The sequence below is a fragment of the Lepus europaeus genome, chromosome 22 (genome assembly GCF_033115175.1).
Source record: "Lepus europaeus isolate LE1 chromosome 22, mLepTim1.pri, whole genome shotgun sequence".
Classification (NCBI taxonomy): Eukaryota; Metazoa; Chordata; class Mammalia; order Lagomorpha; family Leporidae; genus Lepus; species Lepus europaeus.
Genome location: NC_084848.1, coordinates 502,378 through 771,821, shown reverse-complemented (window position 1 = coordinate 771,821; position 269,444 = coordinate 502,378). Strand labels below are relative to the sequence as shown.

Genomic DNA, 269,444 nt, shown 5'->3' with positions numbered 1-269,444 from the left:
ACCTCCACCCGCCCACCTCCTCCCAGCCACCTCCTCCCACCTCCACCCACCTCACCCACCTCTACCCACTTCCACCCACCCACCTCCTCCCAGCCACCTCCTCCCACCTCCACCCACCTCCACCCACCTCCTCCCACCTCACCCACCTCTACCCACTTCCACCTACCTCCACCCACCTCCACGCACCCACCTCCTCCCACCTCCACCCACATCCACCCATGCACCTCCTCCCACCTCCTCCCACCTCCACCCACCTCTACCCACTTCCACCTACCTCCACCCACCTCCACGCACCCACTTCCACCCACCCACCTCCTCCCACCTCCACCCACGCACCTCCTCCCACCTCCACCCACCTCTACCCACTTCCACCCACTTCCACCCACCCACTTCCTCCCACCTCACCCACCTCCACCCACTTCCTCCCACCTCCACCCACCCACCTCCTCCCACCTCCACCCACCTCCACCCACCTCCTCCCACCTTCACCCACCCACCTCCTCCCACCTCCACCCACCTCCACCCGCCCACCTCCTCCCACCTCCACCCACCTCCTCCCACCTCCACCCACCCACCTCCACCCACCTCCACCCACCTCCTCCCACCTCCTCCCACCTCCACCCACCTCCTCCCACCTCCACCCACCTCCTCCCACCTCCACCCACCTCCTCCCACCTCCACCCACCCACCTCCTCCCACCTCTACCCACTTCCTCCCACCTCACCCACCTCCACCCACCTCCACCCACCTCCACCCACCCACCTCCTCCCACCTCCACCCACCTCCACCCGCCCACCTCCTCCCACCTCCACCCACCTCCTCCCACCTCCACCCACCCACCTCCTCCCACCTCCACCCACCTCCACCCGCCCACCTCCTCCCAGCCACCTCCTCCCACCTCCACCCACCTCCACCCACGCACCTCCTCCCACCTCCACCCACCTCCACCCACCTCTACCCACTTCCACCTACCTCCACCCACCTCCACGCACCCACCTCCACCCACGCACCTCCTCCCACCTCCACCCACCTCCACCCACTTCCACCCACCCACCTCCTCCCACCTCCTCCCACCTCCACCCACCCACCTCCTCCCACCCACTTCCACCCACCTCCACCCACCCACCTCCTCCCACCCACCTCCACCCACCCACCTCCTCCCACCTCCACCCACCCACCTCCTCCCACCCACTTCCACCCACCTCCACCCACCCACCTCCTCCCACCTCCACCCACCCACCTCCTCCCACCCACCTCTTCCCACCTCCACCCACCCACCTCCTCCCACCCACCTCCACCCACCCACCTCCTCCCACCTCCACCCACCCACCTCCTCCCACCTCCACCCACCCACCTCCTCCCACCCACCTCCACCCACCTCCACCCACCCACCTCCTCCCACCCACTTCCACCCACCTCCACCCACCCACTTCCACACACCCACCTCCACTCACACACCTCCACTCACCCACCTCCTCCCACCTCCATCCACCCACTTCCTCTGTGCACCTCTATCCACCCACCCAGCATCCACGCTCCTCCACCCATGCACTCCCCTCCCCACCCCCCTTCCCTGCAAGTCCTACTTCTCATCCCAGGGAGCTGGCTCCCAGCCGGCACTGCCTCCAGGCCCTGGGCTCTGGCGAACGGAAACCAGCAGAAAAGTTCAGATGATTGGATCCTCAGGGCCACCAAGGACAGCTCTCCCACTCCGAGAGTGACCACGGACAGCTCCTGTCCCCTTAAAGGGTGACCACGGACAGCTCCCCGTCCAAGAGTGACCATGGACAGCTCCTGTCCCTGCCAAGGGTGCACACAGACAGCTCCCACCCTCTTCAAGGGCCCACGACGGGCTCAGGACAGGGACCTCAGGCACCCCGAGGGCCCACGACGGGCTCAGGACAGGGGCCCCAGGCACCCCGAGGGCCCACGACGGGCTCAGGACAGGGGCCCCAGGCACCCCGAGGGCCCACGACGGGCTCAGGACAGGGGCCCCAGGCACCCCGAGGGCCCACGACGGGCTCAGGACAGGGGCCCCAGGCCCCCCGAGGGCCCACGACGGGCTCAGGACAGGGGCCCCAGGCACCCCGAGGGCCCACGACGGGCTCAGGACAGGGGCCCCAGGCACCCCGAGGGCCCACGACGGGCTCAGGACAGGGGCCCCAGGCACCCCGAGGGCCCACGACGGGCTCAGGACAGGGGCCCCAGGCCCCCCGAGGGCCCACGACGGGCTCAGGACAGGGGCCCCAGGCACCCCGAGGGCCCACGACGGGCTCAGGACAGGGGCCTCAGGCACCCCGAGGGCTCCGTTGCCTCCAGAGGCCAGGGCTGTGCAGGACGGGTCTAGGGAAGAGCCTGGGACGCTGAGCCCCAGGGCTGTGCAAACTCGGGGCGCGGAACAGCCGAGTGGCTGCCGCCACCCTTCGGTGTGCCGGCGGTGTGGTGCTGGCGGTGTGGTGCCGGGGCCAGGGCAGCTGGGGCTCACAGTTTCGAGGGCTCCTGGGCTGGGTGTCTGCCCTGGCCGAAGCCTGGGGTGCACCAGGGTCTGGGTTCTCACAGCCTGGGCTCTGGTGGGAGGGGCCTGGGACACAGCCCCACACGCTCTGGGCCCCCCCGTCCCTCAGCTGCTCCCGTAGTCCCCAGGAACAGCTGTGGGAGGAGGGGTGGCGGGGTCTGCACGGGGGGACCCTTGCCTGTGAGGAGGGGCCTCGGGCCCCGCTGGCCATGGGGTGCACACGGTGCGAGTGGACGCGCTGTCCCTTCAGAGGCGCCGCAGGTGCCCCCAGGCCACACTGTCCCCGGCCATGGCAGGCGGGGGGGCACCAGCCCTGTCCCCCAGCGGGCAGCAAGGCAGCCAGACTGTGGCTCCCCCAGCCCTGCCAGGACGCCCTCAGCTTGCCGTTCCCGTCTGCGCCATGGGGATTCTGGGAATGACCGGTCAGCGCCTCGCCCCAGATCAGCTTGCTGAGCCAGGGTCAGGCCCTCCCTGCCAGACCCCAGTCCCAGCACTGCACTCCGAGCCCAGGGTCTGCAGCCCTGACCCCACAGCCATCCCCGTCCACTCGGGTCTCTACACTGGGGCCCACTGCACCACCTCCTCAGGAAACCACGCTGGCCCCACCTTGCTGACCACCCACAGGGCCAAGCGGAGGCCCCACAGGGCGGTCACGGTCACGGCCACTCAGCCCCACCTCTCTCTGTCGGCTTCACTGCCCTTCATCCCCGGGGAGCCGGGAGCTGCCTCACCTCTTCCATGGCCTCTGTGTGTGTGTGTGTCTGACTGGCCTCTGTGTGTGTGTGTGTGTGTTGCTGACTGGCCTGCTCCAGGGGCCTCTGGCCCCAGACCCCTACCCGCTCCCTGGGGGCCCAGGGTCTGTTCTGCCAGCCAGACCCCCGGATAGGGGCTGGGGGAGAGGCGTGGGTGGGACCCAGGAGCTGAACAGGAGGTCGCCCGGGCCGTGAGGGCAGCGTGGGCGCCCCGCTCCCCCAGCGCCTGCGTGCCAAGCGCAAGGTGACTTCGGAGTGCGGGGCCACGCCCCACGTCCACCTGCCTGCTCCCTTGTCGCCAGCGTCCCGCACCGGGGCCACGCCCCCCCGCACACCTGGAGCCATGGTTTCCAGGGCACAGAGATTGGCGCGCTGTGGCGCGACTGCCGGAGGTTCGCGGCCCCGGAGAGGCCCTGCCTCCCAACCTTAGGTCTCGGGGCGGGGGTCCCTGCATCCACACTCGCCCTTCCTCCGCACCAGGAATCTTCTGTCCGCCCCAAACGTCGCTTCCTCCGCTCCTGCCCCCTTCGCCCCCGCGGGCCGGGCAGGCTCGGGACCAGGCAGGCTCCGGGCAGGCTCCGGGCAGGCCGAGCAGCCGGCGGCGGCGGGATCGCGCCAGGGCTTGTCGGGGCCGCTGGTGGGCGGCGGGGCCAGGCTGAGGCAGGGAGAGCCGGCCAGGTCGCAGCCCCTGCAGGTGCGCTCGGTGCCTGGGATCCCCGCGCCCCTTAGGGGCGGCGGCTGGGTTCCCAGGCACAAGCCCTGGGCACGCGCGGGCCCGGCCTCTGCCGGCAGTCCTGCTGCTGCGTCCTTTGGCTTCTAGGAAGGGGGCTCCCCTGCCCCTCGGGAACTGGGCTCTAGCCTGCCCTGCGGGTGGGTTGGGAGCTGGAGGAGGGGCGACTTGTAATCCGGGGGTGGGGGCGCTTGGCTCCTGCCCCTTCCCAGGCTCTCGGGGCACAGCAGAGGCAGCCTCCACGCTGGCCACCTGACTGCATCTGACTCCAGAGGAGCGACCCTGGGCCTGAGTCGCTGCTGCCTCGCGGAGCTGCCACCTGTGCCTGCCTCAGTTTCCCGGTCTGTGTAAGGGGCCCAAGTGGTCTGGAACAGTGTCTGGGGGCGGAAGGGGGTGGGGTCTTTCTCAGCTTTGCATCAGGAGGCCTGGGTTCAGAGGGCAGAGGGCAGAGGGCAGGAGCGGCTGTGTGGCTGTCACAGGCCTGCACGTGTGCTGCGTGGGTGCTGCCAGGAGTGTCCTCGCGTCCTCAGTAAGAGGTGTCGGTGTCTCGGACGCTGCCCTGGGGACACTGGGCAGCCCGTGCCCTGGGAGCAGATGGTCACCCTGCAGCCACCGCCGGCCCCCAGCACCGGTGCCAGCCACGCCCAGGACGCCCCCACTGGACACGGCTCCCCACAGTCACCGAGGATGGGGCATTCAGCAGAGGGCCAGGGATGCGCCCGTGCCCAGGAGGAGGGGCCCGGGGCGGGCAGGCCGGGAAGCTGGTGTCCTCTAGACCTCCGTGAGGAGCCGGCAGTCCCAGGGTGCAGGGGCCCCTGGGGGAAGCGGGAGTCCCCGGGGAGAGAAGGGAGCCGAGCTGTCCGCCCCGCTCCCTGGCCCTCGCTGGCCCAGTGCCCGTGGACTGCCCCCCAGCCCTGTGTGCCCTGCAGGGCTGGGGTAGGTGAGCTTGGCCCCTCCTGCCCTAGGCCACTCGGCACCTCCTCACACGCTCAGGGAAGCACCCTCAGGGCTGCACTGGGAGACTCGGATGCCCACATGCCACACTGCGGTGCCCGGGCAAGGCCTGGCTCCACACCGCAGTCAACTTCCTGGCTGACGTGCACCCTGGAGGGCGGCGGGAGCCGGCTCACAGAGTCAGGCCACTGCCAACCACATAGGAGACCCAGACTGAGAGCTGGGCTCCTGGTTTCAGCTTGGCCCAGCCATGGGTGTTGGGGAGTGAACCAGACAGAAGACCTCTCTCTCTCTCTCTCTCTCTCTCTCTCTCTCTCTCTCTCTGATAAACACATTCTTAGAGCCTCGGTTCCTTCACTCCTGTGACTGGGGGCTGGTCGCTTGGGCTGGTTGCCCTGGGGCTCGGAGGGCCCAGGAGAGGGTGAGCGACACGGACCCCACGGACCCCACGCATGGATCGGAAGGGGAGGGGTCACATCCCCGGACCGCAGACTGGCCTCCACTTCCCCCGAGGTGGCCCCAGGGCTGGGGGTCCCCTACCAGGTCTCCTGCCGCTGGCTGCTGCCCAGGCTCTGCTCCCCCTGTCACCACCTCCACAGGGTGCTCCTGACCTGGGCCGTTGCTGCAGACGCCTTGGGGGGACGAATACCCCCTCAGGACCCCCACATGGGAAGCAGTCCCCAGGGATGTTTCCCCAAACCAGCAGCCCCTCTGCCCTGGCCCGGGACCCTCGCAGACCTTCCCCAGCCCAGCCTGGGGGTACCAGTTGTCCAGGCAGGCATCGTCACACCTCCTGTAGCCACAAGGGGTCGCTGCACTCGCGATGTGCTGTCGGGTGGATCTGTGCTCTTCTGGAAGCTGGAAAGGGGTGGAACTTGGCTCAGCCGGGAGGGGGCTGCGAGCGGTGCCCCAGGTGAGGGGAAGGGGTGCCAGCGGCCCTGGCTCTGAGAAGTGGCAGGACTGGCCCTGGTGCACCTGGGGTGCCCTGGCTTGCTGTTCCCCCTGTACAGTGGAGGCAGCAAAGTTTCCCTGCCCCACGGAGCAGGCTGGCCGCTGGGCCAGGCGTCCAGCCCCTGAGAGCGGGGCTCTGGTGCCTCAGGGCTGCTGTCTGCACAGGTCACTGGCCCTGACCCCAAGGCTGGGGCTGGGACTGCAGTGTGGGTGAGCACCTCCCAGCACGCCAGGCTGCTGTGTTCAACAGTGTCCGCTCCCTCCTGTGGCCCTAGAGGCAGGCCAAGTGCCCACTGCCCTCCTCCCAGGCTCCAGCCTGGGCCCTCCAGGGCAGCCAGGCTGGGTGCTGCCAGCGTGGTTGTTCCCACGCGCCTGATGCCAGCCCTGCCTCACCTTGCCTCCTGGGGACCAGGGCACCCGGAATGTGGCTCTGGACCCTGTCCTGGGGCCACGGATTCCTGTCTCAGTGGGCGAGGGCGGGCGGCTTCCTGCCTTTGATCTCTGCCAGCGCCCGGGGAGCCAGCCAGGCAGGCGGTGGCCGGGCAGGGCCTCCCCAGGCGCCAGAGCCGGCCCCGGAGCCAGCCCCTCCCCGTCCTGGGCCCATTCTCAGGATGGGCTGTGCCATCCTGGACCTCACCTCTGATGGGCTGTGGCCTGCGTGAGGACCCAGGCCCCTCGCCCTGGAAGTGCTGTGTCCCCCACTTGCCCTTGGCTCCAGGTGACAACTGGTCACTTGCTCAGTCCATCTTCTTGAATCACCTCCTGCCCAATGGCCGGGGAGCACCCCAATCCGGGGGCAAGGGGTTCCCAGGGAGACAGGACCACCCCTGAGCCTGGGGGAGGGGCTGAGTCCCCACACCCCAGGTGGGCGGGACCCAGTCCTGGAGGCGGAGGAGGTGGGCCCCATGGCCCCGTCCCGTGGGAAGCAGCAGGTACCTGGGCTGTCTTCGGCTGCTTTCCCGGGGGCATTAGCGGGGAGCCGGATGGAAGGTGGCTGCACTGCACATGGTGTGAGGGCAAACGTTCAGCTGTGTCTTTGGGTTCCCTGCCCAGGGCAGCGCTGTCCTGGGGCCCCTGGGGCTCTGGGGCTGGCCCTTGCCAGCACAGAGGCCCTCTACGATGGCCACCGTGGCTCAGGAAAACCCGTCCCCAGCGGGCACAGGAAGGTGGACGCCAGGACTCCTGGGGTGACTGCCCAGGGCACTTGGGAGGCTGCAGGAGAAGGCTGTGCAGAGGCGGCCAGCAGGTGGCCACGGCCCACCTGACATTCTGGACATCAGAGCCCGGCAGGGAAAGCTGGGCGGTGACCTTGATCTGTGTAGCCCGCTGTGTCCCCCCACGAGCCAAAAGGCATCCGGGCGACGGCGGAGACGACATGGCAGCGGGGTCCCGGCGCCCCAGTCCTCACTCACTGGCTTGGCTTTGTGTGTGGCCCTCGCTGTGCCCAGGCCACACCTTGTCCCACCTTGTCCCACCGAGTGGTCCCACCAGTCCCCGCCTTCTCCTCTTATGTGGCTTCCTCTTTTGGTTGTTGTTTTACTTTTTTAAAGATTTGTTTTTATTTATTTGAAAGGCAGAGTTAGAGAGAGACAGAGACGTCTTCCATCTGCTGGGTCACTCTCCAAATGGCCGCTAACGGTCCGGGCAGGGCCCGACTAAAGCCAGGAGCCTGGACGCCATCCTGGTCTCCCACATGGGTGTAGAGGCCCAGGCCCTTGGGCCATCTTCCACTGCCTTCCAGGCCATCAGCAGGGAGCTGGCTCGAAGAGCAGCAGCCTGGACTGGAACCGCTGTCCTCATGGGATGGCGGCACTGCAGGCTGTGGCGTCAGCTGCTGTGCCACAGCGCCGGCCCTCTTCAGGTCGCTCTGTGGGCTGTGTTCTTCGGCGCTGTTTCCGGTGCCTTCCTGCCCAAAGCTCGGCGAGCCTCAGCACCAGGGCCAGCCCTCGTGTTCTCCAGGGGTCTCCCATGGGCTTGAACATACGGCAAAGCCTTCAGGGAGCGGGGAAGCAGCAGGGTCAGGCTCTGGCCCTTCCTGGTCACCTGCCCGTCACCTGCATGGGCACTGACCTGCGTGGGCGCTGAGGGCGGTTCTCTCCTGGGGGCCGGGGGCGTGGGTGTGGCCCGGTCTGCCGGTCGCCCTGGTTCTGGGGAGACCCCCTCTCGTTCCCGCTCCCCACCTTGAGAACTGTCACGCCTGTGTACTGCCCCTCCCCACAGCGCCCCTCCACCCCGGGCCACTGCTGCTTTCCTCCCGAGCCTTGCGCGGTTGTCTTTAAATTTGTGCTAGGGGTGCCGTGCTGTGGCATAGCAGGTAAAGCCGCCGCCTTCAGTGCTACTGGTGGCATCCCATGTGGGCACCAGTTCGAGTCCTGCCTGCTCCACTTCGGATCTAGCTGCCAGCTGATGGCCCGAGTGCCTGGGCCCCTGCACCTGCATAGGAGACCCAGATGGAGTTCAAGGATCCTGGCTTTGGCCTGGCCCGGCCCTGGCCTTGTGGCCATTTGGGGAGTGAACCAGCGAAGGAAGACTCTCTCTCTGTTATGCTGCCTCGCAAGTGAATGAATGAATGACTCTTTTAAAAGCTCTATAAATCAATATAGCAAAAGTTGCTGCCAGCCAGCCCAGCTGGTAGCCACTGCACACACCCCGTGATGCCTCTCCCCGAGGCTGCGGGCCCCACCTGGGCCCTGCCAGCGCCTGTATCCCACCCTTGCCAAGGGCTCCAAGGGCGCTGTCTGTGGGCCTGAGGGTTTAGGCCCCGTGAGAATGTATCGGTAGAGAAGGAAGTGACCTGGGCTGACCTGTCCAGACCCTGCCCCCGAGCCTTGGGCCCCTCCAGAAAAGGCAATGGGCCCCCTCCACCCCACATCAACACAGGCACAAACACTGCCCCCACACAGGCATCCCCACCTGAGCTGCTCCCTGGAGGCTCCGCCCTTCCGGAACCCTCCGCAGAGACGTGGGCTCACAGGGGAGCACGGACCTCTCACCAGGTGCCCACCTCCCGGGACCTTCCCAGGACAGGCCCTGCGCTCCCAGGCCTCAGCCCCAACCCCGGCATCCCCCACTCAACCTGAGACCCTCACACTCCTACCAGCCTGGGCTCCCAGGTCTGGGGCCCGACAAGGAAGGGCCCAGCCCAGCACTTGCTTGGGAGAAGCTGGACTTGGGCCCACCGCCACTGGGACACCCATGCCACCCGCCCGCCAGCCCGGCGTGCAGGGGTTAACGGGCCTGGCCACAGCAGGCAGGGCCCAACCCCTGTGGGATTCCCCGCGCCGCCCCCCGGGGCCTGGTTTCTTCGGAGACAAGGCAGTCGGCACTGTCGCCAGGCAGAGCAGCTGGTGCCGTCCCCGGGGCGTGTGCCCAGGAAGCCACTGGTAGCCTCTGGTTGGGGGGGAGGTGGTGTCGAGAGGAGAGGCCCACACCCCAGCAGCCTGCCTGCCGGGACCTGGCCGCAGGTTGGAGCTACCACTGGCCCTGCCCTGGCCGTGGGCACAAGCAGAGGGCAGCCGGACCCGCCTGTGCCCTGGGAGCCCGCAGCAGCTGCTGTGCACGGGTCACTCCGGGGTGGGCCGGGACTCTCCTCCACCCCTACCTGGGGTCCTAGTGGTCCGCCTACTTTCTGCTGGCCCAGGCTCCTCCCCATGCCCAGAGCCATGGGACCAACGCCTGCCGGGCCCTCCAGGTGAGCTTCACCGGGCGGCCCGGGACCCCCGCCCGTCTCTGCTGTGTTCCAGGGCCCCAGCCCCCAACGCTGACCAGGGCACCTGCCACCTTCCCTGCTGCCCTGCTTTGAGGCCCTGGGTGGAAATAATGGACGTGACAACCCTGACCTCATCGGCTCAGACACCCGCTGGGAGCAGGGCCAAGGGTCTGGGGCGCCCCGTCCCACCCCACCCCACCTTTGGGCCTTGAGGCCCCAAAGCAACACAGACCGCAGCCTCTCCATGCAGCTTGCCCAGGATGTGGGTTGGGGGGGTGGACAGGCGGAGAGGCCCCTGTGGGGGGGTCGCCCTGGGGGAGGTCCCGCAGCCTCATGGCACCGCAGCACAGCTCCTGGAGACACGGCGGCCATACAGGGCCACCCTTCCCCTTGGGGTGCAGGGCTGGGAGCAGTGCAGCCTCCTCTGCCCGGCTCAGTCCGGGGCTGCTCCTCTCGCTTGGCCCTGGGAGCTGGGGACCGCACCAGCCTCAGTCACGGCAGTGCCCTTGACCAAGGTTCCCTCTGGCCGGACTTGCTGCCCAGACAGGCCAGATGGGTGGGGACATAGGCTGGCCACAGGGCCTGGACCTCCGCCTGGGCCCGGCCACCACTCCTCAACACTGACTAGGCCAGGCCCCCGTGGGGGAGAGGTGGGGCGGTCGATGGAGAATGGGAGGCAGGCCTGTGGGGGCTGCACACGCCTGCACACTCATGGTTGTGGGGTCTCACACACATGTACATGCACAGCCTCGGGGCCTCACATGTGAACACATACAGCCATGGGGGCTGCACACGCGTGCACACACAACTCTGGGGTCTCACACACGTGAACACGTGCAGCTGGCTTGCGGAGGCCCCAATTCTACTCAGGCCTGCCTCCCTCTGGGAGCCTCACCCTAGACAGGCAGAGGCCAGGCTGTGTCCTGGCAGTCCCTGGGCTTCCCCAGAATGTGGGGGACATGGCCCAGCTAGCAGGTGCAGCGAGCAGCATGTCCCGGCCCCCGCGGTGCCCGCTCACCAGGAGCCGGCTGTGTCCTGCAGCACCTCCTCCCAGGTGTCTTCCGGTTCCCGGAGTCTCCCTTCAGCAGCATCTAAGGGTGGCTGCCCACCAGACACTCCCAGTTTTCAGAGTGTGTCTGGCATGTGGCATGTGTCCATCTCTAGAAGCTCCACCTGGTTCTCAGGTCTGTGGCTGGGCCCGCCCACATCCTCCATCCAGCAGGAAAACACTGAAGGGGCCGGCGCTGTGGCCCAGCGGGTAAAGCCGCCGCCTGCAGTGCCGGCATCCCATGTGGGCACTGGTTGAGACCTGGCTGCTCCTCTTCCAGTCCAGCTCTCTGTTATGGCCCGAGAAGGCAGTGGAGGATGGTCCAAGTCCTTGGGCCCTGTACCCGCATGGGAGACCAGGAGAAGCACCTGGCTCCTGGCTTCGGATCGGCACTGTGCACTGGCCACAGTGCGCCGGCCGCAGTGGCCATTTATGGAGTGAACCAACGGAAAAGGAAGACCTCTCTCTCTCTCTCTCTCACTGTCTAACTCTGCCTATCGAAAGAAAGAAAGAAAGAAAGAAAGAAAGAAAGAAAGAAAGAAAGAAAGAAAGAAAGAAAGAAAGAAAGAAAGAAAGAAAGAAAAGGAGGGAGGGAGGGAGGGAGGGAGGGAGGAAACGCTGCCAGGATCCAAGCTGAGAATCCTGCCCACTGTGCCAGCTGTCCTGCACGCGTGTTCCAGCGTGGGACGATTTGCCTTTGCTGCCACCTGGTGGCCAGGGCCACAGGTGAGGTGAGCACCACGAAGCCCCAGCCCCTCTAGGCCTTGTGCCCCCACCACGGGCACAAACCACACCTGCACCAGGGCCCAGATGTCCCCTTGTCCTCCTGGGTGCAGGCCTCACCCCGGAAGAGGAACACGCAGGCCTGTGCACACACACATCACGTGTGTTCCGAGGCTCCTCCTGGGACGCCCACGTGCCGTACCCGGGTTCCAGGTCCACTCCCACCTTGGGAGGCAGCAGTGACGGCCTCAGTGCTTGGCTCCCTGCCATCCAGCGGGGGTCCCCATGGAGTTCCTGGCCCCTGGCTGTGGCCAGGCTCAGCCCCAGCGGTTGTGGGTATTGGGGGAGTGAACCAGCGATGGAAGAACATTCTCTGTGTCTCTACCTTTCAAACAAAGATAAGTCAGTCAATTCTTACAAGGGCGGCTCAAAGAGGGACAGCCACGTGAGCTCCCTGCCGCTGTCGGGGACACCTGCCCACAAAGCCGCAGTCCAGCCTCCTCTCCTTGCTGACCACTCCTGGGCTTCGCTCAGCTTGAGCGACCCCTCTCCCGGGGTGGGGGGCACGGCTTGGGTCAGTGGGGCCTGGGTCAGCAGGACCCCCAACAGCAAGGCCAAGGCAGCTCCCGGGCCACCTGCACCAGGGCGCTGCCTACTCCCATCCCTCGCGTTGTCAAGGGGGTCCCGGGAGCCAGGCCCCTGAGCTCCATCAGGGCACCATAGGGGCTTCTTCCAGCCCCTCCCAGCCAGGGCCCCTCCCTCCCAGCCCCCCAAAGAAGAGGGAGGCAGCAAGTGTGGGCATTAAATCAAATATACAGAATGTTCCTTTAATATGTACATATTCACAGAGTGCACCTGCGGGGGAGGGGCGGGAAGGCACTTGTCACGCGCCGGAGGCCCCGCGGCCAGGGCGCGTGCGGGAAGGCCACTTCTGAAGCACAGGGGAGGTCTCTGGAGCGGGCGGTGCGGGTGCGCTGCGGGTGCGGGCAGGAGCGCATGTGGGCGGCGGCCCCGCGGGTGCCGCTCCACGGCTGCACGGCTCCGGACACCCCGGCAGGGCGTAGGAAGGTGGGTCCGCGGCAGCCGCGGCCCTGGGCCGCAGCCCCGCGTGGCTCCGCACGCTCCTTACACGAACAGCGCTTCCCGCCCGGCGTCACTAAATAATTTATACACGGGTCCAGGAACGTAGAAAATAAACATTTGTTTTTTGGTTTTGGTGGGGTTGTTTTTTTTTTTTTCTTTTTTTTACACAAAATAGAGGAACTATGCACATGGCCCGGGCGCCCGCGGGGCCTCGGGCGCGCCCCGCACGGCGCGGTTGTCCACCTTGGGGCCCGCGGCCCAGCGCGCGTCCTTGGCGGGCGAGCGCGGCAGGAACTTGTCCACCTCCAGCGCGTCCTCGTCGTCGCCGCCGCCGCCGCCCGCCCCCCGCGGCCGCGGCGCGAAGTTCTTGTGGGGGCCCGGCCGCGCGATGGGGTTGCGGATGGGGTTCAGCGGCGCCCACCGGTTGTTGGCGCCGTCCTCGCGCGGCAAGCGGCTCCGCTCCCGCTCTTTCCTGCGCTTGCGCGTCCACCAGACGCACAGTGCCACGCACGCCAGCCACAGCACGCTGAACACGCCGCACAGCACGGGCACCAGCAGGCCTGGGGGCGGGGGGCGGCGCGTGAGCGCTGGGCACGGGTGGGTGGGGCAGGACGCGGGGAGGCGGTGGGGGTGAGCGGGGCGCCACGCCGCCTGTGCACCTGCCGCACCTGTGGAGGGGCCGCCCGCGACCACGGTCTCCACCTTGACCTCGGTGACCGCCAGCAGCACCGAGCCGTTCCCGCGCTGCGTGACGGCCGCCACGATGGCGTGGGCCGCGCTCTGGATCAGGCTGCTGTCGGGCAGGTCCCGCGCGGGGCTAAAAGACTGCAGAGGGCGGGGGGAGCGCCTGGCTCGGGCGGGGCCGGGAGGCGCCAGGAGGTCTGGGGGGGGGGCAGAGGGGGCCTCCGCTTCCCGCCACCCCGTGTCACGCACCGAGAACTCCCCACCACTCCGGAACAGGGGCTGACGCCCAGCAGAGGTGGGAGGGGCTGAGCAGCACCCAGACCCTGCCTGGGGTCCCCACAGGCAGCCTGAGGAGTCTCAATGAGGGCCCAGCCCTGTTCTCAGGCTGGGGGCTTCCTCACTCGCCCGCCCCCACCCTGCCCATGACCCCCTGCACACAGCCCCTCCCCAGGATCTCCTGCCTAGAGCCCTCACACCCGCAGCCTCAGGCCAAACAGCCGGAGCCGAGACCCGGCCATCCTCAGCACAGGCTGCACCAGAGACCCCGGAACTGGTCCCACCCACTGCCCAGCAGCCTGCCAACCCCGCCCCTGCCGATGTCCGGCAGCGCCTCTGCCCACCCTCGCTCCGGCCACCACCTCGTGCACAGACGAGCTGCCCATCAGCCGCACCCCCAGGAAGCCGAGCCCTTGGGTTGCCGGTGACCCCTCAGATGCCCCCAACTCCTCCCTCTGCCCACCCTTCCCACTGACGCCTGGTGCCCAGCTCCCAGCCTGGACCCTGCTGGCCAAAGCTTCCAACAGCGTGGGCAAGCAAGGTGCCACCAGGCCCCTGTGTGTGCAGGTCACTCAGCACCCGGCCAATCCCAGCCAGGGCCCCTGGCACCGCACTCACCACAGCCACTTCCACGGCGCTGGGCCCCGAGGGGGACCGGTCACACAGCAGCACCAGCAGGCGGTCCCGGGCGACGGCCCTGGTGGCCGGCAGGGAGCGGATCCCAGAGCAGACGGTGCCCACGGTGGTGCCCTGAGCCGACACCATGCGTGAACAGGGTCAGCCGAGGACCTGGGGCTCAGGGCCCCCCTCACAGCCAGGACTGGGGCAGAGGCTGGAGGGAGAGGTGGAGGGCACAGGTGCCTGCTGCCGTGGGCGCTGTCCCCCCCAGTGCCCAGCTCGGCTCCGCCCTGGGCCCCGCTCACCTGGGGCACCTGGTCGCGGTTGAAGCGCAGTGTGAGGCGGGCGCAGTTGTTGTCAAGGTGGCCGGAGCGCGGCAGGCAGGGGGTGTGGGGCAGCAGGGGCTCCTCGGCACCACACTCCCCCCAGGCGGCGCAGGGCGGCTGCAGGCACTGGCCCTCAGCCCTCTCCCGGCACTGCTGTCCTGGCGGGCACTGGGTGTCCGGCCTGTCGGACTCGGCTGCCAGCAGGCACGGCTTCCACCCGCACCACACCTGGGACAGGCACGCGTGGGTGAGGAGGACCGAGACCGGCATGGGGGTCAGCAGGTCCTGGGCCTGCCCCCACCCCCAGGGAAGGGCAGCGCTGGCCCCCACCTTGCTGCAGTCCTGGCGGCCATCCAGGCAGCGGCAGCTGTTGCAGTCCTCCACCCAGGAGCTGCCATGTGGGAGCGGCGTGCCCCGCGACCAGCAAGATCTCCCGAACCCGACGACTGTGGGGAGAGGCAGCCTGAGGGGGGGCGGCGCCTGGGCCCTGACCTGGCCACGCCCCACAGGTCCACGCCAGCCTACCTTCCTGGCACCGAGGCCCAGCCCGGCCTGGCGGGCAGCTGCAGTGGTAGCCGTTGATCTCGTCCACACAGGTGGCCCCGTAGGCACAGGGTGAGGACTGGCACTCGTCAATGTCTGCGGGAACATACCCTTTCTCAGCAGGGCTGGCGCCCCCGGGGAGCAGCCCCTGGGCCTGCTGCGCCCCTGAGCCCTGCAGGGGGCACCCCTCTGCGGGCCGCGCCCAGAGGGCAACGGTGACGGACAGCCCAGGGCAGAAGGGCCCAGGCGAAGCTCTGACCCCAGCCCAGGGACCCCAGCCCCTCTGTGTTTCGTCACCAGGCAGGGTGTGACTGGGGCAGTGGGGGAGGGGGGAACCAAGGCTGGGGTGAGGCAGGAGGTGGCCGAGGTGCCGGGACTGGGCTGAGCCCCCACTCACTGATGCCCGGACTGGGCTGAGCCCCCCACTCACTGATGTCCGGGCCGGGCTGAGCCCCCACTCACTGAGCCCCCACTCACTGATGTCCGGGCTGGGCTGAGCCCCCACTCACTGATGTCCGGGCTGGGCTGAGCCCCCACTCACTGAGCCCCCACTCACTGATGCCCAGGCTGGGCTGAGCCCCCACTCACTGATGTCCGGGCTGGGCTGAGCCCCCACTCACTGATGCCCGGGCTGGGCTGAGCCCCCACTCACTGAGCCCCCACTCACTGATGCCCGGGCTGAGCCCCCACTCACTGAGCCCCCACTCACTGATGTCCGGGCTGAGCCCCACTCACTGAGCCCCCACTCACTGATGTCCGGGCCGGGCTGAGCCCCCACTCACTGAGCCCCCACTCACTGATGTCCGGGCCGGGCTGAGCCCCCACTCACTGAGCCCCCACTCCCTGATGTCCGGGCCGGGCTGAGCCCCCACTCACTGAGCCCCCACTCACTGATGTCCGGGCTGAGCCCCCACTCACTGAGCCCCCACTCACTGATGTCCGGGCTGGGCTGAGCCCCCACTCACTGATGCCCGGGCTGGGCTGAGCCCCCACTCACTGATGCCCGGGCTGGGCTGAGCCCCCACTCACTGAGCCCCCACTCACTGATGTCCGGGCTGGGCTGAGCCCCCACTCAATGAAGCCCGGGCTGGGCTGAGCCCCCACTCACTGAGCCCCCACTCACTGATGTCCGGGCTGAGCCCCCACTCACTGAGCCCCCACTCACTGATATCCGGGCTGAGCCCCCACTCACTGATGTCCGGGCCGGGCTGAGCCCCCACTCCCTGATGTCCGGGCCGGGCTGAGCCCCCACTCACTGAGCCCCCACTCACTGATGTCCGGGCCGGGCTGAGCCCCCACTCACTGAGCCCCCACTCACTGATGTCCGGGCCGGGCTGAGCCCCCACTCACTGATGTCCGGGCCGGGCTGAGCCCCCACTCACTGAGCCCCCACTCACTGATGTCCGGGCCGGGCTGAGCCCCCACTCACTGAGCTCCCACTCACTGATGTCCGGGCTGGGCTGAGCCCCCACTCACTGAGCCCCACTCACTGATGTCCGGGCTGGGCTGAGCCCCCACTCACTGAGCCCCCACTCACTGATGCCCGGGCTGGGCTGAGCCCCCACTCACTGATGCCCGGGCTGGGCTGAGCCCCCACTCACTGAGCCCCCACTCACTGATGCCCGGGCTGGGCTGAGCCCCCACTCACTGATGCCCGGGCTGGGCTGAGCCCCCACTCACTGATGTCCGGGCTGGGCTGAGCCCCCACTCACTGAGCCCCCACTCACTGATGCCCGGGCTGGGCTGAGCCCCCACTCACTGATGCCCGGGCTGGGCTGAGCCCCCACTCACTGAGCCCCCACTCACTGATGCCCGGGCTGAGCCCCCACTCACTGAGCCCCCACTCACTGATGTCCGGGCTGGGCTGAGCCCTCACTCACTGAGCCCCCACTCACTGATGTCCGGGCTGGGCTGAGCCCCCACTCACTGATGCCCGGGCTGGACTGAGCCCCCACTCACTGAGCCCCCACTCACTGATGTCCGGGCTGGGCTGAGCCCTCACTCACTGAGCCCCCACTCACTGATGTCCGGGCTGGGCTGAGCCCCCACTCACTGATGCCCGGGCTGGACTGAGCCCCCACTCACTGAGCCCCCACTCATTGATGTCCGGGCCGGGCTGAGCCCCCACTCATTGAGCCCCCACTCACTGATGCCCGGGCTGGGCTGAGCCCCCCACTCACTGATGCCCGGGCTGGACTGAGCCCCCACTCACTGAGCCCCCACTCACTGATGTCCGGGCTGGGCTGAGCCCCCACTCACTGATGTCCGGGCTGGGCTGAGCCCCCACTCACTGATGTCCCCACTCACTGATGTCCGGGCTGGGCTGAGCCCCCACTCACTGATGTCCGGGCTGGGCTGAGCCCCCCACTCACCGAGCCCCCACTCACTGATGCCCGGGCTGGGCTGAGACCCCACTCACTGAGCCCCCACTCACTGATGCCCGGGCTGGGCTGAGCCCCCACTCACTGAGCCCCCACTCACTGATGCGGCAGTCGGGACCCGCGAAGCCCGGTGCACACTCGCAGCGGAACCAGTTGACGCCGTCCACGCAGATGCCACCGTTGTAGCTGTGGGGCACGGGCGTCAGGCGAGCCCCAGCCCCAGGCCCAGCCCCGCCCACTGCCAAAGCTGCACTCACCACGGCAGGGGGTTGCAGTCGTTGGTGTCTGGGTTGAGAGAGGACAGAGGGGCGGTTGGTACAGCCTCCCTGCTTGGAGCCTCTGGCTGGGGATGGGGCAGGGGAGCTCAGTGCAGGGCGAGTAGCCACAGGTCCGGTCTGGGAGACCCATGGGTGGGGTGGGGGGCTTGGGGTGTCACCCTGGGGGAGAGTTGTGAGGGGTGGACAGGTAGGGGCAGGTCCTGGGTGGAGCGGGTGACTGGGCAGGGAGAAGAGCCCCCCGCCCTCTCACTGTGAGTGCAGGTGCGGCCCTCCCAGCCGTCTCGGCAGATGCAGGAGAAGGAGTCGCCGCTGCCCACGCAGGTGCCCCCGTTCACACAGGGGTTAGGGAAGCAGCTGCTGTTCTTGGCTGTGGGGGGGGGGGAGGCGTTCACCTGGTGCCACGCCCACCCCACAGGGCGCAGATGCAGTGGGGGAGCATTGGGGCTCCTCACCCCCTCAGGGGGCATGGACAGAAGGGGCTGTCAGGGCTCCTCACCCCCTCAGGGGCACAAATGGAGTGGGGGGCCATCGGGGTGCCTCATCCCCCAAAGGGCACGGATGGAACAGGGGGGTCATTGGGGCTCCCCATCCCCCCCACAGGGCACGGATGGAGCAGGGGCGGTGGCTCCTCATCCCCCACAGGGCACGGATGGAGCAGAGGGGTCATCGGGGCTCCCTTCCCCCAACGGAGCACGGATGGAGCAGGGGGGTCATCGGGGCTCCCCATCCCCCCACGGGGCACGGATGGAGCAGCGGGGGTCATCGGGGCTCCCTTCCCCCAACGGGGCACGGATGGAGCAGGGGGGTCATCGGGGCTCCCCATCCCCCCACGGGGCACGGACGGAGCAGGGGCGGCGGCTCTCACCCACGGCGCAGGTGCTGCCCTTCCAGCCCGGGGGGCAGGCGCAGCGGAAGGTGTCGCCGCTGTCATAGCAGGTGCCCCCGTTGCTGCAGGTGTAGGCGTCGCACTGGAACTCGCCTGCGGGCACATGGCTGTCAGCGGGCGGCCGCCTGGCGAGGCCCCGCCCCCCACGCCCCGGCGCTCACGCGAGTGGCAGGTCTTGCCCTTCCAGCCGTCGTCGCAGACGCAGTAGAAGTCGTTGACCAGGTCATAGCAGCGGCCGCGGCTGTGGCACGGGTCGGGGAGGCAGTCGTTGGGATCTGGGGGCGAGGCTGAGGGTCAGCGGGGGTGGGGCGGGGCGGGGGGCCTGTGGCCGCGCCCTGGCGCCGCACTCACTGGTGTCACAGAGCTCCCCCTCCCAGCCGCTCGGGCAGAAGCAGCGGAAGGCGTCCACCTCGTCGATGCACGTGCCGCCATTGTGGCAGGGCTGGCCCAGGCAGTCGTCGATGTCTGCGGGGGAGGCCGGTGAGCCGGGCGCACGGGCTGCGGGTCCCCAGGTGGGCCCGGCCCCCGCCCCACTCACTCTCGTGGCAGTAGGTGCCTGTGAAGCCGCTGTCGCAGACGCACGAGAAGCTGCCCCCGGGCTGGCTGACGCAGTGTCCGTGGGGGCCGCACACGCCGGGGGGTGCCAAGCCGGGCGCCCCAGGCCCCACCTCAAACCCGCAGCCGTCCACCACTGTGGCAGACAGGGGCAGGAGTCAGGACCGCCCCCGCCGGGCCCCCGCCCCCGCCCGGCCGCACCGCACACCTCTGCAGGCCCCGCCCGGGCACGGCTCCCTGGGCACCGAGCAGTTCTTGCCAGCGAAGTCCTCGGGGCACGCGCAGTAGTAGTCGCCGTCCAGGCTGTAGCAGCGAGCCCCGTTGTGGCAGGGACTGGGCTCGCACACGTCCACAGTCACCTGCGCCGCGGGGAGTGCACCTGTCAGGGGCCGCCCCCGGCCCTGCCCCCGCGTCCAGGCAAAGGCAGGCCCCTGTCAGCCCCAGCCCGGGCACTGCAACCGCCCCCACCCCACGGCCGTCCAGGCCCTGGCCGCTGGACGGAAACACCTGTGAGCCCAGGCCTCCTCCCGACGCCCTCGCCGCCACTACAGCCCAGCTTCCTCTGCCTCCCAAGGGCTGCATCCGGCCTCGGCCCCTCCCGCCGGCAGGAAGGCCACCTCCTGTCCCCCACCCCCGCCAGGCCACCCTGGAAGCCAAGGCTGTGGGTCCCCCAGAGCCAGCCACCTCCACGCTCCCTCTGCCAAAAGCCAAGTCGGCTGCACGGAGAGGTGGGGAGGTGAGGTGGACCCACCCTCCGTGCACAAACACCTCCCCCCACGTCCCCAGGGGCTGCCCACCTGCCCAGCCATCAGGGCCACTTGTGCTCCAGCTGCTGATGGCCTGGGCAGACGGGGCTCCCCCCACACCAGGAGGGGCTCCCTGATGGCCTGGGCAGACGGGGCTCCCCCCACACCAGGAGGGGCTCCCTGATGGCCTGGGCAGACGGGGCTCCCCCCACACCAGGAGGGGCTCCCTGGGCAGCACCCCCCCGGCCCAGCCAGGCGCCCAAGCTCTCCAAGCCCAGAGCCAGCTCTGGGACGTTCTGTGGGGTCAGCTGCTGGTCACTTGAGCCGGTGCCCCCCGCCCCCAGGCCTCACCTCGCAGAGGGACCCAGAGAGGCCGCTGGGGCAGTGGCAGTGGAAGCCGTCCCCCAGGTCCTCGCAGAGGCCACCGCCGTGGCAGGGGCTGCTGGCGCAGGCGTCCCGCTGCAGCTCACAGTGCTGGCCCCAGAAGCCGCGTGGACACACACACTGGTAGCCATTCACCAGGTCCTGCCGGGTGGGGGGCTGGGTGAGCCTCCCGCAGTGTCCCGGGCCCTGCACCAGCCCCTGCCAGCCCCCTGCCACCCCTCCTCCCGGGACCCCACTGGCCCCCGTCCCTGGTCCCAGCCCCCATTGCTCCCTCCTACCCGGCCCCCGGCCCACCCCCCGCTCACCTTGCAGGTGCCGCCGTGCTGACACTGGCCGCGGCAGTCGTTCACGTCTAGGGCACAGGAGTGGGGTGTCGGGGTGCCCTGTGCGCCCCAGCCCCGCCCTGGCGCCCCCCACCCCATACTGACTGATGTGGCAGTTGGCGCCCTTCCAGCCCGGGAGGCAATCGCAGTAATAGCCGCCAATCAGGTTTTTGCAAGACAAAGCGTTAAGACAAGGCCGCCCTTCGCACTCATTGGCGTCTGTGGACGAGACAGGGGCAGCTGGGGAGCCCTTGGGCCGGGCCCTGGGCCCCGCGCGTGGCGCCCACAGCCCAGCAGCCCATGCACATGCACACACGGCACGGCAGCCCCACGCGTGGCGCCCACAGCCCAGCAGCCCACATACATGCACCCGCGGCACGGCAGCCCCACGCGTGGCGCCCGCAGCCCACGCACACGCGGACCCGGGACCCTTACCCAGCTGGCAGGTGGCCCCCACCCACTGCTCCGGGCAGATGCACTCAAAGCCGTCCACTCGGTCCACACAGGTGCCACCCGCCGCACACGGGTTCGAGGCACACTCATCAATGTCTGTGGACAGAGAGGCCGGAGGCTGTGGCCAGGGGCGTGGCAGCCTGGCCCATGGGCATGGCCAGGGGGAGAGCCTGGCTCCCACACGGGTCCCCCACCAGAAGCAGGACCACGCGCAGGGTCTCGTGCCACCCGTCCCTGGGCCAGACCGGCCCCTCCCCAGAGCCCTCAGGTGCCAGGCCAAGCCCCCAAGCAAGGGCCCAGCACTCACCCAAGGCACAGGTGGGCCCGCTCCAGCCCGATGGGCACTGGCACTCGAAGCCGGACGGCACCTCGTGGCAGGAGCCCCCATTGGCACACGGGTTGGAGGCACAGGCGTGTTCCGCTACGAACCAGAGCAGGGGAAGGTGGGGGGATGGCAGCTGCCCCTCCTCCCTGACCCACGAGCCCCCAACGCCAGGGGTGCTGGGGTCACGGGGGGGGTGCTGGGTCGCAAGATGGGGGTGCCAGGGTCACAGGGCCAGGTCACGGGGGCATGCAGTACTGGGATCACAGGACAGGGGGTGCCGGGGTTACAGGGTCAGAGAGGGGTCACAGGGCAGGGGGTGCCGGGGTCACAGGGTGAGGGTGCCAGGGTCATAGTGGAGGGTTACAGGGCAAGAGATGCCAGGGTCACAGGATGGGGGGTGCCGGGGTCACGGGGTGGGGGGTTGCAGAGGTCACATGGTAGGGGGTGCCGGGGTCACGGGGTGGGGGTTGCTCGGGTCATGGGCGGGGGTGCCGGATTCACAGCGCAGGGGTGCTGGGGTCACGGGGCAGGGTGCCAGGTCATAGATTGGGGGGTTCCGGGGTCACAGTGCGGGGGTGCCGGGTCACAGAGCGGGGTCACAGGGCGGGGGGTTCCGGGGTCACAGCACAGGGGTGCCGGGTCACGGGCGGGGTGCCGGGTCACGGGCCCTGTCATACCCCGCTCGCAGTTCTTGCCCGTGTAGCCCTCGGGGCAGGTGCAGTGGTACTGGTCGGGCTCCGCATTGATGCAGGTGCCCCCGTTGGTACAGGGTTGGTGGCTGCCGCAGTAGTTCAGGTCTGGGGGCGGAGTGGCGCTCAGGGCCACAGCCCGGCCCCCCGCCCCCAGCCCCCGCCTCCCCCGCCCCCGCTACCTTTGTCACACAGCAGGCCGCCCCAGTTGGTCTCACAGTTGCACTGCCAGGGCTCCACACAGCTGCCGTGCACGCAGCCAGGGTAGGGGACGCACTCGTCACAGAAGCGCCCCTGCCAGCCGTAGCTGCACCTGGGGGCCGGGGGCGGGGCCTGGTGAGCCCCACGGGGTGAAGGCCCCGCCGGCCGGCCCCGCGGTCACGGGCATTCCCGGCCACTGGCCGAGGCTGGTCAGCCCAGCTGTCCCGTCACTCCTCCCCGAGCTATTTTGGGACTCACCCCGAGCTGGGCCCCAGGAACAGGCGCCGGGGAAGGAAGGCCCTGCAGGGACCCCAGGGCTGCAAGCACAGTGTGGATATGCCAGGGCCACCCTGGCCAGGCAGCCCAGGCTCTGGGAGGCCAGCAGGCTATCAGGAGGGCCTGAGCCCCGCCCTGGCCGTGTGACCCAGGCCATGGTACAGGACCTCACCTCAGCGCAAGGGCAGCCTGGGGGGGGGGCGCGCCTGAAAAATGGCCCCCAGGGGTGCCATGGCCCCCAGGCCTGGCTCTGCCCTGCGTGCCAGCCGGCGTCCCCTCTGGAAGTCGTGGAGTTGGGCCAGTGGCCCCAACAGGGAGAGCCTGGGGTCCCCCAGGGACACCCCAGGGCTCGCTGGCTGCCCGCCCGGCCTGCATAGGGCTCCAGGGACCCCTTCCCGAAGGCTGACGCCCTGTGGACGGCACCGACGTCCAGGCCGCGTCACTTCCACACCGGCACCCACCACCCGGGTTTATTTTTGTCAAAGGAAAGAGGCAGGGCCCTTCCCTTCCTGAGCCGCCCGGGGCCACGCAGCCAGCATCGTGGCCGGCCCCGCGGCCGGCACCAGCCCCGGGCCCAGCTCACCCCGGCTCGGGAGGGGGAAAGCCAAGGCTGGGTCCAGCCCAGACGCTCAGGCCCCCCACCTTGTATCCCCATAGGGAGTCCTCCCTCCAGGTGACAGGGACACAGGCTCAGGGTGGGGCCGTGACGCCTCAGGTCACCGCCAGGGAGCGCCACAGCCGGGCTCAGAGCCCAGACCTCGGGGGTCCCAGGGGTGTGCTCCCAGCCCTGGGTGGGGCAGCCCTGCCACGCCCCCCCCAGCCCAGCAGCTCCAGGGGCCCTGGGAGGGCAGCAGGAAGGCCTGGCCATCTCCTCTCTGTAGCAGCATCCGGTGGGGGGGGCACTGCCCCCGAAACCCAGGCCCAGCGCTGCCGGGAGCAGCCGCCGCGGCCACCGCCAGGCTTCCTGACCCTGGCCTCCCTGCAGGTAGCCCGGCAGCCGTCCACCCCCTCCAGGCTGCCTGGCTCTCCTGCCGCAGCTCCTGTGCCGGGGTCTGCTCCCAGCCCCCAGGGCCGCTCCACTACACAGGCCAGACGGCCCACCCCAGGGACTGGGCCTTCTCGGCCCATAACCACGTCTCGCACCCTGGATGCGGCTCCCTGGGCCCACCCAGGGCCAGGCCACGCCCTGCTCGCACCCCGCCCAGACCGTCTCTGCTCCCAACCTTGGCCCCGGCACCTCTGGCTTCCCGTTCCTTAGGTCTCTGCTCACTGGGCAGAGGGGCAGCCCCGGCCCTTTTCCCCACCAGCTGACCCCTGACCCCCAGCTGCCAGGTTCCCCATCTCCTTGTCTCCTCCGGCCCCAGCTGCTCCCCGGCCCATGTCCCCCTGACGCATGCCAGGACCACGGACCTCACTCTGCTGTCCCCAGGGGGTGGCCCTCGGCCCCATCCCACCTGCCCACCACCCCTGCCTCCTCCACTGCTCAGGGTCCTTCCTGGCCCCCCCACCCCTGCGTCCAGCCCACCGGCCAGTCCACAGGCCGCCCCTCCCCCCAGAGCATGCACGTCCCACGCGGCCAACACTGCCAGTGGCTTCCGGCCTGCAGGCCTCTGCTCTCCGGTGGGCTGAACGCTGGCCGCCAGACACGCCCTGCACTCAGAGGACGCCAGCGCCGGGCAGGGGTGAGGGCGGCACGGGACTCACCTGCACTCCCCAGGCACAGCACATCCCCCGTGGAGCAAATTACACCCTTGTTTACACACAGCTGCGAACAGAGGAGCAAAGAGAGGCGTCGCCACGGCCCGGGCGAGGCTGGGCGCCCGCCGCCCCCCGCAGGCCCTCACCTTCCTTGCACTCCTTGCCCATCCAGCCGTCCATGCAGGCCTTGTTGCCGTACTGGTCGCAGCCGTAGTGGCCGAAGAAGTCGTCGCGGGGCCGGCAGAACTTGTTGCAGGTGGCGCTGTAGTAGTTGTCGTCACAGCGCACCCGGATCTGCAGCTCCAGCTGGGCCACGTGCCCACTGAAGTGCAGGCTCTTCCAGCGGTCCTCGGGGTTGATCATGCCGGCGTGCGACACCCGCTCGATCAGCAGCTCCTCTGGGGGGCGGCAGAGTCAGTGGCGCCCCCCCCCCCACGGACTCTGTAGGGGCCAGGCACAGCGGGACGCAGGGACGCTGGCCGGGATGCTGGGCCCAGGGGAGGCCTGGCTGGGGCGGGAGCCAGGCCCCGGGCTCTGCCGGGAAGGTCTGGGTGCCAGCTGCCTGCCCACAGCGTGGCGTGGCCAGCCCTGGTATCCCGGGACCCCTGAAGCCCGGTGTGGCCCTGGTAACCGCTTGGCTGGGCCCCGCCTTCGCGGAAGCCCCGGTGATGCTAGGACAGGTTCTCCACAGTGAAGACTCAGCAACACCCCCCACCCCGAGAGCCCACCCCCCCGGGGCCCTGCTCTGGCCTGGCGCCAGCCCCTCCCCAGAGAACTCTGGCCTCTCTGCTTCTCCCTGGCATGACCCTGTGTGCCCCACAGCTCCAGACCCCACCCCACCAGCATCCCCAGCCGTGATTGGCAGCTCCGTCCATCAGCTCCTCTCCTGCCCCCAGCCCCCAGCCTGTGCCCTGGAGGCAGCGGGTCCCTGACCGGAGCCCACTGCTCCCCAGACAGCAGGCTCTGCATAGCCTTGGGGCCCATGGGGCAGGAAACTCCTGCCTTTGCTGACCCAGGGCCCTGCAGACCCCAGCAGGGGCAGCAGCTGGGGAGCCTGGGGCAGGATCCGCCAGGGGAGGGGCCCCAGCCCTGCATCCCTGACAGGGCCAGCGGCAGAGTGACCGGAGACGCTGCTCCTGCCTGGGTGTGCGGCTCAGCCCAGCGCTGCCGCCCGGGAGCCCGGGCACCGCGGGACCTCTCACGCAACCCTCTGGGCAGAGGAAGACTTCCCCAGCACAGGAAACCCTCGTCCCCGAGGCCCTCGGCAGGGGCACCCCCGCCCAGAGCTCACTCACCATCGGGGGTGGTCTCGTTGTCCCAGTCCCAGGCTTCCACAATCAGTGTGAAGGAGCGCTGTGGACAGGAGGCGCGGTCAGCAGCCTGCAGGTGCGCCGAACACACAGCCCTGGGCCCCTCCGGCCCGATGAGAGGACCCCCACCACCTCTCTGCTCCATCCGAGGACCCCCTCCCCGCTCCATCCGAGGACCCCCACCCCTCTGCTCCATCCGAGGACCCCCTCCCCACTCCATCCGAGGACCCCCACCCCTCTGCTCCATCTGAGGACCCCCACCCCCCCCGCTCCATCTGAGAACCCCGCTCCCACCCCTCTGCTCCATCTGAGGACCCCCACCTCCCCCGCTCCATCCGAGGACTCCCACCCCTCTGCTCTGAGGACCCCCCACCCCTCTGCTCCATCCGAGGACCCCCTCCCCACTCCATCCGAGGACCCCCACCCCTCTGCTCCATCCGAGGACCCCCTCCCCGCTCCATCCGAGGACCCCTTCCCCGCTCCATCCGAGGACCCCCTCCCCTCTGCTCCATCCGAGGACCCCCTCCCCACTCCATCCGAGGACCCCCACCCCTCTGCTCCATCCGAGGACCCCCTCCCCTCTGCTCCATCTGAGGACCCCCTCCCCACTCCATCCGAGGACCCCCTCCCCTCTGCTCCATCTGAGGACCCCCTCCCCACTCCATCCGAGGACCCCCTCCCCTCTGCTCCATCTGAGGACCCCCTCCCCACTCCATCCGAGGACCCCCTCCCCCTGCTCCATCTGAGGACCCCCTCCCCACTCCATCCGAGGACCCCCACCCCTCTGCTCCATCCGAGGACCCCCTCCCCTCTGCTCCATCTGAGGACCCCCTCCCCACTCCATCCGAGGACCCCCTCCCCACTCCATCCGAGGACCCCCTCCCCTCTGCTCCATCTGAGGACCCCCTCCCCACTCCATCCGAGGACCCCCTCCCCTCTGCTCCATCCGAGGACCCCCTCCCCACTCCATCCGAGGACCCCTTCCCCGCTCCATCCGAGGACCCCCACCCCTCTGCTCCATCCGAGGACCCCCTCCCCGCTCCATCCGAGGACCCCCACCCCTCTGCTCCATCTGAGGACCCCCTCCCCGCTCCATCCGAGGACCCCCTCCCCACTCCATCCGAAGACCCCCACTCCTCTGCTCTATCTGAGGACCCCCTCCCCGCTCCATCCAAGGACCCCCACCCCTCTGCTCCATCCGAGGACCCCCTCCCTGCTCCATCCGAGGACCCCCACCCCGCTGCTCCATCCGAGGACCCCCTCCCCACTCCATCCGAGGACCCCCACCCCTCTGCTCCATCTGAGGACCCCCTCCCCGCTCCATCCGAGGACCCCCACCCCTCTGCTCCATCTGAGGACCCCCTCCCCGCTCCATCCGAGGACCCCCACCCCTCTGCTCTATCTGAGGACCCCCTCCCTGCTCCATCTGAGGACCCCCACCCCCGCTGCTCCATCTGAGGACCCTGCCCCACCCCTCTGCTCCATCCGAGGACCCCCCCCCGCTCCATCTGAGGACCCCCACCCCCCCGCTCCATCTGAGAACCCCGCTCCCACCCCTCTGCTCCATCCGAGGACCCCCACCCCTCTGCTCCATCCGAGGACCCCCACCCCCGCTGCTCCATCTGAGGACCCTGCCCCACCCCTCTGCTCCATCCGAGGACCCCCCCCCCCGCTCCATCTGAGAACCCCACCCCCACCCCTCTGCTCCAAGGACCCCCCCCGCTGCTCCACCCAAGGACCCCGCCCCACCCCTCTGCTCCATCCGAGGACCCCCCCATCCATCCGAGAGCCCCACCCCCACCCCTCTGCTCCATCCGAGGACCCCCCCATGCTCCTCCTTGGCAGTGCCCCTTGGAGGCTCATAGGCTGAGCTCCTCATCTGGGGCCCCTGAGCCCCTGTGCAGCCTGCCCTGAGCTAGTTCAAGTCAGCATGGACGGAAGGGAGAGCCATGAGCTGGGTGGCACAGACAGGGCCCAGTGGGCAGCCTGGGTCCCCAGCGTTCCCAGGGGATGTCCCTTGGCGCTTCACGGGGGTCTGACCCACCAGAGGGGATGCGGGATGCGGGATGCAGGGCTCCGGCCTAGGCCCTCCCTGCCACCAGGAGCACGGAGGCTGCCATTGAGAAACCCGGACAGGTGAAGCCCATACACCGGCCTCCACCCTCGGGCTAGGAACCAGGGCTGGGGGCAGGGTGGAACTGAGGACCAAGAGGCCAAGAGGCCCAGGGCCTCCCCAGCACAGCCTCCACTCCAGTGGCCGCCCCTCCCAGGATGGTCTGGCCCGGGGCCCCTAGGCCATGGGATGCGGTGACACAGCCGCCCCCACCCCTGCAGCACAGGGCCCCAGGGGCCACGCTCCTGGCCCTCAGTGCCCCTCCTTGCAGCCCCTGTATCCTAGCTGTACAGGGGAACGCAAGGGCCCCCACCGGCCACCCTGGGCCACATCTGGCCTGGGACAGGACTGGCCTTCGCCAGGGCCTCCTGGAAAGCTGGTGGTCCCACTCCCCAGCCCCTCCCTGCCCAAGCACATTCAGAGCTCTGCACACTACTCCCATCCCCGGACCCTCTGCCAGGCCCCCACCCCATGCCTACCGCCCCTCAAATGGGCGTCCTGGGACCCACATGCAGCCAGGAACCAGGCTTGTAAGTGGGAGTCCCCGGCACCCAGCCCCCTGGGGCTCTCAACATGTCTCCCTAAACCCAGGCCCCCTGCCACCCACCTCCTCCGGGGGCCCCTCCCAGCTGTCCACAGCACCATACCCAGAACTGAGCCAGGGCACCTGCCCCAAGGCTCAGGGCTGGGTGGGCACTCCCAAGGCCCCGCCCACCTGCCCCCCCCCCCGGCCCTGGCTCTTTCCCAGACCCCACTTGTCCACTCCTTCACTGAGCCACACACTGAGCACACAGCATCTTGGCCACTGGGAGCCCTCAGCCTCAGCACGGGGCAGGGAGGGGAAGCATCGCGAGCTTTCGCGGAAGGTGGCATGGGGGCCAGCAGGGAGCCCCGGAGCTGCAAGAGCCAGGGCTGTGGACAGGGACAGGGGCACTGGAGGAGGGTCACAGGCCCCCGCCCAGACCTTGTCACCCACAGTCAGCAAAACAGGTGGCTGCTGGGGGGGGTTAACAGCCACTAGGGCCAGAGCAGGGCCTGGAGGCCAAGACCACCAGCCAGGGCTTGGCCGCTCTGGCCACAGGGCGGGCAGACAGGATCCCGGCCGACCTCGGCCTCCCGGCAACCACACCTGGGCTTCAGGGCGAGCAGGGAGCTCCTCCTGGCTCCCAGGAAACCCCCGCCAGCTGCCCAGGTAGGATTACTGCTACCTTCACCCAAGCCCAGGGCTCCGGTTACCTGCTCCCGCGGGGACGTGCGCCTGCCCGCCCGCCAGCTGGGCTCCCTGCACCTGGACGGCAGGAAGTCACCCAGAGGGAACCTGAGCCAGTGGGTGGGGCACACCTGCACCCCTCGCCCACCTGCCAGGTCGTCCAGCACCCCGCCGGGGCCGGCTCCAGGACCCAGGCCGCTTCCTGCCAGGTGGCTGCTGCCTAGGACCGAGTTCTGTCAGCGGAGTCCCCACAGAGCACGAGGGAATCCAGGGGCCTCCCGCCCACCGTCTCTGCAAGCTGCGCTCCACCTGCTCACGGCCCCGGCCAAAGATACCCAGCAGGCAGGGGTCAGAGCGGCCCCACTCACGCCCTCCCCAGCGCCCCAGCCCAGCCCCCCGCGGAGCAGATGCATTTCCTGAAACTCGATAGGAGAGGCCCAGGCTGCCTCCGCCATTGTCACCAGAGACAGAGGAAGAGCCCCCAGGGCCACACGGGGAGCAGCCGGGACCCTGCATGCGGGCTGCAGGCAGACATTGGCCAGGGCCTGGCCCGGTGCGCACCCGCCCCCGGCATCTCCTCACAGGACCTAAGTAGGCTCCGGGGGAAGGACCAGCCGTGGCCCGGGATGAGACGTCCAGCCTCCTTCCCACCAGCCCTGGACCCAGCCTGCCTCCTGAGCGCTCTCCCACTGGGCAGCTCATCCTATCCAGACCCGTCCCCATCTTGGACTGCGGGCTCACACGGCTAAGCCAGTTAAGGCAGGTGGATGCCTTGGCAGCCTGCGGCCCCAAAGCTGGGGCAGCTCTGTCCATGCCCCACCAGGCCCCTCCCCTACCACCCTGAGCACAGCCCCCACGGACCTGTCCGCGGGGCTGCCACAGCCAAAACATCAATGGTGAAGTCAGCCCAGCTGCCCCAGGAACCACGGTGGCCTCTGGCACCCCAGGTCTGCCCCAGGCCCGGCTCTGGCATTCTCTGGAGCCCTCAGCCACAGGTCAGGGAGATACGCCAGACCCCAGGCAGGGCTCACAGGCCGCAGAGGGTGGGCGTGCAGGGCAGGCCCAGCTCCTCTCCCTCTGGGCAGAGCCCTGGTTGCCCAGGTCACAGCCAGGTGCTATACCTGGACCCGCCACACAGGAGACCCAAGGGAAAGTTCCTACTCCCCCAGTGGGGCCCTTCCTTCAGCCCCCTGGACCCCCCGGACGCCGGGGCCTGGAGAGGAAGAGCAGCCATTGCCCCGGAGGATGGCCTGCGAGACCCTGAGCCTGCCCACTCAGGGAGCCAAGCTGGACTCCAACAAAGAGCCACGACATGTACATTCCAGAGACCCCAGCCCATCAGGGCAGAGGGCCCAGCCGGCGGAGACTGTGGGTGGGAGTGGGGGCCGGGGGCGGGAGGGCCCCAGGCTCCCTTGCTCATGACCCTGCTCCTCCCCAGGGAGCCCGTGAGTCGGAGCTGGGCCCCAGAGGACCGGTGCCCGCTCTCCGGGCTGAGGCCACAGCCTGGTCCCCAGGGCACCTGGACACAGTCTCTGCTTCTGCAGTCACGGCACCTGGGTTCCAAACGGGCCCCAGCCTGCAGGACGGAGCCGGACCCTCGGCAAACCAGGGCGGCATGGCCGAGAGGCTGCTGGGGATGGGGCGGAAATACCAGGGTGTTGGCATCAGCGGCTCGAGGGGAGGAGGGAGGCCGGAGCTGCCCCCAGACATGCTTTCCCCATGGCCCCGCCCCCCCATCCCGGGGCTGCCCGGGGACCCATCGCCCGGCCTCTGAGGAAGGCAGGGGCCTGCCCCGTCCCGTCCCCCGCCGCGCAGCCCGCCACATTCCTCCAGGGCCTCCCTGCCCCCACGCCACTGCTGCCAGTTCCAGAAGAAAACACATCCCCAGGTAGCGATTTGGAGCCTCGCCGCCTGATGACAGGCTTGGGCCCTGCTCGGGCCTGCCCGCCGCGCCGCGGGGGCGAGGGCCTGCCCTCCTCTAACTGCCTGGTCCCTCCCCGCTCCAGCACAGGGGGCGCGGGGTCAGGGGGCACCAGGCCGGGCACTCAGGGTGGGCAGGGGCAGGGGCAAGGCTGTCCGGCCAGCTTAGAGCTAGAGAAGCTGCACCAGGGTGCCCCAAAGCCTTGGCCCAGCTGCTAGGCCCAGCCTCTTGCCAGGACCAGGATGCCCGGCTGGCCACTCCTGTGCAGCCCGCAGGCCGGGTCAGAAGACCCTCTTGCCCCCTACCCGTGCCCCCACCCAGCCGCAGGCCTGTAACACCCAGCAGGGAAAAACCACAGAACAGACCCAAGTACCCGCACCCCCGCAGCACCTGCGGCGGCCTCCGAGCCAAGACCCTTCACCACCCCTGCCCCCCGGAACAGGCCCTCGAAGAGGGAAAGCCACACAAGCGACTCAGAGGGCCACGCCGACGGGGCCCACCCACTCTCGCCCTGGGGGATCTGGGCCCAGCCATAGACACCTTGACCAGCACGGACCAGACCTTCCCGGACCCAGATCCTAAGCCCCCCCCCCCCCATCCAGGAAACTGCAGGCGGGCACAGGCCCCTGGCCCGGGACGGCTGCGCCAGGACCTGCCCGGGACCAGCCCCAGCACGCGCGGCGCACATGCCTCGCCCGGGGCCTCGCGCGCCTCCCCGCCCAGACAGACACGCGCGGGGCGACGCAGGCACACGCCAGGGGCCGCCGCCCCGCCCCGCCGCGACCCCGCGCGCCCACGTGGCCCGGCTCGCCCCAGGCCCACGAAGCACGCGCCCCCGCGGCCCGCGGCGCGGCGCCCCCTACCGGCCCCGCCCCGTCTGGGCCCGCGCCGGGCCGGGCCGCAGGTGCTGGAGCGGCGGCGGCGGGGGAGAGGGCGCACGTACCGGCCAGGCGAACTGGAAGGGGATGACGACGAGGCCCGGCTCCTGGTCGCCGCTGGCCCGGGCCCGCGCGCGCGCTCGGTCCCCCGCAGCGCCCGCCGGCGGCAGGTAGAAGGAGTTGCCGCCCAGCACGGGCGTGGCGCCGTGGCCGTAGTTGCAGGGCCCCGTGGGCGTCACCTTGGCCTGGTACTCCTTCAGGCACACGCGCACGTACGTGTCGCACTCGTCCCGGCCGCAGCGCCCCCCGCGCGCGTCGTCCGGCCGTCGCCGTCACAGCAGGCGCCGCTCAGCAGCTCCCCGTTCGCGTTCCGCAGCGCGCTCAGCTGCAGCTCGAAATAGCCCATGGGCCGCGCCGCCTAAAAATAAGGCAGCGGGGAGCGAGGGAGGCGCGGGCCGGGGTCGCGCGCCGGGGAACGGGCCCCACCGCGGCGCGCAGCCGCCAGCACGCCCTCCCGAGGCTGCGCCCCGAGGGGCGGCCCGGTGCGCCCCGTCCGCGCCCGCGCCGCCGCGCCCCGCTCACCTGCACGCAGAGCGCCAGCAGCAGCAGCAGCCGCCGGGGCAGTCGCCCCCGGCCGCGCGCCGCATCGCCGCCTCGACCGCCGCCGCCGCCGCTGCCGCCGCCGCCGCCGCCGCCTGCGCCCGGTCCGGGCCGCCGCGCCGGCCTCCCTGCGCCCGCCCGCGCGCCCGCCTCCGAGCGCGGCGGCGGAGGGGCGGCGGCGGCGCGGGCGGGGTCGAGCGCCGCGCCGCGCGCGGGCCTGGGCGGCGGGGGGCGGCGGCGGCGGCGGCTCCGGCTCGCTGGCGGCCGCGCTCGGCGGCCCGGCCCGGCTCCCACCCGGCGGCGGCGGCGGCGGCGGCGGCGGCGGCGAGTCCCGGCCTCGGCTCTGCGCGCCCGCGTTCCCGGCACCGCAGCCAACAAGTTCGGGACGAGACTGACAGCTCGCTCGCCCATTCGTCACCCGCGCACCTGCATATGCATGAGGGGGAGGGGCCGCGCCGTGGGGTGGGGCCGCGGGGGGGGCGCCGGGGGCGCCCCTGGCTTTGAAGGCGGCGGAGGGCGCCGCCCGGCAGCGCCCAGGCGGCGGGGGCGCAGGGCTGCGAGGTCAGCGGGGCCGCCCGCGCGCCCCCGCCCGCGCCCGGCGCCGCACACGGCCTCGCCCCGGCCCGCGTTCCCGCCGGGTGTCAGGAGCCGGGGGTGGGGCGGCCCCCCGGGGTCACCGCCGCGGTCCCCTCCCATTCGTGCGCCTCTGCGGCGCTCCCGGCTCCCGGGGGAGACACCGCCCTCAGCGCACAGCTCCGCGCGCGGCCCGGCCCCTCCTGCGCGCCCCCTCCCCGAGGACTCGCCCCCGCCCCGCGCCGGCTGCAGGGGGCGCTGCTCCCCTCCGACGCTGGCCCCGCGCGGCTCGCCGCTGCCTTGCCTTCCGCTAGGCGCCGGCGCAGCCGCTGCTGTACAAACGCTGCTGCGGGGGTCGGGGCCCCAGGCCGGGGGTGGCGTCCCGGAGAGCACCGCGGCCCCCACCTAATGGCGTCCCCTCCCTCGGGGTCCCCCAAGGGCCCCTCCTCTGGAGAGCAGGTCCGTTGCAGGACAGAGCTCAGAGGCCTCCTTGGTGGTCAGAGACCCCCACTCGGGTTAGCGGTTTGGCTCCAGGCGCCCCGCGGGCCGTTCCTCTGCAGGTGTCCGTGGCGAGGACAGGGGGGCTCTGGAAGGCCCCCTGGAAGAGGAGGACTTTGGGGTTGGAGGTGTGGCAGGAGCCAGCAGCAATTCTCTCACTGCTGCCCTGTCCCCACGACCCAGGAGTCCCTGGCGCCCACCCCCTCGGCTCTGCTGCCCCAGGGAGCACCCACCCAGCAGAGCCCCTGTGGGCCCTGAGGCTGGAGGGCGGGTGCCGCCACACACGGAGACCTCCACCACCAAGTCAAAGACGCGGGGCTGCTCCTTCCTGGGGGTGGGTTTCAGGACCTGTGGTGACGGCACTGCCACCCGAATCAGTCCCTAGGTGGACGCAGCCCCTGCCCACCCTCTAGAAGCAACCGGCCTCGTCCAAGGCAGACTGGGCCAGAAGGGAATCCCTAGCACCTGGGGAGGGCGCAGGCCGGCCAAGCCAGGCCCAGGCCAGCAGCTCAGCCCAGGGAGGGGCGCGGTGGCCAGGCCTGGTCTTGCTGCAAGACTATTGTCACAGCAAGCTGGTGACACGTTCCCAGAGACCCCTGGCTGCAGGCAGGGGAGGGGTGTGGGGCCCTGCCTCAGTGCAGAGGGGCTGGGGGCCGGGCCAGGGCCTAGCAGCGCAGGGCTGGGGAGGGGAATTCCAGCCCAGGTGAGAGCCAAATCCAGGGCTCCCCTGTGCCCTCCCTTGTCCACCTCCCAGGTTTCCTGCCCTGGGCCGGCCGGGGAGGGGGGCGGCGCGTGGCTGAGTGACAGCTGCTCACTCCACCCCTCCCGGTCCTTTGGGAGGGGACTGAGTCCCTGGGGCAGTGAGTGGCACCCTCTCCCGGTCCCCTCCTCTCCAGTCCCGCACGGTGTCCAGGATGGGTGCAAGGTCGGGAAGGTGGCCTGCCCTCCCCACCCTGAAGGCCTTGGCCCGCAGTGCCAGGGACGGCTGGACCCCACGTGGGCACTCCCAGGAAGCAGCATTGGGAACGCTGCCCACACATCTGCCTCCAGGGCCAGGCTGCACCCTCTCCCAGGAAGGCCCCCTCACTGTCCTGAGGGCTGCTGGGCTGGGGCACCCCTGGGGCCCAGCCCCCCGTGCCCTGAGCCCCCAGCACAGGCGGGTGCTAGCTGCAGGCCACAGGGTTCAGGCCCCACAGGGCACTCCTGGGACCAGGCTGCCCAGGGTTTGGACAGCCGGCTGTGCTTGGAGTAAGCTGTGCTTCCGCCGGAGTCCAGTGGTGCTAAATATAGCAGCCAGGGAGGGGAGTTTCCGGTTACAGCCCCCCCCCCCATGCCGGGAAATCGATGCCAACTCCATTAGGCCCGGCAGCAATGCCTGCTGACCAGCCCCGTGGGCTGCAGGGCAGAGCCGGGGGCGGGACTGCCCCGGAGCCCGGGTGCCCTGCCCCCATCTGCCCACCCAACACCCTCCCCAGGGTCTGCCAGAGCCTCTTGGAGGCAGTGGACAGGACCTGCAGGTGAACCCAGGAGGCCCGGGGGGGGGGGCACCAGGCAGGCCGCAAGCAGATGAGGCAGACCAAGGGCTATGGGGACGGTGGCCTGCCGGGGCTGGCCACCCCACCCCACTTGAGTGGCCCAGCCCGAGGGCCCCTGGCCAGGAGCACGGTCACTTCCCACGTGCACAGCCCCACCTGGGCCAAGCAGCCAGCATTTGCATACAGGTGGTACTCCTGGGCAGGCCTCCTCAGGGCCACCCACACAAAGGCTGTCCAGCACTGTGCTGAGGGGCCAGGGAGGGGGCTGGATGCTCCTCCACGCTCAGCTAGGGAACCGCCCTGGGGGGGCAGCATTGGCACCCCCTCGGTCTCAGCAGGAACCAGAGGCCGCGGGGGGGGGCCCTACCCAAAGAGACAAGGGACAAGAGCAGGAAGTCAGATTCACAGCAAAGCTGCCGGTCACTCAAGCTCCCACTGGGGCTGGCATCCCCGGGGGCACTGCCCGAAGGGCTGACCTGGCCAAGGGCAGGAAGCCTCAGGCTGGGTCAGAGCCCTGGAATGCAGACTCCCGGCGCCCGCCGAACATGTGTGCCGATTGCGCCGGGTGAGCACCCCGAAAGCCCAAGTGCAGCTCCGAGCTGCCTGCATCTCACACAGCCCAGCCCCTGGGGCAGACAGAAGGCAAAGCCAACTGTTTGCCTGGGAGGGGTCTTCTGGGGTTCGCAGGCCGCACCAGGCAGGCTGGCAGAGCCCCTCACGCTGGTGGCCTGGGCCAGGATGGGTAGTTTTGCACACGGCTCTCTCAGGCAGGCTGACCAGCAGACGCTGGCCGGTGCTCTGCAGGCTGAGTGACGATCTGGAGGGGGCTCGGGGAGGCCCTGGGGGCCACTAGACCAGGCCAACTTGGGCCCCTCCCAGGAACGTGCAGCCTGGTGCAGGCCCCACGGGATCTCGAGCCTCAGGGTCGGCCACCCCCTCCTGGGGACAAGGTCCACTCCAGGGCCCAGGAGGCTGGCCTGCTGCACTGCCCTCCCTCAGCACCCAGCCTGGCAGAGCCCTGGGCCACCGCTCTCTCGGGCTTGCCCTGGCCAGACTCAAGAGCACCCACCTGCATGGCCTACGGCCAGTGGAGCTGGGGGGCTCGCAGGGAAGGCCCACGTCCCCTGCCCCTCCCCAGTCCTCACTGCGTTGGCCTAGGCTACAGAGCTCGGAGCCAGCGGACAGAGGCACCAGAGCCGTCAAGCTTTTATTGGGGCTGGGGGGTGGGGCAGTGGGCTTCACTGGACACCCAGGTCGGGGCCACGTGGCCGAGGAACCAAGAGATGCCAAAGATGACGCCCAGCGTCTTGGGGATGTCCGGGTCGTCCACGAAGGCCTGGGCCCCTTCCAGGGGCAGGTGCACCACTTCGATGAGCTCGCCCTCGTCCGCCAGGCCCCCGCCTGGGCCGCTGCGCTGGGCGTCGGTCACCTCCGCGTAGAACATGGTCTGGCAGGAGCCAGTCAGCCCCACCCCAGACCTGCGGCCGAGACAGGGTCTCCTGAGCCCCTCGGCCCACTCTCCGTCGGGAGTCCCGATCGCTGGTGGGGGCATCACACCACACACAGCAGGTGTGAGGACACAGGTTCATCACGAGGGGCCTTCCTGGGTGGGCTTAGCGTCACGTGCGCACAGCAAAGCCCCCGGCCGACGGCCAGCAAGCACCCTGCACCGAGCGAGACCCCAGACGCCCACCCTGAGCCTCAGAAACCGAGGGGTGCTTGAGTCCTCGCGCAGACCCCTACCCCTTGCTCCACTGGGGGCCCAGCCAGGGCTCCTTCCAACCTGCAGTGTGTCCTGTGCTGGCTGCCAGGCCAGGCCAGGCCCTGGTCTGCACCCACGGACAAAGGGACAGTCTGCGGGACCAGTGAGGGCTCCGTGGTGGGCACCTGAGATGGCACTGCTGAGCTGGCCGGAAGGCAACTGGGACCCAGAGTGCCCTGGGGAGTGAGGGCCCGGCCCCTGGTCACAAGCTGGCAAGGAGAGGGAGGGAGCCCCTCCCTCAGCAGGCAGTGGCCAGCAGGGGACGGGCACCCAGCCTGAGGAACTGACACGAACAGTGTGCAAGAGTGGTGACCGCGGTCGTAGGATGGGATGGCACAGCGGCCACGCCAGAATCTGAAACAGGGGGTGGCCAGGAGTGCACTGAGAGGGGGGGCCATAGGGGACGTCCTGGAGGGAGGGCACCCTCGGAGGGGTGCCCAGCACTGGGGGGAAGCGGAACTGGGGGCCTCCACTCCCCACCCCAAGGGGCTGCCCTGACCCACGTGGCCCCCGCTGCTCCCTTGCCTCCTATCTCTGTGGCCCCTCCAGGGGTCCTCTCAGCCCTGTCCTTGGCTGGCTGCTCTCACACCAGTGCCTTGAGCTCCTGGGGCAGTGTCACCTGTGACGGGCAGGTGAACAGTCTGCTCCCCTCCGGGGCTGTGGACAGGGCAGGTGCATCCCATGTCTGCCTCCTCATGGCCACACCCTCCTCACCCCGAGGAAGGACCCCCTGGCCCAGCCCCTCCCACCATCTCCCACCCCTGTCCCCACCCCCAGGCCCCCAGCCTGCCCCTTTGGTGTGGAAAGCCTGCCTCCAGGCTACAGCAGAACATAGACCCGCGGCCCTCCTTCAGGTGGTGTTAGGCTGGGTGGGGGGCACAGAGACTCCTTCCTGCCTCCCCATCTGGAGTGAGGGAACCGTCACCAAGTCCATGGGAGGTGGGGGGGTACGGGCTTCAAGGCAGTGTCCCAGCCTGGGGGGCAGGCCCAGGCTTTGGTGGGGGCAGGTGCTGAGGGCGGGGCTCCTGGCCACACCCCTCCCGGAGCCCTGAGCAGCCCCCCCTGGCCCCAGACTTGGCCTTTCCTTCATTCCTGAGCTCGGAGCTGTGAGTCACCCACCCCCAGGCCCGGTGCTTAATCCCACAGGAAGTGGAGGCATCTGTCGGCAGCAGCTGCCACCGGAGCCGGCCCACACGCCAGGGGCCGCGGGCTGGGGGCACGGGCCCAGAATGCCGCGGGAGCCCCGAGAGCCCTTGGGTTCCGGCTTGGCTTGGGATCTGAGGCGCAGCCCGTGCAGCCCGCCCCCAGCTCCACGACCTGCTGGCACACCCACCCCCGCCCAGGCAGCCCAGCCCAGCCCAGTGTGCCACACCGAGGCCTGCCGAGTGGGCCTTCTCACCTGTATGTGGCCACCCGGCGCAGGCTGGAGGGAGCCAGGCGGTAGCCACACTCCTCCCATGCCTCCTTGCAGGCCACCTCCTCCAGCGAAAGCCCCGGCTGGTCCACGAGGCCGGCGCACAGCTCCACCGTCACCCCTGCCACGCCGGGCAGCGCCGGCTGCAGCTCCCGGGGCCCCTCCCGGCCCACAGCCGCCAGCGACCCTGGGAAGTGGCGCTCCACCTCACCTGCGTACACAGCTGGGGGTGTGGGGGGGGTGCAGTCACAGCACCCAGAGTGCCCGAGGTGCCCCCACCCCCGGCCCACCCTGCCTGCCTCACCTGGCCGGAACTGCCTGACCAACACCAGGCTCCTTCGGGAAGAGCTGAACGGGAGCAGGGTCACACTGCCGGGGGGGGGGGGGGGGGGGAGGGGGCTAGCACAGGCGCAGCCCTCCTGGCTTCCCCGCGCCCAGCGTGCCCTCCCACACCCACTCCCGGGCCCCTTGCTCAGATGGGGAGACTGAGGCCCACACAGCTCAGGGCTCACACATCAGGCCAGGACCCGGTCTTGCCCTGTGCCAGCTGGCAGGGCGGGGGTGGGCACGCTGGGCAGCTGGGCCAGTCACAGCCCACACCCCAAACATGCGGGCGAGGTGCACCAGGAGGCGCCCCCAGCTCCCGGAGGCCCCGTCCACTATTGCTGAGCCACCAGGCCTACAACCGAGCCCTCAGGACAGGAAAACTGGAGGCTGAGCGGGGGCGGGGCTCGGGGCTGTGCCAGTGCGGGCCAGCGCAGGTCTCACCTGTCGTGGGTCTTCATGAAGTCCCAGGACTTCTGGGTGCCATTCTGAAAGAGACAGGGCAGTGGGGAGGCGGGCTGAGGGCTGCCGGGGCCGAGGCGGCCAGCCGGGCCCGCCACACCGCTCCCACGAGGGACGTCCGGGGAGGGGCCGCGGCCTGCACTGGTCAAGCAGGGCCCGGGGCTCCAGTGCAGGGAGCAGGCGGAGCTCAGGCTGAGCAGACACCAGGATCCCACTGCAGAGGTGGCTGCTCGCCCTGCGGGGCTCGGAGGCCCGGCCCCTCCACGCTGGGCAGCCCCTCTTGCCTTCCGTGGTCCTGCTCCCCAGCCTGCACCCTGCCCAGGGCTACCAGGGCCTGAGCAGTGCTCCACGAGGGGGCCTGGGCCAGACTCCCCAGCGGCAGCCAGTCCAACAGGTAGGGCTCCAAGGGGCCAGCATCCACCCTGGGTCCACAGCAGACAGTGCCATTCCCCCGGCCCACTCCCACCCAAGAGGGTCTCCGCTGATGGGGCTGCACCGGGGGCCGGCCTGAGGCTGCCCAGCTCCAGGGTCCACTGTGCACCAGCCAAGAGCAGGACCTGGGGCTCTGTCCAGGCCCTGAGATGGACAGAGGTCTGAGCCTCAGAGACAGGAGGCACAGCTGGGGCGACAGGAGAGGGAGGATGCCAAGGGTCAGCCTTCCTGAGGACTTCCTGGAGGAGGTGTGGGGGGCCAGAGCAGTCAGCCCCAGCTGAGCCTGGTTTCCAGTGGAAGGCCGTTGGGCACCGCCCGGCAGGCGAGCCCAGGCCTGCCTGACACCAAGGCCGGCTCGGGGAAGGCATGCCCCTCCAGGCTGCCCCCCCGCAGCTGCTTCTCCGAGGTGTCACCCACACAGGTCTCGGGGCCCTCGGCCAGACCTGCGAGTCGAGCAGGAGAGGCCCCCCGAGGGCTGGGGCAGCCAGACCAGCTCTAGCAAGGCCTGGGTCGGAGTGACCAGCATCCACCAGTTGGACACCGTCCTGGGGCCTGCAGCGGGCTGTGCCATCCCCCGGCCCCCTCTCCCCCAGGGAGGCCTCTCGGAGGGGGCTGGACCTCGGGCCTGCCTGAGGCTGCACAGCTCCAGCGGCCACCGTGCGCCAGCCACGGGCAGGACCCTGGCGACAGCACCCTGAGGACGGGCCTGGGGTGGAAATGCCCCGTCCTCCTCAGGGCTGTCTGTCCCCACCAGGGCCCCCTGGCTGCCCCTGCCCTGCCCGCTCCCTCTGCGGCCCTGGCTCCCTGGGCACCCCAGCCCTGTCCTTGCTGGCCTGCACAGCCCGGGGTGGGGGATGGGTGCTCCGGGGGCTGTGCAGCCACAGTAGGCACCCTGTCCCAGGCGCGCGTCCCCCACGTCCCCCCAGCCCCTGCAGCCCCTCTGCCAGCGCTGCCAACTCGGCCTCCTGGGGACCACCGCGGCAGGGGCAGTGGCAGGAGCCTGGATGGGAGGGGGCACTGGAGGCCGGCCTGCACCCAGGGAGGGTCTCTGCCCGGCCTGGAGGAGCCCAGCAGGAGGCGTGCACTGGGCTGGCCGGCGTGAGGTGGGGGTGAGGCCCTGGGAGAGGCGGGAGAAGGCGCCACGACCCAGTGGTCCAGCGGGAATCTTCTGCGAACCTGCTCCGCGCGGTGCCGAGGCCACGTCCTGGGCGGGGGCCGGGCCTGGGGAGGAAGCCCACCTTGCCACGCCCCCTGTCCTGGGCCCTCTGTCCACCTCCACCTCCGGGGAGCCTCTTCGGCCTCCCAGGGCACCTGAGTCCCAGGGCAAAAAAGGGACGTCTGGGCCGGGGAGGGAGGCGGGGGCCCGCGCCAGACGCGGCTCACCTGCCGGGCACCTCGCGGGCGGGGCGGGGCCCACGCGCGGAGCCCGGGGTGGGCGGGGCCTCGGGGGCGGGGCCCACGCGCAGAGCCCGGGGTGGGCGGGCCTCCGCGCTGATGCCGAGACGGGGGCGGGGCGTCGCGGGAGGGGCGGGGCCCACGCGCGGAGCCCGGGGTGGGCGGGGCCTCGCGGCGGCGCGGGGCCTGGGGCGGGGAGCGCGGGAGCGCGCCGGGGGCCGTGCGGGGGCGGCGCGGGCTCACCTGGCGGTAGTGCAGCGTGAGCGGCTGCAGGTAGGGCGACGCGGTGCAGGGGCCCACGGCTGCCCCCTCGATGTGCTCCATGGCGGCGCGCGGGACAGGCGCGGGCCGGGGCCGGCGCAGGAAGGGGCCTCGCCCGCTGGGAACGGCCGGCGCGTCCTCGCGCCCCGCGCATGCCCAGTGCGCCCGGGGCGGGGCGGGCGCGCGGCGGCGGCCCCAGGTAGCGCGCCAGGTGTGCGGGGAGCGCGCGGGGCGGGGCGGGCCGTGGGGCGTCCCGGTCGCGCCTGGGGGCCGTTCAGGGGCGGGCCGTCCTCCGAGGCGGGGCTCCCTGGGGGAGAATGAGCGAGGCCGAGGTGGGAGGGTCCTGGCTGCCCGGAGGGGCGTGTGGAGGCCGCACGAAGCCTTTGGACGCAGGGCGAGGCGCGAGGAGCCGAGAAGGGCTCCGGGCGGGGAGGCTGGGCTGGCCGGGCCGGGCCTCTGCACCTGTGCCCTGTGGGAGGAGCTGCCACGCCTGTCTGGGGCGGCCCCGCTCCCGGAAGCCCCCACCTGCTGACCCCCGGCTGTGGAGGGCCCGCGGGACCTCCCCAGAACGCCGGGGCAGGTGCACCGTGAGATGGGCGCTGAGGCCCGCACCCCTGGCCTGCACCTGCGCCCCGTGTCGCTGGCTTGGCCGGTGCTGTGCCCTGGGGTCCTGCTCCGCAGTGGGCAGGTGGTCGCGGGCCTGCAGTCGCTGTGGGTGAACAGCTGCGCTGCCCTCGCTTGGCGCCTGCCCTGGGACAGCAGGGCTGACCCCCTGCCGCGTGGCCCTTCCGTGGAGGCCCCACCCCCTTTAGGTCAGGAGGACGGCCCTGGGCCACCCGAGTCAAGGCAAGAGGTCATCGCAAGGAGGGACACTGGGAAGCGCAGTCCATGGCGCCTTCGTCCAGGACCAACCGCTGCCCAGCCCGGCCGCCCAGCGTCCCGAGGGCCTGGGTCCTCCCCGGGGGCCGAGCCACGTCCTGCTGTGGGCGTGTGGTGAGGAGCGACCGAGGCTGGCCCAGGGCTGGGTCCCCGCCCTGCGGCAGTGCTGTTGGGGGCACTTTTGCTCGTACCCCTTTAAGTGCTATTTGCATTTTGTTGTGATGTGTTTCCCTTCCAATGAAATCAATAATAAAAGTTAAGATAGTAAATTTTCATGTATTTCTTAGAGCGAGGTGCCGTCTGCTGGTTCACTCCGCAGATGCCCAGAGCAGCCAGGAGCCCGGGCCAGACCTCCTGACCGGGGGGTTCCCCGTGAGACCAAATGCCCACGCAAGATGGCGCACCTACGTGTGCTGCTTTTTTCCACAGATTTGAGAGGCAGAATTAGAGAGGGGTCTTCCATCTGCTGGCTCCTTCCCCAAACAGCCGCAGTGGCCGAAGCCGGGCCAGGCCGGAGCCAGGAACTTCTTCCGGGTCTCCCACACGGGTGCAGGGGCCCAAGCACCTCTACTGCATTTCCAGGTGCATTTGCAGGGAGCTGGATCGGAAGAGGAGGATCCGGGACTCGAACCAGAGCCCATACAGGATGCTGGCACTGCAGGCGGTGGCTTTACCCCTTGTGCCACAGCGCCGCCCCTCTAGGTGTGTGTCATCTCACAGTGCTGGCCTGAGGGAGGTGCTGTCAGGTGCGGGAGCCCTGGTGCGTGGACCTGTGCTGAACCCTGGCCCTGGCCCATTCGGGATCCTTCCAGCGCTGCCTCCTAGAGTCCCCACCCAGGCTCTGCCAGCATCCGCCTGTGGACTTGTGGACGTGCGGTGTCGCCCTGGGGCTGGCGACTGGACCCAGGCCCCACGTTCCCAGTGTGCAGGCGCCCCTTGGTCTCGAAGGGAAGCAGCTCAGCCCAGAGCCCCAGCCCGCTCGAGCCCTGCACGGAGCCCACCCGGAAAGCAGCAGCCCACGAACAATGCCCTCCGTGGGACCCACCTTCCCCTGGGGGGAGAAAACAGTGCTTCAGAGAATGGCAGCTTCCTGCGTTTGTGCTGCCCTGAAGGGGTGATTCACCGAGACCGCCCACAGAGAAAGGCCCCTGAGCCCAGCCAGCTCCCCGGGGAGCCCCCCACCCGCTGAGCCCCAGCCAGCACCGCCAGGCCTGGGTGCCCGAAGCCCCCCGCCTGCACCCACAGCCCGAGCATCGGCAGAGCTGGCAGCGGCACCGGGAACTTCCTGGAGGAGTCGGCAGGGCCCTACCTGGAGAAGTCAGGCTCCAGCATGGAGGGGGCATCGAGGCCAGGCCTGGGCACAAGGCAGAGGCTGGGGCCAGTGAGCTGAGAGCTCTTGAGGACCCCAGGACCCGGGTTTGCCTGACCTGGTGGAGGGACCTTGGGGTCCTTTCCTGCGAGGGTGGCGCCTGGGGGAGGGGGGCCACCCCTGCCCTTTGCTGCCTGGGGGGCTCGCCCCACCTGCAGCTGTCCTGGCTGCCACCCCCTCATCCCTCCCTGTGGCACCCAGCCCACCCAGCCATCCCCCCAGTCTGTTTCAGTGTTCCTATAGCCCCCGGCCCCCCTCAGGGGCCCTTCCCGGGAGGGGGCGATGGTCTCTGGGCAGCCGTAGGAGGGTCTTCCGGCCGGGCGCCAGCATCAGGGCTCACATCAAGGCTTTGTCTCCCTGCTCTATCCAGGGCCCGGCCTCATGAGCAGGGCGCCTCCCCTTGCCCTTCTCTGCTGACAGAACTGAACTAACGGGGTCCAGCGCGCACCCCCTCTGGCCTCTCCGGCAGTCCTGCAGGGCAGCAGCACCAGCACGGCCCGGAGGGGCCGGCGCCTCCACCAACACCTGCTGCCACTTGTCGGGTTTTTAAAAATTCATAAGACGGACGGAGACATCATCCATCCCCTGGTTATGCCCCCTGCCCACAACAGCCAGGCGCTGGGGGCTTGAGCCAGGCCTCGCTCAAGGGGGCAGGGACCCAAGTACCTGAGCTGTCACCTGTGGCCCCCAGGATACCCAAGAGCAGGCCCCGTGCCAGGGACGCGGGCGTCTAGCGGCTGCACCGAACACCTGCCCGCCTGCCCTGCTGCCATCCCTGAGACAAGGAGCCGGGCGGGGGTGGCCCTCACCCTGCTCTCAGCCTCCTGGGCTGTGGGTGACAAACTCCCGTGGGGACCACCTTGCTGTCCCTGCTCCCGCTCGCCAGCCCCTTGCTGGCTTCCTCCTGGTGTCTGCCCCTGGACATGGTCACGGTGGTGGTGGCAGGGACCTCGTGAGGGGAGACTGGGCCTGCGGGGACCAGTGTGGGTCCTGGGGTGGCAGCTGCCGCAGTATGTCGCTCTTAAAGGTTAACTAATCAATTTGAAAGGCAGAGTGACAGAGACCGAGAGAGAGTGCTTCCATCCGGGCGGTCAGTCCCCAAGCAGCCCCGGTGGCCGGGGCTGGTCAGATGGTCAGACCCAGAACCCCATCTGGGTCTCCCACGCTGGGCCGTCGCCTGCTGCTCCTAGGGGGGTGCATTTCCCGGGGGCTGGGTGGGAAGTGGAGCAGCAGGGCCCCAGCCGGCGCTCGAAACCCGCGCAGGCACCACAACCCGCGCCCTGGGAGCCGTGTGCTATCGCTCCTGGTGTTAAATCCCGCCTTGGACGTTCTGGTGCTGTTTGTTCGGATAGAGTTGGACTGAGCTGGGGTGGACAGCAGTGGGGGTGCAGTCAGGCACTGGCGAGAGGTGGGGGGCACACAGGCAGGTGCCGGCCCGAGAAGGCCTGGGGGCCAATGCTGGCGCTGGCGCCGGCCCCTCTGTGCCGCCGGCTCCCGCCGGCCCCACAGCCAGCGCAGCGTGCGCGCGGACCCAGAGGAGCCCAGTGCGGGCCGAGAAGCCGGCAGAGCTGCGCGTGCCGCTCAGGGAGCCTCCCGCCGTGCGCGCCCTGCCCGTGCCCCCGAGGCTGGCGCGGCCGACCCGGGCGGAGTCCTCCCCCTCCCCTGCCCACCCCCACCTGCCGGCCGCGGGCAGACCCCAGCCTGGGCCGGCCTCCGTGTCTGGCCCCGGCGGGGCGTTTCCGCAGGAAGCGGCCGCCTCCTGAACAAAGGCACCGGCGGACAATGGCCATTGAATTGGCCGGGGCGCTCGCGCGGGGACGGCCGCCAGCTGCCCGCGCTGATAAGGGCGGCTCGGCAGCGCCCTCCGCCGCGTTCGGCGAGCGGGGCCCAGGAGCCGCGCCGCGCCCCGCAGGTTGGGAGCCAATGGGGAGCCGACGCGCCCCCCCGCCGGGCCCGGCCCTGGGGCGGTCATCGCCTCGGACCCGCAGCCGCAGCCGAGGGGCGGGCGTGACGTCACCCACCGTGATGGTGGCAAACGCCAGCGCCTCGCTGCGTTTCCTGTTCGTGGATTCGGGTGCAGGGGCCGCAGCTCGCCCCGCTCGCCGGCTCGCCCGCGTGCGCAGCGGGGACCGGGGTGCCGCTCCAGCTCCCTACAGGACCCTCGGGACAGCCCCCGACGGCGCCAGGAGGCCGCCGGGAGGCCACCGGGGCCTCGGCGCCCAGAAAGCTCTCCTTGGGAGGCCCAGGCCCCGGGCAGCTGGGTTCGCCGCTGCAGCCCTGGAGGCGGCTCCAAGGGAAGAGTTGGGCTTCCCTCCCCAGGTCCCGAGCGGGCTCTGAGCTGACCCTGGAGGCTCGCTGCTGCTGAGTGGGGCTGGGCAGAGCTGCCATCAGGGACGGTGTGGTTCCTGGCCGCTCCAGGACTACAGGGCCCCCGGGAGGGGGCTTCAGTCAGCCCGAGGCTGGAGACCCGGGTAGGGCAAGAGCCAGAGGCTTGGGGGGCCGTGGATGGGTGAGCAGACCACCTGCTGGGAGGCGCCCACGTGACTGCTTTCCAGGTTCCCAGGCGCTCTGCTAGGTGGCATCGACTGGATACGCAGGTGTGGCCCGGCTGTCAGGCCCACCCGGGTGGTGGCTGTGCTAGGGGCTGGGTCACATCGTCCAGGGAGCCAGCACCCTCCTGCCGCTCGCATCTCCAGGGATGCCCCGGGGGCCTGGACACGCCTGCCTTCCTCCTCCAGCCCTGCTGCCTTTCGTGCCAGGGGCAGCCTGGGACTCCTGGCTTGCGCCTCACCTGCAGGGCCCTGCCACATCCTCCGAGGGTCCAGCCCGGGGGCCACAGGCCACCTCTGTGCCGTGAGCCATCCAGGCTGGGCCGTGCCACCTGGGTCTGCATAACCGGAGGCAGCAGCCACTGGGCCCCGGGAAGGGGGAGGCTGAGTGGCCCTGTCCGTGCTGGATGCTTCATAGGTCCCCTGGCGCCGGGCCGCCCGGTCAGAGTGACTCACGCAGGGTCCCGGGGGGATGCCCTGGCCCCACACCCACCTGCTCACCCCCTTCCTACCTAGTCAGCCTGGCCTCTGCTCCAGCCGCCCCTGCCAGTAAGGCCGAGGCACCCCCACCTTGTCCCTGCACATGACCAGGGCTGTGAGGCCTCCAGAGCTGAGCACACCTCCACCTCAGTGGCCAAGGGCTCACTCCAAGCCCACGGCCGAGCGTCCCCAGCCCCGCCCTCAGAGGCCTCTGTGGGGTCCTGCCTGCCCCTCCCTCCTCTTCCTCAGCTGTTGGCCCTGCCCTCTCGTGCCTTCTCAATGGCTCCCCTGGATCCTGGGACTGTCTGTGCCCCAGCATGGATGCCACCTCTCCTGGGACCCGTCTAGCTTTCACAGGGCTCCGGGCAGGAACTGCCCACCGGCAGAACCCACCCTCCACCCTCATGCTGTCGTGTCCCATGGGAACCAAACTTTGGGAGGGGGCAGAGGAGGTCTGGGGGCTCCCCTCCCTGCACCCAGCCAGTTGTCTCTGTGGGCTCCAGCCTCGAGGGGCAAAGCCTCCCCTCCCAGGAGCAGCCCTTGGGCAGGGAATGCTGATCCCTGCTTGGATGCACAGGCACTGAGGCCGGCTCAGCATCCAGCCTACCCAGCTGCCCAACAGTGCCGCCTCATGGCCAGAGCCAACCAGCTGCCCCTGCCCCTGTACACGGTGCGTGCCTGTGTACACCGCAGGGCGGCCTGGGCTGTGACCACCACTCCTCTCCCTGCATTCCAGTCTGGGCCGGGGGGAGCACAGCAGCCCAAGGGGGCAGTGGGCCCTGGAGGCCAGCGACAGGCCGGGGAACCCCAGTTCCACCTCTGCCACCCCACAGCCCCCTGCAGCTCTCAGACTGCTCAACTCAGCCCTGCTTAGACCCTCACCCAGGCTCCTCACCTGCTCCTCCCACCCCAACTTCTGTGCCCCCGTGGGGCCATCCCCAACCTCAAGCCCCTCCCCAGTGACAGTTTTTCGGCCTTGCCCCTTGGTCCTGCCCCTGCTGTCCATCCCTCCAGTAACCAGCTAGGCCTTGTTCTCCCGCCTGCCCTCCGCTTCCCCACACATGTGCGTGGAGCTGTCTACACACAGGACACAGCTCCGAGGGCAGAGGTGCGTCTGTCCCCGGTGTGCCCTTGCCAGCTCCTGCAGAAACAGTGAGAAGAGACCCAGGCTTCCTGGAGTCCTGTGCGCAGCTGAACCCAGGGCAGCCCCACCCCGGGGCTGGGAACTGTAGGGCTGTGCACAAGGCCAGATGCTCCCACTGCTGACGTGACGGTGCGCCTGTGGACCCACCGTGCCCACCTCCGTCTGCCAGAACTGGGGTCTTGCTCATGTCTGACCAGGCATTCCCATTCAAAGAGTGTCCCCACAGCAGGCAGCTTGGCTCCAAGCTGTTGAGGCTGGGGGCAGGGGTACACGGGCCACCTTCCTGAGATGTGCCGGCCAGCCAGGCCAGGCCGGGCCAGGCACCTGGCAGGTGTATCCACCGTGGCCTCCAGGGGGCTGGTGCAAACTCCTACTGGTCAAAAAAGCAAGAAGTCCCTGAGCAGCCTGGCCGGCCATGGTTCCTGTCCCACCCTCAGGCCAACTAGGGCCTCCTCGGCCTTGTGCCCGGCTCTGCTGCCCTGCTGGGCCTTTGCTCAGTGCCCCAAGAGGCTGGCTGCCCCAGAAGTGTCCCCCCCCCCCCCCCCGGGCTGTGTTTCTACCTGGTCAGGGCTGGCCAGGCCAGCTGTAACAGATGGCACTGCACATTGAGTATCGGTGGGTCAGGGTTGGGTCCTACCAGCCCCAGGCCCCTGCCCTTGCAGGTCCCAGCTGGGCCACTGTGGGGACAACACTAGTTGCCACACTAGTCCTGGCAGCAAAGCCAGAGGCAGCCTCCATTCTGCCACCCCCACGGCTCGGGTCCGGGTCCGGGCCCGGGCCCGGCCTGTAGTCTTAGGGCCTGGCCCCCGGCTCCCACTCCCCCACCGTCTTGGGGCCTGGCCCCCGGTGGAACACAAGGCAAGACAGGCACTGGAGCTCAGCACCAATGCAGTCGGAATCCCCGGCCCAGAAACCGCACCAAAGGAGCCAGGCCACTCACCGCTGCCCCCAGAGGGTCAGGGTGCTTTTGCAGCATGGCTGCACCATGTGGGTCCCCCAGGGACACAGGCCTTGAGGAGGACGGCCCTGAGCACCCACAACTCTGGCCCACCTGGTTCTGCAGTGGCCCCTGCCGGCTCCGGGGAGCAGAGGTGGTCGGGCCAGCGGGGCCAGCAGGGTTCCTTCCACTCTGCAACGATGCCCCCCCACCATCTTATAGGCCAAGGAGTGTCCAGACCCCAGAGGGAAGGGGGTACAAGAGGGGTCCCCACCATGGCACTTCTTAGCCTGCGGTGCCACAATAGCAAAACTGTGCAGTGGCCCCGTGAGGGAGCTCCTCCCATTTATGCAGTGTGGGAGTGTCCCAGCAGCCCCAGACCAGACCACGCAGGGTCCCACCTCCGTTTACCCTGCCTTGAGGTCGTGTCCAGCGTGGCCTCCGGCACGTGTGTGGTGGCAAATCCCCAGCCATTCCATCATGTACCACCATTTGGCTCAGTCTGGCTGGGCCCCCTGAGCTCTGCACCCAGCCCCACGCGCACCTGCTGGAGAGATTGGCAGGGCGGCCAAGCTGCCACCCAGCAGGGCCTGGTGCCTGCAAACCCTGGGGGTGGCAGTGGCAACAGGTCCTCCGCCAGGCGGGGGCCAACACCCCAGGGTTAGGCATGTGGCTTCTGCCTGTGTCCCACAACCTGGGCAGTTCCCCACTCCAGCTTCCTCACGTGCAACCTGGGAGGCAGCAGGTGACGGCTCAAGTTCCTGGGTCCTGGCCTGTCTCGGCGCTGGCTGTTGCAGGGGTGTGGGGCATAAATCCGGTGGAAGCTCTGTCTCCCAGAGAGCAAACAGCTCCCAGTCCCCAGGGGCCCTTCCTGAACCCCAGCAGGGCCTGGAAGAGGGCCGCTACCTGCTCCTCAGTGTTGTGGGCACTTGGTCTGCTGTGAGGACAGGCCGGGCTCTCCCATAGTTCACCTGGAGGCTGTCTGCAGTCACCCACCGGGCACACAAGCCCGACCGCAGCCCTGTGAGTGGCACGCAGGCCTGACGGGGACCATCCGGAGCTGGGCCTGCAGGGGAAGAGGCCACTTCTTCAAGCTGCTCCTGGGCACCGTGGTGAGGACTGGCAACCGTGCGCTCTGCTCAGCAGAGAGCCTGCTGTCCTGGCCAGGCCCCTGCAGTCACTCTTGTGGGGGTGGGTACAGCCAGGACCCTGGCCCCCTGGTCCAAGAGGAGGATGGCTGTCAGGACACTGCCTTTTCCAGGAGGCTACTGCCAGCCGGGGGACCCTGGGCGGTCACTCAGGCTCCTGTGTGAGACAAGGGTGGAACTGGCACCATCTCTCAGGAGGCAAGGAGTTAATACCACTGCCTGGTGCCTATCTGGCCCAGGGAAAGCCATAGCCAGCCCTCTGTGGGAGGCAGCTAGGGCGAGAGCACCGTAGCCAGGGAGGCAGGGGGAGTGCAGGCGAGGAGGGTTGGGAGAGCCCTGGCAGAGACCCAGATGCATCCCCAGGCCAGGCTAGACCTCTGCTGCCCACACCATCAGACTCACCGAGGGACATGGGGGCCACCTTGGTCTTGTGCCCAATCTGGTCTGGGTGCCCAGGGGGCAGACAGAGCCAGACAGGGGTGGGGCAGCAGGAGTCCTGTCCCAAGGGCTCCAGGCTGCCTGTGCCCCGGAGAGCCGCAGCCCCAGGCCCACACACCCTGCCCACCACTCCACAAGGCCTTGGAGTCCAGAAGTCCAGCTGTCCCTGGGCCAGCAGCTGGAGGGACCTGGCTTCAGGGAAAACACCCAGGCAGCCTCCAAGCCCCAGAGTGCGGGGGCCACCATCTCCAGCGGACACTGCCTCTGGGCGGGGCTCCTCCCTGCCCCAAGCAAGTGCAGGGATCAGACTTTGTGCAGGTCATTGGGGCCAGCAGGGAGGGGGTGTGGCTTCATCTCAAGAGCAGCCAGTGTGGACCCTCCCTGAGATCCTGCCCCCAGAGGCTGCAGAGGATACCCCCTCTCGGTGGGGTACACCAGGGTGTGGCTGCAACAGGAGCTGGGGCTCCACTCCCTGGGAGGCAAGGCCTCTGGCGGCAAAGCCCTGGAGAGCCACCTCGGCCAGGGAGGGGGGTCCTGCAGACCAGCAGGTGCCTCTCTGCTCCCTCAATCCAGTGTAGCCCCTGCAGCCATGCTGATGGGGTCCCCAGGCACCAAGACCCACCCCCACCCCCACCCCCACAGCAGGGCAACACAGTTGACTGGGGTGCTCCTGCAAGTGTTAAGTGTAGGGACCGCAGAGGGCAGGGAATGAGGTCATTGGGCAGACACCCCCCGAGACAGGACTGAAGAGCTCAGAGCAGGTGAACAGTCAGACCCCATGCCCCACCCTCCAACTATGCAGCAAAAGGGGGTCCCGGGCTACCCCTGATTCTCCATGTCTCCTACAGGGGCCAGCAGGCACCAAGAGAGAGTGGAGGCTGTGACAAGCAGGACCCTGTCTGCACAGCACAGAGTGGACTGGGGCAGGATCCCCAGCAGACCATGTGGCTAAGGGAAGGGTTGGGGCTCTTTCCCCCTCCTCCCCGTAGGAGCAAGGCCCCGACTGACCGCAGAAAGAAGGCACAAAGCAAATGTCCAGCTCAGCCCCACGCCTGTGCCATCCAGCCTGGCCCACGGCCACCTGCAGCCGGGGCCCTGCCCCTTAGTGCCTGGGTCATTCGCGTGTCCTTGGGGTCCAGCCCATGCCTGTGCCATCCAGCCTGGCCCATGGCCACCTGCAGCCGGGGCCCTGCCCCTTAGCGCCTGGGACACTCCATGTCCATGGGGCCCAGGCTCTGGGACCCATCCTTCCTGTCCAGCCACCATGGCTCTTCCAAGCTCACACACTTTGTAGAGCGATTACCCTCCCATGCCGTCCCCAGCAGGTGGACAAGGCACAGCTGGGGACAGGCCTGTTTCCCCGCGCCCTCCCACAAGCAGCAATCCACCGCCACCCAGAGGCCACAGCCGGGCCGATGGAGATGGTCCTCCTGCCCTGTGCACCCCAGGTGCTCAAGCCAAACCTTAATGTGGTCATTTCCACTCCCTGACAGGACCCAGCGGCACTCCGCTGACTCTCCGTCCAGCAGGACCCACCTCCCCTCTGGCCTGGCCTAGGCAGTGAGCCCCTCTGCCTTGGGGTCCCTGCAGCTCCCAGCCCACATGTGAGCAGTCACCTGCTGCCGCCCACCCTGGTGCCAGCACAGGTGCCTCTGGCCGCTACGTCCTTCACTGCTGGAACCCCATGGCGGGCTGCACGACTACACAGGCTCGCCCCAGCCCCAGCAGGCACGGCAGACACAAACTTACGGCCCATACCAGGGCTGGCCGGCTTCAGCTCTCCCCAGCCTGGGCTGGGTGTCCCTCTGCCTGCTTCAGTGCTCCTGGGTCCCCGGGGCCTCGATCTCCTCCCAACAGCTGAGTGCCCAGCTCTTCATCTGAGGCACAGCAACGGGCAGGCCCCACGGGCAAAGGAACTCCCTGTGGGAGCGTCACTGATGGCAGAGTGTGCCCTGCAGGGTTCCCGCGGCGCAGCCACAGAGCCACAAGGAACAGCCTCAGTCAGTCTCTGCTCACGTAATGGATTTTCTGCTCCTCTAAATCTGCCCCTCCAACCAGACTTCTAGAAGCCCCAGGAGGCAGGCCCCGGGGTGACGGCAGAGGGGCAGGCGGTGGCTGGGAAGGGGCCTGGCCACCAGGACTCGGGATCCCCAGTGCGCTGTCTGCAGCACGCTGGCCTGTCGGGGGCCAAGCAGCAGCAAGGAACCGAGCCCAGTCCAGAGAGGCCAAGGGTAGAGACACAGCTCCGCCACACACACGCTCTCCTGAGGGTCCCTGGGTCTGCTGGCGAGGAGGCCTGGGCCTGGGTAGCTCAGGGCCCAGCACGGCCTTCTTCTGTGGCTGGAGGCTCCACGGCTCTTGGCTCTGGCTGCCCACACTGGGGCAGGGGAGCCGTTGGCTTCTCACTTCTCACCGACTGAGTGCTGGCAGCCGTGGGGGCTTCTGGGTGCAGACTCCCCAGGCCCGGGCTGGAGGTGGACAAGTGCTGCTCCAGCACTGCCCGGCAGCAAGTGGGCCCTAGCTGGAGGGGAGGCCGGGAGTCTGGCTGAGGGTCAGCAAGTGCGGGAGCTGCTGGAGGCTGCACCTGCTCCACACCCCACACCCCATGGGGCCGAGCTCAGTGCTTCTCAGGAGGACAGGAGGGCCCAGCGTGCCTGACGGCAGGACCAGGTGTGAGGTCCGGGGCTCAGGGCCACCCGGCTCCCTTGCAACAGGGACACGGTGTGACCATCTTCAGGGGTTCCTGCGTAAGTCAACGACTGCAGGCCGGCCCAGTGCCCCCGCTGGGTAAGTATTCCTCACATTGCTCCAAACGTGGTTCCAAGTCAGCACACAGAGGCCGCGTGCAGCTGGGCTGAGCGGCGCCGGTCTCGTCACGGAAGCCTCAGGCCACCACCTGTGAGCTGTGGTCCGGGGCTCCATCTGCTCCCTGACGAGAACGCCTGGGGTCCACCACCGGACTCTGCACGATCACCTCAGTAGCCATCGTCGTCATCACCGTCACAGCCATAATCTGTGAATGTAAAGCGTGGGGGATCACGTGGCAGCCCCGACGCCCAGCTCCAGCCCTGCTGGCCTCACACGCAGGCTGGCCACCGACGGGGACCACTAGTTTGGTCTCCTCTCGGACAGCCTCGGGCTGGGCGGGGCTGGTGTGCAGAGCAGGGCCCTGGGCCCCTCCCTGGGGGCACCAGGGAGCAGTGTCCACCGTGGCTTGCCCCCACCCTGTCAGGCAGCCTTCCTGGTAAGCCCAGGACCACGGCCCTCGGAGAGGGAACCTTGCTGGTCCTAGGAGTTGGCCTCTCAGATCCTGGGCTCTCCTCTCCAGTACTGGAGAGGGCTGGAAAACCAACATGGCCAATCTGCCAATGTCTTGGTTCAAATTTCTTCCCAGAGAAATTCAGTTTGATGCCGACAGGTCTTGGTTGAAGGACTGCTGGGGAGAGGGTTAGTGCCCAGTTCCTGAGTGGGGCCCGCCACCCACCGTTGCCCCCTAGCATCTGCAGGGCGCTGACGCACGGCTCCCCGTCCTCCTCCTCGGGGTCCTCCTCCTCTGCGTCCTCGTCGGGGTGGTACGACACCGGCCCGCTCTCCACCAGCACCGCAGCCGGCCTAGCGGGCTCAGCTCCAAGGGCGGGGGCACTTGGGAGCGAGGCCTGCAAGGAAGGGGAGGGAGTGGCACAGGACCCGCCTCCCCCCAGCAGGGGGACAGCACCTTCAACGCTTCTGCCCCACGGGACCCACTGGCCCCTTCTGGCCTCTTGGGGACTACATTGCAGGCTGTGCCGGAACCACAACCCACCCTCTTGTCCCCGGCCACGGTGATCGTTACCAGAGGAAGGCCTCCCACTAGGCCTAGGGGCCAGGCTCTCCCACGCACATCCACATACCTGGGCACCTGGGGGAGACGGTCCTGTGGGCCGCGCTCTGGCCAGAGGGCACGTGCTGCTTGGGCAGCCAGCACCAGGCCCACAGTGGGAGCCAGCTCACCCCGGGTCGCTGGAGCCCAGATTCCCTGCCCGTGACAGGCCAGTGCTAGAGCACAGTGGCCGACCGTGCTCCCAGGAAGGGGGCAGCTGCTCCTGCAGCCCCGCCCTGGCTGTACAGGAGGACGTACCTCTCGCACGGCTGCCTTCTTAGCCGGCTGTGTCGACAGCAGAGGCCTCAGTCTGAAAGACAGCACAACACGGCCTCAGCCCACACCTGCCCACTGCCCGCCCAGGCCTCAGCCCACACCTGCCCACTGCCCGCCCAGGCCTCAGCCCACACCTGCCTGCTGGTGTCCACCCAAGAAACATAAGGACCCACTCCCAATGCTCCTGTCCACCTGGTAGCTCCAAGTACCATCCGGGTGCTACTGTCTAGAAAAGCTGGATCTCCTGACACGGGCCCTCGTCCACCACACGTCCATCTTGACCCGGCCCCCACCCTCCCTGCCAGTCAGGAGTCCACTTCACAAGGCCAAACAGGCCTCCTGCTGACCGCCGGGGCCCTCGTTCTCCCCTCGCTGCTCTGGTCAACAGATCTGCGGTGCTTCCTGCAGAAGCTGGGTTCTAGGGCCAACCTGCATCCAGTGGGATGGCGCTTACCTCCCGCCGACCAGCGTTTGAACACTACACGGCTGCGGCACACCCAGGCTACAGTGGCTGCTTCCCTTCCTGACGGTGCAGCTGCAGCCGCGTGGGCAAGGCTCTGAGCAGTCTGTTCCTGCCACCCCTTGGACAAACACCTGAGGTCTCGGGCAGCAGCCACCTGAGAGACCCCTGTCTAGTTCCCCCATGACACCTGCCACTGGTTCCTTCTACCGTCCCTGCGGGGGGCCAGGAGGGGACAAAAAGGAAGGCGAGTAGGGAGGGGGTGCTGCGAACTGAGCCTACCCGTCCCCTCCCAGCCTGATGCCACCGCCACACCCCCACCCATAGCAGTGCTCCCCTGCACTGTCCTGCTGTCCCCCACCAAGACTGGCATTGCTCAGCTAGAACGTGGACGAATACGGGACATGGAGAAAGAACCTGGCAGCACATGGGTGACCACAGAACACTTCAACATAGGAGCTGGGCATACTCGGGTGGTCGTGGGTGCTGCCCAACTCCCACCTCTGTGTGACCTTGCGTTAGCCCTAGGCTGGCAGGTCAGGCCTCACAGAAGAGTCTGCAAGTCCCTAACCAGCACCGTCCACGGGTCAGTCCCAGGCAGCCGGGGGGCAACTGTCCCCACTGCTCCTGCAAACCAGCGCTGTGTCTCAACTGCCAATCTCTGATGGTCTTGACGGTGCCAGTCAACTCCCACACACACCCCAGTCAAGAGGGCAGTAGCCAAAAGCTGCCAGGCCTGGGGCAGGAGCTGGGAGCTGGCCCGCACACTTCCCCTCTGGGGCTGGCACCACGGGACACCCACATCCCATACGGGGGCGCCGGCTCAAGTTGCAGCTATTCCCATCTAGCTTCCTGCTGATGGCCTGGGGAGGCAGAAGGTGGCTACGGCTCAAGAGCTTGGGCCTCTGACACCCACAGGGGAGACGTGGACGGTGCTCCTGGCTCCTGGCTCCAGCCTGGCCCAGCTGTGGCTGCTGCAGACATTTGGAGAGTGAACTAGCAGATGGAACACTTCTCTCTCTGTTGCTCTGCCTTTCATACAGATGACAATAAATAAACCGACCGACAGCAGCAGGCTGAGCCTGGCTAGTAGGACATGGAAGGCCAGGGCCAAACCTGCCTGACTGAAGCCTGGCCGGAGCCCAGCCTGGGGGGACCTGGGAGCATGGGAGTAGGGCCAGGGGGCAGTGTGGCTGCTGGGCCTGCCTGGGTCTCACCTTCCAGAGGCAGGTGCCGAGCGCTGCCGCCCATGCCTGCTCTTGGACGCCTGAGGGCTGACTGCGCAGTCACCCCGGCTATCTCCATGGCCTGGGGACCACCCAGGACCACAGGACCAGAGTGAGCACGGGGCGAGGAAGAGACAAACTCAGCCGTGGCTCCCTGCAGATGCCACAGTCTTTTTTTTTTTTTTTCCCCCAAAAAAAGGATTTATTTTATTTATTTCAAGGGCAGAGTTAGAGAGAGGCGAGGGAGAGAGAGACAGCAAAATAGAGAAGTCTTCCATCTGTTGGTTCACTCCTCAAAAGGCCGCAATGGCCAAGGCTGGGCCAGGTCCAAGCCAGGAGCTTCCTCCAGGTCTCCCACGTGGGTGCAGGGACCCAAGTACTTGGGCCATCTTCTACTGCCTTCCCAGGCCATTAGCAGGGAGCTGGATCACAAGTGGCGCAGCCAGGACTCGAACCAGTGCCCATGTGGGATACTGGCATCGCAGGAAGCAGCTTAACCCACTGCGCCACCGTGCCGGCCCCACGTGCCACATTCCAACACAGCAGCGATGCCAGGTGAAGCCCTGGTGGCACGGCCACCGCTGGCAGCACCACCAAGGGCTGTCGGGAACAGAGGGGACATACAGAGGTCGCGCATTTCTGCAGGGACAAAGGACCGCAGGACTCCACAGGGAGCCCTCATGGAGCCCGGGGCACCAGGACACCCTGGCAAGTAGGGGAACTGGGACGAAAGGGGGCCCTCAAGGTGCCGGTGGCGGGTGAGAGCAGGCGCTCAGCCTGGCAGCTGAGACGCTGGTTAGGACATCCGCGGTCCCAGCTGGAGCGCCTGGGTTCAACCCGACTCCAGCTTCCTGTTAGCGCACACCCTGGGAGGCAGTGGCAACGGCCCTAGTCTTTGGAGCCCTGCCACACGTGGGAGACCCAGGGGGAGTTCCTGGCTTCCAGCTTCCACACCTCCCGAGCCCCGAGCTCTGTGGGCATTTGCGGAGCAGCTCCTGTCTGTCTGTAAGCCTCTGCCTCTCAAATTAAAAAAAAAACACACAAAACAACAACAACAACAAACAAGTGCTGGTGGGGAGCAGTTGGTCCAGACAGGACTCTTGGTTCCCAGGAGAAAACAGGTCGTGGCTAAACAACGCTCGTTCAACGACCAGCAGAGTCGCAGCTGGTGGACCCTGGACAGCAGAGGTCCAGGAGTGGTCCGTCACAGCTGCCTGGCGGCCCGGAACGCGTGGGCGGGTCTTAAGTTCCAGGTGGATCAAGGACTCGGTTTGCGACCAAACCATGAAAGCATCAGAGGCAACGATGCAGACTTTCCCACAAGCTGACAGCAGGAAAGGCCCGAGTAGGACAAACCCCAGAGGGCGCACAGAAGCATGACGCAAACAACTCGCGCGTGCCATGCTGCTGACACACCTGCTGAACAGCAGGCGGACGAATGGGGCCCACAGGTGCTTCCCTCCATACAAGAACAGCGTTCCCAAATCCGTCAATAAAAACGACCCCCGGCGCCATGGCTCACCAGGCTGATCCTCCCCCTGCAGCGCTGGCACCCCGGGTTCTAGTCCCGGTCGGGGCGCCAGATTCTGTCCCAGTTGCTCCTCTTCCAGGCCAGCTCTCTGCTATGGCCTGGGAAGGCAGTGGAGGATGGCCCAGGTCCTTCGGCCCTGCACCCTCATGGGAGACCAGGAGGAAGTACCCGGCTCCTGGCTTTGGAATGGCGCAGCGCCGGCCGTAGCTGCCACTTGGGGAGTGAACCAACGGAAGGAAGACCTTTCTCTCTGTCTCTCTCTCTCACTCACTCACTGTCTAACTCTGCCTGTCAAAAAAACCAAAAAACAAAAAACAAACAAAAAAAAAAACGAATCCCAAGGCACAGCAAAGTACTGCACACCAACAGGTGTTCGGTCCAATTTGAGGAAAAAACGCCAGCGGAAATATTTCTGCTTCTGACGTGAGTCATGAGGAAAACCGCCAACCGCGCAGGGCTGGGGGGCCCCCGGGAAGCTGCCGGGCCGGCCGGGGTGCTGAGGGGCGCATCCCCGCACCCTGTCCCCTCGGCCTCGCTCACATCCCTGCCCTGGGTGGAGCCGGCACTGAGTTGGCTGTGGCGGGCTCTTCTCCCATTCTGCACACCCTGGCCAGGCCAAGGACGTGCCTCTCCCGGTGCCCCGCTGCCTCCTTGGGACAGAGCACAGCCTGATGCCGCAGGACCGCCCAGGGCTACAGCCTCCTGCCCAGCTCACAGCCTGCAGGCCCAGGGGAGCCCCGGCCCCAGCCCGAGGAACAGCAGGGTACCTCTTTCCCACGCTGGTCCCAGGGTCAGCCCCACTCCTGCTGGCTGCTGCTCTCCTCCGAGGCAGCTTCTTGGAGCTGCCCCCGGCGGCGGCCGGCCGCACGGCCTCCCTGGGCGGGCTGTCCAGGTCCCGCAGCACGCTGTAGTTGATCTTGCTCGAGATTTTCTTCTGCTCCAGCATCTTCTCGATGGCCTCCCCAGCTGTGCTGGCCTGGATGGGCTCGCGACGCTTGCAAGACTTCTTGGGCTTCATTGAAACACAAAAGCAGGGTCCCTGTGAACCACGGACTCTGAGCTACCAGAGTGCCCCCGCCAGGAGCGGAGGGCACGGCACGGGGTGGGGTCCTCCCAGCCCTTCCGAGGGGCCGCTCCCCTCTCCCCTCTGAGACCAGGCCTCGCTGAGCCTGCTCCAGTCACATCTCACTCAGGGCAAACACTGGCCATCAGCAGGGAACCAGGCCATGGCGGGAGGCCAGCCCAGGAGCCACAGGGCCACCAAGCAGTGACGGCAATCAACATGCCCAAAACCAGCCACCTGGGTCCCCAGCTGCGTCCAGGCCTCGCAAGGAATGCAGCAGGGGCATCACCCAGGACACAGGTCCTGCCCCAGTCCTCCACCCTGCACTGCGGCCTGGGAGCTGAGCTGTGGACAGGGGGCTCCTTGGGGCAAGAAGCCTGTGCTGAGCCCCACCAGCTGGCCTCAGGCCACCCTGGCACCCCCACCTCACATCCTGGATGCCCCTCTGGTGAGGAAAGCAAGGCACCCAGAGAAGCATGAAGCTGCAGCTGTGTGGGGTGGAGGCTCAGGGCCCCCAGCTCCCAGACACCGAGTTCCAGAGGCCCTCCTGCGTGGGCAGCTCTGCACCCAGCCTCTCTGCCTCCTCTCTGTCACAGCAGCTCAGTCACACGTGGCTGACGTCCCCCCACGGGCACGGAGCAGCAGGAGAGCAGAGAAGCACCACCATCAGAGCGGAGGAGACCCGGGCACACTGGCCCCAGAGACCGAGGACGCTGGTCTGGACTCAGCCCGGCCCCAGGTCCGAGGGCACGGGCAGCGCGGTGATGCCGGGGCTGGTGTGCGGCCAGCGTGGGCGCCTTCCTCCCAGAGACCCGGAGGCGCCCACCTTGTGCTCCTTGTAGACGCCGAGTTCCTTCTCCTTTGCTATCCTCGCCTCCTTCTCTAGAAGTGGACGAAAGTGGTGGGGTCAGCGGGGTCGGCGAGGCCCGGGGCCGCGGGGCCCCCGCAGTGGGCAGGGCGGGCGCTTACCCTTCTGCTCCCGCAGGTACTCCGCGTTCTCCCGCATCCACAGCTCAGCCTTCACCCGGGCCTCCGACTCATCCAGGATGTACTGGGAGGGGCACAGGAGGGGCTTCAGCGTCACCCTTCCACACTCCAGGGCTCGCTGTGGCCTCTGGCCAGTGAGTGCCCTTCCCGCACGGGCGGCCTCGGTCAGGGAGGAAACCGGGCTGCCACTGGAGAAGCTGGGGAGACCTGCTGCCCCTCTGTCCTTTCCAAAGCCAACCTTGCAGGCGGCATCCGTGACCCTCCCAGGCGCTCACAGCCCTGCCACACCAGAACCCTGCAGCCCAGGTGCAGGGCCAAGTCCCCATGGAGGGATGGAGCCCAGAGAGGTCAACAGGGCAACAGGCGGCCACAGACTCGCTGCTTGAGAGACCAGGTGCCACTGAGATGAGGCGTGGAGGCCACACGCCTGGGACTCGGGGCCCGGATGCTGCAGCACACTCCATCCATGCAGACCTCCACTGAGACGGCCCCTGCAGGGTCTGCCTGGGCCACAGGCCGTGTCCCCAGTGGTGGCTCTGGCTTCTGGGGGAAGGGTTTGAAGTACCTGAGGCCACTGTGGAGCCAAAGCTGGGGCAAGGAAGCCTGCGGGGACCATGAGACCACCCGTGCGCCTGGGGAGCCGGGGAACCACGAGGCCCTGAGAGGTCAGAGGCGAGAGCAGGCCCTGGCACTGGGGGAAGACCAAGCCCACCACAGTTGACCTCCTGGGCAGGCGAGGGGGCGCAGGGTGACTCACTCTGTCGATCTCAAGGTCATCGATGCCGCTGAGGTCCAGCTCGCCGTCCCCCGAGGCATCGGCTGCAAGGAAAGCAACGTTGGTTTCATTAGGGCCAGCCTGCCTGGAGGAGCACAGACCCCACCTGGGCCAAGGAGCTTCTAGAAGCTGGGTTCCCTCTGCACCAGCAAGTCCTGCCCTTCCCTCACGGTCTCCCCACGAGAGCACCGAGTGACGAGCCGGCACTAAGGGAAACCAGGGAGAGCAGTGCGGCTGCGGGTGCCCCTGTCGTCCTACTCAGCAGGAAAAGCCCACGGAGGAGGAGGCATGGGGGGTGCGGTCCCATCGCGGTGCCGGCAGGAACGTGGTGAAAAGGCACAGGATTCTAGGAGCCCAGGCCCAGCCTCAGCAAGGTCCCCCACAGTCCTTTGTCACCCCGTGGTCCTCGGCTGAGCCCCGCCCACAGTAGGCTGTCACACCTGAGACCCGAGCCTGCTCCTCGTGACCCTCTGTGGCCTGCCTGGCTGCCCTCATTCTCTCAGCCTGGCCAGAAATGCCTCTTTCTACATGGGGTCACTGTGCACCTGTCTGCCTGGGGGCCGTCTGTCGTGCCTGACCAGTGCTGTGTGTGAGCACCCAGGTCCTGCTCACAGCGGGCGCTGCATCCAGGGGCCCTGATAAACACGTGTCCACACGCAGAGGCCCGGGCCGGCCCCGGGAGGAGGCAGGGCCTGCGAGGACAGTGCTCGCTGCAGCGCCCAGGCTGGCCTGGCCTGGCCTGGCCTGGCCGAGAACAGCAACAGACCAACCTGCACTTCTCCTGGAGCCGCTGGGGCCCCGCCCTCCCAGGAGCAGAGTGAGAGCTTCAAGAACAGGAGGCGGGAGTGGCACAGGTGCCGTGTTCCATCCTGCTCAGGGCTCCTTGGTACCGCCAGCGCCCAAGGCCCCAGGTTCTCCCCCCACATTAGAGAAATGAGGAGGGGACGAGAGGCACAGGTCCTGCTCCCTGCACGACTCCAAGCCCGACCAACATACCCCCAGGCTCAAAGCAGCCACCTCTTCAAGCCAGCCAGGGCCACCATGGCAGGAGCAAGTGTCCCGTGACGGTGATGAGACTGTCAGTGTCCTGGGCGAGAGCAATGCCCAGCTCCTTACCTCGAGACCACTGAGCCCTCAAAGCCCTGTGCAGGGCACTGGCGGCACGCACCAAAGCCTACCCTTCTAGAACAAAGGCTACCGCCCCACACAGGTCACGTGACAGGCACAGCCTCAGCACCCACCCAGGGCCCCCAGCAGAGGCACTCACTGGGGTCCCGACTCTGGGAGGAGATGCACTCGCGGATGGAGTCCGAGATGCCCAGGCTGGCTGCTGTGGGCAGGGGGCCGAGCAGGGACTCCAGGGCAGGGGGCCTGCTGCCGTCCTCGGGGTCCCCGGCACCGGCCGAGCTGCCCGCAGTGCCGCCGAGCACCTCCTGGTAGAAGTCCTTGTTCAGGTGGCTGGCAGCGGCCTCCAGCTCCTCGTCCTCGGTGTCTTCCTCGCCAAATAAGCTGGACGTGGTGTCCTCCACAGAGCCTGCGGACACAGGGCCCACTTACCACCTGTCAGCTGGGCAGAGAGCCAGAGCGGCTCTGGGGACAGCATTCTCACCACGTGCAGAACGGCTGAGAAGAGCCACCGCTGGACAGACGAGGCCCTGTCCACATGGGAGCTGCGCCTGTGCAGGAGGAGCCTCTGCCCACACCCCACACTTGGTGCAAAATTTAGCCGTGCACACACCATGGGCCGAGTGGGCGAGCTGGGAGGAAGCATGGAGCAGGTGTTTGTGGCCCTGGATCAGGCCCGACAGGGAAAGCACAAATCACAGAACGCTGCTGACGTGGTCGGGGACGCAGAGGCACCGCCTTCGAGGGCGCCGTCAGGCCGAGAAGGCAGCCCGGGGCTTATCTGCGGCCCCCGCCCCATCAGGACACACAGAGCCACTGCAAACGGGCAAAACAGGCACGGAGACCTCCACAAGGACATGTAGAAAACCACCAGGCTCACCGCCCATCAGCAGGGAGGCGTGCACCGAGTCACAAGGAACCACGCGGAAACAAGACACGGAACGTGTGCTCCTGGAACACACATCCACCCGGAACACGCCTGGAACACACCTGGAACACACCCACACAGAGACCAGCACACACAGATTCACAACAGGTACTTAAAAAAAAGTTTATTTATTTGGAAGTCAGAGTTAGAAAGACAGAGAGAGAGAGAGAGAGATCTTCCACGCACCAGTGCACTCCCCAGATGGCCACAATTGCCAGGGCAGGGCCAGCCGAAGGGGCCCAAGCCCTCGGGCCCTCCTCCCCTCCTCTGTGCCCTTCCCAGGTCGTTGTGGGGAGCTGGACTGAACGCACCTAGGGCATGACTGGTGCCACCTGGGATGCCAGCACCACAGGCAGCGGCTGCACCTGCTCTGCCCCAGCGCTGGCCGCCAGTCGGTGTTCCTAACACACCAAGCTGGAAGAGACCACACATCCTACAAGAGATGAACCACCCCAGTCCATCCAGGAACCTCACACCACAGGAAAAGGAACAAACTATCGACGAACGACTCAAAATGAAAACAATGTGTGAGAACAGCTCAAGGAGAAAAGAGTACATACGTGATCCTAGCAGCGTAACACTCTAGAAAATACGACCCAACTACTCACAGTGACAGAGTAGCCCTGTGGCAGCCTGGGGCAGGAGGGCTTCACAGGTGTGGCACGTGTCAGGACGCAGAACTCAAAGGGTACGCTTCATTTCTTTTTAAAAGATTCACTTTATTTATTTGAAAGAGTTACACACAGAGGGAGAGAAAGAGGTCTTCCATCCACTGGTTCACTCCCCAAATGGCCACAATGGCCGGAGCTGTGCTGATCCAAAGCTGGGAGCCAGGAGCCAGGCGCTTCCTCTGGGTCTCCCACGTGGGTGCAGGGGCCCAGGTACTTGGGCCATCTTCCACTGCTTTCCCAGGCACATTAGCAGGGAGCTGGATTGGAAGTGGAGCAGCTGGGACTTGAACCGACGCCCATATGGGATACCAGTGCTGCAGGCCAGGGCTTTAACCCGCTGTGGCACAGCGCTGGCCACAAAGGGTACATTTTCAACATGTACAGTTGGCTGGGTGTTATACCTTAATAAAGCTGTTAACAGTTATCAAGTGGTCAACTTAACTTTAAAAAGCCACATCTCAGGAGCAGGCCCTGGCAGTGGAGAAGACGCTGTCCGGGACGCCCGTCTCCTGTACCGGAGGGCCTGGGTTGAATCCTAATTCCCTGCTTCCGAGCAGGCCTCCTGGCAATGTGCACCCTGGGAGGCAGACGCTGATGCTCAAGTGCCTGGGCCCCAGCACCACATGGGAGGCCCAGAGGAAGCTCCTGGGGTCAGCCTGACCCAGCGCTGGCTGCTGCAGGTATTTAGGAAGTGAACCAGCAGATGGAAGATCTCTGCTTGTCTCTCTACTTTTCAAAAAAAAAAAAAAAAAAAAAAAAAGAAAAGAAAAGAACTAAAAAGCTAAAAATGGGGCAGGAATGTGGTACGGCAGTAAGCTGCCCGTGGACCCCCCCACGCCACTGAGAAGAGGAAGATGCTCTGAAACAGCTTGCTGTGGTTTAGGTCACTGTCCAGGAACCGTGTCCTGTCCAAGTTCACCGCACAGGGCCAGAGGCAGGGTTAGAAACGCCTCAAGGGGCGGGTAAAGCCACTGCTTGCAGTGCCAACATCCCATACGGGCGCTGGTTCAAGTCCCAGCTACTCCACTTCTGATCCAGCTCTCTGCTGTGGCCTGGGAAAGCAGTGGAGGACGGCCCAGGTCCTCGGGCCCCTGCACCTGCGTGGGTGATCTGCAGGAAGCTCCTGGCTCCTGGCTTGGATCCGCTCAGCTCTGCTGTTGCGGCCATCTGGGGAGTGAACCAAAGGATGGAAGACTTTCGCTCTGCCTCTCTGTAACTCTGCCCCTCAAACAAATAAATAAATAGAAATGCCTCGAATGCCCAGGGAGCAGGACGTCCACGTGGGGACGAGCGGCCCAACCAGGTTTACCTCCAGAGGTGCAGACACAGGCTCAGCTCCGCCCTGAAGAGCAAGCGGTGCTTCAGAGGGAGCCCCTCCTCCAGGAGCAGGCCCAGGCCACACAGGCTGCCAGGCCCCGTCCACAGCTCTGCTGCCTCCACCCCAGCAGCCTGTGCTCCCCAACACCCGGCGGGAGAACACAGCATGTCTGTTCATTGTCAGGGCAGGCGTGGACAGACACGTGCACCGCAACAAGGGAGCCACCAGCACAGAGCACAAGCCTGCGGCTCAGAGCCGGGGCACGGAGGCTGGGCAACGAGCAGATGCGCTGCTCTGGCCATGCAGAGGAACAGGCGACTCAGCTGGAGTCTACGGTAGACAGAAGACAGGCCCTAGGGGAGTGATAGAGAGCGGAGGAGGGCGCAGGGCAGGCGATGGAGAGCGGAGGAGGGCGCAGGGCAGGGGATGGAGGAGAGGAGGAGGGCGCAGGGCAGGCGATGGAGAGCGGAGGAGGGCGCGGGGCAGGCGATGGAGAGCGGAGGAGGGCGCGGGGCAGGCGATGGAGAGCAGAGGAGGGCGAAGGGCAGGGGATGGAGGAGAGTAGAGGTGGGCGAAGGGCAGGGGATGGAGGAGAGGAGGAGGGCGCAGGGCAGGGGATGGAGGAGAGGAGGAGGGCACAGGGCAGGCGATGGAGAGCGGAGGAGGGCGAAGGGCAGGGGATGGAGGAGAGTAGAGGTGGGCGAAGGGCAGGGGATGGAGGAGAGTGGAGGTGGGCGAAGGGCAGGGGATGGAGGAGAGGAGGAGGGCGCAGGACAGGCGATGGAGGAGAGGAGGAGGGCACAGGGCAGGCGATGGAGAGCGGAGGAGGGCGCAGGGCAGGGGATGGAGGAGAGTGGAGGAGGGCAAAGGGCAGGGGATGGAGGAGAGTGGAGGTGGGCGAAGGGCAGGGGATGGAGGAGAGGAGGAGGGCGCAGGGCAGGGGATGGAGAGCAGAGGAGGGCGCAGGGCAGGCGATGGAGAGCGCAGGAGGGCGCAGGGCGGGGGATGGAGGAGAGTGGAGGTGGGCGAAGGGCAGGGGATGGAGGAGAGGAGGAGGGCACAGGGCAGGGGATGGAGAGCGGAGGAGGGCGCGGGGCAGGCGATGGAGAGCAGAGGAGGGCGCAGGGCGGGGGATGGAGGAGAGTGGAGGTGGGCGAAGGGCAGGGGATGGAGGAGAGGAGGAGGGCACAGGACAGGCGATGGAGGAGAGGAGGAGGGCACAGGGCAGGCGATGGAGAGCGGAGGAGGGCGCAGGGCAGGGGATGGAGGAGAGTGGAGGTGGGCGAAGGGCAGGGGATGGAGGAGAGTGGAGGTGGGCGAAGGGCAGGGGATGGAGGAGAGGAGGAGGGCACAGGACAGGCGATGGAGGAGAGGAGGAGGGCACAGGACAGGCGATGGAGGAGAGGAGGAGGGCGCAGGGCAGGCGATGGAGGAGAGTGGAGGTGGGCGCAGGGCAGGGGATGGAGGAGAGGAGGAGGGCACAGGACAGGCGATGGAGGAGAGGAGGAGGGCACAGGACAGGTGATGGAGGAGAGGAGGAGGGCGCAGGGCAGGCGATGGAGAGCGGAGGAGGGCGCGGGGCAGGCGATGGAGAGCGGAGGAGGGCGCAGGGCAGGGGATGGAGGAGAGTGGAGGTGGGCGCAGGGCAGGTGCCAGGCCTGTGCACAGCTGGACCCAACCCCATGCCAGCCCCAGCAAGGAGAGCGGTGGTGGCACTTCTGTGCTAGAGCCATCACTGGCAGGCCCACGGACCAGAGACCTGAGGGCACCATGTAACAGCAATGGCAGCCGTGACAGCAGAGCAGACGGCGCCGACCCCACTCCGTGCCTGGGGGGCAGGGGCGCCTCCTTCCAAGCACCCACATTCTCAGACACTGGCTGTGAACCTGTACAAAGGGAAGCCAGCATCAGCAGCACAGGCAGCATTAACACAAAAGCAGAAAACGTCTCCCTGAACGTCCACAATTCCCTTCCCCGGCACAGGGAGAACACAGGCCGAGACCTGGACGTGCTCCATGGCAGGACAACGCCTGGAGCAGGCTCCCCGCCATGCCGTGCGCAGCCGTCCACCGGCCACAGTCAGCAGGCAGGCAGGGGGCTGGCGCTGTGGCACTGAGCCTGCGATGCCAGCATCCGAGCACCTGCAGAGGCCGCTTTCAAGGGAGCATCAGCAGCCTGGCTAGGGAGAGAAACAGAAAACTGTGTAAAGGAAACGATTTAAAGAGAGGCCCACAGCAACAGAGAACAACAAAGGTATCCTGAGATGCACTGTGCCACAGGGCGACGGCCTCAGGAGCCAGCACAGGCCTGAGGTGTCACGGGCACCTGTGGTCCACACGCTGCAGACGCTGCTGAGACAAGGGCACTCAAGGCGCAAGGGCAGCAGGACGGCACCTGGCAGAGCAGACCCTGTGCCCCATGGGGCAGTCGAGGCCTTAACAGAGGCAGAAGGACAGGCCACTACGGCCACCGCCACTCACCAAGTGCTGAAGGGCCGGGCAGGGCACAGAGGTGAGAGAGAACTGAGAATGCAGGGCCGACCTCGTCGCGTGGGGGCTAAGCTGCTCCTAGTGCCGCCAGCACCCCTACTGGAGTGCCAGTTTGAGTCCCAGCTGCTCCGTTTCTAATCCAGCTCCCGCTAATGAGCCTGGGAAGGCAACGGAAGATGACAAGTGCCTGGGTTCCTGCCACCATGCAGGAGACCTGGGTGGAGTTCCTGGCCTCTGGCTGTACCCAGCCCAGGCCCAGCTGTTGTGACCACCTTGGGAGTGAACCAGCAAACGGAAACAGTCTCTTTCTCTTGCTCCGCCTTTCAAATATACACATGAATATATACGTAAATATACACATAAATAAATACAATTTAAAAGAAAAAGGAGGAGCCAGTGTTGTGGTGCAGTGGGTTAAACCTCCATCTGCAAGGCTGGTATCCCATGTGGGTGCCCAGTTCGAGTCCCAGCTGCTCCACTTCCAATCCAGCTCCCTGCTAATATGGCCTGGGAAAGCAGCAGAGGATGGCCCAAGTGCTTGGGGCCCTGCACCCACCTGGGAGACCCAGAAGTGGCTCCTGGGTTTGGCCAGGCCTAGTCCTGACTGTGGTGGCCATTTGGAGAGTGAAACAGAGGATGGAAAATCTCTAACTCTGTCTTTCAAATAAATAACCTTTAAAAAAACCAGATCAGCACCATCCACAAATAACAAGCAGCAGGCATGTAGGGAAGAAGGATGCCGCCACAAGGTAGCAGGGAGGCAGCAGGCCCTGGACAGGCCCATGGGGAGACCCCAGGGGTCTGGAGGGAGACACAGCAGGACAAGGACAGAGTTCTGCGGAGCAGGGTGAGGAGGGGACCCCAAAGTTCACGTGCGAAAATAACCAAGAGCTCAGAGGAGGCTGAGGGTCCACTGCCCACCCCCTCCTGACGACAGCGCCCGACAACGTGGCACTGCCTGGAGCCAGTTCTGGTGAGCAGAGGGCAACAGGACAGAGACCAGGGCTGCTGCCATGGCGACTGGCACCCCAGCTCCTAACCTGAGGCTCAGGTGGGCAGTCACAGGATGAGGACCATGCAGCCCCTCTGTACTAAGAAAGGCATCCCGGGAGCACGTGTCCCTTCACTGCCACGCGTCCACGAGGGGAGGAGGCCGTGGGGTGGGGGCGGGGCCTGGGGTCTCAGGGATGGCAGTAGCAAAGCCAGTCTGGGAGGACATTCAGCACAGTGTTGGGAGCAGGAGGTACAGCAGCCAGGCGCAGGAGTGGGGCAAGGGGGCGGAGTGCCGGGTCGAAGGTCAGTGAGGGGGAGGTGCTGACCGAAGTCTCAGGGACGCTGGCCTAGAGTTGCTTAGGCCATCAGGGCAGGGCAGGGCAGGGCAGGGCAGAGCTCACCGTCTTTCGCCAGGTTGGCAAGGGCCCCCTTCGCCTTTGGGCGGCTGTTTTCGAGTTCAATCTCAATTTCATCCTGGTAACTGGATATTTCACCTTAGTCAGAAGCAAGAAGTCAGCACAAGGAACAGGCATGTGGCCCAGTGGTGAGAGGTCGCTGGTGCCCACAGCAGAGACCTGGGTTCAATCCCCAGCTCCAGCTCTGGACCCCAGCTTCCTGCTGCTGTGGACCCTGGGAGGCAGCAGTAATGCTCAGGTGGTTGGGTCCCTGCCACCCATGTGGAAACCAGGATGGAGCTCCCAGCTTTGGCCTCAGGCCAGCCCTGGCCACTGCGGCCATTTGGGGAGTGAACTACCAGATGGTAGCTCTTTTTCTCTGTCTCTCTGTTTCTCTTCCTCTGGGAGAAAAAAAAAAAAGTGGAGACCAGAATTGTGGCACAGTGGCTTAAGCCGCCACCTGCAACGCTGGCCTCCCATGTGAGCACTGGTCCCAGCTGCTCCACTTCTGATCCTGCTCCCTGCTGATGGCCGGGGGAAGCAGCAGAGGACGGCCCCAGTGCTTGGGCCCCTGCACCCCCATGGGAGACCTGGACAGAGTTCCAGGCTCCTGGCTGCTGCCTAGCCCGACCCTGGCCATCTGGGGAGTGAACCAGTGAATGGAAGATCTTTCTGTCTCTCCTTCTCTGTTGCTCTGCCTTTCAAATACATAAATTAAGTCTTTAAAAAAAAAAAAAAATCCGCCTTTGTCGGGACACTGAAGCCCCTGCCTGGGAAGACGTTCGTTACCTTCGACTTCCTCCAGTCTCCTGGACAGGACCTGCTCCAGCTGCAAGAGAAAGGTGAGACGCGCCAGTGACCGGCGTCCACGCCAGGCGACCGCACCTGCCTCCCACACCAACCTAGGGCGGACGGCAGCACGTGGGACGCAGGCAGCCCCTCCCACAACTGTGCAGGACGCACCCAGACAGGGGCAGGCTGTGCAAGGCCCAAGACCAGCGCAGCCGCCCCCCAGGCCAGGCCTGACCCAAAGACCTTGAAGACAAGACACGCAACTTCTGTTGCTTCAAGAACTTCTGGAATATTCCACAGTACAGCCGAGTCACGGAACCCACACTTTCTATTCTAGCCTTCTGGAGCAAAACCAGAACCAACACTCTGCTGTGGGGAGGGGCTCTGTGGGAGCAGAAGGCTGGCCTCCCGCGGTCCACACGCACAGACACACACATGGGACAGGGGAGCGGCCAGCACGGCGTCACGCGGGCGCTACCTGCTTCATCCGCAGCTTCCTCTGTCCAGCTGTGTAGGAGGGGGGGTCGCACTCTTCCTCCAAGTCAATCTTCATGAACTCATCGATGGTCAGCTGGCTGGTGGGCGTGTCTTCAAATTCTGTGAGCCTGAGACAGAGATGTGCGGGCCTAAAGTACTGAAGGCCCGTCGGCCCCGGCCGCACCGAGTCACCTGCTCAGCCGTCACTTCCTGCCAGTCTCTCCAGCCCCACCTCATCCTGTCCGCACCTCAGGTCCCTGGGAGAAAAACCCTCATTCCCACAGGCTTCTGGGGTCCTGGCGGGAAGACCCAGAGAAGGCCGTGATGCAACGAAGGAGGCGGAGCCAGAACCCCCACAGCCGACAGCAGGGCCATCCTGCCTAACTCTCACCGAAAACTACATCTTACACAAACTTCTGAATGTTTAAAACAAGAATTTTCAAGGAGAAATGGAAGTCAAGTATTTAAAGCAAAATAATTTCCCATCTGCTTTTGGAAACTGCCATCAGACGTGATCACACGTCTGCCAGCCGTCAGACACAGCAGCAAACCGAGCGTCCTGCATCCCGTCGGGAGCGATTAGGCCAACCTGGCACTGCACAGGGCCTGCGAGGCACCGCCCGCGCCAGGAGCCACCACAGGGCTGAGCAGAGGCAGTGTCCACCGGGAGACGGGTCACGTGGCTCTCAGAAGGCCTGTCAGAGCGCCCTCCTGCTGCTCCCAGGCACCCTGCACGCCAACTCCGAGACGCTGGGGTCAGGAGGTGGGGGACGCCCTAGCTGGGCAGGGTGGCCCTCAGCACGTCTGAGCCTGTGCCACCAGGGCAGGCCAGGCACAGCCAGACAGGAAGGGGCAGCAGCAGCCTTGCCTGGGAGGTCCCGAGTCCTGGCCGAGGGCCGCCTACCTCTTCCGCAGGGTGGACTCGCACACTTTGACCACGCTGATGACCTCTTTGACAGTTCTCCGGAAGTCGTGCATTCTGGCTGCAACCAGAAGCGCTGGAAGGAACAGGAGGGCCCATGAAGCCCAGCCTTGCCCGAGACAGGCGCTGGCGCTGCGGCCCAGGATGGCGACCTGGGGTGAGACGGTCTGTCACCAGGGCCACAAGACCTGCACCTGGCACGGCCATTCCAGCTGAGAGGGGGGCCGGCAGGCCAGCACCCACTGTTCCCAGAACACAACGCTGCGTGGGGGGGCTTCTGGGGAAATGCAGGCCCCACCTCCATTTACAAAAGGGAGAGCGCAGGGAGGGCTGAGAGCGCCAGGTGGCCCTCAAAACAAATGAGCCAGTAAGCTCAAGGTCACTCCACACGAAACGCTGGTGAAGCTCACACGTGGTAACAAGGGGCCAAGAGCAGGTACTGCAGGGGAGGAAACCATGGGCCCTCTGCACTGAGGGGTGCTTCTGGCAGGGGACTCCAGGTCCCAGGCTGCTGTGGCCAGCCAGGCCACGTCTACGCACCAAGAGAAGGAGCAGCAGCACCCAGGACTCTGCAGAGGTGTGGCCACAGCGGTGCGGCTAGAGGGTCCTGAGGAATTTGTTCCGTGTGGCCGCACTGTCAACCGCACTCCCTGAGCAGCCACTGCCTCCGAGTTGCAACGTGGGCTTGCAGCCACGGGCCTGGAGGTCCCAGCCCTCAGCTCAGGGCCTGCGGAGGCCAACCGGGAGCATGAGGAAGTCCCTGAGGGCTGCGGACCTGTGGGTCTGGGGTGAGGGGAGCAAGGCCACCCTGCAAACACACGTCACAGCCCAAACAGCCAGCCCACAAAACACCACAACGGCCAGTGAGTCCAGGCGCCGTCACAGGGCCCTGGCACTCACCTGCTCCGCAGAGGCCCGAGGGGCGCCGGCCAGTGTGCATCCAGTCCCTCTTCATCCTCTGCAGCAGCCGCAGGGCCGTCATGGACACCTCATGGTTCTTCTCCCCAAACTCCAGCAGGTGGGCGAAGCGCGGGATGTACAGGCACGGGTCTGCGCACACACGCACGGGTCAGCACTAGCCTGGCAGGGAGTCTGGGGGCACACGTTCAACAGCCTCACCCGCTCCCCATGTACACGGGCTCCCAGGAGTCTCTGGGGGCACGCGTTCAACAGCCTCACCCGCTCCCCACGTACACGGGCTCCCAGGAGTCTCTGGGGGCACGCGTTCAACAGCCTCACCCGCTCCCCATGTACACGGGCTCCCAGGAGTCTCTGGGGGCACGCGTTCAACAGCCTCACCCGCTCCCCACGTACACGGGCTCCCAGGAGTCTCTGGGGGCACACGTTCAACAGCCTCACCCGTTCCCCATGTACACGGGCTCTTGGGAGTCCCCACACAGCTGCAGCAGCTGCAGCTCCTGCGTCCAGGAGAGCCATGGCTCTCCCACCACCAAGCCAGCCTGCACCAGGAGGGGTTGGGGAGTGTCCACTCACTCCCCTGCTCAGGGCTAAGGGTTCTCTAGGAGTCTCAGGAGGGGACGACAGGTCAAAGGGCAGGACAGAGGGCGGCTCTGCACACAGACCAGCCTCTGCATCGCCAGCTCACTCATGCAGCACTGGCGGCACAGGCACGCACACACTGCTCCTTGGCAGTGCCTCCCGGGCGCCTGGCGGCACAGGCACGCACTCACTGCTCCTTGGCAGTGCCTCCCGGGCGCCTGGCGGCACAGGCACGCACACACTGCTCCTTGGCAGTGCCTCCTGGGCGCCTGGCGGCACAGGCACGCACTCACTGCTCCTTGGCAGTGCCTCCTGGGTGCCTGGCGGCACGCTGGAAAGCAAAAATTCACAGGCCCACAGCAGACGGCGGTGGCCAGCAACAAGGGCCAGGGAACCAATCAGTGCCCTGGGAGCACGGTGGGGGCCACACAGGCTGTTCCAGGGTCCAGGGCTGGGAGCAGGCGGTGCTTGCAGAGAACAAGGGAGTGGCAGCCCCGGGGAGTCCAGGGCAGGGGAGTGGTCACTATTTCCTCTCCAACAGCAGCAACTGAGACAGAAGCCCTGGCTGCTCACCAGCCTCCTGCACTGATGAGGGAGTGCACTCTGGCCTTGGAGGCCCCTGAGATCCCACAAGTGGGTCCATCCCTGCGTCCAAGAAGGCCATGCAGCAGCCATGCCGGCAGCCTGGGTCCCCTGCACTGACCACATGTGGCTGTGGTGTGAGCGAGCATCACCCCTTGGTTGGGCCACGCCAAACGATCCCAGCAGCCCTTCAGCTCAGTCCTACAGGTGAGCAAAGGAGAGAAACCACGTGGTACGTCCAAAGCCACGTGACCCCCCCAGGGCGGACCTGGGTGTGAGTCTGGGCAGTCTGGAGCCACAGTCCATTTCCACTGTGGAGTCTTGTTTGTTTGATGTTAGGGTCTGGTTAGGTTCGGTTGCTATCGAACGTTCTGCTCTGGAGGTTAGGTCGTCAGTGAAGGTGCACACGCCCCACACGACAGTGCGTGGATTGAGCGCTGGCTCCGGTTTCCGATTCCAGCTCCCTGCTAATACAGACCCTAGAAGCAGTGGGACCTGGAGGGAGCCCCCAGCCCCCGTTTCAACCCCTTCCTGGCATTGCAAACATTTGGGGAGTGAGCAGGCAGCTAAAACTGTACTTGCTCTCCAGTACATTTTTAAAGTAAAATAAGCAAAAAAGATCACGGTGAGAAAGATGACACACAGCTGTATCTGAGGAGGGAAGCTGGATGGTGGAACCAGACTGGAGCCAGGAATCAAACCTGGGTGCGCATCCTGGACCAGGCGTCGCAGCCCCTGGCAGCTGCGGCAGCCGAAGTCTACCCCAAAGTTGTTCTGAACATTTCTGCTAATATTTTTGTTCTCAGTAACAGAAACCATCAGTGCTAGGGGTTAAAAGGGTATTAAAAGATCCCATTCTTGACACCGCAGCCTGCAGTGCCAGCATCCCATGTGGGCACTGGTTCAAGTCCCTGCTGCTCCACGCATGATCCAGCTCTCTGCTGTGGCCTGGGAAAGCAGTGGAAGACGGCCAAGTGCTTGGGCCCCTGCACCCACGTGGGAGACCCGGAAGAAGCGCCTGGCTCCTGATCTGCCCAGTTCCATTGCGGCCATCTGGGGAATGAACCAGTGGATGGAAGACTGACCTCTCTCTCTCTTTCTCTTCCTCTGCCTTTCAAATAAATAAATCTATTACTAAACAAAACAAAAAACAAAACAAAACAAAACAACTACCTCTGATCTGGGTGGGACCCTGGGGCTGGGCGGGGACCATGGTGCCAAGGGTTCATCAAGGGCTTATCTTGCAACACTGCTCTCAGAGGGCCTCCAGCATCACACACAAGGAACAGCTGAAACTGCCAGAAACCAGCTGAGTGAAATCTTTGTGACCTTTCCTCGTTAGAATATGTGCCAGAAGGGGCCGGCGCTGTGGTGCAGTGGGTAAAGCTGCCGCCTGCAGGGCCAGCATCCCCTACGAGCACCAGTTTGAGCCCTGGCTGCTCCACTTCCGATCCTGCTCTCTGCTATGGACTTGGGGCCCTGCACCCACGTGGGAGACCCAGCTCCAGCCATTGTGGCCACTTGGGGAGTGAACCAGCAGATGAAAGACCTCTCTCTGTTTTTCAAATAAATAAAATAAATCTTTTTAAAAAAAGAATGTGTGCCAGAAAATATGACTTACAAGAGACCTAAAAAGTAATGCAAGAGGCTGAAGAAAGACTGGGCTGGGGGCTGGGTAGGCAGATGGGGCTGCAGGGCTCCGAGACCAGGGAACGGCAGCCACAGTGCCGTCAGCAATGCGGAAAACAGGAAGAGGGCACACGGGACAGAGGAAGAAGCAAATGGAGAAAAAGGCACTGGAAATAGAAACCTGAGAGCCTCAACAGCAGACTTTACCACACTTCTCTTAAATTAGTAAGACTGCAGAGGGGATCAGACACATCACCAGTCTCAAATCAACAAATATATTTCACGTTCTGTGCTGTTGATCCGAAGCAACTGGGCCTGAAGCAGCCCCTGTATCTGAGGAATCAGTCTGGTCCAAGGGGACTTCAAACACAGTAAGAGCACCCCAGCCTGATGGGCGAGTGGTAGCCCAGCACCAAGTCCCAGCCAATCCCAGATGCCGCCTCATCACGCCGTCCCCATCTAAGGCGAATGCCGACTGCAGCCCATTGGGCTGTCTGTGAGACTCACTGCCTTTGCCGTCTACACGTAGAACCTTCCTTCTGGAGGGCTGGCTTGTTCTAGAACCTCTGCCGCAGGTGGACTCTGTTCAGTGTCGCTGTCTCAGTTTTCCTTTAAATGTGGCTTAAGAGTGCGCGTTTGCCCAAGGCTGTGCAGGGGTTTGAAAAGGGCCCTGGTTCATTCCAGTAACAGAGCTTAACCCAGGCCTGTCTGCAAGCACAAGACGCACAGTGCTCCCCCACACGCACGGTGCTCCCCCCAACGCACGGTGCTCCCCCAACACACAGTGCTCCCCCAGACGCGCAGTCCTCCCCCAGGTGCACAGTGCTCCCCCAGACACACAGTGCTCCCCCCAATGCACGGTGCTCCCCCAACACACAGTGCTCCCCCAGACGCGCAGTCCTCCCCCAGACGCACAGTGCTCCCCCAGACACACAATCCTCCCCCCAACGCACGGTGTTCCCCCCAGACACGCAGTCCTCCCCCTAGACGCACAGTGCTCCCCCAGACACACAATCCTCCCCCGACACACAATCCTCCCCCCAACGCACGGTGCTCCCCCCAGACGCGCAGTCCTCCCCCTAGACGCACAGTGCTCCCCCGACACACAATCTTCCCCCCAACGCACAGTGCTCCCCCCGACACACAATCCTCCCCAGACACACAGTGCTCCCCCCAGACGCACAGTGCTCTCCCAGACGCACAGTCCTCCCCCTAGACGCACAGTGCTCCCCCAACACACAATCCTCCCCCCAACGCACGGTGCTCCCCCCGACACACAATCCTCCCCACACAGTGCTCCCCCTAGACACACAGTCCTCCCCCTAGACGCACAGTGCTCCCCAGACGCAGTCCTCCCCCAGACACACAGTGCTCCCCCAGACACACAGTCCTCCCCCTAGACACACAATGCTCCCCCAGACACACAGTGCTCCCCCAGACGCACAGTCCTCCCCCCAGACGCAGTCCTCCCCCCAGACGCACAGTCCTCCCCCTAGATGCACAGTGGCCCCTCTCCAGCCCTCAGGGAGCTACAGAACACTCCTTTAGGAAGCTTTGTAGAGGAAGAAACTTGACAATAATGAACTAAATTGTTAAATAACAAAAAATAAAAAATTAAAGTAGACAAGAGACTCATAAGTAAAAAGTAAACTCAAAAATAACTACTAAGGGGTTGGTGCTGGGGCCCTGCATCCACGTGGGAGACCCAGAAGCAGCTCCTGGCTCCGGGCTTTGGACTGGCCAGCTACAGCCACCGCTGCCATTTGAGGCGTGAACAAGCAGACGGAAGACCTCTCTTTTTCTTTCTTTCTGTAACTCTGCTTTTCAAATAAATAAATAAACAAATATTTAAACAAAACAAAACCTGGCATGATACTGGCATAGAGACCCATGGAATGGAATGAGAGCCCAGAAAGAAACCTTTGATGCCTGCTCCAATGATGCCCAACAAGGAGACACAACAGAAGGGGACAAGGCTGGGGAAAGTGGAAGTGTACACACTGAAGAATGGAAAAGGGCCGGCGCTGCGGCTCACTAGGCTAATCCTCCGCCTGTGGCGCCAGCACCCAGGGTTCTAGTCCCGGTCAGGGTGCTGGATTCTGTCCCTGTTGCCCCTCTTCCAAGCCAGCTCTCTGCTGTGGCCCGGGAAGGCAGTGGAGGATGGCCCAAGTGTTTGGGCCCTGCACCTGCATGGGAGACCAGGAGGAAGCTCCTGGCAGCTGCGGCCTTTTGGGGAGTGAACCAACTGAGGAAAGACCTTTCTCTGTGTCTCTCTCACTGTCTGTAACTCTGTCAAATAAATAAATAAATAAATCTTAAAAAAAAAAAAAAAAAAGACTATAGGGGCCGGCACTGTGGCACAGTGGGTAAAGCCACCACCTAGAGTACCAGCATCCCAGTAGAAGATGGCCCAAGTCCTTGGGCCCCTGCACATAAGTGGGAGACCCAGAAGCTCCTGGCTTTGGATAAGCACAGCTCTGGCCGTTGCAGCCATCTGGGGAGTGAACCAGTGGATGGAAGACCTCTCTCTCTCTCTGCCTCTGCCTCTCTCTATCTTCAAATGAATAAATAAATCTTAAAAAAAAAAAAAAAGACTTTATGCAGAGTTAGAAAGAGAGAAGGGCAGACAGGGAGAGATCTTCCCTCTGTTGGTTCACCCCTCCTGGCCACAAAGGCTCGTGCTAGGCCAGGCCGAAGCCACGAGCTTCATCAGGGTCTCCTAAGGGGATGCAGGGGCCCAAGCCCTCGGGTCATCCTCCCTACTTTCCCAGGGACATTGGCAGGGAGCTGGATCCCAAGTGGAGCAGCCGGAACATGAACTGGTGCCCACAGGGGATGCTGGCACCACAGGCAGCAGCGTGGCCCACTAGCCCAAAAACCTTTTTTTCTGTTGTTGTCAATTATCCACACTCGGGTATTCTGCCACAGCAGTGCGAACGGCCCAGGACCAGAGCCTTGCCCGTGGAGGGGTCTTTGTCCCTCATATCTGCAGTCACTCTCACCAATCAGGTCTCAAACAGCACCTGCCAGTGAGCGCTCGCCTCACCACCCCCTAGCCAGCAGTGCACAGACACCCTCTGCCTTCCCTGCCTTCCACCCCCTCTCTGCTGCACTTCTCACCGTCTGGCCTACTGTACACTCACCTTGTGTTCACTGCCCATCTCCGTGCAAGACAGCTCTGTTTGGGGTCTGGCACACAGTATATCCTCAACAAACATTTACTGAATAAACTTAAAAAGGAGTAGGGCAATGTATGGGACAGAACATGCGTATCTGACAAAGGCAAATGCCCAGGCTACGTAAGGAACTTGGTAAGCAGCGACGATGACAGAAGAAACAGCTCACTTAAAAATGGGCAAGGCCAGGCTTGGTGTTGTGGTGCAGTGAGTCAAGCTGCCGCCTGCGGCACTGGCATCCCACACGGGTGCCTGTTCACATCCTGGCCTTTCCACTTGCAATCCAGCTCCCTGCTGTGGCCTGGGAAAGCAGTGGAGGAGGCCCAGGTACTTGGGCCCCTGCACCCACGTGGGAGACCCAGAAGCAGCTCTTGGCTTCAGTCTGGCTCAGCTCTGGCTGTTGCAGCCAATTAGGTGAGTGAATCAACGGATGGAAGATCTCTCCTTCCTCTTTCTCTCTAACTCTGCCTTTCAATAAACAATAAATCTTTAAAAAAAGAGAGCAAAGGCGGGGCGGGGGGGTGGCAAGGCCAGGCATTTAGCCCAGCGGGTAAGATGCCTGTGGCCCTGACCTGCTCAGTTCCTGCTGCACGCCGACCCCAGCTTCCTGCTCACACACCCGGAAGGCGGCAGTCATGGCTCGAGTGGCCAAGTCTCTGCCACTGTGGGAGACCTGGGCTGAGTTCCGGGATCCCAGCTTTGGCCGTGGCCCAGTCTTAGCCACTGTGGGCATTTGCGGAGGGAAGCAGCAGATGGGAATATTCTGTCTTTCTGTGTCTCTCAAATAATAAATGAATATGCTTTCAAATGGGCAAAGGAGTTGAATAGATTTCTCTAAAGAAAGTGTGCAGCAGCCAGGAAACGTATCAGACGCTCAACACCACTTTATCAAGGAAACACAAGTCAAACCCCGAGTCCACGAGGACGGTCTCTGTCGGAAACAAGCACTAACTCTGACGAGGGAGGAGGAAAAAGGAGCTCCTGCAACCTGCTGCTGGCAACATAAAACGTGTGAATGCTTGACAGAAAACAGCGCGGCGGCCCCAAATCACCACGCCCCAGCAGTCACACTTCTGACGCTGCTCAGACACCCCCAGCCCACACAGCCGAGCCTGGGCTCCAGGCCTGGCCCTGCTCAGACACCCCCAGCCCACACAGCCGAGCCTGGGCTCCAGGCCTGGCCCTGCTCAGACACCCCCAGCCCACACGGCCGAGCCTGGGCTCCAGGCCTGGCCCTGCTCAGACACCCCCAGCCCACACGGCCGAGCCTGGGCTCCAGGCCTGGCCCTGCTCAGACACCCCCAGCCCACACGGCCGAGCCTGGGCTCCAGGCCTGGCCCTGCTCAGACACCCCCAGCCCACACGGCCGAGCCTGGGCTCCAGGCCTGGCCCTGCTCAGACACCCCCAGCCCACACGGCCGAGCCTGGGCTCCAGGCCTGGCCCTGCTCAGACACCCCCAGCCCACACGGCCGAGCCTGGGCTCCAGGCCTGGCCCTGCTCAGACTCTAGCTCTCTGCTGACGTGCACCATGGGAGGCAGTAGCTGATGGCTCAAGTCACTGGGTCCCTGGTACCCGCGTGGGACACCTGGATGGAGTTCTGGGCTCCAAGCTTTGACTTGGCTGTTGTAGGCATTTGGAGAGTGAACCAGAAGATGGAAGGTCTTTGTCTCTTTGCCCTTCAAATAAACTGGAAAGTAATTACAACTCTGAAAAGACCCTCAGAATTCTGAATGGGTTTTGGCACTCCTGTAGTCGCAGCAGCACCACGCACAACAGCTAAAACAATGGAAGCAACCAAGTGTGCATCCGTGAACCAGAACGTGCCCAGCCGTACGATGGGCTGTCACTCAGCGTTGAAGAGGAAGGGGACTGTCACACAGGTACATTGTCACACAGGTACACTGTCACACAGGTACATTGTCACACAGGTACGACACGGACGAATCCTGCAGGAAACTACGCCAAGCGAGGGGCGGCGCTGTGGCGCAGCGGGTTAACGCCCTGGCCTGAAGCGCCGGCATCCCATATGGGCGCCGGTTCGAGTCCTGGCTGCTCCTCTTCCAATCCAGCTCTCTGCTGTGGCTTGGGGAAGCAGTAGAAGATGGTCCAGGTCCTTGGGCCCCTGCACCCATGCGGGAGACCCGGAAGAAGCTCCTGGCTCCTGATTGGTGCAGTTCTTGCCGTTGTGGCCACCTGGAGAGTGAACCAGTGGATGGAAGACCTCTCCCTCTGTCTCTACCACTCTCTGTAACTCTGCCTGTCAAATAATAAATAAAATGAATCTTTAAAAAAAACTACACCAAGTGAGACAGGCCAATCACAAAATAGAAAAACCATATGACTGCACTGACGCCGGGCATCAGCAGGATGGAGATGTTAAGGGGCTGGGAGGAATGGGGGCTGCTGTTGCACAAAGGGCCACCACATGGGATGTGGTTCGAATCCCAGCTCACTCTGCTCAGCTGCGCTCAATGGTGTACAAGCACTTGAGCTCCTGCCACCCACGTGGGAGGCCTGGATGGAGCTCCCGGCTCCTGGCATTGGCCTGGCCAAGCCTCGCTGATGCAGCCATCTGGGGAGGGAACCAGCATAGATTGCTCTCTCTCTGCCTTTCAAATATATAAATAAAAACTGTGGCAAGGCCGGCACCGTGGCTTAACAGGCTAATCCTCCGCCTTGCAGCGCCGGCATACCAGGTTCTAGTCCCGGTCGGGGCAGCGGATTCTATCCCGGTTGCCCTTCTTCCAGGCCAGCTCTCTGCTATGGCCCGGGAAGGCAGTGGAGGATGGCCCAAGTGCTTGGGCCCTGCACCTGCATGGGAGACCAGGAAGAAGCACCTGGCTCCTGGCTTTGGATCAGCATGATGCGCCGGCCGCAGCGGCCATTGGAGGCTGAACCAACGGCAAAAAGGAAGACCTTTCTCTCTCTGTCTCTCTCTCACTATCTACTCCTCCTGTCAAAAAACAAAAAAAAAACACAAAAACTGGTGAGTAAATCACATCAAGTGTTTATCACAATAAAGAGTAAGTTACACCTAGAGCTGGAATGTTAAGGAGATCAATACACACGCAGAACTCGACCAAGTCCATCAAGAGAAAGGACACAAGGAACACACAGGTGGGGGCTCAGAAACCCGGAAACAGGTGTCTGACGCACACACGACGCTCCGAATGGAGGTGGACGTGCTGGCCTTCTGTGTCGAAGCCCAAGAACTTTCAGGCACTCACCCTCTCAGGTGACGGCAGCCCCTCCGAGGCACCAGCCACCCAGGGTTTGCGGGCGGCTGTTCCCACCCCTTCTCCTCGCACCTCAGGAAGGCACACAGCCTGGCCAGCCTCTCTGCTGGCAGTGGACAGCGGGCTGTCCCCTCAGGCCCTGCTACCTTCTGCAAACTGCTCACTTCTCATGCTCCTCCCTGGCTGCTGCCGTGGCCGGTGAGGCACCCGTGTTACAAGGACACTGCTGTGGCCTCTGTGGACGTGTCCTGCTGGGCACACACAGGTGTCTTCCCTCGGGGCCTTTCGGCCCTAGTCCCACGGCTGTGAGTCACCCTGATCACAGCCCACCAGTGGGTGCTCCTCAACCCCAGCTGTGGTCAGTCTGCCCAAGGTCAGCCGCCTTCTAACTCACCATGTGCTTACCGGCTACTTAGGCAGCCTTTCTCCGCGTAGAGTGCGTGAGCGCTCCCACCTGCCGGCTCAATCCCCGAACGCCCACGTGGCTGGGGGCAGCTGAGCCCCAGCACTCTCCCAGCAGAGGCCAGAGGCCACCTCCACGTGCCCAGCCTCTGCGCATGTGAACAGCCGGGGCCCCGCCCCTCCCAGACTGTGCTCCTTCACTGGAGACTTCTGGGGGCCTGCACAAGAGCGAGAGGCTGAAACGGGAGCAGACCGATAGCTGTGTCCACCAAGACTCCCGGAGCTGCCCAGCTGCAGGGCCGTGGGATGGCCAGGAAGCCACTGCGGACAGCAGAGGCTCGAGGGCTCCAGTCTGCGCCCAGGCTCTGCTCAGGAACAGCCTGGAGGTTCCCTTGCCGGCAAAACCAAGGGACAGCATCGCCCACCTCCCAGCACCAGCGAGGGGCTGTCTGGTGACACAGGAGCAGCACCAGCAGAGCCGTCCCGGGGCATGAGGCTGCACCCGGCACCCCAACCACCCAAAGGATCCGCGACAGAGCAACAGAGGCAGGGCCAAACCCCACCGCTCTGTCCCCCGCAGGGCTCCCTGGGCTCCCAGAGCGCGCCAGCAGACGACGCAAGAAGTGACCATCAAAAGGAATATTTAGGAAAAGAAAAACATGCGCGACTGCGTTCTCCGTCCCTAGGTTAGCAGAGCCGGAAGGGGTGGGTGCTGCCGGGGCGGGGAACCGCAGCCTTCACACACTCTTGGGGTACAGCGGCCCTGTGCAGAACTGGCAACCGCCAGCCCGCCAAGCCCAAAACTAGACCGCCCCGGGGCAGAGGCGTCAGCGCCGACGGCCCCTCCTGCCCCGAGTCCAGCCGGCCAGCCGCAGAGCGGAGGGCGGGGCGCGACCGAGCTAACAGCGCTTTCCTCTCGCGGTGCGGGGAGCAGCTGGGCGTAGCTAAGCGGCTGGGCGCTCGCGTGCAATGGTAGAGTGCCCGGGTTCGAACCCAGCCTCGGGGTCTCCTGTTGCAGGACTCCTATTGCAGTGGCGCGGATCTTAGAGTCTGCCAGCCATGCGGGAAAGCGGGACCCTGGTCCCCAACGCCAGCCCTGCCCCTACAGCTAGGGAGGGAGCGAGTGGCTGGGGGCGCTCTCACTCACTCTCAAGTGAATTATAGAGGAATTTTTTTTTTTAGATAATTAATTACATTTCGCTCTTGGGCGACGAACGATGACTCCTTTAAAATGGTGGGAGGGGTCGGGGATCAAGCAGCGGACGCAGCCGGCCGGGAGCGCACCCTCCCCTGCACCCTCGCCCGGACGGGGGCGAGGCGCCGGCGGGCGGGGCCTGCGCGCGTCACGCCGCGGCGGGGCGGGGCCTGGGCCGCGCGCCGTGACGCACAGTGACGCGCCGGCGCCGCAGCGGGTACGGACGAGGGCGGGCGGCAGGGACGGCGCCCCCTGCGGCCGGGCTGCGGGCTGCGGGCTGCGGGCGGGGCGGGGCCGGGCCGCGGCGCGGGCAGCAGCGCCCCCCGGCCGGCGGGCCCCGCAGGCCGCCTCCGCAGGCCGCCGCGGCCCCATGCTGCTGCCCCTGGCCTGCCTGCACGGCCGCGTCGCGCAGTGCCTGACCTCGCTCCTGGTGCTTGCAGAGCCGCGGACCAAGCCCCGGCGCGGCGCCAGGGTGCGCGGCGCGGCGCCGCCCTGCGTTGAGGCCGCCCCCGCCGCGCCGCCCGCGAAGATGGCCGCGGAGCTGTACGCCCCCGCCGGCGCCGCGGCCGCCGCCACCGACCTGGCCAACAGCAACGCCGCCAGCGCCGCGGCGGGCAGGAAGGCCGGCCCGCGCTGCCCGCCCAGCGCGCCGCCCCCGGCCCCGCCGCCGCCCGCCCCCGCGCCGCCCGCGCCCAACAACAACAACCTGGAGAGCCCCCACTGGCAGTCCTTCCACCCGACGCTGCGCGAGAGGTGAGCCCGGCCGGCGCCCCTCCCCGCCCCGCGCGGCGCCCGGCCGCGGACCAAGCCCGTGTGCCTCTGCCCCTGCAGGAACGCGCTCATGTTCAACAACGAGCTCATGGCCGACGTCCACTTCATCGTGGGGCCGCTGGGGGCGGCCCGGAGGGTGCCTGCCCACAAGGTCGGTAGCGGCCCGGCCCCGCCCCGGCTCCCCGGGCCCCCGCACTGCGCCCGCAGCTGCGGCTCACGCGCCTGTCTCGCCCGCAGTACGTGCTGGCCGTCGGCAGCTCCGTCTTCTATGCCATGTTCTACGGGGACCTGGCCGAAGTCAAGGCGGAGATCCACATCCCGGACGTGGAGCCCGCCGCCTTCCTCATCCTGCTCAAGTAAGGCGGCCCCGCGGGGTGGGGGGGCGCGGGGTCCCCGGGGTCCCCGGCCCGGCCCGACCGCGCCCCTGCGCCCTTAGGTACATGTACAGCGACGAGATCGAGCTCGAGGCCGACACGGTGCTGGCCACGCTGTACGCCGCCAAGAAGTACATCGTCCCCGCGCTGGCCAAGGCCTGCGTCACCTTCCTGGAGACGAGTCTGGAGGCCAAGAACGCCTGCGTCCTGCTGTCCCAGAGCCGGCTGTTCGAGGAGCCCGAGCTGACCCAGCGCTGCTGGGAGGTCATCGACGCGCAGGCCGAGATGGCCCTGCGCTCCGAGGGCTTCTGCGAGATCGACCGGCAGACGCTGGAGGTTGTGGTCAGCCGGGAGGCCCTCAACGCCAAGGAGGCCGTGGTGTTCCAGGCCGTCCTGGGCTGGGCCGAGGCCGAGTGCAAGAGGCAGGGCCTGCCGGCGACCCCCCTCAACAAGAGGCACGTGCTGGGGCGCGTCCTCTACCTGGTCCGCATCCCCACCATGAGCCTGGAGGAGTTTGCCAACGGCGCCGCCCAGTCGGACATCCTGACGCTGGAGGAGACCCACGACATCTTCCTGTGGTACACCGCGGCCAACAAGCCCCTCCTGGACTTCCCCTTGGCCAAACGGAAGGGCCTCACCCCCCAGAGGTGCCACCGCTTCCAGTCCTCAGCCTACCGCAGCAACCAGTGGCGGTACCGCGGACGCTGCGACAGCATCCAGTTTGCTGTGGACAGGCGGGTGTTCATCGCCGGGCTGGGCCTGTACGGGTCCAGCTCGGGGAAGGCCGAGTACAGCGTCAAAATTGAACTCAAGCGGCTGGGCATGGTCCTGGCTCAGAACCTGACCAAGTTTGTGTCCGACGGGTCCAGCAACACCTTCTCGGTCTGGTTTGAGCACCCGGTCCAGGTTGAACAGGACACCTTCTACACGGCCAGCGCTGTGCTGGACGGGAGCGAGCTCAGCTACTTTGGACAGGAGGGGATGACGGAAGTGCAGTGTGGGAAGGTGACCTTCCAGTTCCAGTGCTCCTCAGACAGCACCAATGGGACCGGGGTCCAGGGCGGGCAGATCCCTGAACTCATCTTCTACGCCTGAGCCGCTGGGGGGGGGGGGGGGGGAGGCTGCGCCCCGCCCCTCCTGCCAGCAGGGGGCGGGGGCGGGGGCGGGACCCGATGGCTGCCTGCTGACACCATTAAAAGTTTCACTTTGCATCACCCCGACTCTGAGACGCCTTGCAACAAAGCCAGAGCCCAGGTACCGGTCTGAGGTGTCTCCTGGTGGCTGGGGTGCAGGTCTCAGCCAGAGGGCAGATGTGGGACCCAGGGCAGGCCCCAGGTCCCCCGCCGCACCTGTGCCGCCTGCTTTGGAGAGCGCCTTCACCCCTCCCACCCAGTCGGATTCTGAGTGGGCCCAAGCTTAACGTGAGACCTTGCCTTCTAAATCAGTGAAGTCAAGCTCACCTACATAAGTGGGCTTTCTTAATAAAGGCTTCATAAGACGATGGCCACGTGTAGATAGATTACTAACAGGAACTGTGATCTGGGTGCTCCTTCTAAAGACTTGAGGAGTCGAGAGCCCCTGCCTGCGGTGGGCATGTGGGTAGCAGTTAGGACCCCGTGTGGGGCACACACGACCCCTGCGCCTGGGCTTCAGGCCCAGTCCCAGCAGGTGGTGGCTGGAGTAACAGGATCCTTGCCACCCACTCGGGATGCCTGGGTGGAGCGCCCGGCTGCTCTGCCAGGAGGTGCGGCAGGCACTTGGGGAGCTCTCAACACCACCCGCCCACAGGATGGGCTGTGGCCCCAGCGCCACGATTCCCAGTCTGCACCTGCACGTCCTGTGTAGAGGACAGCGGACCCACTGATGGTGTACTGGCCGGAAGCCCTACCCTGCTGAGACATTGCCTACTCGAGGCTCCCGCCCACAGCCCAGGGCCTACCTATGGCAGGTGCGTTGATGCACAGCTCTCGGGCCAGCAGGAGAAACGTCTTCCCCAGCACATACACGTTCACCTGTGGGGAGAACACAGCCAGAAATGCATTGGGTCCAAGGAAAGGCCTGCACTCTGTCCTCACAGAGCCGCCCCCCGCAAGGTCACACAGGGCCCCGCCGCCTTCAGGCAGCTGCCTGACCTCTGCTGTGCTGCCGCACTGCGGTTGTGTCCGCTTGGAGAACGGCCTGGAAGGTACTGGCCGGGGCACAGTCCCAGTGACACCATCTAAGTGTCAGTCACAGGACTGCTGTGCTCACACGCGCTGCACCTGCCACAGCGCTACACCCTGCTCCAGTGGGCCAGGTGCCTCGGCCTCAGGGCCTCAGGGCCTCTGCTGGGATCCCACCGTTCCTCAGTGACCGCCCGCTGCTGCCACGATGGCCCCAACTGGCCACGGAGCCTGCTATCCGGCCTCCCCGCAGGCAGGTGGAGGGGAGGCCACTTCAGAGTGGGGTCTGGCGGTTTGGAGGTGCACAGCTGGAAGCCCAGGTTCCTCAAGGTCCCCTGGAGACCCCCACAGCCGGGATGCTGCAGACTCAAGCCTGAGACCCTCTGGCCTTTCCAAAGAACTTCCCCAAATCAAGCCCAGCCTGTGTGCCCTGGGACAAGGACCCCGTCTTAATGCCCAGGTGCCAGACGCAGATGCCTGAGACACTGAGGGGTCCGGAGGCCTAAGGGGTGGGACACAGGCTGGAAGAGTGCTTGTGGGGACCGGGAGGGCAGGTGCCTGAGCCTGCATCACTCGCAGGGCTGGTGGCTCTGTGGTCTTCCAAGGATTCCACTACCTCGTGGAGTTCCTAGGAGTCGGGGGTTCCTCGGTGCATGTGGGGTGTGAAGTGTGAGTGCCCTGACGTGGAGCCCAGCACTGAGGTGGATGAAATGAGAATCTAAGACCAGTCTCCTCTGACCTTAACCTTCTCTGCGTTCCCCCAAAACATTCAGCCTTTGCCAGTGGCAAGCCCCTGGGTCAGGTTCTTGCGATGTGGGCATGCGCCACCCCCACCACATTCTGTGCCCCCCCCCCCGGAGGGGCCGGCCTTGGCAGTGGGCTGTGCCTCGCATCCACTCAGATTGTTCCGGGCTCTTGCTGGCCAGCACAAGACCCTCGCCTCATGCCTTGGTTCAGCCCCAGGCGAGCAGCAGTATCCATTTACTAGCCACCTGCTGTCTTGACAGCCTGGTTGGTTTTCCGTTTCCAAAGGCACCAGGCAAGGAACTGTCCACACATCTCCCTCTCCCTCGGGATGGTGAGTGAGCAAGCTGCTTCCAGCGGCTGCCCCGCCTGGGAAGTTACCAGGCTGGAAATGGGGTCACGTGGCCCAGAACTCCACATGGCACATTTGAAACGTGGGGTAACTGGATTATCACAATTCCAATAGGTTATTTTTAGCTTGACCACAAACTATTTCAGCAATAGCTGCTGAGAGAAGCCATTTATATGGACAGCTGGCGGGACAAAAATACGAGGCAGCACCGATCCCAGCACAAGTCCGTGCTGGCTGCGGCAGGAGGCCCTCCGAGCCCTGAGCCTCCCGCTCCAGGCCCTGCGGGCACCCAGATCAGCCTCTCCTTCTAGCTGTGAATTCCGTGGGAATCTTCACCCTGCAGTCACTGTTGCTTCCAGGGATGACAATTCTCTTCCGGAGTCCTCAGCAGAGTGGCCGCAGCTCGGGATGAGGGACCCAGGACTTAAGGCCAGCCCCTAGTGCGGTCACTGGAACACAGTGCCCTCAGTCCCCTACGTGTCCCATGTGCACAGGGACCCTTGGTCTTGCCACTACATTCAGCTGTTTGGAAATGAGAGACGCAACAGAAAATGCTCTCTGGTGCCTAGAAAGCAAGTCTCTAAGCAGACTCCACACAGAAACGCCGTCTACAGTCTGAAATGCATACGTTGTCAGTGCAGCTTTTTGTTCTAAGGACTCTTCCTTGCCTAGACAAAAGCCCACTTGGGTCTCTACCAAGGCTACGTGACCCTGCTGGCCCTTCCGAGCCGTGCAGAGACCCTCTCCCTCCCTCCTGCTTAGGGCCAGGAGCACAGAGCAGTCTGCAGGGGACGTGCAGGGCTCAGGGTGCCCCGGGCACCACCAGGCCAGGAGACTCAGGAAGGAAACCAGCCTACCTGAAGCAGGTCGCTGAGGTCAAGGAGCATGTCTGCAGCAGGAGTCAAGGAGCGCCCAGCACGGCAGCTGCAGCCTCGTCCGCCGGCCCTCAGCACGGCACTGCCACCAGCAAGGCAAAGGCCTGACCAGCGCCATGCCCAGGACAGGGCCTGCAGTGGGGATGGGCAGCCACGTGGGGAGGCTTCGAGAGAACAGCCCACGTGCCTACCCGCCTGCCAAGGTGTCTGCTGCCCGAGACAGCACACGCACAGCTGAGCACTGCAGGGTACCCAGCTACACCCGGGACAGCACCCATAGACACGGGGCAGGGCCCACGGACACCGGGCAGGGCCCACGGACACGGGGCAGTGGCCACAGACACGGGACAGCGCTCACAGACGTGGGGCAGAGCCCACAGAGAGCAGCACCCACAGAGAGCAGCACCCACAGACGCAGGGCAGGGCCCACAGACACGGGGCAGCGCCCACAGACACGGGGCAGCACCCACAGACACGGGGCAGCACCCACAGACGCAGGGCAGGGCCCACGGACACAGGGCAGCGCCCACGGACACGGGGCAGTGCCCACGGACACGGGGCAGTGCCCACGGACACCGGGCAGGGCCCATGGACATGGGGCAGCGGCCACGGACGCGGGACAGCGCCCACAGACGTGGGGCAGAGCCCACAGAGAGCAGCGCCCATAGAGAGCAGCACCCACAGATGCAGGGCAGGGCCCACAGATGCGGGGCAGGGCCCACAGACACGAGGCAGGGCCCACAGACACAGGGCAGCGCCCACAGACGCAGGGCAGGGCCCACAGACACCGGGCAGGGCCCACAGACGCGGAGCAGCACCCACAGACGCAGGGCAGGGCCCACGGACACGGGGCAGCACCCACGGACACCGGGCAGCGCCCACGGACACCGGGCAGGGCCCACAGACGCGGGGCCACCCACTGGGGGAAGGTGGGCACCTGGCAGCAGTGCAGAAATCAGCGTGCCTGGGAGAAATGAGGTCCCCAGGCCAGGGCTCCACAGCTGCAGGCGGCCAAGCCAGGAGCCCTGAGGCTTTGAGGAAACGCACGAGCTTCATCACACAGCGGCCACAGCCAGGGCCGGCTCCTCGGGGAGAGGAATAACAACCACGAGGAAAGAGGAGGAAAGACAGCAAAGAAAGCGACCAGGCAACAACCAACCTTCAGGATGGGAATCAGAGACGCCAGAAAAGAACCATACTGAAAAAGAACAAAGCCCAAAGGCTTCGTGATGTCTCACTCCAACCAAATGACATCCTGGAAAAGACGAATCAGACTACAGGCCCGTGGCTGCCAGGATCGAAGGGAAAGAGGAAGAGCAGGCGTGCAGGGGCCTCTCCGAACAGTGAGGCTGCGTGGGGACAACACGCCCGCCACACGCACAGAACGCGCGACCCCAGACACGGCCCACCAGCTGCACACGTGTCACACTGCTGCTGCCAACGTGCAGGGAGACGGGCCGGGGGAGCGCTGAGCCTCCGTGCTTCTCCTCCAAACCTGCATCTTCTCTGAACATCAGCCATCTCTAAAGGATCATGAAGGCTGACAACACAGCAGCCTTTGGGACAGAAGCTTCCGGAAGAGCAGAGGACAGCGAGCGCGTGGGCAGAGCCGGCCTGCACTGGACTGGAACAGGCGCAGAGCGACTCCGCAACACCAGACAGCTCCCACGAGCTGCTGCTGGCGGCAGAGGGCTGGAAGGTTCTCGCACGAGGGCACTTCACGAGGGGCATGGAAAATGGAATTCAAAGATGTTTATTTTGATGCAAAGAATTCTGATATCCGTGTGTATGACAGATCGCAAAAGCATTCATGGAAAAATGTGTATTATGAAAAAACCTAGGGGCTGGAGCTGTGGCATAGTGGGTGAAGCCTCCACCTCAGTGCCAGCATTCTACATGGGCGCCGGTTCGAGTCCCGGCTGCTCCACTTCTGACCCAGCTCTCTGCTATGGTCTGGGGAAGCAGTGGAACACGGCTCAAGTGCTTGAGCCCCTGCAACCGTGTGGGAGACCCAGGCTCAGGATCAGCTCAGCTCCGGCCGTTGTGGCCATTTGGGGAGTGAGCCAGCGGGTGGAAAACCTCTCTTTCTGCCTCTCTGTAATTCTGCCTTTCAAATAAATAAATCTGTAAAACAACAAGGAAGGAAGAGAGGGAAGGAGGGAGGGGGGGAGAGAGAGAGAGAGAGAGAGAGAAAGAACGAACGAACTAGGCATAGATTTCAATTGTTTTGGCAACAAAATAAACATTTTTTTAAAGATATATTTTATTTATTTGAAAGATAGTTACAAAGAGAGGTGATGCAGAGAGAGAGGTCTTCCATCCGCTGGTTCACTCCCCAGATGGCCGCAATGGCCTGCCCTGCGCCGATCCAAAGCCAGGAGCCAGGAGCCTCTTCCAGGTCTCCCATGTGGGTGCAGAGGCCCAAGTACCTGGGCCATCTTCTGCTGCTTTCCCAGGCCACAGCAGAGAGCTGGATCAGAAGAGGAGCAGCCAGGACTAGAACCAGTGTCCATATGGGATGCCGACGTTACAGGCTAGGGCTTTAACCTGCTGCACCATAGCGCTGGCCCCTAAACATCTTTTTTTTTTTTTTTTTTTAAATCTATGAGTTACAGAGAGAGGGGGAGACAGACAGATCTTCATCTGTTGGTTCACTCTGCAAATGGCTGCAATGGCCGGGGCTGGGCCAGGCTGAAGCCAGGAAGTCAGGAGCTTCTTCCAGACCTCCCATGTGGGTTCAGGGCCCACACACCTGTGCTGTTATCAGGGAGCTGGATCAGAAGTAGAATGACTGCAACTTGAACAGGCACCCATGTGGCGTGCTGGCACCCGATCTAACCCACTACACTACAGCACCGGCCCCCAAGCTTATCTTTTAATCCCATTTTTCATGAATTTTGATGCAACCCTCAACATACACCTCCCTCTTGGCCCAGGTGTTTCCTGATGCTCACAGGAGGACCTGACCAGAGGCAGCCTCACTCATCATGGCCCATCAGCAGCCATCATGAACGTCAGCCTTCCCTTGCGCACACAGTGGCACCGCTCGGCACACGAAACAACGTGCACAAGCCTCAAAAGCAAACGTAGATCTGCTTCTCCCTGCAGGGAGAGCCCTGTCTGAACGCTGATGAAGTTTATGGACCCAAAAGGCTTCCACAGCCGTGGGCGGCTCATGACGAGAGACTCGGGTGATCACTGATGTCGTAAATAAGAGTGTTAATTGTTAACAACAGGAGTCACTGTGCACTTGCTCCCCATGTAGGATCTCTGTCCTTAATGAGTTGCCCTATGAGAATTTTTTTTTAAGACTGATTTATTTGAAAGGCAGAGTTACAGAGAGGCAGAGGCAGAGGCGGGGGGGGGGGGGGGGGGTAGAAGAGAGGTCTTCCATCCGCTGGTTCACTCCCAGTTGGCCATAACAGCCAGAACTGCGCCGATCTGAAGCCAGGAGCCAGGAGCCAGGAGCTTATTCCAGGTCTCCCACGTGAGTACAGGGGCCAAAGGACTTGGGCCATCTTCTGCTGCTTTCCCAGGCCATAGCAGAGAGCTGGATAGGAAGTGGAACAGCCAGGACTCGAACCAGCGCCCATATGGGATGCCGGCACTGCAGGCAGCAGCTTTACCCGCTACGCCACAGTGCTGGCCCCTGTACTATGAAAATTAACTGTAAAACTTGTTTTCGGGGCCGGTGCCGTGGCGCAGTAGGTTAATCCTCTGCTTGCAGTGTCGGCATCCCATATGGGCAACGGTTCTAGTCCTGGCTGCTCCTCTTCCAATCCAGCTCTCTGCTATGGCCTGGGAGAGCAGTAGAAGATGGCCCAAGTCCTTGGGCTCCTGCACCCACGTGGGAGACCAGGAAGAAGCGCTTGGCTCCTGGCTTCGGATTGCCGCAGTTCCGACTGTTGCGGCCATTTGGAGAGTGAACCAATGGAAGGAAGACCTTTCTCTCTGTCTCTCCCTCTCACTGTCTGTAACTCTCTGACTTTTAAGTAAATAAATAAAACCTAAAAACAAAAACAAAAACAAAAACAAAACAAATAAAATCTTTAAAAAAAGACTTGTTTTCAAACAGTATTTTATACTTTGTATGTGGGTACAAATTGTTGAAATCTTAGTATAGAGTTGGTCTTCTGTACATAAAATTAATTAGAAACAAATCTTCGGGGCTGGCACTGTAGCGTAGTGAGTTAAGCTGCTGCCTGCAGTACCAGCATCCCATGTGGGCGCTGGTTCGAGACCCGGCTGCTCCACTTCCAATCCAGCTCTCTGCTATGGCCTGGGAAAGCAGTAGAAGATGGCCCAAGTCCTTAGGCCTCTGCACCCATGTGGGAGACTGGGAAGAAGCTCCTGGCTTCAGGCTTTGGCTGTTGCCGCCAATTGGAGAGTGAACCATCAGATGGAAGACACCCCCCCCCCCCCGCCTCTGTGTGTTACTCTTTCAAATAAATAAATAAATCTTCAAAAAAAAAAAGAATCTTCATGAAGAATGGGATGGGAGAGGAAGTAGGAGTAGGGGTAGGAGGGTGGGTATGGGGGAAGAACCACTACATTCCTAAAGCTGTACCTATGACATTCGTATTCTTCAAATAAAAGCTTTCTTTAAAAAAAAAGAAAAAGAAAAAGCACAAGGCAAAGCAAATCTAGCTGTAAAGACCTTCCAGAAAAGAGTGGAGGGGCTGGTGCTGTGGTGTAGTGGGTAAAGCCGCCACCTGCAGTGCCAGCATCCCATATGGGTGCCGGTTTGAGTCCTGGCTGCTTCACTTCCAATCCCACTCTCTGCTGTGGCCTGAGAAACAGGGGAAGATAGCCCAAGTCCTTGGGCCCTTGTACCTACAAGTGAGACCTGGAGGAAGCTCTAGTCTCCTGGCTTTGGATCGGCCCTGCTCCAGCTGTTACGGCCATTTGGAGAGTGGACCAGTGGGTAGAAGACACCTCTCACTCTCTCTCCCTGCCACTATAACTCTACCTTTCAAATAAATAAATAAATAAATCTTTAAAAAAGAGAGAGCGCGAGTGAGCAGAGATGGGTGGTCTGCTCCCAGGAGTCCCAGAGCGAGCACAGATGTCTGTGTGGGAGGCGGCGGGGTGGGGCTAGCCCCACGGTGCACACAGTTCTCAGCCTCACGCAGCACAGCCAAGACCGTGCATTCCATTTGATGCCAATTCTACCTCCCGAAAGATCAGGAAAAAGAACCACAGAGAAGCCGCAAACTACAGTCAGCTAAGAGCTTCCTGTGGGAGGGCTGGGGGAGGCAGTGGTGCCTGCAGCGTGCTCTGAAATGCACCCACAGACAGGGCTGAGGAACAGCTGGGGGACAGGGAGCCAGCGGGGACAGGGCCAGGACTCCACAGGAGACGCGATGACAGCGCAGCTGCCTGGGCATCAGCAACCATGGCAAAGCCGTAGAAGAAAGTTCGTATGAGAAAAGGAGATTGGAGGGGCTGGTGCTGTGGCAGAGTGGGCTAAGCCTCTGCCTGTGGCGCCGACACCCCACATGGGCGCCGGTTCAAGTCCTGGCTGCTCCTATTCTGATCCGGCTCTTTGCTATGGCCTGGGAAATCACTAGAAGATGGCCCAAGTGCTTAGGCCCCTACACCCACGTGGGAGACCCAGAAGAAGCTCCTGGCTCCTGGCTTCAGATGAACCCATCTCCAGCCACTGCTGCCATCTGGGGAGTGAACCAGTGGATGGAGGACTTTTCTGTTTCCCCCTCTCTCTGTCTGTAGCTCTGCCTCTTAATAAATAAATAAATAAATAAAATCTTGAATAATAAAAAAAAAAAAAGGAGATTGGAATTAAATGTTTAACCAAGTTAAACTGATTGATCTCCTTGAAACGCATACAGCCTGGTGCCTGACCCCACTCCCCTCACCCACTGGCTCTGCGGGGAGTACCCAGGGGAGTCGCTCAGCACCAAACTCCGCCCTGCGCTCCCCTCAGCCCTATCCCGAGCCAGCCTTGGGCATCTCCTGTCCAGCACTGGCAGTGGCCCCAGTCTCCCCAGAGCCCTCCCTTTTGCTACGTGTTAGCTCTAACCTCCTGGGTGCTGGAACTACCTGGAATTCGGCAGGGAAGAGGGCCTGTCTGAACCCATGAGGGCACAAAGGCCTCCCTCCTAAGGCTGCGACCTCCTCTTGCCTCCCTCCTGGCCACTGCTCGATGCAGCACTTACTCTTGGAAGAGAGGCATCGACACAGAACATCCAGTGACCACAAGACAGAGGGATGGGCGCTGGCACCGTGTTAAACTGCTGATGCGCGTCCACGTGCCCGGTTCAATCCCCAGCTCCACTTCCAATCCCAGCCTCCTGCTAGTGTGCACCCTGGGAGGCAGCAGACGATGGCTGGGCCTCTGCCACCCACACGGGAGACCTGGACTGAATTCCTGGCTCCTGGCTTCCGCCTGGCCCAGCTCAGCTAGAGTGAGCGTTTGGGGATTAAAGCAGCAGGTAAGAGATCTCTATTTCTATGCCTTTAAAATACACTTGACTTAGCCAAAAGGCCGAGAAGTGACATGCCTTTAAAATCAAATGGAAATAAATATTTAAAGAGATTCTGGACATTTCTGAGTGCTGGAAGAAACCAGAACTCACCCAGCCCCCACCCAGCCCAGCCTGTGAATGTGCCCATGCTGCCTTGCTGCAGGGTAAAGCCCAGGGTCCCCACAGCGTGGCCAGCAGTGGAGAGGGCACTCCCTCATAAGGGGATGGGGAAACAGGCTGGCCACGCTGTCTGAAGGCCACACCTGCTCACCACGGCAAACTGTAGGGGTTGAAGTAAGGCAGAAGTAAACTCAACACGCAATCTCTCTGCCTCAGCCATGAATGCTGCTCTGGAAGCCAAGAGAGAAAGCAGACTGCCCTCGGGGGCCCAGCCCAACAGCAAGCTCAGGACGCTCCACACCACCACGCCTGCGGCTCTCAGACCAGGAAGGGGACCCCAGCATGGAGGTCCATCAGCGGCACAAAGCACAGACGTGCCAGAGAAGGACGCAGGCTCCAGCCTCTGTCCATGCCCACAGCTCGCCCCTCCTACAGGTGCCTCGAGTGCTGCTGCCCACTCCCGAGACACCAGCATGCAGCGCAGTGGCCCACGGCCAGCCCACAGCTCGCGGCAGAGGAAGAGGAGCACCCGGGACGCCCACACAGGGCAGAGGCCCCAGCAGCTCGCAGCACCCGCTCAGCACACACTGTGCCCAGCAACCACGGCAGGCAGCAGCCCACGGACTCTCAACGGCTGCTGCCTGCACAGTGCCGACGTCCACCACCTACACAACGGCGAGGGCCTACACTGCCGAGAAAAGAGGCAGCGGCCTCAGAACTGAGCCCAGCACCATGCATACCAGCTCCCTTCAAGGTCCGGGTACAGAGGTGAGTACACGGGGCCAGCGAAGCCCAAGCCGGCTCTGAAGGACTCTGGGGCGGAGAGGCACAGCCTGGGCCTCCTGACAGCACCCTCGAGACAGCCACGCGTGGGGGTGACCCTCTCTGGTGTTGTTAGCAGACTTGCTAACAACAGGACCAAATGAACCAGAACAGGAAGAAAACCAAGAACACAAAAGCAGAGCCACGGCTGATTCAACGACTGGACTTCCAAGGCTGTGAGGAGATGGGGAAGTCCACCAGGGCACCTGCCAGAGGCCGATGGCCGAAGTAGGACATTAATACACGGGTTTAACAGCTGCCGAGACAAAGCAAACCGAGAGGAGGGAAGGGCAGCCCCCTGCAACGGCAGTCCCGGAGCGGGGAGCGCGAGTGGCAGCCGCCGCCCTGGAAGAGCTGCTGCGAGACTCAGCCAAGGCAGGCGAGAGACAACAAGCCACGCACCCTACACGCCCTGCAGGGGCAGCCCGGTGGACAGCCAGGCGTCAGTGAGAGCCCTCAGGGCGGAGGCACAGGTCTCCTAAACAGGGCGCCACACTGAAGGCAAAGGTGGACAAAATGATGGGTTTGTGTTCGGGGGTGGCGCTGGGTTCTAGTCCCGGTTGCGCCTCTTCCAGGCCAGCTCTCTGCTGTGGCCCTGGGGGGCAGTGGAGGATGGCCCAGGTGCTTGGGCCCCTGCACCCGCATGGGAGACCAGGAGGAAACACCTGGCTCCTGGCTTCGGATCGGTGTAGCTCCGGCCATAGCGGCCATTTGGGGAGTGAACCAATGGAAGGAAGACCTTTCTCTCTTTCTCTCTCATTGTCTAACTCTATCTGTCAAAAAAAAAAAAAAAAAAAAAAGTTAAAAAAAAAAAAAATGATGGGTTTGAGTTCATCGAAAGACACCACTGGCCAGACGGCACAAACCCAGGACACAGGCGGAACCCTCGGCCGCCTGCCTGTGTGCGCCCTGGGCGGACCCTGGGCTGCATCTAGCTCACCACTCTGTTCTGGAGGTGGGGCTCTGTGGCCTGCCAGGCCACAGCCGTGTCAGCGGCCCTGGCAGGTGAGCATGCTGCCCGGCAGGTCCCCTGCAGGCCAGCTCGCACAGGCATCTTCCCACATCACCTTCCGTCAGCTTCTTTGGCCTGAAGATGGGGGACTGCTGATCTGCTCGTGAGACTTCCCAGTGGGACTTCTGACTACTCAGAGAGACAGCACTGAGCGGAGGGGCAGAGGGAGAGGCAGGCTGGGGAGCTCACCCCGCCACCCACAACAGACCTGAGTGGAAGGGCACTGGGGCTGACCAGACATGCAGATCCAGATCGGGAAGCTGCCCAACAAAACCCACAGCCCATGGACCGACCGGCACGAGGCCCAGCGAACAGAGCGTGTACAAGCGGCGCGGTCTGCAGGGCACAGCTCAGGGCGGCTCTGGCGTGGGCGTGGGCGGGCGTGGCGGCAAGCACTGTACAGACCCGCCGCTCCCAGCAGACTACCGCACAGAACCCTGCGGACCCCTGGGCTTCCTCACTGGGGCAGACACCTCAGCACGGCTTCCTGGCTGGGACCCACCGCCAGGGCTCAGCTACCCTCACCATTCCGAGACGGCCACTCACACCAGGCCTGGGGTGGTTTGGCTGGAACCCAATAAATGCCCTAAAAACCAGCGAGCAGCAAAGCAACACCTCCCCCGGAGGTACACTAAACACCGGGCAGCAGCTGGGCAAAGACGGCAGTGAGAGTTACGGCCCAATGCTTCTGTCCGAGACGCCCAGATCTGTCCCAGCCCTGTGCCCCTCGTGGCCTCTCTTCTGGCAAGGATCAGGAGGCCCAGGGCAAGCCAGGCCTGGCTGAGCCCGACTCACCAGGCTCATGTTGGCGCCTGGTGGCGGGGTGGGGACAGGAGCCGTGCACGCCCCAGCAGCAGTACGCACACGTGGGGGCGGGCAGGAGGCGGCCGAAGGAGCTTGTGTTGTAAACCAGGCCCTCGTTCTTTCTGCATGTGGGCTCCCTGTGTTTGGTCCTCGTTCCAGTCCCATGGGCTGGATGGGGGAGCTCTCTGCCTCACCCCTGCAACATGAACTCACCCAGGCCCTCCCCAGGCCCACTGACAATGGCGGGGTGGCGGGTCTAGCGCAGTCCTGGAGGAAAACCCAGAGTTCCCAAGGGTGAGGTGGGCAAAGGACACCAGGGCCGGCACAGCCAGGAGGCCCTGGGCAAGGAGAGGACCAGGCCCCACGTGCCCCTCAGGGCGTGGACCTTCCGTGGAAGCGAGGCAGCCGGTCAGGGCCACAGGGGAGCCAGGACTTGACCGCAGAGCTGAGCAGGGTCAGCAAGGAGGAAGAAAGCAGGCACCGGGGTGGCGACAGACAGGCTGGGGCTCTGGCAGGGAACTGACTGACGCAGCAGACACGGAGGGGCGCCCTCTCCGGCTCCCACCCCCTCGAGAATGCAGTCAGACCAGGGGCTGGACTAGGAAATGAGACAGAACTGCCTGACCTGGAGCCCAGAGCGAGGTGCCAGGCATCCTCTGAGGACAGAGGGAGCCCAGCTGGGCCAAGGGGGCTGCAGCACTGGCCTCACCGAGAACCCAGCCTGCTCCCTGTCGTCCTGTCTCACAGCTCTACAAGGTAAGCGTTGCCTGCCCAAAGTCACCTGTTCCAAGTGTGCAGTCCAGTGGCTTTAGTGTTTGCAGAGCAGTGCAAACATTACAATGATTTAATGTTAACATTTTCTTAATTTGAGAGGCAGGAGGACAGGGAGAGCACCTGTCCACTGGTTCACTCCTCAATGTCCACAATGGCCAGGGCTGGGCCAGGAACTCAATCCATGTGTCATGTGGGTGGCAGGGACCCACTGTCACCACCGCCTCCCAGGGTGTGCATCAGCAGGAAGCTGGAACCAGGAGTCAGGACAACGTAGGACACAGCATCCCGACTACGACACGCCCGCCCCAGAAGCCACCCAGGCTGATCAGCGTGCTCCTGCATCCCTGCCCTGCAGCCGCAGTCTGTCCGTCCCTGTGGACTCACCGACTCTGGAGGCTTCACACAGCACACGGTCCTTTGTGCCGGGCTTCCTCCCTTCGGCATGCTGAGGTCCACCCCACTTCACGCCTTCTGTGGCAGAGAACATCCCGTGGCATGGCCACCCCACACTCTGCTCATCTGTTCACCGGGTGCTGGACCCTGGTGCTGTTTCCGCCCGCAGGCTGCAGTCAGTGCTGCCACAGCCAGCTGGGGTGGGCGTCTGTGTACACTCAGATGTACACACGTGCCGTGGGCTGACACCAAGCAATGGGACCGTCAGGTAACACCGGCTCATCCAGTGGCTCACCCTAATGGGTCCCGCTCCCTGGAGCAAGAAGTAGATGCCTTCCCACCGAGAGCTGGAGCGGCACAGGGAGAAGAGGCAGCCACGATGCAGCTCGCTGACCCAGGCAACTCAGAGAGCGACCCCGGCTCTGCGCACCTGTCTCCTGGGGCCCTCGTCGAGCAGACTGCCCCTCCCGAAAGACCAAGGCATCCAGAAGGGCTCAGAGGCCACAGAGGAGCAGGCAGAGCAGGTGGCCTGGCAGGGGGGAGGGGAGACAGCAGGGCTGCCTGTTCCCTAACCTGTGTCAGGTGGCCACAGTGGTTTGGATCATCCCTGAAAGCACATACAAGACCTAGCCACTTTTACGCTGAAATGACAAATTTCACATTTTAAAAGGCACTTTAATGCAAGACTCGGTGACCGAGGGTGGCCGGACCAGAAGCGTGGTCGACACCCAGCACACCTCAGGACCTGCCAACTCGCCAGCTTCCCCGAGAACAGAGCACAAGGATCCGACATGGACTGTCGCCAATCCAAACTAAACAAAGAACAGGAGAAAAGAGCCACACCCATCCTGCCCTTCCAAGCAGGTGAGAAGCCGCCACACTCGTGAAAGTGGGACCATGGCCTCAGGAACCAGAAATGGAGCGCAGAGTGAACAGGCCTCACTAGAGGTAGCGTGCACGCCCCACCTCAAGGCAGGGAGAGGAGCAAGTGGACAGGGACGGGCAGGGCAACAAGGGAGGCGCGCAGGGGAGGAACCAAGGCAAGGCGGGAGGAGTTCAAAAGAGGCAGCTGGAGGAAGGGGCCTGCCAGGTCCCCATGACCCTGAGTCCTGGGCACTGAGGGCACAGAGAGGAGGCTGTGGGCCTAGAAGAAGCCCCCTACACAGATGGAGCCGCTCACCAGCACACGGAAGCACAGGGCCTGCACCCTGGAGTCATGTGCCCCCCACCTCGGGCAGAGGTGGGAGATGAAGGCCGTCTTCAAAGTCCACCCCACGTTAGGCCCTTCCTCAGAGAGCCTGCAGACAGTGGCCTCACAAAAGTCAGCAGGGACCAGGAAGCCTCAGAGGAAGGGGAGAGAAGCAGACATTCCCAAACGGAAGAGAGTTCCAGAAGGGGCTTCTCCAAGACGAAGCAGCGGGAAAAACAGCTGCTGTGTGCGCTCGTCTGCAGAGGGCGGTGGATCAGACCTGTCAGTCACCTGCAGAGAAGGCAAAGCTGAGTGGGAGGGAAGGGGGCCAGCAGAGCATAGGGTGTCCGTGTCCTCACCCCACCCAAAGCTGGCAGGGACGCCCAGCCTTGCTGAGATGCAGCACCAAGTCAGGGTGCTCTCAAGAAGCAGCAGCAGGAGAAAACCTAGAGCAGGACCTCGGGGCCAGCAGAGCCCATCCCGTCCTCCCAAGTCCTGCCTCTCTGTCCTCAGGGCCAGCAGAGCCCATCCCGTTCTCCCAAGTCCTGCCTCTCCGTCCTCAGGGCCAGCAGAGCCCATCCCGTCCTCCCAAGTCCTGCCTCTCCGTCTCAGGGCCAGCAGAGCCCATCCCGTCCTCCCAAGGCGCCTGCCTCTCCGTCCCTCATCCTATGCTCCGGAAGCTCAGATTCAGGAAGTTGTGCGTCAGCTCAGTCAGCCGGATGAGGCATCTTCCAGTGAAACACAAACACCAGTCCACCCAGAACACGACGGGGTCCTCCCAGGGGCTCCCCAAATCCAAGGATACGTGGTGTGCCTTCCGTCCGGCAGACCAGGTAGAGGCAGGCGGCGATCACGTGTGCCATCTTGCGACCTCGGGTCAGGTGCTTGCTCACGGCCATCTTGAAGAAGTTGAAGGCGGTGTCCAGGCAGTGCTGGTTCAGCTGCAGCTGGCTCCCCAGGTGGTGGATGTGGCGCCGCCCTAGGGCACGACACGGAGCGACTTGGTGCAAGGCTGCCGCTCAGAACGGACACGGCTACCTTACGATTTGAAGTGTAACCAGAATGCAGAATTGGCATTTAGCCTAACAACTGAGACACCAGTCAGGACAGCCCATCCCACACAGGGACACCGGAGTCGGGTGCTCAGCACTGGCTCCGGGCTCCAGTTTCCTGCTCACGTCATGGGCTCCTGCCAGCCACACGGGAGCTCGGGGTGAGTGCCTGCTTTGGGCTTGGGCACAGCCCTGGCTGTCGCGGGTATCTGGGGAACGAATCAGCGGACAAGAGCTCCGTGTCTGCCTCTCCAATAAGCACACAGCACTTTTCAAGAAAGAGAGGGAGATCTGTAAATTAATCAGAACATCTCAGAGTGCAGACGCCGGGACAGAACACGAATGCACATCACTGCTGAACTTATCTTTTCTAAAAGATTGTTTTAAATTTGCATTCATTCATTTGAGAGGTAGAGTTACAAAGAGAGAGACAGACACAGAGAAAAGTCTTCCATCCACTGGTTCACTCCTCAAATGGCTGCAGCGGCTGGAGCCAAGCCAATCTGAAGCCAGGAACCAGGAGCTTCCTCCTGGTCTCCCACATGGGTGCAGGGGCCCAAGGACTTGGGCCATCTTCCACTGCTTTCCCAGGCCATAGCAGAGAGCTGGATTGGAAGAGGAGCAGCCAGGACACAAACTGGCACCCATATGGGATGCTGGCATCGCAGGTGGTGGCTTAACCCACTATGCCACAAGACCAGCCCCAGTAAACAAATCCTTAAGGAGACAAAAAGGAAAGCAGCAGAAGTACTTCCCAGAGGCAGGAAACGTTCCCCCAAAACAGCCGGTGTGCACACAAAGCTCGAGCGGGGAGAGCTGGGGAGAGCCGGCTACTGACACTAGCACGCAAGGCCCATGGAGCACCCAGGGGATGCAGCTGGGGGTCCAGATGGGGACACAGGCCAGCTGCCTGGGAAGACACCCTCCCGCCCCAGGCCCACACGCACAGGGACCTCCACTTCACTCACAAAGTCAAGTACCAACCTCCCTGATTTCTTCAGTGAGGGCCAGCACCCAACTCATGCCCGAACTTTGCTAAGGGTGACCCCTGGCCAAAGGCAGAAGAAGCTCCTGGCTCCTGCCTTTGATCGGCACAGGTCTGGCTGTTGTGGCCATTTAGGGAGTGAACCAGCAGATGGAAGACCTCTCTCTGCCTCTGCCTCCATGTAACTCTGCCACTCAAATAAATGAATAAATCTTAGGAAAGGAAGGAAGGAAGGAAGACAGGAAGGAGGCTACAACAAATGGAAGCGATCAGCATCTCCTTCAGTAGGACAGGTGATGGCTACTGATCTACAGGAAGACACAGGGACCCACACACAGGGCACCGAGCGTGAGAGACAGACGTGGTCACCACACACAGGGCACCGAGCGTGAGGGCACAGATGTGGTCACCACACACAGGGCACCGAGTGTGAGGGCACAGACGTGGACAGCACACACAGGGCACCGAGTGTGAAAACACAGACGTGGTCACCACACACAGGGCACCGAGCGTGAGAGACAGACGTGGTCACCACACACAGGGCACCGAGTGTGAGAGACAGACGTGGACAGCACACACAGGGCACCGAGTGTGAGGGCACAGACGTGGTCACCACACACAGGGCACCGAGTGTGAGAGACAGACGTGGTCACCACACACAGGGCACCGAGTGTGAGAGACAGACGTGGTCACCACACACAGGGCACCGAGTGTGAGGGCACAGACGTGGTCACCACACAAAGGGCACCGAGTGTGAGGGCACAGATGTGGTCACCACACACAGGGCACCGAGTGTGAGGGCACAGACGTGGTCACCACACAAAGGGCACCGAGTGTGAGGGCACAGATGTGGTCACCACACACAGGGCACCGAGTGTGAGAGACAGACGTGGTCACCACACAAAGGGCACCGAGTGTGAGGGCACAGATGTGGTCACCACACACAGGGCACCGAGTGTGAGAGACAGACGTGGTCACCACACACAGGGCACCGAGCGTGAGAGACAGACGTGGTCACCACACAAAGGGCACCGAGTGTGAGGGCACAGATGTGGTCACCACACACAGGGCACCGAGTGTGAGGGCACAGACGTGGTCACCACACACAGGGCACCGAGCGTGAGAGACAGACGTGGTCACCACACACAGGGCACCAAGCGTGAGAGACAGACGTGGTCACCACACACAGAGCACCGAGTGTGAGGGCACAGACGTGGACAGCACACACAGGGCACCGAGTGTGAAAACACAGACGTGGTCACCACACACAGGGCACCGAGTGTGAGAGACAGACGTGGTCATCACACACAGGGCACCGAGTGTGAGAGACAGACGTGGACAGCACACACAGGGCACCGAGTGTGAGGGCACAGATGTGGTCACCACACACAGGACACCGAGTGTGAAAACAGACGTGGTCACCACACACAGGGCACCGAGTGTGAGAGACAGACGTGGACAGCACACACAGGGCACCGAGTGTGAGAGACAGACGTGGACAGCACACACAGGGCACCGAGTGTGAGGGCACAGACGTGGTCACCACACACAGGGCACCGAGCGTGAGAGACAGACGTGGTCACCACACACAGGGCACCGAGCGTGAGGGCACAGATGTGGTCACCACACACAGGGCACCGAGTGTGAGGGCACAGACGTGGTCACCACACACAGGGCACCGAGTGTGAGGGCACAGATGTGGTCACCACACACAGGGCACCGAGTGTGAGGGCACAGACGTGGACAGCACACACAGGGCACCGAGTGTGAAAACACAGACGTGGTCACCACACACAGGGCACCGAGCGTGAGAGACAGACGTGGTCACCACACACAGGGCACCGAGTGTGAGAGACAGACGTGGACAGCACACACAGGGCACCGAGTGTGAGGGCACAGACGTGGTCACCACACACAGGGCACCGAGTGTGAGAGACAGACGTGGTCACCACACACAGGGCACCGAGTGTGAGAGACAGACGTGGTCACCACACACAGGGCACCGAGTGTGAGAGACAGACGTGGTCACCACACAAAGGGCACCGAGTGTGAGGGCACAGATGTGGTCACCACACACAGGGCACCGAGTGTGAGAGACAGACGTGGTCACCACACACAGGGCACCGAGTGTGAGGGCACAGATGTGGTCACCACACACAGGGCACCGAGTGTGAGAGACAGACGTGGTCACCACACACAGGGCACCGAGCGTGAGAGACAGACGTGGTCACCACACAAAGGGCACCGAGTGTGAGGGCACAGATGTGGTCACCACACACAGGGCACCGAGTGTGAGGGCACAGACGTGGTCACCACACACAGGGCACCGAGCGTGAGAGACAGACGTGGTCACCACACACAGGGCACCAAGCGTGAGAGACAGACGTGGTCACCACACACAGAGCACCGAGTGTGAGGGCACAGACGTGGACAGCACACACAGGGCACCGAGTGTGAAAACACAGACGTGGTCACCACACACAGGGCACCGAGTGTGAGAGACAGACGTGGTCATCACACACAGGGCACCGAGTGTGAGAGACAGACGTGGACAGCACACACAGGGCACCGAGTGTGAGGGCACAGATGTGGTCACCACACACAGGACACCGAGTGTGAAAACAGACGTGGTCACCACACACAGGGCACCGAGTGTGAGAGACAGACGTGGACAGCACACACAGGGCACCGAGCGTGAGAGACAGACGTGGTCACCACACACAGGGCACCGAGCGTGAGAGACAGATGTGGTCACCACACACAGGGCACCGAGCGTGAGAGACAGACGTGGTCACCACACACAGGGCACCGAGTGTGAGGGCACATATGTGGTCACCACACACAAGGCACCGAGTGTGAGGGCACAGACGTGGACAGCACACACAGGGCAACGAGTGTGAGAGACAGACATGGTCACCACACACAGGGCACCGAGTGTGAGGGCACAGATGTGGTCACCACACACAGGGCACCGAGTGTGAGGGCACAGACGTGGTCACCACACACAGGGCACCGAGTGTGAGAGACAGACGTGGTCACCACACACAGGGCACCGAGTGTGAGAGACAGACGTGGTCACCACACACAGGGCACCGAGTGTGAGAGACAGACGTGGACAGCACACACAGGGCACCGAGTGTGAGGGCACAGACGTGGACAGCACACACAGGGCACCGAGAGTGAGAGACAGACGTGGTCACCACACACAGGGCACCGAGTGTGAGGGCACAGACGTGGTCACCACACACAGGGCACCGAGTGTGAGGGCACAGATGTGGACAGCACACACAGGGCACCGAGTGTGAGAGACAGACGTGGTCACCACACACAGGGCACCGAGTGTGAGGGCACAGACGTGGACAGCACACACAGGGCACCGAGTGTGAGAGACAGACGTGGACAGCACACACAGGGCACCGAGTGTGAGAGACAGACGTGGTCACCACACACAGGGCACCGAGTGTGAGGGCACAGACGTGGTCACCACACACAGGGCACCGAGTGTGAGGGCACAGACGTGGTCACCACACACAGGGCACCGAGTGTGAGAGACAGACGTGGACAGCACACACAGGGCACCGAGTGTGAGAGACAGACATGGTCACCACACAAAGGGCACTGAGTGTGAGAGACAGACGTGCACACCACACACAGGGCACCGAGTGTGAGAGACAGACGTGGTCACCACACACAGGGCACCGAGTGTGAGAGACAGACGTGGTCACCACACACAGGGCACCGAGCGTGAGAGACAGACGTGGTCACCACACACAGGGCACCGAGTGTGAGGGCACAGACGTGGTCACCACACACAGGGCACCGAGCGTGAGAGACAGACGTGGTCACCACACACAGGGCACCGAGCGTGAGAGACAGACGTGGTCACCACACACAGGGCACCGAGTGTGAGGGCACAGACGTGGACAGCACACACAGAGCACCAAGTGTGAGAGACAGACGTGGTCACCACACACAGGGCACCGAGTGTGAGGGCACAGATGTGGTCACCACACACAGGGCACCGAGTGTGAGGGCACAGATGTGGACAGCACACACAGGGCACCGAGTGTGAGAGACAGACGTGGTCACCACACACAGGGCACCGAGTGTGAGGGCACAGACGTGGACAGCACACACAGGGCACCGAGTGTGAGAGACAGACGTGGACAGCACACACAGGGCACCGAGTGTGAGAGACAGACGTGGTCACCACACACAGGGCACCGAGCGTGAGAGACAGACGTGGTCACCACACAAAGGGCACCGAGTGTGAGGGCACAGATGTGGTCACCACACACAGGGCACCGAGTGTGAGAGACAGACGTGGACAGCACACACAGGGCACCGAGTGTGAGAGACAGACGTGCACACCACACACAGGGCACCGAGTGTGAGAGACAGACGTGGTCACCACACACAGGGCACCGAGTGTGAGAGACAGACGTGGTCACCACACACAGGGCACCGAGCGTGAGAGACAGACGTGGTCACCACACACAGGGCACCGAGTGTGAGGGCACAGATGTGGTCACCACACACAGGGCACCGAGTGTGAGGGCACAGACGTGGTCACCACACACAGGGCACCGAGTGTGAGAGACAGACGTGGACAGCACACACAGGGCACCGAGAGTGAGAGACAGACGTGGTCACCACACACAGGGCACCGAGCGTGAGAGACAGACGTGGTCACCACACACAGGGCACCGAGTGTGAGGGCACAGATGTGGTCACCACACACAGGGCACCGAGTGTGAGGGCACAGACGTGGTCACCACACACAGGGCACCGAGTGTGAGAGACAGACGTGGACAGCAGACACAGGGCACCGAGTGTGAGAGACAGACGTGGACAGCAGACACAGGGCACCGAGTGTGAGAGACAGACGTGGTCACCACACACAGGGCACCGAGCGTGAGAGACAGACGTGGTCACCACACACAGGGCACCGAGTGTGAGGGCACAGACGTGGACAGCACACACAGAGCACCGAGTGTGAGAGACAGACGTGGTCACCACACACAGGGCACCGAGCGTGAGAGACAGACGTGGTCACCACACACAGGGCACCGAGTGTGAGGGCACAGACGTGGACAGCACACACAGAGCACCGAGTGTGAGAGACAGACGTGGACAGCAGACATAGGGCACCGAGTGTGAGAGACAGACGTGGTCACCACACACAGGGCACCAGGCATGAGAGACAGACGTGGTCACCACACACAGGGCACCGAGTGTGAGGGCACAGACGTGGACAGCACACACAGAGCACCGAGTGTGAGAGACAGACGTGGACAGCAGACATAGGGCACCGAGTGTGAGAGACAGACGTGGTCACCACACACAGGGCACCGAGTGAAAGAGAACCAGACCTAGCATTGCAACCACTTAGAGAGTGAATCAGGGGATGGAAGATCTCTCTCTCCCTCTGCCTTTCAAATAAATAAGTAAATCTTACCAAAAAACTATTTCCAGCACAGAGCATCCTTTCCTGGCTAGGCCACAGCTACGACAATGGTGCAAAAGCAGACCTGACGTCAGGGCTGAGGCAGGGAAGCCTGCGCTCCCAATGCTGCCCCACACAGCACTGCCGGCTCCAGCAGGGCTACAAACCACCAGCTGCAGCCAGAGCGCAACCGAACAGAAGCAGCACCTGTCACAGATGACAGGGAATCCACTACGGAACTGTTAGGACTCAAAAATGATCTCAGAGCCGGTGCCGTGGCTCAACAGGCTAATCCTCCGCCTAGCGGCGCCGGCACTCCGGGTTCTAGTCCCGGTCGGGGCAGCGGATTCTATCCCGGTTGCCCCTCTTCCAGGCCAGCTCTCTGCTGTGGCCCGGCAGTGCAGTGGAGGATGGCCCAAGTGTTTGGGCTCTGCACCCCATGGGAGACCAGGAGAAGCACCTGGCTCCTGGCTTCGGATCAGCGCAGTGCGCTGGCAGCAGTGGCCATTGGAGGGTGAACCAACGGTAAAGGAAGACCTTTCTCTCTGTCTCTCTCTCTCTCTCACTGTCCACTCTGCCTGTCAAAAATAAAAATAAATAAATAAATTTAAAAAAGATCTCAGAAAGGTTGCTGAATACAAAGTCAACACACAAACACCAGTTGGGAATAAATGTAACACAAAGTATAGACCTTACGGTCTGAACGCTACTGGAGGAACCCAAGGTCAATGGAAAGACTGCGCATCGGGGCCAGATGCCACAGCAGCAGCATCAGGACGGTCAGACAGTCCCCCAAAACGCTCTAAGGTTAACAATCCCCATCAAAGCCGGCTGACTTCTCCGCAGAAACTGACAATCTAATCCTAAAATTCATATAGAAATTCATCAAAACAGAACTAAATTAGAGGACTCAACACTTCCTGATTCAAACCTCAGTGCAAAGCCACAGCAACCGAAACACAGGGACAGACACACAGGTCGGGGGCAGCCTAGGGCCAGGAGTAAACCCCTGGTCTCCACAAGGGTGGGCAGAGGGGTCGACTGGGAACAGCGTCTTTCCATCTACTGTCCCGGGAACCTGGGCACCCGCCAAAGAAAGAGGCTGGGCTTACCTGAAACCACATGCAGAAGTTAATAAAGTTAACACTACATTTAAGAGCTCAAACCGCAAAACTCAGAAGAAAACATGAGCATAAACCTTTGGCATTTGGATGAATCAGGCAATGTTTCTTAGTCACGACACCGAAAGTAAAGGCCATGAAAGGACAGAGAAACCGGACGTCACCGGAATTAACGCTCACGCTTCCAAGGACGTCATCGAGAAAATGAAAACCCACTGGGAGCAGATGTTAGCTTGGCTTCCTGTTAATCACGTATCGGATAGAAGATTCCTATCGAAAGTATACAAAGAACTTTCCAGAGCCAGCGCTGTGGCGTAGCAGGTAAAGCCACGGCCTGCAGTGCCGGCATCCCATATGGATGCCAGTTCAAGACCCGGCTGCTCCACTTCCAATCCAGCTCTCTGCTGTGGCCTGGGAAAGCAGTGGAAAATGGCCCAAGTCCTTGGGCCCCTGCACCCACGTGGGAGACCCGAAGGAAGCTCCTGGTTCCTGGCGTCAGATCGGCTCAGCTCTGGCCATTACTGCCATTTGGGGAGTGAGCCAGCAGGTGGAAGACACCCCCTCCCTCTCCCCCTCTAACCCTGCCTTTCAAATAAATAAATAAATCTTTTTTAAAAATTAGAGCAGCGGCCGGCGCCGCGGCTCAATAGGCTAATCCTCCGCCTTGCGGCGCCGGCACACCGGGTTCTAGTCCCGGTCGGGGCACCGATCCTGTCCCGGTTGCCCCTCTTCCAGGCCAGCTCTCTGCTGTGGCCAGGGAGTGCAGTGGAGGATGGCCCAAGTCCTTGGGCCCTGCACCCCATGGGAGACCAGGAGAAGCACCTGGCTCCTGCCATCGGATCAGCGCGGTGTGCCGGCCGCAGCGCGCCTACCGCGGCGGCCATTGGAGGGTGAACCAACGGCAAAAGGAAGACCTTTCTCTCTGTCTCTCTCTCTCTCTCACTGTCCACTCTGCCTGTCAAAAAAAAAAAAAAAAAAAATTAGAGCAGCTGTGGCCTGCTGCGTCCTCGGCTGTCTCCCAGCGTGGCAGCCCCAGCCCTGAACCTCTGCCGGGGGGAGTACCGTTCTGCAGGGTCTGCGCGCGCGACTCCTTCCCCAGATTCACATGGAAGCCACCGCCCAGGGTTGGGGTTTTGCCAGCACCTGGAAACACAAGAGAGCCTGGTTAGCGAACACGTAGAGAAGACCTGATACAGCCCTTCCACCCAGGAACACAGCGGAGAACAAAGCAGGCCGGCACTCCCATGGGGCACGGCACGGGCAGCGCACTCCCTCCTCACCCTGGCCCGAGGGTGGACTACGCCTGTCTTCCTGACGCGCCACAAGTCCAGAGTTACCACACACGGTGACACACAGTGACCAAAGGCACCAGTTCTGCCTAAAATCGCAGTAAGGCACTGCCTCGGCTGTCCTCCCTCCCCACGGCGCCTGCCATGCTCTCTGACCAGCCCACCAGACCCTGCATCTGTCCACTGACCACATTGTCCCTGTTGGACAGCAGGTTCCAAGAGGGTGGGGACCATGTCCTGTCCAGATCCTGTGCCACCATTGTCAGCTGGCCTGCAGGAGGCACCCAGCGCACAGCCTGGTCACACTCAGGCCTGCTGGGCACTCTGCTCTGAGACTCTCACAACAGAGCGAGCCCAGTACCAGCACCCCTGCCCGGTGGGCCCTGGGTGCTTGTGCTCTGTGGGCATCACGTGGCAGATGGTCCTTCACCAGACTACGAGCCCACTCTGCAAACAAGCGCGTGCTGGGGCGAGGAGCCCGGACGCTATGGGCCACTCGAGTGGAGCCAGGATGTGCCTCCGACCCACAGGCCCTGTCCTTGGCAGCTGGCACCATGGCCAACACGCTGTGACAAAGCGCAGACACGAGAACCGGAGGCTCGGGCACACACACACCCAGCCAAGTGGGGCTGTGCAAGAGCCGTGGTGAGGATGGAACGTGAGTGCAGGCACAACGGGGATCCACAGTCGCGGCAGGCCGCGGAAGACAAGGGTGGTGGCCAGCACTCGGGCTAGCAGGGACCTTAGGACTCCTGAGCAGGGGCCACGGTGCAGACGGCAGACGGCACACCCTCGGGGCAGGGAAGCCATGTGAAGACACCAGGGACTCCTTTGGGAGTCGCTGGGTTTCCGACCTGGAGCTACTCCCAATTCCAGCCTCCTGCTAGTGCAGACCCTGGGAGGCAGCAGCAACGTCTCAGGAAGCTGGGCCCCGGCCCCTGCACGGGAGGTCAGCTCCCAGATTCCACCTGGCCCCACTGGCTCTTACAGACAGTAGCAAGTGAACGAGCAGATGGAACTCTGTCTCTCTGCCACAGGCACAAAAACCGGCACCACCGTGGCTCACTTGGTTAATCCTCTGCCTGTGGCGCCGGCATCCCACAGGGGTACCGGGTTCTAGTCCCGGTTGCTCCTCTTCCAGTCCAGCTCTCTGTTGTGGCCTGGGAGGGCAGTGGAAGATGGCCCAAGTGCTTGGGCCCCTGCACTCGCATGGGAGACCAGGAGGAAGCTCCTGGCTCCTGGCTTCAGATAGGCGCAGCTCCAGCCATGGCAGCCATTTGGGGGGTGAACCAATAGAAGGAAGACCTTTCTCTCTGTCTCTCTCTCACTGTCTAACTCTGTCAAAAAAAAAAAAAAAAAAGGCACCAACATCAAGGCACAGTGGGTTAGGGTTAGGCTACCACCTGTGATGCCAGCATCCCATAAGTGCTATTTCTTTCTTTTTTTTTTTTTGACAGGCAGAGTGGATAGTAAGAGAGACAGAAAGGTCTTCCTTTTTGCCGTTGGTTTGCCCTCCAATGGCCGCTGCAGCCAGCGCATCTCGTTGATCCAAAGCCAGGAGCCAGGTGCTTCTCCTGGTTTCCCATGCGGGTGCAGGGCCCAAGCACTTGGGCCTCCTCCACTGCCCTCCCGGGCCATAGCAGAGAGCTGGCCTGGAAGAGGGGCAACCGGGATAGAATCCGGCGCCCCAACCGGGACTAGAACCCGGTGTGCCGGCGCCGCAAGGCGGAGTATTAGCCTAGTGAGCCGCGGCGCCGGCCCTATTTCTTTATTTTTAAAAAAATATATTTTATTTATTTATTTGACAGACAGTGAGAGAAAGAGAGATAAAAAGGTCTTCCTTCCGTTGGTTCACTCCCCAAGTGGCCGCAACAGCCAGAGCTGTGCTGATCCTAAGCCAGGAGCCAGGAGCTTCTTTTGATCTCCCACAGGGGTGCAGGGGCCCAAGCACCTGGGCCATCCTCCACTGTCTTCCCGGGCCACAGCAGAGAGCTGGACTGGAAGAGGAGCAACCGGGACTAGAACCAGCGCCCATATGGGATGCCGGCACCACAGGCGGAGGATTAGCCAAGTGCACCACGGTGCCAGCCCCATGAGTGGTGTTTCAAGCGCCAGCTGCTCTACTTTCGATTCGGTTCCCTGCTAATGGCCTGGGAAGGCAGCAAACATGGTCCAAGTGCTTGGGCCCCGGCACCCACACGGGCGACCTGGATCGAGACCCTGGCTCCTGTCACTGACCTGTGGTCATCTGGGGATTGAACCAGCGACGGAAGACCACCCTTCCCCTTCCCTCCCCCTCTAACTCCGCCTGTCAAATAAATAATCTTTTTTAAAAACCACAATACAAACATTAAATTTTAAAAAGGCACATACCCAGCTAATCCCAGCTTGCTGAAGGGGCTGGGCTCCCTGAAGTGGAGGGGGAGCCCAGGTGCCACCTGTGCCTCTCAACACCTTGCCGCGTCCCATCAGCCAGGGAGAACCGAGCTGGTGGAGGCCGCCCCCTTGTGGACAGGAGGGGAGAGGCCCCGATAATCTCGGCCTACCTAAGGGTGCGTCCAGAAGCAGAAAGCACGGAGGCTGGCACCCGGGCCTGCGCAGGCTGCTCCGCAGCAGGGACACCACCAGCACGGCTCACACCACAGCAGGGCAGAGGCAGGGCTGCGGCAGGCCGGGAGAAGCCTGCCCGGGGCACCGGCCTCCAGCGAAGTAACAACTTCTAATAACTGCGGTAACGGAACCTAATGGTGAGGGTGCTGTTGCTGCCATGCAGCTGTTTCCCGGGGAGACCCCGCAGGGCAGTGCAGGAGGCAGAGCCGTCAGCCAGTCCTCCCCCAGGGACTCCTGGGAGCTGCCCGCTGGTGGGGTTTGTGCAGAAGCACAGCACGCCAAGGGCAAGCCACAGGAGACATGATACACACAGCTAGACACGGAGTGGCCCTGCAGGGACAACAGCATGGCCACGGGGACCGGGGAGCGTGGCACAGGGCGCACGGCAGGCGACAAGTCACCAGCAGTCCTCGCCTGCTGGGGCCTCCACCTCCGGGGTGGGATTCAGCCAACATCTCCTAAGAGCGGGCACTTCCTCCAGGACACGTCAGGGCTCTGGGGGGCACAGACAGAAACAGAGGCGGGGGCAGTCTCAGGAGCAGACCCCCACCACACACGGCTGGCGGAGGGAGGGGCTGCACGCCCACGCCCTCCTCCAGGGCAGAGGAAGCAGGAGCAGCTCTGGTCCTGGGGTCTCAGGAGCTCCAGCACCCCCCCACACACACACACACACAGAGGGCTCAGTGCGCAGCACTAACGTTCCGACAGAGGGCCACGGGGCGGGAGCCACGGGCTGTCCAACACGGTTCCAGGTTCCTGGGAGGGGACGGGAGCCCGTGGGCCACCACAGGCCAGCAGAGCGAAGACTCGAGGACACACGGCACAGCTCCCTGAGGTGTGCAATGCCGGAAGCCCTGCCGGGCCCTCAATCCTTGCACACAGGAGCCTGGCAGGCAACAAAACCCAGACACCCAGAGGGCTGGGCCCGATCAGACTGAAGAGGCCTGCAGGGCCCAGGCCTCCACCCCAGGGCAGGACCCTCCTGCCACAACCCTCGTTATACACTCCAGAGCAGGCCACCAAGGACGCCCTGGAAGGACAGTGCGACCTAGAAGACGACCCCTGAAGAGAAAGGTCAGCCTCCACGATGAAGCAGGATGGACAAGCTGAGCCCCACCTGGCAGGGGGCTGCCCACAGCAGCTGATCCCCGTGCTCGGCCAGGCTCCCCAGAGCTAAGAATCCACACCCCACAGGCTTCCCACGGCACCGCAGGCGGTTGCTGGGGCACCCTCTCCCTGGGGAGGTGTGTTGGTGCCACATGACAGCTAGCCACACCGGTGAGACTTCCCAGGGCTCCTGAGTGGCCGCTGGCCCCACACCTGCTCCTTCCACCCCAGGGTGACAGTGGGGCGCACCTAGCACGGTGCCTTCCCACAAAGCCCCAAGTGCCCGCTACATGACGATGCGGTGCTGCCATTCCAACAAGCCTCCGGGGAGTCAGGCAGCGAGCCCGAGGCCTCTGCCGCGCAGCCCTTGGACAGTCACCGAAAGCACGGGGAGGGAGGAGCGCGGAGAAAGCTCAAGGAGCTCCGAAGCCCGCTCTTTGGAAAGATCGACGAAATTGGTAAATTTCCAACCGAAGGGGAAGACAAAAGACACAGCGCATCTGAAGGGAAGAGGACATGACACCAGCAGGCGGCACAGGCGGCAAAGACGCCAGCAGACGGCACAGACGCCAACAGACGGCACAGGCGGCAAAGACGCCAGCAGACGGCACAGACGCCAACGGCGGCACAGGCGGCAAAGACGCCAGCAGACGGCACAGACGCCAACAGACGGCACAGGCGGCAAAGACGCCAGCAGACGGCACAGACGCCAACAGACGGCACAGGCGGCAAAGACGCCAGCAGACGGCACAGGCGGCAAAGACTCCAGCAGACGGCACAGACGCCAACAGACGGCACAGGCAGCAAAGACGCCAGCAGACGGCACAGGCAGCAAAGACTCCAGCAGATGGCACAGATGGCACAGATGGCACAGGTGGCACAGATGGCACACATGGCACAGACGGCACAGGCGAGCAGGTCCTACCAGGCACACCAAACCCATCCTCTGAGATACAAGGGGCCAAATGCACAGCGAAAACCCACCCGCTAGGCCCAGGCGGCTACACAGCTGAATTCTACCCAACATTTTTATTTATTTATTTATTTGACAGGCAGAGTTATAGACAGAGAGAGAGAGAGACAGAGAGAAAGGTCTTCCTTCCGCTGGTTCACTCCCCTAATGGCCACTACAGCCGACGCTGCGCTGATCCAAAGCCAGGAGCCAGGTGCTTCTCCTGGTCTCCCATGGGGTGCAGGGCCCAGGTGGGCCGTCTCCACTGCCCTCCCGGGCCACAGCAGAAAGCTGGCCTGGAAGAGGGGCAACCGGGACAGAACCCAGCGCCCATATGGGATGCCGGCGCCGCAGGCGGAGGATTAACCTCGTGTGCCACGGCGCCGATTCTACAGTCTCCCCAGGAAAACACGAGAATGTTCCCAAGTCGCTTCTGGGGCACGTTATTGCCCTGACAGCAAAGGGAAAGACATTACAAGAAAGCTACAGGCCAACATCCCGCAGGAACATGAACAAAACCCTGCACGAAGCGTCAGCGACTCCAACTGCGCAACGGGGGGGGGGGGGGGGACCCAGTCCCGCTGCAGGGTCACAGAATGAGGGGTGCGGTCCTTGCTGCTTCCCACGCGGACCTCACTCGACACCGCGAGTCTCCCGAAGATGAAGCTCACGCAGGGAGATGCGCTGTGTAAGAAGATCTCATTTGCTGGGGCCAGCGCTGTGGCGTAGCAGGTGAAGCTACCGCCGGCAGCGCCGGAATCCCATATGGGTGCCAGTTCAAAACCCAGCTGCTCCTCTTCCAGGCCAGCTCTCTGCTGTGGCCCGGGAGGGCAGTGGAGGAGGCCCAGGTGCTTGGGCCCTGCACCCGCATGGGAGACCAGGAAGAAGCACCTGGCTCCTGGCTTCGGATCAGCGCAGCGGCGGCCATAGCGGCCACTTGGGGAGTGAACCAGCAGATAGAAGATCTCTCTCTCTGTGTCTCTCTCTCTGTGTCTCTCTCTCTGTCTCTCTCTCTCTGTCTCTCTCTAACTCTGCCTTTCAAGTAAATAAATCTTTAAAAAAGTGTGACTTGCTGGTTCCTGTAGCTACAAATCCAAAGACTACACGATCTGATTAAGTGGCTTCGGGACAGCGAAACTTCGCGCACCGTGGAACAAACCGGGAGATCTGTTTACTACACGCTGTACTTCGTGGGCTAACAGGACAAGGGAGAAAGCCAGGCTACAGCACACACGATCCTGCCAGTGCGCACAGAAGCCCCCGCAGCCGCCCACCGCAGGCGGCGACAGCCCGCGCCGCTGTCTACACTGTGAGGCCACACGGAGCAGCGCGCGGGATCCGAGCCACTTCTGAACACTGGCACTCAGTGAAGAACATCCAGGCGCAGGCATCGAGCTGAAGCCACGGGGCACGCACGCAACAGCTCGCGGGAACCCCGCCCACGGCGCGCACGCTCCAGCCCCGCAGCAGAAGGCTCGCGCCGAGTGAGGACAAGCGGCGGCCACGCGGGAGGGGCAGGCGGTGTGGACAAAGGACCGCAGCCCGGGCCGTGCGGGTGCCTGGGCAGCGCTCCCTCTGCCGGAACCGCTCTCCGACAAGTTTATTTTGATCCCGGGGGAAAGAAAAAAAAAAAAGCCATTGGAACCCCACGCAAAGGCAGCGGCTTCAGCGCGCCGGGCCCCCCTCCCGGCCGCTCCGCGCCCCGCCGCGCCCCGCGCCGACCCACCGTCCAGCGACACGAACTGGCCCACGGCCGAGGAGCCGCCGCCGCTGTTCTCCACGAACTGCACCTCGGACACGATGATGTTGTCCTCCAGCACCGAGCCGCACGCGGTGCACACGGCGTCGCCGCGCGCCGCGTCCAGCTCGATGTCCGTGCCGCCGCAGCCGCGGCACACGCGGCCCGTCATGGTGCCGGCTGCCAGGCCCGGGGCCCGCGACCGGCCGCCGCCGGCGTCCGCGCCTCAGCGCCTCCGCGCCTCCGCCGCGAGCCCGCCGCCAGGCCCCGCGCAGCCGCCGCCCGGCGCCGCACTCTCGCGAGGCCGCCGCCCGCGCCTGCCTGTCCGCGGCGGCAGATTCGCCGCGCCCGCCCGGGCCGCGCCGCCCCAACGGCTGCGTGAGACTGCGACGCAGACGGGCTCCCGGCTCCCGCGGGGACGCAGGGGTGCGCGTCGGGGACCCTCCGGCCCGCCACAGCCGCCGAGCCTCCGCACCGTACACCGGCAGGCCTCGGGGCGGGGCGTGGCCTGGGCGGCGGGCGGGGCCTCGGCGCGGAGCGCGGCCTGCGACAGGCCGGGGCGGTGGGCGGGGCCGGCGGTGGGCGGGGCCTGGGGAGCCTGGGGCCCGCGCCGTCCTCGACCCTAGGTGCGCGGACTCGGAAGCCCAGCTAGGCGCGGGCGCCGGCGTCGGGAGGCGGGGGGCGTGGTCTGGGCGGTGGGCGGGGCCTCGGGCGCTAGTGCTGGGGGCGGTGGGCGGGGCCGGCGGTGGGCGGGGCCGGCGGTGGGCGGGCTCTGGGGACCGCGCCGTCCTCAACCCTAGGTGCGCGGACTCGGGAGCCCAGCTGGGCACGGGAGCCCGAAAGCCCCGGCCGAGGGCCGAGCCCCCAGACCCCTCACTTTGGGACAGCTGCCAGCAGCCTCTGGTGGCCACCGAGTCGGCCCCGTCTGTACCCCGCACGCCCCGGACGTCCCCACCGCAGGTGCCCAGCAAGGTCCCCCCCCCCCCCGCACCCGCGCCGTCCGTGGGGACGATCCTGGGACGAAACGTGGACGTGCACAGCTCCAAGCCTCGGGAAAGGCGTTCAGCCTGGCGGCTGAGTCTGGACTGCGGCTTCGGAGCCTGCTCCCTGCTCGTGGGAGGCCTGCACAGTGTCCCGCTCCCGGCTAGGGCACTTGGGGAGTGCAGCGGATGAACAACTTCGTGTCTCTGCCTCTCGAATGAACGAAAAGAAAGCTAAAACTTGCAAAGCGCAGCAGCAACCCAGGGTTGTTGGTGAGGGGGGGAGCTCTAGGGTCTGGGACAGCCCTGAGGGTGGACAGGGGAGAGCGGTCAGGCAGCAGCGAGCTGGGCAGGTCCTGCTCTGTGTCCGTGTTGCTGCCTGCCCATCACTTTGTCTCTATGCTGTCTCTCCGAGTGTATCTTTCCCTGTCTCCCTGCCCCCCACCTGTCACCCAGGTGCAGGCAGCGAGGCACTGCTGCAGAGTGTGGGATGGGGTCTCTGTCACTGCAGCCCCCGTCACGAGAACCTCAGTTCCCCACCCTGGGTAGAGCGGTGCCCACCTCGGCTGGGCCCTGCCTCGGCCATGCAGCTCAGCCAGCCCCATGGGACTTTCCTCCCTGTGTGAGGTGACCTGATGTCTTCCCAGCTGGCCTGTGAGCTCTGGGGCGAGGCAGGCGCAGCCACAGGTGTGCCAGGGCGACAGGGAGAGCCGGCGGCCAGCCTGGCTGGCACTTGCAGCTCACACCTTCGGGACCTCATCCCACCGCCTCCTGGTTTCCAGACTTTCTCCGCGCAAGTCCAGCCCACGGCCGTGTCCTGCACCTGGGAGCCGGCCAGCTGTTTCCCTGGATGCTTCCCACCTCCTGGTACTGTGTTTGCCTGGTGCTGATCAGAATCAGATCCACACAGCAGCTCGAGCCACGGCTCCTTGCAGGTTCTTGGCCCCGCTCCTCCCTGCCGGGACCCCAGGGACCCCCACATTGCACTGCCAGGCGCCCTCTGTGGCCTGCACTCCCCCTGCAGCCTATATATTGGCTCCTCCCCCTTTGTAGGTCCCAGGCCTCTCGTGCTATTTGAAATCTGCTTCTCTCTCTCTCTCTCTCTCTTTTTCTAAGAATTTGAGAGAGAGAGAGAGAGAGAGAGAGAGAGATCTTTCACCCACTGCTTCACTCCCAAATGGCTGTAACAGCCACAGCAGGACCAGAGCAGGAGCCAGGAGCTCCACCTGGGTCTCCCACATGGGTGGCTGGGGCCGTCACCTGCTGCTTCCCAGGCGCATTTAGCAGGGAGCTGGATCAGAACCAGGGAAGCTGGGACTTGAACCTGCACTCGAACTGGGATGCCGGCATCACAGGCGGTGGGTGGCCTCAGCTGCGCAGCCCCAGTGCAGCCCCGTGTGACTTGCTTTCAGCCTTATCTACTTAGCACTCAATTTCTGGGATTTCCCCTACATTCTGATTATCTGATGAAATCCTACACCTTCTCATGTTTTTCTCGTGAACATCAATTGTATTTTTAAGGTCCATCGTAATAATCCCAATATCTGGTAACCCGTGGATTTTTTTTTTCTTTTTTTTTTTTCTTTCTTTCTTTCTTTTTTTTTTTTTTTTTTGATAGGCAGACTTTAGACAGAGAGAGAGAGAGACAGAGAAAAAGGTCTTCCTTTTCCGTTGGTTCACCCCCCAAATGGCCACCATGGCCGGTGTGCTGCACTGATCTGAAGCCAGGAGCCAGGTGCTTCTCCTGGTCTCCCATGGGGTACAGGGCCCAAGGACCTGGGCCATCCTCCATTGCACTCCCGGGCCACAACAGAGAGCTGGCCTGGAAGAGGGGCAACCGGGACAGAATCTGGCGCCCCGACTGGGACTAGAACCTAGGTGCCGGTGCCGCAGGCGGAGGATTAGCCAAGTAAGCTGTGGCACTGGCCTGCTTTTGCTTTGAGGTTTGTATTTCTGATGTATCAACACTGCACGTACATAAGTGTATAATTCGATAAGTTTCCCTTTGGGAAGCAAGCATTTGGTTTAGCAATAAAAAGAAAAACTTGAAATTGAAAAGTTTCCTTTTTGAGTTCTTTTTTTTTTGACAGGCAGAGTGGACAGTGAGAGAGAGAGACAGAGAGAAAGGTCTTCCTTTTTTTGCCGTTGGTTCACCCTCCAATGGCCGCCGTGGCTGGCGCACTGCAGCCGGCACACCGTGCTGATCTGATGGCAGGAGCCAGGTGCTTCTCCTGGTCTCCCATGGGGTGCAGGGCCCAAGCACTTGGGCCATCCTCCACTGCACTCCCGGGCCACAGAAGAGAGCTGGCCTGGAAGAGGGGCAACCGGGACAGAATCCGGCGTCCTGACTGGGACTAGAACCTGGTGTGCCGGTGCCACAAGGTGGAGTATTAGCCTAGTGAGCCGCGGCGCTGGCCTTTGAGTTCTTCTTTGACCCAAGGGTCATTTGCTAAGTGTATGTAGACCTGGGCCACCGCCACTGCTGTTAAGATGGTGAATGGGGCCGGTGCTGTGGCGTAGCAGGTAAAGCTGCTGCCTGCAGTGCTGGCATCCCATATGGGCACCTGTTCGAGTCCCAGCTGCTCCACTTCTGATCCAGCTCTCTGCTGTGGTGGCCTGGGAGAGCAGTAGAAGATGGCCCAAGTGCTTGGGCCCCTGCACCTGCATGGGAGACGTGGAAGAAACTCCTGGCTCCTGGCTCCAGATCTGCCCAGCTCTGGCTGTTGTGGCCATCTGGGGAGTGAACCAGTGGATAGAACACCTCTCTCTCTCTCTCTCTCTCTCTCTCTCTCTCTCTCTCTCTCTCTCTCCCTGCCTCTCTGTATTTCTGCCTTTCAGAGTTAATGGGGCAGGCATGTGGCTCCGCAGGTTAAGCTGCTGCCCAGGACGCCTACATCCTGGTTGAGTCACAACTACTCAGCTTCCAATCCACCCCTGCTGATACACCTGGGAAGCAGCAGATGGTCACTGCCGCCCAAGAGGGAGACCTGGACGGAGTTCCTGGCTCCGAGGTTCAGGGGTCCTGGCCCAGGCTGTTGCAGGCATTTGGGGAGTGAACCAGCAGATGGAAGATGTCTGTCTGTATGTCTCTCTCTCTCTCTCTCTCTCTCTCTATATATATATATATATATGCCTTTCAAATACATAGAAATAAATTAATTAAAAATGAGGGCAATCTAAGGGAAAGCAGAAAGCAGCGAGCAGCACTGGGTGCAGTGTGGGGCCTGCGGCCCTGTGAGCCCCGAGCCGAGCGACGACCTGGCTGCTCCCCGTCTTTCCCGGTATTTGACGGTGTGCCTGGACGCTGAGGCCTGATTTCCACGGTGGGACTCGCAGAAAAGCATCACAACTTAAACACTGGGCTCCCTCTGATTCTGAGGGTTCAGGATAACCGCAGGTACTGGGGCGAGCCTGAGCACCGTCACTCACCGTCTTGGTGAGTGAACCACCCTCCCTGGGACAGGTGCGGCGGTGGTTGGCTGTGCCACTTCCCCGCATCGGGCGTTTTGCTATTTGAAGCCTCACTCACCCACAGTCCCCACATCCCTGTTATTTCCAGCTCCGCGACAGACACACGGCCAGGCCCGGCTGCTGCTGGCTCCGCGAGTGTGGCTCCAGACCCCCCGGCTGGTGCGGGGCGAGGCCACCGCACCTGAGCCAGAGTCAGCCAGGGGCAGGCACCAGCTTTACGGTGAACCCAGACACAGGGAGCCCATGGTTTGTGCTGGGGGTAGAGGGAGGGGAGGGCTCCCTCTGTTCATCTGATTTTTCCAGGGCCAGGCAAAGTCCCAGCCAGGGGGCACCCAACACTCCAGCTAGGGGCCTGCTGGGCCTGGCTATGGGGCGTGTATCATTTCCCCTTGGCAGTAACACATGTTCACTGTGGAGGAAAACACAAAATATGGAGAAGCAAAAGGGAAAATGGAAGCCAGCTGAGCCGCCCGCCCAGCGATCATTTCTGAGCACTTTGGATGAGGCCCTTGCCTGTCAATCTTTTTTTGCATACTTGAAGACAGGTATTCTACGTGCATGGTCACTTACACGTAAACATACATGTTACATGCACACACACTTATACACATACTTTGTAACCACATGGGATCATATTATGCTGTTTTTAGTTTTTAAAGGGTTGAAATTTTAAAGTTTTTTTCTGTATTTGAAATGCAAAGTGACAAAGAGAGAGGGAACGCGTGCTCTTCCATCTGCTGGTTCACTCCCCAAATGCCCACAGCAGCCCAGGCTGTGCCAGGCCAAAGCCAGGAGCTCCATCCAGGTCTCCAGTTGCTGTGGATTCGTTCTGAGAGGAGTGTGGCGGTGGCAAGAGGCCCGGAGTCACCACACAGACCCCGGGAGCCGGGGGATCACAGGCCAGAGGTGAACAGCCTGAAGACCTGTTTATTTCAGATGGTACAGCAGCTTATATAGCCGAGGCGGCCAATCCGGTCAAGGGGCGGTTTATGCCCTAACCAATCACAGCCTGTTGCCAGGCAGGCTCCATTACCAGCAGCCATTTGGCATGGCCTTCTCATTCCACCAGTCTCCCACAGGTGTGCCAGGGGCCCCGTCACCTGCTGCACCTTAAGATGCACATTAGCAGGAGCAGAGCGGCCAGAACTGGAACCAGCACTCTGCGATGTCGTCATCACCAGCAGCAGCTTTCCCCGCTGACCAGTGCCGGTCCCAGGACTGTTTTTCTTAAGTTTATTTGTATTTATTTGGACAACCAGGACTGGGCCAGGTTGAAGCCAGGAGCCTGGAACTCCGTCAGGTCTCTCGTGTGAGTGGTGGGGAACCAAGCACTCGAGCCATCATCGGCCGCTCCCGTGCATGTGAGCAGGGAGCTGGGTGGGACACGGAGGCTGGACTCCATCCCAGGCAGTCTGGTCCCAGCTGCAGGCTGCACCTGTGGAGCCATAACGCGTGTTCCCGCGCCTGGTGTGTGTGCAAAGTGTGCCCTACCTGGCAGCAGGGCCTATCACCGCCGACCTAACTGTGCCCTGCCCTGTGACAGGGTGCTGAGCCCAGGCTCTCCAAGAAGCCGAGCTGGTCTGAGCGTGGCTGTGGGAACTGCCCATATCTCTGAACCGAGGGGCTGAGAAGTCTTGGGGCTCCGGGCCCATCCCCCACGCCCTCCCAGGGCACAGCGAGCCAGCATGGGGACCCGCATCCCCCCTGCAGTCTGGCCGGGCCTGCCCTGCCCCGCCGCTTTCATGGTCTGCCTCGTCTCGCTCCTGTCCACTTGCGGAAGGCCTTCACAGGGTATCGGCCCTTGGCTTCGGACACGGGTTTGATATTTCAGCTGCCGGCGGCAGGCTTCCGGCTGCAGAGACGGCTGCGTTCCCAAGCAGCCGCCTCTTCCGGGTCCTTGCAGAGATTCCACGCGGCTTTAGTTACTGACACGGAGCACACGGTCAAGGCGACAAACTCAGCAGGTGCACTCCAACCGACAGGAAAGCCTATGGGGCCAGCCCCACGAGCTCACCGTGGGCCTCAGGGCAGCCATCCTCATGGCCATCTCCTTGGCCTGGCCCAAGCAGACATGTCTCCCAGGGACCTGAGACTGGCTCCACGTGGCCCTTCAGCCTCTGCCTGGACACTGCTCCCAGCCCACCCCTTGCCCGTGTGGGCACGGCGACCTAAAAGCCCGCTTTGCCAGGAGGATGACCTGCCTGTCTTCTTAGCTCCGTGACGGCACGCCTGTGCCTGGGTGACCCACGTGGGAAACCAGCTGGATAATTAATTACCAAATGGATGTATGAACAGACGTTGAAACCTCTGGACTCGATGAGTCCATGTGGGCCGTCTGTGGGCAGCCTCTAGGGCAGGCAGTCAGCAGCTTGGGACTGCCCCTTGCCGGCTCCCTAGCAGGGCGCCTGTACAGGAGACCCCAGCTGCCGTCCTGGCCACGGTGCTCAGGCTCTGCCGGGCAGGGAGGAGACATGACATCCAGGCAGATAAATCAGGCGGGCACCCAGGGATCTGTGAACCTCTGCCCTCACGCTGCATTCCAACAGACGAGTTCCTGCTGCTGTCCAAGGAGTGTCCACCTTCATGGACATGGCCTTCCCGCCCATGGCCACTCCATGCACACGGGGTCCTGGTCACCCCACCCCTTCTCCTGGCCGCTCGTTGGGCCCACAGAGGCCTGTCCCAGCAAGGATGGCTTTCCCAGGGAGCTGAAGTGCCTAGGCCCTGGCTGCTCACCTGAAGGGCTACAGCCACCCTGGGTGCAGTGCCACGTGGCACGCTGGCCTCCCCACCGCTTGTCCCGGGCCGTGCAGTCTGCGGCACCCCTGGCGCATCGAGAGGCTGGCCACGGGCTGCAGGGCCCTGCGCCCCCATGCCCGGTGAGTCATCTTAGCCCAGGCTGAACAGACGACAATGCTCCCAGGGAGTCCTGAGTGCCTGGGCAAGACCACCGGGGCTGGGCTGCAGCCTTGACCCTGTCCCACGCTCAGGTGTCGGCACATTTCCCTTCGACACTGCAGAAGCCTGGCACCCCGAGGCTTTTGCTCCTTAAAGCAAGCAAAGCCAGCCTGGGCAGGCAGGCAGCTGTCCTCCTGGGGTCACCTCCACAGGCCTCCTGCCCAGCTGGCCAGAGAGGTTCCTCCTGAAGTGACCCTAAAGAAGCAGCAGCCAGCCGCTGGGAGCTGAGGGCCGCGCCATCATACCACTCCCCAGCGCAGGACGGGCCTACAGCAGGGCAGACCCTGGGTAAGCCAGGGACTCGGCTCACCAAAGCGCTGTCTGTCCACAGCCACATCCCGCGCCAGCATCTGGGCATCTGTGGAACCCGCCTGTCCACAAGGACCTGCGGAGGCACGGGGTGGGTTCCATGCCGCCCGGTCCACGCGCTGACTCCTCTCCCCACCGCAGCACCTCAGTTCCCTCGGGCGCCCAGGCAGAGGGTGGAGCGAGCCCAGGTGCCCCTGCAGGGCGCACGCCGGTGCCTGGTGCGGGCAGCTTCCTCGCTTGGCGCGCGCTGCCGCTCAGTCAGGCGCTCCATTCACCCCCAGCAGCCTCAGCCTTCCTTCCGGCCCCTGGCACTGCCCGCCACATGCTGAGGTCAGCGGACCTGCAGCCTGTCCACCATCTCTGAGCCCGGTCCCCGCACCCCCATCTCTGAGGTGCGGGGCCCGCAGGCCGCGGGACCGGGGGCCCAGGTCAGACGCCACGCGGCCGGCGGCGCCAGGACGCACGGCCCTGCCGCCTCCAGCGGCGCCTCCGCGGGTGGGAAGCGCGGGCTCCCTCGTCCCCCTCCAAGCGGGGCCCGCTCCGGGCGCGGGCCGGGCTCCGCACGCGGGGGTACCCCGCACCCCGGCTCTGCCCAGTTCACTTCAGTCGAACCGCGCGTCCCGGACAGCGGGACACGCAGGGTGGCCAGGGAGGCCTGGCCCTGGCCGGAGGGGTCGCGCGAGCAGGACACACGCGGGGCCCGGTCCCCGGCCCGCCCGCCCGCTCCCATTGTCTGCAGAGACCCTTGCGAAGCCGGCCGGGACAGTGCCGGGGGCCCCACATCCGCGAGGGCCCGGGCGGGCTGGGACGCACACCCCGGGGACCCATGGCCGCGGCCCGCGGACACTCAGCTGGGCGAGCCGCGGGGACACCGAGGGCGGCTCCCAGGGGGCGCGGCGGGGCGGGGCCTATGCGCAGGCGCCAGGGCGCGCGCTCCCGCCGGCCAGCGGGCGGGGCCGCTGCGAGCGCGGGAGCGCGCGCCCGGAGCCTCACTTCCGGCGAGTTGCGATTGGCCCCCAGGCAGAGAGCGCAGGCCCCGCGCAGCCAATCGGCGCGGCGGGCGCGGCCGGGCGGCGGCGGCGGGCGCGCGCGTGCGGGCAGGCGGCCGGGCGCGCGCGGGGCGGGCGGGGCGGGGCGCAGCGGCCACAGCCTCGTCGCCGCCCGCGGGCCTGTCCGCCGCCCGGGCCCGGCCCGTCCCCGCTGCCGCCCGGCCATGTGACCGCGCCGCCGCCCTCCGCGCGCCCGGCCCGCCCGCCGCGCGCCCGCGGCCCGGCCGCAGCCCAGGCCGCCGAGGGAGCGGGGGGCCGGCGCCATGGCCGAGCGGGGCCGCCTCGGCCTCCCCGGCGCGCCCGGCGCGCTCAACACGCCGGTGCCCATGAACCTGTTCGCCACCTGGGAGGTGGACGGCTCCAGTCCCAGCTGCGTGCCCAGGTACACCGCGCCGCGCCCGGCACCCGCGCACCTGCCGGGGCCGCCCCCGCCGCAGGGCCTGCGCCGGCCGCGGGGTCCCCGCCCCGACGCGCGCGCCCGCGTCCCCGGGCGCACCTGAGGCTGCCTGCGGCGCCCAGCGCGCGCCCTCGCACCTGTCCTGGTGCGTGCGTTTGGGTGGGCTGGGGCCGGCCTGGTCCGCCCTAGGCCGGGTGCCACGCGCGGAGCGCCCCGCAGGGCGCGCAGACGTGGGGCTGTGGTGGCACTGGTTCGTCCGACGCGGGTTTCGTGGGATCCTGGTGTCGGGCTTCCGAGGCGCCCGGCCAGCCCCGGTCTGCACCGTGCCCCTGCCGAGGCTGGGGCGTGCGCCGCGCACCCGGGACAGCGCGGGACGCGCTGCTGCCTGCAGGGTTGTGCCCGGCCCGTGGGTTCTCGGACTCGCGGCTCCCGTTCCTCCCACTCGGCTTGAAACTTGTGTGAGTTCTCCGGGGCTCGTGGATCCCCCCCCCCATTGGGCCAGACGCCCCGCAGCCCTGCCCCGGGACGGACTCGGGTCGGGACCCCGGCGGGCGGGCGCAGAGCGCGGCCGCCTTCGCGGCGAGGGGCTTCGGGCGGGCCTCTGGCCTTCAGCAGGGTGCCGGGGCCGCGGGGCCCGGGCCGCAGGGTCTTGGCGCAGCTCCCGGCCCCGCCAGGGCCTCCGGGAGGGCTCGGATCCGTGTCGGACAGGACGGGCAGCATTGGCTGCAGAGTCGAGTCTGGGTCTCCAGACCCCCCCCCCCCCCCCCGCCTCTCTTCCGGGGAATGCAAAGCCGACCCCGCGGTCCCCCCATCCGCTCCTTTGCCCCACTCCCCAGGCCTGTGCGGGTCAAGAGCGCTCTCCCAGTGTTCGCCAAGGCAGAGCACAGCAGCCGGGTCCCAGGCTGCCCCACGGGGTGCGGAGAGCAGCAGGGGCTAGTGGCAGGGCCGGATGCCTGTGCCCCACTGTAGACCCCACTGGGTTCTGAGGGTTCAGAGAGCCCCCCAGGAGGGCATGTGGCTGGGCTGGCACAGCAGGCCGGACATCACTGCCCTGGATGGGGTATGGGAAGCAGGCCGAGGCCTGGTTCTTGGGGTGGAGCTGGGCACCCCCTTCCCCGTGCTGCCGGCTCCGCTGTTGGGGCCCTTGAGGCGAGCAGGTCGTTGTCCCTGGCGCTCCTGCCATCCTCAGTTCTGGAGCTGTACTGCCTGACCACCGTGGACGTATCCGCTGCTGTCCGGTCCTCTCGGGCCCTTGCTGTGTGTCCAGCTTCTGGCCACCCGGGAGCATGCTGCCGTGGACGCAGTTGGATGCGTCTTGCGCCGGAGCAAGTGCCCCGTGGCCCGCAGGGTTTCTGCCGAGCACCTGCCAGCCCCACACCAGTCCCCAGGGCCAGGCTCCGGCCAGTGTTGGGTTAGGGTCCGGCCTCATTGCCAGGCTGCTGGGTGCGCGGTGGGGCTGTGACTTGATTTGGATTTCTCTGATTACTACCTTAAGCCACATGTTCTTTGTCAGTGAAATTTCGTTCTTTTTTTGCCAATTTTTCTCTTTTTTCCCCACTCGAGTCTGCAGTTTCTTTAGGGGACATTTCCCCCTCTATGTGTGTGTTGAAAACGGCGTCTCTTCCTGCTGGGGGTTCATTTGTCAGTTCTCTGTCCCGGGCACCTGGGGCCGTGACCCAGACAGGGTGCAGAGCCCTGGGTCTCCTCCAGGACTGCCCCCCCCCCCCCGCAGCGCCCTCGGCCGATTGCCGCGTGATGTTTGGATGCGGGGGCGCCATCGCTGGTTCGCACCTTTCCCCGGAGTTTGAGTTGTGGCACACGTTTGCCCGGGAAGGCACAGGGCGTGTCTCGTCACCCGCACTGCTCCTGCTGGCTCTTGGGGGACCTGTCCTGGGGTGTGTGTATTAGCGGGGAGCTGAATCGGAAGCAGAGTTAGCCCCGGCACTCAGCGTGGCACGTGGCTGTCCCAAGGGGTGGCCTACCCTGGGCGCCCACCTCAAGCTGCCAGTTTTGTGGTGGCTGCCTGGTGGGGAGGGGTGCAGACTCCTCCACCGGGGGACTCCTGCTCTTCCTGGGGCTCAGGTCCCTTTATTTGGTTAATTGGGCAGCTCTGATGAGCGAAAGTTCTAACGTTTTTATTTATTCACTTATTTGAGAGGCAGAGAGAGCGTTCCCCTCTGCTGGTTCACTCTCCAGGTGCTTGCAAATACGGGGTGGGCTGAGCCCACGCCTGGAGCCTGGAACTCCATCCCGGGCTCCCGCGGTGGCGGGGGGGAAGCATTGTGACTGGCCGGCCCAGAGGCCCCAGCAGAGTTTTTTTTTTTTTTTTTTTTTTTTGACAGGCAGAGTTATAGATAGTGAGAGAGAGAGACAGAGAGAAAGGTCTTTCTTCCGTTGGTTCACCCCCCAAATGACCGCCACGGCCGGCGCACCGCGCTGATCCGAAGCCAGGAGCCAGGTGCTTCTCCTGGTCTCCCATGCGGGTGCAGGGCCCAAGCACTTGGGCCGTCCTCCACTGCCTTCCCGGGCCACAGCAGAGAGCTGGCCTGGAAGAGGAGCAACCGGGACAGAATCCGGCGCCCCGACTGGGACTAGAACCCAGTGTGCCGGCGCCGCAGGTGGAGGATTAGCCTATTGAACCGCGGCGCCGGCCCCAGCAGAGGTTTTAAGCTCTGACAAAGTCCGGGCTGGGCTCTCTTCCCTGGCCTGTTGCTGTCGGGTGCTGCCTGAGCGGCCTCAAGTCGTGAACGGCTTCTCTGCGTGGTCTCTGGACGCTTCCGCACGTGGCTCATCGAGCCGTAACTCGGACGCCGCCTGAGGTGGGGCTGAAGTTCTGGCGTTTGGCCCCCAGTGGGGTTCTGTGGCTCCGCAGAGCCAGGTGGGGACAAGTGGCCTTTGTGTGACATCAGCTTGCAGGTCATAGGTCACGCCTGGCTTCTCCTAGCTGCTGCTGCCATTTACAAATTCAACTGATTTTTTAAAAAAAGTGTCACTTGTGTATCTGAAAGGCACAGCAACCGAGCCAGCGAGTGGACGTCCATCTGCCGATTCCCCCCACCATGCTGGGGCTGGGCCAGGGCTCCCCTTGGGGGGCGGGGCCCAAGCACGGGAGCCTCCAGGGTGCCTGAGCAGGGCGCTGGACTGCAGGCGGTGCCCTGGGCCTCACGAGGGCGGGTGCTGGGGTGCGAGTGGCGCTGAGCTGCCCTGGGTGTGGGTCTCGGGTGCAGTGCTCTGAGGCTTCGGTGTGGAGACGTTCAGGCTGCTTCCTCTTTTGCTGTGCCGTGGGGTCGCGTGTCCGCTGTTGGCTCACTGTACCCCGAGTGGTGGGCAGAATTCACCCCGGGATGCCTGGGGCTCCTCCAGAGAAGATTCCTGGTCAGCTTTCCTGCCAGCAGTGGGGCGCTTCCCGCCCTTCAGTGAGGCTTGACACTGAGAGTTTGTCCATTTCATCCAGATTTTCAAGTTTATTGGCATAAAATTGTCCATATTCTTAAGAGTTTTTTTTGTTGTTGTTTATTTTCACTTTATTCGAAATGCAAAGAGAGAGGTCTCCTGTCTGCTGGTTCGCTTCTCAAACACCTGCTACGGCCTCCACGCTGGAGCCAGGAGCTTGGAACTCCATCCGGCTTCCCCCAGTGGGCGGCAGGGACCCGAGGAACCACCACGGCTGCCTCCCGGGTGCACTGGGGCAGGAAGCTGGGGCCGAAGCAGAGGAGCTGCCATGGGGTGCCACGCCCCATGCGCCTGCAGCATCTGTCCTGCTGGCTTAATTTTATTGTTGTTGTTTTTTTTTTTTTAGAATTTAAATATTTTAAATATTACTTAAAAGGCAGAGAAACAGAAAGGGGGGTGGGGAATCTTTTATCTGCTGGTTCATCCTTCAAATGCCTGCAGCAGCTAGGCCTGGGCTGGGCCAGGGCCAGGAGCCAGGAGCTCCATTGGCTCTCCCACGTGGATACAGGGGCCCGAGCACCTGGGGTGTCCTCCGCTGTTTTCCCAGGCTGCCAGCAGGGAGCTGGGTGGGACTCGTGCCCGAGGAGCCAGGGTGTTTGGTGTGGAACCGGCCCTGGGGGTCCGGGGCAGTGGCCCCTCATCTGGTGCTGAGGGTGTGGCCTCTTGTGTGACGCCCCCTACTGGGGGTGGTGGCTTCTGTGAGTTGTGGAAGCCCTCGGCCCCCTTCCCTTCAGTCGTGTCTCCTATCTGCTCTGCAGGCCTTGGGCACGGCCGAGGGGGTGGTCAGCTCTGTCTCCCTGTGGGCACCGTCCCCTTACCTTCCCTGGGAGCACACGGGAGTCACTAGGGCTGTGTTTGGAGAGCAGCGTCCAGTGTGGACAGTGCTGCGGGGCAGATGGGGCTGTGTGTGTGAGTGGAGGCCTGGTCCATCGCCCTGGGCAGTGCATCTCTGTCTGCACCGTCCCGGGCAGTGCTGGACGCCCACAGGCACCACCAGCAAGGGTCAGGCTTGGAAAGCTACCCCGTGGCCGCTTCTCTGTACCTTTGTGGACACCCTGTGGCCCACGCTACTTCTGAGAGTGGTCATCAGGTGCCGTCTGGCCCAGCAGCGGCTGGAGGGCTGGTGTTGCACCCCAGGGCCTGGCTCTGAGTGCTGCCTCCTGGCTCCCGGCCCCAGCTGCCTGCCGCTGGGTGTCCTGGGAGCAGCCGTGTGGCTCAGGTGCCGGGATGCAGCTCCTGGCTCCTGAGCATCTGGGGAGGCAGCAGCAGGTGGGGACTTTGTCTATCAAATACGTAAATAAAAATGCAGAACAAAGAAATGCTTGTGCCTAACAAGCAGCCGGGCCAGGTGCAACCGTCTGGCCAGCTGTGGCCTGGTGTTGGCTGACGTCTGCTCTTGTCCTTTCCGGGGAGGTTCGGTGGGGCAGGTGGCAGCCAGCAAAGGCCGTTCCATGGAGTGGCCCTGGTCGGCCCTGTGGTGGGCGTGTGGAGCGGGCAGGGCAGCGTCAGACCGTGGGGGTCCAGACGTGGCGCAGCCAGAATAATCGGTGGCAAGCAGCGAAGGGGGCGCTGCAGGCCTGGGAGCACCCACCCCGGCCGCCATCTCGGGTGTCCTCCCCAGGGCTGCTGGTCTCTTGGGAATGACCTCACCACCAAGGTGAGTGAGAGGTGTCTGCAGGTGGGTGCAGCCATGGGGATGGTGCAGGTAGCAGGGCTTCAAGAGCTAGCTCCTAGTGATGACCTTGGTACGTCCCAGCTCACGCAGGGGTCCACGAGGCCCTGCTGCCTCCTGCCATGTGGGTCCCCTAGGATGGAGGTACCCGGAGCCCTTGGGGCAGAAGTGGGCAGTGGCGACACCAGGCGATGGGTGAGGCTGCCCTTCCTTCCTGCCACTGCACGTGGGCTCGGGACAGCGGTGCCTCCTGGGGCCTGGCTGTGCCATCTCCAGGGTCCAGGCGGCAGCGCAAAAGCTGCATTGTCTGTCCACCCCTCCCCAGGGCCTCTCTTCCCCCGGCGTCCACGCTGACTGGCACACTCAGCCCCTCGGCCGGGCTCCGCCCCCCAGCTGTTCACTCTCTCCGTCCGTCCTGCGTCGTCCGTGTTAGGAGGGACTGTGGGGACCAGAGGCCCCTCGACAGCTGGGGACGCCGTCAGCATCTTGTGTTTTAGCGTCTTCTCCGGCTGCCCCGCAGCTGCTCCTGGGGCGGCTCCAGCGGAATCGTCGCGCACACTCGCGCACACCCGCCCAGGGCTGCTTGCCTAGGAATGGGAGGAGCGTGCCTGTGGGGGGCTCTGTGCCACCGGGTTGGGCCGGCGTCCCTGGTTCTGGAGGGGTTTGGGTGAGGGCCGTTGTACCACCCAGGAGCCCTGAGAGTGCCTGAGAAGGCAGCCGGTGCCTGTGACCAGCTGCTCCTGCCTCTTCTGGGAGCGCCAGGGAGAGCGTCAGCTGGACACAGGCTGGGGGCAGCACCCACTGCAGGGCCCAGGGCAGGTGTGCATGGGAGCAGACCCCCAGGAGGGCCGCCGGCTGCCCTGCCCACCCCGCCTCGCCTCAGCCCGGGATGCTGGTGGTACCTGGTGGAAAGGCCTCGTACTTGACAGAGCTGAGTGGGGAAGGGTGGAGAAGCTGGCGCGCCGGGCCCACACGTCCTCCTGGGCACAGCCTGTGTGCAAACACCACGCCCCTCAGTGGGGCCTGGGCACCATGGAGCAGCAGGGGCAGGGCTGGGCGAGGCCTGGCCCGGTGCCACCCAGCCGAGTGAGCCTGCAGAAGTGGAGTGGATGTTGGGAGAGGTGGAGGGGGGGTCAGTGCCAGCCAGACTGTCCCCAAAGATGGCCCAAGTGCTTGGTCCCCTGTACCCACGTGGGAGACCCGAAGAAGTTCCTGCCTCCTGGCTTCGGCCTGGCCCAGCTCTGGCTATCAGGGCCATTTGGGGTGTGAACCAGCAGATGGAAGATCTCTCTCTCTCTCTCTATGTCCCCGCCCCTGCCCCTGTGACTCTGCCTTCAAATAAATAAATCTTTAAAAAAAAAAAAAACAAAAAAACTCCCCATCGGGGGCTGTGGGATGGTAGGGCAGGGGTCATGGCTCCTTGGATGTCTCCTCCAACTTCTCAGGCCCTGGGGTGGAGCCAGGACCCCTGGCCCTCATTTGGCAAAGAGCACGAGGCTGTGGTCCCGCTCGTGCAGATGGGAGGGAAGTCTGGTGCCCACCCCTCACTCGCCCGCACACGCCCCAGCGCAGGCGCTGACTGAGCTGCTGCACAGAGATGGGGCTGGCCTGGGGCCCCCGGGGCCCCAACCTTTAGACAGACCAGGGTCAGGGTTCGGCTCTGAGGCCGTCCCCGGGGGACTCCCACACTGAGAGCGAGTGGCAGTGAGACCGGCGCCTGAGGGACCAGTTTCCCTGTGGCCTGAGAGGGGACGGCCAGCAGATGTGCTGCCCAGCCTGTTCCCCTGCCCGCATTTGTCTTCCGTAGAAGGGGCATTGGTGACTGTGTAGGAAAATGCCCACTGCCCCAGGGCCGTCCCGAGACTCAGCAGGCCCTCAGGCTGGGCTGCCCAAGACTCGACATTCCAGTGGCAAGTGTGGAGCGAGTGTGGCCCTGGGCAGGGACAGCACGTGTGGCACAGACACGGCCCGGGGACGCTGTCGCTGGATGGCTTGGCGAGTTCTGCACATGCTCATACTGGAGCAGGGGCCAGTGTCCGGTCAGCAGGGTGGGGGCGGCCTGGAGGCTGTCTGTGCCCCAGTGGGGGCGGTGAGGCCTCAGCAGGCCGCCGTGAGGGGACAGGTGGACGGTGGTGGGCTCCTGGCGTCCAGGGCTTGTTGGAGTCCCTAAGAGTGCTTGTGGGTCTCTCGTCTCTTTCTGGTTTCCTTCAGGAGTGAGCACGGGTGCTCTCTGCGCAGGCCCTGGCTCTGTTCTCTACCAGGCTATGGAGTGGAATGGGACTGGGGGCAGCCCAGTGCCCGTGGCCCCAACGCTCTTCCTACGCCTCTGGGTGGCTGTGGCTGGACTTGGCATGTGGCTGCCCTGCAGCCTTCCTGGGGCCCCACCCTGGTCTCCAGGCCCTGTGTGCCTGGCCCCGGATTTGGACATCTGCCCCCGATGATGGTCTCCTTCCCACTGGGGTGAGAAACCCCTAGAACCTGCCTGCTGTCCCTGGGCAGCACCGTCCTGGACACTAGACTGGCTGAAGGTTGAGCTCGGACTCCCCTGAGAAACAGGGCCCGGAGCCGGTGCGCACAGCCCCAGGGGCTTCTCGCCAGGGCTCACGGCTGGCAGCTGAGCAGGCCGTCATGTACCCGACTTGGGGCAGCGCAGCCTCGCAGCCCAGAGCCTCCCATGGGCGGGCCCACTCTCACCACCGCAGTCTGCACCACCACTCAGAGGCTCGCTGAGCACTGGGGGGCTGGGCTGCAGTCTCTGAGCAGCCCCAGGTGGCATGGAGCAGGGACAGGAAGCCATGATGGGCAGGTGGAGCTGCCCTTCCCTGGTGAGGCGGTGGGGGTGGGAGGGTCCCTGTGCAGTGGGGTCTTCCTTCAGAGCTCTGATGCCCCAGGTCACCCCTGTGGCTGCCCTCAGCCCTGCCTCAGCCTGGTGAGGTGTCCCTTTGTCATCCGTTGCCATCTGTGTGGTGCATCTCGCCTTTCGCCTGAGCTACGTCTCCAAGGTCACCGCCGAGGTCACTGCCACGCACACTGTATCCCACAGCTCCTCCCAGTCTTGGCCTCACCCTTAGACCTGGGCTGGCTTAATTTTTTTAAAAATGTAAACAGTTTTTTATTTAAAAGGCTAAGGAAGAGGTCTTCCATACAGTGGTTGACTCCCGGATGTCCACCATGACCAAGACCGGCCCAGGGACAAAGCCAGGGGCTGGGAAGTCCCACCCAGGTCTCCCATGTGGGTGGCAGGGACCCAGGCACTTCGGCTGTCCCCTGTTGTCTCCCAGGGTCTGCACTGGCGGGAGCTCAAGGCAGGACCCCAGTCCAGGCACTGCAGTGTGGGGTGTGGGTGTCGTGGCTGCTGAGCCAGCATTTCAGGGTGGAGGAAGTGAGGCCTTGGGCGCAGGCCTCCTTGCGGGGGTCCGTGGGCTCGGCCGTGCACCCGGTGACTTCTTCCACGCACAGCCCTGGACACCAGCTGCGGCGGCTTGGGACCTTCTGTGCCCACCGCGATTCCGCGCGGGTGCCTCGTGGTGCTGGAGAATTGTCCTCTACATTGGTGTGTGCAGGGCTGACTTCTTACCAACACTGTTTTCATCCTCCTTGGGCTCTTGGCGAGCTGTGAGCACTTTGGAAGAATTCTCATTCAGCATCTGACCTGGTCCCCTGTCCTGGGTAGCGGCCACGCGTCACCCCCTCACCGTGTTTCTGCAGAGCCTGCTGAGGGCTGCAGGTTTGAGAGGTTTCTTTAAAAAACAATCAATCTACCTGAAAGGCGGAGAGAGAGGGAGAGACAGAGAGAAACTTCCATCCTCTGATTGACTCCCCGGATGCCCACAGCAGCAGCGCCTGGGCCAGGCTGAAGCCAGGAGCCAGGAACGCAGTCTGAGTTTCCCACATGGGTGGCAGGGACCCAAGCACCTGGATCGTCTCCTGCTGCCGTCCAGGCCATCAGCAGGGGCTGGATGGGACGCGGAGTAGCTGGCGCTCTGATGTGGGATGCAGGTGTTGCAAGTGGTAGCCTAAGCCACTGCCACGGGCCAACCCCTCCGGGCTTTCTAGCACCCTGCTCCCCAACGCGGGCTGAAGTCCTGCCACTGGTCCCCAGATCCCCAGGGTCAGCCCTCCCCTCTCGGCTCCGTGGTCATCAATGAGGAGCAGGTGGGCCCTCCCGCCCAGAGCCAGGGTGTGGAGGCTCGGACCCTGCTGGCTTTGACAGCTCATTGTGAAGGTTCAGGGAGTGGAGGTGGCAGGCGACCCTGGTGCCTGGCGCCCAGCTGGGAAGGTTGTGCCTCTGACCCCTGCTGCCAAGTGACACAAACGTGGGGTGGGTGTAGGCAAAAGTCCCTTCCCTGCAGCCCGCAGACAGGTTCTGGACCTGTCCTGGGCAGGCTCTGGGGTTTGAGTCCCCCCAGCGTGCCCCCGACGGTGCCGCCGCCCTCCAGCCCTCCTGCAGCTTCTCACCTCTGCGGGCCACGGGCCAGGCCCCATGGAAGGGCACGTTCCCAGCCTCCTCTGTGCACTGGCCAGTCCTGGGGTCAGGGAGGGGCTGGAGGTGCCCTGCTCCCGGCCCCCTTTCACGTGTATCCAGGGGGCACCGCCCTGGTAGCGGCACAGTGCAGGCACTGTGTGGTCAGCCCAGAGATCCGCCCCACTCCTACCACAGGTTGTTCTCAGCTGGGAACTCGGCACCCCAGAGAAGGTTCTGGCTCCTTGATGGTGCACCCTGGCAGGAGGACAGGTCCTCCCTGGGACAGGCCTGGGACAGGCTGGGCGTTGAAGGTGCCGGGACCGGGGGCTGCTTCCTCCCAGGCCCGCCCCTAAGTGGGTGAAGTCCCTGCCCACCATTCCCCCTTGTGGGCCCTTGGGGGAGGGGCGGGAGGCAGATTCTGGCAGAGAAGTTCAGCTCCCGGTGAAGCCCCAGACTGGTGGCTGGCCTGGCCCCTACCTAGGCGGGGCCGCCAGGGACAGTGGCTGTACACCCTGAGGTGGGCTACATAAGATCAGGGAGTAAGATCGCACACTCTGTGGCGAAGCCGCCACGGTGGAGACCAAGCTGTGGATGGGGCTGTTCCCAGGGGAGACACAGCCACAGCCTCGCCTGCCAGGGCCAGAGTGTGGCGTGTCCAGCTCTGGACATAGCCGCGGGACATTGGGGTCCCGGCTTGTCTGCGGTGGGGCCACCCACAGGGCAGCGGCCGGCTGGCTAGGACACTGAGGAGCTACCTCTGCCCTCTCCTCATTAGCAGGGAGCAGCCGTGTCCAGATAAGGCTTGTGCACTGGAGAAAGCTGAGCTCGGCCAGTGAGAGCTGGCGGCCAGCCCGGCCACCCTGGCACGACGAGGCTCTGCAGACAGGTGACAGCTCGGTGACAGCTCGGAGCCCTCAGCCCTGCAGCGTTGCACACAGACCTCTCGGTAGTCGCTCAGCAGCGTGTGGACAGCCCAGAGGACACCTACACCTGGCCTGGTGTGGGCTGAGGCCCCCAGGCCCTGGCGTGTGGTCTTCCTCTGCCTGCATGGCCACAGTGTACAGAGGACGCCTGGCCAGCTGCTGGCACAGGCTTGACTGCCTTGGGGGCGGACGTGCAGCCCCACGGAGGGCGGCTCCTGGAGACAAAAGGCCATGGTCTCCCTGCTGACTCAATGCACGGTCAGCAGGTTTGGGGCCCACAGCTGTGGCCCTGAGGGCGGCTGCTGCTGTGCTACCCCTCGTGCCAGACGGGCAGAGTGGGCATTGGGGGTCTCGGAAGGAAGTTGGCTGCCTGTGCGACTTTTGGGGGTCTTGTCTTCAGGCTCCGTGCTGCCACGGGCCTTTCTGGGGTCAGCGTGGTTTTCTTGTGAGCCTACAGGTGCTCTGCTCCTGTGGACACTGAGGGCTGGGCCGTGCAGGCTGTCACTGCCATGCAGTTGGCACCTCCTCGGAGGACAGTGTCATCGGGGGCTTGGACTCTGCCTGCCACTGGGCCCCAGGTCCTTTGTGGCAGGGCAGACCCGCAGCCTGGGCCTGGGCCCTGACCCTTGGTGCTTTGTCTCTGTCTCCTGGGCGTGCTGTCCACCAGCGAGGCACATCCTACAGCAGTGTGTGACGCTTCCAGGAGGTCACCTCTGGGTGGGCAGGGGGAAAGGGCAGGCAGAGTCCAAGGGGCCTTGAGCCCTTCTGGGGCAGGGGAGGCGGGGAGGCTGGGGAAGGAGGCTTGGGGTAGGTTCTGGGTGGACCCAGGGACGCTGGGGAGGGGCCACCGTTGGGCCTGGGCTTTCTGTCTTAGAGGGAACTTGTCGAGGACAGCAAAGAGTGGGGCAGGCATCCTGGTGCAGAGGGTTAAGCTGCAGCCTGCAGTGCCAGCATCCCACATGAGCCCTGGTTTGAATCCCAGCTGCTCCACTTCTGATCCAGCTCCCCGCTAGTGCACCTGGGAGAGCAGCAGCAGATGGCCAAGTGCTTGAGCCCCTGCACCCAGGTGAGATACCCAAATGGAAAGGCCCCTACCTTTGACCTGACCCAGCCCCAGCCATTGTGGCCAGCGGGGAGGGAACTAGTGGATGGAAGATCTTTCTCTTTCCTTGTAATTCTGCCTTTTAAATCAATCTTAAAAATGAGAGCAGAGGTGGAGAGGTGGTGGTCACACAGAGTGCTGTGCACACACGGTGTTGCACATGCAGACCTGGGCCTGTGCCCCCTCCTGGAGATAAGCAACGGCTGGACGCCCGGCCGCAGCCAGCTGCTGCTGCAGCTCGCACGGAGCAGTGTGGGTGCGCAGTGCTCTGGGGTGAGTGAGGCCTGTGTCTTGAAAACAAGCGTTGTCCAGCATCCAGGAGGGCACGCTGGCCCTGCACATGTGTTCAGTGCACATCTTGCCAGGGCCTTGTGACTCCAGTGATCCAGCTCTGCCCGACTCATGTCCTGCTCTGCTGCGAGATGGGGAGGCCATCCGGACCTCTCCACGGCCTGTCTATCTCCCTCCGCCCCTCCCCGACTGTTTCTTGATCTTATTGTTTTCTTGTTGCGTGGTAGCTATTAAGTAACATACGGGTAACATGTATATGGTTGACTTCGTGATGTGCGGTACAGGGGTTAATGTACCTGGTTGGCAGTCAGTGATGTGTACATGGTGAAGTGTATGTTCATGTGTCCACGGTTGGTGTTGAGTGGCACACGCGGCCGTCAGCGTGTCCACGGTTGGTGTTGGGTGGCACACGCGGCCGTCAGCGTGTCCACGGTTGGTGTTGAGTGGTCAGCGCTCAGTGGTGCTGAGTGGTCCACAGTTGGCGCTGAGTGGTGTGCGGGGGTGTTAGCGTGAACATGGTCCATGTGGCCTGGGGCTTGCCCGGTCGTGTCCTTACCAACTCTGCACAGTGACTGCTGAGCGAAGCCAGCGTCCCGAGGTTGCCGTGGCACACGCAGGGGAGGACCTGTTTCTTAGAAGTCAGCCCTGTCCGCAGCGGCTGGTGGCCAGCAGGGGAAGCCGAGGACTGCACACATGCCTGGTGCCCAGGGAGACTGAGTCTCACGTCTCCTCGCTGGCCCCCTGCTGCCACTGCGGGAGTGCAGAGATGTGGGGGTGTGGACGCTCAGGGACGGTGGATCCCCTCCCTACAGGCCGTGCGCCCAGCTGGCAGGGCGGCTCTGCGCTCCAGGGGTGAATGGATGAGGTGTCCGTGCACCCCGTGTTCCTGAGAGGCAAGGGGGGCGCCAGTGAGGGCCACTCCTTCCTGCTGCCCCGGTGCTCGTTGGTGGGAGTGTGGCCGGCCCCTGTGGCAGCTGGTCAGGGAGCAGCCACGTGCGGCAGCAGCTGCACTGGTGCAGGCTCAGAGGAGCCCCGAGCAGGGGCTGGGAGAGAGTGTGCACCCCGGATCACAGCATCCCCACTGCCAACGGCCAGACTGGGAGACAGAGAAGCAAGGGGCCCCCATGGTATGGCCTAGTGAGTGAGGGAAGCCACGGGACACCCACAGAGGGGGCTGGGGCCCCCATGGTATGGCCCAGTGAGTGAGGGAAGCCACGGGACACCCACAGAGGGGGCTGGGGGCCCCCATGGTATGGCGCAGTGAGTGAGGGAAGCCACGGGACACCCAGAGAGGGGGCTGGGGGCCCCCATGGTATGGCCCAGTGAGTGAGGGAAACCACAGGACACCCACAGAGGGGGCTGGGGCCCCCATGGTATGGCCCAGTGAGTGAGGGAAGCCACGGGACACCCAGAGAGGGGGCTGGGGGCCCCCATGGTATGGCCCAGTGAGTGAGGGAAGCCACGGGACACCCAGAGAGGGGGCTGGGGCCCCCATGGTATGGCCCAGTGAGTGAGGGAAGCCACGGGACACCCACAGAGGGGGCTGGGGGCCACCATGGTATGGCCCAGTGAGTGAGGGAAGCCACGGGACACCCAGAGAGGGGGCTGGGGGCCCCCATGGTATGGCCCAGTGAGTGAGGGAAGCCACAGGACACCCAGAGGGGGCTGGGGGCCCCCATGGTATGGCGCAGTGAGTGAGGGAAGCCACGGGACACCCAGAGAGGGGGCTGGGGGCCCCCATGGTATGGCGCAGTGAGTGAGGGAAGCCACAGGACACCCACAGAGGGGGCTGGGGGCTGGGCTGAGGACGACAGGCAGTGTCGGATGAGGATGCTGTAGGAGGCAGGGTGGGGCACCTGTGCCCTGTCCCCGTCCCCTGGCTCTCTGGGCACAGTATCTGTCCTGTGGTGCCAGGCCCAGCAGTGCACCACGCGTGGGGTCTGCAGGGGCTAACAGGACTGGTCACCTCGAGTGACCTGGTGCTCACTGAGCACACAGGACTCCCCCAGGACCCCCTGCCCTCTGCTCTGGCCCTCAGCCTCCAGGCGTCCAGGTGCCCAGACCGCAGCCGACGGCTCCGCCTCCCTCCCTCTCCCCCTCCCCCGTGTTCACAGCGGCTGCCTTGAAAAGCTGGGGAGGAAAGAGCACAGGACAGGGCTTGTGGAGGGGCGGGGACAGCAGGGCCACACTGCTCATGTCTTTGGGCTGTGACCACCGCCTGCTGCATCCTCACCCAGCTAGGACGGGGAGGGGGGCTGTGAGGGAGGGGATGGAGCTGGGTGACAGCTGGTGGCGTCAGCCGCTCGTCCACACGCATACTCCTGATGGCGTCTTCAGAGGCAAGGGTGGGGACAGTGCCTCCCTGCACTCCTGTTCCTTCATCTCCTTATTTATTTATTTATTTTAAGATTTATTCATTTATTTGAAACACAGAGTTAGAGAGAGGCCTTCCATCTGCTGGTTCACTCCCCAAATGGCCACAACAGCTAGGGCTGTGCCAGACCAGAGCCAGGAGCCAGGAGCTTCTTCCAGGTCTCCCATGTGGGTGCAGGGGCCCAAGGACTCGGGTCTCCTCCACTGTCTTCCCAGGCCACAGCTGGGAGCTGGATTGGAAGTGTAGGAGCCGGCCTTGAACTGGCGCCCGCATGGGATACTGGCACCATAGGAGGCAGCTTTACCTGCTACACCACAGCAACCCCCCATCTCTTTAAAGAAATTGGCTATGTGTGTCTGTGATGTCACTGTGTGCCAGTGAGAGGACAACGGTGATGCTGGGTGTGGGTTCTGCTGCTGCCGAGTCCCTCACGGCCACCAGGGCCTCAGGCCTGGGCCCCGGCACAGGCGCGGGGCAGGTGGGCTTCCAGGGCATTCCTTCGCATTCTCCGAGAGGCCCTGCTGGCGCACGTCAGCTGAGGCGTGGGCCCTTCCTGGAAACCAGCTGGGGTGAAGCACACAGTGCAGTTGGCCAGGCCCTGCTGCGCAGGGGGCTCTGCTTCCTTGGTGCCGCTGGCTGCAGGCTCCCGGGACAGACCTTAGGTTACGGCAGGGAAGTCCAGACGCCGGGGGCTCCCAGGCAGAGCAGCTCCCACCGTCACCCTGTGGAGCGGGATCTGGAGGGACGTCCTGTTTGCAGCTGCTCAGCCCCTCGGGTCTGCCTTCTCCGTTCTCTGTAAACAGCAGCCTGCAGTAATGTCCTGGCCCAGCCTCGTGTCCACCCTGCAGCCCGGGACACTGCACAGGTCCCCACACCTTGCCGCCTTTCCCGGAACCCGCTCTGCGAGAGGCCTCTGCCTGCGTCCCTGGGAGCGGGCTGCTGTGGGTGTCCACGGGCACCTGCGCTCTCGCTCCCTCGGCTGAGTTGCCGGGGTGGCCGTCTGGTTGCTGCAGCCTCCGTCTGCCTGGCTGTGATACTCTGCCGCCCTGGTTCTGAGGTGACCTCTGACCAACAGGCTGCCTCTTCGCCAGCACTTGGTTTTGGCTTTTTTGCTGTTTATCTTTTTTTTTTTTTTTAAGCCATTCTTTGGGGCAAAACAAAAGCATTTATTTATTTGAAAGGCACAATGGTAGCAAGATAGGGAGAGACAGAAATGTTCCAGCCGCTGTCTGCTGATTCAAGGCCAGGCCAAAGCCAGGAGCCAGGACCTCCTCCTGGGTCTCCTCTGCCAGGGACAGGGACCCGACCACTGGGGCTGTCGCCTCAGGAGCCGGATGGGAAGCGGAGGTGCCGCTGAGCCCAGGCACTGGAACGTGGGATGCACTCCCAGGAGCCTCTTGCTTTTGGTGAGGGTTGCTTCAAATATTTTGATCACTTTGTGTTAGGTGGCTGTTTTGAGAATTCTTTGTCGCCTGGACAAAACCCTTTGTCCAACACGAGGTCTGCAAATATTTCCTCCCACACTTAGCTCGTCTCACATAACAGGGTTTTTCACAGAGCAGAAGTTTTGCATTTTTAGAGCCCGAGTTACCAGCTCGCCTTCTGTGTTCGTCTCTGGGCCGCTTTGTCCTCCCCGCGCTGTCTGGACTCTCGTAGGCTTCGGGTCTCGGAATTTGCTCCCTGTCCGTGCTGGGATGGCTGGCGTTCTTTGGCTTTCCACGTGAGATCCGTGCGAAGTCTTGCTGGGGCCTGACAGGCTTTTGCTGGCTCTGCCATTGGCCGCTGTCACCTGTGGCGTCTGCCGTCAGCATGGGGGTGCCCAGCTCGCAACCCCGCCTTTTTCTGATTTACGTGCCGCTCCCTTGTCGCGTGTGCGGCTGCTGTGGGTGCACGGAGGCCGGTGTGGGCTGTGTGACCCTGCTGACCTCCCGGTTCTAGGGCTGTTCTCACACACCCCATGCCCTGATGCTCTTGATGTCTGCAAGTACAAGTTTCATTTTTCTTCCTCCCTCACTGTGCGAGGCCGAGTCACAGTGCTGGGACCATTTGCCTGGGCCTGGGCCTAGGGACGGCATGTAGTCTGTCGTTATTCAGTGTGGTGTTAGCCCTAGGCTTTTTCTTTTCTTTGTAAGATTTGTTTATTTGGGGGCCAGCACTGTGGCGTGGCGGGTAAAGCTGCCACCTGCAGTGCCGCATCCCATGTGGGCACCAGTTCGAGTCCCAGCTGCTCCTCTTCTGATCCAGCTCTCCGCTATGGGCTGGGAAAGCAGAGGAAGATGGCCTAAGTCCTTGGGCCCTGCACCTGCGTGGGAGACTGGAGGAACTTCCTGGCTCCTGATTGCGGATCGGCACAGCTGCTGGAAGACCTCTCTCTCTCTGCTTCTCCTTCTCTCTCTGTATAACTCTGACTTTCAAATAAATAAATAAATCATAAGAATTAAAGATTTATTTATTTGAAAGCAGAGTGATAGAAGGTGGGGGGGGGGGAGCTTCCATCTGCTGGCTTGCTCCGCAAATGGCTGTAGCACCTATAGCTGGGCCACGCTGAAGTCAGGAGCCTGGAACTCCATCTCGTCTCCTGCGTGAGTGGCAGGGGCTGGGCGGGTGTTCGCAGGCAGCTGGATCACAAGCAGAGCTGCCAGGACTGAAACCTGGGCTCCAGTGGGGTTGGGGGTGTGGCAAGTGCTGGCCATGCTCACGGGCCTTCCGTGCAGGTGTCCGCTGTCTCCTCCAGCCACGTGGTCACTTGGCCGTTTGTTGTCTCACTCCCCGAGACCTCGGGGCCTCCCTACCAGCTTCTGTGATGGCGCCCAGGTCAGTAGCGTCCAAAATTACATTGAGAATTCCAGAAATGAGCCGTTCCTAAGAAGCTGAATCGTGCCTCGGACTGCCCACCGGTGGGCCCTGGGCAGGAGGGTGCCCTGTGTGCACAGGGGTCACATGTCCGCTGGGGTCTGGGGCTGGGCCCTGCCTTGATTGCCAGCCTGGCTCGGGACATGCTGGGATGGGTTTCGGTTCTCTAGCGTGGCTGAGCTTGTTTCGTGAGCTGACGGCCGCTGGTGCTGCGAACCAGCTTGCAATTGCTCCTCCATCCTCGCTGTTGCTGGGCGAGATGGCGCCTGCAGGTGGAACGGGGAGTGAGGGGCCGTCCCCTGCAGACGCACACTCAGGGTGGGGCCTCTGCCCTGTCTGGCCCCGTGACCGGCCCTGTGTGGGAGGCCCCGGGGGGCTCTGCGTGGCCGTCAGACCGCCGGGCCCTGGACATTCTGCTCGTCCCTGACATCTTTCTTGTCTCTGGATAGCAGCCCGCGTGTGCAGCGTGGCCCAGGCCGGCCGGGCCGGGTGGGTCTCTGCACTCTGGTTTGGCATTCCTGCTGTTTGAGCTTTAGTCCTTTTTGCCGGGCTTGGTCACATTCAACTCCACTCCACACACATGGCAAGCGTCTCCAGGCTGACGCTGCACTTGGGGCGTTTTGGGGGCTCCCTGCTTGCCCGGTGCCCTGCGGGAGCCCCAGCCCCCAGGCCCGCACCGTCCTCTCGGGGTCTCAGAGACGGCGGGGACACCTTCGCGTGCCTCCTGCCTGCTGCGGAGCCAAGGCATGCCCTGCTGGCAGAGGCCTCGTGTCTGCCCGGCCGTCTCCAGGCTCAGTGCGACACAGACGGCCTCCTGCTGACACCAAGTGGCCGCGACGGGCCTTTCATGAGTGAGTGGACAGGAGCCGAGGAGCCCCGGCCCGCCTGGCCCCCTGCTGCCCACTGCCTTGCCGGGAGGCGGAGGCTGCTTCAGCATCCCGTGTTGAGCACCGCACGGCTGCTCAGATGGGTGTGGAGGCCCAGGCGTCTCGAAGGGTCTAGCCTCTCCGAGGACATGCCGCTGTGCCGGGCAGGCAGGGCCGCCCGCCTGTGCTGCGTCCATCCTGTGGCAGACGTCTGAAACCGGCCTTTAAGGAGGAAAATGAACCAGGCTACTTCTGGAAGGCTGGCGGGTGCTGCATCGTCATTCTTTGGAGCCCGTGGGTGCTCTGGGTGTCTTCACTGGGTCACTGCAGGGCATGTGGTAGGGCCAGTGCTGTTGGGGCGCTGTGCGCCCACACAGGGCCGTGGGGAGTCCCCCCTCACACACGGGAGGCTCACTACAGTGTGGGGGCATCTGGACCTGTGCTCCAGTGGACGCCATCTTTCTGGTCTCTGTCCTGCAGTCGGAGACACAGGGCAGCGTGGTGGGGCTGGGGGCGGGCACCTGGGAGGGGCTGGGCACCAGGGCTGAGCGCCTGTGCTCTTGACTCGCAGTGGGCAGCCTGGTGGGGCTAGGGATGGGCACCTGGGGGGGTGGACACCAGGGCTGAGCGCCTGTGCCCGGCAGGTTGTGCAGCCTGGTGGGGCTAGGGATGGGCACCTGGGAGGGGCTGGACACCAGGGCTGAGCGCCTGTGCCCGGCAGGTTGTGCAGCCTGGTGGGGCTAGGGATGGGCACTGGGGGGGGGGGTGGACACCAGGCTGAGCGCCTGTGCCCGGCAGGTTGTGCAGCCTGGTGGGGCTAGGGATGGGCACTGGGGGGGGGGGGCTGGACACCAGGCTGAGCGCCTGTGCCCGGCAGGTTGTGCAGCCTGACCCTGAAGAAGCTGGTGGTGCTCCAGGAGCTGGAGAAGGAGCGCATCTCCGTGGTGATTGCCGTCAAGATGCAGGTGAGGCCCTGCCTGCGCCCCAGGCTGCCTGCAGGGCTGTCCACAGGAGCTGGCAGTGGACGTGGCCATGCCCTCCAGGGAGCGCAGCTGCTCCCATGCACAGCCCCGCCCAGGGCACCTGAAGCCAGGCCTGCCCCTTCCTCGCACTTTGAAACCTCCCAAGTGGGAGACATGGGAGGGAGGAGCAGGGAACTCTGGGAGGTGGGGCCCCACGCTGGGCCCCTGACCTCACAGGCCCTGTCCTTGAACTGTCACAGACTTGGGGTTCCTTTGAAGCTGTGTTAAAAGGGGACATGGGGGTCTTCCGTCCAGACCCCACGCCTCCCGGGACAGCGTAGCTGAGACCAATCCGGCTGTGGGCCACCTTGGCCTTTCCGAGGGCCACAGGGATGGCATGGCTCTGGCCCGTCTGCCTGGCGGTGCCCTGCACATGTGTGGGGTCCGTGGGAGCTGACCTCCAGCAGGTGTGTGGGGGACCACCTTCCTCAGGCAGGGTCACAGAAGCTGCCTCCTACCTGACCCCAGCCCTGAGCCCATGAGGACACAGCCCTGTAAGCAAACCTAGACCCCCAGCACCACACGCACCCCTGCTGAGCGAGCCCACTACCCCCCAGTACTGCACACACCCCTGCTGAGCGAGCCCACTACCCCCCAGCACCACACGCACCCCTGCTGAGCGAGCCCACTACCCCCAGCACCACACACACCCCTGCTGAGCGAGCCCACTACCCCCCAGCACCACACGCACCCCTGCTGAGCGAGCCCACTACCCCCAGCACCACACGCACCCCTGCTGAGCGAGCCCACTACCCCCCAGCACCACACGCACCCCTGCTGAGCGAGCCCACTACCCCCAGCACCACACACACCCCTGCTGAGCGAGCCCACTACCCCCCAGCACCACACGCACCCCTGCTGAGCGAGCCCACTACCCCCCAGCACCACACGCACCCCTGCTGAGCGAGCCCACTACCCCCCAGCACCACACGCACCCCTGCTGAGCGAGCCCACTACCCCCCAGCACCACACGCACCCCTGCTGAGCGAGCCCACTACCCCCCAGTACTGCACACACCCCTGCTGAGCGAGCCCACTACCCCCAGCACCACATGCACCCCTGCTGGGTGAGCCCACTACCCCCAGCACCACACGCACCCCTGCTGAGTGAGCCCACCCTCAGCCTCTTGGCAGGCCGGGCCGGCGAGTGCCAGCAGCCTGAGGGCCTCCTGAGCTGCAGTGGGTGCAGGCAGGGAGGAGGCCACGGTGGTGCTGCCCCGAGCGTGGGGTCAGGGCGCTGGCACTGGGCATACTCCCGGGCCTGGTCTGCCTGGGCCTCCAGAACTGCAGAGAGCCACAAATGCGTTTGGACCTGGTGCTGCTGACCCGTCCACGCTGGCTTCTCAGCCCCTCCTTCCACTGCCTGCCCGTGGCTCTGCCCAGCCCTGAGGTGCCCAGCGCACAGCCCCCCAGGCCTGTGTCCCCAGCCCACCCCACTCCCCTGCCTATCCCTTGAGCTCCGCGGCCCCTGCAGACCCTCAGACCCCTAACTTGCTCCTCTTTGGGCTCCCTGCTGGCCACCTGCCGGGTGTGCCGGGCTGGAGGGGACGGGGGGACGGCACAGCCCTGCTCTGCTCCCCAAGCCGACCCCATGGTGGGTGCCAGGCTGGCCGGGTCCTGAGAAGCCGAAGCCAAGATGCAACTTGAGCTCTGCAGAGGTGGGGTGTGTGGGGCCCCTGCGGCACTGCCACTCCCCTGCGCCGATGAGCAGCTTATTCTGGGGTCCTGCTGTGTCCGAGACAGGAAGCCCACCGCCAGCCCCCGGCTCCCGAGAGGGTACTTTCAGGATCTGGGGTCTCCGTATTTTAGGGTCTGTGCTGCGTGTTGCCTCTGGGAGGGGCCCAGAGTGTGCTGTCCAGTCCCTGTGCTGGTTGCTGTGTCCTTTAGGGAATGGCTGGAGGCTGGCAGTCGCACTGCTGCTCTCCCACTGCATAGGCCGGTGGCTACGGATGGCTGGGGCCAGCTGGTGCCCCCTGCTGGCGGTTGCAGGGAGTGCGGGCACAGCCGGCTTCATGGAAGGTGCGCTCTGCTCCCCAGGGCTCCAAGCGGATCCTGCGGTCTCATGAGATCGTGCTGCCCCCCAGCGGACAAGTGGAGACCGACCTGGCCCTGACCTTCTCCCTGCAGGTGGGCGCCGGGGGAGGGCGCGCGCGCTCGCGGGAGCACCCGCGTATTCCTCCTGACGACTTCCTTTGCTTTCTTACATTAAGTGTTTCCTCGCATATGATCAGAGCATAGTGATGGGGCTGCAGTCTGACGGCCGCGTTCAGGTCATCTAAGGCCTTCTGGTTCAGGGAAGAGGGGGAGGGGCCGCAGCCTTCGAATTCTGAGCGCGGGCGTTAAACGGGACGGGACCGAGAAGTTCCAGGCTGCGCGGAGCTCCTCGGGAAGGCCCAGGGTGGTCCCCTGCCGCCCGTGCACCTCAGTAGCCTTTGGAGGGCGAGCCTGGGGTCTCGCTGCTCAGCCTGGAGGGTGCACAGTGCTTCCCACAGGAGCACCTGCGATCCCTCGTGGGCGTCGGGTCGCCCCGCACAGAAGAGCCCGCTGCTGGTGCTGGAGGGCACAACTGGGCAGCCCTGCACCAAGCAGCCTGGGGCTTCCTGGTCCCGGAGCTGGGGTGGGGGCAGGGCTGGGTGCACCCCCAGCTCTCGCTGTGGCCTCTGCCCTCAGTATCCGCACTTCTTGAAGAGAGAAGGCAACAAACTCCAGATCCTGTTGCAGCGCAGAAAACGCTACAAAAACCGCACCATCCTGGGCTACAAGACGCTGGCCGCCGGCTCCGTCAACATGGCCGAGGTGAGCGGGAGGGTCTGAGGGGTTAGTGTGCCCGCTTCCTCCAAGACACGGGAGGAGCGCCCTCATGGCCACAGCGCCCGCCCACACCCGCAGCCCTGGGCCCAGCCTGCGCTGCGGGTCTGCGCTGGGCTCCCAGCAGTGCCCCCCTGCCCCATGCGTGGCTCTCAGCACGGACCCGGAGAGCTGGCAGGGCCCTGGCTCAGTGCTGAGCCCTGCAAGGGGAAGGAGCCCCGGGAGCCCTCGGGGGCAGCAGCGGGTGTTCAGGACGTGATGTGCAGTCCAGGCGTGTGAGGCCGTGTCAGTGCCCCTGGCCAGGAGACCAGCTAGTGAGGGAGCGGAGCCGTGGCCAGGCGCTGAGGCCTGGGGTCTGGAGAAGTGGAAGAGGAAGTGCAGAGAAAAGACCATGACACACAGGACCTGCGTCTGCTGCGTGGAGACCCCAGGGAGGGGGCTCGCCCCCAGGCGGCCCCGGCCATGAGCCTGCACACACCCAGCTCCCAGGCCTGTGTCCCCCAGCCCTCTGTTCCCCAGTGGAGGGTCGGCCCTGGCTCACCGCCTGCCTGCCCTTGTTGACCTCATCTGTCGGGAGGCGGCTCAGCACTCAGCACTTGACCCCATGCAGCCCCAGCTCAGCCCCGCGTTCCTCAGGATGTGCTGGGGACCCCAGGAGCTCTGTCCCAGGGCAGGCAGGGGCCGCGTGTGTCTTGGGGGCATGCGCCCTTTGCTCACACACACCAGGGGTGTACTCTGGCCCATGTGGTGAGGGGTGGTGTGTGTGCTGTGGCCCATGTGGTGAGGGGTGGTGTGTGTGCTGTGGCCGGTGTGGTGAGGGGTGGTGGTGTGTGAGCTGTGGCAGGTGTGGTGAGGGGTGGTGGTGTGTGTGCTGTGGCAGGTGTGGTGAGGGGTGGTGTGTGTGCTGTGGCAGGTGTGGTGAGGGGTGGTGTTGTGTGTGCTGTGGCCCGTGTGGTGAGGGATGGTGTGTGTGCTGTGGCAGGTGTGGTGAGGGGTGGTGGTGTGAGCTGTGGCCCGTGTGGTGAGGGGTGGTGTTGTGTGTGCTGTGGCCCGTGTGGTGAGGGGTGGTGTTGTGTGTGCTGTGGCCCGTGTGGTGAGGGGTGGTGTTGTGTGTGCTGTGGCCCATGTGGTGAGGGGTGGTGTGTGTGCTGTGGCAGGTGTGGTGAGGGGTGGTGTGTGTGTGCTGTGGCAGGTGTGGTGAGGGGTGGTGTGTGTGCTGTGGCCCGTGTGGTGAGGGGTGGTGGTGTGTGTGCTGTGGCAGGTGTGGTGAGGGGTGGTGTGTGTGCTGTGGCCCGTGTGGTGAGGGGTGGTGGTGTGTGTGCTGTGGCAGGTGTGGTGAGGGGTGGTGTGTGTGCTGTGGCCCGTGTGGTGAGGGGTGGTGGTGTGTGTGCTGTGGCCCGTGTGGTGAGGGGTGGTGTGTGTGCTGTGGCAGGTGTGGTGAGGGGTGGTGGTGTGTGTGCTATGGCAGGTGTGGTGAGGGGTGGTGTGTGTGCTGTGGCAGGTGTGGTGAGGGGTGGTGTGTGTGCTGTGGCCCGTGTGGTGAGGGGTGCTGTGTGTGCTGTGGCAGGTGTGGTGAGGGGTGGTGGTGTGCTCTGTGGCCCGTGTGGTGAGGGGTGGTGGTGTGTGTGCTGTGGCAGGTGTGGTGAGGGGTGGTGTTGTGTGTGCTGTGGCCCGTGTGGTGAGGGGTGGTGTTGTGTGTGCTGTGGCCCGTGTGGTGAGGGGTGGTGTGTGTGCTGTGGCCCGTGTGGTGAGGGGTGGTGTGTGTGCTGTGGCAGGTGTGGTGAGGGGTGGTGTGTGTGCTGTGGCAGGTGTGGTGAGGGGTGGTGTGTGTGCTGTGGCCCGTGTGGTGAGGGGTGGTGTGTGTGCTGTGGCAGGTGTGGTGAGGGGTGGTGGTGTGCTCTGTGGCCCGTGTGGTGAGGGGTGGTGGTGTGTGTGCTGTGGCAGGTGTGGTGAGGGGTGGTGTTGTGTGTGCTGTGGCCCGTGTGGTGAGGGGTGGTGTGTGTGCTGTGGCCCGTGTGGTGAGGGGTGGTGTGTGTGCTGTGGCCGGTGTGGTGAGGGGTGGTGTGTGTGCTGTGGCAGGTGTGGTGAGGGGTGGTGGTGTGTGCTGTGGCCCGTGTGGTGAGGGGTGGTGTGTGTGCTGTGGCAGGTGTGGTGAGGGGTGGTGTGTGTGCTGTGGCAGGTGTGGTGAGGGGTGGTGTGTGTGCTGTGGCCCGTGTGGTGAGGGGTGGTGTGTGTGCTGTGGCAGGTGTGGTGAGGGGTGGTGTGTGTGTGCTGTGGCAGGTGTGGTGAGGGGTGGTGTGTGTGCTGTGGCCCGTGTGGTGAGGGGTGGTGTGTGTGCTGTGGCCCGTGTGGTGAGGGGTGGTGTGTGTGTGTGCTGTGGCAGGTGTGGTGAGGGGTGGTGTGTGTGCTGTGGCAGGTGTGGTGAGGGGTGGTGGTGTGTGTGCTGTGGCCCGTGTGGTGATAGGTGGTGGTGTGCTCTGTGGCCCGTGTGGTGAGGGGTGGTGGTGTGTGTGCTGTGGCAGGTGTGGTGAGGGGTGGTGGTGTGTGTGCTGTGGCCCGTGTGGTGAGGGGTGCTGTGTGTGTGCTGTGGCAGGTGTGGTGAGGGGTGGTGTTGTGTGTGCTGTGGCCCGTGTGGTGAGGGGTGGTGTGTGTGCTGTGGCCCGTGTGGTGAGGGGTGGTGTGTGTGCTGTGGCCGGTGTGGTGAGGGGTGGTGTGTGTGCTGTGGCAGGTGTGGTGAGGGGTGGTGGTGTGTGCTGTGGCCCGTGTGGTGAGGGGTGGTGTGTGTGCTGTGGCAGGTGTGGTGAGGGGTGGTGTGTGTGCTGTGGCAGGTGTGGTGAGGGGTGGTGTGTGTGCTGTGGCCCGTGTGGTGAGGGGTGGTGTGTGTGCTGTGGCAGGTGTGGTGAGGGGTGGTGTGTGTGTGCTGTGGCAGGTGTGGTGAGGGGTGGTGTTGTGTGTGCTGTGGCCCGTGTGGTGAGGGGTGGTGTGTGTGCTGTGGCCCGTGTGGTGAGGGGTGGTGTGTGTGTGTGCTGTGGCAGGTGTGGTGAGGGGTGGTGTGTGTGCTGTGGCAGGTGTGGTGAGGGGTGGTGGTGTGTGTGCTGTGGCCCGTGTGGTGATAGGTGGTGGTGTGCTCTGTGGCCCGTGTGGTGAGGGGTGGTGGTGTGTGTGCTGTGGCAGGTGTGGTGAGGGGTGGTGGTGTGTGTGCTGTGGCCCGTGTGGTGAGGGGTGCTGTGTGTGTGCTGTGGCAGGTGTGGTGAGGGGTGGTGTGTGTGCTGTGGCAGGTGTGGTGAGGGGTGGTGGTGTGTGCTGTGGCAGGTGTGGTGAGGGGTGGTGTGTGTGTGCTGTGGCAGGTGTGGTGATAGGTGGTGGTGTGTGCTGTGGCAGGTGTGGGGAGGGGTGGTGTGTGTGTGCTGTGGCACGTGTGGCCCTCAGGACACGGATGGGAAGTGGCCTGTGGCGGTGCTGGCAGAACTGTGCTTCCTCATCCTGGTTTCTGAAACGAGGAAGGAAGACGTAACTGCCTTGGGGATTTTGTCTTCTTCCCGGTCCACGAATTCGCGCCCCCGTCAGTCCTGAAAGGTTTTAGGATATAAAATCCTGACAGCTGGGTCTGGTCTGAGGCCCTCTGTCCTCTGTGCCCTGAGCGTCCGTCCGGCAGCTCCCCCCGAGTTGCGCTGGGCCCCTGTTGCAGCTGGGCGGGGCACGTGGGGGTGCCTGGGGCTTGCCCCACCTCCACCCCAGCTGGACTGGTCCTGTGTGCCAGGCCTGGTGGCCACTCCGCCTTGGGCCCCACAATGTGGGTCCCAGACGCCAGGTCACATGTGTTTGGTGGCCTTGTGTGGCAGCCCTGAGTCACTCCTTTCCTGCCCTGAGGTCCCTGACACCTGGTGGCCCGGGACACCCCTCCCCCCGTCCTCCCTTTCCCCTCCTCAATCTTGTGTGGCCATTTTCTACGATTTATTTGTTTGTTTGGAAGACAGAGCAGGCGGGAGGGGAGAGGGAGGGGTGGGGGAGGGTGATGTCCTCCCTTTGCTGGTTTATTCCCCAGGAGCCTGGAGCTGCAGCCAGGTCTCCCACACGGGTGGCAGGGGCCCAGGTCCTCTGCTGCTTTCCCTGGCGCATCAGCAGGGAGCTGGGTCAGGAGCAGAGACGGAAGCTGGCGCTCCCGGGGGTGCCAGCGTCACAGGCGGCTGCCTGGCTGGGGACCCCGCTCCCTGTGCCAGCCTGTGCCGGCCCTGGCCTTCCCACTCCGCCTGGCGTCCCCGCCGCTCCCTGCACGGCGGCTTGGCTGCGGGCTGCAGAGACCCCTGCCCTGGCGCTCAGCCTCTGGCCCTGTGCCTGCCCAGGTCATGCAGCTGCCCTCCGAGGGCGGCCAGGTGCTCAGCCTGTGCAGCAGCATCAAGGAGGCCTCGGTCAAGGTGGCCGAGATCTGGATCGTGTCCTTGTCCAGCCAGCCCATCGACCACGAGGAGAGCGCCATGCAGGCCGGCCCCAAAGCCAAGTCCACGGGTAAGTGTGGCTGTCACAGGCCCGCCCCTGCCTAGGGTGATATGGGATGCTTCCTCGGGTACAAGCTTGGCGGCAAAGCCACATCCACTGTGGGGGGTCCGGGCTGCCCTTGCGGCAGCGGCTCCTTGGTCACAAGACCCGCGTGCGGGGCACCACAATGCCACAAGGGTCCTGCACAGGGTGGGGCCCAGCGGGGTCAGCTGCCACCCCTGTCACAATCGGAGGCACCGCCCCTCCCCACCCCAGGGGCCCCGGTCAGCACTCCGTGCAGGCAGAAACCTGCGGCCCCTCCTTGCGGGGCACGGGGCGGCGGCGCTGGTTGCCGGGCGCTGGCGGAACCTCAGGGAGCCCCGTTCTCGCACAGACAACTACTCCGAGGAGGAGGACGAGAGCTTCTCCTCCGAGCAGGAGGCCAGCGACGATGCCGTGCAAGGCCAGGTGACCGGGGGCTCGCGGGGCGTCCTGGGGCCTGAGGACCCCGGCTGCACCTGTGTGTGGCCCGTGCTGGGTGTGGCCTGCCTGGAGGGACCCCTGACCCTGCGCGGGGTCCGGGGCAGGCCAGGGCAGCCCGTGGCCTCAGCGTGCGTCTCTGCAGGACCTGGACGAGGACGACTTCGACGTGGGGAAGCCGAAGCAGCAGCGGCGCTCGATAGTAAGAACGGCGGCCATGACCAGGGTCGGTGCAGACCGGTTTTGCTAACACTGGGGCTGGTCCGGGGCGGGCACGGGCGTGGGTGTGGGCATGGGCGGCCCTCTCTGGTGGCCCCGGGGTTTAGGTGGGTAACCTGCCCCAGGTTGGGGCAGACCTCAGAGGCCAGGGCCAAGCGTTGTCAGTCAGTGCAGAGCCCCTGCTGCCCACCCCCACCAGATCCGTTCTCCTGCCTCCGGCCCTGGCCGGCCGCGAGGGCTCACCCGGGACCCTGGCACGCTGGCCTGGCTGTGCAGACGGCCGCTCGCACCCTTCGTGTGGGCCTCCCTGCTCCTGCTCAGGATCGAGCCCTCGGGCACTGGCGACTCCAGGGCTGTGGTCAGGACCACCAGTCTTCTCCAGAACCGTGGGTGGGACCACAGTCCCTTCTCACCTGGTGCAGGCACCTGAGCCCGGGGAGTGCACGGTGCTGTGGCCGCCCCACTCCGTCAGCAGCTGAGAGGTGCATGTGTGGTGCCAGCGGGAACCTTGGCCTGGGCCCAGCCCCCACTTGTAGGGTCAGCTTGGGAGAGAGACTGAACCAGCCCGTGCCCACCCCCACGCGTACACACACAGCCCCTCTCTGCTGGAGCGGCCCAGGCCTCTGTGGGAGGCTGAAGAGGTGGCCGAGGGCAGCAGGGGCCCGGTGCTGGTGATGTGCATGTCAGGGTACACGTATCCCGCGGCGCTGAAGCGAGGGGGGGCGTGCGCGTCATCGGGCGAGGGGGGCCGCGCGTGCTGACGGCGCCGCTTGCCTTGCAGCAGCAGAACTTCAAGCAGAAGGTGGTGGCGCTGCTGCGCAGGTTCAAGGTGTCGGACGAGGTGAGCGGAGCGCCCTCTGCCTGCCGGGTGGGGTGCGGGCCTCCTACTGGGGCTGTGCCGTCACCACGTTCTCTGGTGGAGTCCCCAGGGACCCCTCCCACCATGGGCGTGCCGGGGGCTTTAGACCTCGTTGTCCTTTTCCCTGGCCCCCAGATCTCCACGTTGAGCTTAGCCTGCGTTTTGAACGTGGCCAGAAGCAGCCGCTCCCTGGGCCCTGGGTCCACAGGGGAGAGGAGGCACCTGGGTGTCAGGCCCTGAAGCAAGGTCACCGCCCAAGCTCCCGACAGCCGCACCCCTGGAGGCAGCAGGGTCTGGGGTCAGCTCCCAGCACCTATGCCTACGGCTGCTCCTCCCGGGCACACGTGGTGGGTGGTCTCCAGCCTGCCTTTGCCCTGGGCGGTGGACCAGGTGCCCAGCCTTTTGGCTCAGCTGAGATGGGGCCTTCCTGGGTCCACGTGAAGAGTGGACATGCAGCCTGGCTGCCCCACCCCCAGCCCCCAAGTGCTTGCTGCTGCCTCTTGACTCTGGCACTCTGTACTTGCCTGGCCAGCTGGGCCAGACCCCCGAGCAAACCCCCGAGCTGTGTCCCAGAGCCGTGTCCCAGAGCCACCACAAAGCCGCCCCAGAGCCGTGTCCTGGAGCCGTGTCCCAAAGTGAGCCCAGAGCCACCCCAGAGTGAGCCCAGAGCCGTGTCCTGGAGCCACCCCAGAGTGAGCCCAGAGCCGTGTCCTGGAGCCGTGTCCCAGAGTGAGCCCAGAGCCGTGTCCTGGAGCCGTGTCCCAGAGCGAGCCCAGAGCCACCCCAGAGTGAGCCCAGAGCCGTGTCCTGGAGCCGTGTCCCAGAGCGAGCCCAGAGCCGTGTCCCAGAGCCACCCCAGAGCGAGCCCAGAGCCGTGTCCTGGAGCCGTGTCCCAGGGTGAGCCCAGAGCCGTGTCCTGGAGCCGTGTCCCGGAGCGAGCCCAGAGCCACCCCAGAGTGAGCCCAGAGCTGTGTCCTGGAGCCGTGTCCCGGAGCGAGCCCAGAGCCGTGTCCTGGAGCCGTGTCCCGGAGCGAGCCCAGAGCCGTGTCCTGGAGCCGTGTCCCAGAGTGAGCCCAGAGCCGTGTCCTGGAGCCGTGTCCCAGAGCGAGCCCAGAGCCACCCCAGAGTGAGCCCAGAGCCGTGTCCTGGAGCCGTGTCCCAGAGCGAGCCCAGAGCCACCCCAGAGTGAGCCCAGAGTCGTGTCCTGGAGCCGTGTCCCGGAGCGAGCCCAGAGCCACCCCAGAGTGAGCCCAGAGCCGTGTCCTGGAGCCGTGTCCCGGAGCGAGCCCAGAGCCACCCCAGAGTGAGCCCAGAGCCGTGTCCTGGAGCCGTGTCCCGGAGCGAGCCCAGAGCCGTGTCCTGGAGCCGTGTCCCGGAGCGAGCCCAGAGCCACCCCAGAGTGAGCCCAGAGCCGTGTCCTGGAGCCGTGTCCCGGAGCGAGCCCAGAGCCGTGTCCTGGAGCCGTGTCCCGGAGCGAGCCCAGAGCCGTGTCCTGGAGCTGTGTCCCGGAGCTGTGTCCCAGAGTGAGCCCAGAGCCGTGTCCTGGAGCCGTGTCCCGGAGCTGTGTCCCAGAGTGAGCCCAGAGCCGTGTCCTGGAGCCGTGTCCCGGAGCGAGCCCAGAGCCACCCCAGAGCGAGCCCAGAGCCGTGTCCTGGAGCCGTGTCCCGGAGCGAGCCCAGAGCCGTGTCCCAGAGTGAGCCCAGAGCCGTGTCCTGGAGCCGTGTCCCGGAGCGAGCCCAGAGCCGGGCCCCAGCACAAGCTGCACCGACACAGCTTGGCTCTGACTGCCAGGACTCAGCCCTGTCGTGGGGAGCTCAGTGGCTACAGGGGCAGGAGTCTGTCATTTGCTTGGCTCAGGCTCCCACTTGCAGGTGGCACTGGCACAGGTGGCGGCAGAGACGGCGGCAGCACAGGTTAGCCGTAGCACAGGCGGCACTGGCACAGGCGGCGCACGCCTTCCCTGAGCAGCACCTGTGTGCCCCGTTGGCCCTGGGGCCCGGCACAGGGGGCAGTCCTCCTGGCCGCAGCAGCTCCCTGCCCGGTCGCAGCCGTCTCGGCGTGTTCCCGCTGCTTTGGCCTGGCTGGGCTAGGGCCCAGGTGTCCGTGGTGCCTCCCGTGTGGCAGCCCTGCAGCCGCCTCAGTGCCGTCACCTGGTGCGGGGAGTTCAGCCTGGGGGTTCTGGGGGAGACGCCTATCCCTCGCCTGAGGCTCGTGGGAGCAGCACAGCCACAGCACAGGGCAGAGCGCACACAGGAACGCACCCCTGCGAGAACGAGCCCGGGGCAGAACCCGCGCGGGAACGCACCCCTGTGAGAACGAGCCCGCACGGGAACGCACCCCTGTGAGAACGAGCCCGCGCAGGAACGCACCCCTGGGAGAACGAGCCCGCGCAGGAATGCACCCCTGCGAGAACGAGCTTGGGGCAGAGCCCACGCAGGAACGCACCCCTGCGAGAACGAGCCCGCGCAGGAACGCACCCCTGGGAGAACGAGCCCGCGCAGGAACGCACCCCTGCGAGAACGAGCCTGGGGCAGAGCCCGCGCAGGAATGCACCCCTGTGAGAACGAGCCCGCACGGGAACGCACCCCTGGGAGAACGAGCCCGCGCAGGAACGCACCCCTGGGAGAACGAGCCCGCGCAGGAACGCACCCCTGCGAGAACGAGCCTGGGGCAGAGCCCGCGCGGGAACACACCCCTGCGAGAACGAGCCCGCGCAGGAACGCACCCCTGCGAGAACGAGCCCGCGCAGGAACGCACCCCTGCGAGAACGAGCCCGCGCAGGAACGCACCCCTGCGAGAACGAGCCCGCGCAGGAACGCACCCCTGAGAGAACGAGCCCGGGGCAGAGCCCGCGCGGGAACACACCCCTGCGAGAACGAGCCCTTCAGGAACGCACCCCTGCGAGAACCAGCACCCCTGACAGAAGGAGCCTGGAGCTCACTCCTCGGGGCCCTGCGCCAAAGCCGAGGCTGCGTTGCGCTTCCCACTTGGAAAGCACAGATGGTGCTGGTGCCTTCAGCAGAGCTCTTGAGTGCTGACCCACAGAGCACCTTGTGCAAAGATGAGCTGGAAGGCAGCGGGTAAAGTTGCCACCTGCAGTGCTGGCATCCCATATGGACGCCGGTTCTAGTCCCAGCTGCTCCACTTCCAATCCAGCTCTCTGCTATGGCCTGGGAAAGCAGTAGAAGATGGCCCAAGTCCTTGGGCCCCTGCACCCACGTGGAAGACCTAGAAGAAGCTCCTGGCTCCTGGCTTCGGATCAGCGCAGCTCCAGCTGTTGCAGCCAATTGGGGAGTGAACCAGTGGATGGAAGACTCTCTCTGCCTCTCTGTAACTCTGCCTTTTAAATAAATAAATCTTAAAACAAAACAGTGGAGTTGGACGTGGGTCACGCTTCCACGTGCGCATCCTGACCCTACCTAAGTCCCACACTGGACGCCGAGAGGCCGTGTCCTGGGCAGCCGCGGCCTGGGAAGATGCGCCCTGGAGCCGCATGCCGGTGGCTGCACGGTGCAGATGGTGCCCTCGATGCCGTGAGCCGTGCACTCGGAGGTGGCGAGTGCCGCGTGCATCTGACCACGGTTCTGAAACAGGAGTTTGCTCTCGGGAAGATTTAAGAGAAAGCGCAGAAAACAGAAGAAAAAGAAAAAAAGAGAAACCAGAGGATGTCCATGTATTTGGGTGTTACATACCGAGATGTGGAGAACTCTCAAAACCCAGTTAAAAAACATCCCCAAGTTACAAACCAGCAAGAGTCACGCAGGGGGTGCAATGCTGTTGAGAGAGATGGAGGGGAGTGGCAGCGCCCTGCCGTCCCCCACCTTCCCCCACTGTCCCCCTCCATCCCCTGCCGTCTCCCACTGCCCCCCACTGTCCCCCTCCATCCCCTGCCGTCCCCCCGTCTCCTGCTGCCCCATGCTATACCCCACTGTCCCCCACCACCACCCGCCGTCCCCCGCCATCCCCTGCCATCCCCCACTGTCCCCCACCCCCCACTTTCCCCCACCGTCCCCTGCTGCCCCCCGCCATCCCCCACTGTCTCCCACAGCTCCCCACTGCCCCCCACCTCCCCGTGCTGTCTCCCACTGTCCCCTGCCATCCCCTGCCGCCCCCTGCCGTCCCCCACCATCCACCGCTGTTCGCATCAGGCACCCAGCCTGAAAATTAATGTTTAAATGCAAGGGCTCCAGGCCAGGGCTGACAGAGCGTCTTCTGCAGGTAAAGTTTACGTGGTGCAGAGTGCAGAGGGTTCAGAGGCCGGGGTCAGGGCTGAGTGTGCGCCCCTCAGCAGGGCCATCAAGGCCACACCACGGGGAAGGACACTTGTCTCTGACAGAGGCTGCTGGGACAGCTGGATGTTCACGGTAGACAGTGGAGCTGGACCCTTCCTCACCCCACGTCCAGAAACCAGCCCAGCGTGGATCAGGGACAAAAACCCAGGCCAGTGTCTGTGCACGGGGCAGTGGTGTCGCGCACGTGGCCATAGAAGGGACCAGAGAAAAATAAGTTGAGCTGTGCTGTGTTGAACACGCGTGTTGCTTGCCTGTGGGAGGACACCTGTGTGCTGTGGGTGCCTGGGGCTGGTGTCCCGCACACTGTGAGAATCTGTGAGCTCCAGCTGCAAAAGGGATCAGGAAGACACACCACGTGCATCCTGGGAAGGCACCACCAGGCCGGGGAGGCAGAGAGGCCGAGTTCGGAGCTCCCTGGGGAACGTGGTGCTGGCTTGGTCAGAGGCGGGGGAGCCCCCGCGACTCAGCGTCGGGAACGTGGTCACTTCTGCCCCCGTGACCTGCCCCGCCCTCTGGAGATGGAGAAGCCACCCTTGCAGATGCCAAAGTCAACTATTTTATAAATTGCCAGCTTTTAAAAATGAATTGTGGGGATGGCGCTGGCGCACCCCCTGTAGTGCCGGCATCCCATATGGGCACTAATTTGAGTCTCGGCTGCTCCTCTTCCGATCCAGCTCTCTGCTGTGGCCTGGGAAAGCAATGGAAGATGGCCCAAGTCCTTGGGCCCCTGCACCTGCGTGGGAGACCTGGAAGAGGCTCCTGGCTTTGGATTATGGCCATGTAGGAAGTGAACCAGCGGATTGAAAGACTTCTCTCGCTCTCTGCTTCTCCGTGACTCTTTCTTTCAAATAAGTAAATAAAGCTAAAAGGAAATGAATCACGCAGTTCAGAAGCAGACAACGGCTCTGGAGAGATGTCTCTCCAGAGAGGAAGTACATGTAGCCATCAGTGCCTGGTTGCTGCCGCTGGCCGCCGGGGAAACAGGCCTGCTGGGGGCTGGCTCTGGAACACGGGCAGGCGTTTGGAGCAGTAGCCGACGCTGCTCGGGGCGTCCTGTCCCACATCGCATTGCTTGGTTTCAGTCCCAGCTGCTTGTGTGACGCCAGCTTCCTGTGGTGGGCCCAGCGCTTGGGTCCCTGGAACTATGTGGGAGACCTGGATGGAGCTCCTGACTCCTGGCTTTGGCCTGGCCCAGTCCTGACTGTTGTGCACCTGGGGAGTGGACCAGCTGTCTCTGTCTTTATCTCAGACATTTCTGAAAAATACGAAAGGGGAAGCGAGGTGCTGAGGCTGCGCCGTGCACTCCCTCTGGGAGCCCCAGCCCCAGCTGAGTGCATCCTTTCGGGGGGCCAGAGCGAGGGCGGGGCGCACACTGAGCAGCAGCCCCCCGGCGCGGTGGCTGCCGGGGCCAGGAGGGGAGAGGTGTTTTATGTTTGACCTTGGTGGCCACGCTTCACACCTGAAGGACTGGCCAGAGCACGCGCCCAGCCAGCCTGCGCCTCGGGCCACAGCTGTGCTGCCCCAGGGCCTCGCGAGACGGCTCCTGTGTCAGGAGCAGGCGGGCAGCCCCAGAGAGGCTCCTCACCTGTGCCCGGCCCCCTGCAGGTCCTGGACTCGGAGCAGGACCCCACGGAACATGTCCCCGAAGGGGAGGAAGACCTGGACCTTCTCTACGACACGCTGGACATGGAGAACCCCAGCGACAGTGGCCCTGACATGGAGGACGACGACAGTGTCCTCAGCACCCCCAAGCCCAAGCTCAGGTGGGACCACCCTGGCGCCTGGCTGGGGAGGGGCCAGCCCTGCCCGGCCCTGGGGCCACAGCGGGCACACAGGAGGTGGCCTGGGGCTGCCCGTACCCCTGGGCAGTTATGGGTAAACTGAGCTGGGCAGCTCCCCATTCAGGCCAGATGAAGGGGAGGCCGTGCGGGGCGTGGGGAGGGGCCCTGGGGCAGGGGCACCAGAGACCCAGAGGGCAGCCAGTCTGCAGTTTCTGTGCAGGGCAGCGTGTCCTCCGGTGAGTGGCGGCAGAGCCTCGGGAGCCCATCTGCCTTCTGCAAAGTTCTGTCTGGAATCCACAGGGAACATGGAGGCTGATGGCTTCCTGGCATTTTGGCTAAGACCGAGTGACGATGCATGCGGACGGGGGGCTGTGTGCACTGGCACAGGACAGGGGCTGCTGGGAGCCTCTCCCCAAGGATGTGCGGGCAGGTGCACAGGTGGAGGGGGCAGGAGGCGGGGCTGGCTGAGGCCGGCCGGGAGCGAGGGTTCAGCTGTGGACTCAGGAGGCCCCAGGTGCAGCCTCACCGCGTCGCTGGTGTTCCCAGGCTGCTCTTTCCTGTGCCGAGCTCCGAGCTGTGCTGTGCCCGCGTGTTCCCCGCCCTGGCCCCCGGCGGACGGTGGAGCTGCACCTCCGGTGTCGGGAGGTCCGGTCCCTTGTCCCCGCAGCGCGCACCTGCGGCAGCCAGCTGTGAAAGGGAAAGGTTCTTTAGCTTGCAGTGTGGGAGGTCCGAGTCAGAGGCCCCAGTGGTTGGCCTCTGGAGAGGCGGCAGCTGGTGGTGCAGCGGGCGGGAGCCGCTGCAGGAGCACACAGGGACAGAGGGGAGCTCCTCATTATTCTTCCACTGTTTCTTTATTTTCATCTGCAAGAGAGCAAGAGAGAGCAAGAGAGAGCAAGAGAGAGAGAGCAAGAGCGAGCGCACGCGCGACAGAGCGAGCGCTTCCATCCACCGGTCCACTCCGCAAATGTTCCAACAGCCGAGGCTGGGCCAGGCCGGAGCCAGGAGCAGGAGCTTTGGTCTGGGTACTTGGTGTGGGTGGCAGGGGCTGAAGCTGTTCCGCTGCCTCCCAGGATGCGTCAGCAGGAAGCTGGATCGGAAGACGAGTGGCCGAGACTTGGGCCGGTGCTGTGATGCGGGACGTGGGCTTAACCCCCTGCGCCACCACAGCTGCCTCCGACTTGTACGACGGTGCTCCAGGCACGCGCAGGCGTCTGGCACCGCAGTGAGGCTGCTCAGGGCACCTGCACCGCGTGTCCCTGGCCCAGCTTTCCTTTCCAGTGCGATTGCCCGCGAACGCACCCTGGGAGGCAGCCGATGCTGGCCCAGGTGCTCGGGCCCTGCCCCCACACGGGAGCTCTGGGTGGGGTTTGCTGGCTGCAGTCTCTTGGGTCCAGCTGTTGTGGGCGTTGGGAGTGAACCAGTAAACGGGAGCTCTCCCTCCTTCCCTCTGTCTCTGTCTCTCGCTCCCTGTGTGTGTGTGTCTGTGTGTCTCCTTATTTCTCTCTTTGCCTTTCAAATAAAGTAAAAATACGTAAGTAAAACAGAACTCAGAGCACTGTCTCGCACCAGCCGTGACCCAAGGGCCCGCTTGGCCTCTCCTGCCAGGGGCTGCCCTGGGGGCGGAGCCTCCCGCCCCAGTGGCGCCTCAAGGGTCCTGGCAGACACAGCCTCTTCCCCGGCCAGGCCCTACTTCGAAGGCATGTCCCACTCCAGCTCGCAGACCGAGGTGGGCAGCGTGCACAGCAGCAGGAGCCACAAGGAGCCCCCGAGCCCCGTGAGTGCCGCCCACGCCTCAGCACGAGGCCGTCCCCCAGGCTGGGGGGCCGACACCCCCAGCACAGCCTGGGCTCCGGGTCCTGCCAGGGAGCAAGGCCACCTCGGCAGCCCTGGCTGTGTACCTGAGTCCTGTCTCGTGCCCCAGGCCGACGCGCCCGAGAAGACCCGGTCCCCGGGAGGCAAGCAGCCCAGTGACAGCGTCTCCGACACCGCAGCCCTCGTAAGCCCCTGCACCGGGCCCCAAACCCAGGCCGCACGCGAGGCCTCACAGCCCCTGCCCTGAGCACCGGCTGTACAGACGCAGGCTCAGTCCCGGTGTAGCCGCCTGCCTGTGGCCAGGGATGCCAGGCCCACCCCCACCTCAGAGCCCTGCCAGGCCCCACGGCACCTGCTTCTGTCCTGCTGCCCTCGTTTGGGGTCTTCTTGGATCAGGCGGGATCCTCAGCAGGTCTGGTGCTGATCTCCCAGTGTCTGGGCCCAGGGCTCTGAGGTTGGAGGCTGAGGTCAGCCAGGCCCCCACGGGCAGCTTGTGGCTGTCCACATGCAGGGAACTACAGCCCAGGAGAGCCAGGAAGCACCCAGTACGGGAGCACGGTGGGCACAGCGGCCCGGGGCTTGTACACACACTCCCCCCTTGCTTGGCAGAGCGTGCCAGCCCCTCGGGAGCAGCCAGGGCAGGCCGAGGACAGCCCCGAGGCCGAGACCCCCACCCTGGACGTGTTCACCGAGAAGCTGCCACCCAGTGGAAGGATCACCAAGACCGAGTCCCTCGTCATCCCCTCCACCAGGTGATGGGGGCCCCATGCTGGTGGGTGTGGGGGGCTGCGTGAGGCCACAGCAGCCTGTGCTGGGGGTGGGTGCCCCATGGTTCAGGGCCTGCAGGGAGCCGAGCTGGAGTGGCCAGGATGCCGTTCGGGCTCTGCTGTGGGCTGGGAGGGAAGGCGGGGCCCCGGCCCTGGTCAGCCAGCCTGAGAAAGGGACAGGACTGGGTCCTGGAGCTGCGCCTCCGTCAGCCGTGTGTTCATGGGTGTCCAGTGCCAGCAGGTGGACAGTCTTCCTCGAATGAGCACAGGTGGCTTTCTGGGGGGGTTCCCCAAGGGTTTCTCAGGTCATCTGTCCCCCATGACCCTGCCCAGGTCAGGTCAGAAGTAGTCTCCGAGCAGCATGCATAGGGGTGGGCAGGACCACTGCCCACTGCCCCGTGCAGCCCCCACCCTGTCCAGCCTCTGCTGGCCCCCACCCTCTCCAACCTGGACTCCCACCTTCTGCTGATGCCCACGTGACCCTCCCTGCATGGTTAGACATGCCCAGTCATTGTCTCCATCTGGCCTCGGGCCGTGTGATGGCCTTGGTGCCCAGCCCTGGCCTGTACCCCCATGCAGGGCAGGAGGTTGAGCTCAGCTTTCACCTTGAGCCACAGGCCCCTGTGCCCTCCGACGAGAAAGCCGAGCTGGGGGCCAGGGTCTGACCCGGGCCCTGGCCTTGCAGTGCTGCCGCCCCCCAGGGTGAGCGGGCCCAGGCCCCGGGGCCCCCATCCCAGTCTGTGCTCATCCCCAGCAGGTCCGAGGGGAAGCAAGCCGGCCGCCGGGGCAGGAGCACGTCACTGAAAGAGCGGCAGCCGGCACGGCCGCAGAGTGAGCGAGCCAACAGCCTGGACAGTGAGCGCTGCCCGGACACGCGGAGCCAGCTGCAGGTGCAGGGCAGGGCCTCGCACAGCTGGAGGGCCCGCAGGCCGCCCCGCCCCTCCCTGTCCGGTGTCTGAGGGCTGGTGTGGATGCCTTTGTGTCGCAGATCCCCAGGAAGACCGTGTACGACCAGCTGAACCACATTCTCGTCTCCGACGACCAGCTCCCCGAAAACATCATCCTGGTCAACACCTCTGACTGGCAGGGGCAGGTAGGGGCGGGGCCCTGGTCCCTAAGGTGCCGGGAGCTGGAGGAGCCCTGGGGGCTGGGGCACGGGTGGGCCAGGCCGTGTGCCGAGGGTCACGTTGTGTCTGCCCATGCCCAGTTCCTCTCGGACGTCCTGCAGAGGCACACACTGCCTGTGGTGTGCACCTGCTCTGCCGCGGACGTCCAGGCGGCTTTCAGCACCATCGTCTCACGCATTCAGAGATAGTGAGTCGGGGCCCTGCATCCCACGACGGCTGAGCCTCTGCCCTAGGGACTGTGGTCTGTTCCCGAGGCACCCACGCAGGCCACAGCCCAGCCAGCTTGCGGGGAGCAGGCTCCCCTCACGCCTGGAGCTCCTGTCCTGGGGGAGGGGTCCTGTCCTGGGGGAGGGGTCTTGCCGTTGGGGAGGGGTTCTGGCAGCTCCACAAGGGGCAGGTGCCTCAGCACAGCCTCCCAGGACCGGTGCTGGAGGCCCTGGGCCCAGGCCGGCTCCGCTGAGCGCCGTCCCCTCCCCCGCCTGCTGTGCAGCTGCAACTGTAATTCCCAGCCGCCGCCGCCCGTGAAGATCGCGGTGGCCGGCGCGCAGCACTACCTCAGCGCCGTCCTGCGGCTCTTCGTGGAGCAGCTGACCCACAAGACACCCGACTGGCTGGGCTACATGCGCTTCCTGGTCATCCCACTGGGTGAGGCCCCAGCGTCGCACACTTGGGGTGTTTTGGACATCGCTGTAGTTGAGGGGAAGCTGCCACGGTGATCCTGCTGCAGTGGCTGGGGGCGGCCCCGAGCCGGCCCTGCGTGGCTGCCCCGCATGAGCTCCTGGTGCAGCCCGGGTCTGCAGACGGCAGGTGTCACTCTGCCGTATCACAGCTACTGGTGGCCATCCCCAGGGGAGGTCCTGGCCCCCTCGAGGGGGCTGCACAGATCCTCAGCAGGGCAGTCGGGGGGTGCCCAGGGAAGGGGGTCTGTCGTGGGTCTCACGTGACGGCTCTCCCCGGCACGCAGGCTCGCACCCTGTGGCCAGGTACCTGGGCTCCGTCGACCACCGCTACAACAACTTCTTCCAGGACCTGGCCTGGAGGGACCTGTTCAGCAAGCTGGAGGCCCAGGGTGCTGGTGAGGGCCCCCTCCCGCCCCCTGAACCTCTCTGCCCGGAGTCACCAGGGCCAGCACATGGCCAGGGGATGGCAGGCCTGCAGCTAGGGGCTGTCCTCTCTGGCCTGGGCCAGAGCTTATGGGGTACATGGGGCCAATTTGGGAAGAGGCAGGGTGCAGAGCCGGGGAGCTGCCCTTCAGGACTGGGGAGGCCTTGTGGCCCTTTGCTGCCCTGGGCAGTCATGGGGCTCTGGTGTGGTTGGCAGGGAAGCGGGGGTCCCTGAGCCGTAGGCCCGACCACTGTGGCCACCTCCTCTTGCAGTGCAGGACACGCTGGACATTGTGTCCCGCATCACACAGTACATCTCAGGGGCCAACTGCGCCCACCAGCTGCCCATCGCGGAGGCCATGCTGACCTACAAGCAGAAGAGGTAACACAGGGCCTGGGCCTGGGCCTGGGGCGGCAGAGGGAGCTCTGGTCTCGCCCTGGGGCGTGGGCTGGGGGCACAGGTCAGAGCATCGTGAGCCTTCTCCATGCATGCTCAGAGCCGAGAGCCAGTGCCGTGTGTCGGTGAGGGGCTGGGCACTGCAGGCCTGGCATTCGTGGGGGTCCACAGTTTCAAGAGCCCACTCTTGTGGGTTGGCCGTCCTGGTGCCTGCTGGGATGGGAGAGCACAGAGGCGGGGCTGGATCTTCTCTGGGGAGTGCCCGGTGGGCAACGCGTGAGCCCACTGCCCCTCTGTAGCCACCTCAGCAGCCGTCGGCGAGGTGCCGGGGGCCGCGCTCCTGAGTGTGTGCTAATGCATCTCTCTTCTCTCTTGGTGGCTCTCTGCAAAGGAAAAAGCACTTTCATTTTGACTTTACCCTAAGGTACGGCTCCCTGGCCCCCGCCCGCCCCGCCCGCCCCGGCTGGTCTTTGGGGCTTGTTTAGCAGTCTCCACCCGGTGTCCCGCCTCCCAGCACAGGCCCTCCAGCCGGGCGGGGCCAGGGCACAGCTGGAGCCCCCCGCTGGGAGGGCCCCCAGGCCCAGGCCCAGCTGGCTCCACGCCGGGGACTGCAGGGCGGAGGTCGGGGGCTGGCTGGAGGACGTGACGGTCAGTGGCCACGCCTCGAGCCGCCTGTGGTGCTGCGGAAAGTGCCCCTCTCACACCCGAGCGGGGGCGTCCAGAGGCGGCAGAGGCGCACAGGGTCCCACAGTGGCTTCTGTGGCTCCACCCGGATGTGGCCCGGCACTGAGCCCCAATGGGGTAAAGCCTGGATCACAGAGGCGCCGCCCCGACCCCAGATGCCCCTCCACACTCCCCACGGTGCTGGAGGTGGCCGCCGGCCCAGGGCCTGCTAAACAAGCCTTCGCAGGTCCCAGAAAGACCAGCCACAGCCCTCCCTGCCCGCCGCCGGCCACAGCTTCTCAGCACAGCAAGCAGGGCTGAGGAGAGACCCTGACCCTCCGCCCCGACCCCCTGCCTCCTGCCCTTTCTCCATGTTACAGTGGTGACACCGGCCCCCCCCCCGGGGGGGGGGGAGTGGGGGCTCCAGATACCCTGGGTGGAGCCCACTGAAGACTTAGAGGTCACTGTACCAGGAAAAGTGCCGTCCACCAGTGAGTGGAGGCCAAGCAGGGGCCCGGAGGGGGCCGTGGACACGGCCCCTTGAGCCCATCTCAGGCCCCTCCCCACCCCGGCTCACCCACCTGTGTTCTTCCTGTAGCCTGCCTGTGCTGGCGCAGGGGAGGGAGGCGCTCGGTCCTAGCAGCTCCCTGGGTGCCTGCACCTCCACGCCGTGGCCGGGGCTCCAGAGCTGTGGCCAGGGGTGTGATCCTTAGCCAGTGAGCACGCCAGCCCTCCAGGAGCAGGCGTGTGCTACAGGCGTGGGCGGCCCTCTGTGTCCAGGGCTGGGGAGCTGAGTGGCAAGCCGGTGTCACCCCTGTTGCTGTGTCCAGTGCTGGGTGTCGTCTGCATGGCCCAGCTGCAGCTTGGCTTTGAGTCCCAGCCGTAGCCCCGTGGCCATCGTCTGTGATGCTCCACCCCTGCCATGTGCTCTGCTCAGGGCCTGTGACGAGCCGTTGCCCACCTGGGTCTGGGGGCTTGGGGGATGACCTCCCCTGTGACGAGTGGCTGCCCGCCTGGGTCTGGGGGCTTGGGGGGTGATCTCCCCTGTGACGAGTGGCTGCCCACCAGGGTCTGGGGGCTTGAGGGGTGACCTCCCCTGTGACGAGCGGCTGCCCACCAGGGTCTGGGGGCTTGGGGGGTGACCTCCCCTGTGACGAGTGGCTGCCCACCAGGGTCTGGGGGTTTGGGGGGTAACCTCCCCTGTGACGAGCGGCTGCCCGCCTGGGTCTGGGGGCTTGGGGGGTGACCTCCACCTGTGATGAGCAACTTCCCACCAGGGTCAGGGGGCTTAGGGGGTGACCTCCCCTGTGACGAGTGGCTGCCCACAAGGGTCTGGGGCTTGGGGGGTGACCTCCCCTGTGACGAGCAGCTGCCCCCTGGGTTGGGGAGCTTGAGGGGTGACCTTGCCCTGTGATGAGCAGCTGCCCACCAGAGTTGGGGGGCTTGTGGGGGGTGCCTCCCCCTGTGACGAGCGGCTGCCCGCCTGGATCAGGGGGCTTGGGGGGGTGACCTCCCCCATCCTGGGGCCCACCGCCCTGCTTGCCTTCTGTAGCCTCCTGGCCGGGAGGACCTGGTGCTCACAGCTGTCTCAGCAGGGACTTGAGAGGAGGACCCCTGGGTGTCCCTGCCAGAGGCTGGGGGTGGGCAGGGAACGTCCTCAGCTGCCACAGGGCCGAGCAGGGCCCAGCCAGGATTCGCAGGTTCTTCCTTGTGTGGAACACGCACGAGAAGGAAGGTTTGTCACCCAGCTCTGCTCTCAGCACAGAAAGGAGGCTGGGAGTTCATTGCCCCTCAGGGCCCCCACACAGGCATCTGCCCAGTCCCCTGCGTTCTGTGCTGGCCCCAGGCGAGACACCTGTGCAGCTGTGGGCACACGTGAGGGCACTCAGGCCCTGCACTGCCCCACCCCCAGGCTCGGGGACGTGGGGACGCTGACTTTGGGAGCTGGTGCGCAGGGCAGAGGGCCGTGCCCCTGGGCGGGGGTGGCTCCCCTCCTGCCCCTCAGTGCCCTGGCACCCGTGACCTCAGCACACACACGTGTGCGTGAGTCTCCGTGTGCAGGCGGCAGACTCCACGCTGGGGAACTGACACGGACATGGAGCTGCGGGCTGGCCCATGCCCTACAGACCAGCCAGCGAGGAGCCTGCTATAGCGATGGCCCCCGCGCAGCTCCTGCTTGGCCATGTGCACTGGCCAGGGACCACGAACAGGTTTTCACTCCGCGTCTTGTCCGTGGTGGTGCAGGTGCTGGGCAGAGCTGAGTCCAGACCAACCGTCCACCACCCACTGGCCCTTCCTGTTCCTGGGTGCGAGTCTGGTGGGACAGCACCACAGCCAAAGGCTGGGCCTCCGGAGCTGGGAGGAAACTGGGGAAGGCCCCGAGCGCCCAGCCGCCCACGTGCAAACCCCCTGGCTGAGCTGGGAGCCAGGCAGGATGGCGGCCACGCGGGCCTGGGCTGGTGCCCCACGCAACAGACACGGGTGTGGGGCTCTGTTCGCTGGCCGTCCCTCTCCACCTGCGGGCTCCCCGGTCCCTAGGTGATCGCCCTGGGCCCAGGCAGTGTCACAGGAGACCCGAGCGTGGGCTGGAAGCCAGGCTGGGCTCAGGGCCGGGAGAATGCCGAGCCCACCTCGGTGCTGCAGCCTGGGGTAGGTGGTGCGTGCCCCCCAGAGAGCCTAACAGTGTTCTCTCTGCTCCTAGCCCGGATGAAGAGTCCTCCCAAAAGTTCATTCCCTTCGTCGGGGTGAGTACCCACCGGGGAGAGACCCTTGCCAGACGTGGGGACGACACTAACGGGCTGCTCTCAGAAGCAAGCCGGGCCAGGGCCCTGAGCTCGCCTGGCCTGTGTGGGGAGTGGGCTCAAGCCCTTGGTTCTCCAGTTCTGCTGTGGGCTGCAGGTAGACACACAGGCTGAGTCTGGGTGGGACGTCCGATGGCACCAGCTCCAGGAGAGGGGACCACAGTCCTTTGAGAGCCGAAGGCTGGGGGAGCTCCCAGAGGTGCTGCCCCTCTCCCCCCCGCCATGTCCCCGTGTTTCACCCTGTTGGTGGCCTTCCGCCAGCCGAGGTGTCTGCTGTGAGACCTACACAGCAGCCTGACAGGTGGAGCCGCCAGGCCGGGCAGGGCCTCTGGACCTGTTTCCCTACAGTGCACTGTGCCGTGGCTGGGTCCCCGGTGCAGGATCTGGGGACGCTCTGGGAGGGGTGCCATCTGTAGAGCACAGCCCACTCGAAAGAGCTCTGTGTGGTAGCGACTGCCCGTGCTCAGCACCCAGGCCCGTCCAGCAGCTAGCTCACTCCACACTGCACAGTACGCGTGCCAGTAGCTACCACGCTGGGCTTTGCTGGCCACACAGCCCTGCGGTCAGTCCTACAGGCAGGAGGGGCCAGGTGCAGGCTCCACTTGGAGCTCCCCGGATGCAGGCACACGGGAGCCGGCCAAGCAGGGCAGGACAGGGGGACTGGCCAGCACCCCCGTGGCCCCCAGCAGCCAGTGTCCTGTTGCCTTTTAGGTTGTGAAGGTGGGCATTGTGGAGCCATCCTCTGCCACGTCAGGTAACCCCGTCCCCCGTCAGGGCTCATGTGAATGGCACTCAGGACACTGCCCAGGGTGTAGGATGTCCTGGGCCAGGAGCCTCGTCCCTCTGGTCTGGGGGACCAGCCCAGCCCTTGGGCCTGAGAGCAGCCCTGGGCTCCTCTGGCTCCACTGCCGCAGGGTGCAGCCTGGGAAACCTGCCCTCCCACCCCACCCCACCTGCCCCAGCCTCCCGCGGCTGGGTCCGAAGCCCTGGCCACCAAGGTAGAGCAGCAAATGGGCTCAGCGGTGCCTGTGACCCCACAGGTGACTCGGACGACGCGGCCCCCTCAGGCTCCGGAGCGCTGTCCTCAACCCCGCCGTCCACCTCTCCCGCTGCCAAGGAGGCCTCCCCCACACCCCCCTCCTCCCCGTCGGTGAGCGGGGGTCTCTCCTCCCCCAGGTAAGCGATGCCCGACAGGCAGGGCAGGCAGAGGCCCTGGCTTGCTGCCTCCTGGCGTCTTGCTGAGCGTGGTCACAGGAGACACGAGGGGGCCACACGGGGCTGGGGCGGGTGTTGGGCACGGCAGGGAAGCCCCTCTGGGGAGCCTGCATCCCACTTCAGAGCCTGGGTTGGGGTCTGGCTCTGCGTCACATCCACCTCCTGCTGCTGTGCACCTGGGAGGCAACAGTGATGGTTCAAGGACTGGGTCTCTGGCACCCACGTGGGAGACCTGGACGGAGTTCCCAGGTCCTGCCCAGCTCTCGTGTTCCGGGCATTGGGGAGTGAACCAGCGGACAGGTCTCCCCGTCTCCCTGCCTCTCACATGGAGAGGCCGACAGCAGGAGGAGCAGGAGACGGGGTCTGCAGACGGCCGCGTGGGGCCAGCTGTCGCACCACAGTGAGCTGAACTCACTCAGTGGGCAGCAGTGCGGGGGTGCAGGCTGTCGCTCCACCGGGGCCGGGGCCCCCGAACACCTGCCCTGGCTCCCCCGGCCTCTGCTCTGGGCCTTGCAGGCTCCAAAGGGCAGCTCAGGGTCAGGTGGGCATCGCGTGGTGCACACAGAGCTGCAGGCAGGACCGTGTGTCCCAGGGCCTCCGGGACACCCGGCCAGCGAGTGCGGACAAGGGTGCCAGCTTCTGCCTTTCCCAGCCAGGGCCTCGGCGCCGAGCTGATGGGGCTGCAGGTGGACTACTGGACGGCAGCCCCGCCCGCAGACAGGAAGAGGGATGTGGAGAAGAAGGACCTGCCTGCCGCCAAAAGCACGCTCAAGTGCACCTTCCGGTCCCTGCAGGTCAGCAGGCTGCCCAGCAGTGGGGAGGCCGCAGCCACGCCCACCATGTCCATGACCGTGGTCACCAAGGAGAAGAACAAGAAGGGTGAGGGGCCTGGGTTGGGCAGCAGGAGCGGGGCGACCTGTGGTACAGGACAGGAGGCCCAGGCTTGGCTTCAGCCCCAGAGGGCAGGGGCCCGAGCCCGAGGCTGCCTCACCCCGCTCCAGGCTACTCCCGGGCCAGCCGGCTTGCTGCCCGGGCTCTGGCCAGCCTGCTGGAGGACCGGGTGACCGTGCCTTCTCTTCCCAGTGATGTTCTTGCCCAAGAAGACCAAGGACAAGGACCTGGAGTCCAAAAGCCAGTGCATCGAGGGCATCAGCCGGCTCATCTGCACCGCCAAGCACCAGCAGAACATGCTGCGGGGTGAGCCGGCCGAGGGGCGTGGCCGGCCGAGGGGCGGGGCTGCGGGCGTGGCCGGCCGAGGGACGTGTCCCATGTCACAGGCGCTGCTTGCCCTTCCCCTCCTGCGGCCTAGCGGCTTGCCGTGCGCCTGGGTCTGCACCCCAGTCCCTGCCAGTACTGTCCAGGGTCTCCCCATCCGTGTGAGCCCCTGCCAGGTGGCCCGCGGGAGTCGTGCTTCAGTGGGGGGCGGAGCCGGCAGTGTCTGCGGTGGGGGGAAAGCAGGCGAGAAAGCAGCCCTCGTTCTCTGGGGCCGGGGTCCCCGGGGTGTCGGTGCTGAGCTGTGGGCAGTCCTGCTGCCTGCCCGCTGGGCGGGGTGGCCGGAGCTCAGGCGCCCTCTCCCACAGTCCTCATCGACGGCGTGGAGTGCACGGACGTCAAGTTCTTCCAGCTGGCCGCTCAGTGGTCCTCCCACGTGAAGCACTTCCCCATCTGCATCTTTGGACACTCCAAGGCCACCTTCTAGCCCCAGCCACCCCGCGGCCAGCGCAGGACGGAGGGGCCCGCGCCCAGAGGGCGTCCAGCTGACCGCAGACGGGCCGGGAGACAGCGCGTCCTAGGGTGAACGTGCTCTGCCTGTCGGCCGGAGCGCCCTGCCAGGGGCTGGGAGGGCAGCCGCCGGGAGGCTCGCAAGCAAGAAGGGCTTAGCTTTCGTGTCCCTGCGTCCTCAGGGAGCCTAGGGCAGGCGGAGGCCACGGAGCTCGGTGGCCAGAGGCTGAGGGCCACAGGGCATGGACCGCCCCCAGCCGCGCCCGTGCGTGATTCCCAATAAACTCCAGCCTGGCGGTGGAGGTTTTCTAGGAGCAGGGGTTTGATGCTTTGAATCCGTGTTCTAACGTAGCCGCTGAGCACGCTGCCCGGCGCAAGGCCCCAGGGCCGGACAGGCGCCTCTGCCCGCCTCCCGCCTCCCGCCTCCCTGGGCTGCCCAGTCCGCCAGGGTTTGACAAATTGCGCTGCAGTCCCAGAGTCCAGCCTGGGAGGTGGGAGGCAGTGGGGTCAGCCTGAGGCCCGCTCTGCCCACCTGCGCCTAGCCCAGCCCTACCAGCTGGGAGCCTCCAGGGCCAGCCATGTGGCATCTGAGTTGGTTTGGTTAAGGACAGGTGAACAGGATGTGTGTGTGCGTGTGTGTGTATGTGCGTGCGTGTGTGTATGTGTGTGTGCATTCGATGTGTGTGTGCATCCATGTCTGTACACACACGTGCACATGTGCGCCTGGCTTCTGGCACTGTGTAGCCAGGGAAGGCTCGGGCAGGTGGCCGAGGGGTGTTGGATCTCCTCCCGGGGACTGGCCGCCCGGCCCTGCGCGTCCCCACCCAGCAGGAGAGCGGCACCCTGCCCTGCCCGTACCTGCCCTGGCAGATGGGCCCGGGGCACCTCCCCAGTGCTGCCCGCACCCCAGGGCCCGGAGGAAGAGCTGCCGGGTTGTGGCTGGAGTGCAGCCCCGAGGGCCTCGCGCTCCTGGGCTGACGATGCCCTGTGCTTCCCTGGGGACTCCCTGCTCGCCTGCTCCCATTCAGGTGGCTGAAGGGCCCGAGACTGGTCATGGCAGCTGGGGTGGCCGCAGCCTCTGGGCAGAGCACCCCTTTGCTAAAATGCCCCAGCTCCTGTTGGGCTCGTGCTGTGACTGACCGGTGGCCAGGGTGCTCCCCGGGGAGGACGCTGGCCTCCCTCCCTCCCCGCCGACTTCAGAGCCCTGCTCCACTCTGGTATCTCTGCAGAGCCCAAAGGTCACAGGAGAGGGGTGCTGACAACACCCTCGTCAAGGGGCTGCCTCTGCAGCTGTGAGGGATCGCACGGAGGGGCCCTGGGCCTGAGGGTCTCCATGGGTCCCGGCCTACCTCCCGGAGCGCTGTGAGCAGCGAGCAGCCAGGGTGACTGGCAGCTGGGGGCTGCGGGGAGGAGAGTGAGGAGGGGTCACAGGTGCAGCCCCGCCACTGCCTGCCCAGTCCCACCTGCAGGCCAGGGTCCCGGTGGTGCCTGGAGGAGCTGGGAGGAGGGGACCCCTGGGTGAGGGCTCACTCCCAAATAGCACGCGGTGACCACCCTGGGCCTTCCCCAGAACAGCTCGGAGGGCCAGGGCTGGGGTCGCTCTGACCTGACCACCCCAGCCAGTTCCTTGCGCATCATTTGGTTTCTAGGGTGTGTGTGTGTGGCTAGTTTCTGTGTTTTTTTTTTTTTTTTTTAATGGAAAACAAGATTGATGTAAATAGCTTTTGGGGGAACAGATCCTGAACTGTCACAAACGTGACCACGTGGACTTGGACGGTGCTGTTGCTACACTAATAAACCGCAGGGGCACTCCCGGACCGCCTGCGCCCCGCGTGGTTCTTGCTGGGGGCCTGGCCGGCGCCAAGCTCGCCTCCCCTCGCCCTGCGTCCTGGCCCCACGCGGGTTCTAGGGGTCTAGGGGCACTGGGCGACCCTCGCGTCCCTAAGGCCGAGGCCCCGGACGGGTGGCGCACACGGAGGTCGGAGGTCGTGAACTGAGGGCGCAAACTGAGCATGCGGGGCGCGCGTGACAGGTGGAGGCCAAGGCGCAGGTGCGACGCCGGCTGAGGCACAGTTGCGGGGCGACACCTGCCTTGCGGGCCCGCCAGCCAGAGCAGGTGTCCCCTGGGCCGGCCCCCCACCGTCCCTCCGGAACGGGCGGGCCTTGGGTGTGGTCTGGAAGGTGGAGGTGAGGTCACAGTGCACAGGGGCGGGCGGGGTTCCCAAGAACGGCCACGGAAAGCTGAGGGTCCGAGGGGTTGCCCTAGGCTGCGGGGAGGGGGGCAGGGGGCGGGTCCCTGGACGAAGGGTAGTAGGGTAAGGAGGGCGTGGCGTCCGTTTGGTTGGGGCGCTGACGTGGAGGAACGTGGCCGCGAGCGCTGGGGGCTACCCTGGAGGCCCCGGCCCGAGACCCGCGGACAGCGGCTGGGCAGCGGCCGGAAGACCGTCTACCAGGGGCCCGAGGAGCCGCGAGGTCCCTGTCCCAGCCGATCGATCCTGCTCCTTCCCCAGAGTCGCAGCCGTGCGGACCTGCGGCCTGCCTGGGCAGAGATGGACAGCAGGAAGGCGCCCCCCGGCGGCAAGAAGGCAGAGGTGCAGCCCTCCCGGGAGCCCGGGCAGTCCGCTTCCCCCGCGCCCAGGACGGCTGCCTGGGGCCCGCCCGGCGCCCAGAGCGGCGCTCAGCAGGGACTGCAGATGCAGGACTGGGTAAGCAGGACGGAGCCGGGCGCGCGGCTGCTCTCCGCAGTCCCCAGGAGCTGGGCCCGCGACCCTGGCGGCCGTGCGGGCCTCAGGAGGATAGAATGGGAGCCGCCCATCGGCCTCCCGCGAGCGTGGGCGGCTCCCTCTGCTGGGCACTGCGGAGCAGCCCGCTGAGGCCAGGAGTAGGGCTCCGGAGAGCTGCCTGGACCCTGCCCACAGCACCCCCGGGCCTTCCCATCGGGAGCAGTCCGCCGGAAGCTGCTCAGGACAGCTCCAACCTGGACTTCAGGGCGGGGGCGTGGTGCTCTCCACCAAGCCCACCTTGCTGGGCAGGGGCCCCGGAGCCTGCGGTGTCTGCCTTGTGTCCCCTTGCTGAAGGGCCTGCAGGGGTCGCCTCCCAGGAAGCCTCTGCTTGGCTAACAGGGGTCCTGAGCCCGCCCTCTCCCAGCCTGGCCCCCAGGCATCCCGAACAGTGCCAGACCAAGGTTCCCGACCCCCAGCCTCCACAGCAGGTGGGACTGAGGAGGGACCGCGCCTGCATGGGGGGAGGTGGCAGAGCGAGACGGGTCCCTGCCTCCCAGGCCCTGCTGGGCGCACAAGGCCAGTCCATCCTTCCTCCTCCCTGGCTGTGCAGGAGCGGGGCTCAGAGGTGACTGTCCCACAGGGAGGGTGCAGGAGCTGTGCAGACATCGGCGCTCTCTGGCTGGCGCTGTGGCGGAGCAGGTGAAGCCCCCTCCTGTGACGCCGGCATCCCAGACGGGTGCTGATTGGAGTCCTGGCTGCTCCCGCTTCCCAGCCAGCTCCCTGCTATGGCCTCGGGAAGCAGCAGAGGATGGCCTAAGTGCTTGGGCCCCTGCACTCACGTGGGAGACCTGGAGGAAGTTCCTGGCCCAGCCCTGGCTGTTGCAGCCATTCGGGAGTGAACCAGCAGATGGAAAATCTCTCACTGACTCTTCCCACCCGCCCAATTTCCCCTGTCCTCTGCCTTCCAAATCTTTACGACAAGACAGAGGAAGCGCCCCCACCTTTCCGGTTTATTCCTGTGAGCCGTGTGCAAGAGCCTCGTTTCTAGAGCTTTCAGCCTGCCTCTGAAGAGAGGTCTCCCCAGACGGCTGGGCCGGGTGGAAGCCAGGAGCCTCATCTGGGTCTCCCACGTGGGTGCAGGGCCCCGAGTGCTTGGGCATCTTCCACTGCTTTCCCAGGCGCGGAAGCGGAGCAGCTGGGACGGGAAGTGGTGCTGTGTTCCCAGATGCCGCGTGCCAGGCGGCGGCTTCACTGGGTGTGCCACAGCACTGGCCCCTCGAAGGGAGCTTCGGTAACAGCCCTGCGGGGCCTTGAACAGCAGGACAAGAAACAGCCTGGGGGCTCCGGGGGCACCGTGCAGGCAGCCGCGGCGGCGCAGGCAGAGTTCAGGGCAAAGGGGCTTAGGCCGGTGACGGGCGGCGAGGACCGGGCCAGGAGCAGCACAGCGATGGGAAAGCAGGAGGCCGGCCCAGCGGCCTGCAGACCCCGTGCTTTCAGTGAGTCACGCTGTGGCGCTCTGTGTGGACAGCGGGGCCACGTCCCCCCCGGAGAAGCAGGCTGAGATGCAGGCACACCCTGAGTTCCGAGCCCTGGACGAGACCTTTCGTGAGCACGGGGTCCGGGGGGCCTGGATGAGGGCGATGCTGTGGCCTGTGTGAGACAGCTTGTCCGGGGCAGGCTGCCGTGAGCAGAGGCGAGAGGAGGCGAGAGGAGGCAGCGGCCTGGTGCCAGGCCACTTGCTGCTCCATGGTGGGAAGGATGGGCCCTTGCGGGAGGCAGCAGTGACGGCTCCAGAGGCGGAGTCCCCAGCCTACACTGGACCCCTGGGTTGTGTTCCATGCACGTGGGTTCTTCCTGGTCCAGCCCTGGCTGTTGCTGGCATTTGGGGAGTGAACCAGTGGGAGGGAGATCTCTCCCTCTCCCTCTCCCTCCCCCTCTCTCCCTCCCCTCCCCTCCCCTGCCCCTCTCCCCTCCCCTCCCCCTCCCTCCCTGTCCCTCCCCCTCTCTCCCTCCCCTCCCCTCCCCTGCCCCTCTCCCCTCCCCCTCTCTCCCTCCCCTCCCCTCCCCTGCCCCTCTCCCCTCCCCTTCCCCTCCCCCTCCCCTCCCCTTCCCCTCCCCCTCTCCCTCTCCCCTTCCCCCTCCCTCTCCTCTGTGTGTGTGTGTGTGTTCATAGCTCCCCCCCACACACTGTTCAAAACAATAAGTAAAGGGTGGACTGAATCAGTAGCACCTGTAGGCCGGCATTGTGACAGTGGGTGCCACTGTGACGCCTGCACCCCGTGTTGGAGTCCTGGCTGCTCTGTTTCCAATCCAGCTTCCTGCCAGTGTGTGCAAAGGCAGTGGAGGATAGCCCGAGTGCTTGGGTCCCTGCCCCCCACCTGGGAGACCCGGATGGGGCTCCTGGGCTCCTGGCTTCAGGCTGGCCTTCTGGAGAGAACCAGCAGATGGAACAGCTGTCTCCTCTCCATCCCACAGCCTTTCAAATAAACATCTTTTTGGAAAAGCCTGGAGATTCTGGATACACTGGGGGGAGGGGCAGGGCAGCCATCACCGCAAGGGCGCGCGGTAGCACCATGACGACAAATCCCAAGTCAAGAAAAGGAAATTGGCATAAATATCTGAACAGGCAATGTTTGCAGCTAACGGCTGCCTGCCGGGAAGGGCCACACGAGCCAACTGAAAAATAAGAGCAGGAGTGGAAAGAGACTTCAGACAGAGGATCGCCCTTCAGGGCTCCCCCGGCTGGGTGGGAGAGGCTCCCCTCCCCCGCAGCAGCCTCGAAGCCCTCCCTGTGTGCCGGGGCCTCTCAGCCACGGTCCGGGTGCCCGGTGCCTGTGAATGAAGCTGCCAAGTTTCCCAAAAGTAACTGGGTGCGACCCGTATTCTTAAAAAGCAGACTCCACAGGGATCTGGAACATTTGTTCTGAAGGTGCACAGCGTTTCTGGCCATGAGCACCTGTTGCTGCCTGAGAGACCGCAAGGCTGGCAGCATCAGCAGCAGGTGAAGCCGTGGCCCATAGGGGCGCTGGTTTGAGACCCAGCTGCTCCACTTCCAATCCGGCTCCCTGCTAATGCACCTAGGATAGCAGCAGAAGATGGCCCGAGTGCTTGGGCACCTGCGGCCACGTGGATGAAGCTCCTGGCTCCTGGCTTCAGACCAGCCCAGCTCCAATCATTGCCATCATTTACAGAGTGAACCAGCAGATAGGAGATTCTCCCTCTCCCCTCTCCCCTCTCCCCTCTCCCCTCTCCCCTCTCCCTCTCCCTCTCCCTCTCCCTCTCCCTCTCCCTCTCCAATATATGTTTAAGAAAAGGAAATGGGGTCAGCACCATGGCTCACTTGGCTAATCCTCCACCTGCGGCACCAGCATCCCATATGGGCACCGGTTCTAGTCCCAGTTGCTCCTCTTCCAGGGCAGTGGAGGATGGCCCAGGTGCTTGGGCCCTGCACCCACATGGGAGACCAGGAGAAGCACCTGGCTCCTGGCTTCGGGCTGGTGCAGCGCCAGCCGTAGTAGCCATTTGGGGAGTGAACCAACAGAAGGAAGACCTTTCTCTCTGTCTCTCTCTCTCTCTCACTGTCTATAACTCTACCTGTCAAAAATAAAAAAAAAAGAAAAGGAAATTTCCCAAAGTTCAGTAGCATAAACCAGCGTCTCCATCTGTAGCTCAGCTACGTGGGAGCTGTGGAGCAGGTGCTTTGGTTGTCTCAGGTTGCAGTCCTCTGAGACCTTTTTAAAAAGTGACTGACCCCTGGGAAAGACAGGGTGACACAGAGAGGCTCTTTCCTCCTCCATTTCACTCCCCAGGTGGCCACAACAGCGGCTGGGCCAGGCGAAAGCCGAGAGCCCCAAACTCGGTCGGCGTCTCCAGCAGAGGTGGCTGGGGCCCACGTCTCTGACCTGCTGCCTCCCGGGTGCACCGGCAGGAAGCTGGGTGGGCTGCGGGGAAGCCGGGGCAGGTGGTGCTGCCGGGCACATCTGCCCCTCGGCTGTGATCTTGAGCGAGGCGGAGCCCGTGCTCCGGGGCGGCCGGGCCCCTGCCACCCGCCCAGCACAGGATGGCGGCTGCCATGGGGAGCGGGAGCGGGAGCCACACTCCAGCACTGTGCAGTGTCCTTCCCTACTTGGCTCGGGCAGCGGAGGCTCCTGGTGGCCTTGAGGCTGGGCAGCAGAGGTGTGACTGCGACTTTGATCTTGAGGACTGTGCCCCTGTGGCTCCAGACACAGACCTGAGGGTCCTTCACGGTGTGACACGGGCACCTGTCACAGAGAGTGACTGTGTGTGTGTGCAGCGGAACAGAGGAAAAGAGCGCTAGACGTAAAGGCGCATTTGCCCTGCTGGAGGACAGGCCTCTGATGGATGAGGGAGTGGGGAGGGGGCACAGGACGCACGAGGTGGAGGGGGACCGGCACTGACCGGCTCAGTCTCCCAGGAGGGCACCACTCACCCACCACTGTGCCTGTGGGCGGGGCTCAAGTGCTGTCCAGGGCAGGGGAGGGCTGCGGGGGTACTGGATTGTCAGTGGCCCTGGGCCAGGTGCTGTGACAGCCCCGGAGTGGGTCAAAGCAGCCGCCTGGCCTGAGCAGGAGGACCCGAGTGGCTGCAGCGGTCCCCCTCCGCCTGGCCCCCCACGCTTGAGTGCCGCTTTGCTTGGGTGAAGAATCTACAGAAATCCTTGTCTTTCAGGTTTTTTTTTAGATTTATTTATTTGAGAGGCAGAGTGAGAGAGAGTGAGAAGTCGTCTTTTTTTTTTTTTTTTAAACAGGCAGAGTTAGACAGTGAGAGAGAGAGAGAGAGAGAGAGACAGAGAGAAAGGTCTTCCTTTTCCATTGGTTCACCCCCCAAATGGCCACTACGGCCGGCGCTACACAGATCTGAAGTCAGGAGCCAGGCGCTTCCTCCTGGTCTCCCATGCGGGTGCAGGGCCCGCACTTGGGCCACAGCAGAAAGCTGCACTGGAAGAGGAGCAACTGGGACTAGAACGCGGGGTGCCGGCGCCACAGGCGGAGGATTAGCCTAGTGAGCCGCGGTGCCGGCAAGAGAGAGAAGTCTTCTATCCACTGGTTGACTCCCCAGAAGGCCACAACGGCTGGGACTTGGCTAATCTGAAGCCAGGGCCAGGAGCTTCTTCTGGGTCTCCCACATGGTGCAGGGGCCCAAGCACTTAGGCCATCGTCCACTGCTTTCCCAGGCCGTAGCAGAGAGCTGAAGAAGCCAGGACACGAACCGGCACCTGTGTGGTGTGGCGGCGCTGCAGAAGGGCTTGCCCACTCGGCCACAGGCCGCGCCCTGGGGGGGTTTAAGGCACCCCCCGCATCCCGCTGGCCTCGGCCTCCCTGGCTACGAAGGCTTCGGGGCTGCTCCTCCTCTCACCTGTGTCTGCTCTCTGCTTCACCAGCTCGGTGGGCGTGGGGGGTCTCCTTTACCTGTGGGCCCTTTCAGCCTGGGGCCTGTTCCTTCAGCTCTGGGAAGAGCGTGTTGTGTGTGCGTGTGCGTGTGTGTGCGTGTGCAGAGGTCAGGGCTGGACCTGCACCCGGGTCTCCAGGTGGGTGTGGGGGCCTGAGCACCTTCAGCTGCCTCCCCAGGCCACAGCAGGGGGCCTGTCTGCCCAGGCTTGTGTTTTGGGGTGGGCCTCACCGTTGGGGGTCTTCCCCAGAGGCCGGTTGGCATCCATGGGCAGGGAAGTGGAGGAGGGGCTGAGCCCTGGGGGCAGCACCCCTGCCTTCAGTGTCACATCCCTGCTGGAGCCCACTCCTTGTCCCCATGGCCTTCCCCACACCCGGCGGTGATGGTGTGGGAGCCGCTTCCTCGCCTGGCTGGTTGTTCTGGGCTCTGCCTTCCACAGCCGCTGGTGGTCCCTGGGCGAGCCCGCTCCCTCCTGCTCAGTCTGTGGTCTGCAGCCCGGCCAGCCGGAGCTGTGGGGGTTCAGCCTTGGGTGCCCTAGCCTGGGGTCTGCAGGCCTCTGCTCTGCAGCTGGTCCCCTCCCCGGAGGAGCATCTGTCTGCACCCAGCGCACGATGGGAGGGAGGGGCTGCAGTGTGTGGCACTGACTTTTTAAATGTAGTTACCGTCTCAGTTTGAGAGGCCACAGGTCGCGGAGCGAGGGGTCAGCAGGCTCAGCGACAATGCCCGGCACACAGTGGGTGTCTTACAGGTGGAGGAGGGGCAGGTGCAGGAGCCGAGAGGGTCAGTGTCGGGAGAGGACCCTTCTGCTGGGCCCCCACGTGGGCATGGCCAGCTGAGCCGTCAGCAGGTCCATGCATAAGCGCTGCTCCTGACCTGGGACCCCACCTACTGCACCTTGGGGTGGGGAGGAGCTCCGAGTCACAGGGAAGGGTGGGTGACCAGACCTCCAGCACCTGTTCCTCTCGAGGTCCCCCCACTTCGCAGCTCTGTGCACGCCAGGGCTTTGTGCTGCTGAGACTGGCTGGCTGCCTGCACTCACTGTGTGCCCAGAACCCACCTGCCTCAGCCTCCGCTCCTAGGCCCTGTGTGTTTGGACCCCTGGTGCCTCGGGCTGTGGCCTAGTGTTGAGGCTCGGTGAGTGGTGAGCGCGCCCCCCGGAGCCCTTGCTTCTGGTGACTTTGGGGTGCACCCGGACCCCTAGCTTCGGGCAGCCTATTTTAAATTTTGGGGTCATCCTGCAGGCCTCGCCCAGCCTCCTCCCGCCTCTCTGGCGCCTGCTCTTTTGTCCCTGTGGATTCATGAGCCTTGGTGCTTTGTACCCAAGCCCTCCCCCACTCCGCGTTTCCGGGGGCGCAGAGCGGGCCGCCTCCCCAGGGCGCGCAGCGGGCCGGGCGTCCCGGACAGGGGTAGCTGCTGGACCGCGAAGCGCGAATCCGCGCACGGAGCCCCCACGAAGCAGCCACCCCGCAGGCCGCAGGAGGCCCCGCGGGTCCCGGGGCGCCTGCGCAGACCTCGGAGGGCGCGGGGCGGGGCCGTACGCCCGCCGCCCAGGCCTGGCCGCGCAGGACCCCTGCTCTGTCCCCGCAGGTGTGTGAGCCGCCGCCGCGCGGGCGCCCGAGCCGCCACTGGAGCGTCAGCATCGACGAGCGCCGGCGGCTGGCCGTGCTGGGCGCCCGGGAGAGGCCGGACGTCGCCAGGGACTCCTCCCGCTGCACGGTGCGCTGGCGCGGAGGCCTCTGCCCCTCCCCGCGGCCGGCCCTTCCCGGCCCCGCGCGCGCCTGACCCCTTCTGCCACCCGCAGGACATCGCGCAGATGGTGGCTGAGCTGGTGTCCGAGGACGTGGACAGAGACGTGCTGCTCCCCCAGCCGCCGCGGTCCGTGGCGTCCACGAACGCCTTCCAAGCCTTCCTGACCCGGAGCGCGCCCTTCTGGCAGCACGCGACTGTCCAGGCCCGGACCTCGAGGCCGCCCCCCCCCTTAAGAGCCTGCTCAGCCCAGCGTCTGGCGTCCGGCGCGTTTCCTTGGGGCCTAGGGGTGGGCAGTGGGCAGCCCTGTCTGCGTGGCACCAGGGAGCACTGACGGGGGTGGGGGGAGCCGCAGGCCAGAGAGGACCTCTGGGGACCCTCCTCCTCCACAGCCACACAGGGGGCGGAGCGATGAGGGTGGTGGTGGGGGAAGCTTGACCCCCAGGCAGGCGGGTCCCGACCTCCTCCCCAGGGGGAGGCGGTCCGGTGATGACTGCCCAGGGCCTGTGTCCCAAAGCCCTGCTGGGGAGCTGTCTGGCCCAGGATCCCTGTGTGCCCATCTCAGAGGCTCCCTGGAGAAGGCCGCACCTCCCGGCCTCTGCCATCAAACCTGGTGGTGGGCGGGGCCGGCGGGGCCCAGGGCCTGGTGGTGACTTGTCTGTAGGTGGTGGCCCTCAGACGCTCCGGAGCTGGAGGGTGGGGGTGGGGGGGTCCTGCAGTCAGTGAGTGCCTCTGCAGCCACTGGGACCCCTACACCTGCCTGCCTGCCAGGGCCCACACCCCTGCTGGCCCTGGACACCGGATTCCCAGCCCCACGGGAGTCCCCTGCTCCTGCCTCCCTCCCCTCCTCTCCCCATGTCTTGAGGATGGTGCTGCCTCCTCTAGGAAGCCTTCCAGGGCCACAGGGCTGGTGCTGCTTCACCCCATCTCTGCAGCGCCCTGCTGGAACCTCTCGGGCCCCCTGGGGCCGACCACAGAGACCCGGCCACTGCGGGGACGTCCTGAGGGATGGGGGAAGGAGGTGGGGGGTGTTGGGCAGGGCCCCAGAGGACATCAGGGCCCCTCCCCCCTCCTCAGGGGAGTAGAGTCGGGGGCCTGGTGGGGCATGTCCTGCCAGGTCTGGTCTCACTTGGGCACCCCTGAAGCTGGGGTCAGTGGTGGGGCACTGGGATGGCCCTGAGGGCTGCTTTCAGGGAACCTGCCCCTGGGCAGCAGCCGACCCCAGGGCCCCTCTGCCGCCCTCTGGTGGTGGAACTGACCACCTCAGTAGGGGACCGGCTGGGTCTCTGGGACCACGGACAGCACCGGTTCTCCCAGCAGAGTGTGGTTCTGGGGACCGGGATGCCTGGAGACCGTTTTGGTGTCACAGTTGGATTTTGTAGCTGCTGCCAGGACACGGTACCCAAGGTACCTGGGCGAAGATGGCGATGCGGGCACAGCTGTGTCCCGTGAGCACTCAGGGTACCCCACTGGACCAGGCCCGGTTTGAGGCTGACCGGCGTCACCAAGCACAGGATGGTGCCTGGCGGGGGAACCTGGGACGGAGCGGCCGGTTCACCCGAGGATATGCACAATGGGTCTTCGCAGCTTGTGGAACCGAGAGGAGCCTGGAGACCCAGCCAAGTCCACGGCACGGTGTGGGGAGGATGTTGCCTCCGCCCGCAGCTGCTGCTGTGTGGCCGCACAGCCGTGCCGGCCAGCCAGGCCTGCTCCCCAGACGCGGGCACCCCAGGGGCCGGGCTGCTGCTTGGGGGTCCTCGTGGAGCAGGGGCCCCCTTGGCAGGCACCCTGAGGCTGGCCCCGTGGCCCCACTGGCCCGAGTGCCCGAGCCACCAGCCACACTGGCTCTCTGGGAGAGGACACCTGCGGCCTCCTCCAGGGCCACTGGGTGGTGGTGCCCAGCGCCGCCGTTTGTTGGCTTTGCAAAAATACTTGTTTACTAGTAAACTAAACGACAGAGCCCAGGACGCAGTTTGTAGGGGCTAAGCCTCCTCCTGGGACGCTGGCCTCAGGCACCCGCAGAAGCCGTTGCTCCTCTTCTGATCCAGCTCCCTGCTGGTGCGCCTGGGCCTCGGCACCTGTGGGAGGCCTGCAGGAGGCTCCTGACTCCTGGCTTCAGCCTGGCCCAGCCCCAGCCCGAGGCCATCTGGGAGTGAACCAGCAGATGGACGATCTCTCTCTGTGTAACTCTGCCTTTAAATATATAAATACATCTTAAAAAAAACCCACACAGTTCATAACCACACACCCAGCATTTGATCACTGGAGTAATGGCTGTGAAGATTGATTTCTGTTTCTAAAGATGTTGTTTATTTCAGAGGTAGAGCCACAGGCGGAGGGAGAGGCAGAGAGAGGCACTCCCAGCGCTGGTTCACTCCCCAGATGCCCACAAAGCGCTGGGCCGGGCCCGGAGCTGCACGGGGTCTCCCGCGGGCTGGCGGGGCCCAGGCACTGTCCAGGCCTCCTGCCGGGAGCCAGCTGTGAGGCTTGGACGCTCTCCCGAGATCTGAGCCTCTGCGTGTTGAATTTGGGCACCGAAGACCCCAGGACCAGCGGCACTCACGCCTTGCTGGGGCCGCTCGCCCACCGCGTGCACAGCCGCCTGGCTCCGGCCATGACTGAGGGCAGGGCCGTGGTGTGGGCTGCACCTGGGTGCCACGTCCCTCAGGAAAGCGCCCGGCTGGGCAGCGGCCTCTGGGCACTGCCCTCTGTGGCCTCTCTCCAGCGGCTGGCCTGGCCCTGCAGCAGGCCTCTCTCCCTCAAGCTGGGAGCAGGGACTCCTGGTCGCCGCCTCCGGGCAGCTTCCGGTGGCCCTGGGCTCTGGGCCTTGGTTGGGGGCTGGTGGAGGGGCTCTTGGGTGCGGCTTCAGGCCTGTGAGCGGGACGTGGGTAGCGTCCCACCTGCTCCCCCCACCCAGGCAGCTCTTCTGCCAGCCGTGAAGGAAGCACCCCGGCTCCCACCCAGCATCTCAACTCCAGGCCCGCTGGCCGCCTCTCCGGGACCCCAGCGGGCTCCCACCCCAGCGGCCCTGACCACACCTGCCCCGGGGCCCCAGCCTCCCTCCAAGCGTCAGCTCCCCATCGCGCCCCCCAGGCCGGACCCGTCTCCTCTCCCTTCCACCGCAGCCCCGGCCGTGCGACCCTCAGGCCTTCCCCAAGCGCGGGGCACGCAGTCACGTTGCGCCGGGCGCTGCGGGAAGCCCCGGTGCGGCGCGCCCGCTTGGCCCCGCAGAGCGCAGGGAGCGGCCTGCACCCCGGGCGAGACCCGGCCGCCGTGTCCGGGGCCGACCGCGGGGGCTGACCGCGGAGCGTCGGGGACACAGAAGGCTGGGCCCCGCGGGCAGCCCGTGGGGCGGGGGCCTCCAGGCCAGACCCCCCCCCCCCCCGAGCTTCGGGGCAGGCCGGGAGTCCGCGCAGGGCCCGAGCCGCGCAGGCGGCCGTCCCCGGGGCTGACCCAGCGGGGCAGGCGCGGCGGGAGGCTCCGGCCGGGGCGCGGGGGCGAGCTCCGCCGGGCGGGCGCGCGGCCGCGGCGGCGCGGGGTCGGGTAACGGCCCGCGCGGTGGGCGGCGGCGCCCGAGGCCCCTCCCCGCGCGGCCGCTCCTCCCCTTCCTCTCCCGCCCGCGCCGCGGCCCTCCCGTCCCTGCGCGGCCTCGGCGGCCTCGGCGGCGGCGGCGGCGGCGGCGGCGGCAGCGGCAGCAGCGCGGCCCCTTTAAACCGCCCGCCCCGGCCCGCGCCGCCCCCGCCCCAGCCTCCATTTTCCGGCCGCCCGCGCCGCGCGCCGCGCCCGCCCGCGGCCCCGCCGCCGCCGCCGGCCCGGACATGGCCGCCAACATGTACAGGGTCGGAGGTAAGGCCCGGCGCCGCCTTTATGCGCCGCGGCGCGGCCCCGCCGCCGCCCCCCCGCCCGGCCCGCGCCCCCGCCCCCGCCCCGGCCCCGCGGCGCGCCGCCCCTCCCCCCCCGCCCCCGCGGCGCGGCCTCGGCCCCCCCGCCCCGCCGCCCCCCCCCGCGCGGCCCCCGCCCCGGCCGCCCCGACCCAAAATGGCCCCGGGCGGCCGGGCCGGGCCGGGGGGCGGGGGGCGGCGAGCTGCCGGGGCGGCGGGGCCGGGCCCACCTGTTGGGCCGGGGGCGGCTGCGGGGTGCGGGCCGGGAGCCGTGCGGGGCCCCCTCCGGGGCCCGGCCGGGCGGGAGCCCCCGGGCGGAGCACGTGGCCGGGCTGGCGCGCGCCGCCGCGGGAGTTCGGGGGCGTTGGGCTGTGGGGGCGCCGGCGCCGCGGAGCGGGGCTTCTCCGGGGGTTGGGCGGCCTCCCCGCGAGCCGCTCCTGCAGCTGGGCCGGGGGCCGTCCCGTGGGGGCCGCGCTGGGGGTGGGGGCTCGTCCGCGGGGGACCCTCATCCCGCGTAGCCTCCAAGTCACCCCAAACTTTTCGCTGCCTCCTGCTCACCCCAGCCCAGCGAGGCAGCGCTGGGTGAGGCCTGGGCGGGGGGCGCCGGTTCTCCTTGGGCCCGGGCCTCGCCCGCGTGTGCGTGTGCGTGTGCGGGCGGCTGCGTGGGGTCCCGCGTTGGCCCTCAGGTAGGCCCTTCCCAGCCCGGGGTGGCGCCCCATCCCCCCGCCCCCCGTCGTGAGCCGCCCTCCCCGCCGCGGAGTGACCCCGCAGGGCAGGCGTAGCTGTCTTAGTACCCCCCGGATCCTGTCTATACCCCCCCTTCTCCACCGAGGCCTGAGCCGGACATGGAGTCTGGGTTGAGCGTGGTCCAGCCAGGCCAGCCCTGCAGCCTGGGCCCGGTGTGCCCGGGGCCCTCTGGTGTTCGGGGTGGGCACTGACCAGCTCACACCTCTGCCCGCGGGGCCCTGGGTGGACGCAGGCAGTCCACACTCCCTGCCAAGATGCTGGGGGACAGGGGCCCTTCGTCCACCTCCCTGGACCCCGCTGCTGCCCCAGGGAGCTCCTTGCCGGTGACTCCCAGCCCCAGTGGAGGGACGAGTGAGGGAGCAGAATGGCACCTCCCAGCTTTGGCAGCCATGCCGTGCCGCGGAGGGGGGGTGGCGGGGTGGGGTGGGCTCTGGAGGGAAGGACCCCTGCCCAGGCCCCCAGCCCAGCAGGCGGGACACCTCCTGCCTGGGTTGTGCCTGGGGAGCTTCTCACTCCACCCCCCCAGTCCAGGCTGGACCCCCTCATGGTGGCCCCTGCACGGCGTGCCTCAGTTTCCCTGTGCCCTGCAGCAGCTCCCCAGGGCCCACCTGGGTGCCTTGAGGGCGGGGCGGCTTGGATCTGGAGCCCACGGTGCCGGGTGGAGCCAGGTTCTACTTCCTGTCTGTGGCTGGGGTTGCAGGGCCTGACGCAGAATGGGGGTCATGGCCCCAGGAACCCCAGAGGTGGGCCTCACGCCATCTACACAGAGCCTCACATGCCATGTGCCTATGGTGGACGGCTGTTGGCATCTCGGCTCAGCATTGCCTGAGCCCCCAGGTGGGGGACAGGAAGACGCTGTCCCTCTGACAGAGTGGGCCTCTCCGGCCTGCTGTGGCCTGGGGGAGTGGCCAGCGAGGGACCGGCCCTGGGCGGGGCCTGTTCCTGTGGTCTGGTCCCGGCCCCGCCTCCTGGGAAAGGCCAGGCAGATGGGCCTTTCAGAGCGCAGAACTGGCGTCTCCGTGCGTGGGACATACGTGCGCTAGAAAGTTCCAGCTGACATCACACTGCCCGGAGTCCTGTGTCTTAGCTGGGGGGCTGCAGGTGCCACGGCCAGGTTTTGTGCCAGCCGACTAGGCAGAGAGGCCTGGCCTTGGACAGGGGCCCTGAGCGGGGTCAGGGTTCCTGGGCCTCTGGGCAGCCCTCTGCCAGGGTGACTGGCGTGTGTCTCGGCCGCTGTGCCCACAGCTCCTACAGTTTGGGGTTCTGTTCTCTGTTCCCCCGCCCTGGGCAGCTTGTGCTTGCAGAAGGGGACAGGGCCGGAGCTGCAGGGGCGTGAGGCTGCGGTGGGCCCTGCTTGCACCCCTGACTTCTTTTGTTGTAGCCCTGGTGTTTATTTTTCCACCGAAGCTATTTGGTTAAGTAAGGCGTTCCCCAGGATGGAGACCCCCGGCTGGGACAGAGAATATCCCCTGTGTGGCTGTGGTCGCCCTGCCCCCTGCACAGGGGCCGCCTCTGGAAGCTGCTGGCTCTCCGTCCACAGTGGGGATCTGGGACGTGGACCGAGGGGCATGGGAGGACCTGGGGATCTGTCGGTGGGGGCAGCTGCCAGCCTCCATCTGGGCACCTCGACCCCCAGCAGCAGGGGGCTTCTGCACCTGCTTTGGGGCTGTCCTATTGTTTTAAGAGAAACATTTGGCCGCGGAGCTCTTGGGTTAATAACAAAATCAATTGGAACGAATGGCCTAGAAGCAGTCTCTGGCCGTGGCCGTCTGTGGTGACTGCTGGACGTCATACTCAGAGCTCGGCCAGGTGAGGAAGGGCTCCTCTGGGGAGCCCGGCACCCAGTGTGCCTTCTCTGGAGGGTGTTCCTCCTCGTGTCCCGCTGCCTCTCGCCCTGTCTTCCTAGTGGCAACAAGGCAGACCTGGACAGGGGCCGTGGGGGTCACAGCCCATCCCTCGGGCCCAAAGGCCCGGCTCTGCACCTCCTGTTGCCAGGCTGTGCCACAGCTGCCGCGGGGATGAGCTGGCCGGGGAAGGACATGGTGCTGCCCCCCTGAAAGCCGCTTAGCAGCCTGTGGGTGCGGGGCGCGGCCCCTAACCCACTCTGCTTTCTGTCCCCAACTGGGCTCTGCAGAGGGCCTGTGTCTGGCGGGGGCCACATGCTCTCTTGCAGAGATGAGACTCCTGGAGCCGGGGTTGTGCCGAGGGTCTCGGTTCTGCTGCTGACCACCCTGTGTTGACCACAGCACAGCATGGGTGAACGAGGGGCTGTGGACAGCCAGGGGGCATGACCTGCAGGCATACAGATTGTGTCCCCCCCCAGAGGGGAATGCGGCTCAGGTGTCCTGAGCTCTTGCTGGGTCTGGGGAGTGGCAGGTGGAGACGCTGCACCTGCACGCAGGCGCTGGGCCCAGAGCTCCTGGGTGCCTCGCCCTGCTTTCCCAGGTCTGCGCCGTCAGCTCCTACCAGTACGAGCTGCCGTGTGTGAGCGAGGGGAGAGGTCTGCCACCCGCTGGTCACTCCCCAAATGGCCACATTGGACGGGGCTGGGTCAGGCTGGAGCCAGGAGCTTCATCCGGGTCCCCCATGCACCTCGGTCAGTTCCCCTGCTCTCCCTGGGCGTCAGCAGGGAGCTGGGTCTAGCCCGGGCTCCTGTGCGGTGCCAGCACCACAGGCCCCTTGGTGAGAGTTCCGGGCGTGTTCTTCACGAACGTGCACAGTTGTGTGGTTTTTGGCAAATGTGCACGGGGATGTGACCACCACAGGTCCTCATCACGTGCCAGTAATGCCACGAGTGCCCCGTGCCCCTCCCAGCAACCGTGGGTCCATTTCCTGTCCCTGCAGTTCCCTGGCCAGGACACCGTGTCGGAGTGGAGTCCCACAGTCCCAAGCCCCTCTTGCTCCCGCGTGTGGCTGCGCACAGGCGGCGTGGGTGAAGGTGTCCACGTTGGCCGTTGTTGGGTCCAGCAGCTGCCACCCACCGTGACCCCCCAGGCCCTCGCTGGCAGCCACGGAAGCACCTGTGCCCGTGTCTGGGGCCATCCCCACGGGGGAGGCTGCACACACCTTTGAGCTGTTGCAGTCTTTGTGAAAGGCAGAGCGACAGAGAGAGATCTTCCATTCTGTGGTTCATTCCCCGGATGCGCACAACAGCCAGGGCTGACCAGGCCCGAGCAAGGAGCCAGGAGCTCTGGCCAGGTCTGCCGCGTGGGTGCAGGAACCCAAGCACGGGCTCCCCGGTGTGGGACTCGGGCCCAGAGAGCTTGCTCCCTGGTGTGAGTGGCAGTGCTGCAGCCGACAGGCGCTCGAGCTGAGAACTGCCCAGCCCGGCGTCGTGTGCTGGGCACCTCTGGTGCGGGGCTCTGCCGTCATGGCCCACGGCCCGCGTGGAGTCGCGGGGGCTCGGCCCCGCCAGCCCGGGAGCTGTGGCTCCCCCAGCTCGGCTGTGCTCTGTGTCGCTGACCTGTTCTGTGCTTGCTTTTCTGTCAGAAGGTTTGCAATGGCTCATTCATTTCTGTGAAACAAGAGGATGAATGGAACGTGGGTGGGGGCCACGCAGAAGCCATCGTGGGAGATGGTGTGGCCGAAACCGTTGTCTTGGCCCGGGCAGCCCTCTGCCTGTCTGGGTGACACAGAAAACGAAGAAACTTTCATGAAATTTAGACTTCAGCCCCCGCCAGTAACACCTGATGGGCACAGCTGAATGCACGCGGTCACTCGTGTTCCAGGCTGGGCCTCGTGCGTGTGATGGGCACGAGCTGTGGTGCCTCTGAGCACGGGGAAGCCAAACCGTGTTGCTCGTTCTCAGCCCAGCACACGGCAGTCCCTGGTCCCCAAGCCTTGGTGCTTTCCCCTGGCCAGCTGCCGGTCCGCCCTCCGGGCGGCTGAGGCAGAGGTGTGGATTCCAGGTTGTTACCTGGGCACTTCTGCCTGCCCGGTTACAAGTCGGGGTTTCCGCCGTCCCTGCCTTGGGTGTGATCACCTTGGGCAAACACTTTCCTTGGGGTTCCCTGTTTGTCACAGTGCACGTTACAAAGGACACAGGTGTGCAGAGTGGGGCTCCCATGCCCCGTGGTGCTGCCCTCCACAGGGTCCCAAGCCTCACTGAGCAGCCATGGGTACAGTCCCCGACTCGGCCTCCAGTCCCCTCCCCTCCCTGGGGGCTCCCCCGGGCTAGTCTCAAGCCTCATCCTGCCTCGGCCTCAGCACACGGAGCCAGGGGCCAGGGCAGAGGCTGAAGGTCTGTGTCTGCACTGCCCGACGCAGCTCGGCTCCCGCAGGTGAGACCCTGCATCGTCACTGGCATGGTGTGTGCGCCATCCCTGGTGTGGGGAGCAGGACAGTGGCCTCGGTTGGTGGGGTCTCGTTCCTCGGCTGGCAGAGCAGCATGGGACTGGGGCCCAGAGTTCCCCGGTGGCTGCCGAGAGCCCGGCCAGGGGCCCGCTGTGAGTGGGGAGCCGGTGGGAACGTGTCCAGAGAAGCTGGGCAGGCGCTGGGCAGGGCTGCGGGACGTGGCTCGGCTGCGGGACGACCTGGGCACCGAGAGCCCAGGCGCCTGTTCCTCCCCATCCGGCCGCGAGGACTCGGCTGCGTCGGTCCCGAGGATTTTTGTCAAAGTTCCTTGACTTTATCATGAGCGGCTGGACGACTTGGTGTGTCTTATTGCTTATTTTAAATGATTTTTTAATTTGAAAGGCAGAATTACAGAGGGAGAGAGGAAGGTCTTCCATCCATCCTGTGGTTCAGTCCCCACATGACTGCAATGGCGAGCCAGGAGCCCCGTCTGGGTTTCCCACGTGGGTGCAGGGGCCGAGTGATTGGCCATCTTCCGCTGCCTTCCCAGGCCATGGCAGAGAAGCTGGGACTCAAACTGGTGCCCGTGTGGAAGCTGGTGTTGTAGGTGGAGGCCTAGCCTGCTGTGCCCTAGCACCAGCCAAGGTTGAATAGTTTGAGAAGAACTGTGCACCACGGTTAGCCCGCCACCAAGTGAGCTCTGCAGCTAGTCGCGCCTGGCCCGCTGCTCAGGGATCCCTGGTGGCCCCAGCCGCCCAGGGTGGGGGGTGGGCTCGCGGCAGGCTCTGCCGGCCGAGTACCCTCGCCTCCGCCGCGCCTGGAAGCCGCTGGTCGTGGGGTGAGGGTCTCAGACGCCCTTCAGGTCCAGGGGTGTGCTGGAAGGAGCCCTGGGACTCAGCGAAGCTGAAGGCGGGAGGCAGGGTTCGGGGAGACCAGTGTGGGCTGCAGGTGCTCTCGTCCGGTGCAGGTTCCCAGGCTCTCAGGTGGTTTCAAGGTTTCTGTATTTGAAGGGGGAGGTGACAGAGAGGGAGAGAGGTCTTCCATCTGCCGGCGTGCTCCCCAGATGGCCCAAGCCCTTGAGCATCACCTGCCGCCTCCCAGGGTGTGTGAGGAGGAAGCTGGGTCAGAAGCGGGGTGGCTGGGACGGGAACCTGCGCTCATGCAGGATGTGGGCGCTGCAGGTGTGGCTTCGCTGCCTGTGCCCTCGTGCTCATCCTTCCAGTATTACAAACCTTTTTGTGGAGTGGGGATTTTTTTTTAAGGATTTATTTATCTGAAAGGCAGAATTATGGGGTGGGGGTTGGAGATCCTTTGTCCCTTGGTTCACTCCACAGATTGCCACAACGACCAGGGCTGGGCCAGGCTGAAGCCAGGAGCTTCTTCCAGGTCTCCCACATGGGTGCAGGGGCCATGCACTTGCGCCATCAGCAGAGAGCTGGGTGGGAAGCGGATGTGGCCATGAGGTGAGACGTCCGCCGAGAGCCTTTCTCGGGAGCAGGACTGGGGTTTCTCTGACCACCCCATGCCACGTGGGTGGCGGCCCTGTGGTCTGCTCTGGCTCTAAGGGCTGGAGCACCATGCGTCCCGATCAGTTGGGGCAGTCTGCCTCTCAGGCCCCTGCTGAGCTCAGAGGTTCTGGGAGAGCTGCAGGGGAGCTGGCGTTGGCTGTTGCCAACCCTTGACCACGGGAAGCCCCGCGCTCCTGGGTGTGTGGCTGCTGTGGATTTGTCAGCTTGTGCTTTGGATTGGCCACTTGGCTTCCTTGGGTTTCACTCTTTCCATCATTGCTGTCTCCTGCCTTGCCCTCCCCCACCAAGGCAGGACTGACACCACCACAGTGCTCAGCCCGGCCCTCCCTGCGACGGTGCTGGGTGGTGGCCGGCTTGTCAGCTCTCGCCTCCGTGAGATGCACAGACCCCGGCCTCACCACAGGGGGGACGTTCTAGATTTTGCAAGGGTGGGTAATTGGGTTTAATTTGTGCTGTGTCTGGGCCGTAGGAGTGAAAGTTTAGGTTACTGATTGGAGAGCTTTTTGGAAAACAGCTTTGTTGAGATATAATCTGTATGTGATGAGACTTACCTGTTTAGAGCAGAGAATCCAGCAGCTGTTAGTATTTTGTTTTAAAGATTTATTGTATTTATTTGGAAGTTACAGAAAGGCAGAGCTGGAGGGGAGTGCGGTCTTCCATCTGCTGTCACTTCCTAACTGAATGCAATGGTCAGAGCTAGGGTGATCCAAAGCCAGGAGCCAGAAGCTTCTTCCAGGTGCAGGGGTGCAGGGGCCCAGGCACTTGGGCCGTCTTCCACTGCTTTCTCAGGCCACAGCAGGAAGCTGGATTGGAAGTGGACCAGCCGGGACTAGAACCGGTGCCCACCTGGGATGCTGACACTGCAGGCGGCCCTGAGCTGTTGTACAAGCATGGCCTCAGTGTAGGGCCCTGCTGCCACCTGGGAGGGAACGTGGCTGTCACTCCTGTCCTTTCCCAGTTGCCCTTTGGCTGGTGGGCAGCCCGTAGGTTTTGGTAGCACTGACTGGTTTATTCTCCCCTGGGGCACTGGTGCCAGCAGCACGAGGAGATGCCCCTCCGGCCACCTGGCAGAAGCTCGCAGCACGGCCTGACCTCTGCTGGACAGGGGCTCCCTTGGTGCTGCCCTTGCTGGGGTTTGCTCCTGTCCCCTTGGGAGCACTGGGCTGGTGGTGGCTGCACCTGCAGCCCTCACCCGCAAAGCAGGTGCGAGGTGGTGGCTGTGACCTTGCCCTCCTGGGCCTCCCCACAAGGAGAGGTGTCACCTGGTGGCTGGTCCCAGGGGACCTTGTGGACAGCACGCCGATGTCCCTGTTCTTGGATGAGGGTGACTTTGTCGGGGGCTGCTCTGCCCTGTGAGTTGTGTCTTTAGAGGGAAGTTCGGCAGAGCTGCGGGCATGGGGGTGGGACCAGTGGGCGCCGATAGGGCTTTGCAGGAAGGCGTCCCCAGGGCTGTGGGCAGGGGAAGCCCTGGACGCTGCTGGGCTGGGTCCCTATGCTTCCCTCCTTGGGTGCCTCCCTGCTCCTGCCTGCCTTGGTGCCCCGGAGCTCCGAGTGACACCGTCTCTCCTGTTCACAGACTACGTCTACTTCGAGAACTCCTCCAGCAACCCGTACCTGATCCGGAGGATTGAGGAGCTCAACAAGGTACGTGGCTCCTAGCGCTGGCCCTGCCCAGGGACCCAGTGTGGGTGACCGCCTCCGGTGGCTCTGTCTGCTGGCCCTCTCAGGTCCACAGCTGGGCTTTTGGCAGGCATCTACCAGGGACGGCCTCGGGCCACCTGCAGGCCCGACACTGCCCGGTGGGTGCTGGGCCTCACACTGCCTGGAGGGGCTGGGGTGCCCGGTAGCAGAGAGTGCAGAGAGCAGCACCCCGTACCCCTGGGCTCAGAGCCACAGCTGCAGGCCCTGGCACGTGGGCACTGCTGAGCCAGGAGCTCTGCCCAGCACAGCCCCAGGGGCTGTGTGTGTGTCTGGGTAGCTGGGTGTGTGCAGGCTCCAGCTGGAGGGGACCGGGGCCTGCAGGGGTAGGGGGTGTGAGTCAGGGCCTCCTCCTGCAGGAAGTCAGCACGTGGACCCCGGCCCATGCCAGGCCAGCCTTGAGCTGCTGCCTCCCTGGACCTCATGGTGGCAGAGCCCATTGGGGGCTTTGGGGATGGCACAGGATGGGCTGCCTTGGGCCGGGCTGGGGGCTCTGGGGCTTTGGGTGCAGCATCTACCTCCACCCTGGGGACAAGGGGTGGTGGCTGGGGCCAGGCAGCACCAGGCTCCTCCTGGCGGGAGGTGGGGGACTGGCTGGTGTCCTCAGCTGGAGCGAGAGCCCTGCTCCTGGAGGGTAGCGCCTGCTTCGCTCTCAGCAGCCGCGACCCCCGAGTGGTGGTGTGTGTGGTGGGCGCGCCGGGCATCTCCAACTCCCTCTAGTCTGCACTAGTGCTGTGGCCGGAGTGGGGCCCAGGCCGGGTGGCCCTTGCCCCTCCCCAGCCTTGGTGTGCAGGGGCAGCTGCATGCCTGTGCCCGGGCTGGCGGAGGCTGCGGGTTGCCGCGAGGGGCACGGTGACTCCCCTGAGGGCCTTGTGGCTGCCGGAGCCAGCGTCCTCGCAGGAGGACCCTGTGCCAGGGTTCCAGGCTGGGCAGCGTCCAGGGGCCCGGGTGGCTGCAGCAGATTGACCATGGACTCTGCCCTGTGTTGTCTCACCAGACACCCCTGCCATAGCGGGAGGGGAGGGGTGGGAGGGGAGGCTCGGCCCATGCCGCGGGGGCCCAGGTCCCGAAGCCGCCTACTGAGCACGGGAAGCGGGCTGGGGACACAGGATAGACTGACTGCCCGTGGTGGGTGGTGTTGGGTGCGGTGGTCACTACGCCGCTCCCATACCTGGGGACAGCAGGTGATGGCTGCCACCCACGCTTCAGCCTGGCCTGGCCCTGGCTGTGGGTGTCCAGGGTGAGCCAGTGGGTGGAGCAGTGATCTCTGAGTGTTTCTCTGTTTAAAATAAATAATAAGTAAATAAAAGGTTTTCTTTCTTTTAATGAAGAAAGTCTGTTGAGTCAGTTAGCTCCATCAAACCCCACCCCATATGGGGCCTCGAGTGCACAGGGGCCTGGGTCTCCACCCCCTGACAGAAGCCCCGTGGCCTCTCTGTGACAGCAGAGCCACACGCCCTGGAGCCGGAGCCGGGGACAGAGCTGCTGCAGGGACAGAAGCAAACAAAGCAAAGCAAGATGGGCTGAGGCCCTGGGGTGAAGGGCAGTAGAGCGTGGAGCAAAGGCTCTGGAAGTGGCGCTGGGTGCAGGGGTGAGGAGGGCGGGAGCTGTAGGACGAAGCACACGGGGACCTTGGAGACACAGCAGTCAGAATTGTACAGGGTTACAGCTGCAGGCAGGAATTTTTTTTTAAGAATTTATTTGAAAGGCAGAGTTACAGAGTGGCAGAGGCAGAGAGATCTCCGTAACAGCTGGGGCTGGGCCAGGCCGGAGCCAGGAGCTTCTTCCGGGTCTCCCATGTGGGTGCAGAGGCTCAAGCACTTGGACCGTCCTCCATTGCTTTCCCAGGCCGTAGCGGAGAGCTGGATTGGAAGCAGAGCAGCTGAGACTCCAGCCGTTGTCCCTATGGGATGCCAGCAAGGCAGGTGGCAGCTTTACCTGCTGCACCACAGCGCCAGCCCCCAGCCCTGCTGTTGAGAACCATTGAGAACCAGAGACCTGGAGACGCCCACAGGGCTGCCCTGGGAACTGGTGGTGTCGCCCGGAGTCTCCTGGCTTTGACGTCAGCTACAGTGCTTGTATTGCTTGCCCCCCCATCTTTTTTTTTTTTTTTTTAAAGATTTACTTATTTATTTGAAAGGCAGAATAGCAGAGAGAAAAAGAGAGAGGTCTTCCAGCTGCTGGTTCCCTCTCCAGATGTTCACAATGACCGAAGCTAGGCTGATCCGGAGCCAGGAGCTTCTTCCAGGTCTCCCACATGAATGCAGAGGCCCAAGCATTTGGGCCATCTTCTTTTTTTTTTTTTTTTAAGATTTATTTTATTTATTTGAAAGACAGTTACAGAGAGGTAGAGACAGAGAGAGAGGTCTTCCATCCTCTGGTTCACTCCCCAGATGGCCACAACAGCTGGAGCTGCGATCTGAAGCCAGGAGCCAGGAGCTTCCTCTGGGTCTTCCATGTGGGTGCAGGGGCCCAAGCACCTGGGCCATCTTCTACTGCTTTCCCAGGCTATAGCAGAGAGCTGGATTGGAAGAGGAGCAGCCCGGATTAGAACTGGCGCCCATATGGGATGCCAGTGCTTCAGGCCAGCGCATTAACCTGCTGAGCCACAGCACCGGCCCCAGGCCATAGCAGAGAGCTGGATCGGAAATGGAGCAGCCAAGACTCAAACCGGCGCCCACTAGGATGCCGACACTGCAGGTGGCAGCTTCACCTGCTACGCCACAGCACTGCCCTCACCTTGTGCACCATTTTTTAAAACACCTTTTATACCCCACCCTGGTGGCTCATGTCCAAGCGTTGTAAGAGTGAGCTGAGCCCAGTGGCACGGCAGAAGCGTGGCTGATGGGTGTAGGGCCTGAACAGAGCTGTGGGTGCTCAGCTCGTGTGGCTCTCACCGAACACAGATGGCGAGGGGCTGGGCTGCTGTGGGTCCCCATCAGCCTGTGCCTGTCCTAGCACCTGCTTTGCCCACGTGGCCTGGCTGAGGGCAGTGCTGTTCAGAGTCGCCTGTGAGGCTTTCCAGGGCCGAGCCGGAACAAGGTGGGTGGGGGCTCCAGCAGGAAGGCAGGCAGGGCTGGGGCGGGGCTCCTGGAGCTGGTGTTCTGCCCTGGGGCCCGGGGGCGTGAGTCCTTGGTGCTTCAGCTCCCTGGGGTTCTCTGCCTGCCAGGGTCCCCAACCCCAGGGGCTCGAGGTGCCTCGGGGGTCTGCTGTGTGTGTGATGTGCCCGCCCCTGGGGTCACGCCTGGGCCTGTAGGAGGGGTGGTGCTCCTGACCTCTGCTTGCCGTTGCAGACGGCCAGCGGGAACGTGGAGGCCAAGGTGGTGTGCTTCTACCGCAGACGGGACATCTCCAGCACGCTCATCGCCCTGGCCGACAAGCATGCCAGTGAGTCCGGCGGCCCCTGGCCTGGCAGGGAGGGCTGGGGTCCCAGGGCTCCGCCGCGGCCACGGGAGGCCGCCTTCTGCTTCCTCTGTGCCCTCCTCTCTGTCCGCCCTTGGAGCCCTGGCTGGTTGCTCGGGGCCCCGCCGGCCCTTCTGCACTCACTGAGTCTGTGCTGTCGTGGGCTGGCGCCGGGCTGCTGCCGCCAGTGAAGCCCCTTTGGAGCCTCCGGAAGGTCCCCTGGCTCCGCCCGTGGGCAGGGGGCCCAGGCTCAGCCTGGACTGGACTCATTGGCTCTTTGCTGAGAGGGTCCCTCCCGTCGTCCTGCCGAGCGGTGTCCCTCTTGGGGTTCAGCCTGGTGAGCCCCGAAGGGGCATGGGGAGGCTCCTGTGTCTCACCTGACACAGGTGCTGGACTGGTGGAGTTGCCCCTGCTGGGGGTGCATGGCCGTGAGAGCAGGGTGGCCTGAGGCCCTCGTCGGGACCACGCCGCAGGCCACAGCGGTCCTTTCCTGCTGCAGGCTGTCCAGGGGCCGCTTGGTTCTGTCACCAGGGTGGGACCTGCGCGTGCCCGGGTGGCCTTGCAGGAGGGTGGGGCACGGCTTTCTTGGGCATGGGGTGAGGGGAGGCGCTCTGTGCCATGGGCCCAGACGGCTTCTCTAGCGCTGGTTGTGAGTGAGCCTTTGCTGGCGGCTCAGGGAGGAGGTTGCGGGGCTGCTGGGGTCTGTGTCCTGGGCAGGCCCCCAGTGGGGGAAGGGGCGGAGCAAGCTCTTGGCCTAGCCCCACAGGCTGCAAGGGTGGGGCTGGTTCAGGGGAAGCATCCGTTTGGCCAAGGGCTGGGTCTGGCTGCGTGGAGAGTTGGGCTTGCAGGTGGTCCCCCAGAGGTGGGGAGCCTGAGGAGTGGAGGAAGCCGGACACGCTGCCCTTCGTCCCCTAGCCCGTGAGCTGCACGGCCCAGCAGTGCGGCTCCCAGGGCTGGCACAGTGGCTCCTGCTCCTGTCAGGGCCTGTCCATCCCCCTGGAAGCTGGCCAGGGCTGGAGGGAGCCCCAGGCCGTGCAGCTCTGGTTGCCAGAGAGGCAGGTTTTCCACCTGCGGCTGTTTGCCTGGAAAGCTGTCGTGAGAGGCAGGGTCTGTGTAGGACCCTCATCCTGGGCTGGGCTGGGGTGGGGAACATGGAAGCTTGAGTGGAGATCCTTGACCCCTGCTCAGTCGCCAGCGCAGGCCTCGTCCCCGATAGCCTCTCGGTCAGGTTGTGGTCGTAGCCTTCCCTCCTCCCTCTGAAGCAAGGCATGGTGACACAGGAGCCCAGGAGAGGGACTGGGCATTCCCATGGCCAGGCAGGGCCCGGGGAGGGCTCCTCCCTCCTGAGGCTGCAGTGTGGCTGTGCGGGCGCTGGTGTGGCTGTTTCCTGGGCTGGTGCTGGATATCGGGGTCCCAGTCTCCAGTCAGCACCCATCATGGGCAGGTGGTGTGAGGCTTGCTGGGGGTGTACAGACCCGGTGCCATCCTTAGCACACTCAGGGGCCCTGGACTGCTGGGAAGGGGGCTGCTCTAGAGTGGGGAGGTCTCAGCAGAGCTCCTGAGTATGGGCCAGGCCTGCCTGGAACAGCCCCAGGTTATCCAGATTGATTGAAATGGCAAAAGTCTTGTTTTCCCCTGAGCTGGGCAAGGTGTTAGGACTTCCTGCAGCCACCACTAGGGGCAGCAGAGAGCCATCAGGCTGCACTGATTGGGGGAGAGGGACAGGGACATGACCGTGGCCTCCAGGGGGCATTCTGTTGTTTAGTGCAGGGCAGGGGCCAGCAGTCTGGGTGTCCAGGGGCAGGAGGCCCCACCCTGCAGGCTCTGGAGGTCTCGCTCCCAGCTGGGGAGGTGGGAGTGTGTGCAGGAGGGGTCCTTAGTGGCAGCTTGTCAGGGCTCTGCCCGAAGGGGCTGGGGCACTGGGGTGGGCTGGGGCCCACTAGGAGGCCTGTGGCCCCCGTGTCCACCCTGCCCCCGGCCATGCAGCCCTGGGTCAGGCCCGGGCAGGGAGAGAGTGGCCGTGGCGCTGACACTGCCGCCTGGGCGCTGTCTGTCTGTTGCATAGCCTTGTCAGTCTGCCATAAAGCCGGACCGGGCGCCGACAGCGGCGAGGAAGGTAAGCGCTGCCCTCGGTGAGGACAAATCCTCGCGCCTGCCCCGGGCGGATTCTGCGCAGGCCGCCTGCATGCAGCCCGGCCCCGAGGGTGTCCTGCAGCTGCAGCAGGCCCTGCTGTGGCCATGCGGGGCTGTCTAGCCACAGGGCTGGGACACGTGGCACCTGCTGCTCACCGCGGTGCCAGCCGCCTGGCAGCTGCTCCTCTTTCCTCCTTTCCTGCTGCTTCCTCTGCCAGCGCCGGACTCCTGTCCCCACCTCCTTCCCCCTGATGCCCTGGGGAGAGCCCAGCCTTCAGGGTGCTTGGACAAGAACGGGCACTGTGGCTCCTTGGGGTGGGCAGGGGCCTAGGGGCCACCCTGAGTGGGCAGGGCCGTCCTGAGGGCTCTTGTCCTACAGGGGAAGCAGAGGAGGAGGCCGAGAGCCCGGAAGTGGAGGAGGAGCTGCCCGACCGGCTCAGGCACCAGTTGCGGCACCGAGAGCTGTTCCTGTCTCGGCAGCTGGAGTCACTGCCTGCCACCCACATCAGGTACACACCTGCCCTGCCCCCGCCCTGTCAGGTGCACACCTGCCCCTGCCACCCACATCAGGTGCACACCTGCCCTGCCCCCGCCCCGTCAGGTGCACACCTGCCCTGCCCCTGCCCCATCAGGTGCACACCTGCCCTGCCCCCGCCCCGTCAGGTGCACACCTGCCCCGCCCCCGCCCCGTCAGGTGCACACCTGCCCTGCCCCCGCCCCGTCAGGTGCACACCTGCCCTGCCCCTGCCCCATCAGGTGCACACCTGCCCTGCCCCCGCCCCGTCAGGTGCACACCTGCCCCGCCCCCGCCCCGTCAGGTGCACACCTGCCCCTGCCCTCCGCAGGTGCACACCTGCCCCCTCCCCTCACATCCTCCTCTCCCACAGGGGCAAGTGCAGTGTGACACTGCTGAACGAGACGGAGTCTCTCAAGTCCTACCTGGAGCGGGAGGTGAGACTCAGCCTGGCTTGGGCAGGGACATTTTCCCCTCCTTGCTCAGGTCCAGCCCTGCCCACCTGCAGCACCCAAGGAAGACCAGGCCCTCTCTGAGGGGACTGTGGTCAGTGCAGGAGGCCCAGCTGGTCCCTGGCAGTGGACAGATCTGCACTGGCTGGCTGCACCCCTGCTGACCTGGGACAGCTGGCATCTGACGCAGGTGACTGGAACCACGTGTGAGCTGTAGGGATTGCTCGCCACGTCACCTCCTGGGTGATGGCCCCAGGTGTCTCCAGGTAGTGCCACGTATCCCCAGGGGAGTTCACCAGCGCGGTTTTCTGAGGCCACACACAGTCTGGAGCAGCCAGGGCGTGGGTCAGCACCTAGGGGCAGGTAAGGGGCAGGCCCAGCACTTAGCCTCTCCCAGGCCTCTGCCTGTCTGGGCTGGACCTGTGGCCTGAGGGCCCTGTGTCCAGCAGCCCGGGATGACAAGTGCAGGTCTCCAGCAGGCTCAGGCCCTGCCCCTGCTGTACCAAGCCTAGAAACAGGAATGCCAGCAGGGACCACGCGTGCTGTGGGCAGCCATGCCCAGAGGCGGGAGCCACAGTGGGGTGCCCCAGGGACGTGGCAGAAATGAATCTGTGGACCAAGGACAGTGTGTGTGAACTGGGGCTGCCGTGAGATGGCCGTGTGGGGACAGCCCGGGCAGGTCCGAGTGCCGGCTGGTGTGCGAAGCCGTGGGTGCTGAGCGCCGGGAACCCTGCCCTTGTGTGGTGCAGCCATGCAGGAAGGGTGGCAGAAACCCGCAGGCTCAGAGGAGGCGGCTGCGCCGTGGACGGCCGACATGGTGGCCTCAGCAGCCGTCACCAGGTCAGGTCGTGGTCGCAGGCATTCCAGGGCGGCCAGGCCGAGGTGGACCCCGTGTTTCTCACCCGGCGACTCGGCACTCTGCCGAGCGGGGACACGTGTTGCAGCGAGGGCCGTCATCGGGCCTCCCCGAGCCCCTGACCGGCGCCCTGCAGCCCAAGCACCGCCTGTGCCTGTGCCGTGCTGTCACTACAGCGCTTCTTGCTTTGCCCTCCCTCCTTCCTTTTATTTAAAAAAAAAAAAAAGATTTATTGATTCATTTGAAAGGTGGAGTTAGAGAGACAGAGAGAGGTCTTCCATCTGGTGGTTCACTCCCCAGATGGCCACAACGGCCAGGGCTGGGTCAGGCCGAAGCCAGGGCTTAGGACTTCGTCTGGCAGGGAGCGGGACCGGAAGTGGAGCAGCCAGGACTGGTTCTATCTGCTGGTTCACTCCTTAGATCCCTGTGAGAGCCAGGAGCTCTGTCCAGGCCTCCCACGGCGGGTGCTCAGTCCAGGCCTCCCACGGGGGGTGCTCTGTCCAGGCCTCCCACAGAGGGTGCTCAGTCCAGGCCTCCCACGGGGGGTGCTCAGTCCAGGCCTCCCACGGGGGGTGCTCAGTCCAGGCCTCCCACGGGGGGTGCTCAGTCCAGGCCTCCCACGGGGGGTGCTCAGTCCAGGCCTCCCACGGAGGGTGCTCAGTCCAGGCCTCCCACGGGGGGTGCTCAGTCCAGGCCTCCCACGGGGGGTGCCCAGTCCAGGCCTCCCACGGGGGGGTGGGACCCAGTTCCCTGAGCCATCACTGCTACCCCAGAGTGCTCAGGCTGGGCTTGAGCCGGGGTGCAGGGTGGCGTCCCAGCTGCTGTGCCGTGCCTGCTCCTGCTTTGTGCATGGATCTCTTGCCTGGTGCCGCCCTCCACACCCTGCCCCGTGTCGGGGGGCAGAGAGTTCCCCAGGCGAGGGTGGGGCTCCCAGCTGCGGGCCCCACAGACCAAGCAGGGGCTCCTGTGTGTGCTGTTTCAGGATTTCTTCTTCTACTCGCTGGTCTACGACCCCCAGCAGAAGACCCTCCTGGCAGACAAAGGAGAGATTCGAGTGGGAAACCGGTACCAGGCCGACATCACTGACCTGCTGAAGGAAGGTAGGGTGTGGGGTGGGGCCAGCGGCAGGAGCTGGGGCAGAGCGTGGCAGGAGTTTGTCTCCCTAAGAGATGAGGAGACAGGGAGTAAGGTGCTGTTTGGTGGGTCGCTCCCCAAGCACCTGTAGGTACTGGGAGGGACCCCAGTACTTGAGCCATCACCTGCTGTCCAAAAGCCCATCCTGTGTCTCGTTGGGCAGCTGGGGACCCTGAAAGGGCCTGGGGCACCCTTGGATGGCACCAGAGGACTGGGGCACGAGGGTCTAGGGCCTCTTCCCGGCTTCCTCTAGCACTTCTGCCCTTCTGTTTCTGTGCCCTTGGCCGGGACCTGGCTCCTGTGGGCCGGCTGCTTGCGGTGTGCTGGCTGTGCAGCAGGGCTGGGCTTGCTGAGCCGTGGGGCCCCAGAGTGGCCAGTGGAGGGATTTCCCTCAAGTCCCTGTGCACAAGGCCCCTCCCTTGCCAGCCTGGGGGCCCAGGCCCAGGCCCTTCCCGTGGCAGCATCCTTGCCTGCTGGGCTCACTGCTTGGTCTCTTCCTGAGCTGCAGCCGTGGTGCAGAGCCTGGGCAGCCGCGTCCACCGTGAAACCCATGCCAGCTCCCACCTGGGGAGAACCCAAGGGCCTGGGCTCGGCTGCTCGTGTGCCGGTCAGGAGAGTGCTGGGGCTCCCCAGAGACTGTGGAGCAGCTACCCCCAGGATCCCTTCCTGACCACAGAAGGCCTGAGCCTGAGCCCCAGCCATGAGGGAGGGGCCTCCTGCCTCCCTGCAGCCCCACCGCCTCCTGGATCTCATGGGCCGCTAGGCCCAGGGGCAGTGGCCTGGCTGGCAGGAATGAGGCTTCTAGAACCTTCCACAGCTCCTGGAGCCGTGTCCTATTGAAGGGATGCAAAACTGTACTTGTGCCTGGCCAGCGGTGAGGGCTGGGCTGCTGCTGTCCTGCAGGGTCGGCCTGAGGCCCTGGGATGCCCTGGCTCCAGCAGAGGTCTCAGCGGGCAGAGGTAGGAGATGCACCCATGATGCTGGACACGGGCCACGTTTCTGCGCGGACAGAAAGCCCCAGTTCCTCACCTGCAGCCCTTACGGTCGGCCTCCCGGGCCCACTGGGCCCACATGGACCCTTCCGTGGCCAAGGCTGCCCTGTGAGAAGGGTCAGATGTTTTCTTTTTCTTTTTTTTTTTTTTTTAATTTTTTGACAGGCAGAGTGGACAGTGAGAGAGAAAGAGACAGAGAAAGGTCTTCCTTTTGCCGTTGGTTCACCCTCCAATGGCCCGCAGCACACTGCGGCCGGCACATTGGGCTGATCCGAAGCCAGGAGCCAGGTGCTTCTCCTGATCTCCCATGCGGATGCAGGGCCCAAGCACTTGGGCCATCCTCCACTGCACCCCCGGGCCACAGCAGAGAGCTGGCCTGGAAGAGGGGCAACTGGGACAGAATCTGGCGCCCCGACCCAGACTAGAACCCCGTGTGCTGGCGCCGCAGGCGGAAGATTAGCCTAGTGAGCCGCGGCGCTGGCCATGGGTCAGATGTTTTCTTGGAACGCCCAGACTAAGCTCGTGTGGTGCCCTGACCTGGGTCCCTGCGCGCCTCGTGAGGTCTGAGCCGGGAGCCCTCACTCACCAAAGTGTGTCGCCATCGAGGCCTAGAGGGGAGGGTGACACCTCACACCTGCACTCGGTCCTGGGTGTAGCAGCTGGACAGGGACCTGGACCCAGGACAGCCGTGGACACATTCTCCCATCAGGCTGGCTCAGAACATGCATTCTCCTGATCCCGTGGATTTTGTTTTTTTAAGATTTATTTATTTCTTTGAAAGGCAGAGTTACAGAGAGGCAGAGGCAGAGAAAGGGAGGTCTTCCGTCCACTGGTTCACTCCCTAAATGGCCGCCATGGCTGGAGCTGAGCCAATCTGAATGCAGGAGCCAGGAGCTTCTTCCAGGTCTCCCATGCAGGTGCAGGGGCCCAAGGACTTGGGCCATCTTCCACTGCTTTCCCAGGCCACAGCAGAGAGCTGGATCGGAAGTAGAGCAGCTGAGATTTGAGCCGGTGCCCATATGGGATGCTGGCACTGCAGGCGGCGGCTCCACCCACTGTGCCACGGCCCTGGCCCTCTGGTTTTGTTCTTTGCAAGTAAAACGTTGTTTCATCAGCACCCTTCCGAGAGCTCCCAGAGGACAGAACCAGCCCTGGTTGTGTGCAGGTCAGCAGTGCCGGAGCTGGGGCCCTGCCTGTTACCTCACGGGTGTCGCCCTAGGCTGTTAGGTGAAGGCCCCAGGGGGCTGTGATGGCACAGCCAGTGTGCGTCTGGATCAAAGTGAGGGCTGGGAGCTTCTGCTGCCTCTCTGGTCACACTCTGGAGCCGCCAGCACCGGGTCCACGTCCCTGGTGGGCTCTCCCCTGGGCCCGTGTGGGTCTCTGTCCCTCACTGTGCCCGCAGCCCCAGGGGTGCTGTCTGCAGATGCCAGAAGCCACAACCCAGGTGCCTGTGTGTGGCCACCCTGCACCGTCTGTGCTGTGGGCCCCAGGGAGCAGGCAGGCCCGTGGCTCGGACCTTGGCCTTCCGTAGTTTCCGCAAGTGCACGCTTCCCTGTAGGTGAGGAGGACGGCCGTGACCAGTCCAAGCTGGAGACCAAGGTGTGGGAGGCCCACAACCCACTCATCGACAAGCAAATCGACCAGTTCCTGGTGGTAGCCCGGTGAGTTCTGGGTACCGGAGAAGGGGCCTGTTGTCCTTGGACTCCTGCAGTGGGTGTCGGGGAGACCGTGTGGCCTTGGCTCTGAGGTCGCGGCCAGGCCCACAGCCTTGCCTCTGGGCCTCACCTGGCATCCCACCTGGCCCTTTGGGTGCTCTGCTGGGAGGGGCTGGGCTGTGCAGCAGGCCACATAGCACACAGGCCGTGGCTGCCACTCCCCAAGTGTCCTGGTGGCTCCCCAGATGCTGTGGCCACTGTAGTCTGTAGACTCCATGGCAGCATGCCCTGGGAGTGGCGGGTGCTGCCCCGCTCCTAGGGCCTGGGGGTCAGCCTGTCTCCGTCCCCCAGCTCGGTGGGCACCTTTGCACGCGCCCTGGACTGCAGCAGCTCCGTGCGACAGCCCAGCCTGCACATGAGTGCCGCCGCCGCCTCCCGAGACATCACCTTGGTGAGTGTCCAGCACCTGCCCAGGCGTGCAGGACCTGGGGAGGACCCAGCTTCGGTCAGTGTGTGTGGAGGCTGTGGCCAGGGGCCCTCTCCAGGAGGCACCGAGGGCGTGGGGCCACGTTGCAGGTTCAGGTAAAGACCCCGGGCCCCTCGCCCCGGCTGTCTCGCCACAGTTCCATGCCATGGACACGCTGCACAAGAACATCTACGACATTTCCAAGGCCATCTCGGCCCTCGTGCCACAGGGCGGGCCCGTTCTGTGCAGGGACGAGATGGAGGAGTGGTCGGCGTCGGAGGCCAACCTCTTCGAGGAGGCCCTGGAGAAGTACGGAAAGGACTTCACAGACATCCAGCAGGACTTCGTGAGTGCCCTGGTGGTGGGGGCTGCTGGGCCTCGGGCAGGGGCCCTGGGCCTGGCTGTGTCAGTGACGGCAGTGGGGCTCGGGTGGGGGTCTCAGAGGGGACGCTGGGGCCACAGCGGGGCTGCCCCCCCATGACTCAGAGGGGATGCTGGGGCCACAGCGGGGCTGCCCCCCCGTGACTCAGAGGGGATGCTGGGGCCACAGCGGGGCTGCCCCCCCGTGATGCACCGTCCTCTTGCCCAGCTTCCATGGAAGTCGCTGACCAGCATCATCGAGTACTACTACATGTGGAAGACCACCGACAGATACGTGCAGCAGGTGGGCCCGTGTCCTCTGTCAGCTTTGTGCCCCGTGAACTTGCCACATGCTACAGAGCCCCCGTGTGCCCCCGGCACCCTGGCTGAGCATTCCGTGGCCAGGTCTTTGCATCTCTGGGGTTCCAAAGTCTTCCCCAAGAGAGCCAGCCCCCAGGACCCCTGCCTCGCTGTCCAGTGTCTGCCCTGCAGCCCAGTCCAGCCTGTGACCTCTCTGCCCCTCCCTTGCTTTAAGAAACGTTTGAAAGCTGCTGAAGCTGAGAGCAAGCTGAAACAAGTCTACATCCCCAACTAGTGAGTGCCGCCTCGGGCCTGGGGCCTGGGGCCTGGGGCCTGGGGCCTGGGGCCTGGGGCCTGGGGCTGCCTCCCCTTGGCGCAGGAGACCCTGGCTTGGGTCTGGGGGGCGGGGGGCCACATCCCAGAAGCCCCTGGCAAGTCAGCCCTCCCAGTTAGCGGGGTGGCCGGTGTGGGGAGGCTGGGGGCTCTGGGTGTGGCCGCTGAGCTTGCCTTGGTGCTGGGCCCACGAGAGCCCGGGGAGCTGACCTCCGGAGCTGGGGGGCATCCTCCGTCCGGATTCCTGTGACTTTTCCCCTTGTCTCCCTCTTAAGCAACAAGCCAAGTCCAAACCAGATCAGCGTGAACAACGTCAAGGCCAGCGTGGTGAACGGCACAGGAGCGCCGGGCCAGAGCCCTGTGGCCGGCCGGGCCTGCGAGAGCTGTTACAGTAAGTGCCTGGTGCTGGCCGCGCCCTGCGGTGCCCAGCGCGGCCCTGAGTGCCCGTGCCCCTGCCTGGGAGGGCCCCCAACGCCCGGGGCTGCTGCAGTGCTGGGGTCTGGTGGGTGGGGTCTGAGGTACGTGGGGGGATGCCCCCGGGTGGGGAGTCCTGGGCCCGCTGGGGGGTGTGGCGGGGGGCACCGTGGAATGCTCTCTGCATCGCTGGTTCTGCTTAAGAATCCGTCTATTTCCAACTTTGTTGTCCGTAGCCGCACAGTCTTACCAGTGGTATTCTTGGGGTCCCCCTCACATGCAGTGTCGTCTCTGCGCGTCTTGTTGGACGTATTGGAAGAAATACGGTGGCTTGAAAATGCCAACCCGGTTAGACGGAGAGCGGCCAGGACCAAACCGCAGTCACACGGTAAGCAGGAGGCGCGCTGGCCCCACCCCCCTCCCCGCCCGCCGCCACCGCGGCCCCCGGTCATGGCGCTGTGTCGGGGCCTCGCGCCCCCTTCCGCAGAGTCCCCACGGCGTCCCAGCCCGGAGCAGCGGGAGCCCCAAGTTTGCCATGAAGACGCGGCAGGCCTTCTACCTGCACACCACCAAGCTGACACGCATCGCCCGGCGCCTGTGCCGTGAGATCCTGCGGCCCTGGCATGCCGCCCGCCATCCCTACATGCCCATCAACAGCGCAGCCATCAAGGCCGAGTGTGAGTGCCCGTCCCTGCAGATGCTGACGGGGGCGGGGTGGCCAGGGTGCAGCCTCACCCAGCCTGGTCCCCTCGCAGGCACTGCCCGGCTGCCGGAGGCGTCTCAGAGCCCGCTGGTGCTGAAGCAGGCAGTGAGGAAGCCCCTGGAGGCTGTGCTGCGGTACCTGGGTAGGTCGGGGTCGGGGCACCCCAAGTACTGCCCAAAGGCAGCTCGGACGCTGGGCCCTGGAGCCAGGAGACCCTCACCCACCACCCTGCCCTTGTCCCTGGCCCTGGGGTCCTTAGGAGCCCGGGCAGCTCAAGCTGCTGTCCTGTCCCCCCGCTGCAAGGCCTCCTCACCCCTGCCCCCAGGGTCCAGGCCAGGGCAGGGTGGCTGCACGCTGCCCACAGGGAGGTCTTTCCCAGAGCAGAGCACCCCTAGGGGACGGCAGCCAGGCCGCTGCAGGCCCTCTGCTGGGAGAGAGCGAGCAGAGGACTGGGTGGGAGGGGCTTGGGGCCATGAGTCCACCCTTTCCTCAGCGCAGGTGACCTTCCTTCTGGGAGGGGACATTCCGGAACTGTGAGCCAAGTACCCTTCACGCAGGCAGAAGTGGCTTCGGCATTGCTTGCTTTCTTGGGTCTTGGGCCTCAGGGCCGGGCTGGCAGGCGGTCAGCTCAGTGTTGGGCCAGCAGCCAGGGCTCTGCCATCAGCGCTGGTGGCCTGGACGTGAAGGCGGCCTGAAGGGCTCTGTGTTTATGGGTTTGCGTCTGGATGCTCTCAGCTACTGGCCGTCACCCAGGGGGGAGGAGCTTAGCCCAGCAGGCCGCTGCCCCAGCCCCTCAGGGAGCCCCCTGGTGTAGGCCTACCAAGGACCCCCGAGTCCCCAAGGGGCTGCCTCCATCAGGGCGGCGGCGACCCTGCCTGTGCCATCCCCACAGAGACGCACCCGCGCCCTCCGAAGCCCGACCCCGTGCGGAGCGCCTCCAGTGTCCTCTGTAGCCTGACGCCGGCCAAGTCGGCCCCCGTCATCAACAACGGCTCCCCCACCATCCTGGGCAAGCGCAGCTACGAGCAGCACAACGGGGTGGACGGTGAGTCCGGGCTGCTGGCGCCTGCCAGCCCTGGGCCCCACGCAGCCCATGGGCACCATGGCCCCGCTGACCTGTCTTCTCTCCTCTCTGTCCCTTGGCGCTGCCAGGCAACATGAAGAAGCGCCTCTTGATGCCCAGTAGGGGTAAGGCCCAGGGCAGCCGCTCGCGGCCGGCCCGTCGCCACGCTGTGTGTGCTGTGCTGCCCGCGTGTCGGCCCCAGCGGGCGGCTCAGGGCACGTGCGGGGGCAGGCCAGTCCCGACTCCCCTGGCCTCACCTGTCACTCGGTGCAGCACCCGGCAGCCCTGGGGCCCTGACCTCGGCCCTATCTGGCTCTGTGCGTGCTGGACTGTCCCTGCACGTGTGCCCTGGTGCCCCCGCCACCCGCCCGTGCTGTCTGCCGTCGCGCTGTGACTGCCGCATGCTCTCGGCCCACCCCTGTGTGTGGGCGTGGGGCTGTCCCCGCTGTGCCTGCAATGCTGCCTGGGCCTCGGGCTTGTGCACTGGCTGGGGTGGGGGCTTCAGGACCCCAGACCCCTGTGGGGGAGGAGTAGGTAGACGTGAGCCTGGCTGCTGGCCAGGCACGCGGCCAGGGAGGGGCAGGCGGCAGTGGGCGACCCCTCACGCTGCCTTCTCTGGGCTGCCGTCGGGAACCTGCAGAGCACTGAGCCCCGGCTGTCGCGTCCTGACTGCAGCCGGGGCAGCCAGTCCCTCTGGACACGAGGATGCCCCGGCCCCTGTCTCCTTGTGTGGGCGCCCCGCTGCTGCCCATGCTCGGGGCTGGCTCTGGGGTCTGCACCCCTGACAGGAGCCCTGGGAACAGAAGTGGGTGTACGTCCTTGTCAGCAGGCCCCAGCTCCCGGCTTTGTTTCATTGAAAGTCTGTTTAATCCCGCTGCATTTTCCAAAACTCAGGTCCTCCGTCCAGCTGTGGCCTTGTGCCCCCCTGTGGGGCGGGGCAGGGCGGGGCGGGGCCCCTGGAGGGTAACGGCTGGGCCTGCACTGGGCCTCAGTGCAGGCTGGGGTGGCGGGGTTGGTGTCCGGCGTGGGCTGAGTGCCATGGAGCCTCCCCTCACTAACCGCCCACCCGCCTGCTGCCTGCTGCATCGTGTCCCGGGGGCCACCCACGCCCGCGCTCACCTAACTCTGTCTCCTTCCTCCCGCCAACCCGCCACCCTGGTAGGCACTTACCTGGGTAAGTAGCTCTGGGGCTGGGCTGTCCCTTGGCACAGGGCCTTGGGATGATACCATAGGGCCCACGGAGCCGCTGCTCTGGGCCCGCCCCACCCAGTAGAGTGTAGCAGCTCTGGGGAAGGCCTAACCAAGTCCCAGGCTGGTTTGCAGGGAAGTGGGGAGTGGGGGTGCACACAGGCTTCAATTTTTTGGAGAGCTTTTGCCCACGAACATCCTGGGGTCTTACTGGGGGCTGGGCTGCCCCAGCACTGGCTCTGGCTCACCCATGCCTTGTCGGCCGGCGGGGGGTGGGGGGATCCCCTTCCTGACCCAGCTCCAGCAAGGTCTCCTGGGTGCTCTGGCCCTAGGCCTCATGGCTGGGCCAGGGAGTGTGAAGGCCCTGGCCAGTGAGGCATCTTGAGCCCTTGGGGAGAGGCCAGGTACAGCCCGGCCTTGTGGGGCCCAGCGGTGGCCAGCAGAGGTGTGGCTGCCCTGGCTGTGCTGAGTGCAGCCCTACTGGCATTGCCCAGGGCCCGTGTGCATGGAGCAGGCTGTCGGCTCTCAGGCCGCCTTGCCCCTGCCTGGAGCCTGAGCTGACCTAGAGGCTGGCCGGGGGTGTCCCCTGCTCTCGGGGCCCGGCCTCAGTTGGCTCTCCTTTCCCATTAGGTCTGGCAAACCACGGACAGACCCGGCACATGGTAAGAGGTGCCACGTGGGGTATTCGTGAGCCTGGCCAGGCTGGGGAGAGGGAGGGTAGTGGGCTGTGCCCAGGGCCCCCTGCCGCCTGGGCGGAGTCTGCCCGTGTCCCTGAGGGCCTGGCTCTCGGGGACCGCCTCACTCCTCCTCTGCCGCAGGGACCAAGCCGGAACCTTCTGCTCAACGGGAAGTCGTATCCCACCAAAGTGCGCCTCATCCGGGGGGGCTCGCTGCCCCCGGTGAAGCGGCGGCGGATGAACTGGATCGATGCCCCCGACGACGTGTTCTACATGGCCACCGAGGAGACCAGGTGGGGCCCTGCCCGGGCGCCTGGGCGGGCCGGGGTGGCCGCCGCGCCCGCCGGGCCTCACCGCCTGCCCGTGCCGCCCGCAGGAAGATCCGCAAGCTGCTCTCCTCCTCGGAGACCAAGCGTGCTGCCCGCCGGCCCTACAAGCCCATCGCCCTGCGCCAGAGCCAGGCCCTGCCGCTGCGCCCGCCCCCGCCGGCCCCGGTCAACGACGAGCCCATCATCATCGAGGACTAGGCCGCCCTGCCCAGCCCGCCCAGCGCCCCACTCCCACCCTCACCTGCAGACGCGGCCCGCGCCCGCCCGCCCGCCGCCATTAACTTATTCCGAGAATGCCGAGCAGTTGTTTTTAGCTTTGTGTTGACTTCCGGCTGGAGCGGAGCTGAGGGGCCGGGCCCTGCCCGAGGCGGGCCCTGCGGCTTTGTTATGTTCTGTTGAAGGTGCCATTTTAAATTTTATTTTTATTACTTTTTTTGTAGATGAACTTGAGCTCTGTAACTTCACCTGGAATGTTAGATCGGTGCGGCCGGTGGGCCGAGCTGCCTGTTGGGGTTGGCCCCTTGTCTTTTCAAGTAATTTTCATATTAAACAAAAACAAAAAAAATCTCATAAAAAGAAAAAAAAACCCACCCAGCCCTTCCATTGTCTTTCATTCCCGGCCTCAGCCCCAGGGAGCAGGCCGAGGGCGCCCTCGGCCGGGCCGTGCTGAGACTGCGCCCTGCGCCTGGCTGAGCGAGCGGCACCCCAGCCAGAGCCAAGGCTGCCCCGCTCCTTGCGCACCTCCCCTGTGAGGGTTTCCGCAGACCTCAGCAGTCCCCCGGGCCTGCCGGTGCACCCAGCCTTACTGGCCTGGGGACAGGCGCAAGCCAGCCCCAGGTTTCTGTTGGCCTGGGCTCCTCAGTTCCCCTGTACCCCACCCCCACCCCACTTAAGCGCCCTGTGATATGGGAATTAAAATAGAAACCACTTGTACGTCCTGCAGATAGATAAGGGGTTCATTGGGGGGGGGCAGGCAGGGCGGCCCTCAGGAAGGCTCAGTCTCCTGGGGCCCTTTCTCATACCAGGGTTTGCTGGAAGGTCGGGGGCTCTCAGCTCATGCTCAGGGGGGACCCCAGCCCCCTCGTCCCCCAGTGCCTGTCTGCTCATGTAGGACCCATGTCCCCCCAGGACTGGCCAAAGGGCTCCTGGAGACTTGGGTTGGGCTGTGAGGTGTCCCCAGATCCTGGCCACTAGCTCCGTCCCATGGTGGGTGGGGCCGGCCACTAGCTCCGTCCCATGGTGGGTGGGGCCGACCTGGACACCTCTGCTGGCAGCTGCCCAGCCAGCCCAGCCCTGGGGCCCCCGCTTGTGACTTGCCGAGACAACCGCAGGATGTCAGGCGGCTGTGGTGTGGCTGCTATGTGCTGTCCTCACCCAGCTGTGCCCTGTGCCCGCCCTCTGCATACCAGGAGCCAGGCCTGCAGCCCTCTGGCCTCGGGGGGCAACCGTGCCCCTTCACATCTGCCCTGGGGTAGCCATCAGAGGGCCTTGGCCTGGGCCCCAGGACAGCAGCTGGGGGCAGCCAGGAAGGGGCTGGTTGTGGCTGTCCCCAGCCCTCTGTGGCCTGTCCACCTCCAGGTCATCTGGCCGGTGCCAGGGGACTGTGCCTTTGTTGCCACCACTCGGAGGTGCCTCCCCCATCCCCTCTACCCAGGCTAGGACCCTTGGGCCCCTCCCACAGGTGGTTTTCCATAAGGCACCTGTAGCCAGCCAGCTCTGTCCTCCCCTCCTGCAGGTACCACAGGTGGAGTGGAGGTGGGTGGAGGGAGGGGAGCTGGGAGTTGGCATCCAATGGGGAGCAGTGGGCTCCTGAATCCACCCTGAGCAAGGGGTGGGCAGTGAGTGGCTGACCACTCTGCCGAGGGACTGGCTGAGGGGCCCCTCCCCTGCCTTTGTTTCCCAAGCCTTTGATGGCTGCAGTCCACAGGTGCAGGGGGAGCTGGTCGGGCTGGTCAGTCGGCCTCGGGGGAGCACATGTTTCTGGGCTGTTGTTGCCATGGCAATGGCAGTGGCTACAGGATGCATGGGCAAGGAGGGGGCCAGGCCAGGGCCACAGAGGACACGCCCTGCGCCCAGGATCTGAAGAGGTGGCAGAGGCCACTGGGGCCCCAGCCCAAGCAGATGCAGCAGGGTGCGGCTGGCTGGAGCCCCTGCCCACCGTGGCCCATGGCTCCTGGGGTGCCTGCGAGGCCGAGGCGGTGGGAACACCAGACCCCTGCCAGCTCCAGGGTGGAAGGCAGGGGCGGCGAGACGGACCAGACCGGCCCCTGGTGGAGCTCCTTCACCGGCACCCTGGGGGCTGGAGGGGCAGGGCTGGGGCAAAGGCTGCCCCGTGAGTTTACGCCCCGGCCGCTGTCCCAGGGGTCGCCAGAGCCGGCTCTCCCCGGACGCCCCCCCCCCCCCCGTGGGCATGCTTGCGCAGCCACACCAGCGCGCTGGACGCCCCGGCCCTGGTGTCGAGGCGCACGGGCGCGGGCCGCCCAGCCTGGAATCCGACTCGGCCGTTGCTATAGAAACCGAGCAACAAAGGGAAGCGGGCCGCGCGGCGCGGCGGGGTTGGGGGTGGGGTCTCACCGGCGCCCGGGCCCCCTCCCCGCGACGGAGCGCGGCCCGGTCGCCGAGAGCCGGCCGGGGGCCCCAGGCCCGCTTGCTAGATTCGGGAGCCAGGATCAAGGCCTGCGCCCCCCGCCCACGACCTCGGGACGGACCCTGCCGGCAGCCCCGACGTTGCCATGGAAACACCCGGGGCAGGCGCCTGCAGACGCCCCCTCGGACGCCAGGGACGCGGGGTGCCAGGAAGGGTCCGGCGCCCTCGCTCCTGCCGCGGCAGGTGCGCCCCCAGCCTCGCGGGGCGCCCCCGGCAGGCGGCGGGCCGCTGAGGCCCCGCCCCGGCCGCCGAGCCAATGGACGGCTGGCGGCGGGGCGGGCGGAGGCGCGGGCGCGGCCGCAGGCGGCGGCGCGGAGACGGCGCGGGCGGAGGGCGCGGGCCGACTGGGCGCACCGACAATGGCTTCCAAGTGCCCCAAGTGCGACAAGACCGTGTACTTCGGTGAGTGCGGGGGTCCAGTACCGGCCGGGCCGCGCCCGCAGCGCTCTGCGACCAGCCCGGGGTCGCGCAGCCCCGCGCCACCCGCGGTTCGCTCGGGTGCGCCTGGCCCTGCCCCGGGATGCGCGGCACGAGGGTGGGGCCGCGGCGTCGCGGGGGCTGCCACGCCGGGACCGCGAGGCGACCGCTTGGGATGGGGGCGTGGGACCTCGGGACGAGCCCAGGGCTTGGGAGCGCGCGGGCCTCGCGGGCCATCGCGGTCCCAGTTGCGCGCGGGGCGGGGTCGGGCGGGGCCGCACGCTCTGGAGCCTCCAGCGCGCTCGGGTTGGTCTAGGCCCTGCCCCCTGCCCCCTGGACCCTGGGCCCGCCGTCCCTTCGAGGGGCTGCATGGCCCCCGGCCTCCACTCTGACCTCTGCCTGAGCCGCCGGGCTGGGTCCGGGCTCTGAGTCAGTCCCAGCGGGGGCGACCTTGGCTTCCCGCGTGTCCCAACCCGCTGCCGTGCTTGGCGCCAGACCTCCCGGAGTTTCACACGGCTGTGGGCTGGGGGTGCCGTACAGGTGGGGGGACACACCCGTCTCCACGAGCTTTAGAGGCGCCCAGGACCCCAGCCTCCTCAAGGTCAGAAGGGCCAGACTGGAGGCCTGCGGTGCCCCTGGGTAGGGAGCCCCCTCCCCCCAGGTGCTGGGAGCTCACTCTCCTTCCCTGAGTCGCCCCCCTGGCCCACCCTCTCACCGGCTTTGCCCACTGAGCCACCAGTGCCCGCACAGAGGGCCGGATGGAGGGCTGGGAGGGCCAGGGCCGGGAGCAGTGGCCGTGTCCAGGATGTGAGGGAGGCGGCTGCACAGAGAGCCGGAGGAGGAGCAGAAGGAGGGGAGTGGGGGTGGGGGGAGGAGGCCCTCTGTGTTCCCTGACCGGATTTGCCCTGGTGCTTCTGGTGTGGCTGGGAGCCGAGGGGCTTCCGGCCACCTCCTCTGGAGCCGGCCCGAGACTCAGTCCCTGCGCCAGAGCCGAGGGCTGTCCTCTGCAGCGCCCTCCTGCTGCCCCGCTGCCCGCGACTTTGCCCCAGGCCAGGCCAGCTGGGGGCTCTCTGGGGCCTCGGCCAGCAGTGCTGCCCACAACCCGGAAAAGTGCCCTGCCTGCCTGGGCGCCCGCGAAAAACAAAGGCTTCTGTCAGCCCTGCTGGCTTCTTTCCTGCCCGGGGGCACGGGGTGGGAGGCGGGGGTTGGAGTCCTGCCAGCCCCCCAAGCACATCGCACCCCTGCAGCTCATACCTGGCAGAGCCTGGCCAGGGCATCCCAGAGTGACCGGGAGAGCCTCAGCTCTGCGACCCCTTCCCTCCCAGGTCTAGAGACCCAACCCACAGTGTTCCCAACCCGCGCCTGGCATGTGTGGCCATCGACCCACTGTGGGTCTCAGGGTCAGCTCCCCGCCCCCACGTGGCCCACGTCCCAGGGCTGCCCCGAGCTACAGTGCTGACGGAGGACCAAGCTCCTGCCTGTCCTGGCTGGGACACAGCAGGGGCCTGGTGGCCTAGGCCCCCCGCCCTGTCCCTGACAGCCCAGCTGGTGCTGCCCTGGTTGGGTGGTTGCTGGGGACCCCACTCCTGTCTTGTGGCCCCTGTGGGTGGGCTGGGGCCTCTCTGAGAGCTGGAAGAGCTGCTTGTCCTGGGCCCATCCTGGCAACCTGAGAGCCCCTCGGCCCCAGCCCAGCCCAGCCCCAGCCCTGTCCCCAGCCCTGTCCCAGCCCAGCCTGGTCCCCAGCCCAGCCCGGTCCCCAGCCTGGTCCCCAGCCCCGGTCCCCAGCCTGGTCCCCAGCCCCATTCCCCAGCCCAGCCCTGTCCTCTGTTCCCAGCCCTGTTCCCCAGCCCCAGCCCCAGCCCCAACCCTGTCCCCAGCCCAGCCCGGTCCCCAGCCCAGCCCTCAGCCCCGTCCCCAGCCCCCAGCCCAGCCTGGTCCCCAGCCCCGTCCCCAGCCCCAGCCCCAGCCCCGTTCCCCAGCTCAGCCCAGCCCCGTCCCCAGCTCAGCCCAGCCCCAGCCCAGCCCCGTCCCTGTCCCCGTCCCCATCCCCAGCCCAGCCCCGTCCCTGTCCCCGTCCCCAGCCCCAGCCCAGCCCCGTCCCTGTCCCCGTCCCCATCCCCAGCCCAGCCCCGTCCCTGTCCCCGTCCCCAGCCCCAGCCCAGCCCCGTCCCTGTCCCCGTCCCCAGCCCCAGCCCAGCCCCGTCCCTGTCCCCGTCCCCGTCCCCAGCCCTTCCCTTCCCTTTGGAACTCGGCTGTGCTCCAGCCCCTCTTCCTGCCTCTTTCTCCTCCACCCTTTTCCTGCCTTGCTCCTGCAGGGGGGTGGGGGGGAGGTCCTGGCTTCCGCCCACTGGGAGGTGGCCCAGCAGCCCTGCCGACTGGGAGGTGGGGGTGCTCACCCTGGCCCTCAACAGCTGGTCTCAAGCCTTTGCCGCCAAAGTAGCAGCTTGGGACCAGGATGCTAAATATAGACCAATGGGGTCGAGCAAGGGTGCCCCAGGGCCAGCCCGGCCTCTCACAGGGGTTGTAGGAGGCTCAGTGGCTGCTGCGTGCGGGGGCAGGTGTGTGAGTGCGGGGCAGGTATGCAGGGCACTGCCAGGTGTGCATTCCTGCAGAGGGGATGCCAGGTGGAAGGTGGAGAGAAGCCCCCAGGGGCGTGTGTGTGTTGGGGGAGGGGCCGGTGCTGCAGGGGTGGTGCGGGAGAGCAGAGGGAGCCCGCCCCGACGTGCCCCCGCCCGCAGCCGAGAAGGTGAGCTCCCTGGGCAAGGACTGGCACAAGTTCTGTCTCAAGTGCGAGCGCTGCAACAAGACGCTGACGCCAGGCGGCCACGCCGAGGTGAGCCCGGGCCCGGGCCTGGGCGGGCGGCCGGGGCGGCGCCACCGTGGCCCTGTGCTCACCCGCGCTCTCCCACAGCACGACGGGAAGCCCTTCTGCCACAAGCCCTGCTACGCCACGTTGTTCGGGCCCAAAGGTGAGGCCCCCGCCCCGCCCCCTGCGCCCTCGGCCCACTCCGCCCCTCCCCGGAAGCCCTCGCGGCCTTTGAAGCCCCGGGCCCCCCAGCACTGAGAGCAGGTGCGGGATGAGGCCACCCACACACCTGCCCCCCGCAGGCGTGAACATCGGCGGTGCCGGCTCCTACATCTATGAGAAGCCCCCGGCCGAGGGGCCTGCAGTCACCGGCCCCATCGAGGTCCCCGCCGCCCGACCTGAAGAGCGGAAGGCGAGTGGCCCCCCCAAGGGGCCCAGCAAAGGTGCGCCAGGCTCGGGGCGGGCCGGGCTCAGGGCGGCCGGGGCGCAGCCCGGGCCGGGCCCCCGCTGACCCCACGTCCGCCCCCAGCCTCCAGCGTCACCACCTTCACCGGGGAGCCCAACGTGTGCCCTCGCTGCAACAAGCGGGTGTATTTCGGTGAGTGCCGCCCCGCCCGCCCCCGCGCCGCCGCCCCGGGGCGCGCGCGGTAACCCCACTCCCTCCTGCGCAGCCGAGAAGGTGACGTCGCTGGGCAAGGATTGGCACCGGCCGTGCCTGCGTTGCGAGCGCTGTGGGAAGACGCTGACGCCGGGCGGGCACGCGGAGGTGTGCGGGATGCGGGGCCCGGGCTGCAAGGGCGGCGGGGGCTGCCCCCTGGTGGCCGGAGCGGAGGCTCGCGGCGCGCCTGCGGAACCGCGCGCGCTGGGCACTAAGGGGCCGCCCGGGAGAGGGGCGGGCCCGCGCGGAGCCTCCCTGGCATGGGCAGGGCGCAGCCTCGGGGAGGCGGGCGCTCAGCAGCCTGTCCCCCCCTGCAGCACGATGGCCAGCCCTACTGCCACAAGCCCTGCTATGGAATACTCTTCGGACCCAAGGGTGAGTGTGGCCTGGAGTCCTGGCCTGGAGGGGGGTGGTGCGCCACGGCCCCGCGGTTCCCCCTTGGCACCACAGCCTCTTTCCACAGGAGTGAACACCGGAGCAGTGGGCAGCTACATCTACGACGCCCCTGAAGGCCAAGTGCAGCCCTAGGCACCAGCCAGTCTCAGGAGCAGGGCCCCTCGGCCTCGATCCCCGCTGGGCTCTGCCTGGCCCAGCGTCCCCCTGCCAGCTGGTGGGCGCTGGAGCAGGAGGGAGCCACCCCCTGCCTGTCCTTGCCCCCGCGGGTCCCCGGAGGCTCTCTCTCCTGCCACCTCCTCCCATGTTATTTATGCCCCCCCATGCTTCACAGCGCCCCTCACAAGCACCCCTCACTCTCACGTGGGCCACACCCAGCCGCGCAGACCTGTGCTGTCAATAAAGTGTGGAGGACAGCAGGGCCTGTGTGTGTGTGTGTGTGTGTGTGGCAGGGATGGAGGCGGGGGCGCCCTGTTCCCAAGGTGATGGTGGAGGGGCATCCAGAGTGGGTTCCCATGGGCGGGGGAGGAGCTTGGGCCACGTGGGGGCAGTGGTGCCAGCCCTGGGACCAGGTGAGGGGCTGGGCCCAGCCAGAGACCAAAAGTTGTGGGCGGGCCTGGACAGCCTGGGGTTGGGGTGGGGTGCAGGTGACAGAGGAGCCTGTGCAGAGGCCAGGGAGCTGGGCTGGGTCACCCGAGACAGTTTGGAGGGGCTGGTGCAGCCCCCAGGGGGGTGGGCAGCTTTGGTGGGGGAGCCTGCCTCTCATGGGTGGGGCAGGCCCAGGGACAGAAGGAGGGATCAACCCAAGAGTGAGGACAGGGGGCTTCAGCTCCTCCCTGCCCAGGTGCCCTAGCTGCTGGGTTTGTAGTGCTGAGGGTCATCCCTGGCTTCCCCAAGTGGCGCCTGGGCAGCCCCCTCCTCACTCTGCCTCTCCACCTGCCCTACCTGTGATGCCCACTAGAGGGCGACCCTGATCTTCCACTTGGGAGCTGGGCTGGACCTTCTTCCCTCTGCCCTTGGCTCCGTAGGGACCCCCAGCCTGAGCTCATGCTCCCACCCCCAGATGCTGGCCCCTCCTACAGCAAGGGGCACCCAAGCCTGCTCACCCCTCATCCCAGTGCTACAAGCCACTCACTGTCACACCTCCAGGGCCCTCGACACAAGTCCCTCCCTGGCCCGCCCGCCCCCCCAACCCCCCCCCCTCCCGGCCTGCAGACAGGTCTGGATGCTGGGCCCAGTGTCCTGTGAGCAGCCATCCATGTCCTTGGTTGGGGGGCGGGGACGCCGCGGGGCTGGTTCTAGCATCTCCAGTGGCACCACCGCCCTCCTGGCAAAGCCGGAGCCAAGCAGCCTGGCCAGCTCCCCCAGGCTGGAATGTGCCAGGATGTGGGCCTGTGGCAGGAGCAGGGGGGCTGCAGCAGGTTCAGGCAGGTGGGGGCTCCGCTGGGCTCCCCTCCTCGTCCCCTCCCGCCGGGCCCAGGCTTCCGGGTGGGGGTTCGTTTGGGTGAGCACCCCGGGTCTCCACCCTCACCGATGGCTGCCTGTGTGGCCTGGGATGCTGTCGGCCCGGGGGGTGGGAGGCTGCTGAAGCACAGCCGGGACCCTCCCTCGGGAGCCTCCAGTGGAAACTATGTCTCCAGGACAGGCAGTGGGCACTGCTCCCTCCTGGCCTCCCCAAAGCCTGCGTGGCCAGGGCCAGGGCGGGCGCACATTTGTGTTCGAGGAGGGAGGGTGGGGTCCCTGAGGGGTGAGAAGCTTCGGCCTGGCGGGGACAGCAGAGCCCCACCCCCCCGCCTGGCCCACTTCCTGTTGGGGGTGGATGACGTGCTGCCCTGTTTGTGTCTAAGGGGTTGTCATGGAAACCGGGGCGGGTGCCGCTACTGTTTGTCTCTGGGCGTTGCTGGGCAGTGTTGGTGGGGGTGGCCCAATGCCGACACACTGCCAGGTTCCCTTGGCACCAGCTGCAGGAGGGCCCCTTCCCTGTTCCTGCCAGGTGCTTCCTCGGTGCCCACAGCCCTGCTTGGAGAGGAGCAGGAGCAGGTGCACCCCTCCTGGAGGCTGCACCCTCACCCAGGCAACCCAGGCCTGGCTCCCAAATGTCATCGGCCTCTCGCTCCCCTTTCAGAGACTTTGGGAGCCAAGCTGGGGAGCACAGCCGGCCTCGCCCCACCGCGTCAGCCTCCGCGGTGGATCCGGTCCCGCACTTCCTGCCACCTCTGTGGGGCTGGCTCCCTTCCCCGAGTCCCAGGCTCTAGCCTATGCCCAGCTTCCTCTGGGCCAGCGACCCCAGCCTCAGCACCGCCTGCCCCAGACTCCCCCAGCTCTGCTCCCCCTTCCGACCCCACCCGGCTCAGGCATCCCCCCAACCCCTAGCGCCTGTGGGTGGCCTGGTGGGTCAGTGTCAGGAGACTGCCTCGGGCTCTTGGGGGCTGGCATGGGACCAGGACACCCGAGGGCCTGGCTGGCGCCGGGGTGGGCTCCGAGCCACAGACAGCAAGGCCGCACCGGCTGGGCAGGTGAAGCCTGAAGTCAAGGCAGTTGTGGCTGGGCTTGGCTCCAGGAGACAGACTGGGCACCAGGCCCTAGGCAGGGAGCATACCCTGCTGGGGTCGAGGCTGGCAGAGGGAGCCCCGGTCCCTCCGCACCTCGCTGATTGCTGTGGTGCCTCTCCCCTGGGCCTGCAGGTGAGGCCTAGAGGGCCAGTCCCCCTCCCCTCCCTGTCCCCAGCCTCCCCCATCCTGGGGTCTGGCCTCAGCCAGTCCAGACGGGGTCCCAGGAGGCAGAGTTGCTGAAAATAGGCTCTGGGAACTTGTGCTCAGCTGAGGGGAGGGGCGGGGAGGGTGGACCCTGGGGAGCCCGAGTCGCGGGCCAGGCCTCAGCCCGTTTTCCATTGCAGAGGGCATGGGGCTGGAGCAGCCAGGGCGGGGCGCAGGGGCGGGCAGCTTCCCACCTGGCTGCACCTTGAGTCCTGCACACTGTCGGGGTGGGGCCCGACGGCGCCAGGCGCAGCGCTTCCCTGCGGGGCCGGGTCAGCGGGCACTGTGAGGCCCAGCCCCACTGTCTGTGGATGTCCTGGTGCCACATCCCAAGGGGAGGAGCGGGGGGCGGAGGAACCCAAGGCACCCAGTCGGTCTTGGCCCCCAAGGTTCCCTATGCATCCTGGTGCAGGGCCGTCCCTGGAGTGGCTTCTGGGGGCTCTGTGTCCTCTGCCCCCCAACTCCCACTTCTGTGACACATTCCAGCCGCCCCGGCAGAGTGGGAGGGGGACGAGGAAGGCCCAGCGCTGCTGGCCCAGGAGGTGGCCACGGGGCCTGCCTGGCTGAGCTCAGAGGGCGTGGGACTGGGCAGGGCGGCCTGCACAGGGGCCTGGTGGAGGAAGGGGGCTGTGGCCACCCCCGAGGTGGGGGTTCCAGTGTTGGGAGGGTTCCAGGGATTGTCTCTGTGAGTCTGTGTATTTGTTGATGCGTGTCTCTGTGTGTAGATATGTCTGTCTTTGTCAGTCCGTCTCCGTGTGACTCCATGTGAACCAACAAACAGGGCACAGCCCAGGGCCCTTGGCCCCACTCGGCCCCCTCCCCGTGACCATGGCAACGGGAATAACAGCAGGGAAGGCAAGCATGGAGTCATCACCCCCGATTTCAAGGGGGGGCTCCCCTGGGCAGGGCACAGTGTGGAGGAAGGGGCAGGATAAGGGTGAGGGCATTGCTCCCTCTGGCCCCAGCCCAGGTCCCCGTGGTGAGCGGCTATCACGTGTGGTTGGGTGGGGCAGGAACGGATATCTGTCTTAGAGACTACACGCTTGCCCACACCCACACAGGCACGCCTGGAGGCAGCCAGACACACATGTACACGTGTGGGCGTCCAGGTGTCTGTCCCGGGAGCCCCTGGCGCACAGCGTCCTGGCAGAGGTGTGTGGAGGTGGAGGCGGCCAGGCGGCTCCTCCAGGCTGCCCTGGGCCTTGCTGGCCTCTGCCCCTGCCCTGTGGGTCTCTGCCTTGCCGTTCCCCTCTGGCTCCCTCTCCTGGGAGTCAGGGCCTTGGCTGAAGAGCGGGCTGCTGGCCTTTACTGCAGCCAGTCCAGGTGGCCCCTTTGTGCCAGGTAGGGAAGGCAGGTGGGCAGCGCTGTGCGTGGGCCTCAGGGTGGCCAGGCGAGGACAGAGCCCAGATGGGGTGGGCTCCAGTGGGCCCCGTGGAACATCTTTCTGCAGAGCTGAGGACTCCAGGCGCTATCAGGGAGAGGGGCACTCTGCCCTGGACGCGGGCGGGGCCCTTAGAGCTCCCCTCTCTCCAGGCAGGGTCTGGGGACTGCAGGCACATGGCCCTAGATCAGGCCTGGGGGCTGATGGGGGCTTCGGGAGGGTAAGCCAGGGCTGGGTGCCTGGACGGCCCCTGGGGCAGCAGAGGAGGGGGCGTTCCCTGGACAGGCCCAGAGGTGACGTTGTTTGCTCCAAATGGGTGTGTCCAGGGCAGATGAGGACACTGGTAAGGGGGCGGCAGCCGCCCTAGAAGCAGGGCCGGAGGCCCCCCGGGGGCCCTAGAGAAGGGGAAGAAGGGTCTGCAGAGGGGGGTCCTGGTTGACCACCTGCCCTGGGGAATCCACCAGGCCTGCGGGGCGGGGGAGAGGGGAGAAGGGACCCTGGGTGAGGGCCCCGGGCGGCGCTCAGCTCCAGCAGGCCAGGACAGAGGCACAGCCCCGGGCCGGTGGTCAGCCGGTCAGCCCTTGAGGGTGCAGAGGGCGGGCCGTCTCTGCCAGGCACGGGGTGGGTCAGCCTCACCTCACCTGGGTGAACTCTTCCCGTGGAGATAAGGGCTCTGCCCCCACAGCTCATCATCCCCCTCCCGCCAGGCCCAGAGTCCACCCTTCTGAACTCCCCCGGGGATATTCCCGCTGCGGCCGAGGGGGCGGGGCCCCGCGGGGCCTGGGGCGGGGCGGGCTTCCAGGAAAACGCCCCCGACCCTCTTGGTTGGGAGGGGGCAGTCAGAGCGTGCGCAGAATTTTCACATTTCAGAAGTGACCTGTCCAGCCTCTGGCAGGTGCGGGATGGGGCGGGGGCGGCTTCCTGCTCCAAGACAGCCGGCGCGGCCCGCGGTCCCTGGACGCGCCGGAGCAGCCCCGCCCTCCGGGCTCTGCGCTCGGCCCCGCGCGGTCACCCCGGGGGCGGGCGGGGACCACATGACCTTTTCTCGGCCCGTTTGCCTGGATCCGAAGTCCCCGGGGTCCAAGTCCCCGGCTCGGGGGCGGGGCGCGGGGGGCGGGTCTCCAGGGGGCGGGGTCCCGGGCCCCTGAAAGGCGCGGACCCGGCGGGACGCACCCAGTCTTGCACCACAGTTCGCTCCCGCCGCCGCCGCCATGCCCAAGTGCCCGAAGTGCGACAAGGAGGTGTACTTCGGTAAGCGCCCTGGGCGAGGAGGACCGGGGGCGCCCCGCAGGAGTGTGGCGGTGCCCTCTGCCGCCGCCGCCTCTGCTGTCTGGCTCCCGCCTCTTCTCGGGCGCGCAATGGGCAGGAGCGTGGGGCTGGGCCCGCCCGGAGCTGAGCAGAGACCGACGCCCGGGGCGCGCCAGCCGTGCAGGAAACGGAAAGTCCCCGCTGCTCCGGGGAGCGCGACCTCCCCTTGCTCCTGCTGGACTGTGGCCGGGGCAAGGGGCTGGGCTGCCGGCCGAGAGCTCCGGCCGGAGCTCAGGGGCTCCCCTGCTTCTCTGCAGCCGAGCGGGTGACCTCCCTGGGCAAGGACTGGCACCGACCCTGCCTCAAGTGTGAGAAGTGTGGGAAGACGCTGACCTCCGGGGGCCACGCCGAGGTAGGTGGGTCGGGGAGGGGGCGCGGCAGGAGCGTGGCTCTACCCTCACCGCGCGGCTCTCTCCCTGTAGCATGAAGGCAAGCCCTACTGCAACCACCCCTGCTACTCAGCCATGTTCGGACCCAAAGGTAGGCCCCCCCATGCCTGCACGGCCACCCCAGCAGCCTGCTGCCCCGCGACCCTGCGCCCGCCCTGGCCCTGAGCTGACCTGTGTCCCCGCACCCGCCCTGCGGCTGAACTGACTGCTCCCCCTGTCCCTGCAGGCTTTGGGCGCGGCGGAGCGGAGAGCCACACTTTCAAGTGACCCCAGGTACAGCCATGCAGCCTGCCCTGGAGCGGGGTCAGGTGGTGGAACCCTGCTCACTTCCCCTTGTCTGTCTGCACAGGTGGTGGAGGCCCCTTCGCCATCGCCCACTGGGCCACACCCTCGGATGCCCTGGGCTCCCGCGTGGCCCCGTATGCACTCAATAAACCTGAGCACTTGGGAAGACAGTGTGTGTGCTTGTGCGCCGAGGCATCGACACCCCAGGCCTGCCAGGACACCCGCTCGCCCTCCTGGGGCCGCCACAGGGCAGGCCCCTCCACAATCCCCAGACCCACCGAGGCATCCTGCCGCCCTGGCCGGCCACAGGGGCAGCAGGAACTCGCCAGGAGCGGATGGGCGGTCAGTGGCTTCGGAGCCACTGGGAGGAGCGGCTGCCTCCTGCCCTCTCCCCACTTCCTGCCGCCCCACCCTTGTCCCCACCCCCAGGCCAGCCTTTCTGCAGAGGCTGTGGCTCCGCCACCGCCCGAGGCCCTTAGCGCATCTCCTTCGGGGACGCCTCAGGAGGCCTTTAGCTCACGGCAGACCTGCCGCGCGGCAGTACTGCGGGGTGGTTTGGACCCGTCCTCACGGGAGCAGGAGCTGCCCAGGGTGCTCCCTGTCTTCATGGCCTTCACATCCCAGGGGTCTCAGCCCGGAGGTCTCAGCCTGGGCTTTGGTGGGTGGGCTGGAGGAGGACGCGGGGTCCCGTGCGGGCAGTGCGTGCGATCAGGGGTCCGCGGGAGTCACGTGTTTGGGACAGAGCAGGCAGGTGCTCTGGTGAGATCTGGGTTTCCCGCTGGACAGCACGGGGTCCCCAGCCCACGCCCGTGTGGCTCGCAACCTGGACTCGGAGTGACCCGTGGGGGGCTGGGCGGGGGTGCGTGCCAGCCGGAGGCAGCGCAGGGAGGGCCGCATCTGTGTCCCCAAGGCCGCGGGGTGCGATGCGGGCTGCTAGTGGGAGGGTGCCCAGAAAGACACCGCACTGCGGTGTGGACGCGGGAGAAAAACAAAGGCGGCAGGCAGGAGACACAAGGCCCGGCCAGGGGCGTGGGCGGCGGTCAGGCGCGAGGTCCCGAGCGCTTCGCGCCGCCTCCCGCCCCGCCTCGTCCCCCGCGCCGCACCGCGGAAGGGCGTCGGCCCGCGCCCCGCCCCGTGTCTGCCCTGCGGCGGCGCCCAGGCCGCCCCATGCAGGAGTCCAAGTGGGGCCTTCGCTCTCGGGCCCTTTCCGCGGCCACATGCCGGCGTGGGGTGCAGCCTTCCGGGAGCCGCTGGCCGTGCAGTCTGCGGAGTCCGCGCCCTGCGTGGAGCCGCCGCGACGCCAGGGGGCGCCCTTGGGCAGTGGCGAGGGGACGGCGGAGTAGCGTTCGGTGGGCGGGGACTGGGCGGAGCGGGCGCCGCCGCGATTGGCCCGCGAGGGCGGGCTCTTTGGAGCAGGCAGAGCCGACGGCCCCGCCCAGAGTGCGGAATGACCTACTCATAGGTCAGACTACGTAGCGCTCAAACGCCGGGGGACCGCTCACTGGGCCAGGGCCGCGGGGGCGGGTCCCAGCTGGCGCGGCGATTGGACGCAGGCACCCAGTCCGCGCGGCGATTGGTTGCCAGCCTCACCGCGACGGTGGCGGGCCCTCTGAGGCACCAGGTCCCGGCTGCATGGGGAGGCGGCGGCGCCGGGTGGCCGGGGCGGCCGGGGTCGGGGTGGGAGCCCTGCCCGAGGCCATCGCCGCGCTGAGTCAGTCGCTGCCCGCCGGACCCAGCCCCGAGGTCTTCCGCCGCGCCAAGTTCGACCGTCCGGAAGCCGTGAGAATGGCGTGGCGGGCGGCCGGGCCAGGCGGGGGCAGGGCTGGCGCAGGAGCACTTGGCTCCGCTCACCGCTCGCCCTTCGCTTTCTGCAGGCCTCCGCGCTCTGGCGGCTCCTTTTCCACGTGCTCTCGCCGCTCGGCGCGGTCGGTGCCTCGGCCTCACTCGGTCCAGGTAAACCCCACCCTCCGTCCAAGCCCCGCCCCACAAGCAGCATGGCTCCGCCCCCGGAGATTCCCGCCCTCTCGCAGAGCCCCGCCCCCGTGCGAGCCCCGCCTGCCCCGCAGAGCCCCGCCCTCGCAGAGCCCCGCCCCCGGCAAGCCTGCCCTCCCCGCAGAGCCCCGCCCCCGGCGAGCCCCGCCCCCCCGCAGAGCCCTGCCCTCTCGAAGAGCCCCGCCCCGGCGAACCCCGCCAGCCCCCGGCGAGCCCCGCCCCCCCGCAGAGCCCTGCCCTCTCGAAGAGCCCCGCCCCGATGAGCCCCGCCCTCTCGCAGAGCCCCGCCCCCGGCGAGCCCGCCCTCCCCTCAGAGCCCTGCCCTCTCGCAGAGCCCCGCCCTGGCGAGCCCCGCCCTGGCGAGCCCCGCCCTCCCCGCAGAGCGCCTCCCGCCCCTCCTAAGGGGTCTGCTGCGACCCCGGCAGCCCCTGGGCGCCTCATCCTGGCTCGCGTCCCGGCACCCCTGACTGTCTCCTCAGAGCGTGACCCCTGCTTGGGGGTCGTGTGGGGGTCTCTGGAGAGGCCGGAGTGATGTCAGCTCCAGGTGGGCGAGCCCCCTGAGCTGGTGACCTTCGGCAGAGGCGCGCGCTCGCTGGGTGAAGTCAGCACTGAGCTCCCAGGGCTACCAGAGGCCGGCGCTGGCACGACTTCCCGAGGACGGCTCCCAGGGCAGCCGGGAGCTGCTGCTGGCCCTGTCCTGGCTCCTGGCCCGCGGACCCCTCCTCGAGCGGCTGCTGGCCCAAACTCGCGTGCGGCTGGGTGACGAGGTGCCCGCGCTGGAGGTGGGTGTGGCGCGAGCGTGAGCCCCGCCCAGTCCCGCTGTGTCCACGGTCTCAGGGCCGGGCTCTGCACCTCCGTGCCCCCCGCAGTGTGAGTCCCTGGCCAGGCCTGGCCCGGCCGTGGAAGCAGAGGGCCCCGTGGACGTGCGCCGTGTGCAGTGGCTGCTGGGGAAGCTGCGGTTGCGGTGGCGAGGCCTGGCCTCCGGGCAGCAGGAGCAGAGCGCCCTCCTGAGCAAGGTAGGCCCGCGGGCCAGCTCCGTGTGGGCGTGGCCTGCGGCTGCTGGGGCCCAGGACTTTGCAGAGCTGGGCAGTGGGGAGCAGGTGTCCAGGGGGCAAGCTGGAAGCGGGGTGTCAGCGAGCCCATGGGGTCTTTGTTTTTGAAGATTTATTTATTTGAAAGGCAGAGTTAGAGAGAGAAATCTTCCACCTGCTGGCTCACTGCCCAGATGGCCACCTCGGCTGGAGCTGGGTCAGGTGGAAGCCAGGAGCCAGGAGCTTCTTCCGGGTCTCCCACACACGTGTGCACAGGTCCAAATCTCTGGCCCATCCTCCACTGCTTTCCAGGCCATAGCAGGGAGCTGGATCGGAAGTAGAGCAGCCGGGACTTGAACCCGTGCCCACAGGTGGCGGCTTTACTTGCTGCGCCACAGCGCCGGCCCATGAGGTCGGCCTTTATAAAGAGTTATTTACTTATTTGAACAGCAGAGCAACAGAGAGAGAGAGAGAGAGAGAGAGAGAGAGAAAGAGAAGGAGATTTTCCATTTCTGGCTCACTCCTGGACTAGGCCAGGTGAATTCAGGTGGGTGCAGGAACCTGGATTGGAACAGAGGAGCCGGGACCCGAAGCGGCGCTTCACTGTGGGTGGGGGTGACCCGCTGGTCACAGCCCCTGCCCCTGGGCTGCCACCTCCTACCCAGAAGTTGCTCGCTTGGAGTGGGCACCCCTCCCCCACCGCAGCCCTGGGGGTTGCTGATGTGGGGTGACAGACTCCTCTGGGTGCAGCTGCAGGGGCACCGGTGCCCAGGGGTGTGCCTGGTGTGCCGTGAGGGCTGCCGGGCACAGTGCCCTGCTCCTGGCCTTGGCTGCAGCCGCTCCGCCTCGCAGAGCCTGCCTCCCGTTAACCTGTGCTTCACCTCTCTGGGGGTCCCCCTGCCTCCAGGTGCCCCCCTGCCCCCAGGGCTGCCTGGCCAGAGGCTGTGCTTCCCCTGAGGCCTGTGAGGGCCTTAGAGACTGGCGCTCCCTGAGCCCAGGGCGAAGCACTGTGCCCGGCCGTGCCCTGGCACTCCCCAGGGAACTGTGGGGTGGGGTTGCGGGCGCCCTCTCCAGCCTAGGCCAGCACCAGTGAAACGGTGGGCCCTCTGGACCCTGTCTCCTCCCCTGGGGGTGAGGGGGTCTCCGAAGGCTGGGGAGGGGCCACCCCCTCAGGCTAGCGTTTGCACCGGCTGTTTCAGATCCACGGATACACCCACAGCTGCCACGGCAACCACAGCCTCGGCCATCTGTCTGTCACGGAAGCAGAGGCGCTCAGAGACCCAGAGAATGGCCGGCAGGTGCGGGCTGGCCGGGGGCAGCAGGGCGGCCAGGGAGGACGAGCGTGGCTGTCGGGCTTCGAGCTGTGGGTGTCCCTGTGTCTGCCACACTCGTCAATGCCACCCACATTCCTGTCTGTCACGCTCGCCGATGTCACTCATGTCCCTGTGTCTGCCACACTCGCCGATGTCACTCATGTCCCTGTGTCTCTGTCACGCTTGCCAATGTCACCCATGTCCCTGTGTCTGCCACACTCGCCGATGTCACTCATGTCCCTGTGTCTGCCACACTCGCCGATGTCACCCATGTCCCTGTGTCTCTGCCACACTCGCCGATGTCACCCATGTCCCTGTGTCTGCCACACTTGCCAATGTCACCGATGTCCCTGTCTCTACCACACTTGCCGATGTCACCCATGTCCCTGTGTCTGCCACACTTGCCAATGTCACCGATGTCCCTGTCTCTACCACACTCGCCGATGTCACCCATGTCCCTGTGTCTCTGCCACACTCGCCGATGTCACCCATGTCCCTGTGTCTGCCACACTCGCCAATGTCACCGATGTCCCTGTGTCTGTGCCACACTCGCCGATGTCATGCATGTCCCTGTCTCTGCCACACTCGCTGTCATTGCTGCCGTGGGCCATGCAAGTGTCCATGGGCCCCTCCTGCTCCGTGGACCTCCTGCGCTTGTGGGGTGCAGAGCAGAGGCTGTGCACAGGCGAGGCCTGAGGTGGGAGTGAGCCTGTGTGGGGGCCCTGGTGTGGGTGTACACGCTGGGTCTGAGGTGGGAGTGAGCCTGTGTGGGGGCCCTGGTGTGGGTGTACACGCTGGGTCTGAGGTGGGAGTGAGCCTGTGTGGGGGCCCTGGTGTGGGTGTACACGCTGGGTCTGAGGTGGGAGTGAGCCTGTGTGGGGGCCCTGGTGTGGGTGCACAGGTGGGGTCTGAGGTGGGAGTGAGCCTGTGTGGGGGCCCTGGTGTGGGTGCACAGGCCAGGCCTGAGGTGGGAGTGAGCCTGTGTGGAAGGCTCTGGTGTGGGCAGGGACGGCCATGTCACCCAGCACCTCTCGTCTGGAAGGAAGGTCCGTGTTCTGTGCAGAGCCACAGGGAGGTGCTAACCAGGGGAGGGGCTGGGGGCGTGGCTGCAGGCGGATGGTGGCCAGGCACCAAGTGCTGCCGCGGGTACACTGTGCTGGGCCAGCAGCATGGGCTGCATGGCAGCTCCCAGCCCCCACCCCCATCTTCCCACAGCCCCTGGGTGCCGTCCCGTCAGCAGGGGATGGGGGGTGTTCTGGACCTAGCCCCAACCCGGGGGACTCACAGCAGGGGCAGCGTGGGGGGCCATAGGGGGGCCCAGAGGGGAGGCCCAGCTCTGGCCAGCTGGTTGGGTGGGGCCACCTCACTGCAGGAAGGACCCTGGGGCCCACAGGGAGACTGCTCAGCTGGCCACCGGTCAGCTAGCCTGGTGTGCAGAAGCGGGGGCTGGAGGGGCGCGTGGGCAAGATCCTGGGGCTGTCCTGTCTGTGCTGGGCGGTGTGAGGTCTCGCCCGGCTGTGTCTCTTGGCAGCTGCTGCAGGCGCTGGAGAGTGAGAATGCGCGCCTGGAGGCGGCCGTGCGGTGGCGAGCCTGCGAGCTGGTCTACTGGCAGTGGATGGTGAGGAAGCCCCGCCCCCACAGGGACCCACCCCTCAGTGATGCCCATGGGGGGCACCTCTGAGGAGGCCGTGGGCTTGTCAGGGTCTGTGGCCTCTGCACCTGCTGGGTAACTGGCCTTGGGGGCCACCTCTGTCCCCTGGGCTCTGGGTCCTCGTCCCTGCTGGCTGCCCTGCGAGCACTTGGTCACAAGGGTCTCTCTGCAGGACACCGTCCTGGGCTCCTGCCCCCTGGAGGTCCCCGCCGCAGCCTCACAGCCCACGTTTCTGCCCAGGATCCCTGAGCACAGGATCAGCGAGTTGGAGCTGGTGGCACGGGAGCTGCAGGGCCTGCAGGAGGCGCTGCGGGAGGCAGCGGAACCCAGGCGCGCGGCCTGGCAGGCCAGGGTGAGCCCCTTCTGGGTGGGGTTGGAGCGCTTGGACTGTGCCCTTATTTTTTGTTTTTATTTGAGAGGTGTAGAGACAGAGACAGGTGGAGACTGACAGGGCACTCCCATCTGTGGGGTCGTTCCCTAAATGCTGGCAGTGATCTGAGCTGGGAGCTTGGCACCCAGTCTCCCACTGGGGCGGCAGGGTCCCAACCACTAGGGCCATCACCACCGCCTCCCAGGTAGCAGGAAGCTGGAGCCAGGAGTGGAGCCAGCATCCTACCCTGGCGCTCTGGTGTGGTTCATGGCTGGGCCGGACCCCGGCGCTTCGTTGGCATCTTAGTCACCAGGCTAAGCAGCTGCGGTGGGAGTCCCTGCCACCCCCACGGTGCCTGCCCTGGTGTGGGGTCTGAGCCCCTCCAGCAGGTCCTCCAGTGCTGTCTGTGGGCCTGGCCAGGCCACGTCTGCTGCTGGTGGTCACTCCTCCCCCTCGGCTGTGGCCTGCTGGAGCCAGGCTGGTGCTCACAGCCCACAGTGAGTTGGGGCTTAGCAGGTGGTCCTGGGGAGACCTGAGGCCAGAGGTTGGGGACCCTATCCCTGCTGGGATCCAGGGGTCCCAGGGACCGGCTACTGCTGGCTTAGGGTAGAGCAGAGCCTGGGGTGGGGGCCCTTTAGCGCCGGCCCACAGTCCATCTGCTGGCCTCCAGGAGGGAGGTGAGGGCTGAGCAGGGGAGCTGTGGGGCTGCAGGGTGGCCGGGTCCAGTCGCTGGGGCCGGGGGAGTGTTGGGCTTGCTGGGGTCCACTGAGCCCGGCGTCCTGTTGCAGGTTGGCGGCCAGGGCCAGGGGCTGCGGGGGAGCTTCTCTCGGCGGACCGTGCAGGAGGCCGTGCAGCAGCAGCTCGCAGCCCTGCAGCGGTCCTGGGAGCAAGACCCTGGCCCTGCCTGGCCCCTTGGGCCCCACCGGCTGGTGAGAAGCAGAGACGGGACAGCAGCAGGTCAGGGCCTGCAGGCAGCAGAGGTCATCGAGATGCTAAGGAGCCAGGAGGCCTGCCTGGAAGCGGCACTGCGCCAACTCCAGGGCCAGTGTCGGCAGGAGCTGGCCAGGCTGGCAGGAGCCCTGCCTGCCCTTGTCTGGATCCCACCGCCTGGACGCTGAGGGCCCGCAGTCCTGGCCGCCTCGTGTGGGCGTCAGGAGCAGAGACGGGGCAGCAGCTGTCCTGAGTGGCCAGCAGCACCCCGGAGGGCGTGGGCTGGGCCCCAGGAGTGGGTGGAGACTTGCCTGGGGTCTGAGCACTGAGGGTCTGTGGGAGGGACTCGGAAATAAATGGTAGGGGCCTCCCTGTGCAGGAGGCCCCGGCCCTTGCTGCCCCCCTTCTCAGGTTCTCTGGGGGTCAGGGTGCGAGCCGAGCACAGGCCCCGGGAGGCAGCCCCAGGGCAGTGCTGGCTGGGGCGGGCAGGGTGCAGGGAGCTCCTGCAGCACAGGGTGTATTAGGCCCTCAGCACCCAGCACAGGCCTCCCCTGGGTGGGACGGTTTGGACAACCCATCTCACCGCACACCTGGGACATTGATGGGCCTGGTATGTGGGTGCACTGGGCTGGCGGCTGTGTGGGTGCACTGGGGTGGGGTGGAGGTGGGGGTGGGTGGCTGTGTGGGTGCACGGGGGCGGGGGTGCGGGCGGGCGGCTGTGTGGGTGCACTGGGGCGGGGGCGGGTGGCTGTGTGGGTGTACTGGGGTGGGGTGGGTTGGGGGTGGGTGGCTGTGTGGGTGCACGGGGGCGGGGACAGGGGCTGACGGCTGTGTGGGTGCACTGGGGTGGGGTGGGCGGCTGTGTTCTTCCTGGGTGGTGCCTGTGGACAGAGGGGCTTTATTCCCGAGGCTGCCTGGTGAGCCCAGCGCAGCTGTGACAAAGGCTGCTCTGTGTGGGGATACAGCCTTCGGGCACTGCAGACCCTCTGGGAACACTGTCTTGCAGGCTCGGCGGCTGCCTATGCCCCCTGGAGTATGGGCATGGGTTTCAGCCTCCTTCTTCCCTGGGGTGGACGCGTGGTGCAGCCCAGCTTCTGGCTGTCCGTCCCTGGGCACAGGTCTCAGGAGCACCGGGTCGCAGGGGCCGGGGGGCCTGTGCCATACTCCTTGCCCTGGAGCCCTGCCCCCAGCTCTCCTTGCCCCTTCTGCCCGTGGACTCCAGCTCTGCTCCAGGCCCTGGACACGGCCTTGGGCCTGACTCGCAGCACCTGCCTTGCCTTTGAGCCCCTGCCTGCCATAAGCTGGCACGCCTGGCCCTGAGAACCTGTTTACAGAGTCCCAGTGCATGCTCCAGCCTGTGGCCTGCACAGGGGCACGCGTGTGCGTGTGTGTGTGTGTGCCTGCTCCTGCGGGACCTGAGCTGCTGCCGAGGGAGGTGCCGCGGCCCCAGGGCGTGACCTCAGTGTTCCGCGCCAGTCTGGGCCCCAGGGAAGCCCCACGTCCAGGCCTATGGGGCTTCTCTCCCAGGCTGCCCTGGACCTTGCCCAGGGCCTTCATCTCAGAGTCCACCATCGTCACAGTTGCTCCCACTGCCCAGCCCCTGGAACCTCCTGTTCAGGTCACAGCACCTTGGTCCCTTCCTGCCATCTGGCACAGCTGGTTCCAGGGCCCCACACGGATCAGGCTGGATGCCCACAGGTGCCAGGCCCAGCAGTGGGCAGTGGGCCCCGCCCCCTGGATGGGCGGACACCCCTGGAGGAGGGCGCAGCGTCCCACGTGTGTCCGCACAGAGATGCGCGAGCAGACACCCGAGCCGGGAGCTGCCGAGGACCAGGTGCACTGACTGCAAACGAAGCTCAAAGGACTTGGTCCCCTCCAAACTGGCACTTTGAGTTTTTGCTTCTTTGCTTTTGTTTTTAAAGATTTATTTATTTGTTTGAAAGGCAGAGTTACAAGAGGCAGAGAGAGAGAGGTCTTCCATCCGCTGGTTCACTCCCCAGTTGGCCGCAACGGCTGGAGCTGCGCCAACCCGAAGCCAGGAGCCAGGAGCTGCTTCTGGGTCTCCCGCATGGGTGCAGGGGCCCAAGGACTTGGGCCATCTTCTACTGTTTTCCCAGGCCATAGCAGAGAGCTGGATTGGAAGTGGAGCAGCCGGGACTTGAACCGGCGCCTATATGGGATGCTGGCGCTGCAGGTGGCAGCTTTACCTGCTACACCACAGCGCTGGCACTTTGTTTTTTTTTTTTTTTTAATTTTTTTAAAATTTTTTTTTTTATTTTTGACAGGCAGAGTGGACAGTGAGAGAGAGACAGAGAGAAAGGTCTTCCTTTTGCCGTTGGTTCACCCTCCAATGGCCACCGCGGTAGGCGTGCTGCGGCCGGCGCACCGCGCCGATCTGATGGCAGGAGCCAGGTGCTTCTCCTGGTCTCCCATGTGGTGCAGGGCCCATCCTCCACTGCACTCCCTGGCCACAGCAGAGAGCTGGCCTGGAAGAGGGGCAACCGGGACAGGATCGGTGCCCCGACCGGGACTAGAACCCGGTGTGCCGGCGCCGCTAGGCGGAGGATTAGCCTAGTGAGCCGTGGCGCCGGCTGTTTTTTTTTTTTTTTTTTTTTTGATAGGCAGAGTGGATAGAGAGAGAGAGAGAGAGAGAAAGGTCTTCCTTTTTGCCGTTGGTTCACCCTCTAATGGCCGCTGTGGCCGGCGCATTGTACTGATCTGAAGCCAGGAGCCAGGTGCTTCTCCTGGTCTCCCATGCGGGTGCAGGGCCCAAGGACTTGGGCCATCCTCCACTGCCTTCCCGGGCCATAGCAGAGAGCTGGCCTGGAAGAGGGGCAACCGGGATAGAATCTGGCGCCCCAACCGGGACTAGAACCCGGTGTGCCGGCACTGCAAGGCAGAGGATTAGCCTGTTAAGCCACGGCGCCGGCGGCACTTTGGTTTTAAAGCAACAGTAAATGAAAACAAAGGTTAAAGCAGATTATTTGACGTCTGATGGTCACTTCTTGGTCTCCGCAGGCCCCTCCCAGCAGGTTAGGATCGACTTCACGTGGTGGGGGCTGGCCTTGGCACTGGGCAGGCTCTGTGGACGGCCGGCCTGGCCAGGACCAGGGCCTCAGAGGCCTCCTGCAGCTGCACCTCCCCACAGATGCCCAGCCAGTGACCACCGTGCCCCACTGGTGTCCAGCTGTGGTTGTTTTTTGGTTTGTTTTTAATATGAAAGGAAGAGCAATGGAGCCCTTCTACCCACTGGCTCACTCCCCAGTAACTAATGGGCGGGACTGACCCAGGGATGAAGCTGGGAGCCAGGAGCTCCACCCAGGTCCCCCATGGTGGCAGCGGCCCTAGTACAGGAGTCCTGAAGGCCGCCTTCCAGGGCGCATATTGTGGGCCGGGAGCTGGAAGTGGGAGCGGAGTGCGGCATTGAACCCACGCCCTCTGACGAGGGACATGGTGTCCAGCTGTGTCGTCATCACCAGGCCTGCCCAGGAGCTGTGTTTTTAAGTGGACTTTTGGAGAAATTTGGTTGGTGGGACACCGTGGGCTGTGGATAACTCACAGGGAGCTTCTGCCCAGGTCCACGGCCCCGTCCACCCGTGTGCTCCCGAGCAGCTGTGGCCAGCCTGGGGTCTCATGGCCCTGCTTTTGTGCGTCAGTCCCAGCCCCTCTGCGGCCTCTGTCCCGCCCTGGCCACACTTGACCTGTTCCTTTGCCTTCCAAGAGAGGGCCCACGGGAGCCGGTGGAGGGGCAGCCCCTGTCCTGGCAGGAGGCTGTGGGAGGCCAGAGTGGCCCAGAGGAGGCCGCAGAAGTGCAGGAAGCTGGTGCCTGCTGTGCTGCCGCTTCCACGACCCCAGCTGCCCCCGAGTGGGGCGGGGCTGGCTGGGGAGCGGCAGGGCCTGGGGGTGCAGCCTGGAGTCCCGGGAGGAGGGAGGGGGGAGGCCTTCGGGCACCAGCACTGTGCCTGTCACCCAAGAAGGGAGGGACTGGGGGCCTTGCCAGACTGCAGGAAAGGTCAGAAAAGACCGAAGAGTGCTGGTCAGGGGCCCCAGGGCCTCTTCCTGGAGGGCACTGATTTGGGCAGGATCAGGCCCCGGGGGTCACACCCACAGGTTCGGGCTCAAGAGAGGACTGTTGCTAGCATCTGGGGAGTGAACCAGTGGGTGGAGGAACTCTGTGTCTCTTCCTTTCAAACGAATACAATTTTTTTTTTAAAGATTTGTTTTATTTATTTGAAAGACAGTTAAAAAGAGAGGTTGAGACAGAGAGAGGTCCTCCATCCTCTGGTTCACTCCCCAGATGGCCACAACAGCTGGAGCTGCGCCGATCTGAAGCCAGGAGCCAGGAGCTTCTTCTGGGTCTCCCATGCAGGTCCCGGGGCCCAAGGACTTGGGCCATCTTCTACTGCTTTCCCAGGCCATAGCAGAGAGCTGGATCGGAAGTGGAGCAGCTGGGACTCCAACTCGCATCCATATGGGATGCTAAATGCCAGGGCTTTAACCCGCTGCGCCACAGTGCTGGCCCCTCAAACAAATACAATTTAAAAACATGAATCGTTTATTTCTGTGGGTGCCAGTTTGAGTCCCGGCTGCTCCACTTCCAATCCGGCTCTCTGCTATGGCCTGGGAAAGCAGCAGAAGATGACCCAAGTGCTTGGGCCCCTGCATCCATGCGGGAGACCCGGAGGAAGCTCCTGGCTCCTGGCTTCGGACCGGCACAGCTCTGGCTGTTGCAGCCAATTGGAGAGTAAACCAGCAGATGGGAGACCTCCCTTTCTCTCTCTCTCTCTCTCTCTCTCTCTCTTCCTCTCTGCCTCTCCTTCTCTCTGTGTAGCTCTGACTTTAAAATAAATAAATAAATCTTAAAAAAAACAAGGCAGAGTTACAGAGAGAGCGCGAGCTTCCATCTGTGGGTTCACCTTCCCCTCCCGCCATGGCCACCACGGCCGGGGCTGGGCCAGGGCTTCTTGCAGGTCTCCCGTGGGTGCAGGGCCGACGAGAGCCGTCCTCGGCTGCTTTCCCAGGCCGTCAGCAGGGAGCTGGGTCGGAAGTGCAGCAGCTGCTGGCAGGAGGCTGGCACTGTCTTGTTTCCTTTTTTCTTTTTTAAGATTTATTTACTTATTTGAAAGAGATATCTAGAGAGAGAGCTCTCCATCTGCTGGCTCACTCCCCAGATGGGCATAACTGCAGGCCCAGGCCCAGGCCCAGGCCCCAGCCTGGAGCCTGGAACCCTGGGCGCAGGGGCCCTAGCACTGGGCCATCTTCCTCGGCTTTCCCAGGCCGCCAGCAGGGAGCTGGGTTGGGATAGGAACAGCTGGGACTCCGGCTGGCACCAGCACCCATGTGGGATGCCGGCGTCACAGGCAGCCTCCCTCCCCACCACGCTGCAGTGCCGGCCTGGAACAGAGGCTTGGTTTTCCCGTTAAGCAGCCTCGTATTTTTAGGGTTGCTGTCTCTCTGTGTCTCATTAAACACTTTTTCCAACACAAGGTCCTAGAGACCTGTGGTCCCCACAGCACGCGCGAGGGCCGGGGTCCTCTGGCTTTGCCCTTTGAGACACGTTTCCACCCACATGGTGTCCGTGGTCCCCACAGCACGCGCGAGGGCCAGGGTCCTCTGGCTTTGCCCTTTGAGATGCGTTTCCACAGGTGCAGCACAGGCCGCTCTCTCGTGGTCGGCCGGGAGCCATGGGGCTTTCTTCCCATGGGGAGTCCGGATGCACCTGTGGAGTGGGCTGCTCCGCTGCAGGGCGGCTTTGCCCACGGACAGCGCATCCCCAGCAGCACACGTTTGCCTTCTGGTCCCACTCCTCCATGGTCTGCGACTGCCCCCGTCCTCCTCGAAACTCGTGTCCCACAGTGCACAGTGGGTGCTGGCTGCAGCTCTGTCTGGACTCCAGCTCCCTGTAACCCACACACACACGCTGTGGGACGTGGGTCCCCGTGGGAGACCCTGGCTGAACTCCTGAGTTGTGGGCACCTGGGCAGTGACCCAGTCGGGGAGCTCTGCTCTGCCTGTCTCTCTGCCTTTCAAACCAAAAAAAGGAAAAATTCTAAAAAAGGAAGTGCAGCTGGCTTACACTCACTGAGCTGTTAGACACAGTCTTGCTAAGCTCACTTCATCAGCCTAAATCCTCGCCTCTCGATTCTTTTCTCTTAAGATTTATTATTTGAAAGACAGAGTTACAGAGAGGTAGAGACAGAGAGAGGTCCTCCATCCTCTGGTTCACTCCCCAGATGGCCACAACAGCTGGAGCTGCGATCTGAAGCCAGGAGCCAGGAGCTTCCTCTGGGTCTTCCATGTGGGTGCAGGGGCCCAAGCACCTGGGCCATCTTCTACTGCTTTCCCAGGCTATAGCAGAGAGCTGGATTGGAAGAGGAGCAGCCCGGATTAGAACCGGCGCCCATATGGGATGCCAGTGCTTCAGGCCAGGGCATTAACCTGCTGAGCCACAGCGCCGGCCCCGGCCCCTCGATTTCTTTTCGACTTTTGTAAGTACACAGTTGTGTCACCTGGAGAAGCAACCACAGTTTCATGCTTACGTCTGCAGTTGTAATCCCTTTCCTTGCCCCCGCGAGGAGCAGGCTGCCTCCCGGGCTCCTGGGCAGTGCTGCGGGCACCTCCGCCCGCTTCTGCCTCGCAGGCTGTTCCCAACTCCTCGCTGCCAACGTTGCTGGCTGTGCAGGATTCTGCAGATGATTTTACAGATTACAGGAAATCCTCCTCCACCGCTCACCTACTGACAGCTTTTTAAAATAAGTCACGAACGGCCACTGAACTCCATTAAGTGCCCATTCTACATCTGCGGATATGATCGTGTTTTCCCGGAGTTTGCTGGTTTAAAATTACTCATTGAGAAGCAGAAAGAGGAGTGTGGGGGGGCAAGAGTGAGATCACCTATCCTCTGGGCCAGGCCGAAGCTGGCAGCCAGGGGACTCCATCTGCGTCTCTCACCTGGGTGGCAGGGACCCAGGTCCTTGAAAGACCATCCGCGGCCTGGACTGGAAGCAGTGGTACTGGCTCACCCCAGGCACTCTGAAAGGGGCCGCTGCTGGGCCCCGCACCCGCCCCTGGCTGGCCTTTCAACTTCTGGATCTGCAGATCTGTGTTCTTTCCACGCGTCCGTGTCACGGTCGCACACAGCACTGGCCCACTGAGGCCTCCCCGGCACTCACCCCTTTCTTCAAGTGGCCGCCCGCCACCCCTGCTCCGTGTCTGGGACCATCTTCCCCACCTCGCGCGTGTCTTTCAGGCCCCAGCAACGCTCCTGTTTGTGGGGTTACCTGGCGCCGGCATTTGCAGCACCGTGGGCCGGGAAACCAGGGGCTCAAATCAAGGCTGGCTCCTTCCAGAAGCTCCAGGGGAGAGCCGTGCCCTGCCTTGGGCACCTTCCGCAGGCACCTGCTCCCCTTGGCTCACGGGCCTGCTCCACCCTCCGACTGCCTTAGAGCAAGCTCAGGAGGTGCCCCCATGGCAAAGCCCCTTTGCCATAGACGTGGGGCTGGCAGGCCGGGGTGGGGGGTGCCTCTGCCGCGTGGACACCAAGCTCAATGGAGGGAGCTGTGGGCACCCAGGGCTCTGCGCACCTGCCCTTCCTCCAACCCTCCCATGGCCTCCCTGACGGCTGCTTCCTGGACAGAGGCTGCTTTGGGGTCCTGTGGACCCTTCTCAGGGACTCGAGCCCAGTTGGCAGCCAGGGTGTGGCCATCGTGGCCAGCTCTGCTTCTGACCCTCGGCCATGCTTGCCTGGGGCCACCCGCAGGGGTGCAGGGCAGACCTGGGAGGGAGTTGGCCCCACCCTTCCCAGCGGTGGGATGCTGGGTGTCTCCCTCTGACCCTCGGACTCCGCTTCTGGCTCCCAAAGGACGTCCCTGTGCTGGGGATGGACCCGCCGGCGGTGCGCGGGGGCTCAGCAGCCAGGGTGGGGAGTGGCAGTTTAAGCCGCAATCCCGGCTGCCTGGCGCTCAGCTTCCCTTCGCTGCGCCCTCTCGGGAGGTCCCGGGAACCTGATTTCTTCCCATAGCAGGCAGAGACCCCAGCCGCACGCTGGGGCCAGGGCCCAGGGCTCCCGCCGTCGCCGGCCTCGCGGGGCCAACCGCAGCGAGCCGGGCGGCCAGCCCCGCCCCCCGTCGCGGCCGGCTCGGCGGGGACAGCGCTCGGCTGGGACCCGGTCCGGCTGGCCGCCTGTGCGGGTGAGTGGGATCCCCGGTGTGGGCGCGGCGCAAGCTCAGGGCTGCGGGTGAGCGTTGCGGCGTTCGGGCCCCGCGCCGCCTGCCCCCGCCGCGCGCTGCTGTCGCCGTGGCAACCGGAGCGGCCGCGGGCGCCAGGACCCCTCCCCGCCAGCCGGGCGCCCGGCCGAGGGGCGCGGGGCGGGGCCTCCGGGCCGGGGCGGGGGCGGTGCGGCCGGGCGCAGAGGCTCGGGGGCCGGCGGGCGCGGCGCCGCATCTGGCCGGCGGCGGGGTAGGCGCGGGCTGGGGGCCGTGGGGTGGCCACGCAGGCGTCGCCGCCCGGAGCGCGGAGCGGGCCCCGGTCTCTCCTCTGGCGCGCCCGTGGGGGGCTACGCGAGGGTGGGGGACTGGGCGGGCCCTGGAGGCCGAGACCCGCGAGTGCGGTGCGGGTAGCCAGGGTCGAGGCCCGGGCTCGGGGCTGAGGTGGGGGGTGGGGCGGGACCCGTGCGGTCGCCGGCGCACCTCGGTCCTGGGTTTGCCGATCGAGGGCGGGAGGCCGCGGCGGCGCGGCGAGCTCGCGGGGGGAAGAGGTCCGCGCCGCAGCGGGAGGAGGCCCAGGTGGGCGGGAAGGGGCCTGAGGCTTCCCGGTCAGGCAGCCACCCGGGGGGCGTGAGTTCGGGGCGTGTCGCCGCGAGCCGCAGCTCGGGACCTGGAGCCAGGAGCCCGGCGCCCCTCTGTACTTGAGCCGGGGGCTCCGCCCCTTGCGTGGCTGTGGGGACCCCCTGGAACCGGAGGTGCCGGGTCCCCGGGGGCCGACCGAGCGCTCTACTGCCAGGGCTGACGTGAGACCTCGTGCCTTTGTCTAGACAGCGGGCGACTCGGCCCGCAGGCCTGAGGGCTGTGCGGGCTGCGGAGGGGCCCGGCGCCAGGTGTGCGAGGGCCAGGGCAGTGCGGGGCGGAGGGAGGGGGTGGGGAGGCGCCGGGCGCCCGGCCCAGAAGCCGAGTCCCATCCCGCGATGCCGCCCCGGGGCTCCGGTCTCCCCGGGGACAAGAGGGCGGCCTCCGCCGGCAGCGCGGGGAGGGACGGCGGCGCGGGCGCAGCAGGGACCAACGCCGGGGCTTCGGGGACGCGCGCGGCGGCGAGGAGCCACTTCCGTTCCATTTCCTTCCTGGCGGTGGCGGGAAGGAGGTCTGGGTCCGTCAGGTGGGCCTGCAGCGCCCCCTGGAGGCCCCGCGCCCGGGCTCCGGTCCTCGCGCGCTCCCCGGGCGCCAGGCGCGTCCACGGCGCGGCACGCAGGAGGCCCCGCGTCCGAGGCTGGGGGTTGGCGGCCCGGCCCCGCAGCCTGACCGGGTCTCTTCTGGTCTCCCGCAGGTTCCAAGCTCGCCGGCCGGCAGCGGCGGCGCCCTCCGGGCAGCTGGACAGGCCCTGCGCCCGGCCGCGCCTCGCCATGCCCGCGGGCTGAGCGCTGCCGCGCGCGCGCGCGCGCCGCCGCCGCCGCCACCCCGGGCCTTGTCCCGCCTGGCGCGGGGGTCGCGGCGGCCGACCATGGTGCTGCCGCCCCCGGACCGGCGCCACGTGTGCCTGACCACGCTGGTGATCGTGGGCAGCATGGCCGTGATGGACGCGTACCTGGTGGAGCAGAACCAGGGCCCGCGCAAGGTCGGCGTGTGCATCATCGTGCTGGTGGGCGACGCGTGCTTCCTGCTGGTGCTGCGCTACGTGGCCGTGTGGGTGGGCGCCGAGGTGCGCACGGCCAAGCGCGGCTACGCCATGATCCTCTGGTTCCTGTACATCTTCGTGCTGCAGATCAAGCTCTACTTCGTTTTCCAGAACTACAAGGCGGCGCGGCGCGGCGCGGGCGACCCGGTGGCGCGCCGCGCGCTGACGCTGCTGCTGTCGGTGTGCGTGCCCGGGCTCTTCCTGCTGCTCGTGGCGCTCGACCGCATGGAGTACGTGCGCACCTTCCGCAAGCGCGAGGACCTGCGCGGCCGCCTCTTCTGGGTGGCGCTGGACCTGCTGGACCTGCTGGACATGCAGGCCAGCCTGTGGGAGCCGCCGCGCAGCGGGCTGCCGCTGTGGGCCGAGGGCCTCACCTTCTTCTACTGCTACATGCTGCTGCTCGTGCTGCCCTGCGTGGCGCTGAGCGAAGTCAGCATGCAGGGCGAGCACATCGCGCCGCAGAAGATGATGCTGTACCCGGTGCTCAGCCTCGCCACGGTCAACGTGGTGGCCGTGCTGGCGCGCGCCGCCAACATGGCGCTCTTCCGCGACAGCCGCGTCTCGGCCGTCTTCGTGGGCAAGAACGTGGTGGCGCTCGCCACCAAGGCCTGCACCTTCCTGGAGTACCGGCGCCAGGTGCGCGACTTCCCGCCGCCCGCGCTGGCGCTGGAGCTGCAGCCGCCGCCCGCGCCGCGCCCCGCCCCGCCCGCGCCGCTGCACGGCCCGCCCGGGCGCCCGCGAGGGCCCTCGCCCGCGCGCGAGGCCCTGGACACGTGACGGGGCCCGCGCGGCCGGCGCGGGACAGGGTGCGGGCGGGCCGCCGTGGGGCCAGGTGCGGGAGGCGCCCGGGCCGCTTCATCTCAGGAATCCTCGGAGCGCGGACCCTCAGCCCCCACCCGGCTCTGAGGGCGCGCCTCTGCGCCGCCCGGGCCGAGCGGAGTGGCCGGGCCCCTGCCTGCTCTACCGGGAGGGCCTCGGGGGCGGAGGTCCGGTCCCTGCGCCGGGGACGCTGTGGTTTTAAAGACTCGTGTTTCCAGTTTCGTATCCTTGGCCGCTCTGCCTCGCCTGCTTCCTGCGTCGGAGTTGAGCGCCAGGCGCGGGTGGGTGATGTGGGCGGGGCTCTCGGGAGCTCGGGGCGTGCGCGAGGAGGGCGTGGGGGGACTTTCCAGATCCTGCCCCAGAGGTTCTCGGTGACCCCAGCCTCACTGCACACCCTCCACCTCGGGCCCGGCACCGGAGCCTCCACTCTGGGCCGCTGGGGACATCGTGGACACCTCCAGCCCTGGTTCTTCTCCCCCTTGTGGGTTGTCCCCTGGCGGGAGCCTGGCCGTGCCCCTCACACCCGGGGGGGGCAGTGGAACCCCAGCCAGCGCAGCACAGCGCAGGGAAGCCCATCTGTACGTGGTCTCTCCCCTGATGTCCACTCTGGCTGGACGCACCAGGCTCAGCAGGGGCAGTGGTGTCTGGGCGGGGCTTGGTGCTCGAAACACTGTCCACTGCGCTGGCCTTTGGGGCCCAGAGGTGCCTGGAGTGGGTTGTGTGCGGCCGGGTCCCCCCTGTCGCCCCAGCCGAGAGCAGTGGCTGTGCTCAGGGAGGACCTCCCAGCTGCACCCGTTGTGAGAGCCCAGAGACAGAGGTCCCCAGAGGCCACCGCCTCCCGCCGCTCTGCTTGACCCTTCCTCGGGGGCTTCCTGGTGGCCTTGCCTGTGGGGCTGGCGTCCACACCCCAGGGGCACTCAGCACCCCGACCTGGCTTCCTCCCTCCCATGGCAGAGACCCCTGCCCCACACACCCTAGCCCCCCCAGCTGGCCCCTGCAGGTCTACACTGAGGGTCTCTGTGACCGGCATGGTGGGACCCTGGTTCCCCACTGTCCTGGCTGGCTTTAGTGGCACCCCCACCCCCACCCAGGGATCGGGACAACTTCCAGGCTGCACCCATCCCTGAGTAGCTGGGTCCTGGCCTCCCTGTGGCCATGGTGTGGAGCTCAGCTCCGCCTCGCAGGGTGGGAACCAAGTGCCCAAGGGTTCTGTCCTCCAGGGTCTTTGGAACAGGGTAGGGCAGCTGCACTCCAGCCACCTTCCCCTGGCTGCCCGCAGTGGCTGTGAGTGGTCAGAGGGGGCCGAGAAGCCGGGTGCTGCCCTTGGCCTTCCCCAATCCTGAGCCTGGGCTGGGGCCTGGGTGGCGTGTGGAGGGGTGCTGGGGCCTCCGATGGACTCCGAACTGACCTTCACATCAACCCCCCCTCCCTGAGTGCCTGGCGGAGGTCCGGGTGCAGCCGCCTGGAGGGGGAGCCAGCGTGTCGGCCCTTGAGAGCAGCATGGGGTGGCCGGTCCCCAGGGGGTGGGCAAGGGGAGGCTGTGTGAGTTCATGGGTGGTGAGGTCCCTGGTGGAAGCTGCCACAGCTCCAGCAGGAGGGGCTGGGGCACAGGAGGTGGACTGTGAGGACCTGGGGGCCCACTGGATGTGGGGTGAGGCGAGGAGGGGCCACTGCAGGGCGCGGGTCCTGCGAGGGGCTGGGAGGAGTCGGGAGGGACGTCGAGAGGGTCCTGGGGCTGGGTGGGAGATGACAGGTGCCCCCGAGGCACCTCTAGGTCCTTGGCAGGTTGGGGAGCTGAGGGCCATGTCAGGTGCCGCTCCACTGGACCTGCAGAGAACAGTCTGTAGGCAGAGACCCTACTGGCTGGGGGCGGGGCCAGATGCTGGGCCCCGTCCCTGTCCTGGTCTGAGGGACATCCTCAGGGGCCTTTCTGGCCCCCCACCCAAGGTCAGGTGCCTCCCTGAGCTGTTCTGGAGAGAGCCCCCCCGCAGGTGCCAGGGTTTTCTCCCCAGAGCTGAGGTGCCCACCGAAGCCGAGTCCCAGTACCTGGTCGTTGGTGCTCTGGGGCAGGTCTGTCTGGCTGACAGCATCCTGGCCTGGGGCTGGCTTCTGGGGGTGTTGATATCTTTGAGTAGGTGCCAAGCCACATCACCTCGCGTCCCAGCGCGGGGCCGGGCCTGGCTCCCCCTGTGTCTCCCAGGACGACCTCTGTGCCCCCCCAGGGCAGGGGGTGTGGGGCTGCTCTGCCGTGATTTGGCCTCAGTGGTAATCTGAGCCTGCCCCGGGCCTGGGTGTGCGACAAAGGAATTTGCCACTCAGTGGGGTGGGCAGCTTGAGGCTTGTGGGGGAGGCGAGGAGGTCCCGAGATGCACACACATCATGCACTGCACAGACCGTGCACACCGCACACACACACTGCACACACACAATGCACACACACTGCAGACACACACACTGCACACACACACTGCAGACACACACACTGCACACATTGCAGACACACACTGCACACACACTGCACACACACACTGCAGACACACTGCACACATTGCAGACACACACTGCAGACACACACTGCACACACACTGCACACACACACTGCACACACACTGCAGACTGTCCTCTGCACACGCACCACGCAGTGCGCCCTGTATACACTGCACACTGGGCACACGGCACACACACTGGGCACACAGCACAAGCACTGGGCACATGGCACACACACTGGGCACTCGGCACAACACTGGGCACACAGCACAAGCACTGGGCACATGGCACACACACTGGGCACTCGGCACAACACTGGGCACACAGCACAAGCACTGGGCACATGGCACACACACTGGGAGCACACCACACACACTGGACACAGCACATGCACTGGGCACACAGCACAACACTGGGCACACCACACACACTGCACACAGCATATGCACTGGGAACATAGTGCACACACCGCACACACTAGGAACACGCCACACGCACTGGACATGTGGCACACACACTGAGCACATACCACGTGCACTGGGCACACAGCACACACACTGGGCACATGGCACACACACTGCGTCCTGTGCGCATTGCTGACATGAGCGTCTGCTTCCTGTGACGTCACCCCAGTGACTCCAGCTGGGCCCCGGTCTGTCCCGCAGAAGCTGTGCGCCCACGAGTCGAGTGAGTGAAGGCCATGGTCGTGGTCAGCTCCCCACTCAGGTTTCCACACGAGGCAGCCAGGGGTCACCCAGCTTCCTGTTGTCGTGTGCTCGTCCCCCACCCCCCGGGGGGAGGATTCCAGCAGCAGAACCCCAGAGGCTCCTGGCCCTTGGGGGGCAGCCCCTGCCAACGGCCCCAGAGAGGAGAGATGGCCTAACGACGGCCCCCTTCGCCCCTTCTTGGTCAGCCTGCCCTCAGCTGCGGGCAGCACAGGTGCCGTCTGCACGGGGCAGGCACCCTCTGACATCGAGGGTGGAGAAGGGCGGGCCCTGCGGCAGAACAGCCTTGCAGTTCTCACCGGCTCAGCAGCTGGGCCCCTCCCGAGAGACCCCTGCAGACCCCTGCAGTCCGTGCTGCCGGGCGCACGCGTGCAGTAGGCACCACAGCCGAAGCCCAGCGCGCTCCTCCCGTGGCTCTCCGGTCCTCTGCTGCCTGCTGGGGTCAGCCCAGCAAGGTGGGGAGGACAGCTCCCCCCAGGCCGGGCTCAGCCTGGGGGTGGGGGCTGCAGCCGGAGCAGGGACAAGCCTGGAGGGGCCCAGGGAGGAGACGGGCAGCAGTGGCGGCAGCGCTGGGGCTGGGCCGATGCGCAGGGGCCGTGGCCGCCCATGGGACGCTCACCACCAGCCACCATGGCGGAGGATGTGTGGACCCACCGACTGAGAGGGACGGAGCCCAGGTGGCGGCCGTGCTGGACGGCTAGCGTCCCCTCTGCAGTTGAGGCTGAGGCTGGAGGCCAGGAGCAGTCGGGAAGGGTCAGAGGCCCGCTGCTGGGGTGTGGCAGGGCACGGCGGCGGCAGCTAGAGGCAGGGGCGGCCGGGCTCTGTCCTGGACTCCTGGCCCTCAGGTGGCGAAATGAGTGTTTGTGAGGTGCCCCATCTGCAGGATTTTAAAAAGATTGATAAATTTATGTATTTTAAAAATATTTATTTATTTACTTGAAAGGTAGAGTTACACAGAGAGAGAAGGAGAGGCAGAGAGAGAGAGAGAGAGAGAGAGAGAGAGAGAGAGGTCTTCTATCTGCTGGTTCACTCCCCAATTGGCTGCAATGGCCAGAGCTGCGCCGACCCGGAGCCAGGAGCCAGGAGCTTCTTCCAGATCTCCCACGCAGGTACAGGGGCCCAAGGACTTGGGCCATCTTCTACTGCTTTCCCAGGCCAAAGCAGAGAGCTGGATTGGAAGTGGAGCAGCCAGGACTTGAACCAGCGCCCACATGGGATGCTGGCACCGAAGGCAGTAGCTTTACCCCTTACGCTTAAGTGCCGGTCCCCTATTTATGTATTTTAAAGGCCAATCGAGAGAGAGAGAGAGAGAGAGAGAGAGAGAGATACTGTATCCGCTGGTTCACTTCCCGAATGTCTGCATCAGCCAGGGCTGGACCAGGCCGAAGCCAGGAGCCAGGAGCTTCCTCCAGGTCTCCCACGTGGATGCAGGAGCCCAAGCACTTGGGCCATCCTCCACTGCCTTCCCAGGCCGTCAGCAGGCCATGGATGGGAAGTGGAGCAGCCGGGACTAGCAGAGGCCCTCAGATGCCGAATATGGGCATGGTGGGCGTGGCCTCAGCCCGTGTCGTCAGAGCAGCAGGAATGGCTGTGTCACTGCTGCCGTCCCCGCGCAGGTCTGGGTGGTGCCCGGGGCTCTGTGTCCTCCCATTCTCATGGCCATGTGGGGCAAGTCTTGCTGCTCTGCCGGGCCCGGCCAGGCTGGTGAACTTGGGAGGGACACCGGCCTCCTTGGGCTGCCCTCGGGGTCCGGCACGAGGCACACACTGACACCTCACTGTCCAGGGCCCACGCACATGGGAAGGGGTCTGTGCTGTGGTGCCAGTGTGGCTGGGGTCCCGCAGTGGACAAGGGCACACAGCAGGGTTGCTGCGAGATTAAGAAACTTAGTGAGAGGCAGAGCGAGCGGGCATTCCCGTCCCCTCACCCACTTCCCAAATACCTGCCGTGGCCGGAGCTGGGGGGCTGGGAACTGGAGCCAGGACTTCCACACGGAGGCAGGGCCGAGGGCCTGAGCCGGCACCCTGTCTCCAGGGTGCGCGTGAGCAGGGTGCTGGGGCCTCGTACCTGGGTGCTCTGGCGTGGGGCACGGGCGGCCTAACCAGCCTCCACAGCGAGGCTACACACACACGCACACGTGCCTGTGACGGCATCTCGGCAGCACGTCCTCGCCTAGTCCGAGGCCAGCGTGTCTCCTGCCTTCCCCGGGCAGCCGTGGCACCGCTGCCTGTTCATCTTTCCAGCAAGTGGGTTTTTTTTTTTAAATTTATTTATTTATTTGAAAGTCAGAGTTACACACAGAGAGAAGGAGAGGCAGAGAGAGAGAGAGAGAGAGAGAGAGAGAGAGGTCTTCCATCCGCTGGTTCACTCCACAGTTGGCTGCAACAGCTGGAGCTGCGCCAATCCAAAGCTGGAAGCCAGGAGCTTCCTTGGGGTCCAAGTGGGTGCAGGGGCCCAAGGACTTGGACCATCTTTTACTGCTTTCCCAGGCCATAGCAGAGAGCTGGATTGGAAGTGGAGCAGCCAGGTCTTGAACCGCACCCATATGGGATACCTGCGCTTCAGGCAAGGGCATTAACCCACTGCACCACAGCGCTGGCCCCCCCCCCCCCCCGCCTTGTTAAATGGCTCTCAGATGCAGAGGGTTGGAGGTGGGGCTGGAGCTGTGGTGCATCTGGTTAAGCCGCTGCCCAAGTTGCGGGCATCACATATGGGTACTGGTTTCAGTCCTCACTGCTCCACTTTCGATCCAGCTCCCTGCTAATGCGCCTGGGCAAGCAGTGGAAGATGGCCCAAGTGCTTGGGCCCCTGCACCATGTGGGAGACCTGGATGGAGCTCCTGGCTCCTGGCTTCAGTCCAGCCAGGTCCCAGCTGTTGCAGCCATTTAGGGAGTGAACCAGCAGATGGAAGATCTGTGTTTCTCCCTCTGCCTGTCTGTAACTCTGCCTTTCAACTAAATTAAAACAAAATTAAAAATAATGGTAGGCATCCTCATTCTTGGGACCATGTTCAGTGCACAGTATTATTATTATTATGACCATTGTTTTTAAAGATTTATTTATTTGAGAGGCAGAGAGAGAGAGAGAGAGAGAGTCTTCTATCCACTGGTTCACTCTCCAATTGGCCACAACAGCTGAGCTATGCTGATCTGAAGCCAGGACCCAGGAGCTTCTAGGTCTCCCACACATGTGCAGGGGCCCAAGGACTTGGGCTGTCTTCCACTGCTTTCCCAGGCCATGGCAGAGAGCTGGATCTGAAGTGGAGCAGCCACGACTCGAACCGGCATCCACATGTGATGCAGGCACTGCAGGCGGTGGCTTGACCTGCTACGCCACAGCCCAGGCCCAGGACATTATTATTTTATTGTTTACATATCTAGTTATTTAATTTGCTTTGGAATTTTTTTAAGAGGGAGAGGGAGTGAGCCCCCAGCCACTGGTTCACTCTATAAATGCCCAGGATGGCCAGGGCTGGGCCAGCAGCTCCACCTGCGTCTCCCATGTGGAGGGCGGGGCCACAGCACTTGAGTGTCACCTGGGTCTGCAGCAGGCGGTGGACGAGGCTGTCAGGATGCACAAGGGCCACATGCTTGGGCCAAAGGCGGTCACTGGGCGTCACTGGACATCATTAGGGTGTCACTGGGTATCACTGGAGGGTCACTGGGGGTCACTGGGTGTCACTGGGGCATCACTGGATTCTGGCTTCTGCCCCGGTCCCCACGTCCCCACGTGGACCCCGCACTTCCCTGTGCTGTCTGCTTTCCCGTGGCCCTGGGCCTGGCTGCACTGGTTCTGCAGCCTCACCCTCGGCCCAGAGCTGGGCTCCGGTGCTCCAGCCGTGGTCTGATCTTTCTGTCCACAGCCTCACTGACTGTGAGCAAAGGGGCTGACGGCAGAACCAGAGACATTCTCTGGTTCACTTCCAGGGGCCCCAGGAGCCCAGAACTCAAGTAGGGGCTCCCACGTGGGTGGCAGGGACCCAGCCGGTCGGCTCCCAGGGTCTGAGTTAGTAGGAATCGAGAGCGCGACACACAGCCAGGGCTCGACCTCCAATGTGAGACGTGTGTGGGCACCCTGACCACTGAATCAGTGCCCGCTCCTATCAGAGCTAGGGACAGCCGCCCAGGAAGGCCCCTGGCTTCGTGGTCAGTGTGCCCCCCCCCCCCCCCAGCAGCCGGAGTCTCAGAAGATCCGAGGGCTTGCCTGGGAGAGCAGACACTGCACGGGGACACGGGCGTGTTCAGAGGCTGAGTGCCCGCCGGGCCGGGGCGGGGCTGGCGTCGGTTCACAGCGGGGCCCGGTGTGTGAGCTGCTGCTGTCACCGCGGATGGAAAGACGGACTTGTGACAGGAGCACACGGGTGCAGGGGCTGTGTGGTGCCGGGGAGGGGTCCCCGCCCGCCGGGGGAGTCCCCCGGTACCTCTGGCTCCCGCGGTGACCTTGGTCTCCGCTGCCCTCATGGCAGTGCTCCTGCGCGGACGCAGTTGTGGGAGAAACCACCCGGAGAGGCACACCTGCCGTCCCTCAGCCTCACCCTTCGTTACTGGGGGAAGCGCCGCCCTGCCTGTGTAGGGGCAGCCGAGCCGGGGGCTGGGGGTGACTGAGCTGGGGCTCCGGCAGGTGTCCCGGCGGCCAGCAGCACCTGTAGCACGTGTGCACGTCATGCACGCCTGGAAGGGGTCTGCTCATCGCTGAGTGCGGTTGCACCTTTCTCCTGCCTGCCTGGTGCCGGTGCTGTCTGGGGAGAATCGCGCGGCTGCCGGCGCTTGTCTCGTCCGAGAGGGTCGTGGCCCTGACAGAGGCTGCGGCTGTGCCGGGCATCCAGGTGCCCGTACAGGTGCACCCTGCAGCCCGGTGAGGGCACGTGCCCCAGGGTGGCCCCGGGACGCCTCCTAGGAGGAGATGCTCCTGTTCTGCGGCGAGACGAGGTCACACAGGTGAGTGGGGCCGCGAGCTGGGCAGAGGAGAGCAAGGGTGGCCGCAGAGGGGACGCAGGGCCGCTGGCAGGGCCGAGGCAGGAGTGTGAGGACCGCCCGCAAGGCTCACCTGGCCGGCGCAGGAGCATTGGCGCAGCATGGCCACCAGAGGGCGCCCGAGCTCCACGCAAAGGGGCAGAGCCGGGCGGGCGGGAGACGCCGAGGCTGCGCGAGCGGCTTGTGATCTGCTCGGTGCTAAGTGCCCGCGATTAAAAACGCGTCTCAGAACAATGCCCGCTAATGGCAACACGCACAGCTTTCACTCCGGCAGGAAGAAGGGTCATCTATTCGGTGGAAAGCAGGGAAAACACAAAATACCTTGAGTGCAAAGCAGCGTGACGTCAGAACCGGAGTGACGCAATGCGGCCGCCCCCGCCAGGCCGTTAGGAGCTCCTCGCAGCCCCGAGACCAGCCCGTAACTAAAGCACAGCGCGCGGCTCTAGGAGACCCCGGGGCAGGGGCGGCGAGGAGGGGTCCTGGCCGCGGGGGTGCTCCCGCACCCGGAAGTACAGGACCACTGGGCACTGGCGCTGCCCCTCGCCTCCGTGCACAGAGGTACACGTGGTGGATCACACGCGCACAGCACACACAACACACATGTGATGTGCACACGCACACAACACGCACACGCATGTGCAGCAACACATGCGATGCACACACATCCACACGCACGCGTGGCACAGGCGGCCGCAGAGCTCACTGCCCTGGGCGCCCGGGCCGGCGCTGCCGCCTCCCCCCACCCCCACCCCGCCTCCCGCTGCGCTCTTGGCCGGCAAACCCCAGGCGGGATTAAGGGCACCCCCTCACAGGTCAGATTTGGGGGTTGACATCCTGAGCTGACTTTGCCGTAGGACGTGCGGGATGCACAGGGTCTTTGAGACCCCGCTCGCTAAGACGCAGGGTCTGAGGGAGGTCGGAGCTCCTGGTGCCAAAGCCGCACTTTCTCACGGCACAGAATTCAAGACGCGAAGCCCCGGCTGGACACCGACAGAGCCGCCTCTTCCTCTCTTCCTGGTGCCAGCTCGATTTTTATAAGATTTATTTATTTACTTATTTGAAAGGCAGCTTGACTGGGAGAGGAGAGAGGAGACAGAGAGAGAATCTTCCATCCACTGGTTCGCTCCCCAGTTGGCTGCAACAGCCGGGGCTGGGCCAGGCTGAAACCTGGAGCCAGGAGCTCCATCTGGGTCTCCCACCCTTGAATTGGCGCTTCTGTGGGATGCTGGCATCGCAGGCTGGGGCTTAACCTGCTGTGCCACAACGCTACCCCTACATCAACTATTTCCAACTATTTCAATGCTTACAAAACTGCTTGGGGCCGGCACTGTGGTGTAGTAGCCTACACCCCTGTCTGCGGGGCCGGCATCCCATATGGTTGCTGGTCTGAGTCCCGGCTGCTCCTTTTTTTTTTTTTTAATCGAAGATTTTATTTATTTATTTGAAAGGCAGAGCTACAGAGAGGCAGAGAGAGAGGTCTTCCATCCGCTGGTTCACTCCCCAGATGGCCACAACAGCCCGAGCTGGGCCGATCTGAAGCCAGGAGCCAGGAGCCAGGAGCCAGGAGCTTCTTCTGGGTCTCCCACGTGGGTGCAGGGGCCCAAGGACTTGGGCCATCTTCTACTGCTTTCCCAGGCCATAGCAGAGAGCTGGATCGGAAGTGGAGCAGCCAGGTCTTGAACCGGTGCCCATGTGGGATGCCGGCACTGCAGGTGGCGGCTTTACGCCCTTCGCCACAGCGCCGGCCCCTGTTAACTCTTTCAAATCAATGGATGAAGTCACCACTTTATATCTGAAGTCACTGCTCGGATCCCCCGTGCCCACTGAGTGCCTGTCCCAGGAGTCAGATTCTGTCAGGCCCTGGGGTGGCCCAGGGACCCGCGTCTGCTCCCCTCTGGAGGCCCCACTGCCTGCCAGGTGCGGGAGCCGCAGTGTGCGTGGGTCCCAGCCTCTCCTGCGGCCAAGAGCGCTGGGAAGCCCGCCGGCCTCACCCCTGGCGTCCTGCTGGGGCAAGTCCAGGGGCTGCTGGGCCCTCAGGCACAGCTGAGCAGCCCGGATTCACGTGGAAGCGAAACCAAATGCGAGGAGCGCGGGGTGCGTCCTCCCGGGCGCCCCGCGGCCACCTCCAGCCCCAGGGGCCATCACAGTGCAAGTCTCGCTCTTCCCCGGGGCTCCTGCCGCGGGCCCAGTCCCCGCCAGCCCGAGCTGGACCCGGTCAGCCGGGGGCACAGGGCGATGGCGCTGCGGCCGCGCCTGGCGGCACCGGGGGTTCCGCGGCTTTTCTTGGCCCATTCAAAGGTCTTCGAGAATTTTTCACATTTTGAAGAGGTTTAGATTTACGGAGAAACTGGGAACACCGTAGAACCCCAGCCCGCAACACCTGACGTCACCGCACTACGCTGGACGCAGCCAGAGCGGAGGCAGCGTCAGGACTGAACCCCAGAGTCATTAAAGAGAAAAAGGCTTTCATCATCATTTTTTTTTTTTTTTTTTACACCTGAAAGGCAGAGCGCGCGGGCGCTCCCCCACGGGTCCACTCCTGGCGCTCGCGGGGCGCCCTGCGTTGTCCCGCTCGTGGCCGCCAGGGCGCGCTGTGCCGGCGCGGGCCTCCAGGGCCTGTCCTTCGGGCTGACCGCCGCCCTGGGCGCTCCGCGGGCGGACGCGGCTCCCTGCGGCCTGCTTCGTCAGCGCAGACCCCAGCCGAACCCAGCGCGCTCCGGCTGGCGGCGCGGACCTCCGGCTCAGAGCACGAGTGCAGGCGGCCGAGGCCCCTGCGGCGTCCCTTGGGGAACGGCTTTCCTCGAGCCCCACGCACCCTCGGAAGTGGCAGGAGGCGCCCGGCGCGAGCCCAACGGCGTCCCCGCGCCCTCGGGCCGATCCGGGGCGCGCAGTGGTGCAGCGCGGCCACCAGGGGGCGCCCAAGCGGCCTCACCCGCGCGCGTCCGGCGCCAGCCGCGCAGGTGGCACCTGCCAGGGATCCGGGCCCCTCCCGAGCCTGCCCTTGCCCCGTCTGTACCCACAGTCTCACTAGCGGGGAACCCCTGCCCTCGTTCCGAGGAACTGCGCCTCCCACCAGGAGCCGCTGGGGAAGGGGTGCAGGTGGGGGACAAGGGGGCGCCAGGCGCCCCCCAGTTCTTCCGACGCCCCTCACCCTTGCCGTTGGAAGCCCCTCTGTCCTGCTGTGGCCCAACGGCCCTCACGTAGAGCCCCGGGACTCCCCGCTGGCCGGGAAACTGGGTGGGGGCCGGGACCTGCTGCCCGCTGTGGACACGGAGTGCAGGGGGCCCGAGAGAGGCCACGAGGGGGCGCCCGAGCCTCGAGGGAGCCGCCAACTGCCACCCGGTCCCGGACCCTGCCCGGCTGCGCCCCGCCCCCTTGCCCGCCCGGTCCCCCCCCCCCCCCCGCCCTCCGCCCTGCCCTCTGCCCCCTCCTCCCGCCGCGCCTGGGCGCAGTCCAGCCCGGGCTGGTGGAGCGGCCGCCGGCGGCCACGCGGGGGCAGCAGAGCCCTACCGGGCGCGGGGCTGCGGCTCAGCGGGCGGCGAGGACCCTGCGCGGCCGCCTCTCCCCGCACGGCCCCCGCCGTGCTGGCCCTGGGCCCAGCATCCCGCGTGCTGAGAGCCCGCCTCTGCCTCGTGGGGCCCGGCCGCGGGGAGGGGGCTCCGCGGGCCTCGAAGAGGTGTGCGGAAGCCCGCGAGCCGCGTCTGCGTTCCAGCTCCCGGGCACGTGGCGCCCAAGAGCCCCCAGCCCACCCTCCCCGCGCCCTGCCCCCAGGGCCGCTTGGCCCCCCAGGGCCCCCTGCCCGGGATTTCCCAGGGCCGCGGAGCGGAGCGACCCTGACGCCGACGCCGTCGGACCCTAAGGGTGGGACTTTGCCGGGCTCGGCCGCGTGGGCCTCCACTCCCCGCACCCCTGTTAAACCCTCCCAAAGCACCGAGTTCCCACGAGGCCGCCAGTGCCATTCCGCACGGCCCTGGGGCAGGGGCACCGAGTGCCGGCCGCCCGGTGGGCTGGGGGGTCTTGTCCATGGCGGCCCGGGGAGACCCGTGGTGGGGGGGGCTCGGAGCGGCCCAGCGCGTGCGGGAAGGGAGACCCCAGCCTGCAGAGTTTACATCTTAACAAGGAAAGGTTTGATCCCAGCGCAGAGCGGAGGTAGCAGAGCGCGCCCTGGCCAAGCCCTCACGCCCCCCCCGCCCCGCCCCCATCTCTAATGAGACCCCTGCCCTAGTGCCAGTTGCGGCTTCTGGTGCACGGCTTTTTGTTTTGTTAGTTTTCCAGATTTATTTATTTATTTGAAAGGCAGAGTGACAGAGCCACAGAGCCTCCATCTGCGGGTTCACAGGACTCCATGGGGGCTGGGACCCCAGCGCTGGGGCCCGCACCCCCGCCCCGCCGGTGCGTCAGCCCGAGCTGGTTGGGAGCGCAGGCAGGACTTGGTCCCCCGCGCTCGGATGCGGGGTGCGGGCCTAACTGCTGCCCAGGGCCTCCTGGAGAGGTCCCAACAGGTTACAGTCGTGGCGTTGGAGGTAAACGTCCTACACAGGAGAACACACAGTGTGACCATCGTAAGTGGCCTCCTGTGGGGTGGGCCAAGGAAGTTTCATAGCTTGCGGGGCTGGGGGCAGAGCAGGTCTGAGGGCCAGGGGAGACCCCAGGAAGAGCTGCTCCCCAGGAGTGCCCCCCTGTAGCCGTCCCTCCCTGCGACCCTCTGATGGATGTGAGGACAGCACTCTTGTGCCCCCAGGGCTGTCTCACCTCCCCCCAGCTCACCCCCCTAGGGCTGTCTCACCTCCCCCCACCTCACCCCACCAGGGCTGTCTCACCTCCCCCACCTCACCCCACCAGGGCTGTCTCACCTCCCCCCACCTCACCCCACCAGGGCTGTCTCACCTCCCCCACCTCACCCCACCAGGGCTGTCTCACCTCCCCCACCTCACCCCACCAGGGCTGTCTCAACTCCCCCACCTCACCCCACCAGGGCTGTCTCAACTCCCCCACCTCACCCCACCAGGGCTGTCTCACCTCCCCCCAGCTCACCCCCCCAGGGCTGTCTCACCTCCCCCCAGCTCACCCCACCAGGGCTGTCTCACCTCCCCCACCTCACCCCACCAGGGCTGTCTCACCTCCCCCCACCTCACCCCACCAGGGCTGTCTCACCTCCCCCACCTCACCCCACCAGGGCTGTCTCAACTCCCCCACCTCACCCCCCCAGGGCTGTCTCACCTCCCCCCACATCACCCCACCAGGGCTGTCTCACCTCCCCCCACCTCACCCCACCAGGGCTGTCTCACCTCCCCCCACCTCACCCCACCAGGGCTGTCTCACCTCCCCCCAGCTCACTCCCCCCAGGGCTGTTTCACCTCCCCCCACTCTCACCCCCCTAGGGCTATCTCACCTCCCCCCAACATCACCCCACCAGGGCTGTCTCACCTCCCCCCATCTCACCCCACCAGGGCTGTCTCACCTCCCCCCATCTCACCCCCCCAGGGCTGTCTCACCTCCCTCCACTCTCACCCCCCCAGGGCTGTCTCAACTCCCCCCAGCTCACTCCCCCCAGGGCTGTTTCACCTCCCCCCACTCTCACCCCCCTAGGGCTATCTCACCTCCCCCCACATCACCCCACCAGGGCTGTCTCACCTCCCCCCATCTCACCCCACCAGGGCTGTCTCACCTCCCCCCATCTCACTCCCCCCAGGGCTGTTTCACCTCCCCCCACTCTCACCCCCCTAGGGCTATCTCACCTCCCCCCACATCACCCCACCAGGGCTGTCTCACCTCCCCCCACCTCACCCCCTCAGGGCTGTCTCACCTCCCCCCACCTCACCCCACCAGGGCTATCTCACCTCCCTCCACTCTCACCCCCCCAGGGCTGTCTCACCTCCCCCCATCTCACCCCACCAGGGCTGTCTCACCTCCCTCCACTCTCACCCCCAAGGGCTATCTCACCTCCCCCCACCTCACCCCCCCAGGGCTGTCTCACCTCCCCCCACCTAACCCCCCCAGGGCTGTCTCACCTCCCCCCACCTCACCCCCCAAGTGCTATCTCGCCCCACACCTCCCCCCCAGGGCTGTCTCACCTCCCCCCATCTCACCTCCCCCAGGGCTATCTCACCTCCCCCCATCTCACCTCCCCCAGGGCTGTCTCACCTCCCCCATCTCACCCCCCCAGGGCTGTCTCACCTCCCCCCATCTCACCCCCCCAGGGCTGTCTCACCTCCCCCCACCTAACCCCCCCAGGGCTGTCTCACCTCCCCCCACCTCACCCCCCAAGTGCTATCTCGCCCCACACCTCCCCCCCAGGGCTGTCTCACCTCCCCCCATCTCACCTCCCCCAGGGCTATCTCACCTCCCCCCATCTCACCTCCCCCAGGGCTGTCTCACCTCCCCCCATCTCACCCCCCCAGGGCTGTCTCACCTCCCCCCACCTCACCCCCTCAGGGCTGTCTCACCTCCCCCCACCTCACCCCCCCAGGGCTGTCTCACCTCCCCCCACCTCACCCCCCAAGTGCTATCTCGCCCCACATCTCCCCCCAGGGCTGTCTCACCTCCCCTGACGCCCAGGGCTGTCTCACTGGGATTCCTGGGGCCCTGAGGACCCTGGCTTGGGGCATAAACTCATAAAGCATTTGGCAGCCCCATCCTCATGCCGCCCTCGACACAACACGGGGCTGTCCTCACAGAGTGGACTCTCCTTCCCTCCCAGAGACACCACCTACACCGCAGCCTGAAGGGACGTTTCAGTTGCCGGCCTCCATGGCTGGCCCAGCCTCAGGAACTGGCGGCCCCACATCGACCTCTTCCCCACAAGGGACTCCAGCCTTCATGGGGTCATGTGGGGGGCTCAGCCGCTGCCTGCACCTGCTCTGCCCTTGGCTGACAGTGGGCCTGGGGGGAGTGCTGGGGTCGAGACACGGGCCTGGCTGTGACTGGGTTTCCGGGCCAGGTGCTCGGCAGAGGATGAGAGCAGTGGTCACCTTGTGCCTGCTGTCCTCACTGGACCCTGGACCACACAGCAGACCCTCCTGCCCGTGCTCCCCGCAGGAGGCCCTGGGCACAGGTGGCCATGCAGCAGGCTCCCAGTGCACTGTGGGCTGTGGCCAGGTGTAGGGTCTGGAATGTCCCTCAGAGGGGCAGGTGGGAGTGGGAGGGGGCAGTGTGGGGACACGGAGGTGCAGGATAGGGGTGCGGGAGGGCAGGGCTCCCAGCCATGCTCATGGCGAGGCGGCACCGGGTCCAAGTGCTCGGCCCAGGGTGGAGGAGCTCAGGCATTGGACTCACAAGCAGCTGCCAAAGCTGTGTGTGTGGCTGACAGTGGGCGTGTGAGTGCGAGTGTGAGTGGGTGTGGGTGTGTGTGAGTGGGCATTTGAGTGTGTTAGTGGGCATGTGAGTGTGTGAGTGGGCATGTGAGTGTGTGTGAGTGTGTGAATGCGAGTGTGAGTGGGCATGTGAGTGGGTATGTGTGTGTGAGTGTGAGTGGGTATGTGAGTGTGCGAGTGTGAGTGGTGCGAGTGCGAGTGTGAGTGTGCATGTGAGTATGTGAGTGCGAGTGTGTGGGTGTGTGAGTGTATGTGAGTGTGAGTGGGTGTGAATGTGTGTGTGAGGGGGTATGTGAGTGCGAGTTGGTGTGCGAGTGTGAGTGTGTGTGAGTGTGTGAGTGGGCATGTGAGTGTGTGAGTGTATGTGAGTGGGTGTGCGAGTGTGAGTGGGCGTGCGAGTGTGAGTGTGCCCCTCCCTGTGGTGTGGAGCCTGGGCAATGCTGGGTGTGTTGGTGTGAGGTGAGCCCCCCCCTGCTGTGGGACTGCATACCTGGGGTACCCCTGTCACCAGAATGAAGCCACACCCAGGGGAGCCTGAGAAGAGGCCTGGGGTCTCTGAGTCCCTCCCAGCCCCACCCCACCTTCCCGTGTGTGTCTGGTGTTGGCGTGTGCCCGGGAGCCCCCATCGAGTACGGCTGCATTGAGCATGTGGCCCTGTCTGTCCCTGTGGGAGCCTCTGAGTGTCTGTGTCTGGGTGTCTGTGTGTGCTTCTGCATGTGTGTGTGTGTCTTTGCGTGTCTCTCTGTGTGTGGCTCTGTCTGTTCCCGTGTGTGTCTGCATGTGTCTGTGTGGCTCTGCGTGTGTCTGCGTGTGTCTCCGTGTGTGGTTCTGTTCCTGTGTGTCTGTATGTGTGTGTCTGTGTCTCTCTGTGTGGCTCTGTGTGTGTCTGTGTTTGTCTCTGTGTGTGTCTGTGTCTCTCTGTGTGGCCCTGTCTGTTCCTGTGTGTGTCTGTGTATCTCTGTGTGTGGCTCTGTGTGGCTCTGTCTGTGTCTGCATGTGTGTGTCTCTCTGTGTGGCTCTGTGTGGCTCTGTGTGTGTCTCTGCGTGTGTATGTGTCTCTGCATGTGTCTCCATGTGGTCAGTGTGTCTCTGCGTGTGTCTGCGTGTCTGTGTGGGCGTCTCTGGTGTGTCTGTGCGTGTGGTCAGTGTGACTGTGTTCTGGGGGACCCATGATGGCTGGGTGCTGCCTGCCTGCTCTCTCTGTGTGGCTCTGTGTGTGTCTGTGTGGCTCTGTGTGTGTCTGTGTGTGTCTGTGTATCTCTGTGTGTGTGTCTGTGTCTCTCTGTGTGGCTCTGTGTGTGTCTGTGTGTGACTGTGTTCTGGGGGCCCCATGATGGCTGGGTGCTGCCTGACTGCTCTCTCTGTGTGGCTCTGTGTGTGTCTGTGTGTGTCTGTGTATCTCTGTGTGTGTGTCTGTGTCTCTCTGTGTGGCTCTGTGTGTGTCTGTGTGTGTCTGTGTGTGACTGTGTTCTGGGGCACCCATGATGGCTGGGTGCTGCCTGACTGCTCTCTCTGTGTGTGTCTGTGTGTGTCTGTGTGTGTCTGTGTGGTCAGTGTGACTGTGTTCTGGGGCACCCATGATGGCTGGGTGCTGCCTGCCTGCTCTCTCTGTGTGGCTCTGTGTGTGTCTGTGTGTGTCTGTGTGTGTCTGTGTGGTCAGTGTGACTGTGTTCTGGGGGCCCCATGATGGCTGGGTGCTGCCTGCCTGCTCTCTCTGTGTGTGTCTGTGTGTGTCTGTGTATCTCTGTGTGTGTGTCTGTGTCTCTCTGTGTGTGTCTGTGTGTGTCTGTGTGTGTCTGTGTGGTCAGTGTGACTGTGTTCTGGGGGCCCCATGATGGCTGGGTGCTGCCTGCCTGCTCTCTCTGTGTGGCTCTGTGTGTGTCTGTGTGTGTCTGTGTGTGTCTGTGTGTGTCTGTGTGGTCAGTGTGACTGTGTTCTGGGGGCCCCATGATGGCTGGGTGCTGCCTGCCTGCTCTCTCTGTGTGTGTGTCTGTGTGTGACTGTGTTCTGGGGCCCCATGATGGCTGGGTGCTGCCTGACTGCTCTCTCTGTGTGGCTCTGTGTGTGTCTGTGTGTGTCTGTGTGTGTCTGTGTGGTCAGTGTGACTGTGTTCTGGGGGACCCATGATGGCTGGGTGCTGCCTGCCTGCTCTCTCTGTGTGGCTCTGTGTGTGTCTGTGTGTGTCTGTGTATCTCTGTGTGTGTGTCTGTGTCTCTCTGTGTGTGTCTGTGTGTGTCTGTGTGTGACTGTGTTCTGGGGCACCCATGATGGCTGGGTGCTGCCTGACTGCTCTCTCTGTGTGGCTCTGTGTGTGTCTGTGTCTCTCTGTGTGGCCCTGTCTGTTCCTGTGTGTGTCTGTGTATCTCTGTGTGTGGCTCTGTGTGGCTCTGTCTGTGTCTGCATGTGTGTGTCTCTCTGTGTGGCTCTGTGTGGCTCTGTGTGTGTCTCTGCGTGTGTATGTGTCTCTGCATGTGTCTCCATGTGGTCAGTGTGTCTCTGCGTGTGTCTGCGTGTCTGTGTGAGCATCTCTGGTGTGTCTGTGTGTGTGGTCAGTGTGACTGTGTTCTGGGGGCCCCATGATGGCTGGGTGCTGCCTGACTGCTCTCTCTGTGTGGCTCTGTGTGTGTCTGTGTGTGTCTGTGTGGCTCTGTGTGTGTCTGTGTGTGTCTGTGTGTGTCTGTGTGTGTCTGTGTGTGTCTGTGTATCTCTGTGTGTGTGTCTGTGTCTCTCTGTGTGGCTCTGTGTGTGTCTGTGTGTGTCTGTGTGGCTCTGTGTGTGTCTGTGTGTGACTGTGTTCTGGGGCACCCATGATGGCTGGGTGCTGCCTGCCTGCTCTCTCTGTGTGGCTCTGTGTGTGTCTGTGTGTGTCTGTGTGTGTCTGTGTGTGTCTGTGTGTGACTGTGTTCTGGGGGCCCCATGATGGCTGGGTGCTGCCTGACTGCTCTCTCTGTGTGGCTCTGTGTGTGTCTGTGTGGCTCTGTGTGTGTCTGTGTGTGTCTGTGTGTGACTGTGTTCTGGGGGCCCCATGATGGCTGGGTGCTGCCTGACTGCTCTCTCTGTGTGGCTCTGTGTGTGTCTGTGTGTGTCTGTGTGTGTCTGTGTGTGTCTGTGTGTGACTGTGTTCTGGGGGCCCCATGATGGCTGGGTGCTGCCTGACTGCTCTCTCTGTGTGGCTCTGTGTGTGTCTGTGTGTGTCTGTGTGTGTCTGTGTGTGTGTCTGTGTGTGTCTGTGTGTGTCTGTGTGGTCAGTGTGACTGTGTTCTGGGGGCCCCATGATGGCTGGGTGCTGCCTGACTGCTCTCTCTGTGTGGCTCTGTGTGTGTCTGTGTGTGTCTGTGTGTGTGTCTGTGTGTGTCTGTGTGTGTCTGTGTGTGTCTGTGTGTGACTGTGTTCTGGGGCACCCATGATGGCTGGGTGCTGCCTGACTGCTCTCTCTGTGTGGCTCTGTGTGTGTCTGTGTGGCTCTGTGTGTGTCTGTGTGTGTCTGTGTGTGACTGTGTTCTGGGGGCCCCATGATGGCTGGGTGCTGCCTGACTGCTCTCTCTGTGTGGCTCTGTCTGTTCCTGTGTGTGTCTGTGTATCTCTGTGTGTGTGTCTGTGTATCTCTGTGTGTGTCTGTGTGTGTCTGTGTGTGTCTGTGTATCTCTGTGTGTGTGTCTGTGTCTCTCTGTGTGTGTCTGTGTGTGTCTGTGTGTGTCTGTGTGGTCAGTGTGACTGTGTTCTGGGGGACCCATGATGGCTGGGTGCTGCCTGACTGCTCTCTCTGTGTGTGTCTGTGTGTGTCTGTGTATCTCTGTGTGTGTGTCTGTGTGTGTCTGTGTATCTCTCTGTGTGTGTCTGTGTGTGTCTGTGTGTGTCTGTGTGTGTCTGTGTGTGTGTGTCTGTGTGTGACTGTGTTCTGGGGGCCCCATGATGGCTGGGTGCTGCCTGACTGCTCTCTCTGTGTGGCTCTGTGTGTGTCTGTGTGGCTCTGTGTGACTGTGTTCTGGGGGCCCCATGATGGCTGGGTGCTGCCTGACTGCTCTCTCTGTGTGGCTCTGCGTGTGTCTGTGTCTCTCTGTGTGGCTCTGTGTGTGTCTGTGTGTGTCTGTGTGTGTCTGTGTGTGTCTGTGTGTGTCTGTGTGGCTCTGTGTGACTGTGTTCTGGGGGCCCCATGATGGCTGGGTGCTGCCTGACTGCTCTCTCTGTGTGGCTCTGTGTGTGTCTGTGTGTGTCTGTGTGTGTGTGTGTGTCTGTGTGGTCAGTGTGACTGTGTTCTGGGGGCCCCATGATGGCTGGGTGCTGCCTGACTGCTCTCTCTGTGTGGCTCTGTGTGTGTCTGTGTGTGTCTGTGTGTGTCTGTGTGTCTGTGTGGTCAGTGTGACTGTGTTCTGGGGGACCCATGATGGCTGGGTGCTGCCTGACTGCTCTCTCTGTGTGGCTCTGTGTGTGTCTGTGTGTGACTGTGTATCTCTGTGTGTGTGTCTGTGTCTCTCTGTGTGGCTCTGTGTGTGTCTGTGTGGTCAGTGTGACTGTGTTCTGGGGGACCCATGATGGCTGGGTGCTGCCTGACTGCTCTCTCTGTGTGGCTCTGTGTGTGTCTGTGTGTGTCTGTGTATCTCTGTGTGTGTGTCTGTGTATCTCTGTGTGGCTCTGTGTGTGTCTGTGTCTCTCTGTGTATCTCTGTGTGTGTCTGTGTGTGTCTGTGTGGTCAGTGTGACTGTGTTCTGGGGCACCCATGATGGCTGGGTGCTGCCTGCCTGCTCTCTCTGTGTGGCTCTGTGTGTGTCTGTGTGTGTCTGTGTATCTCTGTGTGTGTGTCTGTGTCTCTCTGTGTGTGTCTGTGTGTGACTGTGTTTTGGGGGCCCCATGATAGCTGGGTGCTGCCTGACTGCTCTCTCTGTGTGGCTCTGTGTGTGTCTGTGTGTGTCTGTGTATCTCTGTGTGTGTGTCTGTGTCTCTCTGTGTGGCTCTGTGTGTGTCTGTGTGTGTCTGTGTGTGACTGTGTTCTGGGGCACCCATGATGGCTGGGTGCTGCCTGACTGCTCTCTCTGTGTGGCTCTGTGTGTGTCTGTGTGTGTCTGTGTATCTCTCTGTGTGTGTCTGTGTGTGTCTGTGTGTGTCTGTGTGTGTCTGTGTGGTCAGTGTGACTGTGTTCTGGGGCACCCATGATGGCTGGGTGCTGCCTGCCTGCTCTCTCTGTGTGGCTCTGTGTGTGTCTGTGTGTGTCTGTGTATCTCTGTGTGTGTGTCTGTGTCTCTCTGTGTGTGTCTGTGTGTGACTGTGTTTTGGGGGCCCCATGATGGCTGGGTGCTGCCTGACTGCTCTCTCTGTGTGGCTCTGTGTGTGTCTGTGTGTGTCTGTGTATCTCTGTGTGTGTGTCTGTGTCTCTCTGTGTGGCTCTGTGTGTGTCTGTGTGGTCAGTGTGACTGTGTTCTGGGGGCCCCATGATGGCTGGGTGCTGCCTGACTGCTCTCTCTGTGTGGCTCTGTGTGTGTCTGTGTGTGTCTGTGTATCTCTGTGTGTGTGTCTGTGTCTCTCTGTGTGTGTGTCTGTGTGTGTCTGTGTGTGTCTGTGTGGTCAGTGTGACTGTGTTCTGGGGCACCCATGATGGCTGGGTGCTGCCTGACTGCTCTCTCTGTGTGGCTCTGTGTGTGTCTGTGTCTCTCTGTGTGTGTCTGTGTCTCTCTGTGTGGCCCTGTCTGTTCCTGTGTGTGTCTGTGTATCTCTGTGTGTGTGTCTGTGTCTCTCTGTGTGGCTCTGTGTGTGTGGTCAGTGTGACTGTGTTCTGGGGGACCCATGATGGCTGGGTGCTGCCTGCCTGCTCTCTCTGTGTGGCTCTGTGTGTGTCTGTGTGTGTCTCTGTGTGTGTCTGTGTCTCTCTGTGTGGCCCTGTCTGTTCCTGTGTGTGTCTGTGTATCTCTGTGTGTGTGTCTGCGTGTCTGTGTGGCTCTGTGTGTGTCTGTGTGTGACTGTGTTCTGGGGCCCCATGATGGCTGGGTGCTGCCTGCCTGCTCTCTCTGTGTGGCTCTGTGTGTGTCTGTGTGTGTCTGTGTGTGTCTGTGTGTGTCTGTGTGTGTCTGTGTGGTCAGTGTGACTGTGTTCTGGGGGCCCCATGATGGCTGGGTGCTGCCTGACTGCTCTCTCTGTGTGGCTCTGTGTGTGTCTGTGTGTGTCTGTGTATCTCTGTGTGTGTGTCTGTGTCTCTCTGTGTGGCTCTGTGTGTGTCTGTGTGTGTCTGTGTATCTCTGTGTGTGTGTCTGTGTCTCTCTGTGTGGGCATCTCTGGTGTGTCTGTGTGTGTCTGTGTGTGACTGTGTTCTGGGGCCCCATGATGGCTGGGTGCTGCCTGCCTGCTCTCTCTGTGTGTGTCTGTGTGGTCAGTGTGACTGTGTTCTGGGGCCCCATGATGGCTGGGTGCTGCCTGACTGCTCTCTCTGTGTGGCTCTGTGTGTGTCTGTGTGTGTCTGTGTATCTCTCTGTGTATCTCTGTGTGTATCTCTGTGTGTGTCTGTGTGGTCAGTGTGACTGTGTTCTGGGGCCCCATGATGGCTGGGTGCTGCCTGACTGCTCTCTCTGTGTGGCTCTGTGTGTGTCTGTGTGTGTCTGTGTCTCTCTGTGTGTGTCTGTGTGTGTCTGTGTGTGTCTGTGTGTGTCTGTGTATCTCTGTGTGTGTGTCTGTGTATCTCTGTGTGTGTGTCTGTGTGTGTCTGTGTGTGTCTGTGTGTGTCTGTGTGTGACTGTGTTCTGGGGCCCCATGATGGCTGGGTGCTGCCTGACTGCTCTCTCTGTGTGGCTCTGTGTGTGTCTGTGTGTGTCTGTGTATCTCTCTGTGTGTGTCTGTGTGTGTCTGTGTGTGTCTGTGTGTGTCTGTGCGTGTGGTCAGTGTGACTGTGTTCTGGGGCCCCATGATGGCTGGGTGCTGCCTGCCTGCTCTCTCTGTGTGGCTCTGTGTGTGTCTGTGTGTGTCTGTGTATCTCTGTGTGTGTGTCTGTGTATCTCTGTGTGTGTGTCTGTGTGTGTCTGTGTGTGTCTGTGTGTGTCTGTGTATCTCTCTGTGTGTGTCTGTGTGTGTCTGTGTGTGTCTGTGTGGTCAGTGTGACTGTGTTCTGGGGCACCCATGATGGCTGGGTGCTGCCTGCCTGCTCTCTCTGTGTGGCTCTGTGTGTGTCTGTGTCTCTCTGTGTGTGTCTGTGTGTGTCTGTGTGTGTCTGTGTGTGGCTCTGTGTGTGTCTGTGTGTGTCTGTGTGTGACTGTGTTCTGGGGCCCCATGATGGCTGGGTGCTGCCTGACTGCTCTCTCTGTGTGGCTCTGTGTGTGTCTGTGTGTGTCTGTGTATCTCTCTGTGTGTGTCTGTGTGTGTCTGTGTGTGTCTGTGTGTGTCTGTGCGTGTGGTCAGTGTGACTGTGTTCTGGGGCCCCATGATGGCTGGGTGCTGCCTGACTGCTCTCTCTGTGTGGCTCTGTGTGTGTCTGTGTGTGTCTGTGTATCTCTGTGTGTGTGTCTGTGTATCTCTGTGTGTGTGTCTGTGTGTGTCTGTGTGTGTCTGTGTGTGTCTGTGTATCTCTCTGTGTGTGTCTGTGTGTGTCTGTGTGTGTCTGTGTATCTCTGTGTGTGTCTGTGTGTGTCTGTGTGGTCAGTGTGACTGTGTTCTGGGGCCCCATGATGGCTGGGTGCTGCCTGCCTGCTCTCTCTGTGTGGCTCTGTGTGTGTCTGTGTGTGTCTGTGTGTGTCTGTGTGTGTCTGTGTGGTCAGTGTGACTGTGTTCTGGGGCCCCATGATGGCTGGGTGCTGCCTGCCTGCTCTCTCTGTGTGGCTCTGTGTGTGTCTGTGTGTGTCTGTGTGTGTCTGTGTGTGTCTGTGTGGTCAGTGTGACTGTGTTCTGGGGCCCCATGATGGCTGGGTGCTGCCTGCCTGCTCTCTCTGCCAGAGTGGTGGTGCTTTGAACCCCTTTTCCTCTGGCCCCCAGGGCTCCCTGCAGGCTCGGCTCGGCGGGGAGGGGTGCCCGCACAGACCCTTCCTCCTCAGAGGCACCTCCATGTGTGCCTCTGTCCCAGAGCACCAGGGACCCGGCTGGTGCGCCAAGGGCTGGAGTGGGGTGGGGTCGCACAGGCCTCTGTGTCCCCCGGCACATGGGGCTGGGCTCAGGCAGGTCTGGTCGGGGGCAGCTGTTGCAAGGCCCAGGGAATCCTGGGGCTGGGGGTGGACGAGCCCAAGGGGCCGTGCCTTGAAGCTGGCTGGGGTGGTCCGGTGTGGGCACAGCAGGGACAAAGCTTGGACACAGAGCAGGTTGTCAAGGGCCTGAATGTGAGCCCCGTCCCCCAGGGGCGGCCGGCTGGCCCTGCGTTCTGCCTGGCAGGGAAGCCCCCCGTGGCCTTACATGAGGTTTCTCCTCTGGGAAGTGCTCCTGGGGTCTGGTGGCTCTGGTCACTCTGGGCCTGGCCACGCCACAGCACAGGCCTGGCTAGCTGAGGTGGCAGGGTGGGGGCTGGGAGGGTTAGCAGTCCTCCAAAGCGGCCTGGCCTGCCCCCTCCCCCAATGCAAATCCCCCACGGTCCTGGCTTCTCCAGTTTCGGTCTCAGGGGTGAGTGGGGCTTTCCACCCCGGGGCCCCACCTGCTCTGTGGTTCCCGCACTTCCCGATTTTAGAAACATTTGCAAGTGCTTGTTTGTCCCGGCGCACAGTGTGGGTGGGAGCCACAGCTGGGTGCTCACACCGGGTCTTGTTTTTCAGACTGGGCTGTGGTGGGGGAGGGGAGCCAGGGCTGTGCTCCAGGCATCCAGCAGTGAGGGTCCCGGCTGGGCCCCCGGGTGTGCAGCCCGCCCTGGTCAGGTGTGGAGCTGGTTTTGAGGGCCCCGGGTGGTCCAGACGTCGATTCTGAGCGCGGCCTGGGCTCTGCCTAGTGTTCACAACAGAGCCGGCCCAGGGCTGCTCAGTGAACACACAGAGGCTTCCGGCCCCACTGTGCCCCTGAGCTAGGGGCCCTGGCCTTGTGTGCCAATGCCCTGGGAGACCACCCCAGGAGTCCCTCACATGTGCACATGCGACATGCCAGGAACACACGTGTGCAATGCTATGGTGGCCCCGCATGACGCCAGCCTGAGCTGCCCCCACGGTACTGAGGCGCCGCTGCCCTGTGCCTGGACCCCTGCCTGCAGCCCGACTCTGGCCCAGAGCGGCTGAGGCACGTGTGACACCACACAGTCACACTGACCGAGCCACACCACGCGCGCGTGAGCAGGAGTGTGCGTGTGAGCGTGAGCCACAAGTGGACAGCTGCGTGTGGTGTGTGTGCAGGTGTGCGGGGGCTCCCGGGTGGGCGGGCAAACCCCTCTCGTCCTTCCAGGCCTGACTTCACCATCCCCAGCCCCAGACTTGTCTCTGTCCACTCTGCCCAGGCCCCCTGGCTACTTGGGAAGGCGCAGGGCCAGGGCCGAAGGGCAGGACAGTTGGGAGGGCACTGCTGGGGCTGTGGGGTCCGTGAGTGTCTGAGTGTGTGAACACATATGGGGTCCGTGTGTGTGTCTCTGTCTTTATCTGAGTGTGTGTGAGTGTATCTGTGTATCAGAGTGTGTCGAGGTGTATCTGGGTGTGTCTATCTGCACATGTGTGAGTGTGAGTGTATCTTCACTTGTGTGTGTCTGAGTGTATGCGAATCTGTGTCTGAGTGTTTTTCTTTGTGTTTCTGTGTATGTGTGTGATTGTGTGTGTGTGTCTGAGCATGTTGGTGTCTGTGTGTGTCTGAGTGTGCATTGTGCATGTGTCTCTGTGTGTCTGAGCTTGTAGGTGTGTCTCTCTGTGTTTCCATGTGTATGTGTATCTGTGTGTCTGAGTATCTGTATCCATATGTGTGTGTCCATATGTGTGTGTGTGAATCTCTGTGTCTGTGTGTGTGTCTGAGCATGTAGGTATGTCTCTGTGTGTGCCCATATATGTGTGTATTCATATGTGTGTGTGACTTGGTTGTGTAAGTGTGTCTCTGCATGTGTCTGTGTGTGTCCCTGTGTGTGAGTGTATCCCTGTGTGTGTGTCCCTGTGTGTCTGTGTGTGTCCCTGTGTGCGTGTCCCTGTGTTTGTGTCCCTGTGTGTCTCTGTGTGTGTCCCTGTGTGTGTCTGAGTGTGTCCCTGTGTGGGTCTCTGTGTGTGTCCCTGTGTGTCTCTGTGTGTGTCCCTGTGTGTGTCTGAGTGTGTCTATGTGTGTGTCTGAGTGTGTCTCTGTGTCCCTGTGTGTGTGTGTCCCTGTGTGTCTCTGTGTGTGTCCCTGTCTCCCTGTGTCCCTGTGTGTGTCTGAGTGTGTCCCTGAATGTGTGTCCCTGTGTGTGTGTGTCCCTGTGTCCCTGTCTCCCTGTGTCCCTGTGTGTCTCTGTGTGTGTCCCTGTGTGTGTCTGAGTGTGTCCCTGTGTGGGTCTCTGTGTGTGTCCCTGTGTGTCTCTGTGTGTGTCCCTGTGTGTGTCTGAGTGTGTCTATGTGTGTGTCTGAGTGTGTCCCTGAATGTGTGTTTCTGTGAGTGTGTCTGTGTCCCTGTGTGTCTCTGTGTGTGTCCCTGTGTGTGTCTGAGTGTGTCTCTGTGTGTGTGTCTGTGTCCCTGTGTGTGTGTGTCCCTGTGTGTCTCTGTGTGTGTCCCTGTGTGTGTCTGAGTGTGTCCCTGTGTGGGTCTCTGTGTGTGTCCCTGTGTGTCTCTGTGTGTGTCCCTGTGTGTGTCTGAGTGTGTCTATGTGTGTGTCTGAGTGTGTCCTTGAATGTGTGTTTCTGTGTGTGTGTCTGTGTCCCTGTGTGTGTGTGTCCCTGTCTCCCTGTGTCCCTGTGTGGGTCTCTGTGTGTGTCCATGTGTCTCTGTGTGTGTCCCTGTGTGTGTCTGAGTGTGTCTATGTGTGTGTCTGAGTGTGTCTATGTGTGTGTCCCTGTGTGTGTGTCTGTGTCCCTGTGTGTGTCCCTGTGTGTGTCTCTGTGTGTGTCCCTGTGTGTGTCTGAGTGTGTCCCTGTGTGGGTCTCTGTGTGTGTCCCTGTGTGTCTCTGTGTGTGTCCCTGTGTGTGTCTGAGTGTGTCTATGTGTGTGTCTGAGTGTGTCCCTGAATGTGTGTTTCTGTGTGTGTGTCTGTGTCCCTGTGTGTGTGTGTCCCTGTCTCCCTGTGTCCCTGTGTGGGTCTCTGTGTGTGTCCATGTGTCTCTGTGTGTGTCCCTGTGTGTGTCTGAGTGTGTCTATGTGTGTGTCTGAGTGTGTCTATGTGTGTGTCCCTGTGTGTGTGTCTGTGTCCCTGTGTGTGTCCCTGTGTGTGTCTCTGTGTGTGTCCCTGTGTGTGTCTGAGTGTGTCCCTGTGTGGGTCTCTGTGTGTGTCCCTGTGTGTCTCTGTGTGTGTCCCTGTGTGTGTCTGAGTGTGTCCCTGTGTGTGTCCCTGTGTGTGTCTCTGTGTGTGTCCCTGTGTGTGTCTGAGTGTGTCTATGTGTGTGTCTGAGTGTGTCTCTGTGTGTGTGTCTGTGTCCCTGTGTGTGTGTCCCTGTGTGTGTGTGTCTGTGTCCCTGTGTGTGTGTCCCTGTCTCCCTGTGTCCCTGTGTGTGTGTGTGTCCCTGTCTCCCTGTGTCCCTGTGTGTGTGTGTCCCTGTCTCCCTGTGTCCCTGTGTCCCTGTGTCCCTGTGTCCCTGTGTCCCTGTCTCCCTGTGTCCCTGTGTGTCTGTGTCCCTGTCTCCCTGTGTCCCTGTGTCCCTGTCTCCCTGTGTCCCTGTGTCCCTGTCTCCCTGTGTCCCTGTGTGTGTCTGTGCCTGGCCTGTGCAGGTGTTTGCTCAGCTCCCTGCGTGGACAGAGTCTGCAGATTCAGGTCCCCAGCTCCAAGGGGCCTAGAACTACCATGGGGCCAAGGCCACTCAGGGTAGGGCTGAGGCCTGGACCACACAGGGTTTGCAGGGGAAAGGGCTGGGGAGGAGGCCCCAGCCTGTGACAGCGTGAGACACCCAGGGAAGACCGGGCTGGGGAGAGCCTCCGAGAGACACAGGGGCTCTCTGATTCAGGGGCACACACAGAGCCGTGCTGAGTTTCCACACCACTCCCACAACACAGCCTCACACTCATACAAACTCACCCTGCAACACACACACACTCACACTTGGACCCTCCCCCACACCTACTCACTCGCGGCAGCCACACAAATCCACACTCACTCGCAACACACAGGTACACACTCACACAACACTTACACACACACTCATACTCACACTTGCAATACCCACACCCACTCACACACTCACACTCATACACAAACTCAATCCCAACACTCAAAGACTAGGTCTCCACGACACACACACCCCTACACTCAGTCGCAACATTCACACACACTCACATTCACACTCACTCAGCTCAACACACACACTCACACCCCCCTCAGCTCAGCACACACACTCAAATCCACACTCACTCCTAGCCCTCACAGGTACACACTCACACCTGTAGTAACTCCCACACATCCACACTCACTCTCTCACTCACTCTCAACAGTCACTCACACTCACACTCATACACACACTCTGAACACTCACGCACGCATTACTTTCGCCAACATGTTACACAAACACCCTCTCCACCATCCCTCACTCACACAGTCACTCACGTGCTCACACTCGTGCACCCACACGCACACGCATGCCCACCTCACTCTGACACACCCGCTCACATACTTTCCCTCGCATGCTCCCACACTCCCACACTTACACTCACGTGCTCACACCCATGGCCTCCCTCCCTTGGCCTCAGAGTCACCCTGAGGCTCAGGGCTGAGTAACAGGCCCCGCTGCTCCCGCTGTGGCCCCCACGTCCTGTCTGGGGAGTCCCATGTGTGAGCAGGGCACATGTGCCCTGAGGGCAGCACCCACCCAGGGCCTGGCTCAGGGTGGGCTGCGAGCTCTGACGGCTCAGGACAAAGGGGCAGGTTGGCTGGCAGCCGGGTGCTGCCAAGCCAGCGCTGGTTGGACCCTGGGGGGTTGGTCTGCGGCTGGGGGCAGAGCAGCACAGGGAGCCACCCCCACCTGCCAGGCAGGCCCCCGGGGTTGCTGGACACCCGTTGGCTCCACTCTGTCCCAACCACTGGGTGGCCAGGCAGGCAGCTGGGGACCCACATGGGACCCCAAACACGGGGCAGGGGAGGTGGGGCGGGAGAGCAGGAGGGCCTGGGCCCCTGGGGTGCTGGATGCCAGCCCGGGGGCTCAGGCCTGAGGCTGACGTGGGCCCCTCGGGAGGGGCTGGGCAGCCGGGACAGTCACAGATGGCACACACAGGGGATGTGGTCTGAGGAGGGGAGGGGGGGCCGCAGGACCAGTGTCCTGGAGGGACCTGGGGGGCCGCGATCTGTGGGAAGGGGCTCGAGTGAGGCTCCTCCCACCCTGGTGCAGGGCCAGCCGAGAGGAGGGAGGACGGGTGGGGCAGGAGGGCGCAGGCCGCTGGACCCGCAGGGGCTCGAGGTGGGGGCCTCGGCTTTGCCTTAACTGAGCCAAGGAGCAGGGGGCTGCCGTCCGGAGAAGGCACGGGGCGGCGGGAGGTGGAAAGCGTTTCGGGTGGGGCCCAGGGTCCTGGGCAGAGTGGAGGCGGGAGAGCGTTGGCCCCCTGAGGACAGAGACCTGGGGCCTGGCCGTTTCCTGCCTGCCCTCGGGCAGCTCCCCCACTGGCCACTCACGCCCTGAGGCCCTCTGACCTGCAGCAGACAGGGCGTGGGGAGGGAGCCCAAGACCTGGGCCTGCACCCTGGGCAGCGTGCCGTGGGGGCCGGGGGCCCATCCTGAAGGGTGACGCGGGGACAAGACAGGACGGATGCGCCCAGGGGCCCGGGGCCCACCCACGGCTCAGCCTACACCCAGCTCCCCCACTCTCCCGGACACCACCAGGGGCCCCCGTGACCCTCGGCGTGCCGCCCGCCAAGGTTGGCAAGTCTCTGTCCCTCTCAGTCAGGCCTCCCGGGTCACCCAGTCCCCCCAGACCTCCCCATCCTCAGTGTGGACGACGCAGCCTCGCCCAAATCACCCTGACACTCGGGCCCCACCCTGGCCCCGTGGGCTGAGCTGCTGCTCCTCTCTGGGGCCCCCGAGGGCGCTGCCCACCAGGGTCCCGGCCGTGCCCACGGGCAGTGGTGGGGCTTTGCCGGGGCCCAGCCCCTGGTGGGGCCTGGCTGAAGGCTCTGGTGCCCTGCATTATTTCCCGAGGGGCTGCAAGGTGGGGGTCTCCTGTCTCCTTCGTTCCCCTTCTCGTGTTGGCTGGGAACATGGGCTCCCTCAGCCTTCATGGGTCCTCCTGCCTGGGCCACCAGGCACACACTACCCCCTCGAGTGCCT

General features: G+C 65.0%; 11 protein-coding genes across 26 annotated transcripts; 8 read left to right on the top strand and 3 right to left on the bottom strand.

Annotated features, from left to right (window-relative positions):
* Positions 1–12,183: 12,183 nt before the first annotated feature.
* On the bottom strand, positions 12,184–32,185 carry JAG2 (jagged canonical Notch ligand 2). Its single transcript, XM_062181560.1, is given in 27 exon segments — positions 12,184–13,025; positions 13,134–13,290; positions 14,044–14,175; positions 14,349–14,597; positions 14,700–14,815; positions 14,895–15,008; positions 17,394–17,479; positions 17,551–17,578; positions 17,822–17,938; positions 18,437–18,550; positions 18,619–18,732; positions 18,809–18,922; positions 18,996–19,148; positions 19,221–19,371; positions 20,110–20,283; positions 20,448–20,494; positions 20,571–20,684; positions 20,901–21,014; positions 21,226–21,339; positions 21,921–22,040; positions 22,115–22,245; positions 24,114–24,174; positions 24,254–24,505; positions 25,403–25,460; positions 31,605–31,838; positions 31,841–31,957; positions 32,122–32,185. Coding segments are annotated over 26 exon segments (3,549 nt in total). The 5' UTR covers positions 31,946–31,957; positions 32,122–32,185; the 3' UTR covers positions 12,184–12,645.
* Positions 32,186–35,775: 3,590 nt separating this feature from the next.
* On the bottom strand, positions 35,776–40,931 carry NUDT14 (nudix hydrolase 14). 2 transcript variants are annotated; one of them, XM_062181230.1, is made up of 5 exons: positions 40,778–40,931; positions 38,690–38,733; positions 38,226–38,290; positions 37,907–38,144; positions 35,776–36,223 (listed from the first exon to the last, which is right to left on the bottom strand). In XM_062181230.1, the coding sequence occupies exons 1-5, from the start codon at positions 40,856–40,858 to the stop codon at positions 35,953–35,955; spliced, it is 699 nt and encodes a 232-aa protein (XP_062037214.1). In that variant the 5' UTR covers positions 40,859–40,931; the 3' UTR covers positions 35,776–35,952. The 2 variants fall into 2 exon arrangements, with proteins under 2 accessions (XP_062037214.1, XP_062037213.1); XM_062181229.1 differs by having other exon boundaries at positions 36,131–36,861.
* A 10,814-nt stretch (positions 40,932–51,745) lies between these two features.
* Positions 51,746–115,128, bottom strand: BRF1 (BRF1 RNA polymerase III transcription initiation factor subunit). Of its 3 annotated transcripts, XM_062181790.1 has the most exons (18): positions 114,914–115,128; positions 108,292–108,372; positions 99,431–99,604; positions 87,009–87,040; positions 84,833–84,905; positions 70,927–71,076; positions 70,009–70,102; positions 69,106–69,232; positions 68,625–68,664; positions 67,842–67,934; positions 61,184–61,450; positions 59,899–59,960; positions 59,124–59,205; positions 58,981–59,036; positions 57,859–58,103; positions 53,857–53,908; positions 53,224–53,395; positions 51,746–52,752 (listed from the first exon to the last, which is right to left on the bottom strand). In XM_062181790.1, the coding sequence occupies exons 1-18, from the start codon at positions 115,095–115,097 to the stop codon at positions 52,715–52,717; spliced, it is 2,022 nt and encodes a 673-aa protein (XP_062037774.1). In that variant the 5' UTR covers positions 115,098–115,128; the 3' UTR covers positions 51,746–52,714. The 3 variants fall into 3 exon arrangements, with proteins under 3 accessions (XP_062037774.1, XP_062037776.1, XP_062037775.1); XM_062181792.1 differs by lacking the exons at positions 84,833–84,905; positions 87,009–87,040; positions 99,431–99,604; positions 108,292–108,372; positions 114,914–115,128 and adding exons at positions 97,428–97,514; positions 98,617–99,422; XM_062181791.1 differs by lacking the exons at positions 84,833–84,905; positions 87,009–87,040; positions 99,431–99,604; positions 108,292–108,372; positions 114,914–115,128 and adding an exon at positions 97,428–99,422.
* On the top strand, positions 82,119–83,994 carry BTBD6 (BTB domain containing 6). Its single transcript, XM_062181793.1, has 4 exons — positions 82,119–82,501; positions 82,580–82,670; positions 82,757–82,875; positions 82,956–83,994. Exons 1-4 carry the CDS (start codon positions 82,119–82,121, stop codon positions 83,986–83,988), a joined length of 1,626 nt encoding a protein of 541 aa, XP_062037777.1. The 3' UTR covers positions 83,989–83,994.
* Positions 115,129–123,955: 8,827 nt separating the features above from the next.
* PACS2 (phosphofurin acidic cluster sorting protein 2) lies at positions 123,956–169,945 on the top strand. 8 transcript variants are annotated; one of them, XM_062181176.1, is made up of 24 exons: positions 123,956–124,074; positions 142,966–143,053; positions 145,147–145,236; positions 145,798–145,905; positions 150,261–150,423; positions 150,788–150,861; positions 151,019–151,099; positions 151,874–151,933; positions 157,849–158,006; positions 159,708–159,798; positions 159,946–160,020; positions 160,446–160,588; positions 161,358–161,493; positions 161,592–161,696; positions 161,811–161,917; positions 162,221–162,375; positions 162,695–162,805; positions 163,107–163,215; positions 166,595–166,637; positions 167,406–167,448; positions 167,735–167,870; positions 168,562–168,788; positions 168,993–169,106; positions 169,490–169,945. In XM_062181176.1, exons 1-24 carry the CDS (start codon positions 123,956–123,958, stop codon positions 169,606–169,608), a joined length of 2,655 nt encoding a protein of 884 aa, XP_062037160.1. In that variant the 3' UTR covers positions 169,609–169,945. The 8 variants fall into 8 exon arrangements, with proteins under 8 accessions (XP_062037160.1, XP_062037163.1, XP_062037162.1 ...); XM_062181179.1 differs by having other exon boundaries at positions 145,780–145,905; positions 151,019–151,075; positions 151,877–151,933; XM_062181178.1 differs by having other exon boundaries at positions 145,780–145,905; positions 151,019–151,075; positions 161,361–161,493.
* A 2,235-nt stretch (positions 169,946–172,180) lies between these two features.
* On the top strand, positions 172,181–179,843 carry TEX22 (testis expressed 22). Its single transcript, XM_062181865.1, has 3 exons — positions 172,181–172,336; positions 179,351–179,479; positions 179,565–179,843. The coding sequence occupies exons 1-3, from the start codon at positions 172,181–172,183 to the stop codon at positions 179,841–179,843; spliced, it is 564 nt and encodes a 187-aa protein (XP_062037849.1).
* Positions 179,844–183,285: 3,442 nt separating this feature from the next.
* MTA1 (metastasis associated 1) lies at positions 183,286–209,216 on the top strand. Of its 5 annotated transcripts, XM_062181725.1 has the most exons (21): positions 183,286–183,355; positions 191,536–191,603; positions 194,951–195,044; positions 197,125–197,175; positions 197,572–197,701; positions 198,080–198,143; positions 199,997–200,114; positions 202,699–202,801; positions 203,147–203,246; positions 203,419–203,607; positions 203,851–203,925; positions 204,157–204,215; positions 204,530–204,645; positions 204,905–205,056; positions 205,156–205,345; positions 205,424–205,513; positions 206,264–206,416; positions 206,524–206,559; positions 208,253–208,284; positions 208,441–208,592; positions 208,676–209,216. In XM_062181725.1, exons 1-21 carry the CDS (start codon positions 183,328–183,330, stop codon positions 208,824–208,826), a joined length of 2,151 nt encoding a protein of 716 aa, XP_062037709.1. In that variant the 5' UTR covers positions 183,286–183,327; the 3' UTR covers positions 208,827–209,216. The 5 variants fall into 5 exon arrangements, 4 of the variants coding, with proteins under 4 accessions (XP_062037709.1, XP_062037711.1, XP_062037710.1 ...); XM_062181727.1 differs by lacking the exon at positions 197,125–197,175; XM_062181726.1 differs by lacking the exon at positions 206,524–206,559.
* Positions 209,217–211,577: 2,361 nt separating this feature from the next.
* CRIP2 (cysteine rich protein 2) lies at positions 211,578–215,965 on the top strand. The gene is made up of 8 exons (XM_062181209.1): positions 211,578–211,677; positions 214,431–214,525; positions 214,604–214,661; positions 214,801–214,941; positions 215,028–215,096; positions 215,170–215,264; positions 215,474–215,531; positions 215,620–215,965. Exons 1-8 carry the CDS (start codon positions 211,635–211,637, stop codon positions 215,682–215,684), a joined length of 624 nt encoding a protein of 207 aa, XP_062037193.1. The 5' UTR covers positions 211,578–211,634; the 3' UTR covers positions 215,685–215,965.
* Positions 215,966–220,826: 4,861 nt separating this feature from the next.
* Positions 220,827–221,834, top strand: CRIP1 (cysteine rich protein 1). Its single transcript, XM_062181427.1, has 5 exons — positions 220,827–220,937; positions 221,252–221,346; positions 221,417–221,474; positions 221,610–221,656; positions 221,733–221,834. Exons 1-4 carry the CDS (start codon positions 220,898–220,900, stop codon positions 221,648–221,650), a joined length of 234 nt encoding a protein of 77 aa, XP_062037411.1. The 5' UTR covers positions 220,827–220,897; the 3' UTR covers positions 221,651–221,656; positions 221,733–221,834.
* A 1,442-nt stretch (positions 221,835–223,276) lies between these two features.
* TEDC1 (tubulin epsilon and delta complex 1) lies at positions 223,277–229,463 on the top strand. Of its 2 annotated transcripts, XM_062181643.1 has the most exons (9): positions 223,277–223,447; positions 223,543–223,621; positions 224,240–224,442; positions 224,530–224,676; positions 225,891–225,989; positions 227,536–227,622; positions 227,828–228,007; positions 228,446–228,522; positions 228,814–229,042. In XM_062181643.1, exons 1-9 carry the CDS (start codon positions 223,301–223,303, stop codon positions 228,956–228,958), a joined length of 1,164 nt encoding a protein of 387 aa, XP_062037627.1. In that variant the 5' UTR covers positions 223,277–223,300; the 3' UTR covers positions 228,959–229,042. The 2 variants fall into 2 exon arrangements, with proteins under 2 accessions (XP_062037627.1, XP_062037626.1); XM_062181642.1 differs by lacking the exon at positions 228,446–228,522 and having other exon boundaries at positions 228,814–229,463.
* A 9,170-nt stretch (positions 229,464–238,633) lies between these two features.
* On the top strand, positions 238,634–239,617 carry TMEM121 (transmembrane protein 121). The gene has a single exon (XM_062181632.1). The coding sequence runs from the start codon at positions 238,667–238,669 to the stop codon at positions 239,615–239,617; it is 951 nt and encodes a 316-aa protein (XP_062037616.1). The 5' UTR covers positions 238,634–238,666.
* The last annotated feature ends 29,827 nt before the right edge of the window (positions 239,618–269,444 follow it).

Bases quoted from the DNA above. Each gene is read 5' to 3' on its own strand.
- NUDT14 (XM_062181229.1), bottom strand. From the start codon at position 40,858: ATGGAGCACATCGAGGGGGCAGCCGTGGGCCCCTGCACCGCGTCGCCC. The intron at 38,734-40,777 runs GTGAGCCCGCGC...TGTCTCTTTCAG, and splicing joins TCACGCTGCACTACCGCCAG to AATGGCACCCAGAAGTCCTG. The intron at 38,145-38,225 runs GTGAGGCAGGCA...CCACACCCCCAG, and splicing joins GGTCAGGCAGTTCCGGCCAG to CTGTGTACGCAGGTGAGGTG.
- BTBD6 (XM_062181793.1), top strand. From the start codon at position 82,119: ATGCTGCTGCCCCTGGCCTGCCTGCACGGCCGCGTCGCGCAGTGCCTG. The intron at 82,671-82,756 runs GTCGGTAGCGGC...TCTCGCCCGCAG, and splicing joins GGAGGGTGCCTGCCCACAAG to TACGTGCTGGCCGTCGGCAG. The intron at 82,876-82,955 runs GTAAGGCGGCCC...CTGCGCCCTTAG, and splicing joins GCCTTCCTCATCCTGCTCAA to GTACATGTACAGCGACGAGA.
- BRF1 (XM_062181790.1), bottom strand. From the start codon at position 115,097: ATGACGGGCCGCGTGTGCCGCGGCTGCGGCGGCACGGACATCGAGCTG. The intron at 87,041-99,430 runs GTATCCTTGGAT...CTCCTGCTGCAG, and splicing joins CCGGACGGAAGGCACACCAC to ACATGCTCCTTGACCTCAGC. The intron at 68,665-69,105 runs GTAGCGCCCGCG...TTTCTCTTGCAG, and splicing joins GGAAGCTGCGGATGAAGCAG to CTGGAGCAGGTCCTGTCCAG.
- PACS2 (XM_062181173.1), top strand. From the start codon at position 123,956: ATGGCCGAGCGGGGCCGCCTCGGCCTCCCCGGCGCGCCCGGCGCGCTC. The intron at 168,789-168,992 runs GTGAGGGGCCTG...TTCTCTTCCCAG, and splicing joins CAAGGAGAAGAACAAGAAGG to TGATGTTCTTGCCCAAGAAG. The intron at 169,107-169,489 runs GTGAGCCGGCCG...CCTCTCCCACAG, and splicing joins CCAGCAGAACATGCTGCGGG to TCCTCATCGACGGCGTGGAG.
- TEX22 (XM_062181865.1), top strand. From the start codon at position 172,181: ATGGACAGCAGGAAGGCGCCCCCCGGCGGCAAGAAGGCAGAGGTGCAG. The intron at 172,337-179,350 runs GTAAGCAGGACG...CTGTCCCCGCAG, and splicing joins GACTGCAGATGCAGGACTGG to GTGTGTGAGCCGCCGCCGCG. The intron at 179,480-179,564 runs GTGCGCTGGCGC...TGCCACCCGCAG, and splicing joins GGGACTCCTCCCGCTGCACG to GACATCGCGCAGATGGTGGC.
- MTA1 (XM_062181725.1), top strand. From the start codon at position 183,328: ATGGCCGCCAACATGTACAGGGTCGGAG. The intron at 200,115-202,698 runs GTAGGGTGTGGG...GCTTCCCTGTAG, and splicing joins CACTGACCTGCTGAAGGAAG to GTGAGGAGGACGGCCGTGAC. The intron at 206,560-208,252 runs GTAAGGCCCAGG...CTTTCCCATTAG, and splicing joins CCTCTTGATGCCCAGTAGGG to GTCTGGCAAACCACGGACAG.
- CRIP2 (XM_062181209.1), top strand. From the start codon at position 211,635: ATGGCTTCCAAGTGCCCCAAGTGCGACAAGACCGTGTACTTCG. The intron at 211,678-214,430 runs GTGAGTGCGGGG...CCCCGCCCGCAG, and splicing joins CGACAAGACCGTGTACTTCG to CCGAGAAGGTGAGCTCCCTG. The intron at 214,942-215,027 runs GTGCGCCAGGCT...GTCCGCCCCCAG, and splicing joins CCCCAAGGGGCCCAGCAAAG to CCTCCAGCGTCACCACCTTC.
- CRIP1 (XM_062181427.1), top strand. From the start codon at position 220,898: ATGCCCAAGTGCCCGAAGTGCGACAAGGAGGTGTACTTCG. The intron at 220,938-221,251 runs GTAAGCGCCCTG...GCTTCTCTGCAG, and splicing joins CGACAAGGAGGTGTACTTCG to CCGAGCGGGTGACCTCCCTG. The intron at 221,475-221,609 runs GTAGGCCCCCCC...CTGTCCCTGCAG, and splicing joins AGCCATGTTCGGACCCAAAG to GCTTTGGGCGCGGCGGAGCG.
- TEDC1 (XM_062181642.1), top strand. From the start codon at position 223,301: ATGGGGAGGCGGCGGCGCCGGGTGGCCGGGGCGGCCGGGGTCGGGGTG. The intron at 223,448-223,542 runs GTGAGAATGGCG...CGCTTTCTGCAG, and splicing joins AGTTCGACCGTCCGGAAGCC to GCCTCCGCGCTCTGGCGGCT. The intron at 224,677-225,890 runs GTAGGCCCGCGG...CGGCTGTTTCAG, and splicing joins AGAGCGCCCTCCTGAGCAAG to ATCCACGGATACACCCACAG.
- TMEM121 (XM_062181632.1), top strand. From the start codon at position 238,667: ATGGTGCTGCCGCCCCCGGACCGGCGCCACGTGTGCCTGACCACGCTG.